The sequence below is a fragment of the Puma concolor genome, chromosome C1 (assembly GCF_028749965.1).
Source record: "Puma concolor isolate L17-30 chromosome C1, mPumCon1.1.hap2, whole genome shotgun sequence".
Taxonomy (NCBI): domain Eukaryota; kingdom Metazoa; phylum Chordata; class Mammalia; order Carnivora; family Felidae; genus Puma; species Puma concolor.
In genome coordinates, this window is record NC_141674.1 from 100,887,278 (window position 1) to 101,175,635 (window position 288,358).

Consider the following 288,358-nt stretch of genomic DNA (forward strand, 5'->3'; position numbering starts at 1 on the left):
ATTTGTTTATTTTTGAGAGAGAGAGACAGAGCATGAGCAGGGGAGGGGGAGAGAGAGGGAGGGAGACACAGAATCTGAAGCAGGCTCCAGGCTCTGAGCTGTCAGCACGGGGCCTGGGGATGTGGGGCTTGAACTTGAACTTGAACTCATGAACCGTGAGATCATGACCTGAGTTGACTGGAGGCTTAACCCACTGAGCCACCGAGGCATGGGCTACTTTGCTATTTTTAAAAGATATTTAGTTGCAGGGAAGCTGTGACTGAATTCATGTGACTTCTCTCTGCAAAATTATGGAATGTATCAATGTAGGAAACATTAGGAACTTGGTTAGAGGTCTACAGGGGAATTTCTGGGTGTGTTACATTTATATTGGCAAAGTGCATCTCCTCCATTAAGCTACTTTTTTTAGGCATGCCAAAACTGAGCTTAGAGGCGATGAGCAACAGACTTGTTTTGTGTATGTAGAGCTGTACTTTAATTCTCCATAGTCATTTAGTCGTTTTCTAATGAGACCTTTTGAATTATGCTGAGGTTTTACAATAGGAAGATAGGTATTTAGGAAGGCCATTGACCCAACCCAATCTAGTCATTTTTGCTTTGTGATGGAACCTCAGTGTGTGTGTGTGTGTGTGTGTGTGTGTGTGTGTGTGTGTGTTGAAAGAACAGCATAATCAAAGAGCTGTAACGCTTCGGGGCTCAGCCAGCTTTGTTGTGGGACGTCCTTCACTGAGCATGACCCTGGGAAGATGGCTGAGGGAATATTCTTCCCGGTTCCAAAAAGACCCCTGTCTTAGAATCCTGACAATGACACAGGAAGAGATGAGGAGGAGACAGTGAGGGCAAGGTGATCATCCCACCCGGAAGCTTGAGGAAGAGAGTAAAGGAGAGCGATCTAAGCACCCATCATCAAGGTGTGTGGTTTCTCAGGGCCAACTTCATTAGCAATCCGGACAGGCTGTGTACAGACACTCACAGAAGCTCATGGAAACAGTTAAAGAGGGGAACCCAGGAAAGATAGGACTGATGGCAAATCAGGCAGAAGGGTGTGGTCAGAGCCATCGCAATTTCTGTATGAATGCCCAGAAGGCCTCACAGGTTGGTGAAGTCTCAATGTTGTTACACTCTAGGGTTCCTTCCAGGATTCTTGTGAGTCCTAATGCTGTACACATATGTATCAAGGACCTCTAAGAGTTATAATCCATAGGTATTTGGAAATGGCAGTGATCTTGTAGGAGGCCAATGCATGGACATAGGTGTGTTCTCAGTTTGTTTGTGAATGCCCGAGGATAGTGAAGAATCTGAAATGAAAAACACTGAACAAGCTTCTTTAAGGACCCTGGAAAGGGATAAAGTGCTTGGCAAGCTTTTCAGAAAGGAAGAAAAAGCAAATGCTGTTTTCCTAGAGCTTAGTTATTTTGCATTCACTGGAGAGTTAAGTATCTGGAAAGTAGTCTTTCAGCCCTGTCTTCTCTACACTGAATACTGAACTTCTGTAGAGACTGAACCTCTTCCTACATCAAGACAGGCAGCAAATGTCAGACAGGACGAGAGTCCTTGGATAAAAGGTCACCCAATGGGTTTAAACCTAAGCAGGCCACATGTGTACATAAGCTCCCTGTGGAAGCCTTGGACGGTCAGGGGCAAAAGCTGGTGTGTTCCTCAAGAGTATTACCACAGCACTAGGGGGACAAACATTTAAGCCCTGGCTCTGGAAATCCACTCAGGGGATTTCCAAAAATGGCCAGGTGCCACAAGTGCAATAATAACAACATCAAACACAACCATGACGACGGGTCCCATTTCCTGAACTGATTGCTTACCAGGTGTCATGCGTTGTGCAAAGCACTTCATGAGCGTTTACGACAAACTGAAGGAGGTTAATGGAGAGCCTGCAGCCTTGACAACCGAGGTCTCGTACGTATCCTAGGTCATGGGGCGCTTCGGTGAGAGTGGCTAAATGTTTGAGATCACTTGAGCTGGTGTTTGGGAGTGTTATCAACTGAAGCGCTGCACGGGCAGAGTTGCTAAATCACCACTGAGCCAAACAAGAGAAAGGAAAAAGCTTACTTATTAAACTTGGAGACGCCACGATGGGAAATGGTAGAGACGAAGGTGTGGGTCAGGCTGTCCACACGCAGCCTTGATTAGCGGGGCTGCCTTGATTAGTCTATTTCGACCCCAACTGCCAATCCAAGAATTGGTTCCTGTTTCCCTCTGGCTGCTAAGACTGGGACAGGAAGTAAGGGGTCACCCGGATGAACTCGAACACCCAGAACAGGCAGAAGCTTGACCTCAGCTCTATAGCTTCTGAGAAGATCCACAGGTGGCCTCTTGCCAGTCACGAGGCTCAGTCTTCCAAGAAAAAATGCAGGAAGCTGTGCCCAGAAAACTGCAAAACACAACCGCCCTTTAATGGGCTATCAGGGTAGGCAGTGAGGCCACATGCAAAAAGGCCACATCACAGAGAGTCAGACACAGCAAAGGGGCCCAAGACAGGAGCTGGCTCCGCCCCTCCCAATAGCAGTCATCAGGGGTACAGAGGTTTCTGGACTACAGGGTAGAGGAGAAAGGTACAGGAGGGATCGGGTGTTCAGGGGGTGCAGGACAGTGAATCACAAGCAATTATTACTTCTCAATCATTCCTTGCCCTACACCTGACCCCCTGCCTTTTGCAAGCATTGGGTAGGTTAGGAGTGTTTGTTTAACATACCTAATTCCCTACCCACTTTGGAACTCTGAGTGCAAGCTTGGGCTTTCCTGAAGAAAAGGAAGGGGTAGATATGGATGGCAGTGGCTCTGTGTCTGAAATGAGAAGGCAGGACCATGGAGAAGCTGCTTGGATAAAAACCTGCTCCAGTGTATTCTAAGTGCTTGCTCTGCACTGTGCACAGCAGGATGGAACAGAGATCCAGAAGTTCTCCCCATGTAGCCCCACTGACAGAAGCCCACAGAAGACAGGCTTGGGAAAGAGCCAAAAGTTTCTACTGTAGATGATGTGCCAGCTGGGGCCCCAAGAATAAACCAAGAAATCTTAGAGAGTGCCGTGCCGGGTGAAAAGAGAGGTTGAGGAAATGTATTTCCCTAAGACCCAGTTTTCCCTTTCTGCGAATGAGACTACATGGTTTTTGGAGAAAACAGCATGAGAGAGAGTTGCACGACCCTTTTCCCTTTGAAGAAAAGTTTGTAAAGATTGCATTGCTTGGGATTAATGAGATCACCTTGAATAATTCCTAATTAATAGATGTCAAAGTCTTTTTTTTTTTTTAAGTTTATTTTGAGGGGGAGAGAGAGAGAGACCATGAGCAGGGAAGGGGCAGAGAGAGAGAGGATCCTAAGCAGGCTCCACACTATCAGCACAGAGCCCAATATGGGGCTCGAACTCACGGACCGTGAGATCGTGACCTGAGCTGAAACCAAGAGTTAGACGCTTAACCAACTGAGACACCCAGGCGCCCCTAAGAAATGTCAAAGTCTTGAAGCCCCATGGCCTAGCTGCCTCTTCGTGGCAGAGGGGGAACATGGGCTAAAAAAACTGGTGTAGATTTTAGCACGATGCATAGATTAATTGAACCAGACCACTCCACACGATACTCATCCCGGAGTGCCTACTGGAACATCAGTGATTTTCAGTGGCTCTTTGAGGAGAGGCTTGTGAAAACCCTATGACTAAAGGCAATTAAAAGACACTATGAGGTAGTCTGTGTATGATTTCAGTCGGAGAAATGTGGAAGTAGGTTGACTTGTGTCTAGGCTTACAGGCAATTAACAAACACACTTTGAAAACTAAAACTAGAACCAGAAAAACTAAAAAAAAAAAAAAAAAAAAAAAAAAGCCCTAAAAAAACTAAAGCAGTAAGAAAATAACAAAAATTGACAGAATGATTGTAGGCTGGCATTTCCCAAACTTCGGTCATTCCCATCCTCAACCTTTTTTCCATTTGTTTATACTTCCTTCACTTAATGTTTTTCTTTAAACTGATGTGTACTTTGCACTTACATATAGCTTTTTAAAGAAGAAACTTTATGTCATGACCATAAAAACAAAACCGCTATCACTTGCCATAAATAGGAGGCAAAAATAAAAACAAGTATTTATGTAATAAAACCAAAGTAATGCCATCAAACTGTAGCTATAGATACTTACACGCCAAAGGCTCTTGGCCGAGGCCTGCTCTCTCTTTTCAAAAGGGATATTAGCGACTGATAGACACACAAGGACCAAATGGAAATTCTTCCCTTGAAGTAATCAGCAGGACTGAGAGAGAATTGGAAACGGAATAACTCTTCCACTATGTGACTCAGCGTTATTTAATGTTGGTGTCTGTGTACCAGTGATAATCGTCCCCGGGGCCACTTAAGCCCAAATCACAGTTCGTGTGCCGTATCCCTTAGGAAACACAGTTCTTGACACTCCCAAGATGTTGTAAGCCCCGTTCACCTGGAAGGCAATAGAAAAAACACGGGGAATCAGAGAAAGAAGGTCTAAAAAAGGTCTACAGAGTGGATTGGCACAATGGTGACACAGAAGCAAGCAGAAATAAACAAAGCAAAGCATGAAAGAAGCCAAAAGGATGAACTTATGTTTGAGTGGAAACAAAGACGACCAACAGAAGGAGGGCGCAAAGCTCTTTAGAGACTGAAAATTGCCGTGAAATGATGTCCCATCCAGGAGAGATGAGCAGGAGTGGAAATGCAGAACGTTATCCAAAGTCAGCCTGTGAGCTGCCACCATAGGCCATTCCACCTTCTCTTCCTTGACCTCTGCTCTTTCGGGAAGAGGGAGGGGTTGTGGGAGAACAGGCCAACGGAGGCCTCTCATTGCACACCCTCGGGTCACCGCAGAATCAAACTAGCTGGCTGGGGGGACAGGACCCACTGGCAAGTCAGATATTTCAGCTGCTTTGGAACAAACACCTCCTTCGTCCTCCCTCTCCTACCCCCCCGGAAGAAAATGAGAATTTGTCCCACTAAATTTTTACTTCTCAGAGAGCTGTTTTGTATGTGGACTGTGAACTGCCCATCGCTAAATTTGTGTTTTTCTAGAGGGTAATAAAATATAATTTATAACTGGTAGGTTCAGTGACCAGAGAGAGTGATAAAATTCGAAACCCAAAGCATTGGTATTCAGTACCTTTTGCTTTTCCGCTGTGTAATCTAGTTTAGAGCAAAGCGAAGATGGGTCACTTGGGGCTCCTATAGTTACCATTTATGCCTCAGAAAATAATTTCTAATGATTGAGGCAGGGTAAATAAATAGAAGAGCAATAAAGCTCAAGGTAGATGCGATGTTTAGATCGCATCAGAAGCTACGCATATGCTAACTAACATAAAATGCGTTTTGTTGCTTTAAAAAATTCTGCCATTCTGCCACAGTGACTCAATATAATAAATGCAAACATGTAATAATATACTTACTATATGCATAATGACAAATATGTCAATATATAAAACATTTGTAAGCTTCGAATGAAGTTCCTCAAGTATCGTTCCACACGTGATTTTCTGAATTTTCAAAGTCCCTCCCAAGTTTGGTTTGTTCTCACATCGACAGAATGAAACAGATGACAATGCATCCTCGGGGCGCCTGGGTGGCCCAGTCGGTTAGGCGTGTGACTTCGGCTCAGGTCACGATCTCGCGGTCCGTGAGTTCGAGCCCCGCGTCGGGCTCTGTGCTGACAGCTCAGAGCCTGGAGCCTGCTTCGGATTCTGTGTCTCCCTCTCTCTCTGCTCCTCCCCCGTTCATGCTCTGTCTCTGTCTGTCTCGAATATAAATAAAAACATTAGCAAAAAAACAAAAAACAAGACAATGCATCCTCAATTTTCATGTAACATTTAAAATAATAATAGTTTACATTTATATAGTGAATTGCAGCCTATGATCTTCACCATAACCCTGTGAGGCAGGTAGACTTTATAGAGGAGTTAACTGACTCAACAGGATTAAATGACTCGCCCAAGCACATCCAGCTGGTAAATGAAGTTGACATTCAAAATGATGACGGGTAGAAGCTGGTGTGATGTCTGGGGAGGCGAGGCTGGCTGTGCCCTCAGACACCTTATTCCACTTGAGTTGTCAGGCTGCAAGATCCGTCCCTAGCTTGTCAATGTTCCAAATTTTGCCAGCAAAGTCAGTTGAAGAGCCCAAACCAAACCCACAAAGGATTGAAGTCTCCACCAGAAGGCTGGTAAAGTTGTTGTGAGAAACATTACTGCCATGAGCACCAGACAGAAGGCAGTTGCTGGTGTAGCAGTGTGCTCCCTCCACGTGGGCAGAGTTACATGGGAAGACGAACACAATCCTGAGATTGAAGGCTGGGCATGAAGGGAGAGGAGGGGGCGGATGGTAGGGCTGGGCGAGGAGAAAAATGACGTGTATTGACACGCACAGTGTGCCTATCAGTGTTATTATCAATTGCGTTATTACCAGTACTTGTTATCATCTGTCCTGTTCTAGAAGGAGGAGATGTAGTCTCAGAGATGAATTAACTTGCCCAAAGTTGCACACCTAGTATGAGAGCAGGTTTCAAACTCAGGTCTGTCTGCATCCAAGACTCTTGGACCTTCTAGGTGGGAGCATGATAGTAATCACTATCATAGTCACTATGGGATGACGGAGATGTGGAAGGGAGCAGGGAGAGGCAAAAGAAGGTGAGAGGGAGGAAGGAGGAAAAGGAGGAGAGGTAGGATGGAGAGGAGGAGGAGAAAGAGAAGGGATGGAAAAAGGAAGGAAAGTGCAAGGGGAAGAGACATAGGGGAAGGAGAGGGAGGGCCAGAAATCTAGACTCTAATTAAAATGGATCTCATTACTTTCTGGGGGCACCTCACAGAACTCAAGAATGGGCAATTGTCAGGACAGGGTTGAGAGACTACTGCTCTGCTTGGTCTGTGCTACCTTGAGGAGCAGGGCTATTCTTCTGGGGGAGGAGGTGAGGGAGAGCGGGGAGGAGGGAGAGCGAGGCAGGCATTGCAGCAGCTTCCATTTGTGACTGGGCTAATCTGTCCTTTGGGGATTTGCAGAATAACCAATTACAAGGGGCAAATTCTAGCCCTTATCACTCAGGAGTGGCTACTGTATCACTAGACCACTCATTTGGGATCCTGGCCTCACTGTTTATTTTCTAATTCAATACATCATCACTTAAACTCTCTGAACCTCAGTTTCCCCGTCTGTAAAATGGAACTAAAACTACTTGCCTACTTTCCTTATAATGCTTTTATTTACACATTTCTTTAATTCAAGTATAACTAACATACAGTGTTATATTACTTTCAGGTGCACAATATAACGATTCAACAGTTGTATACATGTCTCCCAGCTTATCAAGGTAAGTGTACTTTTAACCCCCTTTATCTGTTTCACCCATCCCCCAACCACCTCCCCCTGGCAACCACCTGTTTGTTGTCTGTATTTAGGGGTCTGTTTCTTATTTGTCTCTTTTCTTTGTTTTTTTTTTTTTTCTTTCTTAAATTCCACGTATGAGTGAAATCGTATGGTATTTTTCTTTCTCTGACTTATTTCACCTAGCATTACACCCCCTAGGCCCATCCAGGTTGTTGCAAATGGCATGATTTCATTCTTTGTTATGGCGAATAATATTCCGTTGTATACCACATCCTCTTTATCCATTCATCTAATGATGGACATCGGTTGCTTCCATATCTTGGCTATTGTAAATAATACTGCAATAAACATAGGGGTGCACATGTCTTTTGAATTAGTGTTTTCGTGTTCTTTGGGTAGAGAGCCAGGTCTCTGGTAATTCTATTTTTAATTTTTTGAGGAATATCCATACTGTCTTCCACAGTGGCTAAGCCAATGTGCATTCCCACCAACAATGCATGAGCGTTCCTTTTTCTCTACATCCTCACCAACACTAGTTATTTCTTGTGTCTTTGATTGTAGCCATTCTGACCGGTGGGAGGTGATATCTCATTGGGGTTTTGATTTGCATTTCCCTGATGATTAGTGATGTTGAGTATGTTTTCGTGTGCTTTTTGGCCACCTGTACGTCTTCTCTGGAAAAATGTCTATTCAGTTCCTTTGCCCATTTTTAAATTAGATTAGTTGGGGTTTTTTTGGTGTTGAGTTGTTTTTATATATCTTGGATATTATATATTTTGGATATATATTTTGGATTTTATATATTTTGGATACTATATATTTTGGATATATATTTTGGATTTTATATGTTTTGGATACTATATATTTTGGATATATATTTTGGATTTTATATATTTTGGAGATTTTACATATTTTGGATATTAACCACTTATTGGATATAGCATTTGCAAATATCTTCTTCCATTCAGTGAGTTGTCTTTTGGTTCTTTTGATGGTTTCCTTTGCTGTGCATAAGCTTTTTATTTCAGTGTAGTCCCAGTAGTTTAATTTTGCTTCCGTTTCCCTTGCCAAGGGAGACATATCTAGAAAATTGTTGCTACAACTGATGTCAAATAGACTACTGCCTGTGCTCTCTTCAAGGAATTTTATAGTTTCAGGTCTCACATTTAAGTCCGTAATCCATTTTGAGTTGATCACTGGTATGGTGTAAGAAAGTGGTCCAGTTTCCTTCTTTTGCATGTAGCTGTCCAGTTTTCCCAACACCATTTATTGAAAAGACTGTCTTTTTCCCTTTGCATATTCTTGCCTCCTTTGTCAAAGATTAATCGACCACTTAATTGTGGGTTTATTTCTGGTCTTTATATTCTGTTCCACTGATCTATGTATCTGTTTTTATGCCAGTGCCATACTGTTTTGATTACTACAGCTTTGTGGTAGATCTTGAAATCTGGGATTGTGATACCTCTGGCTTTGCTCTTCTTTTTCAAGATTGCTTTGGCTATTTGAGGTCTTTTGTGGTTGCCTGGAAATGTTGGGATTATTTGTTCTAGTTCTGTGAAAAATGCTGTTGGTATTATGATAGGGGTTGCATTAAATCTGTAGATTGCTTTGAGTAGTATGGATATTTTAACAATTTTCGTTCTCCCAATCTATGATCAGAGAATATCTTTCCATTTGTTTGTGTCATCTTCAATTTCTTTTATCGATGTTTTATGGTTTCTGGAATACATGTCTTTATATTCTTGGTTAAGTTTATTCCTATGTATTTTATTATTTTTGGTGCAATTGTGAATAAAATTGTTTTCTTAATTTCTCCTTCTGCTACCTCATTGTTAGTATACAGAAATGCAACAGATTTCTGTATGTTAACTTTGTATACTGTGACTTTACTCAATTCATTTATCAGTTCAAGTAGTTTTGCTGGAGTCTTTGCTGGTTTTCTATAGGTGGTGTCACGTCATCTGCAAATAATGAAAGTTTTACTTCTTCCTGACTAATGAGGACGTCTCTTATTTTATTTAAATATCTCTGAGTTCTTATTTCTCTTATTCTTGTCTCTTTTTTATTTTCTTGTCTGGTTGCTGTGCCTAAGACTTCCAGTGCTATGTGGAATCAAAGTGGTGAGAGTGAAGGGGTGCCTGGGTGGCTCAGTCAGTTAAGCATCTGACTCTTGATTTTGGCTCAGGTCATGATCTCATGGTTGTGAGATTGGGCACCGTGTTGGGCTCCATGATGAGCGTGGAGCCTGCTTGGGATTCTCACTCTCCCTCTGTCCCTGCACTTCCTCCACTCACTCTCTCTGTCTCTGTGTCTCTCTATCTCTCTCTAAAAATAAGTAAATAAACTTGGGGCACCTGGGTGGCTCAGTCGGTTAAGCATCTGACTTTGGCTCAGGTCATGATCTCACTGCTTGTGTGTTCAAGCCCCGCATCGGGCTCTGTGCTGACAGCTCGGAGCCTGCAGCCTGCTTCGGATTCTGTGTCTCCCTTTCTCTCTGCCCCTTGCCTGCTCTCTCTCTCAAAAATAAGCAAACATTAGAAAAAGAAGAAATAAATAAATACATACATACATAAACTTATAAAAAAAAAAGTGGTGAGAGAGTGTGGATATTCTTGTCTCATTCCTGGTCTTAGAGGAAAAGCTCTCAATTTTTCACCACTAACTATGATGTTAGCTGTGGAGTTTTCATACATTTATTAACGTTTACATTTATTATGTTGAGGTCTGTTCTCGCTAAACCTACTTTGTTGAGAGTTTTTATCATGGATGGATGTTGTACTTTGTCAAATGCTTTTTCTGCATCTGTTGAAATGCTCATATGGTTTTTGTCCTTTGTCTTGTTAATGTGACGTATCGATTGATTTGTGAATATTGAACCACTCTTGAACTCCAAACCTGGAATAAATCCCACTTGACCATGATGAATGATTTTCTTAATGTATCGGTAGATTTGATTTGCTAATAGTGTGTTGAGAGGATGTTTGTATCTATGTTCATCAGAGATATTGGCCTGTAGGTTTCTTGTTTTGCAGTGTCTTTTTCAGGTTTGAATACTGCGTATTTCTTTTTTTTTTTTTTTTTAATTTTTTTTTTCAATGTTTATTTATTTTTGGGACAGAGAGAGACAGAGCATGAATGGGGGAGGGGCAGAGAGAGAGGGAGACACAGAATCGGAAACAGGCTCCAGGCTCCAAGCCATCAGCCCAGAGCCTGACGCGGGGCTCGAACTCACGGACCGCGAGATCGTGACCTGGCTGAAGTCGGACGCTTAACCGACTGCGCCACCCAGGCGCCCCTGAATACTGCGTATTTCTTAAGTACTTGGCAGGTGCCAGAACTATGCTCAGTGCTCTCTTTACAAGCACCATTGTTTTTAATACTTAATAACAAGCTTATGATTCATAATATAAATTACGATTATGTTTGTTTCCGAAGTGATTAAAATGAGGCTTAGCAAGGCTAAGTATCTTGCCTGACATGGTCCTGTTGTTATACCTGTTATAAAAACCTGAAAGATTTGGACTCATGTTTTTTGACCCAAAGAGTATCTTTAAAAAAAAAAAAAAAAATCCTGGTCCCTGGGAACCCTGGAATCTCATGAGGAGTAAAGCATTTGTTTGGTCTCACCTAGATGCTGCCTTTTCAGAGCGTGTAAAAAACCCACATTAAAGGCCAGGTTGGTCCCCTTTGAGTCTTGGCTTCCTGACTGGCGGCATCAGTGAATTTATTTAGGGATTTGAATGATGCCCTCTGAAATGTGGTCCTTTCTAGAGGTACCCTGCTGTAGCGGAGTGGCTCTGCCAGACAACAAGTGGTTTAGGATTTGATTTAAACTTTTTTTTAAGTTTATTTATTTATTTTGAGAGAGAGAGAGAGTGCACGTGCAAGCGGGGGAGGAACAGAGAGAAAAGGAGAGAGAGAATGAATCCCTACAGGCTCTGCACCGTCAGCACAAGAGCCTGATGTGGGGCTCGAACTCATGAACAGTGAGATCATGACCTGAGCTGAAATGAAGAGTCAGATGCTTCACCGACTGAGCCACCCAGGCGCCCCCAGGACTTGTATTTGAAGTTTAAAAAAAAAATTTTTTTTTTTATATCTTTATCGATTTTTGAGAGAGAGACAGCATGTGAGCAGGGGGAGAGCAGAGAGAGAGGGAGACACAGAATCTGAAGCAGGCCCCGGGCTCTGAGCCGTCAGCACAGAGCCTGACATGGGGCTTGAACTCACAAACTGTGAGATCGTGCCCTGAGCTGAAGTCGGACGCTCAACCGGCTGAGCCACCCAGGTGCCCCTGGATTTAAAGTTTTAAGAAAACTTTTTGAAATTCTTTTTTTCTTTTCAGTGTGGCATAAATATTGCATTACTGATGTATAATTTGATGAGTAGTAATAGGGGACCGGTATCCCTTTTCCTTTTGTAATTTTATAGCTTCCACATTATTTTTTAGAGGTTTGAATATATCATCTCTTCAGGACCCTGTAGATTTTAATTACCAAAACGGCTACATAAGTTTTTACGAAAAGCAGAGTGACCTTATTTTATAGCTGAAACAAAGCCCAAAGCTTGGTCCCAGCAGCAGGCAGTTAATAGGTCATTCCATAAAGATTTATATATACTTTGTGGACAGAGAAGAATTTCAAATAGGGTAAGTCAAACTATAGACTCACTTATCTTTAATCACTTTGGGCACGTTAAGATTTACTTCAATTAGGGACTGTATTCTGGCTAAATGAGGTTTGTTTTTATGAAGACTCCGAAAAACACTGCCATTAAACAATTTAGAGAATAGTAAATTCAGCAACTAATGTTGATCTACCTGCAGGGAAACAAAACCACCGCGTTTTCTTTTGTTTTAGCATGAAGGTAGCTTTGCCACGAGACTAGAGAAACACACAGTGTTTCATAATTGTATTTATGCACCTGACATAAGAAAATATTCCTCCAAAGTGAAAGCAAAAATCTTGGGCAGAAATAGCTGGGCGTTGGAGGGAGGTGGGTATGTGTGCAGGGGAGAGAGAGAGGGTGAGGGGCTCTCTTCCATTATCTCTCGGATTTAGCAATAGCTAAACCTCAACCTATCTTTCAGCTCACTTTGCTGCTGTGCAATTCTGAAGAGGAAAAAAAAAATCTGTGATTAAAATCCTCAATCTCAGCATCCCTATTCCCACACCCGCTATTCTTTTCCCTCACAAAAAATCGGTTGCCAGTGCCTCTGCTATGATCCTTCCTTATGTGGGTTTCCTCTCTGGAATAACAGCTAAATCAGGAAAAGGTCTTGGCCACAGCTCACTGCTTCAGCGACTACCTCGAGGCCAGCTGGGGACCGGCAGTCTCAGACACCCGGCCAGTTGCCACAGATGCAATTGCTTTGAAAACCAGGTTCCCGTCACCGCTAACCTCATGCAGAAAAAATGAAAATGGGAAACGCAGTGATATTTTATTCAGTTTCCTCCTGCTCATTCTAGGAAATAGAACCGAGGCAACATATGATTGGAATAAAATGAGTTTTTTCTTAGCAAATAAACATTCCACATGCAGAATCAGTACAAAATGGGGCTTAGAGAGTGTTCTTAAAACATTAAATGGCCATCCTTCGTCTTCCAATCAGTGACGACCCGGGGAAGGGGGGGTGTTGGAAATGGTTGACATTTAGAGAATGGCCTTCTTATTCTTTTTTTTTTTTTAAGTTTATTTATTTATTTTTGGGAGAGAGAGAGAGAGAGAGAGAGAATGAGCAGGAGCTGGGGAGGGGCAGAGAGAAAGCGGGAGACACAGAGTCCGAAGCAGGCTCTAGGCTCTGAGCTATTAGCACAGAGCCCGATGTGGGGCTGGAACCCGAGAGCTGTGAGATCATGACCTGAACCGAAGTCGGACGCTTAACAGACTGAGCCCCCATAGATGCCCCTTTATTCTTGTTTTTGAAAACAGCACTGAAGTGTGTAGAAGCCTTAGCATTTATAATTTTGTCATTACAAGTAGAAGTATCATTTAAGCGCGTTTTGGATGAGATATAAGGAAGTGCGGTCATTATGATGTCTTGAGATCTCTTAATTAAGATCACTGGAATTTTCTGCAGTAATCCTTCATCTGCAGTATGAGCCCCAGAGCACCTCTCCTTTTAGGGAGGGAGATCAGGAGAAGCTGGGCCTTAAAGTGGGGAAGACAGGGAGCACACGTGGCAGCTTGCTCCCAGATATAATCCACACCTTGTGCCCTGACACAGTGAATACACGCCCCTAATAACCTGCCTTATTCCTGGCTCTCTCTCTCCCCCAAAGCTCATGCTATTAGTTAATAGACTCTTTCATATGCCCGAGTGGCTGTGTCCCCTCCGTGCTGGGGCATGCAGGCCTAAAGAAGCAGAGAGAGGAGTTAACCCCGTTGTAATCCTGCCATGAAATCACAGGATTCTCTTCACTGTGGGAAGGGCAAAGGCCAGTCTCCCTCCCGTTCGGATGTCACGTGAACAGCAGTAACCATCCCCCCAGATTCATCAGACTGAGAGAGAGAGAGAGACGCTGCTTAGCTCAGGGACTGGAAAAGCTGTGCCTCAGGGGACCAGAATGACATGGGAAGTCAGGAGGGGGCTGGACCTGCCAGGCTAATGGGAGAGAAGCCTGTAATCTCAGGGGGCAGTTCGGTGGCTTTGAGTGCAGGCTGTGGGGTCAGACAGCCTGGTTCCTACTAAGCAGTTGATTGTGGGTACATTTGGGAACCTCTACAGTTTCAGTGGTGGCCTTGAGTTTCCTTATCTCCAAAATGGAAATAATTATTCTGACAATTATAAGAGATAACGTGTACTGATCGCCTGGCATGCGGTAAACGCTCCATAAATGGTAGATATTACTATCATCGAAAGCAAAACAGAGTCCTGATATATGCAGGCCAAACCATTATGCTGCATACCTTAAACGTATAGGGTGATACGTGCCAATCATTTCTCCACGACACTGGAGGCAACTGAATAAATAAATTTAAAAAATTCTAACACAGGGGCGCCTGGGTGGCGCAGTCGGTTGAGCGCCCGACTTCAGCCAGGTGACGATCTCGCGGTCCGTGAGTTCGAGCTCCGCGTTGGGCTCTGGGCTGATGGCTCAGAGCCTGGAGCCTGTTTCCGATTCTGTGTCTCCCTCTCTCTCTGACCCTCCCCCATTCATGCTCTGTCTCTCTCTGTCCCAAAAATAAATAAACGTTGAAAAAAAAAATTAAAAAAAAAATTCTAACACATTATTTAAAAAAAATACAGATGTTTTTCAAAGGGCATCTGATGTGTGACTGATGGTTCTTTTGCCCCCGAGTCCAGGTCCCTGGATGGGCAAGGAGAGGGGCCACCTTTAGCTGGACCTTCTGGCTTTTACTTGAGCTCTGCAAATGTTGATTTTGCATCGGACTGATTTCTGTGGGGAGGACTGGTGTGAAAGTAGGCTGAGCTCTCCGTTGGCCGTTTTCTGTTTATGCTGTACCTGGTCCGTACAAGTGGTCTAATGAATATTAATGAGTCAGTATTAATAAACGTCTACCTGAGAGAACTGCAGAGTGGTGGCCTCTGACCTTTCATCCCGTCTCCCCTGTTTTCTGGAGTTTTGATAGTGACAATTATGGTTGTAACATCCATTTTTATTAAATAAGGAAAGAGACAGAATTAAGAAAATGAAAGGCTTGGGTGCACTTGGCTGTGCTGCTTGCTTAAACGCATATGAACTGTTACCATTAACTTTGTCCTGGGCACCGCGCCAGCTGCTCTGTCCTTTAGCCACTGCAAGAACCTAAGAGGAAGTGATTTTTGTGCTGAGGATCAGAGACGTCAAGTAGCCTGCTCCGAGTTACACAGCCGCAAGGGGCAGAGTCCCGGTCCATCCACGGCAAGATCTAACTATTCGCTCCTTGGGTGTTTGCGGAGAACCTGCTCCGTGTTATTCAGGGTGCTGGGTGCTGAGGACATAATGGGGAGCCGGATAGACTCAGTCCCGACCCTCACAGAGCTTCCGGCCTCAGGAGAAAGGCTGACAGATACAAAGGCAATTTTAAGTCTATGGCCAAAAACACAGGGTGCGGCGAGGCAGAGGCCCCTGCTTAGAGCCCGGGGGCCAAAAGAACCAGGCATGCTCGGGGAACTTTAAGGAATTCACTGAGATGTTAAGGGTTACGTTCTCAATAATGGCACAGGCAGAGGACTGGGGGCTCTCGGGGAAGGGACCCACTCTAGTGAGATTGAGCCGATTTCACAAAATCGTGTTGTCAGACTCTGGTGTTTCCCAAGGCAGTGATAATAGGCTCTCAGGATGATAATGTTTTTTTCTACTAGGATTTTCCAAAACAGAGTGGGACTCAAGGTTTCTCCGTGGCTGTTCCACGTTCTTATGTCTCAATATGAGTGGAGGGGCAGCCCTGACTGGCTCACGGCACATCAGATTCACTAAGGGAATGATCGCAACCAGACACAACATGTGTGTGTGGACTCAGGGCGAAGTCCTGATGTCTCAGCAGTTCTTGGGGTGGGGGTGGGGCATGCACAACATCTCTCCTGAATAACGCCCATTGATCCTGTGCACCTAAGACTTTGTGCCAGGCTGTGTTCGTTTTCTTTTCTCTTTTTTGAATTTTATTTTTGAGAGAGAGAGAGAGAGAGAGAGAGAGAGAGAGAGAGAGAGAGAGTGTGGGCAAGTGAGCATGGGCAGGGGAGGGGCAGAGAGAGAGGGAGAGAGAGAATTCCAAGCAGGCTCTGCAACATGAGGCTTGATCCCATGAACCTCGAGATCATGACCTGGGCCGAAATCAACGGTTGGACGCCTAACCGACTGAGCCACCCAGGCGCCCGGTGCCAGGCTGTGTTCTCGAGCTGCACGGGTACCGACTCACTGAGTCTGTGTCATGACCCTATGAGGTAGGAGCAATTACTCCTAATGCTTCCGATGAGGAACCGGAGGCACAGAGAGCTTAAATAAGTAATAAATAAGCTCAAATAAGGCTCATGCAGCAAGCAGGTGCCAGAGCCATTATTTAAACCTGGGGTGGTGTGGCCCTAGAGTCTGTCCTCTTGTTCCCAGCCTTTACTCCCTCCCCCCTCCAACTGCTGGGATTGTATCAGACTTGCCCAAAGCTCATGAAATCATCTGTGCAAATTATGGAAGACAAGCCGTAGTGCCTTTCTCTGGCAGTATATGAATTAAAACCATTTATGGACAATCTCATGGATAAATCTACCGCCACCCACACCCGCCCCCAGTGCTTTTGACTCATCACCTCTATACCTTCCCCAAACAACCAGACATTGTCAAGCTTGTTGCCCTCAGTGGAGCAGTAAGCAAAGACATCTCGCTGGAACCTTGAAGGTGTTGTTGTTTTTTTTTCACCTAAGCCGTAACCGTGTTTTCTCCTTAGAGAGCTCCAGAAAGACTCAGCCTAAGGTGGATAGTGGTGACACTCTAGCAGCCCTTTGTCCCCAGCAAAGCACCTCAGGGTTCATTACATGACCACATCCTTCTCCAGGAGATTCTAATGTAGTGGCTCAGGGAAGGGGCTGGGCATCCACATTGAAAACAACCCTCCATGGGTGATTCTGATATGCAGCTAGAATTGAGAACCACTGGAATTGGTCAGTTAGATGGGGGTCATTAATCAGTCTGCTTAACAGAGAAAGGTGAAGAACTCCTCACATCAGTGATGATGATGATGATGATGATGATAAATCAAATTAGTTGAATGAATGAATTATTCCACAAAGCCTTAGGATGTAAGTGCTCCCAGACTATTTGGCTATTTGATTAGAAATAAATATAGTTCCTTACCTTCGGAGCCACAGTCTCATCAAGAGGTCCATCTCTGGGGGCGCCTGGGTGGCGCAGTCGGTTAAGCGTCCGACTTCAGCCAGGTCACGATCTCGCGGTCCGTGAGTTCAAGCCCCGCGTCAGGCTCTGGGCTGATGGCTCAGAGCCTGGAGCCTGTTTCCGATTCTGTGTCTCCCTCTCTCTCTGACCCTCCCCCGTTCATGCTCTGTCTCTCTCTGTCCCAAAAATAAATAAACGTTGAAAAAAAAATTTAAAAAAAGAGGTCCATCTCTGTTATGGAAAGTTGCAACCTAGGACCTCTGGGTCTCCTATCCATAATTGCCTTGCAGGTCTGTGTCCTTTGGTCCATCTTCCCTCCAGCTTTTATTCGGATTGCTCCCCGTTGTTCTTCTTTCTGTATTTATGCAGTATTTAGTTTGATTGCTTACCTTGGGTCTGGTGGTTACTCCCCAGCCCTGCTTTGATCCGTATAAGGAACTTCTGCTTCTCCTGCTACGTCAGCCTAAGTGAACCTGATGTCCCAGAGACGCCGTGACTCTCACATTCCCTGCTGCCTGTAGGAATCTCTGATAGAGAAGTTAAGACAGGAGAGAAGTTTAGTTTAGATGCAGAGAATGAGTCTGTATGAAATAGCAAAACAGACATTTGAGGAATCTTCATTTTCCCCCAAATCATTTTCCCCCAAATCATAAGATAGGACATTTTGCTTAAAACTGAGAGAAAGCGCTGAAGACCTTTCCAGGTTCCTTGTTAATAGCTTATGATAATGATTGACATTGCTACCGTGGAATGATACATTTTTTTTTCCTGTTGGGTGCTGAGTCCATGTCCCAATCTTGGTGAATCTTTCTGTGCAGTGTGTATAACCGCTGAGCATTATTCACATCTCCTGGTGCATCAGTTCCTGCCTTCCTTCCCTCCCTCCTTCCTTCCATGTGTGTACGTTTGCAGAAAGTACAAAGATTTGAACAAAAAACTTGCCACCGACATGAAAACAAAAACAAAAAACCCCTCCGCTTGAACAGATCTAGCTCAATTGGAAATATAAACTATAATTTTATTACGGTGGCCTCGCTGTTTCCGTGTTGTTTGAAACTAACAAGTAGTAATACTTTTTGCAAAATAGCAGAAAAGCACAGTGTGTCAGGCCTTCCAGCTTACATTATAGGGAAGAAGACCCCTCTGCAGCATCTTGACAGCAGGACCTCTGTGATTTTAGCATTTCTCCAGGAAGGGAGAGATGTCCATATAGCATGACAGTAACCAAATCATGCTGTAAGTTGAGTGGTATAGCAAATGACCTTAAAGGAGGAGAGCCCACTTCACTGTGTGGCTTACACCGCCCTGGAATGCAGAGGGCTGCAACTGAAGTAACGTGGTCTGAAGTGAAATTATCCAATAATGGCTTGTAATAAACGGCAGACTCCATGTGTGAAATTCAATGCGATATTCGCCCTCAAATAAAGTGTTAACTTTAAAAATCAGACACAAAAAAGGTTTTGTCTTTTCAGAACACATCCTTGCCGTCATTTAAGGGCCAATACTGGAGTCACACATCTCGTTATGGCTGCATTACAACCAGGAAGCTTCCAGTCTGCAGCCTCCAAGCAGATTCTCTTTAGGGTTCCAAAAGTTTTCTCAGCTCTTTGAGCAGTCCTGTTGTGGATTACAGGCTCAGACTTTGCCCTGTGTGTTAGAATGTTAGCCTGAAATTGCACAACACGTTTGGAACTTTATTCGCCATTTAGAACGGCTGTAAAGTAAATACAAAACCTTAAAATTCATAATTGGAAATCTGTAAGTCCTTTAAACCTTTTTCATGCTTGAAGCTACTAAATTGCCTTTGCAATAATAGCTCCTTAATTTTCAGCATTTATAAGTAACTTCAGTTTGGTTGTATTATATGTACACCTCTCCCAGCTTCAGTCAATGGAAAATCATTGTTCTCTGAAGGATAGACACACATTGTAAACTCAAACATTCGTTTAAGGTAATTAATAACGACCAGAAAAAGGAAAGGAGTTATGTGCCATGAAAGCTATAACTCTCTGTAAGAATTCACAGGTCAATGTACCGGATTTACTTGTTTTCAATACCAGCTGTGCACTATGGAAAGCCATGACTACTTTGCTACTTTGGTAGTTAGTCTGATAGGTGCGTTTGAAAACCATTATGTATAGGAAAGTGGAAGAATCTGCAATAAAAATAGAATCTTACAGGACTATTATGTGGAAGTGATTATTTAGAATATACATAAATTTTTCTGGTGTTGTTAAAGTGTCCAGATTATTGAAACATCCCCTGAGCACCAATAGTTAAAAGTGGAATACTTTTTTTTTAAGTTTATTTGTTTGAGAGAGAGAGAGAGAGAGAGAGAGAACGTGCCCAAGCGGGGGGAGGGGCAGAAACAGAGGGAGAGAGAGAATCCCAAACAGGCTCTGTGCTGTCAGTACAGAGTCTGACGCGGGGCTTGCTCCCACAAACCGTGAGATCATGACCTAAGCTGAAATCAAGAGTCAGATGCTTAGCTGACTGAGACACCCAGGCACCCCAAAAGTAGAATACTTTTGATAGACATTAATTAAAATGGATTTGCATACTCCTTGTATGTTGAATAGAATTTAACTTTTTAAAACAAATTTTTTTTAAATGTTTATTTATTTTTGACAGAAAGAGAGCAGGAGCAGGGGAAAGGCAGAGAGAGAAGGAGACACAGAATCTGAAGCAGGATCCAGGCTCTGAGCTACGAGCGCGGAACCCAACATGGGGCTCAAACTCACAAACCGTGAGATCATGACCTGAGCCAGAGTGGGATGCTCAACCGACTGAGCTACCCAGGCACCCCTATAATTTAACTTTTTAATGAACCAGCTTGAATGTCAAAATTGTGGGGCTGGGTGTTAAGTGGCATAAAAAGAAACAAGGAAATAATATCTTCTTTCCCCACAAAAAAACCTCCTCTTCCTTTTGATGCCATGCATCATATTTTCTAGGGCAGGTATATATGTGGGTGCTATCTTTAATCCTCTCCCCTGCCAACCAATCAACTCTGCTATCTGAACGCCTCTTGAAATGCCTGCTCGTGTTCTTCACCAATACCACTACCGTAGTTCAGGCCATTAATATCTCTTGGCTAGATGGTAGAATGAGTTTTCTAAATGGCCTTCCTGCCTTTATGCAGTCTGACCACCCTGAAGTCCACTCTCCCCTTTATAGCCAGAGTGATCCTTCTAAAAATGCACATCTGATCTAATCATTCCCTCGTTTAAAACCCTTTAATGGCTTCCTATTGCTCTCAGAATAAAACCCGGCTCCTTAATGTGGCCTCCTTAGAGGCCCTTCATGATACGATCTCTAGTACCTCTGTTTTTTGTCTGCTTGATGTAGCTGTGTCTGATAGATCGTTAAAATCTCCCACTCAGACAGTGGGCTTGTCAATTTCTCTTTGTACTTCTGGTGGTTTTGCTTTCTGTAATTGAAAGCTATGTTATTAGGTACATTCAACTTCTTGGTAGCGACCCTCTTTATTTCGTTTGGTTTAGAAGACTTTTGTCTGATATTATTAATGCTTCATCAGCTTTCTTTTTGATAGCATTTTGATAATTTATCTTTTTTATCCTTTTATGTCCCGTACTTCTGTGGTTTAGTTTTGGGAGTCATTTGCTATCATCAAACCAACTTGATACCCTATCTGTCTTTAATAAGTAATTTAAATCTGATTAGTTATTCTACTTGCTGATGTATTTGTACTTAATCTTACCATTCCATTTTGTGTGTTTTGTCATGCCTTTCTTTTCTTTTTTTTTTCTTCTTCTTTTCCTTCTTTTGAATGATCGGTTTTCTGTATTAAATTTCCCTAATCCTTGGCCATTCTTTTCTCTCTGCAGATTTAGAAGTTCTAGATCAGCTTTTTATTAATATAAAATATCCTATTCAGACAAAGTCATTATGTTTATACCTCTCCCAAACATGACAAGGGATTGAACACGCTTGAACCATCCATTGTACATTTTCTTCCTTCTTGTTATTTTTTTTAACACTAAAGTAGTCATTTTTAATTTTACCATCACCTTTTATTAATTCCTTCCCTCACCAGTATCTCTTGAACCCAGTGCTTTCCCTCTGGGCTTATTTTTTTCTCACCGGGAAAGGGGAAAGGACATTCTTCAGTTCTTTTGGTACAGGTCTGTGGGTGGTAGATTCTGTTAGTCTTTTACAATTGAAAATGTCTTTGTCTTGACGTGTCCCTTAAATGGAAATCTAATTCTTGCATGATAGTGTTCCATTTAACTTTTTTAAAAAAAATTTTTTTTTCAACGTTTATTTATTTTTTGGGGGACAGAGAGAGACAGAGCATGAACGGGGGAGGGGCAGAGAGATAGGGAGACACAGAATCGGAAACAGGCTCCAGGCTCTGAGCCATCAGCCCAGAGCCTGACGCGGGGCTCGAACTCCGGGATCGTGAGATGGTGACCTGGCGGACGTCGGACGCTTAAACGACTGCGCCACCCAGGCGCCCCATAACTTTTAAGATATTTCATTGTTTTCTTGTTTCTGTTGCTTTTGAGAAGTCTAGTTATATTCTCTTTGTAGATAACCAATGTTTTCCCTTTGGTAATTTGAGATTTTATCTTCATCCTTATTGCTCTGTAGTTTCACTCTAATGCGACAGAAGTATGAGTTTACTTTCATTTATCTTGAGCGGTACACATGGTATTCTGATGTTTTGATTAGAAAATCTTCAATCATTTCTTCTTCTTCTTTTTAATAGCAGTTTCTCCACTCTGCCCTTCAGTTTTCAGTTTTTCCTTCTGGAACTCCTGTTAGACATATGTTGGAGCCACTCCCTAGAGAACCCATGAATCTTAATTTTTTTTTGTTCACATTTCAAAATCTCTTTATATTTCTATACTGTGTTCTGGGTGAATTATTCAGTACATGCCTTTAATTCATTACTTTTTCTCTTCAACTTTGACCAGCTCTTAGTCATCTATTGATTTTCTTGTTTCAGTGACCATACTTTTATGTTTAAGATTTCTATTTGTTCTATTTCACATTTATCTGTTATTTATTCAGCTTGCATTTGTTCCCTAATTTCTTGTCCTTTAAAAATGTCCCTAATTTCTGGGCACCTGACTGGCTCAGTCAGTTAAGAGTCTGACTTCAGCTCTGGTCATGATCTTGCAGTTCCTGAGTTTGAGCCCCGTGGTAGGTTCTGTGCTGGCAGCTCAGAGCCTGGAGCTGCTTCGCATTCTGTGTCTCCTTCTCTCTGCACCTCCCCGGTTCATGCTCTGTCTCTCAAAAATAAATAAGCATTAAAAAAATTAAAATAAAATAAAAAAATAAAATGTCCCTAATTTCTTGTCATTTATCTCTTTGAGAATGCAAAAAATATTAATATTTTAATATTGTATTTATTTTATTAATATTTATTTTAATATTTACTGCTTTACTAATTAAGTTCCATAGAGTTAATTTTATCTAGCGTAAATTCATGTTCTGAGTGGGGCGCTTGGGTGGTTCAGTTGGTTGAGCGTCTGACTTCGGCACAGGTCATGATCTCGCGGTCTGTGAGTTCAAGCCCTGCGTTGGGCTCTGTGCTGACAGCTCAGAGCCTGGAGCCTGCTTTGGATTCTGTGTCTCCCTCTCTCTCTGCCCCTCCCTTGCTCATGCTCTGTCTCTCTCTCTTTCTGTCAAAAATAAATAAACATTAAAAAAAATTCATGTTCTGAGTGTTCATTCTTTTGGTCATTTTTCTCAGTGTTAGATATGGATATGTGCTTGGAACTTGTCGGTCAGGCTCATATTGAGTGGGAAGTTTTTATTTGCTGTTTTCTGTTTTAGTTTAGTGTCGGGTTCCCCTCCCCCCCCCTTTCACTTACCCTGTGCTCACCCCTCTATGTTCAGTGACTTTTGCCTCCACCTGCCTTCCTGGATCTCCATTCTGGAATCGGGTCTACTGCTGGCATTTTGATGTTTCTACCTGACAGTGATATTGGGGCTATTGCAGAACCAGTCCCTTGGCCACCTGCTTGGCTTGGTTCCTGATTCCAAGGCTGTGTCTTTGTCCTTCTGCTTCCCCAGGCCGTGGGTTGGCAGCAGTTTATTTTCAGCCTTCTTTCATGAGCTCCTGATTTCAAGAACCAAGCCTGGCTTCTGTCTTCCACCTTGTTTGGAGCATCTTTAGTTCCTGTCACCTTGCAGAAGACAAAAATCTTGGCTTTCAAACCTGAAACCCCAGTAGGCCTGTGGCTTCAGACTTGCTAAGTGCTTTCTGCAGACATTTTTATTCCATTTCTGATCTATGAAAGGGGTTATTTGTTTCTGAGCCTGGCTATACCTTTCTGGTTTTCTCTTTCTGTATTTTAATTATCATTGCTATTTGTGTGGAGTAAAGGGAATGGATCAAAGCATGACCTTACTGCACCAACTTGAATAGAAGTCCTTCTGCGTTTACCTCTCTGGATTTATCTCTCACCATCCCTCACTCTATGTTCTAGCCATAAATTCATTACTTTAGAGGCTCAATAAATTGCATACCCTTTCTCCCCACCCCGCCCCCCGACTTTTGGATGAAGTAAGACATAGGGGACAGTCAAGTGGAGATTGAAAAAAAAAATGCCAGCTTTATTACAAGATAAGCTAATAAAGAGCAAGGTTCTCGATCTGTAACCCAAAAGGGCTTGCTGACATTCTGTACCAGCTTCCAGCTCCCACAGAATTTAGCCTCCAAACACCATACCAAAGGTGAAAGTTGGGTCTGCAAAGCAGACACGTTTACCCAAGATCACTGTCTGCACTGTCTGTGGCAGAAGGAGAACAAGAGAACGAGTCCTCAGTAATTGAGGCCTTTTAATAGATTAGCTCCATCCAGTAAAGAACTATATACAAGCCACAGAATGTAATGGTACTCCCCAATCAAGAAACTCACTCCTGAGTGTGAAGGATAGCTATGTAAGGAGACAAAAGCCATATTCTAATGGAACACTCTCCTACCCACCCCCTGTAAAGATATGCCCCTGAAACATGCCATGTTCTTCCTCCTTCCCTCATGTCTTTTTACAGGCTCTTCCCACTTCTTCCATCTGTCAACTCCTTCTCCTCCTGATGCCTATGGTAAAACCATAGGTAATATTTACTGAATCCCCACTATGGTGAAGTACAACCCTATGAGGTTTGTGTTTTTTTTTTTGTTTTTTTTTTGTTTTTTTTTTTTTTTTTTTAACGTTTATTTATTTTTTTGGGACAGAGAGAGAGACAGAGCATGAACGGGGGAGGGGCAGAGAGAGAGGGAGACACAGAATCAGAAACAGGCTCCAGGCTCTGAGCCATCAGCCCAGAGCCCGACGCGGGGCTCGAACTCACGGACCGCGAGATCGTGACCTGGCTGAAGTCGGATGCTTAACCGACTGCGCCACCCAGGCGCCCCGAGGTTTGTGTTTTAAATGTAATCTTATAGATGGAGAAACTAAGCATAAGGAAGGATTCCAATGTTTCCAAGATCACGCAGGTAGGATGGCGGAAGCAGGATTGGGCCCAAGATTCTTTTAGTTACAGAACCTATATGCCTTTCATTATGTGCAGCTGCCCTCCATATTTTATTCATCTTGGGATATTTAGAACACAGCATAGCACCAGTAGAGAGTGGATGCTCAATAATATTTAATGAATGAATGTATAAATCAATGAAACATAGTCTCAAGTTAACTGCCTTGAGTGGATTAAAAACAACTTTAATATGAGGATTTATAAAGAATGCTTAACTTCCTTTGGCATCAGACTGCGTTTTATCAAGGTGGATGAGAGCATCCACTTGGAAGGCTTCTGTAGTGGCTGCGAGGCTCTGCTGTCACTCCTGTCTACCCCTTTCGATTTTAGGTCTTCTCCTCCAGCTCTTCAAGAAGACAGTTGTTGTCTCTTGGTTCTATCTCACTTTTGTCCCTGGCCCAAGCCTGCTGGCCTCCCGAAAGAGTGATCCTTTACACTGGCAAAACTACTGATGCTTCGTCATGTACAGCCTCCATATGGTACCTCCATGCAGACATGCTGTGTATTAGCCAAGACTCTACACTGCAAGCCACAGACACTAATTCTGATGAGAAAAGAAATGTGTAAGCAATGAGAAAAGCTTGGGTAACTGAGACGTTCAAAGGATGAAATAGCCTTAGATATGGCTGGATACAGAGCAGAAGTAATTTATATGAGCCCAGTGAAGCTTAGGCTTCTGGGTTCCTCCTTGCTTGGCCCTTTCTTGGGCTCTGGGAGAGGTCCCAGCAACGTGTTTAAATAGTCATAGGTTTTTCTAAAATTAGAAAATCTCACTTTCCCAGTTCAAGAGTACTGAGGGATTAGGGCCAGGCAGCTAAGCTATTGATTGGAAGAGTAGTCAGGGAAGGGGTCTGGATAAGTGGCAGGAAAAAGCAGCAACTATTGCATATTCTGCTCCCTAGGTTGGAACACCACCCTTCTCTCCTCCTGGTTACTTAAAGGCTCACTTCAGGTGGCACTTGATTCAGGAACCTTCCCTGATGCACTCCCAATCTCTCCTCCCCCCCCCCCCAACTCTGGTGCCCTTTGAGTGATCCCACAAACCCCTGGGGCTTTATTCTAATATAATTCTCCCCGGTTTCTAATTGTCAGTGTTCAGCTATCTCCCCATACCAGACTGGGAGCTCACTGAAATAGGGATTCTGATTTAATTTTCCAAATCTCTAGCACCTCGTAGGGGATGTCACACAGTAGTCCTTCAACAAATGCGTCTTTTATAAACAGATGAGCCGCAAAGACTTTGGCTCTGGTGAGGCAGCTGAAGCTTTTATGGCTTTGCTGATTTTTCATAGAGCTAACTTGAGAGTTTCGTAACATTGAACTTGAGTTTATCCCTACCCTCCGAGGAAAAAAGCTTCATAGAACAATGCAAGAGCAGAAAGAACAGGCTCTCTATGCATTTAGTGGTCATAGCTGATGATTTCTTCTCTAACATCTTTCTTGGATACTTTGGGAACCAGGTGAAACTAGGAAGGAACAGGTTAAGTAAACCAAAAGCCTCTTTTTGCATATCAGGTATATGCATATATTTTTTTCTTTTTTTTTTTTTCTCTAGCATATAGCCTCAATTTCAATGAAAACAGAGCTAGATGGTATTTGTGTGTGTGTGTGCGTGTGTCTGTGTATAATAGGTGTTAAAATTGTTTTGATAATGGAAAACTTAACAGATGACTGAACAAAGACAAATAATTTTTACAGTGTAATATGTAGGTGGATCTTAGCAATGGTCCTATAAATCCGAAATACGTATGGATAAATTTTGTTTCACTAGGAATTTAAGAAGTCATATTTACTAAAATATCAATTAATGTATATGGATTTATAAAAAGGAAATCATCACTTTATCTGACACTTTGGAATCTCGTCTATATCTCTGATCAAAGTATAACTACTCTTTGAAAATAAGATATTCTCTTTGCACTCTCTAGACTGAAATCCTTCCCTGTAACATATATTTACATATATTTCATGTACTCTCTGCTTTCTGTTGATTTCCCCCAGATGTGTTTTAACCTTGATACAACGGAGTCCATCTATTTGAAACCTGACCTCAACTTTCTCAAGTACCAGTTTCTATAACATTATTTATTTAATAATAAAAGCAACACAAACAGAACACAGGGGGTAAATCATATGTAATACCAACATCCTAACACAACAGCTATAATAATTTTTCAAATCTTACCTTTTAATCTTTTATTTTATATACTTGTAATTATAATTTATGAATTAAATTTGCAACTTGCTTTAAAAATCCCCACAAAAAAGTCCTGCTGCTTTTACAACTTATTGAAAGGGACCTAGTCTCTAGAAGAGAATACACGCACACACTAAATATATATATCTAATTTTTTTACACACTATTTTTTGATGCTTGTAATTATAACTGATAGTATTCTCAATGCCTTTAGAATTGCAGGCTGCATTTAGACATCTGTAATAACCCCTAATTTATTTTATTATTTTTTTATTTTAGGGAGAGAGTGAGAGAGTGTGCTAGTTGGGCAGGGGCGGGGTCGGAGAGGGAGAGAGAGAATCTCAAGCAGGCTCCATGCTCAGTGCAGAGTCTGATGGAGGGTTCCATCCCACAACCCTGGGATCATGACCTGAGACAAAATCAAGAGTTGGACGCTCAACTTACTGAGCCACCCAGGTGTCCCTAACCCTGAATTTAAATAATGACATTTTTACTTTCCTGAAGGAAAAATGGATTTTGCAAAAAAGGCAAGGGCAAGAAAGAGGAAGGGGGACATATAACCCTTTTCCAGAAGCTATAGCCTTTTCCAGGTTGAACCTGCCTAAGTCACATTAGATTATGGCGTGTTTCCTGATTGATCTCTCTAGTGTTAATGATTTGGTGTCAACTTAAAAGATATTCACTTTTCAAGATTCATATAACTTGCTACATCATTCACAGCTCAATATTTATTTCCCCTCATCTTTTCATGGAAAAGAATGACCTCATCAGTAGGAAACTCATGTTTCTTCTCCTTTGGCTTCCAGACAGGCTCAGCTTTAGAAACTTATTCATAACATTGTAGGGCCTTTCTTAAACCTACTCTTCACAAGTGTCCCAACACAGACCTCACTTTGGATTCAGCACACTTCACTACCAGCCTGACTCAGTGAAATCGTGAGGGGGGGGGGGGGTTCCCTTAACATTTTATCTCTTTGATACAGTGAAGCATGGCAAGTGACAATGACTTCTTTTGTCATATTGTAGGTAGTTAGATATGCAGGGCTTCTGAAAATAGTGCAGACTGGAATGTACTTTGACTTGTGCCAATGAACATGAGGATTCTTTTGCTTGATTTTTGAGCTAAGACTGTCCTTTTCTCCCCTGCCATTTAAGGGCCTCCTCTCTAATCCCCAGCTACCAGTGAGGATGTGCCCAGAAAGAATGACAATTTATCTTAATAGAATAAAACTCAACGTGAAAGTAAGTTGCAAGCGACAGTATACATAATTTTTTTTTTTTTTTTTTTTGTATTTAATCACAACACATGGTTCTTCTCAACGCTACGGATGAAGGGATTGCTTTTAGGCCTGGATTTCAACAATATCGCCCTTTTGGGTTTTAGCACCTCCTCGTTCATACTTGCCTTTTTTTTTTTAACGTTTATTTTTGAGACAGAGAGAGACAGAGCATGAGTGGGGGAGGGTCAGAGAGAGAGAGGGAGACACAGAATCTGAAACAGGCTCCAGGCTTTGCACTGTCAGCAGAGAGCCCGACGCGGGTCTCGAACCCAGGGACCGTGAGATCATGACATGAGCCGAAGTTGGACGCTTAACTGACTGAGCCAACCAGGCGCCCCCCCCCTTTTTTTTTTAATGGGAGTGGAGGTGCTCAGGAGTGTGAAGAGATCAAGGAAGAACAATGTATTGCCGAAATTGAACCCCGAGGGGACTGAGGTCATATGGGGTCATACGGGCTGGGGTCACACGTTCCTCAGAATGGAAGCCCTAAGGAATGGGCAAGGTCGCCATTCTTAACACGGAGCCAGGCAAACGGCCCGAGCTCAGTATTGATGAGCGAGCCTAGGGTGCCCAGCAGTGTGTACATCGGCTGCATGGAAGAAGTTTGAGAGCCGGCCGTTGAGCCCGAGGTACGAACGGTCTATACCACAAGACTCCCCGCGAAGCAAGATTAAACGCCAGAGCCCGTTAATTCTGGTAAGCCTTAACTGAGGCGAAACCTTCGCGACCTGAGCCCTCCTCCCGCTCCCCAAAGCTGGGTCAGGGCCACCAACCGGCGATGGCAAAGCGCCTGGCAGCGGCGAAGTTGGCAGCGAGGCGCAGCCGGCGACCCTCGCCCACCGCGCGCCCAGACGACGGCGGCAGGACGCTTCCGGGGGGGCGCGCGGGCGACGGGCGGCGGGCGGGCGCTGGAGCCCGCAGCGGCGGCGAGGCCAGAGCGCGGGCCGGGTGGGGCGGGGCCGGGAGCGTGCGCGCGCACCTCACACTCCGGCGCCCGGGGACGCCCACTCGCGAGTCGGGGCGGCAGGCCGGCCCGCGCCATCCGATCCCCCGCACGCCGGGTCCCTCGCAGGCGTGTGCCCAACGGGTGTCGGCCTCCTGCTGTCTGCGCTCTCCGGGCCTCAGAGGCAGGGGCCGAGGACGGGGCCGCAGCCCCGCACCGCGTGGACGCGCCGCCTCTCCCGCAGCCGCCGCCGCTGCGAGCGACCGGAGGCGGCGCCGAGGAGGCCCCCACGGCGGCCGGCGAGGACGGAGACGGGGCCGACCTCTGCCCGCCCGAGGCGCGGCCGCTCCCGCGCGCCCGGGGCCGCCGCCTCCCCAGCGCCGAGCGAGGAATGAGCAGGCGCCTGCCCCTGGCTCTCGGACCGAGGGGCCGAGGCTCGGCTTCTTCCCACGCCGCAGAGCCGCGGGGGCCCGGTCACCGCGGCGGGGCGCGGCGGGGTCAGCGGCGGCCTCGTCCGGGGAGCAGGCGCCGGGGTTAACTTCGGCGGCGGCGGCGGCGGCGGCGAGCGGGAGGCGGAGCCGGGCGGGGGCGGCCGCCGCGCCTCCCCTCCCCCCGCACACGCCGGGGCTTCTCAGTGGCCGCCCGAGGAGGAAGTTCCGCTCCCCGCCAGACCCGTGCGCTAGCAACAGCGGCGGCGGCGGCTGCGAGGGCGCAGGCTTTTGGGGGCGCGAATGCCCTTCGTGCCGGCCGTCGAGGGGGCAGCGTCGGAGCTCTCCCCGGAGCCGGGAGCCTGGGGGCGGCGTCGGGAGGCGCGGGCGTGCGAGACCCCCTCCCTGCGACTTCGCCCGGCGCCGCTGCTTCGCCTTCCCGGCGAGGCGGGAGACCTCCCTCCCCGTTGGCAGACTTCCGAGGAGCCCCTTATTTTTCCACCACCGAGGTGAAGAGATTCTGAAATCGAAGCGTCAGGGGTGGTTAAGTGAACCTTCTGCAACTCCTCGGATCTGGTCAGGCTCCCGTTTGGGGCGGCAGACCACATTGAAGCATCTCACTGGGGTGCCGGAATGGAAGACCCCACCTTGCATCTTTTCTGCAGCGTTGCTTGCCTCGTCCGCCGTTAGGAATGAAGAGGAGACTTGTGATAACCCGAGGAGGTACTGAAAGCCAAATGGCAGAGAAAATATCACAGGACACAAACTAGTGATCGTGTGGGGGCCACACACGTTTTTGAATGTAATTGGACGAGCGTGAAAGAGGTGCCCTATTAAAAAGCACAACAGTCCTTTAAGAGGAGCAAAATTGAGTTTCCCCATTTTTGCCAAGATTTTGAAGACTGTTCAATGTATTGTACATTTGATATAAGATGATAACTTTATAAAATATTCTGCCCGAGAGCGTAAACGATGACTACCCCGGCCCTGCTCCCTTTATCTGGACGAAGGATACCACCTCTGAACCTGGGGCCGCCTTCCTTTCCGCATCACAGGGCTACCTTGAGACTTTCTGAGAAGTTTATCCTCCTCCTTATTCTAAGTGCCTTCATCACCCTGTGTTTTGGGGCATTCTTCTTCCTTCCAGACTCTTCAAAACACAAACGCTTTGATCTGGGTTTGGAAGATGTGTTAATTCCCCATGTAGATGCCAGCAAAGGGGCCAAAAACCCTGGAGTCTTCCTGATCCATGGACCTGATGAACATAGACACAGGTTTGTTTATTTCAGAAGTTCTGATATTAACATTTGGCAGAGCAAGGTATGGTTTATTGCATCAGACCGGTCTTAAAAATTTTTCCTTGTTGTTGTTGCAGTAAAATGTAATTTTCCTCGAGTCGTTAGAGTTGTAGTTATTTCAGAACTGATAGAATGGAACCATAGACGGGAAGGGCTCCTAGAACCTAGTCCTCCAGCTCCTTTGTTTTATAGAGGAGAAACGTTTGTGCTCAGAGATGTAGTGCCTCATATGAACGTTTGGGAATGGAGGTATGAAAATTTAATCTAAAGAAATGATGACCTATGCTGCGCCTTCATTTATTAAGAATGTGTTGCATTCAGTCTTAGTGCCACCCTGTGAAATAGACCCATTGAATCCTGACCGCTTCTGTGAGTTTGTTCTCTCCCAGAGGGCTCTTATTCTCTGGCTTGTAGTTAAAGCTTAGTAGTGAATCTTAGCTTTTTAGGAAGGCAAACTATGGGCAGAATATACCTGTGGTGTCTTAGCCTACAGAAATATACTGATTTCTGTTATTGTCAGGGACCTGTTTTGGTGCTCCATATGGAATTAGTTACGTTAAAAATATCATTGAATCTTACAGTCATTTCACTTTGTGTTTTGTAACAAGATTTGGTTATATATTTTAATTTATTTTTTATAATGTGTGAGATGGAGTGTGTCAGGGAACTGTTGCAGTTTATTTGGTTAAAGGGATCACATTCTTTCACATCACCAAAGTGAGGGGAGCGCTCGGTGATTAGAGCCAAATTGGGGTAAAATGGGAGCTCTAGTGACTGTATCTTTAAATCATTTATGCAATTTGTGTCAGGAGAAGAGTTCGGGGAAAGTAGTTTATTTTTCTCAAACCTACATTTTTTTTTTAACTGTTAAATTCCCTCTTTTCCCTGTTTCTTAAAATAATTTTTGAGTGTGTGAAAAAAACTGTGTTTGAATGCTGTTTTCAACTGACATTAGTTTTAACTTTTTATTAAGTAGGAGGTTTTTGGAAAAGCTGAGGTTCAAATGTGAGCCTAAGTTAAATACTTGGGATAATGCAGTGTTGTAATGACAGCTGGTTTCTCCTTATTCTCAATCTTGTTAATTCATTATTTTCTTCCTGATTCTTTGACTTTTGGCTGAACCTTATGGAGTAGTTACTTCTAAAACTGTTTCATGCCATTATTCTGTAACTAAATTTGGACTTTTTGCCATCATTTTCATCTTCTGTACTCTTTTGCATCAGTTCCTTCTATTTTGCCCTTTGCCCTTCGCGACTTCGAGAAAATCTGATGTGATATGTGAAATATGTTGCTGAAAAATTAGCACTGAAACTACTATTTTCCTGGAGAAACCTTAGTTCCCATGATTTTTATAGAAGCTCTGATAAACATTTGAAAATAAAGGGTGTTAAGACTGGCTTCAGATTTTTTTTTGACAACCATGCATAAACATTGTTTAACTCTATAATTATAGTAATCCGTCACATACTGAGCAGTTTTCTTCACATTTTAAGTGTGGTCTAAAGGTTAAAATATATACAGTATATGGCAACATCCTAGTTTAGAAATACATAGAAAGATTCTCAGTTAAGTGGAGTTAAAATTTAAGATTTGAATGAGAATAGGTATGTCCATCTTATTCATGTTTTAAAAAGCCTACTTAAATCTCTCAAACAAAAATTCTTAAATTAATAGGACCGTGAATGCATATGTTTGTGTATTGCTAGCCCCAATTCTTGGGTTCCTGAGTTTGGAATTAGAGGGTTGGTTATTGAGTTCTCATAGTAAGGGATGGTGGGTGAGCCAGATCCTGAGTTTTGGATAGTAAGAGTCCAGGTAGCAAATGATACTTGTGAGAGTTTACTCCAGTCTATTTAGTTCCTGAATTTAAGAAAACAAGAATTCACATAGTGAGGATTCGGGTGAAGAGGGATCCCTGTATTACCTCTATACATATTTTTGTGCTTATATCAGTTTGTTTTTATCTTTGTTTTGTATGTCATTGATTGTTGCTTACCATATCTTAAAGCACAGTCTACCAATTTCTAATTTGAGCAATGAAATCCATTTCAAAGCAGAGATCATTCAAATAACAAGTTTAAAATGTGAGACATAAAACATCAAGCTAATGCAGACACATTATCTTTATAAAAATCATGCAGAAAGATAGTATTTTAACAGTTAGTTGGTGCTAAAATCATACGTATTTTGGGTGTGGGTCAAAAAAACATCTTTCTTAATTTGAAAAGTACAAGTTGATAATTTATCTTAATTTTGTGTATGTGTAGAAGGGTGCAGGATAGAGGGATGAGGAACCTTACTTTAATGGATAAGTAATGGAAAATAAATCATGGCCATTATTTCTTATTCACAGTCTTTAAGGGGGTACTTGTTGCATTGACTTTTCTTTATTAATGAGTTAGCTTAGTATTGTAGTTAGGTGCTTAAGTTCTGAGTCTTGACTACATAGATTCATACCCTAGTTTGTCACTGATTTAGATATATGATCTTGAGTAAATTTTCATACTCTGTGCCTAAGTTGCTTCCTCTGGATGACGGCATTTACTTTACAGATTGTTATTTTTATTTTTTTTTTTTTTCATTTTTTTTTTTTCAGCGTTTATTTATTTTTGAGACAGAGAGAGACAGAGCATGAACGGGGGAGGGGCAGAGAGAGAGGGAGACACAGAATCAGAAACAGGCTCCAGGCTCTGAGCCATCAGCCCAGAGCCTGACGCGGGGCTCGAACTCACGGACCGCGAGATCGTGACCTGGCTGAAGTCGGACGCTTAACCGACTGCGCCACCCAGGTGCCCCACTTTACAGATTGTTATATTGAATGAGATAGTAACATACAAAGTACTCAAAATAGTTCTTAGTATTTAGTAAGTGGTCAATAAATATTAGGAATTATTATCAATAATTATTGTTTTAATTGAATTACTTTAATATTGAGGCCACTTTAAATACCATACATGTTTCTGAAAAGTTAGATACAGATTAATATTTTAAAAGCATACCAGAATCTTGTTGTCTGAAGGAACATTTAAAAAAAATTTTTTTTTTCAATGTTTATTTATTTTGAGACAGAATAAATGGGGGACAGCATGAATGAGGGAAGCATGAATGAGACATGCTTGAATGGGGGAAGGTCAGAGAGGGAGACACAGAATCCAAAGCAGGCTCCAGGCTCTGAGCTGTCAGCACAGAGCCCAACGTGGGGCTCGAACTCACGACTTGAGCCGAAGTCCGACGCTCAACCAGCTGAGCCACCCAGGCGCCCCAAAGGAACATTTTATAACCAAAGTAGTTAGTGACAAATGTGTATTGCGTGTCTACTGTGTGTCAGGCCCTGCTTTAATGGAGCTTCCCATTAAAGGAGGAGGATGATGGGCATTAAATAAGTAAATTTATTGTTGAAGTGTGAGGAATGTTATGAAGTTGTACTCAGTGCGGTCAGAGTACATAATGGTGCGATTTAACCCTGTGGATTGGGGTCGTGGGACAGGCAGTGCCAATAGGGAAGGCTTCGTTGAGGAAGCATGACTGGCTCAGAGTCTTAGAACTAGTAGATTGCTAAGTGAACTAGAGATGTGGGAAAAAGTGGTCAAAGCAGAGGATACAACATGTGTGAGAACCCTAAGAAAAAAGCCTGGCACCATTGAGGACCTGAGAAATGTTCGGTATGGCTGGTGTGGGGCTAGGTGAAGACTACATGAGAGGTCAGATTTGGCCTTCTTGTTCAAAAAAGTATGGGTTAGTTGCCAGCTTTCACATATCAGGAGATTTCCCACGAAGGTCTAGATTTCTGATTTCTCTTGAAAAAATTAGAGGCTATGGTATTTTCAGATGGCAATTTTCAGATTCAGATCAGAATCCCTGGGCAGGCTCCTGGAGAGTCTGCAGTTAAGTATTTTGGTCTTTATCTTGAGTACTGTAGGAAACCAGTAAAGGGTTTTCATGAAAGCAGGGTAATGCCATAATCATTTTTTAAAAATTTAAATAATCACTATGATTGCAGTGTAAACACTGGATTGGAGAGGAGGAGGAAGAAATGTAAAATTAGGAGAGTCTAGGTCACAGAGGAGATTGGCTTAGACCACACTGGTGATAGTGGAGGAGAGAAATTCGTGGAGAAAAGTGGTTGATTCACAAGATGTCGAAGTGTTAAGTTTCACAGAAGTTGATTGTCAATTGAATATGGGGGCTAAGGGAGGAGGAGGAGGCAGTCCAGGATAACTCCCAGTTTCTGGGTGACATGGCTATGGATTACTAAGACGTATATACTATGTGGAATGAATAATTTATATGATTGATATTATATAAGAATTTAAGATAAAGCATTTTCATGGAAAAACCTGTATGTTCCCTTCTATTAAGTGGTTCACAAACAGTCCATAGTTTTCAGATGATAATAATGTAAAACACATAGTTTGATGTTGCTGATAGTTTTAACATCTGTGATTTCAAGGTAACTAAAACAGGGGTCAGTTATCACACAACATGAATGTTGTTATAAATATACACTGGATATACATAAAGTATCATGTTCATAATTTGTGTACATAATAGACCTATCTAATTAAAATTTTACTTATTACCTTCATTTTTGAAACTGACATTTTATATAATGGCATTGTATAAATGGGCTTTGTGGTTTTGTTTTGTTTTTTAAATATTTATTTGAATTGCCAATGTGTTTCATCCTCTAGTCAGGATTTTGTTAGTATGAATTGAATACTTGAAGGTATGTTAACTTCTGATAGTTTCCTCAAACAGAAAGAACAAACAGGCTTTGGAGTTAAAGGGACCTAAAGTTGCATCTTGGTTTTACTAACTAGCTGTGAGACATTTTACTAGACATAATCACTATTGACCCTGTGCTGGCCAATGTGGTAGTCACTAATGGCATGTTGTTTTTGAACTTGAAATGTATCTAGTCCAGATTGCAGTGTGCTTTAGTGAGAGTTTCTTAAGATTTTCATGTCATGATTTGTACTTTTTGCTTGATTCAGTTTTGCTTTTTATTGCATGAGTAGAGATTTAAAATCTCACTGTTGTCATTTTAATTTTAATATCCTTCCTTATTTCATCCCTCTTCCATGCCTTTCCCCCCTTATCCTGTTCTTAGGGCATTCTGCTCGTGTTTGGGGGAGGTTACATCATTTAAGTCTGCTGGACTTTCCCTTGTAATGTATTTACCCCCTTTGGCTGGTGGTTCTTTTTACCACTTCCCTTTAATCAGAGTCTGTTTAAAGGAACGTCTGTATATACTTGATATTTACCAACAGTCTGATATAGATGCCTTTATTGTGTGTGTGTGTGTGTGTGTGTGTGTGTGTGTATGTATATGTGTATTTGTGTGTGTATGTATATGTGTGTGTGTGTATGTCTATTTTTATTGAGTGAATACCCTTTTCACCTGGGTAGTTGGAGGACAAGTTGATCTGTGCAGCTCTGTGTAATTTCCTCTATTCTGCTGTGATACTAGCATCTTTAGTCCTCTCACTGTTTTGGTGCTAGAGAACGTTTTTATGTAATTCCTGAAATGAGAGTAAGTTGGCTGCATGGACAGCTACTGAGGTTTTTGTTGTCTTGTCCCTTATCACCTAGAAATCAGTTTTTCATTCTATTTCCCATGCACTTCTCCCATCTCTAGGAGTTGCTCTCTAACTAACTAGTTAGATAATAAGGTAAGAATTGGGAAGAGACTGTGGGGAAAGACCAGTTAAACAGTGAGTGCTTTGACTGGAGGACTGTGTCCCATTTTTCCATTGGGACAGACCCTTTTACAATTGGGGTAGGGTAGTAGTTTGGTCATTTTTTGTTGCATGAGGTGAGGCTTGATTCTGGACACTCCAAGTGTGGTTATAAGTTAGTAAAGAATTCTTCCAAATTCTGATATGATGGCTCTTATTTCTTTGGTAATCTGAGGTTTTGTCATTTTCTGCATCTTTCATAGGTATTGATAGTGATTTGGAAGAGGCTGTGTTTTGGGGCTGCTCATCAGATGACATTTTGTATATTACTTAAAGTCTAATTCTGATCCTAAGGCAAATGACAGTGACCTTGCTTTTATTAGTTCAGCATTACAAAATCAGTGAATATGTTAGTATATTTTTCATTTTTCTCCAAAATGAATAAAATATCAGTATGGTTTGGTTAAAATGCAGAATGCCAAGGTATAAATGCTGATTTTCATGTTGGTCAATGAGTGTTGGAAATTCCAGGAGATGACCTACTGTACAGTGCTCCACAAGTTGAATGTTAATATGTTAACGGTATTTATTGGTTGAAGTTAAATGTTTTAAGGAAATCAGATTTGTTCAAGCATTAGTTTATTTTCTTTTAAAAACTATGGTAGCCTTTCCAGAATTTCTCTTGGGTTTTATAAAAAGTGTTCTAGGGCTATGAAATGTTTATTTACTCTTATTAATATTTCTTGGATTTTCTTATTTTAAAGGATCAAACATAATCTAAGAATATTCCTTCCAAATTATTAACATTGTCTTATGTATGTTACATGTAGCCTCTAGAACATGTAGTTTAAAATTCGATTTTATTTTTTATCAGCATCGCTTGTTGTAAATCTATGCTTCAGTTACTTTCAGTGATTTGCATTTAATCTTATTTCCTGATAGTGTTTTCTGATCTACAGGGTTCTTGTTAATATTAACTAATCATCACAGCTGAGATTGCCCAAATCCACTTATGGGTTTATTCCCTTACCTCCCCTGCCTGTAGGTAGTGTTTTTCCCGTGTACTTTATCTTTCTCACGTATGTCTGTGATTGCATGTTTACAGTCATTTGCTTACTTCTCGGTCTCTCCTAAAAGAGCATGGGCTCCTTGAGGGCAAATGACTGTCTTTTATTTATCTTTATATCTCCAATGCTTGAAGTATACTTGGTCCTTAATAAAAGTATATACCTATTGAATAAATGATGTTTCATGGCAAGGTGACAAATTCCCCAAGAGAAGGTATAAACAAAACACCAGGAAGAATTGAAAAGTAAGAAGCAAAAGTAGGAGGAATGATGTCTTAAAGTGAGAAGCATATAGTCTTTAATAAAGGCCCTTTATAAAAAATAATTTAAAAAATTAGGGAAGAATTCCTGTTGACCCTATCTACAACATACTTACTCCTATCAACGTACCTAAGGTATTTTGCATGCCCTCAAATTGAATTTCTCCTTTTTAAAAAAAAATTTTTTTTTTAACGTTTATTTATTTTTGAGATAGAGACAGAGCATGAACGGGGGAGGGGCAGAGAGAGAGGGAGACACAGAATCGGAAGCAGGCTCCAGGCTCTGAGCCATCAGCCCACAGCCCAATGCGGGGCTCGAACTCACAGACCGTGAGATCGTGACCTGAGCTGAAGTCGGATGCTTAACTGACTGAGCCACCCAGGCGCCCCTGAATTTCTCCTTCTTTAGGAAAAAAGGAGGAAAACAATGGAGAGCCTGTGATCAGTGTTTTCACATGTTTAACCTTTAGTTTTCACATCAGACCTGTTAAGTTAGGTATTACTAACCTAATTTTTACAAATATAGATATTATAAAATTGGATCATGCTGAAAGTTGGCACGTCAGAAACTAAACATGTTCCCCCCACTCCACCCCCCAATCTGTGGTTTCTCTGTCCTCCGTTCAGTTACCTGCAGTCAACTGTGGTCTGGGGGCAGATGATTCTCCTTCTGACGTGTAAGGTCAGTAGCAGCCTAACACTAGGTCATCTCATCTCATCACACAAGTATCTTATCATCGTACATCAGCATCATAAGAAGTGTGAGTGTGCTACAGTAAGGTATTTTGAGACAGAGAGGGTGACCACATTCATATAACTTTTTATTACAATATATTGTTATTCTAGTTTGTTATGAGTTATTGTTGTTAATCTTTTACTGTGCCTAATTTATAAATTAAACTTTATCATAGGTATGTATAGGAAAACAACAGTATATATAGGGTTTGTTACTATCTGTGGTTTCAGGCATCCTTTAGGAGTCTTGGAACTTATCCCCCACAGAGAAGGGGGACTGCTGTTTTCAAAATCGGTAGTACATGGTAAACATGAATTGATTAGCTGGGCAAATGTTCTGTTTACTACTGTTTGAAAATGCTAAAAAATTTTAGATTATGGTTTGGGTTGACACTACACATTCATTGGCCAGAACAATCATTTACTATTTTTATTTTCCATTAACTGTGTACATTCTTTGAGAAAAGTTTATTTATTAAAAGAAATTTTTTTTGAATGTTTATTTTTGAGAGAGAGAGAGCGAGAGCACCAGAGAGAGAGAGAGAGAGACAGAGTGTGAGCAGGGGAGGGGCAGAGAGAGGGAGACCCAGAATTCAAAGCAGGCTCCAGGCTCTGAGCTTTCAGCACAGAGCCTGACGTGGGGCTCAAAATCATGAGCCATGAGATCACGACCTGAGCTGAAGTTAACCCACTTAACCCACTGAGCCACCCAGGCACCCCAGAAAAGTTTATTTTGATTGCCATTGAACTTTGCTGGAACATGTTTTCCTTTTAGAACATGGCTGTAGTGAAGAATTTACAGATTAGGTTTTAGGATTTATTATAAGAACAATCTCCTTTAAAGGTTATTGATTTCAGTGATTTATCTTGGAATTTTTGTAGTCCAGGAGAAAGGCATCATTGTATATTTAAAAGAACATTGGGCTTGGCGTGCTGGGTGGCTCAGTTGGTTGTGTCTGACTTCGGCTCAGGTCATGATCTCATGATGTGTGAATTCGAGCCCCACAAGGGCTCTCTGCTGTCAGCACAGAGCTGGCTTTGGATCCTCTGTCCCTGTCTCTCTGCCTCTACCCCATTTGTTCTCTCTCTCAAAAATAAACAAACATAAACAAACACCCCTTCGGCCCAGTGTTAAGAGATAGGAGCTCTAGTTTCAGCATCGTCCTTACTTGTTAGAATGTATTTAGATAAGCTGTTTAATTTCCCTGTGCCTATTTATGAAATAAGGGAATTGATTGAATCTTTAGATTGCTTCCAGCTCATACATACGAAATGCTAATAATTTCATGAAGTATGGAACTGAAGAATGTGCAGTAATTTAAGATATCACAAATACTATGAAAACAAAATGTGTTCTAAATAGGAATTAGCAGTGTCATTTTTATATATAAAAATTAAGGTTAAAAATCATTTTATATGTGACTATAATTCATTTATATATTCTATAATGAAATTTGTACCAATTTAAAAAGTGTAAATGAATGAAATGCTATTTTACACATTCTTGATTCTCTTATGTTTGAAAAGTATTTATTGAACTTTTTTTTTTTAACATTTTATATGCTGGCCTGAATGAAGGTAATAGGTATATTTACAGAAGTATTTCCAGGTGTCATTTTTGAGCCCAGTTAACAGTCCCATCTCTTAATTTGGTATCTAAGTCTTTAGGATAGATGCTGTGGAAAACAAGCATCCCTGAGTAAGTCAGGCCTCAGACCTGTGAAGGCTCTTATTACCCTTGATGGAAAATTTTCCTTGATTTTCTAACATTAATACTGAGAGATGCCTTTGAAAGTGTCCATTCTCTTTTATTTCCCATATCTAAACAAGAACTTTAAGGACAAGTTATGTAAAGAGTTAAAGAAACAAAAGGACATGAAGTAATCTGGAGACTACAAAGAACAATGTGTATATTGTTTTTCCTTTTGCATTTTTGACATTTACATATTTATAAAATCAACCTTTATTACCTATGCAGATCTCTTGGCCTCTCCTTAGTGATAATGAGGTTACTGTTAAAAAAACACTGGTCACATTCATTTATTCAGCAAGGGTTTTTGAGTATTTGTTATGTGCTAAGCATTATACTAAGTATTGGGGATTATGGAAGATTAATTTTGACTTGGACACTACTCAGAAATTTAAATCTTAGATTCAAATCTTAACATCATTCTTAGAGTATATATTATCGATACCTTTTCACCTAGGTGAGCCTCTGGCGCATGCATTTAGGTCATTGGCATTTATTTTGAGAGGTCAGATAAGTTACCGTCTTCTCTTTCCTCCCCTTTGTTTTTTCCTAGTGAATTTATGTCATTAATTTATCCATTTCTGGAATATGGACTGTGTTATCTGGAAATAAGGTGCAGTTCTTTTTCAGTCAAGAACTAGGCACTGGCATCTGAAAAAAATATGCCAGCCAATTGAGATGTGGCACAATTGCGTATATTTAGGTGTCTAAAACTGTCTATATAACTATATATATTTTATTTGTAAAGTTCTGTGTGCCATACATGACCTTTTAAATTACTTGGCAGTAAGGTGGCATCAGATACAAGGACATATTTGTTGGTATGTATCTGTAATGCATGTAATAATAAATGTGAATAATTTTTCTCTTAATGAGTGATGCCATTAATAAACATTTATCTTTTCATGACCTGGATTTTTCCCTCTACTTAAAAAGATTGGTAATAACCTTGAACATTGAGTGGCTGGTCCTTCTTGCACTTGCACTGTTTGTAAGTCTAAATTAATAGAATTTTTATGAGGAACAACTTGATAGTATTAGCTAATTTAAAGTGCATATCTTTGGTTCAGTACTTCTTCTGAGAACTTATTCTTGGGAAATCTTCACATCACTGCACAAAAAGATGTTCCAATGTGTATGTAAACCACAATTTCTTTATCCATTCATTGAGGAGAGCACCTGTTGGGATGAGCACTGGGTGTTGTATGGAAACCAATTTGACAATAAATTTCATATTAAAAAAAAAAAAGATGTTCCAAGAATATCCCTTGAAGCTATAACATGACATTTTTAAATGTCTGTCAACAGGGGATTACTTACGTAAATGGTAATAGATCCCAGTATGTGCATAGTTTTTTTTTTTTTCTTTTTTTAACCCCCTCTGGATCTTTCTGGTTATTCCTGAAAGCACCACACTGTTCTAATTTCATAGTTTTATAATAGTATGTTTTGATATCTGGTATAAGTTCTCTGTAATGTTTTTTAAAGAGTTATAAGCATAAATAAAAGTCTTAACATAATATTACTGTCACTGTAGGTGCTATTTAAAATGTTAACATTTTCCTTTTTTAGCTGAAAATTACCCTTCTTGAGGCAAACCTCTAGTCTGAGTTTGACATTGTCTTAAGTACATGGTTTTATACTTCTACAGCATATATATTGATATAAACTATCTCTATAAATAAGTATAAATATATAATTATAATATAGTTTTGCATGTTCTTAAACACAGTGTATATCATTCTGCATGTTTTCTTTTTGCTCGTCATTCTTTTAACAATTTATGTATGTTTCTAATTGGGCTGTGGCTCAATTATTTTATTTACTTAGTCCATTTTATGAGTAAACCTCAAATTGTTTGTATATTCCCCTGTTGATAGATTCTTTGGTTAATTTCATACTATTGCTGCAGAAACCTTCTTGTACATGTGTTCTTGGGCACATATTTTTTCTCCAAGGTAGAAACTTAGTAATAGAACTGAGTTGTAAAGTTGGTATATCATTGACTCAAAATTGTTTTGTTAAATTGTCTCAAAAGTGAGTGTACCAATTTAAACTCCTACCTGCATCTTCGTAAATGATGGTATTGTTAGAGTTTAAAAAATCTTTACCAATATGATGCCAATTTTAGTTTTTATTTCCAATTACTAGTAAGGTAGAACTGTTTTTTTTTTTTTTTTGTTCTTTGTTTTTTTTTTTTAATGTTGTTGGCTGGATTTCCTAGTCTTTAAGTTGCTGGTTTACATTTTTTTTGCCAATTTTTCTTTTGGGTTTTTTTCCTTTTCCTTTGTATGAATTATACATTCTGAGTGAATTCTTTGTTAGTTATATGCATTATACATATCTTCTTGTAATGGATGCCTTAGTTTTATACTTTGTTGATGGTGTCTTTGATTTTACAGAAGTGGAAAATTTTAATGTAATTGAAATTGTTAATATTTTTCTTTATGGTATTGCCTTTTGAATTTTGCTTAGGGAATACTTCTATACCCTGAAGTTATAGTGACCTATATTTTCAGTTCTGGCAGTTTTAAAGTTTGGTTTTTTACATCTAGGGATTTAACCTACATGGTTTTGACTTTTGTGTATGAATGATGAGGTAGGGATTGAGTTTAGATTTTTCCATACAGGTGTCCGATTTTCCCTCTGCTACTTATTGAAGAATCTGTCCTTTCCCATAGATTTGTAATGTCATTTCTTCTATAAAGCTATTTTTCATATTTTCATAGGTTTGTTTCTGGCTTCTCTGTGTCCTTTTGCATATTTCTTTTGCATTAGCATGGCTTGCTGTTTTAAGAAGTATAAAAATGAATGTGGCATTATGTAAGCCTTGATATCAGATAATGCTATGGGCTGAATGTTTGTGTCTTCCCAAAATTCGCATGTTGAAATCCTGATTCTCAGTGTGATGGTATGAGGAGGGTGGGGCCTTTGGGAGGTAATTAGGTTATGAGAGTGAAACCCTCATGAACAGGATTAGTGCCCTTATGAAAAGATAGGAGAGAGCTTGCTTTGTCTTTTGCTCATTCCACCATGTGAGGAGTTGGCAGTCAGCAACCTGGAAGAGGGTTCTTACCAGAACCTGACATACTGGCACCCTGATTATGAGGTGGGTTTTACCTTGATTTGAGTCTAAACTCTTCTGTAAGTATGTATTTCTTCAAGCAAGGTAACCTTTGCATAACGTAAAATTAATCATCTTAAAAGTGAACAATTTGCTGGCATTTAATACATGCACAGTGTCGTGCAATCACCACCTCTAATTCCAAAACATTTTCGTTCCCCAAAAGGAAGCTCCGTATCCATTAAGCAGTTACTCCTCACTCTGTCCTCTCCACCAGCCCCTAGCAGATTACCAGTCTGCTTTCTGTCTCTAAGGATTTATCTTTTTTTTTTAAGTTGATTTATTTATTTTGAGAGAGAGTGAGAGAGCACGTGCTGGCTCATGTTGGCTCAGGACCTGAGCCAAAATCAGGAGTCAGCCGCTTAACTGACTGAGCCATTCAAGTACCCCAGGATTTATCTCTTCTGGTAAATATTACGACCGATATGGTATATGGTTCGCATAAACACAGTCATGCTATATATAAGACCCCTTGTGTCTGGCTTCTTCGTGTAGCATAATGTTTTTGAGACTAATCCACATTTTAGCTTCATTCCTTTTTATGGCTAAGTGATACTCCATTGTTTTTATAGGTGATTTGTATATGCGGTTACCTGGTGATGGACATTTGGATTGTCCCCACCCTTTGGCTGTTGTGAATAGGACAGCTGTGAACATGTGTGTACATGCATTTGAGTACCTGTTTTTAATTCTCTGGGGTATATCGCAAGGAGTGGACTTTCTGGGTCATATGGTAATTATATGTTTCACATTTTGAGGAACTGCCAAACTGTTTTCCATGGCAGCTGAATCATTTTACATTACCATTAGCAATGTCTGCAGGTTCCAATTTCTCCACACATATGCCGACATTTAAAAAAAATTCTGTCCATCCTAGTGTGTAAAGTGGTATCTCATTGTAGTTTTCATTTGCGTTTCCCTGATGACTACTGATACTGAACATCTTTTCATGTGCTTTTTGGCCATTTGTATATCTTTTTAGAGGAATGTCCACCCAAGTCCTTGGTCTTTAAATTTAAAAAAATTCGGTGGTTTGTCTTTTTTGTTACTGAGTGGTAAGACATCTTTGTATCTTTTGGATACTAGACCCTTATCAGATTGATGGTTTGTAAATATTTTTGCCCTTTGTGTAGATTATCTTTCACTTAAAAACGTTCTTTCATGTAAATAGTTTTTAATTTTCATGAAGCTCAGAGGTTTTTGTTGTTGCTTGATGCTTTTCATGTCATATTTAAGAATCCATTATCAAACTAAGGTCATAAAGATCTATTCTTGTTTTCTTAAGACTTTTATGATTATAACTTTTTTAAAAAAGTTTATTTATTTATTTTGAGGGAGAGAGGGAGAGAGAGAGAGAATCCCAAGCAGGCTGTGTACTGTCAGCACAGAGCCCGATATGGGGCTTGATTTCACAAACAGTGAGATCATGACCTGAGCCAAAATCAAGAGTTGGGTGCTTAACTGACTGAGCCACCCAGGTGCCCCCATTTTAACTTTTATATTTAGGTTGTGGATTTTGAATTTTTGTGTATGGTGTGAGAAAGGGGTCAAACGTCATTATTTTGTATGTGGCTCTTCAGTTTTCCTTGCACCATTTGCTGAAGAGACTGTTTTATTGGCCTCTTTTTTAAAGATCATTTGGCTGTACTAGTAGGAGTCTATTTCTGTACACTGTTCTATTCCTTTCATCTATATATGTTTGTCCTTATGCCAGTACCATACTGATTTGATTACTGAACCTTTGTAGCAAGTTTTGAAATTAGGAATGTGAATGCTCCAATGTTGTTACTCTTTTTCAGAATTGTTTTGATGATTGTTGGACCACTTGTAATTCCTTATGAGTTTGAGGATCAGCTTTTCAGTTTCTGCAAAAACAGCTCTTGTAGTTTTGATAGGGATTTTGTTGAATCTGTAGATTGCTCATTTTAACAATAGTAAGTCTTCCAGTCCATGACTGTGATACATCTTTCCATTGTTTATATCTTCTTCATTTTCTTTCAGCAATATGTGTAGTTTTCAGTGCACAAGTATTTCAGCTCCTTAGTTAAATTTATTCCTAGGTATTCTTTTGTGTGCTATTATGAGTGGAATTGTTTTCTTAATTTCCTCTTGGATTTTTCCTTTGTGATATATAGAAACATAACTGACTTTTGTGTGTTGAGCTTGTGGTCTCAATTTTACTGAATTCATTTATTATCTATAGTAGTCATTTTGTGGATTCTTTGAAATTTTCTGTGTATATGTCATCTGTGAATAGAGATAGTTTTACTTCTTCCTTTCCAATTTGGATGCCTTTAATTTCTTTTTTCTTGCCTGATTGCTCTGGCTAGAACTTAACAGTTCAATGTTGATGAGCAGTGGTGAAAGTGGGCATCTTTGCCTTATTCTTGATCTTGGGAAAGCTTTTAGTCTTTCACCCGTTGAGTATGATAATAGCTGTGAAGTTTTCATAAGTGCCCTGTATCTATCATGTTGAGGAAGTTTCTTCATATTCTTAGTTTGCTGTATGTTTATCACGAAAGGGTGTTGGGTTTTGTCAAATGCTTTTTCTGTATCAGTTGAGATGCTTATGTATTTTATTCCCTTTGTTCCACTAATGTGGTATATTACATTTTGTGATTTTCTTTTTTATTAAAAATTTTTTTTTAATGTTTATTTCTGAGACAGAGAGAGACAGAGCATGAGTGGGGGAGGGGCAGAGAGAGAAGGAGACACAGAATCTGAAGCAGGCTCCAGGCTCTGAGCTGTCAGCACAGAGCCCGACGCGGGGCTCGAACTCACAGACTGCGAGATCATGACCTGAGCTGAAGTCGGACGCTCAACTGACTGAGCCACCCAGGCGCCCCCATTTTGTGATTTTCTTATGTTGAACCATCTTTGCATTTCTGGATAAAGTCCACTTGCTCATGGTTTATATAGCCGTTTTAATATGCTGTTGGGATTAGTTTGCTAGTCTTTTGTAGAGGTTATTTGCATTTATATTTATAAAGGGTGTTGATCTGTAGTTTTCTTGTGGTGTCTTTGGCTTTGATAAACAGAGTAACACTAGCTTAATGGAACAAGTTAAGAAGTGTTCTTGCCTCTATTTTTTGAAAGAGTTTAAGGAGGATTGGTGTTAATTCTTTATTTTTTTTAATTTTTTTTTTTAATGTTTATTTATTTTTGAGACAGAGCACGAACGGGAGAGGGTCAGAGAGAGAGGGAGAGACAGAATCTGAAGCAGGCTCCAGGCTCTGAGCTGTCAGCACAGAGCCCGACGCGGGGCTCAAACTCACAGACCGCGAGATCATGACCTGAGCCGAAGTCGGACGCTTAACCAACTGAGCCATCCAGGCGCCCCTGGTGTTAATTTTTAAACATGGTGGAATTCACTTCTGAAACCATCTGGTCCTGGGCCTTTCTTTGTTGGGAGGTCCTGGCCTTTCTTGATTCCTGATTCAAGCTCCTTACCTGTTCCAGGTCTATTTCGATTTTGTTTCTGCTTGAGTCACTTTTTGCAGTTTGGTGTTTCTAGGAATGTGTCCAGCTCATCCAGGTTTTCTGATCTGGTGGTGTACACTTGTTTATAGTACTGTCTTTTAATCTTTTTTATTTCTGTAAGGCCAGCAGTAATGTTTTCATTTTTATTTCGGATTTTAGTTACTTACATCATCTATGCTTTTTTGTCATTTGGCGAAGGGATTGTCAGATTTGTCCGTCTTTTTTCAAAGAACTAACTGGATTTTATTGATTCTCTTTGTTTTTCTATTTTCTATTTTATTTATCTCTAATCTTTATTGATTTTTTTTTCTGCTAGCTTTGTGTTTAGTGTGCTTTTTTCCTAGTTTTTAAGTTGTAAAGTTACACTTTTACTTTGAAATCTTCTTTTAAGTGTAGGCATTTTATTGCTGTTAATTTTTCTCTGAGGACTGCTTTTTTTGTATCCCATAACTTTGGTATGTTGTATTTTTGTTTTCATTTGTCTCCTATTTTCTAACTTGCTGTGTGATTTCTTTTTTGACCAGTTGATTGTTTCAGTGTGTTGTTTAATTTCCACATATTTTTGAATTGTCATTTTCCTTCTGTTACTGATTTCTAACTTCATTATGGTCAGTGAAGATACTTTGTATGAATTAATCTCTTTACATTTATTGAGAATTATTTTGTGGTCTAACGTATGGTTTACCTAGTAGAATGTTCCATGTGCACCTGAGAAGAATGCACATTTTGTTGTTGTTGGGTAGTGTTTTATATATGTTTGTTAGGTCTAGTGGTTTTATAGTGTTGTTCAACTCTCCTCTAGATGTTCTAGCTGTTGTTGAAAGTGGAGTATGGAAATCTCCAACAATTGTAAAATTGCCTTTTACTTTCTTCAGTCCTATCAATGCTTGCTTCATATATTATGGGGTTCTGCTGTTTGGTGTTTACAAGTGTTACATATATGTTTATAATTGCTACATCTTGCTGATGAATTGATTTCCGTAAGTATTTTAGAATTAGGTTATCAAGATCTCGTCCTTCTGCTTTCCAGTCTCTTTTTGTACTCCTCTTGGTTGAACCTAATAGGAGACCAGTTGAGAGATAATTTGCAGAGTCTAAGCCCCAGGATCATGAGGCAGAGTATAGAGGAGTAGATTTAGAATTTAAGATTTAGGTTTACTCACTGGTGTTATCTGGCTTCCCTGTTTTTAGTGTATGGACTTTAATCAGATCCAGATGAGCAGTCAGTGAAACAGTCTATGAGGGGCCTCTTTTTGTAGAATTGGAGTTGAATGGCCAGCAGCTCACCTGAGGCAAAGTGGATCCCTGTTGGGTTGGGCCTTTTCTCCGGAGAGCCTAGTAGTCTCCGTCAGGTGATGCTTTTAGATTGGGCAGGTGATCAGGAGGACCTCTTCGCAGGAGTGACTGGGGCAGGCCCTCTCAGCCTTTGCTGGAAGTTAGAGCAGTTCTCAACTCAGGCACGTGAATAGCTTTGCAGGAGAGCAGGCTGTGTAGGTTCGTGCCAGGTCTCAGGTCTCTTCCCACATTCCTGAAAGTAATTTCTATATCAGTGAGTAATAGTAAATAGAAATTCTGCGTTGGTTGACTGCCTTCTTGCTTTTCGCCTTGTTCTCATTTATGCCATATTCAGAATAACTTGGAGTTTAAAGCATTAGGTGGGACTCGTCTGTTTTTCAGTGTTGTTGGTGCGTCAGAATATTTCATTCTACGCTGGTTAGAATTGCCTTAGCAACATTTGAGAGTGAGTCAAAGGCATGAGCTTAGGTCATAGTCCCAGAATACCTGTTCCGTTTGCATTAAAAATATTGCAGGAGAGGAATTTTGGATACAAACAGTAGAAACCAGGTGTAATGCATGTCAAAAAAGATATTAATTAGAAGGATATTGGTTGGCTTTCAGAATTGACATAAAGGCTGGAGAACGAGGTTTGGAAAATAGGCATTAAAGGAAGCTGGGTATGCAGAACCATAGTGAGGGCGAAGAAGCAGTTAGTGTACCACTGTCAGTGCTGCTGGTCACTGAGCACGGGTTATGGCTTTGCTACCTTTTGACCTTGGATTCCTCTGCTTCCTGAGTTCTTATTTTTAAAATTGAGTCCTTGCTTTTTTATGTCCGTTACTTCAGCTCTGTAGTCCCAGCCAGAGAATCTGATTGCCTAAGTGTAGGTCATGGGCTTTTGTCTTGCTGTTAGATGATAGACAAACTATCTTCAACGTTCTGACTTTTATATGAAGAGAAGGGATTCTGCTTCCAATATACTGGTGAATCATTTCATTTAGATAAGGGGTTGCATATTGACATCTTAAGTATAGAGTAAATTGAAAAGAACCGTAAGTTTTCCTACGGTGACTTGTGTTATAGTTGAGGATGAAGTTCTTACTTGTGCTGCTTAGAAATGTAGATATAAATAGACTTTCTAGACTGTACCCTTTCAGTATTTTCTGTGCAGGGGTTTAAAACAGGGGCCAGTACTGCTCCCCTTAGAGGGTTTTTGGAAACATGGGGGCATTTTTTTGCTGGTCACACTGATGGGAAGGGTAGCATTATTGGCAGTTAGTGAATGGGGACCAAGAATCCTAACCACTGCACAGTGCCCTGGTAGTCCACACAACAAACACTTGAATTCTTGCCCCAAATGCCCATAGTGAATTTGAGAAACACTGGATTGTATGGATTATCTTAATGAAGGGCTGCAAATTATTACCCATCTCATTTACTTCACTGTATACACCCTCTAGCTTGAACTTTATTTCTTGCTTCCTTGCTTTGTTTCTTGGTACTTTTCCTTAGTTCAAAGGACTTTATTCCTTTTTCAAGCCAAAAAAAAAAAATATCTGGCTTCAGCACTTATATAAAAAATAAATCAAAATGGATCAAAGACCTAATGTAAGAGCTAAAACTATAAAACCCTTAGAAGAAAACTTACGGGAAAAGCTTCATGACATTGGATTTGGCAGTGATTTCTTGGATATGATACCAAAAGCACAGGCAACAAAAGAAAAACATAGGTAAGTGGGACTTCATGAAAATTAAGACCTTTTGTGCGATCATTAGTTAGTGGACTGCAGGGTTTGGAGCTGAGGATGGGGAGCTGTCTATATCTACTTGGGCTGCCATAACAAAATACCGGAGAGTGGATGGCTTAAATAACAGAGACTTATTTCTCACAGTTTTAGAGGCTGGACATTCTAAGGTTAAGATCTAGCAGTGTTTGGTTTCAGGGGAAGTCTCTTTTCCTGGCTTGCAGGTGGCTGCTTTCTTTCTGTGTCCTCATGTGACCTTTCTTCTGTGCTTAGGGTGGGACAGGAGGGGTCCATAGAGGGGAAGAGAGAGAGAGAGAGAGAGAGAGAGAACGAGCAAAAGATTTCTCTTCTTAGAAGGCCACTGATCCCATCATGAGGGCCTTTACTCTTACAATGCCGTCTAACCCTGATTACGTCCCAAAGGCCCCATTTCCAAATACCATCGTGTTCGGAGTTAATTTCAACATTAGAGTTTTTAGTGATGTGAACATTCAGTCTATGAATTTTTAGGGACACATTCATTCTAAGACATAATGTCCAAATAATTTAGGCAGGCCACAGAAACAAGTTGTCAGTTTGAAGAGGCTAGGTGAAGGAGGAGGATGTCAGCCAAGAATTAGAGAAACAAGAAGAGAAGGAAGGTTCAAAACTAGAAAATGGGAATGCAGAGCTTAGAGAAATGATCTGGAACAAAGAGGGATGGCTACAGCTTTTGTTCCTGAATCTTACTGTTTCCAGTGTAGGTAGGGGTACTTGGTAAAGATGCTTTTGGTGAAAATAGTGGCTTTGGACCAGGGGCTGCGATAAAACCTGAATGGATAATGAATGTTTTGCTCCATAGGAAAAAAATGAGTAACTTAATTAAAACTTTTGATTTTTATTTATTTATTTTAAAAATTCTATTTTAAGTTTTTGTTTTTGTTTTATTTTGGGGGGAGCAGAGAGAGGAAGAGAGAATCCCAAGCAGGCTCCGTGCTGTCAGTGCAGAACCTGATTCAGGGCTTGATCTCAGAAACCTTGAGACCGTGACCTGAGCTGGAATCAGGAGTTGGGGGCTTAACTGACTTAGCCACCCAGGCGCCCCGTGAAACCTTTTTAGAAAGAACATTTAGAGGGGCTCCTGGGTGGGTCAAGTTGAGCATCTGACTTCAGCTCAGGTCATGATCTCACAGTTCGTGAGTTTGAGCCCCGCATTAGTCTCTCTGCTGTCAGCACAGAGCCTGCTTCGGATCGTCTGTCCCCATCTCTCTCTGCCCCTCCCCCACCCCTCAAAAATAAGTAAGACATTAAAAAAAGTACTAAAAAATAACACTTAGGGTAAACTTTTTATGTCTTCACAGATGACCGATAGTGACGTTTTGAACCAATGATTTCTGTCTTCCTGTTTTTTTTTGCTGATTTTTTTTTTTAAATTGAAGTGTAGTGGACACACACGGTGTTACTTTAGTTTCAGGTGTACAGCAGAGTTATTCGACCAGAGGAGTCTGTATACATATGCTTTGTTCACCACTAGCGTAGCTGCTGTCTGTCACCATGCGGTGCTATTACAGTACCATCGACTGTAGGCCCTGTGCCTTACTTTTCACCCTGGTGACTTATTCCTTCCATGACTGGGAGCCTGTACCTCCCACTCCCTCTCATCTGTTTTGTCCTTCCCCCACCACCCTCCCCTCTGACGGTCACTGTTTCTTTGCATTTATGGGTCTGTTTCTGTGCATTTTGTTTGTTCATTAGTTTTGTTTTTAGATTACATATTTAAGTGAAATCATATAGTATTTGACTTTGTCTGACTTATTTCTCTTAGCATAATACCTTCTAGGCCTGTCCATGTTGTTGCAAGTGGCAAAAACTCATTTTTTCAATGGCCAAGTAATACTGTGTTGTGTATTTATCACACATTCATACATTTATTGATGGATACTTAGGTTTCTTTCATATATTGATACTGGAAATAATGCTGCAATAAACACAGGCTTGCATGTGTGACTTGATGATTATAGTATATTAGTGTTGCTTCTGGTCTCTCTCCACTTATGGTTACTTTTTGATGACTATGATTTTGGTGGGAGAGTATCTTTATAATGATGAGAAAACCATCAACATTTTTTCTTTATACTTTTTTTTATTAAAAAATAGTTTTTCAAGTTTATTTTGAGAGAGGGAGAGAGAGAGACAAAGGGAGACATTGCTCAAGCAAGGGAGCGGGAGGAAGAGAGAGAGAGAGAGAGAGAGAAAGAGAGAGAGGGAGAAAGAGAAAGAATCCCAGCAGGCTCCACACTGTCAACACAGAGCCCAGTGTGGGGCTTGATCTCACAAACTGAGATCGTGACCTGAGCTAAAATCAAGAGTCTGATGCTTAACCATCTGAGCCACCCAGGCGCCCCTGTTCTTTATACATTTTTAGCTAATCAAAAGGACTACTTACAATACTAAATCACCTACAGGGTGCTTGGGTGACTCAGTCGGTTAAGTGCCCGACTTTGGCTCAGGTCACGATCTCACGGATTGTGAGTTAGAGCCCCGCATCGGGCTCTGTGCCGACAGCTCAGAACCTGGAGCCTGCATCAGATCCTGTGTCTCCCTCTCTGTCCCTCCACAGCTCGCGCTGTGTCTTTTTCTGTCTCTCAAATGAATAAACGTTAAAAAAAATTTTTTTAAAATAACTGAGTCACCTTCTAAGACAAAAGAACATTATAAAATAAAAGTCTTATATTGAAGCTGAAGGAAACAAAAGGGTGGGAGTTACTGGGTACATGCTTAGTTCCTTCTTTTTCTTTTGAGTTTTATGTCCATTTTTAGTTTTTGATTCATTGAGGATAGCCAGGCTTTGTTTTATTTAGAATCTCCATTCTGGGGTAGAGATTTTACTATTGCCTTATTACATATTTTTAAATGGTAAGAAAACACTTTGCATTTCTTATAAGGTTTGTTTTATAATGGGTTTTTGCATATATGATCTAGTTATATGTGTGTCTGCATTATCTGTGCTTAGATTTTAATCTCAGGCTCTAGCAAAACCTGAAGGAAGAGAAGCAAATTGACAAAATGTGTTTTTTTGCCTTCAAAATAAACCGTAAAAATTGAAACCAATTTTAAGCAGAGAGCTTAAAAATAAGACACATGAGAGAGTTAAGCAAAAACAGTAACAAGACAAAGCAGGTCATTATATAATGATAAAACTGTCAATTCATCAAGAAGATAAAACAATTATATATGTATCCAACATCACAGCACTTAAATGAAGCAAACTAAAATATCTGAAAGGGGAAGTAGACAACTATACTATAATGGGAGGAGACTTCAATATCCCATTTTAACTATGGGTAGATGATCCAGACAGAATTAACAAGGAAACTTGCACTTGAACCGTACTTGAGACCAGTGGATGTAACATACACAGAGCATTCCATCCAGCAGCAGTAGAGTACCCATCCATCTCAAGTGTACACAGAACATTTTCCAGGATAGATCGTATGATAAATCACAAAACAAGTCTTAATAAATTTAAGAGTATTAAAATCATACCAAATATCTTTTTTTAAAGTAACAATGGTATGAAACTAGAAATCAATTATAGAACAAAAGCTGGAGAATTCATAAATAATGTTGAAATTCAACAAAATACTCTTGAACAATCAGTGGGTTGAAGAAGAAATCCAAAGGGAAATCAAAAACTACCTTGAAACATAAAATGGAAACACAACATACCAAAACTTACGGGATGCTGTAAAGGCAGTTCTGGGAGGGAAGTTTATGGTGATAAACTCCTACATTAAATAAAAAAAAGATCTTATATAGCCTAACTTTAAACCTCAAGAAACTAAGAAAAGGGGAAACAAAGCCTAAAGTTAAAAGAAGGAAATAAAAAGATCAGAACAAAAAGAAATGGAGATCAGAAAACCAATAGAAAAACTCAGCCAAACTAAAAGCTGTTTTTTTTGAAAATATAAAATGGACAAACCTTTAGCTAGACTACTGAAGTGAAGACAAATAAATTCAGAAATTAAAGAGGACAAAACTGATACTGCTGATATGCAAAGGATTGTAAGGGAGTACTGAGAACAATTAAATGCCAACAAATTGGATAGCCTAGAAGAAATTGATACATCATGGAAACCTACAAGCTGTCAAGTCTGGATCATGAAGAAGGAGGAAATTGAAACAGTAATAAAACAAACAAGGAAAAGTCCAGGACCGGAGGGTTTCATGGGTGAAATCTACCACAGACTTTTAAGGAAAAATTAACATCAGTCCTTCTCAAACTTTTCAGAATTTTGAAAAGAGGGAATATTCCCAAACTCATTTAATAAGGCCAGCATTATTCTGATTTCAAAGCCAGGCAGGGACACTTCAAGTAAAGAAAATTGCAGGTCACTATGCCTGAGGAAAGAACTGCAGAAATCTCAAGAAAGTATTAGCAAACCACGGTCAGCCTCACATTGAAAGGATCATACACCATGATCACCTGGGATTTGTTCCTGGGATGCAAGCGTGGCCCCAAATATGCAAATCAATATATGTGATACACCACATTAATAGAATGAAAGATAAAAGTCATATGATCATCTCAGTAGATGCAGAAGAAGCATTTGACAAAATACAACATCCTTTCATGATAAAAACTTGCAATAAATTGGGTATAGAAGGAACGTACCACAACATAATAAAAGCCATGTATTATAAGCCCACAACTAACAACATATTCAACAGTGAAAAATGAAATCTTTTCCTCTAAGATCAGGAATAAGGCAGTAGTGCTCAATCTAACCACCTGTATTCAACATAGTACTGGAAATCCTAGCCAGGTGAGCAGGCAAAATAAATAAAAGGCATCCAGATTGGAAAGGAAGAAGTATAATTGGTCTTTGCAGATGATATGATCATATGTATAGAAAATCCTAAAGACTCCATCATAAAAAACTGTGAGGACTAATCAATGAATTCAGTAAAGTTGCAGGATATAAAATCAATATATAGAAATCAGTCATGTTTCTATACACTAACAACGAAGTATCTAAAAATGAAGTAAAGCAATCCCATGCACAATAGCATCAAAAAGAATAAAATACTCAGGAATAAATTTAACCAAGGAGGTGAAAGATCTGTCAGTGAGAACTATTAAGACTTTGATAAAAGAACTTGGAGAGACACAAATAAATGGGAAGATATACCTGCTCATGGATTGCAAGAGTTAATATAGTTAAAATGTCTTGTGCTACCTGAAGCTATCCATAGACATTTGGTGCAGTCCCTATCAAAGTTCAAATGGCATTTTTCACAGAATTAGAAGAAAAAAAATCCTAAGATTCATATGAAGTCACAAAAGACCCTAAATAGCCAAAGCACTCTTGAGAAAGAGCGACAAAGCTGAAGGCATCACACTTACTGACTTCAGACTATACTTGAGAGCTGTAGTAATCAAAACAGTATGGTCCTGGCATAAAAATAGACACATAGACCGATGGAACAGAATCAAGAGAAATAAACCATTACAGTATTTGAGAAGGGAGTCAGAAATGTTCAATGGAAAGAATAGTGTCCTCAATAAATGGTATTGGGAACACTGGGTAACCACATACAGAAGAGTGGACTTATACCACTCAAAAAAATTTACTCCAAGTGGACTATAGCCTTAAACATAAGACCTGAAACAGTCAGACTTACAGAAGAAAACAGGGGGAAAGATCCTTGACATTTTTGCCTTTTTCAGTGATTTTTTTGGGAAATGACATTAAAAGCACAAACAAAAGCAAAAATTAATAACTGGACTACATCAAACTAAAAAGCTTCTGTGCAGCAGAAGAAACATTCAACAAAATGAAAAGGTGACCTACAGAATGGGCAAAAATATTTGGAAATCATATTGCTGATAAGGAGTTAATATCCAAAATACATAAAGAACTCATACAACTCAGCAGCAAAAAGCCCAAACAATACAACTAAAAAATGGACAGGGGAACTGAATAGATTTTTCCAAAGAAGACATACAAATGGCCAAAAGATACATGAAAAGATACCTAATATCACTAATCATCAGAGAAATGCAAATCAAAAGCACAGTGAAATACCATTTCGGGTGCTAGAGGTTTGTTGTCAAAAAGACAAGAGATATAACAAGTGTTAGCATGTGGAGAAAAGGGACCCCTTGTACACTATGGTAGGAGTGTGAATTGGTATGGCACTAAGGAACGTGGTATGAAGGTTCCTCCAAAAGTTAGAACTGACGCACCGTAAGATCCAGCAGTCCCGCTTCTGGGTATATGTTGAAAGGGAATGGAAACAGGATCTTGACAGGATATTGGCGCTGTCATGTTTACTGCAGCATCATTCATGATAGCCAGGATATGGTAACAATCTACGTGTTTGTCAGTTTGGATACATGGATAAAGAAGATGTATGTATACATATGGCAGAATATTTTTTTCCCATGTGAAAGAAGTACATGCTGTCATTTGTGACAGCGTGGATGGACTTTGAGGGCATTACGCTCAGTGAAACAAGTCAGAGAAAGGCAAATGTATCACTTGTAAGTAGAATATAAAAAGGCCCAAATCGTAGAAACAGAGATTTAGAATTGTGGTTTTCAGGGGTGGGGGAAATGGGGAGATGTTGGTTAGAGGGTACAAACTTCAATTGTAAAATGAACAAGTTCTGGGGATCTAATATACAGCAGTATATACTTGGAAGTTATTAAGAGGGTGGATCTTAAATGTTCCTACCACAAATAAGAAATGGTGATTCTATGACATGATAGAGATGTTAGGTAATGCTATGGTGGTTATCATGTTGCCACATATAAATCTGTCAAATCAACATGTATTCCTGAAATTTAATTTACAGTGCTCTGTGTCAATTATATCTCAAAGGGGAATATGGAGAATGCTGGATTTTCTGTGCTGGATAGCGAAAACTTGTGAGTGGGATTTTGATGGCTGAGTATGACTCATCAGGGACAGAATAGGGAAGATTCCAGAAGGAGGGGTTACCATGTGTATAGTCTGAAAGGTGCAAAATCGCAAAATATGATTAGGCCTTGGGTTATGGGTTTTCTACAGTCCTGTCTGAATTAATACAGTTTTATTTCCTCCTTTCTTAACTAATTGCCTATTTTTTCTTGGCCTTTTGCACTGACTAGAATCTCTCATACATTTTTGAATGGAAATAGTGAGAGTGGGCATCCTTCCCCTTGTTCCTCAACTTCTAGGGGGAAAGCATTTAGATTTTCACCATTAAGGATGATGTTAGCTGTAGGTTTTTCATAGATGCCCTTTATCAGATTAGGAAGTTCCCTTACATTGTTAGTTTGCTGAGAGTTTTTTGTTTTTGTTTTTTTAATCAGGAATAGGAATTGGGATTTGGCCAAATGTCTTTTCTGTATCTGTTGAGATGACCGATCATGCAGTCATTTCTTAAAAGTCTGTTAATATGGTAAATTGCATCTTTTGGTTTTTGAATTTAATGCCATTTAGTCATTACGTATTTTTTAAATTTTTTTTTTCAACGTTTATTTTTGGGACAGAGAGAGACAGAGCATGAATGGGGGAGGGGCAGAGAGAGAGGGAGACACAGAATCGGAAACAGGCTCCAGGCTCTGAGCCATCAGCCCAGAGCCTGACGCGGGGCTCGAACTCACGGACCGCGAGATCGTGACCTGGCTGAAGTCGGACGCTTAACTGACTGCGCCACCCAGGCGCCCCTCATTATGTATTTTTTAAATCATAGAAGTGTTTTTCTATGTTCACAAGGAGCAATTATTTATTTATTATTTCTGTCTGGTTTGGTATCAAGGTAATGTTGCCCTCATGAAATGAGAAGTATCCCCTCTTCTGTTTCCTGAGTTTCTGTGGAGCTGAGACTAAGTCTTCCCTAAATACTTGGTAGAGTTCACTGTTGAAATCATCTGAACTGGAGTTTTCTGTAGAAAGGTTTAAGTATACATTCAGTTCCTTTAACAGATACTTGCTTTTCAGGTAATCTAGGTCCTCTTGACTCCACTTAAGTATTATTATTTTTTTTAAAAAACAAGAAATGTAGATTGTTGACTTTTTGATGTAACTTAGTAAAAAAATAGTCCCTTACAGTAATTTTAATATTTGTAGTATTGTAGTTTTGCTGGTGCTTTCATTCTAGTTTTTATAATTTGTGGCTTCTCTTTTTACCCTTTCTTAATGGTATTGTCAGAAGTTTATTTTTTTTTAATTTTGTATATGTTTATTTCTGAGACAGACAGAGCATGAGTGGGGGAGGGGCAGAGAGAGGGAGACACAGAATCAGAAGCAGGCGCCAGGCTTTGAGCTGTCAGCACAGAGCTCAACGCGGGGCTCGAACTCACAAATCGTGAGATCATCATCTGAGCCGAAGTCTGTCGCTCAACCTACTGAGCCACCCGGGCGCCCCAGAAATTTATTTTTTTAAATCTCAGCGTGAGCTTTTTGCTTCATTGGTTTTGCTCAATGTTCAGTTTTCTGTTTTCTTTTTCATTTTTATTACTCCCTTTCTTCTGCTGACTTTAGGTTTAATTTTCTCTTTTTCTGTTAAGTAGAACCTGAGGCCCTTTACGTAAGATCTTTCTAATATGGATTGGTTGTGTTGTAACTGTCCCTCTAACCTTTCTTCTTTTCTTCATACTTGCATTTTCGTGCTGTGAATTTTCTGTAAGGATTCCTGTAGCTTCATTTACAAATTTTGATGTTTCTATTATCTTTTAGTTGAAGGCACTTTCTAATTTAAAATTTTAAAAAACAGCTTTATTGAGATCTGATTCACATACCATACAGTTCAACCCCTGAGAGTGTACAATTCAGTGGTGGTTAGTATATGAGCTCTTACGTGCATCCATCACTATAGTCATCTCGCATCCCTATTTTTAAAAGTGTTTTTAAATGTTTATTTATTTTGAGAGAGCAAGTGAGCGAGTGTGTGTGAGTGGGGTTGGGGCAGAGAGAGAGAGAGGGAGAGAGGCTGTCCACACTGAGCACAGAGCTGGATGTGGAGCTTGATCCCACCAACCATGAGATCATGACCTGAGCTGAAATCAGGAGTTGGAGGCCTAACTGACTGACCCATCCAGGTGCCCCCGTCTGGTATCACTTTTCATTTTTTTTAGAATCTTGATTATTGAGAGATGTATTACTCTATTCTTTAAATATTTGGAGATGCTCTGGATACCTTCATGTTATTGATTGCCACTTTAATTCTAGTGAGGGCAAAAAACATACTCTGTATGGTTTGACTCGTTTTAAATGTATTGAGACTTGTTTTACAGCCCAGAAAATGGTCTGTGTTGGTAAATGTTCTGTTTGCATTTGAACAGAATGTGTGTTTTGCTGTTGTTCGGTAGTGTGTTTTCTAAATGTCAGTTAGGTTAGGTTGGTTGATGGTGTGTTGTCTGCCTTTCATGGCCTTACTGACTTTCCTTCTACTTCTTTTATGAATCATTGAATGAAAGGTGTTGAATTTGCCTAATATGCTATGGATTTGTCTACTTCTTTTATTTCTATCAGTTTCGCTTCACATATTTCGAAACCCTTTGATTAGGTATATAATGTTTACATTGTTATATTCTCTTGCTATATTCTCATGATGTATTGACCCTGTTATTATAAAACCCTCTTTTTCCCTGCTCTGAAAACTGCTGTCTGGTAGCAGAATAACTGCTCCTGGTTTTTAATAAACATCTTTATGAGGTTTACTTTACATACCATAAAGTTCACCCATGTGAGTGAGCAGTTAGGTGGGAGCTTCAGCTCCTCTGGAGGCTGATGATTTCCAAATCCATGTCTTCAGCCCTGGACATCTGCTTGCTCTGTTGACTTTTTAAACATAGCATGTGTAAAACCATACCTACTCGTTTTTTTCTCATCTTTCCCTTTACTCAGGGTCACTGTAGTTAGTTAATGCTAGTTAACTACCCCTTTCTATCCAGTCACTATAATAAAAAACCTATCATTTAATTTTTTCCCATTCATGTTTAATCACTTATCTAAATATTATTGGCCTTGCCTTTCTAAGATCTCCGATATTTGGTCCCACTTCTGCATATCTACTTTAGATGGATTTTTATTAGGTCCTTACCTTTTTTTTTTTTTTTTTTGCTTGAGAGGCTGTTGTGACCTCTTAACTCCCATTTCCTATATCATCTTCCTCCCTAACCCCCTACCCCCAAGTAGTCAGTCCTCAAGAGGCAGGTTTTTGTTTTTGTTTTTGTTTTTTTAAGATTTAAGTACAGGTGTGTGTCATCAGGATGCAGTGCAAGCTCTGTTCATGATTGAGCTTTTGTCTTCTCTGGCTTCCTTGTTAGGTCTGGTCTGTTTTACTCTACTGTACCCTCTCTCACCACGCACACTATCATTTAGCATCCAAAGCAATTTATTTGCTAACTGGTGTGTTGTGTCACTTCTTCCCTATCTTTATATACTATCCCGTCTATACCTCGCTTGCCTTTATTTTCTTCATCTGCCTGGCAAACTCATGTTTTTCCTTTTAATTTGTATTTGAAGATCATGCATTTCTTTTAAAAAATTTTTTAATGTTTATTTATTTTGGGGGGTTGGCGAGAGAGGAGAGAGAGAATCCCAAGCAGGCTCTGTGCTCACAGCCTGGGCTCCATCCCACGAGCCATAAGATCATAACTTGAGTTGATACCAAGAGTTGGATGCTTAACTGACTGAGCCACGCAGGTGCCCCGAAGATCATGCATTAGAAATGCTATTCTGCTATGTAAATCTTCTCAAGGCATACTTAGAAAATACCTTTTCTGTGGATATCTTACCTCTTCTGTCTAGCCTACAGTACCTCTCCTGTCTACAACCTACAATACCTGTAGTTACTTACTTCCTTTGTTGTGATCCATTCATCTTATATTTACTTTGTTTACATATTTATTGGATTATTAGCTCCCTCACATTTGGTAGCTGTTTGTTGATTATCACTGAATTAAGCTGAACTTAATTCATTGACTGATAACTATGGACTTAATCTGAAATTACCGTGAATGCAACCCCAAATTCCCTAAAATGTAGGTTTCTCCTGTTTCTACTGAATGATTTGTATAATTTTTATTCTTTAGTAATAGGTAAATTACATGGATTGAATATTCTCATGTTAAGCTGTCCTTATTTCTGGGATGAGTCCAATTAGTTATGATGAATTATTTTTTTCTATGTTTTATTATTGCTGATTAACTTTGCTAATATTTTAATTAAAAAGAATCTGTGTTCGTGAATGAACCTAGCCTGTGATTGTCCCTTTTTCATAGTAATCATTCAGTTCTGTTTTGGACATGTTGAATTGGAGGTGTTTGGCATGGTGTCTTACATGCTGTTAGAAATTTGGATTTGGAGTACTTAGTAACCTTATGGTAAAGGCTGACTGTGTGTTTTTGTTTTTAATATAATAGTTGAGAAAACGGTTGGTGTTGAATAGGAGGAATACATAGAGTGAGAACAGAATTGAGAATGGAATACAACATTTTGGTGCGGATTGATGGTGGTAAAGCCAGTGTGTGATCAACAGTTTGAAAGGCAAGTATGAGGAAGAGGTAGTTTCAAAGGAGAACTTCGTTGTTGGTTTTTAACTGTCACAGATAGATGAATGATGTGAGGTTAAGGAAAATGGAAACAGCAAGTGTGGTACTTTTTGAAACAGTATAGTGGGTAGAAGGAAGGGAGACACCAATGAATGTGGAGACAGGCACTTCTTTGAGGGAAGGTTTTAGTTTTTTTAAGGATGGATGGAACTTCATGTTTGTTAGGTGAAGAGTAGAGAGGAAGAGAATGAGCATAAAGGGGAAGTATTTGTATATCTGCTTAAAATCTTTGCCAGATAAGATTTCAGTGTGATCTTACAGATCCTCATGTAACTGAGGCTGTATTTGCCCTTTACAATGTTTCCAAACATGACTTATTTTAATACTCTAATTGGAGACTGAAATTTATCACCTGGTTAGTTTCTTTCTGGCAGATCAGCCCTCAGATACTAATGAAAGCCTGAGGGAAAGAGAACATGTAGGTTGGAGAGTGGCTCAGTTAATATTAGGTCATTTTACCAAACATAAAAGTCACAAAACAACAGTGGCTTAAGCAAGATAAAAGTTTATTTCTGATCATACAAATTCTGTAGGGCAGCTTCAGTAAGGGAGGCTGAGAAGTAGAGTTTTATTTAGCAGGAGCATGTGCTTAGCTAAAAATTGAGGGCTCTAGGATGAAAGAAGAAGGGAGAAAAGATTGAGAAATAGTGTTTGTATCTGCACAGTAAGAGACAAACCCTTTAATACAATTCATCTCTTCTATGAAAGGCACTATTCGCATAAATACATATGTCAAAATGCCTATGTTTGTGTCTAGTCTACTTACTAGCTTTATGACCCTGAACAGATTACTTAATTTTTCTCTTTGTGCCTTAGTATTTTCCTAACAAGATGGAGTACAGTGCTTAATAGAGGGTGCCTCATAAATTGGTGTCAGAATTAAATAAGTAACTGACTAAGCCAGTATCTTGTATATCTAAGCCACAACAATTATTAGTTTTTTGTCATTCCCCTTTGCCTTTCAAGGATCCAGGATGTGTGGAAGGACAAAACAAAACAAGACAACAGTAGCAAAGAAACCAAACCTTACGTTATGTGTCAGGTATCAAAGAGTGAGTTAAATATTACACATTAAACATAATTGAAAAAAAGCAATTTCAGATCTCATGAGAACCTATAGATGTAAGGCCAAATTTTATTGGAAGCCTTGGAAGGTATTCAGAGTTAGTCAAATGGCAAAGTTCTCCACAAGACAACCTCAGTTCTGCCAGGACCTGCAATTCAGGGGTCTCCTACCACCACCCTCAGGCCTGATCATTTGCTAGCACTCACAGAACTTACTGAAAGCTGTTACATTCATGAGAGAATTATAGATTACAGGAGAAGGATAGAGTTTATAGTCAGACTTCACATTGGGTGAGGTCCAGGAAGGTTCCAAACGTGGGGCTTCTAGTATCCTGTCCTTGTGAAGTCAGGACATTAGTCTCTCCCCATCAGTGTGTTTCAGTACATATGCTAGCCAGTAAGCTTGCCTGAGCTTTGGTGTCCAGAGTTTTTATTAAGGCTTTGTTATGGCATGATTAATTGATTGTCCACATGACTGAAGTCAGTCTCCGTGAAACTGTTTGACCCAGAACCCTCACCCTAAGTCATACTGTTGGTGTTTCTAGAGTGGCCAGCCCTGCCTCTGGGACTGTCTGATGTGGCCAGCACCCACCATACACAAGGACGTTTTCATCAGGTATGCGAGAAATTGAGGACAAAGGCCAGACTTCCCTTTAGACAAGGCTGGATTCTTTACTAAACAAAAAGATACAAGTCACTGATGGAAAGGTACAGACATACACAGGTGGAGGTTCACATGGTTATCTGTTGAAGATATCAAAGTTAAAAAAATCTTGAAAATATGTGAGTAAAAGATCAAGTAGGTGAAAATAAACATCCGAAAGAGTTGATTCAGCTGCTATAAACATCTAGAGATTTGGCCACTAAAAATTTGAGGTGCCCCTTGAAAGGACACTGATGAAATGAAAATAAAAAATGGAAGAAAACTAGCAGAGAGGTTAGGATGTTAGATATTATTAATGGAATACTTTTACTTACCTTGGATATCACTAGCCGAGTGGTGTAGTCAGGGTAGTATTAATATCTGTTTTCCCCAAAAATACCGATCTTGGAGGTTTTTAGTGATTTGTGCCAGATTGCAGAGTAAGTTGGGGCAGAGCTGGAAAGAGAATTGTCTCCTGACTTTTGGATTAAGTACTTTTACTCTGAGTATTTTTTCTCCCCAACTATAAAACAGTTCTTCTTGGCACCCCATTGACAAGAGGTCTGACTCAATTCCTTGGACTCTGGAGCTCCTCTTAGGGACTAGACTGGTCTTTCTTTGCATTTCAGTTCATGGTGTTTATTCTGTGGTGACTATGCTCACTAAATTGCTAAACAAATGATTATTTGGGACAAATGCAAATTTATAGGTCTTTTAGATTTTCAAAATGTTTTTGAATAAAGCTCTGCACAATGTTCTGGTGAACCAATGTCTATAGGTTCTGGTGAACACCGTTTGGATGCCATTAACAATGAACTGGAATAATGTGACTGGGGCTTTTGTACAGAGTACTGCAATTTAGAGGGTTCAAATTTTTATTTTTATTTTATTATTATTTTTTAAATGTTTATTTTTGAGATAGTGAGCAAGCAGGGGAAGGGCAGAGAGAGAGAGAGTCAGCGCAGAGCCTGATGTGTGGGACTAGAACTCACAACCGTGAGATCATGACCTGAGCCACAATCAAGAAGCAGATGCTTAACTGACTGAGTCACCCAGGTGTCCTCAATTTTTATTTTTAAAAATAATTTTTAAAGTATAATTTGAAAATTGTTCACATATGTTGCTATCAAATATCTTCTTCACTTTCAGAGAAATAATAGATATTAGCATTTAAAGAATAGTAAATGAAAATAAGTTTCTCTACACTCATGCCCACTATTATTTCTAAGGTAATCCTGAAGGCCCCAACTGGTATTATGGACATATGGGCAAAGGAGTCAGGGCTGGAAGAGAAAGGGCACAGCTCTCTCCTAGTTCTGCAGGAGGCTGGCCCCATTTTAAGAGCATTTGGTGCCCTCTAAGTCCTTGTAGGTTTGCCCAGAAGCTGTTGTGTCATTCAGTGCAGGGAAGCCGAGAAGTTGCAGGATGTCTCTGGGTGTTGGTCCTGGTACCTGAGAGTGCTGATGTTAGCCCAAATCGTTAAATGGCTCGGGGGGGGGGGGGGGGGGGGGGGAGGGTAGGTAGTAAGGGAAGAAAGAAAACTGAGTTGATAAAGACTTTTCTATACTCTTAGACTCCTGTGTCATCTCATCTACTCCTGACAACAGTCTTGGGAGGTTGGTGGGGAAAAGGAGGCTCAGAGAGGTGACATCCATCTAATGCCACACAGCAAAAAAGTGGCAGGGTTCTCCCAAGGGCTTGTGTGGTTGATGGCATAGTTGGAGGGCTATCTTCTGTGGCGGCGTGTTTCATGGCATGCTAAAAGTGGTGTGTGAAGAAAATGGGGACTGTGACTAAATAAAGTTAGGAGGTGTTAGGCACTTTTATTGCGGGACTTCTCAGAGTCTTTAAAATACCCCTGTGCATTGTGAAGCTTTGGAGAGGGACATAGAATGTATTGTGGCCCGTATTTCTCCCTTGCTCCCAGGATAGGCTCTAGAAAGTGGCATGTAATACCCAACTTTGTGGAGGTGTACTGGTGGGCGAAGATGCTTTCCGCAGTGATGGCACAGATGAGCCACTGCAAACATGGTGGGGGCTTCCGTGTGCCATTCAGTGGTGACATGGTGCTTGGAGCTAGAGGCGGAAAGTGTAGTTCCCTATAGAGACTCTCCCACTTGTCATCAGGACAGAAACTGCCCTTGAAAGAACTGGTCGTCTCTGTTTGATGTGCTTCTTCGTTGGTGCTTAGTCCTAGGCCTTTGCCTTCCTGACCATGTACCTGTCTGCTCACTGAATGAGTGACTTGGAAAAATTCTTAGATGGAAGTGAAAGAACACCCCACTGTTTCAACCCCCCTGTCTGAAATTATGGGACTGACCGGTAAAGGCCCTGGCAGCAACCCAGTGATATCAGTAGGCACTTTACCTCTTTGTTGTCTTTTCTCAGCCGTGTTGGCCGTTTGTCCCCAGGCTTCCTGCGTTTTGACTATCATAGCTTTAGGCGTCACAGCCACATTTGGAGACTGGAATCTGTGTTCAGGTAGATTTGGTCTTAGTAGCTAACAGGCTCTTTTCTCAAATCGTTCTGTCCGTTTTTTAATCCCAAAAGGAAAATATTTCCCAGTAGTCCTCTTTTGTCTCTGTAGTTGGAATAAGGTTCTGCGACCACCCCTAGCTACAGGGGCGTGTGAGAAAGACTTGGTTGGCATAGACACATCTCTTCTCTGGGGCTAGGCACAGGGTTTCTGTGTCGTAAGGGGAGGGAGGGGGACTGGAAGGCTGTTGGGCGGTGCTTGCCTGTGTCTGCCTTGTTATCTGAGACTCTGTTTGGCTCCCCCCTGCTGCATTCTTCTCACCTCCAGTCTGTCTGCAGGCCCCATGGCTGCTTTCTCCCTGCCCTCAAGTTCCCTTGTGTTGCCCTGACTGTCTTTGTTGCTCTCTCCCCTCTTTTCTCTCTCATGTTTTCCTCATCACCCCTTCTTACTGCTAGCAATCCAGTTTTTTTCTCTAAACATTTAACAATTTAATTTTTAATATTAGACTGTAAATTGATATTTTTCTCGATGTACACTTCTGTGATTTTTAAACACACGTACATATTCCCATAGTCACTATAATTGGGATATGTAACAATGCTATCATCCCAAAAAACTCTCGTGTTATTCCTTTATAGCCAACCCTTCCCCCATCCGTAACTCCTGGCAACCACTGATTTATTCACCATCCTTACATTTTTGTCTTTTTGAGAATGTCACGTTAAAAAAAAAAAATCTAGAATGTAACCTTTTGAGACTGGCTTCTTTCACTCACATAGTAATACCTTTGAAATTCATTCAAGTGTAGATGAATTGTTTATTTCTTTTTATTGCAAGTAGTATTCCATATTGTGGCTATACCAAGTAGAAACAGTGGTTTGTTTATTTACTTGTTGGAGGACACCTGGGTTGTTTCCAGTTTTTGCCTATTATGGGTAAAGCCGTCACCAACTTTCCTGTATAGGATCCGCCCCCCCCCCCCCCCCCCCCCAATTTTTAGCAATTGTGGTAAAATACATGTAACATCTGTCACGTTAGCTATTTTTAAGCATACGGTGCAGTGGTAGTAAATGCTGTCATATTGTTGAGCCGCCATCTCCAGAACTCTTTCATCTTGTAGGAGCTGCAGCTCTACCCATTAACCAGGAACTTCCCATTTCCCTTTCCCCCATCCTTTGGCAGCCACCGTTCTCCTTTCTAGGATTTTGACTACTCTGAGTGTCTCATATGGGTGGAATCATACAGTTCTTGTCTTTCTGCCATGGGCTGTGTATAGGTTTTTGTGTCAACATAAGCCTTCGCTTCTCCAGGATAAATGTCCAGTGCAGTTGCCGAATTTTGTGATAGTTGTGTGTTTAGTTTCTTAAGAAATCACTAACCTTTTCCAGAGTGGCTGTACCATTTTATATTCCCACCAGCAATGTTGTGGATCCAGCTGCGTGCAGAGTATGAATTAAATTTCTGGAGAGGGGACTCTGCTGACTGTGGAGCTAGATATTTACCCTTAGAGGAGTCATCATTGGCTGATTTGGAAAATAGTAACTACCACTCTTGTATTCATTCGTGTGGATTGGGGCAGATGTGTGGAGAGAAGATCGAGCTCTCACAAAACTAGGGCTGGGTGAAAGACCCTGTAGGCGTCCCCTGCGGTAGTGGTTTCCAAATCTGTGTGCATACCAGAATTCCTCAGAGGATTTCTTAATAATACACATTCATGGGTTTCATACAGACCTACCGAATTGGAATCTGTATTTTTAACGAGGGCTCAAGGGAGTTTTAAGCATTCTGCCCACATCAGTTGGGAATTGTGTTTTAAGAGCTATGGTATTTCCAAAATGTGAAAGTTTTAGAAGCGTGTCTTGTACTATGTAACAAATGAAAAATTTCCTGAGCTCTTATCTTTTCCACTTATCTCTTTCCTTGACCCCATATTTATATTTTTGTCCCCTCTTCATACTTAATTCTGTTACTAGTTTTCTCTCCCCCATCTAGTTTTCTCTCTGGTTTGTCTCTCTGCCCCTCTCCCCCTCCCTTCTCTCCTTCTCCCACTTTTCCTTTTTCATGTGTCTCCTGACAAGTTACCGATTGCTCTTTTGGTCCTGCAATTGTAACTTTCTTTCTAGGTTCCCTCTTCTCCAGGTTTGTAGAGTGTTTACTGTTTAGTACCCAGGGCTTATACCAAGTTACATGTATCCTGTAGGGGCAGATAGAGCTGGGTCTCTCACAGATCATCCTTACCTTTTAATGGTAGGAGTAGAAAACATCTACCAGGGTTTGGTAGAAAGTTTAAATTTTATATTGAAGTAATTAAGGGTTATTCTTAACTAGTCTTTTTTTCTTCTCACAGGGAAGAAGAAGAACGTTTGAGAAATAAAATTCGAGCTGATCACGAGAAGGCCCTGGAAGAAGCAAAAGAAAAATTAAAAAAGTCGAGAGAGGAAATCAGAGCAGAAATTCAGACAGAGAAAAATAAGGTAGTCCAAGAAATGAAGACAAAAGAGAAGAAGCCACTGCCACCAGTCCCTATACCAAATCTAATAGGAATAGATGGTGGAGACCCAGAAGATAATGACATAAGAAAGAAAAGGGAAAAAATTAAAGAGGTAATAAGCTGAGATTTATGATATGGAATGGTTATGGCATTTGACTGGATTTTAATATATATGAACATTTGTATCATCTATCGTGTCATACTTTTTCTTGTTTGTTTTTGGGTCATGGTCGTAGTTCAGATTCCAAGTTGGCAGTAAAGGCTAGAACTCACTCTTTCTTAATATGGATTGTAATATTATTGGACACTTAAAATTTTGATATAATGTTTGGATTGTTATACCATTCTGTATTGAGAGATCTTTTGATAGTCAGCATTTTATAAATAATGTAGACTAGATCTGTAAATAATTCATCATTGAATAGGAAATTTCTTAAGGGTTTACTTACAAGGGACTCTGCTAGATACTATGCAAATCTCCTCATAAACATGCTCCTGAAAAGTTAACATTATATCTGCCATCTTTTAAGGAATGGGTCATGAGACCCCTCAACCACACTGCAGATTCCTTCCAAACAGTCTCAATGGATTGAGGAATGGGAAGCGGTTGACCTCAGAATTCTTTAAATTGTTTAATCTCAGAAGTCTTTCAATTTGTTATTCTAGGAATTACTTGGAGATAAAGACAATAACAGAGAGGGGAAAGTCTGGTGAATATTACAGTTAAATTTTGTCAATTAGAACTCCTGCTAATTCTTGGTAGAGTTTGCAGTTGCAGTGCCTGTGAAAAAAAAGATTTTGTCAGGTTGTAACAGCATCAACAATATTTCAAAGGGATTGTTTATCATAAAATAAGACAGTAAGTTTAGTTCAAATAGTCAGATATGTATTCAAATATATTCTAATAATGAACATGGAAGATTTAGTAGATTCTTTAAGCTTGACCTTATGAATTAGTGTAAGAACTTGACCTTGATGGAATTGTGAAATAGAACTGTACTCTGGATCCTGGAGTCTGTTTTATGCACTGGCTGCTAAAGGATTTAGACTGTATGGGGGAAATGTTGACAGGTTGTTGTGGGGTTTTAGTTGTTGTTTGTTTTTTGAGATGCCTGACTTTTTTTTTTAGATGTCATTAGAATTTATTGAAATATTTTCTTATGTATGTAATAATTCAAATAACAGTGTGTGTTTAGAAGACTCCCAAGACCACCTACAGCCTCAGTGATTGCTAGAAGTACTCCCAGAACTCAGCAAAGCTGTTATATTCATGATTTTGGTTTATTGCAGCAGTAGGCAACAGATTAAAATTAGTAATAGAAAAAGCTTATAGGACAGAGTCCAGAAGACATCAGATGCAAGTTACTAGTTGTCCTTTTCCGGCGGACACCGCTTAGTTCTTCCAGCAGTGTTGTGTGATGCTGTGTATGAAATATCACCAACAAGGGAAGTTCACCTGAGCCTTGGTGTCCAGGGTTTTTATTTGAGATTCATTCTTTAGGCATGGCTGAACTTAGTTCTCCCAAGTCCTCCAAAGGTCAGGCTGATACCATGTGGCCCAAGGCTGCCACCATAAATCACGTTGTGAACATGAACTGACATGGCCCAAAGCTTCATTTAAATGAAGATATTCTTGACAGACAGGATAATAAAATTTTAGCAGTTATTTTCCAGGAGTCTGGCACAGGACATATCTTTCTTTAGGATGTACAGGGTTTGGACAACTCAGACCTGGTGAGTTAACCCTTTAGAGCACACCACAATATCCGGTATTTTTACAAGCCAATGCCTGTATAGGCTCCTATTAAACATTATCGATACTGGCTTAACACACAGAGAAAGTTGAAATTTAAGCTGGTGGTGAAAGAAGCTAACAAGGGGCAAGGTGATATGAATGGCAGGATACCTGAGCATTTCAAGAATTAGAGACATTGTTTACCTCTGAAGGCAGGGGTATAATGAAATTGGAAAGGGATTATTTGAAAATTTTAAGAGGTGCTCTTAACTCCTAGATCCTCAGTTCTCTAGCTTTGGCATCCTAGCTGCTGCCCTCCCTTCCCCAGCAGAACAGTAAAGTTTACCTTTTGGAGGGATGAATTAGGGAAGATCTGGATTTGGGGAACACCAGGTATGGCTGAGGGAAAACAAAAAAAGTGGCTAAGGTGGAGGGAATTAAGTGAAAAATGTTCTGAATATATTAAGACTGCTTTCTTGTGAGCTCTCAGAATTCTGACAGCCAGGTGTGTATTTAAGAAGCAGGAGAGTGGATGACTTCTCTTTGAAGAGACTGGCCCAAGACAAAAGAGTCTTCTACACTGTTCCTCAGTGAAACACCACTGGGTGTCACCTGTGCTCCCTAACTAAGATGAGGCTCAGTTCAAGTCCTGCTTGTTTACTGATAGCCTTTAATTATCATTTGTTTCCCTCTTATGTGAAGAACAAAGATCACCAGGCATTTCAGGAAAGTTTCTCACATTAGAGAATAAAACAGATGGAAGAAAGGAATTCAGAGAATACAGAAACAATACAGGGAGGAGAAAAAAACAAAAGCATTAACATCATTGGAGTGACAAAAAATGGAACTCATAAAGTGAGAAAAATAAGTTCTGAAAAGGAACATTTATAGCATACGAAGGAGCTTTTGGAAATAAAAAGTGTGATAGAATTTTAAAATTCAGTAGAAGAGTTGGAAGATACAATTGAGCAAATCTCTCAGTAGAACAAAGAGATTGAGAAAACAAGAAAATAAGATCAGTCAAGAACATCTAACAGGTGATTAGATAGAGGAAAAAGGAGGAGAAGAAATCAAAGAAACAATTTAAGAAAATTGGCTGAGACTAAAGAATGTGAGTTTACAGATTGAGAGGACCTGTCAGGCATAGAACAACAGTGAGCAACAAACAAACAAACAAAAAAACAAAAAGAGAGACTTCTACTGAAATTTTAGAAAAATAAACAGATCCTAGGGGCACTTGGGTGGCTCAGTCAGTTAAGTGTCCAACTCTTGATTTTGGCTCAGATCATGATCTCACAGTTGTGAGATCAAGCCTGTGTTGGGCTCTGTGCTGGACATAGAGTCTGCTTAAGACTGTCTCTCTCTCTCTTTCTCTCTCTCTCTTTCTTTCTCTCTCTCTCCATCTCCCTCCATCCCCCTCCATCCCTCCCTCTCCCCCCTTCCCCTCTTCCTGTCTCTCTCTACCCGTACCCCCTACACACATGCACACTCATTCTCGAAAAAAAAAAAAAATAATAATAATAGTGATCCTAAAAGTTTAGGGAGAAAAAAAAGGCCCCACTCAAAAGATGGGATCGTACATAATGGCACCTCAGATTCCTCAGTCACAATTTTGGAAACTGGAAGAGAGTGGAGCAATGGCTTAGAAAGAATGATCTATTCGGCCAATTTATGAATCAAATCTGAGAGTAAATTTAGTCATTTTCTCAGATTGCTATCGGAAAATATGCTTCAGCACAAAAATAGGAAGAGAAGGGCTTTTGGCAATAGGGGATCTGTCACTAGAGAGAGAAAGGAAGGGCGCTCTCCGGATGGTGAATAAGGGACTCAGCAGGGTGACTGCTGTGCTTTGGGCAGAGCTTAGAGCTGGAGGGTGGAGAGCTTCAGGAAGGATTGGTACATCAGAGAATAAAATGGAACTGATAGTCTTATCTGGTGTGTTTGATTATACTGAGACAAGTTTTGAAGCTCAAGTATAATTTGGAAGTAAATTCAGAATCGATACATTAAAAACCTAAGCAAACAAAGAAACTCAAACCCTCAGACAAGTAGATAACAGCAGGAAAAACAAAAGTTGAATAAAATAGTGTGATAATTATAAGAAAACCATGTTGTTATTTAAATTGGGAGGATGTGGGCAGGAGAAATCAGTGTGGGGAAGTTTACGTGGAGATAGTAGTGGCATAAGAAAGCTAAATTACCGTAACTATAGGAGAGTACAGTAAATATCTAAATGCTGAAATAGCACTGTAGACTATATTTCAGAATATAGTCTTAGATAGAAAAAAACAGGTGAAAGAGTTTAATTGCCCCAGGAGAGTGGGAATTATGAGTGGGGAAGATATGGCAGACTATTAGATTTCTTTTAAGAATCAGCTTTATTGAGAGGGGCGCCTGGGTGGCGCAGTCGGTTAAGCGTCCGACTTCAACCAGGTCACGATCTCGCGGTCCGTGAGTTCGAGCCCCGCGTCAGGCTCTGGGCTGATGGCTCAGAACCTGGAGCCTTGTTTCCGATTCTGTGTCTCCCTCTCTCTCTGCCCCTCCCCCGTTCATGCTCTGTCTCTCTCTGTCCCAAAAATAAATAAACGTTGGAAAAAAAAAAAAAAATTAAAAAATAAAAAAAAAAAGAATCAGCTTTATTGAGGCGTAATGTGTATACAATAAAATGTACCTGTTGTAAGAGTACTGCTTGTTAAAAATATAAAAGAGTACTGCTTGGTTATGGGTTTTGAGAGATGTATACACCTGTATAACAGCAACTATTATCAAGATGTGAATACGTTTACAGTCTCAAAATGGCTTTCTTGTGCCCTTCTCTGGTCAGTCTACTCTTTGGTCCTGGGCAACCACTGATCTGTTTCTAGTCATTGCAGATTAGACTGGTCTTTTCTAGAGTTTCAGTGAAGTGGAATCATAAAGTATGTGACATTTTGTTTCTGGACTTTTGCTCAGCATAATTTTTTTGAGATTCAATCTATGTAGATTGCACATGAAGGTAATTTTTATCTTAACAGTATTCTGTTACATGCAGGTACCGTAGTTTGTTTTATTTATTCACCTGTTGAATGGTTGTTCAACATTTGATCCAGTTTTTGGCTATTAGGAATAAAGTTGGCAATGAGCACTTGTGTGTCAGTATTTGTGTGGGTACATGTTTAAGTTTTAGTTTTGACATTTCAGTCTGTGATCTGTTGCCAGTTAATTTTTTATTGTCTGAAGTAAGGGTGCACTTCAGTTTTTGCCTATAGGGCTTTCTAGCTGTTCAGCATCATTTGTTGAAATGATCCTTTTCCTATTGAATTACCTTGGCACTTTGTTTATTTATTTTTTCAATATATGAAGTTTATTGTCAAATTGGTTTCCATACAACACCCAGTGCTCATCCCAAAAGGTGCCCTCCTCAATACCCATCACCCACCCTCCCCTCCCTCCCACCCCCCATCAACCCTCAGTTTGTTCTCAGTTTTTAAGAGTCTCTTATGCTTTGGCTCTCTTCCACTCTAACCTCTTTTTTTTTTTTTTTTTCCTCCCCCTCCCCCATGGGTTTCTGTTAAGTTTCTCAGGATCCACATAAGAGTGAAACCATATGGTATCTGTCTTTCTCTGTATGGCTTATTTCACTTCGCATCACACTCTCCAGTTCCATCCACGTTGCTACAAAGGGCCATATTTCATTCTTTCTCATTGCCATGTAGTACTCCATTGTGTATATAAACCACAATTTCTTTATCTATTCATCAGTTGATGGACATTTAGGCTCTTTCCATAATTTGGCTATTGTTGAGAGTGCTGCTATAAACATTGGGGTACAAGTGCCCCTATGCATCAGTACTCCTGTATCCCTTGGGTAAATTCCTAGCAGTGCTACTTCTGGGTCATAGGGTAGGTCTATTTTTAATTTTCTGAGGAACCTCCACACTGTTTTCCAGAGTGGCTGCACCAGTTTGCATTCCCACCAACAGTGCAAGAGGGTTCCCGTTTCTCCACATCCTCTCCAGCATCTGTAGTCTCCTGATTTGTTCATTTTGACCAGTCTGACTGGCGTGAGGTGATATCTGAGTGTGGTTTTGATTTGTATTTCCCTGATAAGGAGCGACGTTGAGCATCTTTTCATGCTTGGCACTTTGTTTAAAATCAAATGACAGATTCAGTAGATGTTGAGGCTCTTTCTGGATTCCTACCTGTTCCATTAATCTGTATACTTATCCTTAATGCCAGTAGGACACTGTATTAAAGACTTTAACTTAATAGTAAGCTTTGAAATCAGGTTAAATTCTCAAACTTTGTTCTTTTTAAAAATTGTTTTTGTGTTTCTGGGTCCTTTGCCTTTCTAGAATTCACTTTTTTACGTAAAATAAAAGGTTGCTGGATTTTGATTGGGATTTTACTGAATTTGTAGATGAATTGAGAAGAATTGTTATCTTAACAGTATCCAGTGTTCCATGAGCATGTTACATGTTTCCACTTATTTAGGTTTTCTTTGTCAGTGTTTATAGTTCTTCATATATAATTAATTGCACATATTCTATTATGTTTATTCCTAAATATTTCATGTTTTTTGATGCTATTATAAATGGACTTGTTTTGGGGCGCCTGGGTGGCGCAGTCGGTTAAGCGTCCGACTTCAGCCAGGTCACGATCTCGCGGTCCGTGAGTTCGAGCCCCGCGTCGGGCTCTGGGCTGATGGCTCGGAGCCTGGAGCCTGTTTCCGATTCTGTGTCTCCCTCTCTCTCTGCCCCTCCCCCGTTCATGCTCTGTCTCTCTCTGTCCCAAAAATAAATAAACGTTGAAAAAAAAAAATAAATAAATGGACTTGTTTTTTAATTTCCATTTCTGGTGTTTATTACTAGCATATAGAAATATATTTGACTTTAGTTTTCTGAACTTGTATCCCTGTTAATTTTATTGAAGTCATTATAGTTCTAGTGGGTTATTATTATTATTTTTTAGATTGCTTAGGATTCTCCTTATACATAGTAATGTCCTCTGTGAATAGAGGTGCTTTTCCTTTATCCTTTTTGATTGTTATGCCTTTTATTTCCTGTTACACTGGCTAGGACTTCCAGTACATTACTGAAAATAAATGTGGAGAATGGACATACTTGATTTGTTATCAACTTGAAGGGTTAAGAATTTAGTCTTAAGTATGATGTCAGCTGTAGGTTTTTTGAAGATCCCCTTTATTAGATGGTGGGCATTTCCTTATAGTTTATTGAGAGTTTTTATTATGGATGGCTGTTGAATCTTGTCAAGTGCTTCGTCTGCCTCTATGAAAATGATCGTATGATGTTTTTCCTTTTATTCTAGTAACGTGGATTCTGTTGATTGGCTGATTGGCTTTTGAATGTTAAATTAGTCTAGGTTAAAACTAGGTTTTACTATACTTGATCATTATGTAGTATCCTCTCTAGATTGCTAATTTTGGTTAAGGAATTTTGCATCTGTTTTTGAGATACACTGGTTTTCAGTTTTGTTGTAATATCTTTGTCTGGTTTTGGTGTGTGAATAATGCAAGCTGTAAAAAAGCAAGTTGAGGAATATTTGAATGAGTGATATACTGTTAAATGAAAGATTTTTTATATACCACAGTCCACTATTAAATAATTCACCTGTTGTATAATTAACAAACTAGTTGATAGTTCAAACTAGTTGATATAAAAAAAAAAATTACTAGCTAAGTGGCTGTAAACTAGGGCTTCGAGCTTGGCTAAATCCAAGTCTGTAGGTGTTATTGGCAATAATATTCATTTTATCCTTTTGTTTAGTATCTCCATGTTGGGAGAGTGTTAGCCCCCATCAGCCCAAGATAATGTGTTACACAGACCTTGAGATTGTAAAATGAGAGAGTCCCTTTATCTCCTAGTGTCTATAACAATATGTATAAAAGGACTTGATTGCCACTACTTGAATCACAGGTACCTAGTCACTGTGATTAGGTCAGGGTTGGCAAACTACAACCCACAGGCCAAATTCTGCCTGCTGTCTATTTTTTAAAAATAAAAGTTAGTTGGAGAAGGTATATCCATTTGTTTATGTATTGTCTAAGGCTACTTTTGTGTTATGGTAGCTGCGTTAAGTAATTGCTAGAGACGGTATGGACTGCAAAGCCTGAAGTATTTATTTTAAAGAAGGATTTTGCTGATCTTCAGCCTAAGGGTAAGGAGTTCTCTAGTAATTGGTTGTGGAATCAGAGCCCCTTGATTGACAGTGCCGTCGTGATCACAGGGAGGGAAGGGGAGCTATTCCCCAAAGAATTGGCAGTTCCTCAAAGGAAAGAGTGCTGAACAGACACCTTCTTCCCCAATAAAAAGAACTTGTCTTTTATACCCAAGTTTTCCTTCTCTTGTGTAGACTGAGGTTAAACATGATGATGTGGGTTATCACGCTAGTAAAAAAATGTTAATAGAATAATATTCTGATACAGGAGATAACAGGAAGAATGGGTAAGGCTGCAGTGATAGATGATATAGATCGATGAAATAACGGTCTGTGAGTGATGTTAATTGATGGATTATAATTTTTCTTTTCTCAGATGATGAAACATGCCTGGGATAATTATAGGGTATATGGATGGGGACATAATGAACTCAGACCCATTGCAAGGAAAGGACACTCCACTAATATCTTTGGTAAGTTTACCTCTTCTAACTACTGTATCCATCTTTAAAATGGAATCTAAGTTCTTAAGTACTTTCTAAAACCTGAACATTTCTATTATAATTTGAAGCAACATGTATTTTTTTTTTTTTGCAAGCTTCAGTCAAGATTTCATGCTAGTTGCTTTAGAATATACAGATAATGTGGTAGGTTTTCTACCTCTACAGATGTTGTAGTCATTTATCAGTGTTTTGAAGCTTTTTCTGCACTTTTTTCTTTAATGTCAGGGAAGTTAGGTACCTATTTGTAATTCTCTTTCTTCAGCACAGTTCTGATACCCCCCGCATTATGAGGGGGAAGAGACGTGAAAGAAAGCAGTAGTGCTCTGTATATATAAAAAAGTCACATGCCCAAGGTGATTTGGTTGGTAAGGTGAGTGGGTGATATTGTACAGTCACAATTCCAAGGGAAAGATTCATTTGTTTGTGGATGGAGGTCTGGGGAAGAGCTGTGTTCAGCCTGAGTTCACTCTAACTTTCTAGGTCTCTTGAGCTCACTTCTACTTGTTAAACTTCTCCATTTCAAAAAGTACTTAACAACTTTTACTTAACCTAAGGATAAGTCTTGAGAATCATCAAGCTGTTATATATTACAGTCTTCACCTCTTTCCCGCATTCTCAATTTTTCTTGATGTAATGGGTATCTTTTAAGTAATAATAGGTGAAGTTAAGAAAATATTGAGGTAGGGAGGCACATGTACTAGTTACATGCAATGTAGTTATGTTTGCTAATTGTAATGTGCCACCACAGTAACCTAAATCACGGCATTTTTCCTCGTGACATTTGAAAGAGTTTTTCTAATGCTATGATTTCTCTTGTAATTTGTTGCTTGCTTATTTTCTGTAAAACATAAAATGCCTGAAAAGATCATTTCTCTTGGGTTTCATAGATGTTGGAATCGAGGAATAATGGAAAAAATTTTTCTTTAGGTTGTCAAAGGCACCAGAAATACCTTAATACAGTTAACTTAGAGTCTGTCACCTAATGAAATAAAGCATATTTCCTTAGCAAAGGTTACAAATGGAAAAGTTCCCATTGTTTTGTGGATGCCACAGTGTGAGACATTAGTGCAGGAAAAGACATTTTATGTTTAATGGTTAATTAAAATTAGATCCTCTTTTCAAGTAAATATTTTTTTCAGTATTAAACTCTTTGGTAAACTGTTAGTCCTTCTAAAGGATTAGAGTATAAATGTGTAAAATAAAAGTTGCATGTTAATTTTCTACTTCTTTTTTAGACTGTATTTCTCAGAACATATACTGTATTAACATTTGTCAAATGGATACGGGTCCTAGGCAAAATAGTTGGTAAGTTTATTAATTTTGAGAGAGAGAGACAGAGAGAGCAACCAGGGGAGAGGTGGAGAGAGAGAAAATCCCAGGCAGGCTCCTCGCTGACAGCGCTGAGCCTGACGCTGGAACTCACAAACCCTGAGATCATAACCTAAGCTGAGAACAAGAATCTGACGCTTAACTGACTGAGCCACCCAGTTGCCCCTATTTTGTTTTGTGTTGTTTTTGTTTTGTTTCCTTTTACTTTAGGAGAAGTCTAACTGAGTGGTAATAGTTCTGAGTGTCTCATTTGATGTCCCAAATTCAGTATGTCTTTAAGAATCAGAATCTTAGAATTGAAAGAAACTTCAAAAGTCTAGCCTCTCTATTATGGTAGGAACATACAGGCGAGTATTGAAACTTTACTTACAGTATTTGAGATTACATGGAAAAGAACTTAAAAACGTGTTCTTTTCCATTTTACTAGCTTCAGTTATTAAAAAATTCTTTTATGTGGTAACTGAAATAAGCATTCCTCTGACTTCTATCTGGTTAGTCCTTGGCATCATAGGATTCTTTATGTGCAGATAACAGAAAATCAATTTCAAAATGGCTTAAACTAAAGTAAATTGAATCAGCTCAATGAAGTCCTAGCATAGATGGGAGTCCAACTAAGCTTTTTATTTATGTCTTTTCTCCGTTTTCCTCTGTGTGTTGATATCTTCAGGCTGGCTTCCTGGCAAGACGGCTGCCTCAGTGTGAAGCTGTATATATACGTACTACCACATCTGTAGAGCAGAGAGCACTTGGTTTTCGTAGAAACTTCGTTGACTCATTGTTTCTTGTCTCAAATTGGCTTTTGTGCCCATCCTCGAACCAAATGCTACTTCCAGAAGGATGGCGTATATTCTTTTGGTTTTGCCCCGTGAAGGCAAACTCCTGGAGCTAGTGAGTGAGAAGAAAATGTTGCTGGATGTAAATTAGCACTGATACTAATTATTCCAACAGTAATTAATGGAATGAATTCTTTTTACTTAAATATACTGAAGAATTCAGAGTTTTGTTAGGAATAGGTCTTCTCGCCCTTAAAGGGAAGAATTTTGATTTGGAAAAGAGTGTTAACTTTGCAGTGCTTTTTGAAGTGTGCCTTTATTTTCTCTATACATGTCTGTGTCTGTGTATGTAGGTATGTTTATGTATAAATTCTTTTTGCTATTTCTAACTTAACTGGCTTATGACTTCTAATATTTTGTTGAGGATTTTTGCACTTATCTTTTGCATTTATATTGCTCTGTATTTTTCTTACATTATCTTTGTCTTGTTTTGGTATCCAGGTAATGTCTCATAAAATGAATTTGGAAGTGTTCTCTGCTCTTTATTTTTCCAGAAGATATTGTTTAACATTGATTTTATTTTCTTCTTCAGTGTTGATAGTATTCACCAGTGAAGCCATCTGCATCTAGAGATTTTTTTTCCCCCCCGGGAGGTTTTTAAACTGAAAATTCGGTTTCTTTAACAGTAAGGACCAATCAGCTTATCTACAGTTGACTCTTGAACAATATGGATTTGAACTGCATGGGTCTACTTTATATATAGGGTGTTTGTTTTTTTGTTTTTTTTTTTGATGAATACAGTACAGTAGTGTAAATGCATTTTCTCTTATGATTTTATTAATAACTTTTTTCCATCATACTTTATTGTAAGAATGTAGTTTAATTATAAACTAAATTTAATTCTAAACATTGTCTATTAAGACAGTGTGTGTTAATCAACTATTATCAGTAGGCTTCTAGTAAACAGTAGTAGGCTATTAGTACTTAAGTTTTTGGGGAGTCAAGTTATATGGGTTTTGACTGCATTGTGGTCAGCATCCTTAACCCTAGGCTTCTTCAAGGATCAACTGTATTTCTTTCAGGGTGAGTTTTGGTAGTTTATGGTTTTTGAGGAATTGGTCCATTTCATCTTAGTTATTGATTTTATGTGCATGGAGTGTTTGGAGTATTGCCTTGCTATCTTTTGGATGTCTGTGGCAGCTGTAGAGATAATCCCCTTTCATTCCTGATATTAGTAATTCATATTTTCTCTCTTTCTCTTTGTCCTGCTAGAAGCTTGGTTTCATTGATCTTTTTAAAAAATTTATCATGGTTCACTTTATTTTTTTATTCAAGTAATAACATAGAGTGTATACTAATTTCTAGTGTACAATATAATGACTCAGCAATTCTGTACGTTAGTCAGTGCTCATCGTGGTAAGTGTACTCCTTAATCCTCTTTACCTCTTTCATCCATCCCCCGCCCACTTTCCCTCTGGCAACCACCAGTTTGTTCTCTGTGTGTTTTTTTGTTTGTCTCTTTTATTTTATTTCTTAAATTCCACATATGAGTGAAATCATATGGTATTTGTCTTCCTCAAGCTGACTTATTTCACTTAGTCTTATATCCTCTTGATCCGTCCATGTTGTCACAAATGGCAAGATTTCATTCTTTTTGATGGCTGAGTAATTTTCTGTTGTATCGCTTTTATCTTGGCTTTTATAAATAATGCTGCAATAAACATAGGAGTGCACATATCTTTTTAAATTTGTGTTTCCATTTTCTTTGGATAAATACCCAGTAGTGGAATTACTGGATCATATGATAATTCTATTTTTCATTTATTGAGGAACCTCCATACTGTTTTTCACAGTTGGTGCACCAGTCTGTATTCCCACTAATAGTACATGAGGGTTCCTTTTTCTTCACATCCTCGTCATCTCTTGTTATTTCTTATGTTTTTGGTTTTAGCCATTATGACAGGTGTGAGGTGATATAACTCATTGTGGTTTTGATTTGCATTTTCCTGATGATGAGCAATGTTGAGCATCCTTTCATGTGTCTGCTGGCCATCTATATGTCTTCTTTGGAAAAATGTCTATTTGTTGATCTTTTTAATATTTTCTTTATGTTTTTCATTTCTTTGATTTCTGCTCTTTACCATTTTGTTTCTTTTGCAGTTTTGAGTTGATTTAGCTCTTGCTTTTCTAATTGCTCTAAGTGGAAGCCTGGAGTGTGGATTTTTGAGATCCTTTTCTCCAATGTAAGCATTTGGTGCTGTACATTTCCTGTAGGTGCTGCTTAGTTGTATGCTAAAGATTTTGGTATGTTGTGTTTCACTTTCCATTTAATTCAGTATGTTTTAAAAATTTCTCTTGAGGAACCCTCTTGCCCTGTTGGTGAGAATGCAAACTGGTGCACCTGCTCTGGAGAATAGTATGGAGGTTCCTCAAAAAGTTACAAACAGAACTACCCTATGATTCAGCAGTTGCATTAGTATTAGTAGGTATTTGCCCCAAGGATACCAAAATACTAATTTGAAGGGATATAGGCACCTCGATGTTTATAGCAGCATTATTTAAAATAACAAATTATGGAAAGAGCCTAAATGTCCACTGACTGGATGAATGGATAAGGAAGATGTGGTATATATATACAATGGAATATTACTCAGTCATCAACAGAATGAGATTTTGCCATTTGCAGTGATGTGGATGGAGCTACAGAATATTTTGCTAAGTGAAAGAAAGTCAGTCAGAGAAAGACAAATACCATATGATTTCACTCATGTGTGGAATTTAAGAAACAGAACAAATGAACATAGAGGGGAAGAAGAGGCAAACCAAGAAACAGATTCTTTTAACCATAGAGAGCAAACTGATGGCTATCTGAGGGTTGGGGGTACAGGGATGGGTGAAATAGGTGATGGAGATTATGGAGGGCACTCGTTGTGATGAGCACTGGGTGTCCTGTGTAAGTATTGAATCACTAAATTCTACACCTGAAACTAATATTGCACTGTATGTTAGCTAACTGGAATTTTTAAACAAAAACGTAATTAAAAAAATAGAAGCTCATGGGAAAAGCCATGTATTTTTCAGCTTGGGGAAGAAAAGTTTCCCTTGAGTAAGTTGTTTAATTTTCAAATGTTCAGAGATTTTCCTTTTATCTTTCTGTCACTGAATTTTAGTTTAATTCCTTTATGGTCAGAGAACATTGTATTTCAGTTCTTTTATTTTATTTTATTTTTTTTTTTTATTTTTTTATTTTTTTCAACGTTTATTTATTTTTGGGACAGAGAGAGACAGAGCATGAACGGGGGAGGGGCAGAGAGAGAGGGAGACACAGAATCGGAAACAGGCTCCAGGCTCTGAGCCATCAGCCCAGAGCCTGACGCGGGGCTCGAACCCACGGACCGTGAGATCGTGACCTGGCTGAAGTCGGACGCTTAACCGACTGCGCCACCCAGGCGCCCCTGTATTTCAGTTCTTTTAAACTGTTGAAGATTTACTTTATGATCCAAAATATAGTCTGTCTTAGTGAATGTTCCATTTGTGCTTGAAAAGAATATATACAAGTGTAGTCTGCTGTTATTGAGTAGAATGTTCTCTTGATGTTAGTTAGATGCCATTGGTTAATGGAGTTGTTCAGACTTCCTCTGTGCTTGCTAAATTTCTGTCTAGTAGTTCTATTACTCACTGAGAGAAGGGTGTTGAAGTCTTCAACTGTAATTTTGGATTTGTCTCCTAACCTCATTCAGTTTTGTCAGTTTTTGCTTCATACATTTCTTATATTCATATATTCTTGTTAAGTGTTTACACCTTTAGGATTGTTATATCTTCTTGGTAGCACCACAAAAGCCTTAATACCATAACCAGACACTGATATTACAAGCAAAGGAAACTGTAGACCTATGCCCCTCGTGGATATAGACACAAAAATCTTTAACCATGTATTAGTAAATCTAATTCAGCAAATGTAAAATGAATAGTAACTCATGATTATTACATGGTCGGTTTAATATCTAGAAGTTAGTCGATGTAATTGAAAATATTAAGGGAATAAAAGAGAAGAACCATATGATCATTTCAGTAGATGCAGAAAAAGCATTTAACAACACTCAGGATCAATCCATTATAAAAACTCTTAGCAGACTTGGTTAGAAGGGAACTTCTTCAACCTGATTAAAGACATTAAAACACACACCCCAAGATGAAACAAATGGAAAAATTTTGCCACATGCCTCGTGTTGAAAGACCAGATACTTTCCCCTAAGATTATGAATTAGGCAAGGATGTCTGCGCTCTCACTTTGTGTAACTTTGTAGATGAGCTCCTAACCAGTACATTAAAGCAAGGAAAAGACAAAAGTATAAAGTTTGGAAATGAAGAAGTAATACTGTCTTTACTTGTAGTCAACGTGATTATTCATGCAGAAAGTCTTAAGAAATCTACTAAAAAACAACACTAAAGTCCTAGGTTGAATACAATTTAGTAAGGTCATAGGATACAAGTTTAATATAGAAAATAAATTATATTAAAAAATTTTTTTTAAGTTTATTTATTTTGAGAGAGGGAGTGTGCAAGTGGGGTAGGGGCAGAGAGAGAGAGGGTGAGAGAGAATCCCAAGCAGGCTTAGAGCCTGCTGTGGGGTTCAAACTCGTGAACTGCAAGATCATGACCTGAGCCAAAATCAAGATCTGGATGCTTAACCAGCTGAGACACCCAGGCGCCCCAATAGATTGTATTTCTGTATACTGGTAAATAGTCAAAATGCAGTTTAAAAATAATGTCATTTGTAGTAGTATCAAAAAATATGAACTGCACGTAGGTGAATTTAACAAAATATGTGTAAAATTCACACACTTAAAACTGTGATTATTGAGAGAAGTTTGAAAGGACAGAGTTGCCATGTTTATGAATTGGAATACTCAGTATTGTTGAGATGGCCCAATCAAAATGACTTTTTGTGTAAATTGATAGTCTGACTCTAAGAATCTGTATAAAAATGCAAAGCTTGGGCAATAGTAAGAATAATTTTTTAAAAGGAAGAACAAAGTTGAAGGATTTATATTACCTTATTTTAAGATTTACTGTAAAGCTGCAGTAATGAAGGCAGTATGGTTTTAGTGTAAGGACAGACACAGAGATCAGTGGCAAAGAACAGAACTCGGAGTGCATGTACATTATATGTGGTTAATTAATTTTCAGTAAAGTTGCTTAGGTAAGTCCGTGACTAAACAGGATAGTCTTTCCAATAAATCATGCTGGATCAGCTACATACTCATATAGAAAAATCACAAACCTTGATTCTTCATTGTACATAAAAATTAACTTGAAATGGATCATAGATCTAAGCATAAAAGCAAAAAGTATAAAACTTTCAGTAGAAAGCATTGGAGAAAATCTTTGTGACTTTGAGGTAAGAAAAGAGGCTTTAGAATACAAAAAGCATAAGCCACAAAAGGAGAAAAATGGATAAATTGGACTTCATAAAAATTTCTGCTCTCTGAAAGACATTAATAAAAAGGTAAGTAAGCCCCAAAACTTGGAGAATGTGTTTGTGACACACACACAAACACACGTGGATGTATTTAGAATATATAAATAATTACATGCCAAAGAAAGTTTATGCATAGTCAGTAAGCACATCAGTTGTCAGAGAAATTAAAATTGAGACCACAACATAACATCCTATACATTCATATTAGAACGCGTAAAATTACAAACACCAGCAATACCGAATACTGACAAGGAGGGTGGAACAGCTAGAACTCTCATCCGTTGTTGCTGCGTGTATAAAGTGGTAGCTCTGGAGAGCTCTTGCACACTGTCCTGTAGAGTTCAACGTCAATTACCATACAGCTTGGCAATTTTACTCCCAAATATGTCCATGATGCTCACAAATGAGATCAGATAGTTTTATTTTTCTTACTGAGATTTTTGCATCCGTGGTATGCAGAATCCATAAATTGAATTTAAACTCTCTTTTCCTTTGTTCTATGAAAGTTTATGTAGGAGTTGCTATCCTTAAAATTAGGGTAGAATCTATTCTATGGAACTTCCAGAGTGTGATACTTTTATAGTGGGTAGCTCTTTGAGAACTTCACAGTTTCCTCTGTTTCTTGGTCTGTTTTGCTTGTTTGGATTTTATGTTTATTTCATAAGTCAGAATTATATATAAAACATATTTTTATATAGTACACATTACTATTTATATTAAACATATAATGCATATATTCTTAGAAAATCATCAGTTTCACTCATTTTTTTTCAAATTTATTGGTACAATATAACTAAAGTGGCCTTTTTATACTTAATTTCCTCAGTATCTGTGTGTTGATGCAGTTTTTTTTTTAATGTTTATTTTTGAGAGAGAGAGAGAGAGAGAGAGCGCGAGCGAGCGCGCAAGTGGGGGAGGAGCAGAGAAAGGGAGATACAGGATCTGAAGCAGGTTCCAGGCTCTGAGCTGTCAGCACAGATCCCGACGTGGGGCTCGAACTCATGAATCGTGCGATCATGACCTGAGCCGAAGTCATCCTAGGTGCCCAATCCAGTTTTATTTTGTACTTTTGTATTCCCTGACTACTTTTTAGAATTTGTTTAGTGATAGAGTCATTGTATAGTTCTTTTAATAAAACTATCTTTTGAGTTTTATATTTTTGACAGTTTTCTTTGTTTCTAATTTGTTAATTTTTGCCTTTTCTGATTCTTTTACTTTTTGCTCAAGTTTATCATTCTTTTTCTTCCTTAGAATGTTGTGAATTCAATTATTTTCATTTGTTCTTATTAAATACTATAAAATTTTCAAGTTACGAGTTTTTCTAACAGCTTCATTAGTTGAATCCTATGTTCTCACAATAAAATTTATTAATGTTTTATATGTTTTACAATGTTGTGTTTCACTTCTTATTTGACCCAAGGGTAGTTTTAGATTTTTAAAAACTTTTTCCAGTTGAAATCTTGAGTTGTCTAGGTAAATAATCCTAGGTAGTAATAGCCAGGAACTCCCAATTTTGCCTTTCTCTTCCTTGGTCTGTTTAGCCCATGGCACAAACCTCTTCTTGTGGAACTAACCAGAATTGGTACAGAACAGGTGGGTCTGGACTTTGTTTTCCAGAGTAGTCAGCACCTTAGAGGAATGTGCACTTCCAGGACTCCATAAATAGCCAGAGAACTGAAGCATAACTCTCTATAAAAATTGAAATAACAAAAATAGGTACTCTTAAGGATTTAAAATAAGCATTATAAATATTTTGGATGAAATACTAATATAAAGAGATACATACTTAAGCAGAGAATTGGAGGTAAGGAGTTTGGGGGGATAAGCCATCATTTGGTACTTTATGTTGAAGAGTTGATAAAATATTTGTTATCCTAATAAAATGCTGAGGAACAAAGAAAAGTAAAAGGAAAGTATGTAATAACCCAGAACAAAAATTCTAGTTAATGTCAACATAAAGAGAGCTAAATGGGGAGAAGACCTAGGAACTTACCAGAGTGTGGTGGAATACTTGTCTTGTTAGTGGAAAGATAATACTTCCTGATAAGTTGAAGAAATTATTAGAATCACATGAAGAAGATGTGGTGTCAGTTAAGGACATTATAAGGACAAATTTTTATAACTTTAAAGCATCAGGAGAAAACGCTGTTAACCCACTGGTAAAAGGAATGAAAGAGGGAAAGAAAGAATAATAACGAAGTAATGACAAATGCTGAATCCTAAAATACCATTAAGATAGCTCGTCAATAAGACACAGCCGAGTTTAATGCTAACTGTGGAATGTAGATCACTACCTAACCAGAGCCTTAGTAACCTGTCAGAGGACAAAGTTGAGATATTTATTGAGATTTTAAGTCTGGGTTAAGATGGGCCCTTCAGTTGGGGTAGGGGTGGGTACTTGGTTATGATTAGGTAAGGACCATAATATAATAGTTTTGGATTGATAAGCAGAGAATTGGAGGTAAGGAGTTTGGGGGTATAAGCCATCATTTGGTACTTTATGTTGAAGAGTTGACAGGTCTTTCAGAAAGTTCCTGGAATGAACAGTAAAATAATTTTGCAACTTTTATCCTTTTATCTTTCTGGCAAGGATAACAGTAAACTCATGTTGATGAAGACAGTATAATAATGAAGCCGTTTTAATGCAGATAATAACGAGTGTGGATGATTTTCATTCTCAGAAGATAGAAGTAATTGAGGAGGACTCATCTGCTGTTACTTATATTTTTTTTTACTGTGCTATTAGATTTGTTTTAGATTGTATTCAGGATTTTTGGAGTTTTATTTGTTACTAAGAGTGACCTATTTTCTTGTCATATATTTACAGTGTCTAGTTTTGATATCAGCTAGTTTTGTTGAATTTGTTCCTCCCTGAATTGTTTTCCTTTAACATCAGGTTTCTCTCTCTCTTGAAGATAGGTAGATCTTACTATTTTAATTTTTTCTACTTACATTTTGTTTAATACCTTCTTTTTCAATATGATTAACCTGCTTTTTCATTGTTAAGGATTGTTATAGTTTCTGTTTTACTGTGGTCTTTTAGTCTTATTGTGCTTTTATTAATATTTCTAAGTATTTTTTTTTTGCTCCTTCTTTGAATTTGTACCAGAAGAACGTGGTTCTTATGACTTAGCTTATCATCTTGAACCATCCTCCCCATTTCCTGAGTTAATCCTTTTTTTAAAAAAAACTTATCTCTGTTAAGTAGATAGAGATCTCATACTGTGACCAGGAAGAAAATGAAGGAGAACTATAATTTTAGTTTCCTTTACCTTCCTATTAGTTGTCAACATGCCATCTTTAGGAATAGCTATTAAACAGTGTATATTATTTATTCTTTTTTTTAAAATTTTTTTTTTTCAACGTTTATTTATTCTTGGGACAGAGAGAGACAGAGCATGAACGGGGGAGGGGCAGAGAGAGAGGGAGACACAGAATGTGAAACAGGCTCCAGGCTCTGAGGCATCAGCCCAGAGCCTGACGCGGGGCTCGAACCCACGGACCGCGAGATCGTGACCTGGCTGAAGTCGGACGCTTAACCGACTGCGCCACCCAGGCGCCCCATGTATATTATTTATTCTTAAGGAAAAGTGAACCATGTTGGGTATTCTTTTTGGTCCTTATATTTCTACTTCGATTTTTACATATTAAAAAATTAAAACAGACCTTGTATGAAGGGCGTGTTTTTAATGACAGTTTTCCCCCCCACCCCAAATATAGGAAGTTCACAAATGGGTGCTACCATAGTAGATGCTTTGGATACCCTTTATATCATGGGACTTCATGATGAATTCCGAGATGGGCAAAAATGGATTGAACACAACCTTGATTTCAGTGTGGTGAGTATACAGTTGATGACTTCTTTGATCAACTCTGCAAAGACCCTGTCTAATAAACATAGTGGTTTTGAGCATTTTACTAGCAGTTTAAGGAAATCATAAATTCCCTGTCCTCCTTTGGGATTAGAGTGGTTCTTTAACTTTTACATAAAATACATACCCTTTCTCATCTTCCTTTCACTTTTCTTGATGTTATCATTTGAGGCAGTGTGTTCAGTGTGTTAAGCAGTAGTTACAAAAAAAAACCCACATTGAACTAGAAATACCAGGAATGCATAAACTCCTTTATAAACAATTAAGCATTTTGTTATTTTTAAAAGATTCAATAATTCAGTGCAGGTTTAATGAGCCTTCATAACTAGGCCTATGCCCATGCTTCCAGCATTTTGCATAGTTGATAAGTGATGCGGCTGAAGTTTGAAGACCAGCACGGCTACATCCTAGTTGTGTGACTTGGGAACATTCCTTATTCTTTCTGAATGTGTCATAAAATTGCTATCGCAATGCAGTATTGTAAGGATTATTTGAGATAATCAGATACACGTTAAGTACTCAGTAAATGGTAGCAATTGTTTTCATTATTACCAGTATTCACCCACAAGGTATATGGGCTGTTTTGTTTTACTCATTATCACCTTTCATGACATTTGTGATTGTTCTTCTTTTTGACTATAGTCAGAAGTCACTCTTTTACTGTGTTGTTTTTGTTTGTTTTTTTTTTCCTTTGGCAGACCCAATTTGTCATTCAAATTGTGATTTAAATCCATAATTATTTCTTCTCTCATGCTTTCCTGATGCTAACCACACATATCTGGATTACTTTCTTTTATATGATTCTAGCATTTTGGACATATATCAGTTACCACTTGGGTTTAAGTTCGTGAGTGGCAGAAAATCTAATATAAAAGAGCTTAAATATAGGTATGTGTTTCTCTTTCATGAAAATTAGGCACAGAGACCAGCAGCTTAGGGGTGGCTTGGATAGATCCTTGATCCTCAGGGATCTAAGATCCTTTGTCTTGTTGCTTTCTCAGTGTGTAGCTTCAACCTCGTGGTACAAGATGGCTTCTTGATAAGGTGGGTCAACCTTCCAGTTGTAGAAAAGAGGAAGGATCCATGACTCTCCTGTGAGAACACCTTCCAGGAGTGGGTTACCCTGATTTTGCTTGTATGCTGTTGAGTAGATCTGACACATACAGCCCAACCTTGATGCAAAAGGAGGCTGAAAAATTTAGTCTTTTTTTTTTTTTTTTTCCTCTCTCTGTTTGGCCGCCATGTAGTCCTTATAGGATGTGCTTCTTGTTTAAGAAATCCCTACTCCAAGGTCATGAGGATAAATTCTTGTGTTTCATTCTAAATTTTTTAAAGTTGGGCTTTTGCATTTAGGTCTTTAATCCACATAAAATTGATTTTGTATGTAGGGTGAGCTGGACAGGCAGCAGTTTATTCTAGCACCATTTGTTTCCCTGCTGTTTATACATGGCCACACGGGTCACAGGGGCCTATTCTTTTCTTTTGGCTTTTTTCTTTATGCTTATGACATCAATACTTAACTGTCTTAACTATGATATTTTTATAGGAAGTTTGATATCTGATCTTGTTCTACCAGGAAATTATCTTAGCAGTTCTCTGCTCTTTGTTCCTGTAAGCTCTGGGGTGCTGTTGACATTTTGATGAGTCTTGCATTCAATTTACAGATTAATTTGGAGAGAATTGGCATCTGTACGGTCTCAAATACTCCTGTCCCCTAACATGGCAGCTTTGTAAGGCCTAATAATATGCTGGTATATCATTGTATCAGTTGGCTCAGTCAGGAGCCAGAACTGTGCCATTTATTTTAATTAGAGGATTTAATGTTTACAGTTGTTAACCAAGTAATGGGAAACTGAAAAGGCAAAGAGAACATTGTGGTATCACAAGAGATAGTAGCTATAGTAAACACCTACCTCCCTGGGACTCTGAGAACAGTGGGAAGAAGTTGGGACTATTAAACGAGTAATTTGGAACTCTGTTTCTGGTACTTTAGGAGCTCTTAAGAGGGCTTTTTTTTAGAGCTGGGACTCGGACCTCTAAGGAGATGGTACCTACCTAGTGCTTGGTATTTCTAAGGGCCACAGGGAGGCTGATTTAAAGAAAGTGTGTGTGGCAGGGAAACTGTAACCTGGAACCAACAGCCACTGCCAGGGTGAAGAACCATGACTCATTTGACACTGTCCAAAACCGGAGGTAAATTGGAAGGAATAAGTCCTTTCTCCTTCTTCCAGCTGTACGTTATCTTTGTAAAACTTCCTGTTGGCATGGCCCATAATGGAGCCAGCTGGCTAACGAGACATATGTTCACACAGTTCCAATTCCAGGATACCAACGTAGAGTATAGAAGGATAAATTTGAACCTGAGGAGAAAGAGCTTAATAATTAGCGCAGTCATTTGCCATCCCCGTACTTTTAACCTTTCTGTGTCCTGTGTTTTAGCTGTATATTTTGCATGTAGTTAGTATTTGAATTTTGTTATTTTTATCCAGTCTTGGAGTCTTTTAACTGTCAGGTTTGGAATATTTACATTTATTGTGATAACGTGTATTTGGAGTTGGGTCTTCATCTGTGTTTTTCAACCTGTTTTATTATTGTACTTTTCATTGTTTTTATTTTCTGTTTTCCTTCTTTTGGATTAAATTACTTCTTGGCTCTTTTTCCCTCTACTACTTTGACATTTTACTTGTCATTTCCACTCATTTTGGGGTTATCCTTAAAATTTCATGTGCATACTTCTCACAGTTTAAAATGAACCGGTTTCTTCATCCTCCTTCTGAAGACCGTAAGGATCTTAGAATGCTTTAATTTAGCTCATCTCCCTCTTGTCTTATGTGGAATCATTGTCTAGCTGGTTCCAACTCGTATTTGAAACTTCCAAATTAAGGAATGAATGGATGGATGACTGACAAATGAAGGAATAAATAAATAATTCATTCATTAAATGCCTCCTCTGTGACAGGTGCTCTTCTGGCTTATGTGAATGTAGTAATGAGCAAAACTTCTTCTTGAGTTTGTACTCTAGTTTTGGGAGAAAACCAGTAAATAAATATTCAAGTCCTGTCTAATATATCAGGTGGTGATAAGTGCTGTGGAGAACAATAAAGGGGAGCAAGTAGGATTGGAGTAAGTGGTGGTGTGGGGTTGCTATTTACATGGGATAGCTAGTGAGAGGGACTCTTTGGTGACATTTCTGAGGAGAGACCCAATGGAAGCCATTTGGATATAAGGCTCTCTCATAATAGATACTATAGTTGAGTGTAGAATATAGTTGTGTGGAGGTTGATTATTTTCTCTTAACCTTTGAAGGGTACAATTCCATTGTCTTCCTGTTTCTGTCATACTATTGAAAAGTATGCTGTCAATCTAATATTTCACAAATAATCTGTCTTTTTCCCCTTGTTTCCATTTTTTCTATTTTTCTGCATTCTATAATTGCATTACCATGTGTCCATGTGCGGATTATTCTTTAAAGGACTCGTAATGTTCCATCAGTCTGAAGACTTATGTATTTCTCACTTCTGGAAGATTTGCAATCATTACTCCTTTGAATAATGCCTGTCTTCCATTCTCTCCCTTCTCTCCCTCTAGAACCTCTCTTCTGTGTCTCTTGTGAAGGAAGGTCTGAATTTTACAAATATAGAATTATATGTAATTAGATGTTGATAAGTGTTAATTGGGGAAATAATGGAGGCTAAGAGATATTAGTGATGAAGGTGTACTTTATTATTTTATATTGTGTGGTTAGAAAAACTTCCTGTTTGGAGACCTGTAAGTAAAGCATAAAGACTGAGTTTGGTAATTCTTGAACAGCCGGTAGAACCATTTGGTAATAAAAGTCAAGAGATGTTGAAAGGAGATGATGTCAGACAGGTAGTGGGGAATCTGATTATGTTGGGTCTTACCAGTTATTTTACTCTGAGTGTAACCAGAAGTTATTGTAAGAGTTTGTACACAACAGTAACCTGACCTGACTTAAAATGTAAGAGGTTCACTCTGCCTGCAGGGTGCTGAATAAATAGATTATAAGGAGGAAGGTAAGGCTGAAATCAGGGAAACTGTTTAAGAAGGTTATTGTTTTGGTGAGTTATAGAGGCCTGCCCTCCCTCCCTCTTTTGCTTCTTCTCTGTATTTAGTGACTGTCGCTCTGTGCCCTGCAGTATGCTGTGTATTGGGAATATATGAAGTAATGTAAAGCATTTTGCTTTTATGGATGGGGTGGGAGGAGATATATGTTACTAAAAAATTCCATTGTGAAAATTCTATTTTGGAGATATATACTTGTGTTAGCAAATTATGTGTTCTGCCTATAAATGTTGGAAAGGCCTTAGGGGATAATATATATTTTCTTTTAATGTTTATTAAAAATTAGTTATGAACGTTAGCTTTATTATTTATTTAGGGAGAGAGAGAGAGAGCGCACATGCATACACACAAGCAGTGGAGGAGCAGGGAGAGAGGGAGAGAGAAAATCCCAAGCAGGCTCCTCCCTGTCAGTGCAGAGCCCAACCCTGGGCTTGAACCCACGAACTGTGAGATCATGACCTGAGCCAAAATTAGAAGGCAGACAGTTGACTGAGCCACTCAGGCTCCCCATGAACGTTACCTTTATATTAGTCAGTTGTGTGTATTGTGTGACTTCTTTGCTCATGTTCTCTGCCACTTCTACTTTTCTTTCCATGTAATTAGAATTTTTCTTATCTATGTCTGTATCTAAATACAACGTTTTTATGGTAAGGTTATTAATACTGCTATATTTGTGCCAAATTTCCTTCTGTTTTTTGTTTGCCTTTGAATTTTGTTCATAATTTTTTCTTCTAGGTAATTGTCATTCTGGGGAAATTCAGGTCTTTGTGTTTGGTATCAATACAGTTGGTTTTATGCTTACAAAGTACCTGCTTTGTCAAGGAAATTCATGTTGTCACATTTTCTTCTACTTTTTTATTGTAATTTTTTCTACATTTATTTCTAAATTATTTGGATATCGTTTTGAGAGAGAGAGAGAGAGAGAGAGATGTATCTGAAATGAGTATCCAAATTTCTAACCTAGGAGCCAGTTTTTCAACATTATTAATTGAATAATCCATCATCCTATCATTTTTTGGTGCCTCTGTTAACATTTATTAAATTTTTATACATACTAGGAAAAAATACTTAAAATTCATGAGAAATATAAGTAAAAATGGGCAGTATGCTGTAATGGAGGGAAAGGGATCAGTAGACAGACCACTATTCCAGAATTCAAGAAGTGGAGGCTCTCTTGAGGAGAGACTAGTCAAGAGCATCAAATATCTTGATAATTTCACAGTGCTATGTAAGGTACACACAAATGGTTTCAGCCAATAGGAAGCCATGGTGACAATAATAGGGGAGTTTCAGTAACATTAATAAACGGGAGGTGAGATTGCAGTTGCGTGAGAAATGAAGATGTGGAAAGCAGAAAAAACCATCCTCCACAGGGTGTTTGTGAGAAACTTATGACGAATTGAAAATATTTGGAAACTATAAAGCTTTAATGTGTATGTGAATATTTTCAATATGTTTTCACAGAATTCAGAGGTGTCTGTGTTTGAAGTCAACATTCGATTTATTGGAGGCCTGCTTGCAGCGTATTACCTTTCGGGAGAAGAGGTGAGCCACTCAAGTAATACATTGTTTGGAGGAAGGGCTCTGAATGGACTTTAATAAAATAATGAAAGATTCCCCTAACAGCATATTGTTTTGCTTAATTGACTAATATTGAGCACATGTAAAGGTTTGCTGAGAGAGCTGGCTGCTTCAGGTGGAACTGGCCTTGGGAAGAATGATTTTGCCATTTTGAGAATCTCAGTAAAACAAGTAAAATCACAGGTCCTATCTCTGTATATACCCCTTCTCCTTTGCAGAAGCAATCCTTCTCCAGGATTTTGCCACCGCAATTAATCACATGGTCGAAACAAGGAGCAGGGGGGCAGTTAATAAGATCAGAATTAAGGAATGAATCAGGTTGCATGAATATGGATCCTCCTAAGAGCAAAAATTAATTATTAAAACTGCCTGATTGGAAATTGAATGCAAGTTTTTGCTGTAAATTTAAAAAAACAACACAGGAACAACTCTGAATTCTTCTTTCCAGAAGTCTTGGTGTATGTAATACACATAGACTTGTGACCTGCTGTGATGGGAAAGTGGGTGTGGGAAATTCCTTTTTGCTACTACTCGGGTGTGGGTTAAAGGATGGGGTTTGGAGAGTAGGTGAAAGAGAACCTAAAGGAAGAGCTTATAAGTCATTTCTGCTTCATTTCCTGAGAAACTTACATATTTAATTGGTTTGTTGATCTAAATGATTGTAAGAGCTCTCTGTAAATTTAAGAAAATTCATCTTTTGTTGTATATGTTGTTAAAGATGGATTTCTTTGTTGTTGGTGTTTAAGAAATATTTGCCTAGGATCCACATAAGAGTGAAACCATATGGTATCTGTCTTTCTCTGTATGGCTTATTTCACTTAGCATCACACTCTCCAGTTCCATCCATGTAGCTACAAAGGGCCAAATTTCATTCTTTCTCATTGCCATGTAGTACACCATTGTGTATATAAATGACAATTTTTTTGTCCATTCATCAGTTGATGGACATTTAGGCTCTTTCCATAATTTGGCTATTGTTGAGAGTGCTGCTATAAACATTGGGGTACAAGTGCCCCTATGCATCAGTACTCCTGTATCCCTTGGGTAAATTCCTAGCAGTGCTATTGCTGGGCCATAGGGTAGGTCTATTTTTAATTTTTTGAGGAACCTCCCCACTGTTTTCCAGAGTGGCTGCACCAATTTGCATTCCCACCAACAGTGCAAGAGGGTTCCCGTTTCTCTAGTTAATTTTTGTAGGCAGGTAATATGGGTCAGAATATGGCCTGCTTGAAAAAGAATGTGTACTTGAAAAGAATGTGTATTCTGTTGTGGTTCTGGTAAAAAAAAATCAATGAAGTCAGTTCATAGTGTTGCTCAGATCTTCTGTAATTTTACTAATTTTGTGTCTACTTGGTCTGTCAAATACTAGGTGAGGAGTCTTGAAACCTCCAAATATAATTATGGGTTTGCCTGTTTCTCCTTTCAGTCCTACCAGTTTTTACTTTATGTATTTTGGAGGCTTATTCTTAGGTATACACCTATTTTATGATTGTTCTTTTTGGTTGATCCTTTTATTTAAAAATTTTCTTTTTATCCTTGGTCACATTCTTGTTCTTAAGTCTTGTTCCTCTGATACTGATACAGTCACTCTGGCTTTATTTTATGTAATGTGTGCATCGTACATCTTTTACCCTATATGTTTTTATATTTAAAGTTGGTTTTCCTGTAGAAAGCTTTGACAGTCTGGTTTTAATTTGTCTGTTTAGACCATGTAGATTCAATATAATTACAGATACAGTTGCATTAAAATCTGTAACATTGTTAGTTGTATCCCATTTGACCCATCTGTTCCTTATTCCTCTTTTGTTTTTTTCTGCCTAATAAAAAAAAAAAAAAATGCCTGTTAATCTTTCAGTCATTTTTGTTGGTCTTCATTTCTCTGTAGGTTCAGCTTTCTGTCTGGTATATATTCCTTTTGTGTGAAGGGCTTCGTTTAACTTTTTGTACAGTGCACATCTCCTGGTTGTGCAGTCTCTCGGTTTCTGTTGGTTGGGAAGTCTATTTCTTCAGTTTTGAAAGACGTTTTCTTTGTGTTACAGAATTTGGATTGACTATTTTTCCTTTCAACACTTTAAAGATGTCACTGCATTAGCTTTTAGAGTTTGCACAGTTTGTGATGAGAAGTCTGCTTTAATTCTTTGTTCCTCTATATGTAATGTGTCTTTTCCCCCGCTTTGGCTGCCTTTAAGATAATCTGTTCATATTTTATTGTGTATGAAGAATCTGAGTGATTTTACTTTTCTTTTTTTGGAGGGGCGAGTAGGACTTATTTATCTTGCTTAAGGTTCTCTGAGCTTCTTAGATGTATGGTCTGATATCTTATTCATTATCTTTTAAAATGTTTTTCTGCCTCTTCTGAAGTTCCAATTATACATTCATCAGACTCTTTGAGATTGTCTCATAGCTCTTGAAATAGGTATTCTTTTTTACCCCACCCACTGCTTTTTTATTCCTTGTGTTCCAGTTTGGGTAATTTTTATAGACCTATCTTCAAGTACACTGATTTTTTTTCTTTTTTTCTCAGCTCCATTGAATCTACTTTTGAGCCTATTGAAGGCTTTCTGCGTCTCTGTTACTTTGATTTAAAAAATATATATGTTTCTAGAGGGTCGCCTGGGTGGCTCAGTCGGTTAAGCATCTGACTTCGGCTCAGGTCATGATCTAATGGTTTGTGGGTTCAAGCCCCTTGTCGGGCGCTGTGCACATAGCCTGCTTCAGATTCTGTCTCCATCTCTCTCTACCCCTCCCTCACTCACGCTGTCTCTCTCAAATATAAATAAACATTAAAAAAATTATTTCTGGTATTTCATTTGACTTAATAATTTCTGTTTCTCTGCCACAGGTCCTCCTTGTCTTCATGCTTGCTATCTTATCCCCTAACTAGGTCTTTGAATGTGGTAATCATAGTCACTTTAAATTCTCAGATTGTTTTAACCTCACCAAGCTTGGTTTGTCACTTGCTTTGTCTCTATAAAGTGGATTATTTTTTCTTGCCTTCGTAAGGTGTTTCATAATTTTTGATTGAATGCCAAACATCATGTGTGGGACAGTAGAGACTGAGGTTAATGGTATTCATGCCTGGAGCAGCGTGCCTGTGCTGTTAGTGTCGGGAGTTCAGTCAGTTTAGACTGGGATGGAACCAGATTCTGATTTTTCGTTGCTGAGATGAGCCACAGTGCACCGCTAGCTTCAGATTCCTCTAACATTACCCTGTATTTAGGGTGGGCCCAGTCGGCAAGTTTTGTTAATGTTCTGGCTCTGTCCTCAGCTTTAGGCATTTCCTGTAGGCCTGCGCCTCAGAGGGGGTCTCTGTCGACCCTGCCCTGCCTCCCCCAGGCGTGGGCTGCTGTTACTCTGCTTACTAACGTTTATGTCCATACTCTTTTCTGTTTTGATCTCCAAATATTGGCAGCCACGAATCACACTAATAGCTCTAATTTCAGCGCAACACCATAAGGTTTATTCTGGCTTTCTGCCTTTTCATTTTTCGCACTCTTTTCTGATAGTGTGAAACCTGCCTACTATTATTCCTCATATATTAACCCACTTGCCTCGTCCTGCTGTATGAAATCACTTTGCTGCCCTCAGCAGGCTGCCTGCCACCTTGTTCAGTGCATCTTCCTCACACGGACCCTCTAGTATTTTATTCCCCTTTGCTTGGCTGGCTTCCCTTTCCTCACGTTGGTCTGAGCCCCTCTCCGGGACAGTGCTGTGTGCACCCTACACATACCTTTTGGGCACAGACCCCTGGCTTCAGGAGCTTCTGGGTTGAAATATTAAATAATGAAAGGAGGAAGAAAATGGAACTGTTTTGATGCCTTCAGTTTCAGATTTGTTTCCAAATTAGACATTATAAGATGTCTTTGAGAAAGGAGAGCATTTTTTTCCCCATATTTCCATGCTTACCTGAGCATGTACTAAGTTTTTGGGGTGTAGCTGACAAGCTTGATTCATTTTAGTATCAAAAGGCACATGATTCAAAATTAATTATGAGCAGCTTATGAAAGAGAAGTGCCAGCCTTGGCCGTTTCGCATTAGGTTCCTAGTCTGAAAGTTGAAGCAAAATGTTGAGAGTTTGGTTGTTACTGTCATAGGAAAACAGTAATAACATGCTGAAAAAGTGTATGATGTTGCCAGTATTTTCATTTTTGCTGTTTTTATGCATCAGACTTCCAGAATAAACATTTCAAAGTGGAGAGAAGCACATAGCTTTGGAGATGAGAGGCTCGAGTCCCTACTCTGCCTCCTTTTCGTGCTATTTGGCAAGCTGTTTGCCTCTGTAACTTAATTGTTTTCATCTATGAAAACGTGAGAGCGTTCACCTGAGAGTTGTTGCGAGGATTCAGTTGTGTGACCGTGCCTAACATAGTGCCTGACTCAGTAGATCCTGCTTTACTTTTCTTCCTCCTTTGACTTTCTCTCAAGTGGTAACTAGTCTGTGTTGCTAAGGGGTGATGGATCCTTTTACTTATTTGAGGTAGACGTCATAAATCGGTTTCTTAGGACACAGTCTACTCAGGTACATATAAAGAGAACATGTTTTACTTTTCTGACTTTTTCACATAGTGGAATTTTACTGACCTTTTTATACTTCTCTTCTTGATCATTTTACGTCGAAAACTATGATTCATAACTATTCTGGAAAAGCAATAGTAAATTTTAGATCTGCTAAAAATGAATTAAACATTGAAAAATAATTCGAATATGACATTACTGTAATACTGGATGTACAAGAAATTCCTACATCTTACATAAGCCAGAAAATTAATTTATAACTTGGCAGAGTGCATCTCTTATGTTAAGGTAGTCTGTAACTAGAATAAAGAACATTGACATGCGTTCTGTTTTCTGGTACAGGGAACCAAATAAGGGTTACGTGTCATCTGACAAAGTGTTCCTCTCTCCTGTTGATTTATTAATATAATAAATGTGAAACTTTATCATTTTATTTCTCAGAGCAAGGCTATTTATATTAAGTATTCACAACTTAAAAAAAATCTTGATGATTTATTATGTTTACTTGATGTTAGCCTCTAATATATGACATTTCTTTTACAGGATTGTCTCTTCTCATTTTTTTAATGGTTATCAAAGTGGTATCCCTCCCTTAGTAAGATAATAACATAATTTATGTGGATAACTGCATCTGAAATCTGTCAGATAGAATAGAGAAATGGTTATGTGGAGTTTAATCCATGTTTTACAGATAATAAAAAGAAAGTAAACAACAACAACAAAATCTGTCTTCACTAAAACACAAATGTAGTCTGTTGCCTATAGTTTAGGAGCGTTTCTGAATAAGCTCAAGGAGACTTTCTAAGCAAATAGAATAGCCCTTTTTGACCCAGATATTTCCTGGTTTAAATATTAGTCATCTCTGTTTTTACTGCACTAATTCTCATTTTATTTTTGGAAAACCTGATATTCCTCCAGGAATTGCTGCTATTTCCATGGAAAATTTGACCTCTTCCTTCTCTATAGACATGCTGGTAATTGGGCAAAACATTCCACTAAGCTTTGCTGCCCCAGATAACCTTTTTAAAATACACTAACATTTTCCTCTTAAAGGTGTGAGTTCATCTACATATCTGTACACATTCTTACATGTTTAATGTTATGCCAATACCCATCGTAGTGGATGTCATGATTATGGTTATTGGTTTGTCAAATCAGAAGACAGAGTTTGGAGCTAGCTACCCCGGGAGGTAGAAATCTAGGAGTGAAATCCAGGGCAGGAAGGAGCCACGGAGGAGAAGCTCAAAATTCTGCGTACATGAAACTATGTGTTTAGACCATATTGTTTTATTTCCTATGTGTTTATAGACCTCTACCATAATTTTATGTGTAATATGGACTCTAACCCTTCCACATTCTCTGCCTGGTAAAGAACTTTAAGGACCAGCTCAAAGATTATTTTATTTATTTTAAGTAGCTCATTTACCTATAAGGAAATGCACTCACTTTAATTGTATGGATGTAATTAAAGGTATAGTTTAAATTTTTTTAAAATATAATTTATTGTCAAATTGGCTTACATATAAACACCCAGTGCTCATCCCAACAAGTGCCCTTCTCAATGCCCATCATCCATTTTCCCCTCTTCCCCATCTTCCCCATCCCCCATCTACCCTCAGTTTGTTCTTTCTGTTTAAGAATCTCTTGTTGGTTTGCCTCCCCCCCCCCCATCTCTGTTTGTAACTATTTTTTCCCCTTTCCTTCCCCATGGACTTTTGTTAAGTTTCTCAAGTGTATGGTTTAAATTTTAACAAATGTGTGATAAGCTTTTGGAGGGAATATAAATGATCCAGACTTTTTGGAAAATAATTTGGTGGTGTCCAGTAAACATTTAAGATATAAAATTCTCTTTGACAGGGGATCCCACTTCTAGGGATATATTATCTAAAAGTAACAATGTGGATGCTTAAGAAATACTTAGCAGGATATTTTATTGCAGTAGTGTTTTTAGTAGCCAGTGTTTGAACAGACCTGATTCATCTAGAGGGGAATGGTTAAATAAATTAATACATCTCTTTACTATAGAATACTTACTATAGAATATTATAGAATACTATACAACTGTGTATGTTAAGTTTGATGTATTTTATCTAGGAAAAATATGCTTGATGTATTAAATGACAAAAGTAAGTTACAGACCAATAGTTAGAGCTTACCGTGCATGCATGTGTGTGTGTGTGTTCTGTCCCTCCAGTTAATTAACCATTGTGGTATTTGGGGGCAAGAAATAATGGCTTCTTGGACTCCGATGGGTTACAGAGATGAGAGATTAAATGATTTCAAGGGATTTGGGAGGCAATTCCAAAGGATTGGGCGGGGGTGGGGGTGGGGGTTGTGGGTGGGATGAGGCAGAGGAGGAGTTGGTTTCAGGGTTTTGGTACTAGACTAATGGTGGGACAGTTACTAGAAATTGAGCATTTTAAGAACATTAATTTGGGAGAGGAAGATCATCAGTTCATTTTAAGTATTTCGAGTGTGAGGGGAGTTTGCTCTGTTTAAGTGGAAATAGGTAGTAAGCAGATGTAATGGGGCTGGTGCTCATTGGAGAAGTCTTGATGAGAAATACAAAGTTGGGAAGCAGTGGCTGTGTAGCTGATAATTGAAAGCAAGCACATGTGAAATTGCTCAGGGAGACAATTTAGACTAGGAAGAGGGGGGACCTGGAATCAAGCCTGGAGGAACACAGTATGAAAAGGTCAGGTATGAGAAGTCTGACTCAGTGAAGGAGGCAGGGAGATTGTGGGGTGTCTGAACACGAGGGAAGAAAGTATTTTAAGGAGGAACTGGTCAATAATGACTAAGCGATCGATGCTGAAATGTACAGCTAATTGTTAGCAAGATCCATTTCAATGAAATGATGGGGGCAGAAGCCATGTTGAAATAGTATGAGGAGTGAGTGGGAGGAGAGGAAAAGGATACAGTAAATTAGACAGTTTTGTAAAAATTGAAAAGGTACTTGTGTTACTATGTTAGTAGCAGGAAAAGACAGAATAAAAATCTAACCACTTAACAGTTGTGTGTCCTTAAAGGATGGAAATGAATCAAAGTATTTGGTTCAGAATACAGGAACTGTATATGAGTTTTAGAAATTTTCATCTTCCTGGTTTTTAAAATAAGCAAATATAGTAATAACAAAATATTTATGTATTTATCAGCCAGGGTCCAAATAAGAGGCAGAAACTGCCAGTTATTTGAACAGAGAATTTAATATACAGAATTGTTAACTAGGCATAAAGTTACCTAGGTAAGTGCAAGATTAAAAAGAATTTTCTAAAGTATCATGGAGGTGGCTCCTATAGGAGGGCAACCAGGGCTGAGGGAATATGGGGAAGAGGTTTTAACTCCTAAATCTTAGAAACCGTAAGGGGAAGGGCTAAGCAGAGCTGAAATTCAGACCTCTGATGACAGTGTGCTGGCAGGTCGGTGCTCCCGCTGCTGTCTCCAGTGAGGACTGAGGGTGATGAAGCTGGTTCTGCAAGCATTGGAAGAGAGTGGATTCACTACTGCTACAGGAAGGCAGCACTGCTGCTGACGTGGAGGGGTAGGAAGGCAAAACAACGTAGCACCTGAGCGTCCCTGCACACTTTTGCCAGGAAGACCACAAATACAAGGCCTTGACTGCTCTTTACCCAGGTCATTAGGGCCATGCCTGCAGGCATGAATTAATCTCATCAAGTAGGCTTGCTTTCACTTACTGTAAAAGACATTCTCCAAGCTCAGTGTTCTTCCCCTGCAGCACAGTCCACTGTGTGTGCAGGAATCCATCGGGGACCCTTTGGATCATACCTGTGAGATTGAGGTGGGGCTGAGGGTGGGCCAGGTACAGCCAGTGTAGATAAACTCAGATCTTTGGCTGACACTTTGCTGTGAATAATATTCAGTTCTCTGCCTCTGACCCAGTAGTCAGAGATATTCATGATTTTGTAGACATTCATGAAAATGTGGTAGGCTGACTTGTTAGTTTGTAAATGGCATAAATCTTGGATTTCATCATGAGTTTGGAAATACTGTTTGTAGGCTCATTTTGAGTGAGAGGTGTGTGTGTGTGTGCGTGTGTGTGTGAATATGTTTCTACCTCTTAACCTACAGTTTTGTAGTAACCTTCACTTGGTCCTAAGGAACACTTACCTAGCCCTTAAGGATGTTTCTGTTCATGGTGATGATGAAAATTCATCCAGAATGAAATAAAATGAATCAAAGAGAGAAATTAAGAAAAAGAGAGAAATTAAGAAGAAGGGATATTAAAAAAGAGAGATACAGGGGCGCCTGGGTGGCGCAGCCGGTTAAGCGTCCGACTTCAGCCAGGTCACGATCTCGCGGTCCGTGAGTTCGAGCCCCGCGTCAGGCTCTGGGCTGATGGCTCGGAGCCTGGAGCCTGTTTCCCATTCTGTGTCTCCCTCTCTCTCTGCCCCTCCCCCGTTCATGCTCTGTCTCTCTCTGTCCCAAAAATAAATAAAAAACGTTGAAAAAAAAAATTAAAAAAAAAAAAGAGATACAGAGTGAGAGGTTTCAAAGAATGTTTAGTGGGAACTTCAGATGGGTTTAATGATAGAAAGTCAATATTGGAAAAGATACCAAGAATAAGGAGGAAATATGAAAAGCTGCTAAAGAGAAAGGGCTGATTACTTACAGAAGGATGACAGCTGACAGCAGAGTGCTCAATAGCAAGAGAAGCCAGAAGATGTTGGAGTGATTATCTTTAGACCACTAAGATAAAGTAACTGACAACTCAGGTTTTATATCAGCCCAAACTGTCATTCAAAACGGAGGATGTAAGATACAGGACAGAAAGATATGCAATGAATTAGTGAAATATTTTGAGGAATTTAATTATTGGCTACAGAAAGTAAGATTAACTAATGCAAGGTGTGGGAATGCCTTTTGTCTTCCTCTGTGTCTGTATCGCGATGTCAGTATCTAGATATCTGTGTCTGTCTCTAATTAGTGGAATAGTCAAGCAAGAACATGGACTCTGGAGCTGGACTGCCTAGGCTTAAATTCAGGCTTACCACTTCCTAGTTGTATGACCTTGGGCCAATTAAATTATTTGTTTTAAACCTCAGTTTCCTAACCTGTAAAATGGGAGTAACAGTATTTATCTCACTGGGGTGTTGTGAGAATTGATTGGGTTTAATCTGTGTTTGTCATTATCATCATTGTCATCATCTCAACATTTCTGTAGAAGATCTTAAGCTCTTAAAACCTTGGCATGTTAGCCTCAGATATTTCGGGGATTTGGGTTGGTGTGGAAGAGAAAGAAGATAGTTTACTTGCTTATTATAAATCTCTGTGCTTTTTGGCTTCCTAAATTGATTCATTCAACACTTGTTGAGTACTGGTTATAGCCTCGGCACTCTTTTAAGTTCTGAGAATAAAACAGTGAATAAAACTGCTTCTGCCCATCTATGGTTTACATTCTACTTGTGGGGGTAACAGGAATGAACAGGGTAGGTATGTGAGAGCATGTGTGTGTTTGCACACGTAGACCTACACATACATGCACTGTTACTGGTAAGCAGTAAGGGGAAAAACAGAGCATGGAAGAGGATGAAGGGGTTTTAATTTCAAATTGGATGTGTGTCAGGGAGTGTGTGCAGAAGTAGCATTTGTATAGAGACCTGAAGGAGATAAGAGAGAGCCATGAGAACATCTTTTTATATAAGAGCATTTATTAGAAAGGGATAGCAAAGGGAGAGACAGCGAAGCAAAAGCATAACTGGCATTCTCAGAGAACAACAAAAAAGGTTAGTGGGGCTGAAGTAGGTTGCTGGAAGAGAAAGGAAGGAGAGAGTGAGGCACAGAAGTCATAGAGATTCATTGCTTATAAAGATTTAGAGCCTCTTAAAGGACTTTTACCCTGAATGGCCTAGGGAGTCATTTGGGCATTCTAAACTCTTCACTTCTGTATTCTCACTCTGCTAGGTTGAAAACAGGCTAGAAGAATATTCTGTTACTAATTTAATTCAGTAAAGAAAAACAATTAAAAGTACCCATGCATTTAATATCACCTCCCTTCTCAATAATCTACAGTGGTTCTGTGTTATCAGTTGTGTTACTTTAAGTTTCATTGTTTCTGTTTTAAGGTTGTTTGTAATCTTGCCACATTCTATCTGTTTAACCCCATTTCTTCCAGTTCTTCCATACCCAGGAATAATTCTTCTGGTCCTAAGTCTTCTTAGGAACTATTAGCATTGTCCCATTGCCCACCATTTGTTCTGGTAAAAATAACTGGGGGATTTCACATAATGCACATTGGGCGCATAAAAGTTTTTCTGTAAATAAATGAAATGTTGTAGAAGTCTTAATATTGTTGAGCCTCTTAAACATGTGAAATAATTGATGTGCACTCATGATTGTATCCATCAAGAATCATAATAGCAGAAAACAGAATCTGTTTTACCTAGTGATTTATTACAGGGTACTGACTCGTTAACAGAATCTTTGGGAGGGCCATGACATCAGGTATTTTTGTTATAATACAGCTTGGAACCATGCAGCCAGGAGAAATGCCCAAACATACTGTGTATCTAATTGAGCACCAATTCCATTGCCTTGATTACTCACAGGGTCCCTATGAAGACAGAGACCAGTCATTCAAACTTCTTTTAGAGCCACCAGAAGAACCAGATACCTTCACCACTGTGCTTGCAAGGCCACTGCCTCAGATCACTTACTTCTTCCTTCCAAATATTGCGTATTTAAGGATGCTTGGCAATGTTGATGCCATTATGTAGTTTTCTACCCTTTGCAGTATTTGAAGGTGTGCTTGAAAGGAGATTTGGATGAGTGTTGAGTATCTATCACATTGATAATAAAAGAAATGAAAATAAAAATGGTAATGGAGTCTCCTTTTTCAACTACATATCTACCTTGGTTTACGGTGGGGTCATGTCCTGGTAAACCCATCAAAAACTGAAAATACTGTAAATTGGAAATGCATTTAAATGTGTTCAGAACACCTGCATTAGCCTACAGTTGTGCAAAATCATAATGTACCTTATAATAAAGTTTTTTATAATGAAGTATTGAGTAGTTTCTCTAATTTATTGAATGTTGTACTGAAAGCAAAAGACGGAATGGCTGTGTAGTCAGATCGGTTGAAAGTATATCAGTTGTTCACCCTCACCTCCCCGCGGGTGACTGGGACCTGCGGTTTGCTGCCTATGCTCAGCATCACAAGGGAGTATCTACCACATACCCCTAGCCTGGGAAAGATCAGAATTTATAGTTGGTTTCTCCTGAACGCATATCACTTTCACACCATTGTAAAGTTGATAAATTGTAAGATGTTCATTGTCAATTGTAAAATCGGGAGCTGTCTGTATGAGATTGGCAGCAATCAAAATTTTGATGACTTTTGTGTTAACAAGAATACAGGGAAATGGCTACTGATGGAATATGGATTAGCAAAGTGTGTGGAAGACAATTGGCATTAACTATGAAAGTTACAAACGAATATACCCATCAATACTTTGGTTCCCCTTTGAGAATTTATCTTACCTAGTCACATAGTTTGGAAACATATGTCTGTCACATAGGGGACTGACCAAATTACAGTATATCCATACAAGGAGAAATTCTGCAGCCACTAAAGAGAAGGTTATGGTAGACCTTTGTGGACTGATTTGGAAAGATCTCCAAGGTTCAGTAAAGTGAAAGATGCAAGTTCAGGATAGAGTGCATGATAGTCCATGTTTCAGAGAGAGACAAAGACAAAGATTCTGTGTGTGTGTGTGTGTGTGTGTGTGTGTGTGTGTGTGTGTGTGTGTGTGTAAACTGTTAATAGCATTTCTGTTTCTGCGAAAGTCAGAAAATGAGGATTTGATGTGACAAGGCTAGGAACCATGTATACAATGGAACCGATTTAGTGCAAGGTATTTACTAGACATTTAAGAAGCTGATAGCTGCCTGCATTGTAGAAGGAACTGTGTAGTGGAGAAATCGGACTGGAAAAGAGACTTATTTTTTACTTTGACACTTTTTGGATTTTGTATTACTTGCCTGCATTGCCGAAAAGTAGTATGTTTTAAATTAGCTGTTGCTGCTGTCTACCAAAATATTTGTGAAAATGAGAAATGTAGGGCTATAATTTATTTATCATTAAAGAGTTTGTATGTTTGTGAATATATTGAGATAAGCATACTATATAAGGAAATTTTTCTCTGTGATTTTGGGGTGTTGTTTTGGGGGGCTGTGTACTGTAACTGGTTACTATGTATGTTATCTGCTATTGATGTCTCCAATTAGTTGAAAATTAGAAAATATCTTTTGGAAGTTTACTTCTGGAAGGGAAAGGAGAATGCTTTCTGTTTAGAAAAGTTTATGTTTGTAAGCATTTTACCATTTTGAACATTAGTTTTTTGTTTGTTTTGAAAGAGTGAGAAAGAGAGTGTGAGCGGGGCAGGCAGGGGCAGAGAGAGGGAGAGAGAGAATCTTGAGCAGGCCCCGTGCCTGACGTGGGGCTCTATCTCATGACTGTGAGATAGACCTGAGCTGAAATCAAGAGTCGGACACCCAACTGACTGAGCCACCCAGGCACCCCAAACATTAATTTTTGTATGTAGGAAAGATGTAATATAAAAACAACATTAGGTAAGAGCTTCGTCCCTTTGTCCTCATGGTAAACAGAAGTAGTACTGTTCACTATATAATGTAACTAGACTTTATTAAGGTAAAAATGTTAACATAAGGGGACCAGTTTACATTTGCTCTCCTGAATATGAGATGAATATGAGAAAATTGTTAAAACTTTAACTTTGGGGTGCCTGGGTGGCTCAGTCGGTTGAGCGTCCAACTCCTGATTTTGGCTCAGGTCATGATCCTAGAGTTGTGGGATCAAGCCTCGTGTGGGGCTCTGCACTGGGCATGGAGCCTGCTCGAGATTCTCTCTCTCCCTCTGCTCCTCCCCAGTTCATGTACTCACACGCACATGCTCTCTCTAGAAACAAAAACTAACCTTAAATTGTTACATTTTTCTTGAGACTTTTACGTCAAAGTAGGCATTCAAGGAAATGGTAAATTGTTGATGTATGAGAATATCTAATTACAAGTTTTGCTAAGAAGTTTTGCCTCATTTAAGGAACCTTGCATCTTTTTAGGAAAAGATTTTGCCTCATTTAAGGAACATCTTAACATCATATTTCTTTGTTAGCTTGTGTGTATTTTTCTCTCTGATATCTTCTACCCCCAGTAATGTTGGGGTGCTTTGTTTAATATAACCTCAACATATAACTTTGATCTGTTCCATACCTTCAACTCCTTATTTGAAGAGTTGAATAATATTTTATCAAAAATATTTGACTGCAGTGGACGGATGGAAGCTGAAATATCTGATGAGTTTGAAATCAATTTGAGAGAAGATAGGCTTGAAGCATATAGGAGAATGTGCCTTTTTTCCTACTAGGTTATTGTGACCCAGTCTCATTTTGGAGCCTTTAAGTCAACAGTCTCCAAAGGTGGGATAGAGAGGCATATCCATTTGGATATGCTAAGAATATTAGAAAGTTTACTCTGAATATCTTGGTAGTAGTACATGATTTTAAAAGTTTGGAAACCACTGATACTAGTGTAGTTTATTGTTTCATACCCAAAATAGCAGTAGTTGAAGCATTTATAACTCTCAGACTTGGAATGTGAACTCAGACCTTTTCTTTTTAATAATGTGGATAGATGTTGATGGAAAATGTTGAGACATAAACATGCTTACAGTAATTCAAGGGCATTTATCCAAATCTTTGTTTTAATATTTGTGCTAAGCTTGTATACCATCGGATGGACATTTCATAACCTGACATTTCTTAGACTTTTGACAGCTGAAAATACAGATAATATTAACACTAAAACCACATCCTTCCCTTTCAGTTAATTATAATTTCAGGCCATTACATACTCAGCTTTCCTCAGTATCCAGTTTACAAACGTTTTCTCTGATTGCTGTATGCTTCATGGTACCAAAGAGATGCCCTTTTTTTCTCCTTGTACTTCTGTGTAGTATGTGACCTGTGAGAGATCAGCAAATGACAATGGCTTTAATTTATGAATGGGTGGCTATAATTTTTTTTATAAAAAGTTCCTTTATGTTGTTTTGATCTCAGATATTCAAGATTAAAGCAGTTCAGCTGGCTGAGAAACTCCTTCCTGCCTTTAACACACCTACTGGGATTCCTTGGGCAATGGTGAATCTGAAAAGGTAAATTTTATTTTTATGTGGTTATTCCTGTTCTGAAAGAATTAGATTAACTTAGTGTTAGAAATTACTAATGATCAGCCCTCCCCATACTTTATAAGACTTAAATTGTTTTTCTCTACATATATGCAGAAATATATTTCTTTAAAACATTCTTTGGTTTTTTGTTTTGTTTTTCTCTACATATATGCAGAAATATATTTCTTTAAAACATTCTTTGGTTTTTTGTTTTGTTTTGTTTTGTTTTGTTTGAAAGTTCTTCACTTTGGAACAATTCATCTGCCTTAACTGTATTCCGGTTTCTACTGCTTGCTTCTCTAAGTGTAAATGTCTCTTCCTTACCTGTATGTTTCTTTTATTTGCTTATTCTTTTCCATTTCGTGTTGTAATGGATTCAAAGTGCTTTGCCTCTTTAATTTTTTGTGTACCACCTGTTGACCTTCTAAGTCATAGTGGAACACAAATGTGCCTTAAAACCAGGCCTTCCTATTATTGAATGATCAGGGAGAAAATAATTCATGATGTTGACCCTAGGATTCTTATTATGGTGTTTGTACTGTTGAAGTTCAAAGTGAACTCTTCAACATTCTTTGCAGTATGTTCCATTCTGATAGAAAACACTGGTTTCACTTAGAAATAGATGAAAGAAAAAATTTAGATAACTTTATAAATCATGCAAAGATATATAATTAAAATTAAAAAAATTGGGTAATGTCAGTATATCTAACTTGCATTGAAATAATTTATGCTGACTGAAATTTTTACTGCATACGTTTTTCTCCAAATGAAATTTATTATTCCTCTCAATGTTGGAGCTTGGAAATTACATGAAAATTTGACTCTTGTTCTTGCTGCCAGGCCCTTTAGAATGAAGGTTGGGAACACTTATTTTTCTGGAATCATGATTCTGTAACAACTTTATTTGAAAAAAGTGATCTATTTTAATTATTTCTTTATAATGGAGAGCTGTATAGAGTTTAGATTTCCATTGAGAAATTAGCATTTAATGCTGAACATTAAATTTAACTTCACTGTTCTCTCATTTCATGCTCTATCTATAATATAAATTACCTCCTTGTGAGGGGGATAATTTGGCTGGAGTTCCACAGTGACCTACACAAAAGGAGATGGCCAAACGACATACTACATCTGTTCTCATTCCTTATTTTTAAGACAGATTTTCTGAGGTTTCCGTCAGTACCATTGTCAGAATCCTATAACTTTCCTGAATAATAAGAATTATTATTAATTTAAAATTTAATTATGAGTTGAAGAAAGCGAAGAAAGACTGCAGGACTTTTTTCTTAAATCACAAAACCTCAAACTCAGATCGAGCTGAAAGTGGGAAGGCATTCAACGATCATGGTCTTGAACATTTTATAAATTTAATTTTCACTTACTTTCTCTGTGTACATTCACACAAATACACATTTTATTTGAGTTTAGATCATAACTAATTATTTACCTATTTTTTTAAAGCTTTTGCTTTTTCTTTTTCTTTTGGTTGAGCTCTGCACGTGTCCCACACGTAGGCTTTCCTCCTCTCTTGCTGCCTGAAAACCAACCTATGTTAGCCCCACGTGTTTACCTTCTACAGTATGGTACAGGCTCTGGGGCAAGTTTAAAAATTTTGTGTGGTTTTTTGGATGCTTGCTTTTGTGCCTCTTGTTTTTCTCACTCAACAGTATCTCAGGGAAATACTCTTCCAGATCATCTGATAAAGCTCTAAGTCAGTCTTCCTGATGACTACCTAGTGAAACGTATTTAGTGTAACCTAAAATACATTGGTTACAATGCTATACATAGGTTGTACCATAATTCATTCAATCATTGCCTTATCAATGGTATTTGTTTCCATTATTTTGCTACCATAAACATTTTTAACAATAGTATCCTATTATATATGTCCTCTTGTAGTGAGAATTTTTCTCTGAAAATGATTCTCAAGAATATGATTGCTGGATCAGAGGCTGTGTGTCTTTTTTTTTTTTTTTTTAAACTTATTCATTTATTTTTGAGAGAGAGAGAGAGAGCACAGACAGGGTAGGGGCAGAGTGAGAGAGGGGGACAGGAGACAGAGAATCCCAAGCAGGCTCCACACTGCCAGCGAAGCTCTACGCGGAGCTCAAACTCGCAACCACAAGATCATGACTGGGGCCAAAATCAAGAGTCCGACGCTTAACTGATTGAGCCACCTAGGCGCCCCATGGCTGTATGTGGGACAGATTCTCAAATGTAGGATTGCTGGATCAAAGGGTATATGCATTTTACATTTAATAGTTACTCCCAAAATGTTTTCCAAAAAAGACTATAGTTTCATCATATTTCTACCTACAATGTGTGAGAGTACCTAAATGTCTGCAGGTGTAAGTTCTGCTTAATTTTTGATAGACTGATGGTTATAAAGTGTTACTCATTGTTATTTTCATTTGTGTTTTCTGACTAGTGAACTTGAGCATCATTTTCATAAATTTATTGGACATTTAGACTTGCTTTTTTTGCTTTATTTATAATTTTTTATTCATAAGTTTTAAATTTTTATATATTCAAATATGTCTTCTGTAACATTTGGGTTTACAGTTTTTGTTAAAAAGATTGTCTCCTATATTTTTTATGTCTTCTAGATTTCTAGTAAAGGTTTTTGTAATATTGCTTTTTAAAAAAATTTCATCACGTATAGTGTTAGCTGCAGATTTCTCATCAATTGCCTTTGTCAGGTTGAGGAAATTCCTTCTCTCCCTATTTTACTTAGAGTTTTTATCACGAGTGGATGTTGAGAAATGCCAGATGACTCTTTTTCTTCATCTGTGATGATCATAACATTTTTCACCTTTATTCTGTTAATATGGTAAATTATTATTAGATTTTCAAATGTTCAACCAACTTTGAATTCCTGGGATAGTCCTTGGCCATAATATATTATCCTCTTTAATGTATAGCTGTGTTTGGTATTAGAGTTATCTGGTTTCAGAAAATGAAGTAGGAAATAGTCTCTCTTCCTCTGTTTTCTGAAAGCACTGGTGTTACTTCTTCCTTAAATATTTGATAGATTCACCTACACAACCATCTGGGCTAGAAGTTTTCTTGTGGGAAGATTTTAATAACATATTCAACTATATGTATGTATGTATATACATACATATTTCATACATGTATATTCAACATATATATGTGATATAAATGTATATATGGATATTCAGATTTTATTTTCATTTTGTGTCAGGTTAATAGTATTCATAAGGAATTTATCCATTTCGTGGAAGTTATCAAAGATTTTGGTGTGCAGTTGTACATGTTACTTTCTTATGCCTTTCATGTTTCTAGGCTTTATAGTGATAACCCCTCTTTCAGTCTTGATACTGGTAATTTGTTTTCTCCTTTTATCAATCCTGGTAGGCATTTATCAGTTTTATTAATCTTTTCAAAGAACTGACTTTTGTCTTTAACTGCATTTAGTAACATTAATTCTATGATTTATGTTTTCTGTCTCATTGATTTCAATTTTTTTTCCTCTTCTGTACTTACTTAGCTCTTTTTAAAGCTTTTACATTGGAACTCTAGGTCTTAGATTTTTACCTCTTTTTTCCCTTAATAAGCATTTTTTTCTGTAAGAATTTTATTTATTTGTTTATTTTTATAAGAATTTTAAAGCTGTAAATTTCATCCCAGAAATTTTAATGTTTTTTTTTCATTTTTCAGTTAAAAGTATTTTATAATTTTCCTTAGAATGTCCTCTATGACAAATCAGTTATTCCTTTTTTAAAAATATAATTGATTGTCAAATTGGCTTACATACAGCACCCAGTGGTCATCCCAAGTGCCCTCCTCCATTCCCATCACCCATTTCCCCCTCTCCCCCACCCCCATCCACCCTCAGTTTTTTCTCTGTATTTAAGAGTCTCTTATGGTTTGCCTCTCTCCCTCTCTGTTTATAACTATTTTTTCTCCTTCCCTTCCCCCCTTGTCTTCTGATAAGTTTCTCAAGCTCCACATATGAGTGAAAACATCAAATACTATCTTTCTCTGATTTATTTCAATTAGTATAATACCTTCCAGTTCCATCCACGTTGCTGCAAATGGCAGGATTTCATTCTTTCTCATTGCCAAGTAGTATTCCATTGTATATATAAACCACATCTTTATCCATTTATCGATTGGTGGACATTTGGGCTCTTTCCATAATTTGGCTATTGTTGAAAGTGCTGCTATAAACATTGGGGTACAAGTGCCCCTATGTATCAGTACTCCTGTATCCCTTGGGTAAATTCCTAGCAGTGCTATTGCTGGGTCATAGGGTAGTTCTATTTTTAATTTTCTGAGGAACCTCCACACTGTTTCCCAGAGTGCCTGCACCAGTCTGCATTCCCACCAACAGTGCAAGAGGGTTCCCGTTTCTCCACATCCTCGCCAGCATCTGTATTTTCCTGCAAATCAGTTATTCCGATTGTGTTGTTTAATTTGCCAAATTTTAGAATCAGGGAGGTTTCTTAGATACCTTATTGTTTTGATTTCTAATTTAATTGTGATCAGCGAAGATATTCGGTATAATTTCAATCTCTTCAAATGTATTGTGTCTTGTTTGTGGCTCAGCATATGGTTTTTGTTGGTAAATACACTTGAATCTGTATTCTGCAGTTGTTGGGGTAATGTTCTATGTTAGGTTAAGCTAGTTGGTGGTGGTGTTTAGATTATCTATGTCTTTCTGGATTTTTAATTAAGTTAATTAATGGTATACTTCTTTTATGAGTTGCTGAGATGAAGTATTAAACTATTTCCAACTGTGATTATGGAATTATCTACTTCATTCTATTTCTGTCAGATTTTTGCTTCCTGTATTTTGAAGCTTTACTGTTAGGTATTACATGTTTATGATTTGTCTTTCTGATGACTTTACCCTTTTATCATTATGATGTGCTCCTCTTCATGTCTGGTAATATTTTTGCTTGGAAGTTTGTTTTATCAGATGTTAATCTAGCTACTCCACCTTTCTTATGCTTACTACTTTCCTGATGTATTCTTTTTACTTTCAGCCTAACCATATTATAATTTTAGTTCTTTTGAAGACAGCATGTAGTTGGACTTTGCCGGTATGAAAATAACTGCCTTCTAATCAATTAACATGAAATGTAATTATTGCTGCAGTCTGATTTAAGTTCTGTTTTTTTTTTAATTTATTTTATTTTATTTTTTAAATTTACATCCAAGTTAGTTGGCATGTAGTGCAACAATGATATCAGCAGTAGATTCTTTAATGCCCCTTACCCATTTAGCCCATCTCCCTTCCTACAACCCCTCCAGCAACCCTCTGTTTGTTCTCCATATTTAAGAGTCTCTTCTGTTTTGTCCCTCTCCCTGTTTTTGTATGATTTTTGCTTCCCTTCCCTTGTGTTCATCTGTTCCGTGTCTTAAAGTCCTCATTTGAGTGAAGTCATATGATATTTGTCTTTCTCTGACTATTTTCGCTTAACATAATACCCTCTATTTCCATCCACGTAGTTGCAAATGGCAAGATTTCATTCTTTTTGATTGCCGAGTAATACTCCATTGTGTGTGTGTGTACATGTATATACACATATATATACATATGTGTATGTGTGTGTACATATATATACATGTGTGTATGTATGTATATATATGTATACACACACACACACGAAATATTAAACTGTTTCCAACTGTGATTGTGGAATTATCTATTTCACATACATACACACACACACCACATCTTTATCCATTCATCCATTGATGGACATTTGGGCTCTTTGCATACTTTGGCTATTGTTGATAGTGCTGCTATCAGTTGGGGTGCATGTGCCCCTTTGAAACAGAATACCTGTATCCCTTGGATAAATACCTAGTAGTGCAATTACTGGGTTGTAGGGTAATTCTATTTTTAATTATTTGAGGAACCTCCATACTGTTTTCCAGAGTGGTTGCACCAGTTTGCATTCCCACCAACAGTGCAAAAGAGATCCTCTTTCTCCGCATCCTCGCCAACATCTGTTGTTGCCTGAGTTGTTAATGTTAGCCATTCTGACAGGTGTCAGGTGGTATCTCATTGTGGTTTTGATTTGTATTTCCCTGATGATGAGTGGTGTTGAGCATTTTTTTCATGTGTCAGTTGGCCATCTGGATGTCTTCTTTGGAGAAGTGTCTATTCATGTCTTTTGCCCATTTCTTCACTGGATTATTTGTTTTTTGGGTGTTGAGTTGGATAAGTTCTTTATAGATATTGGATACTAACCCTTTATCTGATATGTCGTTTGCAAATATCTTCTCCCATTCCGTCGGTTGCCTTTTAGTTTTGCTGATAGTTTCATTCTTCGCTGTGCAGAAGCTTTTGATTTTGATGAGGTCCCAATAGTTCATGTTTGCTTTTGTTTCCCTTGCCCCTGGAGACATGTTGAGTAAGAAGTTGCTGCAGCCAAGATCAAAGAGATTTTTTTGCCTGCTTTCTCCTGGAGGATTTTGGTGGCTTCCTGTCTTACATTTAGGCCTTTCATCCATTTTGAGTTTATTTTTGTGTATGGTGTAAGAAAGTGGTCTAGGTTCATTTTTCTGCATGTCGCTGAACAGTTTTCCCAGCACCACTTGGTGAAGAAACTGTCTTTATTCCATTAGCTATTTTTTCCTGCTTTGTCAAAGATTAGTTGGCTGTATGTTTGTGGGTCCATTTCTGGGTTCTCTGTTCTATTCCGTTGATCTGAGTGTCTGTTCTTGTGCCAGTACCATACTGTCTTGATGATTACAGCTTTGTAATACAGCTTAACGTCCAGGATTGTGATGCCTCCTGCTTTGGTTTTCTTTTTCAAGATTGCTTTGGCTATTCGGGGTCTTTTCTGGTTCCATACACATTTTAGGATTGTTTGTTCTAGCTCTGTGAAGAATACTGGTGTTATTTTGATAGGTATTGCTTTGAATATATAGATTGCTTTCGGTAGTATTGACATTTTAACAATATTTGTTCTTCCTATCCAGGAGCATGGAATATTTTTCCATTTTTTTTGTGTGTCTTCTTCAATTTCTTTCTGTAGTTCTTCAAAAGCTTTCTATAGTTTTCAGTGTATAGATTTTTCACCTCTTTGGTTAGATTTATTACTAAGTATTTTATGGTTTTTGGTGTAAGTTCTGTTTTTCCTTCCTTCATTTCCTTTGTCCTAACATCTTTTGAATTGACAAATGTTGTAGAATTCTGCTTTAGTTTATTAGTGCTTTTATTTAACTAATTTATTATGTTTTGGGGGTGGTTGTTATAAAATCATGGGGTACAAAATTAATTTTTCATTTAACAGAGTTAATATTGTACTACTTATGTATAGTAACATTTCAACCCTACTTTTCCATTCATCTCCTCCCTCCCATCCTTTATATGCCATAGTTGTGAAATGAATTGCATTTAATCCACTCTAAATCTCAAAACGCATTATTAAAATATTAGTTTAAACAGACCTATTTACTTTATAGAATTGAGGAGAATGATATTCTAGTATTTACCCAGGGAGTTACTATATCTAGTACTCTTTATTTCTCTCTGAAGATCTGACCTTTCTTTAATCTGGTACCACTTCCTTTCAGTCTGAAGAACCTTAGTATTTCTTGTAATGCTCATTTGTAGGCTTGAATTCTCACTTGAATTTCTTTGTTTGAAAAGTGTTTTATAAAAAAGTTTTTTATTCTTAAAGGATTTTATTTTTAGTGTATGTAAAATTTTTAATTGGTGAGTTTTTCTACCCTTCAAAAACATTGTTTCTTTCTCCTATGTTTTCCATTGTTTCTCATATGTTTTCCATTGTTTCTGATTAAGTCATAATTTAAATGATTGTTGTCGTATACATATATAGTCTTTTTCCTCTGAATCCTTTTAAGATTTTTTTTTATTTTTGGTTTTCAGGAGTTCAATTAAGAGGTGCCTCAGGTTTATTTTGGTTGTTGTTGCTTTTGTATCCTCCTTAGGCTTTGTTGATGAGCTTGTTGAATCTGAATATTTAGGTCTTTCACCAAATATAATGGTAACATTTTGGCCATTAATTCTTCAAATGTTTTTTTCTTCCCCTTTCTTTACCTCCTTCTGAAATGTCATTTACTTGTATTTCAGAATTTTTGTTTTTGTGTCATGGTCCCTGAAGTCTTTGTTTATATTTTTCAATCTTTTTTTTTTCCTATGTTCTTCAGACTGAATAATTTCCACTGATCTGTCTTCATGTCTTCATGACTCTTTCCTAAGTTGCTCTAATCTGCTCTTAAACCCATGCAGTGGAGTTTTTAGAATTTTGATCTGATTCTTTCTCATTCTGTTTCTGAGATAGAGATTTTCTCTTTTCATTCATTGTGAACACACCTGTATTTCATAAAGCACAGTTAGAATACCTGGTTTAAAGTCTTACTATTTCTAACACTTGGGCCATCTTGGAGTTGGTGTCATTGATTAGCTTTTCACTTGAGGCTAGGTAACATTTTGAATGAATCTGGGACATTCTGAAAGTTTTGTTATGGAAATTCTGGATTCTGTTATGATTAGGTGTGTGTGTGTGTGAGAGAGAGAGAGAGAGGGAGAGAGAGAGAGATTTAAGTAGTCCTTTAACTTCGTTCTTAGTTGGATTCAAACTTCAAACAATGTCTCAATTCATTGCATTTCTTTATCTTTAACCTGTATTGCTGCAGAGCATTGTTTCTGTTCTCAAGCATTCCTGATTCGCATGGCAGCCAGGGACAAACTTCATATACAGAACTAGAGGCTTCCCCTTTCTTGCTCTTTTCTCCCCAGCATTCTTTCTCCCTCTTTGTTCAGCAGCTGTAATTGCTGCAAAAACTGGCTTCTGATTCTTTAAGACAGAAGGACTGCAAGTTTTCTGTCAGATTTTCTCTGTTCTGCCTAGTATGGGCTTTGAATTTGGGGTAAAAGCTGTAAGAAAGTGTGAAACTTACCCCATACTTGCCCATATTTGCAAGTTTCCACTGTCCTTGGAATCTGACCACTTTTGTTTTATTCTCCAGTGACTTTAGGCCAGTTTGTATTTCATCTAGAGTTTATAATTTTTTTTCTGCAGGAAAGATTAGTTAAGTCATTAGAAGATTTCTGGGTCATAATGAGAGCAGAAATTAGAAAAATTTTGTTAGATTTATTCATAGATGCTTGGTTTTTAATTTTCTGCAGGAGAGGTTAGTTAAGTCATTAGAAGATCTCAGGGTCATAATGAGAGCAGAGATTAGAAAAATTTTGTTAGATTTATTCATAGATTCTTTGTTTAAAAAACACTATAATAAATGATGGGGCGCCTGGGTGGCGCAGTTGGTTAAGCGTCCGACTTCAGCCAGGTCACGATCTCGCGGTCCGTGAGTTCGAGCCCCGCGTCGGGCTCTGGGCTGATGGCTCAGAGCCTGGAGCCTGTTTCCGATTCTGTGTCTCCCTCTCTCTCTGCCCCTCCCCCGTTCATGCTCTGTCTCTCTCTGTCCCCCAAAAATAAATAAACATTAAAAAAAAAATTTTTTTTAAACACTATAATAAATGGTATTATTTAAAATTTTTCATTCCCTACTGCTGGAACATAGAATATAGTTGTTTTTGTAAATTTATTTTGAATTCGGTGATCTTGCTGAATTTGAATCCTCTTGTTTAATAGCAATAATTTATCAGAGATTTCTTTATATACAGGCATCTCACCTATGAATAGGGACAGTTTTGGTTTTACCCCCTCCCCCTTACTTTACTGGCTAGAACTTACAGCAATAGTATTGAATAGAAATAGTGACCAAGGATACTCTTGTTTAGTGGAAAGTGAGTTTTTACCATTAAGTGTGATGCTAATCATAAGACATTTCTATTATTGCTAATATTTTAAGAGGTTCTTTTTTAAAATTATGTATTGTTGAACTTTTTCCAAGCAACTTTTCTGTAGTTATCGAAATGTTGACAAGAATTTTGTTCCTAAATCTTTTTGTTCCAGACATCCACATGGATTTGTTTTTCAATGAGAAACCATTATAGCATTCAAGGAACAAATCCAGTTTGATCATGATGTACTATTCTTTTTCTATATTGCTGGATTTTAGTTGCTGATATGTTGTTTGGGGTCATTGTTATCTTTTTCACACATGAGATTGGTCTGCACTTTTTAATACTCTTGTCTGGCTTTGATATCTAGGTTCTCTTTCAAAACATGTTGGGTAGTGATTCTTCTCATGAAGAGTCTGTTTAAGATATTTACTAATTTAATTTAATTTAATTTTGTAATCCCAAGATTCTTGGTAGACACTTCTGGTAAAGTTACTTGGTTCCAGATTTTATTTTGAGTAAGTTTTGATACTGCTGATTTACTGTCTTTTGACACTTAATAAGTTACATTAATTAGATCATGTTTCTGTTTTCTATTTAAGTAAATTTTAGTAATTTATGTGTTCATAAGCCTCTGTCCATCAGGCACAGTATATATTACACTCTTGTATTATTTGTTTACTCTCTGTGTTATCTGTTATGTATTTTCCTTTTTATACTGATATCATACATTCAGTAAAAGATAGCATTTAAATTTTTGCTGAACTCTCCTAAGCAATATACTATAGATATGTTAGATGAATAACACAGTTTTTGTTTATTTTTTAATAGGAAGTACAAAAAGTGAATCTTTGTAGCATGGTACATTTATAAACATGATCTTATTTAATTCTAACAATATCCATGTGAAATAGATATCTTTACTTTATAGATGAGGGAATTGGACATCAAAAGGGCACACCTGGGTTTGTCTCCTGACATTTGATCAGTGCTTCTATCAATTTTCTTTTCTTCTAAGTTTTTATTTAAATTCCAGTTAGTTAACATACAGTGTAATATTAGTTTCAGATGTACCATATAATGATTCAACACTTTTTTTACATCATCTGGTGTTCACAACAGGTATACTCCTTAATCTCCATCACCTATTTAGCCCATCCCCGACCTGCCTTCCCTCTGGTAATCATCAGTTTGTTCTGTATAGTTGAGTCTGTTTCTTGGTTTTTTCTCTCTTTCTGTCGTCCTTTCCTTGCTTGTTTTGTTCCTTAGATTCCACATATTAATAAAATCACATAGTATTTGTGATTTCTCTGATGGACCTATTTCACTTAGCATGATACTCTCTCGTTCCATCCATGTCATTGCAGATGGCAAGATTTCATTCTTTGTTATGGCTGAGTAATATTCCATTTTGTGTGTGTGTGAATGAATGTGTATATGTGTGTGTGTGTGTGTGTGTGTGTGTATGTATATATGTATGTGTCTACGTTTGCTTGTTTCTTATGTTGTTGATTTTAGCCATTCTGACAGGTGTGAGGTGATAACCTCATTGTAGTTTTGATTTGCATTTCCCTCATGGTAAGTGATGTTGAGTATCTTTTCATGTGTCTGTTGGCCATCTGTATATCTTCCTTGGAAAAATGTCTGTTCATGTCTTCCGCCCATTTTTTAATTGGATTATTCATTTTTGGGGTGTTGAGTTTTATAAGTTCTTTATATATTGAATATTAACCCTTTTTCAGCTGTTATTTGCAAATAACTTCTCCCATTCCATAGGTTGTCTTTTAGTTTTATTGATTGTTTCCTTCACTGTGCAGTAGCTTTTTATTTTGATGAAGTCCCAATAGTTTATTTTTGCTTTTGTTTGCCTTGCCTCGGGAGACGTATCTAGAAAGAAGTTGCTATGGCCAATGTCAAAGAAGTTACTGCCTGTACTCTTTTCCAGGATTTTTATGGTTTCAGGTTTCACATTTAGGTCTTTAATCCATTTTGAATTTATTTTTGTGGATGGTGTAAGAAAGTGGTCCAGTATCATTCTTCTGCATGTTGCTGTCTGGTTTCCCAACTCCCATTTGTTGAAGAGAAGGTCTTGGATATTCTTTCCTGCTTTGTTGAAGATTATTTGACCATATAGTTGTGGGTTCATATCTGGGTTTTCTATTCTGTTCTATTCTTCCATGTGTCTATTTTTTGTGCCAGTACCATACTGTTCTGATCACTATAGCTTTGTCATATAACTTGAAGTCCATAATTGTGATGCTCCCAGGTTTGCTTTTCTTTTTCAAGGTTGTTTTGACTATTTGGGGTCTTTTGTGGTTCCATACAAATTTTAGGACTGTTTGTTCTAGCTGTGTGAAAAATGCTATTGATATTTTGATAGGGCTTGCACTAAATATGTAGATTGCTTTGGGTAGTATACACATTTTAATGATATTTGTTTTTCTAATCCAAGAGCATGGACTGTCTTTCCATTTCTTTGTGCCTTCTTAAGTTTCTTTCATCAATGTTTTATATTTTTCAGAGTATTAGGTCTTTGACCTCTTTAGTTAGGTTTATTCCTAGGTATGTTGTTACTTCTGGTGCAGTTGTAAATGGGATTGATTTCCTTAATTTCTCTTTTTGCCGCTTCATTGTTGTATAGAAACGCAACAGATTTCACTCTGTTTTTACTGTCAGAGGACAAGTTGGGACTGCATTGTTGTGATTTTCAGTGGAATGGCACATGGCAGGTACCCAGATGCCTTTGTAGAAGGCATCCGTGTGCAATCAACATGATATGAGATCATCAGAAAAAAGGCGGCTTGTGTTTATTTAAGAAGATCAGGGTGTTTTCATGGAGTGCTTTAATTTGCTTTTATAAAGAAGTATGATCCTAATTGGTGATACAAATGGGGTAGGGCATTTTGAGTGGAGGAAGTAGTCTTACCAAAAGGAGATGTGGAGATGAGAAAATATAGGAGATGAGAAAATATAGGGGAGAAAATTGAACTTTTAGAGGAAGGGCTGGTGATGAAATATGGGGAACCAGTATATAAGAACCTCCAAATGCCTCTGCTAATCCTTTAAGTAAGGAGATTTATGAAAGGGCAGAAGTGGCATTTCTGTAAAGAGGCTTAACCTTTAACTGGAAAGCTTGCCTTGGAGTTAACTGAGATAAATTTTATTATCTGGAGATTGAAGGAAGATCTTGAGAGAGTGTATTTGAAATTCTTTTCTCTTCTCTGTAAAAGTAGGAAAATGTACATAGGAAATAAGGTTACTTCACTTCTGGAGGGTTAACTCACAGAACAGATTGGAAGCACTTGGAGTTTTTTGCCTTCCTGAAGGCAACAGCATTCAAAGGCAGCGTTGTTTAACCCCTACATTAGATTGAATTCTCTTGCTCTGTACATCCATCCAACAGAACCATGCGTGTTTTGTTCACCACCATATTCGTATCACTTAATGTGGTGACTACGGTCAAATGACACATATCCCAGATAGAAGTCTGATAAGCAATAGTATGATTCTTCCATGGTTGGCAAAAGCACAGTGAATGAAGCTAAACTGAGCCCCGCAAAAAAACAAAACAAAACAAAACAAAACAAAACCATATTTGGAAGGTTCCATTAAAAACAGAGCAGAAGGAACCACACAGAGATTAAGTTTCCTAGCCAACAGTTTTGGTATCCTCCACATAAACCTCAAACTGCCGTATCACTGAATTTCTTCAGCTTGACCCCAGAAGGAAATTCTATTATACGTAGCTCAGTGAAGGGTTCTAAGAGGAAATTGTCTACTTGGGGTAAATACGTAATTTAGATGGGCCTCTCATTATTCAAGAAGGAGTAAGGAGTTAAAAATTAGGACCTTAAAAAAACAAACAGAATGAAAGAGACAAAAAGAAAAAAAACCCACCCAAAACAGATCCTTAACTATGGAGAACAAACACATGGTTACTAGAGGGAAAGTGGGTAGCTGGTAGGCGAAAAAGGTGATGATTAAGAGTACTCTTATCATAGGGTGCCTGGGTTGGCTCAGTCAGTTGAGCATCCAACTCTTGTTTCAGCTCAGGTCATGATCTCAGTTTCATGAGTTCAAGCCCCACGTCGGGCTCTGCACTGGCAGCGTGGAGCCTGTTGGGATTCACTCTCTCTCCCCCTCTCTCTGCCCCTCCCCAACTTGCACTGTCTCTGTCTCTCTCAAATAAATAAACTGCAAAAAAAAGTACACTTATAATGTGAGTACTGAGTAATGTGTAGAATTGTTGAGTCATGTACTCAACTGATTTTAAACATATGCTTGCTTCGCTTGAAATTTTCAATCATGTTGAACTTAAAGCACTTATAAGACATCATCATAAAATTTAAGGGGAATAAGCAACTAGAAAAATGTTAATAGCACTAGTGGTATTAATAGCATATGACTGTCATTCTTAATATATAAATCTGGTTAAAGATAAATGTAAAAAATCTTCAGTCACTTTAGTGATCAAAAACATTTAGATTGGAAATAAGACTCTATTTTCTTCCCTAGAAAATTGACAAAAAGAAAATTGTATTGTTTAGGACTGACAAAGTGAAGAAATGATGAACCACATATAGTTGTTAGAATTGGAAATTGTAGTAACTTGGAAGATAGATTAGCAGTAGGTTTTAGAAACTTTGAAATATGCTTGCCCTTTGACCTTGTAATTTCACTTCTAGAAATTTATCTTAATACAAATAGGTGAAAGTATTTACAAAGGTTTAATTGTAAGGATGCTTATAGCAGTGATGTTTATATTAATGAAAATAGAATGTACATTAAATACAGAATAGTGGCATGTCCATATACTGAAATGTGACACAGCCATTTGAAATGGTGTTCTGGAAGTGAACTTTTGAAAAAAAAAGATAATACTCGTGACGTGAGTGTTCAGTGACGTGCATGTGCACACTGGGTGGGGGCAGAGAGAGAGGGAGAGAGAGAATCCCAAGCAGGCTCTGCACTGTCAGCACAGAACCCAACATGGGGCTCGATCTCATGATCCTAATGCCGAAATCAAGAGTCGAACCCTTAACTGGCTGAGCCACCCAGGCGCCCCTACTAAATCTTTAAGAACTTTATAATAGTAATGATTATGAAAATACTATGATTCATTTAAAATGAATCTGATATTAATGAACAGTTAAATTATTTCCAGAGTTTTGCTATTAAAAAATACTAGAAGAAATGTCCTGCATATGTTGGGAATCATATGTATGTGTACATGTGTGTACATGTATATGTGGTAGGATGTCTTTGGTAGAAAGGCTGGATCAGAGTTACGTGCATTTTTGTATTGAAAGACACAAAGAGAATATACCAGTAGACATTTCCACAATAAGTGTGTGAGAGTGCATCTTATCTAACATTTTCAAATAGGGTTTATTTTTATCAGATAGAGACAAAATGAAATCTTAATTTTCACTTCACTGATTTTTGAGTGAGGTTGGGTACATTTTATTCAGTGCACAACTTTCTTATATCTTTTTCTGTTTTCTAGTGGATATTTTAAAGTATACACTAGATTTAAGATTTAAATCAATCTTCAAGATCTTTTTGTATATTAGCTAAATCAGTACTTTGTCATATATATTGCAAATACTTTTTGCTACTATTTATGGGAGGCTTTTCTTCAAAGATTTACATGTTTTCTAGTATAATAATGGTTTAATTTTTCTCTTATAACTTTGATCCATTTGGAATGTGTTGTGGTATAGAAAGGAAGATAAAAACTGAGCTTTTTTTTTTTTTTTGAGATGTTTAGGTTTTTGCTCTGATACTGAAGTAATAATTTTATGATAAAATATAATAAAATATAAAAAGTATTTCCAAATATATGTGAATCTGTCTTCTAGATCTTATTCTGTTACATTAATTAGTGTATTTTAGTTCTGCATCAATTTAATTACTGTGTTATAATTGCTTTACTGTCGGGTTGTACTGGTCCTTTTAGTGTCCTGTTTTTCAGTATCAGCTTTGCTGACATGTTTATTTTCTTTCTATGAAATTTAGAATTATTGTGTCCAGTTTACTTTTTTTGATCTTTGATATTTGTGTTTGCACTAAATTCAGAAATTATTTTAGGGGACATCTTTAAATTTTTTTTTTTCAACGTTTATTTTTATTTTTGGGACAGAGAGAGACAGAGCATGAACGGGGGAGGGGCAGAGAGAGAGAGGGAGACACAGAATCAGAAACAGGCTCCAGGCTCTGAGCCATCAGCCCAGAGCCCGACGGGGGGCTCGAACTCACGGACCGCGAGATCGCGACCTGGCTGAAGTCGGACGCTCAACCGACTGCGCCACCCAGGCGCCCCAAGGGACATCTTTACATTAAATATTCCTTTCCTGTATAATAAGCTATGTCTTTTCATTTATTTAAATCTTATTCTATGTCAGTCAGTAGAGGTATAGGCTTCTTTTACATAGATTCTGAACATTTAAGGTCACTTAAAAATGCTTAACCTTTTAAATATTTATTGGTACTTTGGGGGACATAAATTCTACAGGAAAACATAGAAAATGACTTTATGTCTTCTGGGCACCAAAAGATTTCTTTTTTTTTTTTTTTAATTTTTTTTTTTTAACATTTATTCATTTTTTGAGAGACAAGAGAGAGAGCACAAGCAGGGGAGGGGCAGAGAGAGGGGGAGACACAGAATCTGAAGCAGGCTCCAGGCTCTGAGCTGTCAGCACAGAGCCCTATGCGAGGCTTGAACTCATGAAACGCGAGATCATGACCTGAGCGGAAGTCGGACGCTTAACCGACTGAGCCACCCAAGTGCCCCAAAAGATTTCTAACATAATAAAAAGCCTGGAAGTTGTACAGCTTTGATTAAATACAAAATTTAATGAAATGTTAGAGACATCACATTAAAATCAAGAATAAGAAAGTATTTCACATTTTTCTGGAGGTTTTAACAAGGGTAACCAAATAGGAAAAAGGAATAATATGAAGATACGGATTGGAGACAAAATTATAGTTAATAGCAGATCATATGATTGCTTTCCTACAAGAAAAAGAAGATAATCAATTGAAAACCCATTGGAATAATAAAGAGTTGAATACATTGGTCAGTTAAAAAATTAAAACGTCTTTTGAACACTAAGGATATGAGGTTGGAAACTGTGAAGAAAGCTCATGCCTTAGTAAAGAACTAAACTAGCCACAGAGTAAAGACAATATAGATTTGTCCTAGCAGAGCCTGGAAACAATCCTTGAAAGAGCTAAGCTGTCCACAAGTTATTTAACTGTCAAGAGAAAATTGAAAATGCTTTAAAGGAAGGTAATAAAATTCATACATTCAGGAGAATGTAACCTATAATCAGGAGGAAAACAATTGTCAGTAGAAACATGCACAAATAACAGGTGATGCAGATTGCAGTAAAGGACTTTAAAATAGTTATTATAAGTATGCTCAGGGATTTAAAGGGAAATATGAACCAGATGAGAAGAGAGATTTTATAAAGGACTGAATGGAACTTGTAGTGCTGAGAAATAGTATGAAATAAACAATTCGCTTGACCGGCTCAGCAGCAAATTTGACACCACGTCAGACAAAATCCATGAACTTGAAGACATGGAGGTAGAAACCACCGAAACGGAAGCACAGAAAGAAAAATGAAAGGAACGTAGCCAGTGTAGCTGGTGACCTGCAGGACAATATCCAGATGTTTAGCATACACAGAATGGAGTAGTTGGGGGTGGGGAGGGAGCAGGAAGAGGGCAGAAAAACTATTCGAAGAAGAAATGGCCCCAAATTTTCCACATTCGATGAACTACTATAAACCCATTGGTCCCAGAAACTTGATGAAACCCAAATAAGGTAAAGAAGCCTTAATGAATGGGTGAAAATCAATGAAAAAAAAAATCTTTTTTTTTTTTTTTTTTTTTTTTTTTTTTTAACACCAGAGGAAAAATGACATTACGCACAAGGAACAAGGTTAGAAGTACTGCTTGCTTCTTGTCTGAGGCAGTACAAGCCAGAAGACAATGGAATGCATCTTGAAAGTGCTGAAAGAGAACAGTCAGTCTAGAATTCTGTGATCACTGACAATAGTTTTCAAAACCATAAGAGACTCTTAAATACAGAGAATAAACAGGGTTGGTGGGGGTGGGGGAGAGGGCAAAGTGGGTGATGGGCATTGAGGAGGGTACTTGTTGGGATGAGCACTGGGTGTTGTATGGAAACCAGTTTGACAAGAAATTATATTTAAAAAAAACCTGAAGGTGAAATCAAGACATTTGAAGACAGACAAAAGCTTAAAGAATTTTTTGCCAACAGGACTCTGTTACCAGAAATGTTAAAGGAACTTTTAATGACATTAGGTGGAAAGGCAGAGCTACATAAAGCAATGGAAGAACAGCTAAAAGAGTAAATACATAAATAAAAAATATAAAAAGCCTGCTTTTTTTTGTCTTAACAGTTTTCTTTAAAAGATAATTGGCTATTTAAAGCAAGCATAATAACGTCACACTGAAGGTCTGTAATATACGTGGAAGAGAAGTGTGTGATGACACTAGCACAGAGGATGACACGAGGGTATTGTCGTGTTGTTACATTATGTGGGAAGGGCTGTGAGATTTGCAAGTATACTGTGATCGGTTATTGGTACCTATGGTAATCTGTAAAGCAGTCATACACACAAAAAATAAGCCAGTGAAGAAACGGAATTGCTAAAGAACACTCAGTCCAGATGAAGGCAGGAAAGAGGACTAAAGACCTGATCGTAAAAAATAGACATCAAAAAAGCAAAATATTAAGTCTGTGTTGCTGGAATATAAAATGGTATAGCCAGTTTGCAAAACAGTTTTATACAGTTAAAACAGAATTATTATATGACCCAGAAAGTGTACTCCTAAGATAAATACATGACCAAGAGAAACGAAAGCATATGTTTGTACAGAGGTGGTTCATAACCACCTTATTCCTAATAGCCCCAAACTGTAAACAACGCCAGGGTTTATCTAACAGGTGCATAACTAAATAGTTGTGGTATTAAAACAATGGAGCACCACCTTGTAATAAAAAGAATTGAACTACTGGAGATGGCAATATAGATGAATCTCAGAGATGTGGTGCATGAAAGAGTCAAATGCCCAAGAATGTATACTGTGTGATTATGTTCACATAAAATTCTGGAACATACAGAACTAATGAATAATGTGAGAAAGTAGATGAATGGTTTGTTTGAGACTGGGTGGAGGGAAAGTGTGATTTGACTGCAAAGGTGTATGAGGACAGGATTGGAGAGATTGGCTTGATTCTTACCCCAGTGTATTCATTTGCCAAAACTCTTGAAACTCTGTGTCTAAATTGATGCATTTCTGTATTAAGTCATACCTCAGTGTGTTTCTTTGAAAAGAAAAATAAATAGACCAGAGTTGACTGAGGGGCTATGAAAAAAAAAGCCACAAAAAATATCACTGATCTGTAATTGAAGACATTCTTAAATTTGAAAAAGTACTAGACACAAAACGTTTGGAAAACATAGAAAATTAAAAACAGAAATAAATGACCAATCAATATACAAAGTGAAGTTAAATCCTAATGTAGTAATTCAAATTATGCTTGTGTAGGTACGAAATTTTCTGAAAGACTAGATGAGAAAGAACAAAGGTTAGCTTTGGAGCTGGGAAGTAATGGAAGAAGTACAGGACTTAGAGGGAGACTTTTTACTTTGTGCTGTGTTCCATATCTTTTTTTTCTTTAAGTTTTTATTTAAATTGCAGTTAGTTAACATGCAGTGTAATACTACTTTCAGGTGTGCATCATGGTGAGTCAGCACTTCCGTACCATCACCTGATACTCATCAAGACAAGTGCACTCCTTAATCCCCATCACCTCTTCAGCCCATCCCCACATCCCTTCCCCTCTGGGAACCATCTGTTCTCTGTAGTTAAAAGTCTGTTTCATATCTTTTGAATTTTAAATCATTGACTCTGTGACCTTTCCTTTCTCCCCCATTGAGTGAAATGTAACAAAAATAAGATTTCACATTAAAATAAAAATTAAGGAAACCATTGCATTTATTTTTTGCCAAATAGGGAAGACTTTATTTATTTTTTTTAATGTCACCTCTTGTGGATAAGGATGTGGGAAGGTCATTCTTACATCACAGCTTTCCTTGTACCTAGCATCCTTGAAGAAGCGTCTATCAGTATCTATCAGAATCCCTTAAAACCTATTCCTTTTGACCCAGCAATTCCACCTCTGGCAGTTTACTATAAGGAAGTAATTGGAGGCACGGACTGGAGACATATATGAAATGGTATTTATCATAGCATATTTCATGAAAACAGAGACATAAGTACATATTGAATGTCCAAGAGGAACGTGATTGGGTAAGCAGATTTTGGTAGTACATAAGAAAGTAATGTGCACCCGCTTAAATGGTGTCATGGGGAAAATATTTACGTTACACTAAATTTAAAAAACATGTTATGCCGTTCATATAATGAGGGTAACCAGTAAGCGTTTTATTTATAAGCGTACAGTTAAGGGTACAATTACACTCAAGAGTGAATGGAGGAGCAATTAAATTATTTACTTAATTTCTTACATTTAAAGACTGACAAATTAGTTTTATTTTATTGGGTGACCTTTCAAATAGTTCTGTTCAAAAATGATTTCCCAAAATGAAACCATTTCTAAACACACACAGACCTATATCCTTGTATATTTATCCAAATTTGAAATTATTGGCACCTTCAGTTGACTCTTTTGTATGCTTTTATTTGAGAAGATATTCTCTCTACAGTTGCTCAGAGGAAGTTCTGCTCAAAAGTAGAATATTCTCACTTCTCCATTTTTTTGCAATTTAAAATGTGTAAATATTTTAGCCTGGCTATTTTCACAGATGTGATTCTTTTCACTCAGAGTATTTTCTACATAAAACTTTTTTTTTTTTTAATTCAAGCATAATGAACATACCTTGTTATATTAGTTTCAGGTATATGTTATAGTGATTCAGCAGTTCTAAACATTTCTCAGTGTTCATCAGCCAGTCTGCCCACCCACCTCTCCTCTGGCAACCACTAGTTTGTGCTCTGTATTTAAGAGTTTTTGTTTTTTGTATCTTTTCCTTTGTTCATTTGTTTTGTTACTTAAATTCCATATACGAGTGAATTCATATGGTATTTGTCTTTCTCTGACTTACTTCACTTAGCATTATGCTCTCTAGATGCAACCATGTTGTTGCAAATCGCAAGATTTAATTTTTTATAGTTGAGTAATATTTCATTGTATCTATATCTATATATATACCATATCTTTTTAATCCAGTGGAAAAATTGGGTTGCTTCTCTATCTTGGCTTTTGTAAATAATGCTGCAGTAAACGTATGGGTGCATATATCTTTTTGAATTAGCATTTTCATATTCTTTGGGTAAATACCCAGTAGTGGAATTACTAGATCATATGGAAATTCTATTTTTAACTTTTGAGGAACCTCCATAGTGTTTCCACAGTGGCTGCGTCAGCTTGCATTCCCATCAGTGGTGTCGGAGGGTTCCTGTTTCTTCACATCCTCGCCAATACCTCTTCTTTCTTGTGTCGTTGATTTTAGCCATTCTGACAGGTGTGATGATGAGTGATGTTGAGCATCTTTTCATGTATCTGTTGGCTCTTGTTCTGTTTTCTTTGGAAAATTGTCCATTCAAATCCACTGTCCATTTTTTAATTGGATTATTTGGGGGTTTTTTGGTGTAAAATTTCTATTTTTAATTGGCTTTAGTATTTCTTCCAATTTAGCTGATGCAAAATCATAAGTCTTCTCAATTTTTTTCCACTGAGGTATATATAAATATATTTAATTTAAAATAGCTCCATCAAGAGTCTTCCTATAAATCAAGATATACCCATTTAAACATTATACATTGGTTGAATTTACATCATTTAATTTTTTAGTTCCTCCTTTGCTGAGGTAAATTTCAGTGTCAACCTGTTCACGTGCTTTGTTGTTGTTTTTTTAATACGAAATTTATTGTCAAATTGGTTTCCATACAACACCCAGTGCTCATCCCAACAGGTGCCCTCCTCCGTGCCCATCACCCACTTCCCCCTCCCTCCCACCCCCCCATCAACTCTCAGTTTATTCTCATTTTTTTAAGAGTCTCTTATGGTTTGACTTCCTCCCTCTCTAACTTTTTTTTTCCCCTTCCCCTCCCCCATGGTCTTCTGTTAAGTTTCTCAGGATTCACATAAGAGTGAAAACATATGGTATCTGTCTTTCTCTGTGTGACTTATTTGTTTTTAATCATTGCAATACGCTAAAAACTTTATTTCATTCCTTGAATTCATTGATTAAAGATTTTCAATGGACTTTGAACAAAACAAAAACAAAATATAGATCACTTATTATGAAAAACATTTAACACGATGTAGGACACAGGTTGATTTGCCTTGTAAATCAGCAGAAGCTTATCAAACATTTTTAAACTCCAGTTGCTGGTGGTCAGTCCAGAGAGATCGTGGTTTTTGCTTGGTTGTTTGTTTTTGTTTTTTGGTAGTGATTGCATATTTTTTGTTCCGTTTCTCTGATATACATAAGTACATTTTAATATCTACCCCTTTTATTTTTGATTAGTTGAAAATTACAACATTTTGATGAAATGATGATCTGGTTGTTTTTGGCAGCTCATCACCTCACCAGTGTTATACCTTCTTCTTAGGGTTTTTTTTTTTTAATTTTTTTATTTTTCCAAGTTGTTGGAATATAGGTAGATATCAAATTTAACATTTTAGATCATTTCTGTGAGGTGGGGTGTCAAGTATGTGAACAATCTTGTTTAGAATTTAGTGTTTTGAAAAGTGTTTAAGTGCACTCCTTCTAAGTGCATTCAAAGTTGGGACCTTTGGACAGAAAGTTTTTGTAGGTAAGAGGAAGCTGTTAGACTTCCTAGGGACTTTGTGTTTATACTTGACCACATTGTAATCCATTCACCGCACTGATGCCTAGGTAATCTTTCTTAATGGTACGCTTTATTCCTTACATATGATGTTATATTTCTTTTTTTTTTTTTTTTTTAACGTTTATTTATTTTTGGGACAGAGAGAGACAGAGCATGAGGGAGGGAGAGAGAGGGAGACACAGAATCGGAAACAGGCTCCAGGCTCTGAGCCATCAGCCCAGAACCCGACGCGGGGCTCGAACTCACGGACCGCGAGATCATGACCTGAGCTGAAGTTGGACGCTTAACCGACTGAGCCACCCAGGCGCCCCTGATGTTATATTTCTTAAAATCCTTCATGACTTTCCATTACACTCAGAATTTTTTTTTTTTTTTTTAATTTAGCATGGCCTTACCAGAATTCTTGTGTAGTCTGGACTATATCTAGCCGTCGAACCTCATCCTGTATCATTCACTTCCCCTTCCTGAGCTCTAGCCACACCAGCCACCCTCCTTTTCCTCGGGGTCATTGCATTTGTTGTTTCCTCTACTGGAATTTCTCTTCTTCCAGATCTGTTCATCACTGGCTCCTTCTCCTAATGTAGGTTTCAGTGCAAATTGTGTCATTTCAGAAACAGTTTCTCTGAACACTATATATAAAGAACCTTTCCTTTAACTTACCTTCTATCACTAGTACTCAGTATTCTAATTTCTGTATGAAATTATCACTATTTAAAATGGTCTTATTTAATGTAGGAGCAGAAATGTTATATGTCAGGTTCAATACTGTATCTCCCAGAGCATACTAGGCACTTAATATTTGGAAATGAATGACTGTTCTATGTAGTTTACTGTATCCGTATTTCTTCTTTGATTCTCACTTCCAGCTAAAAAAAAAAATTTATGGTATTTTCCTAGCATATTTTCAAAGCCAATATGAAAATAGCACCAAATAATTAAGGAACTTTATCTATTTTAATGTTTTCTCAAGACAGATAAATAATAATGGTATATTGAATTGGCGGCATACAAGTGGATATAAAATAAGAGAAAGATTTGTATTTTTGCTTCCTCCTGAAAGTAGAAAAGACCCTGGAGAATGGTTTAGAGTTCTCATAGAAATAATCCATGAGCTCTGCTACTTGAATAATTAGCCTAGACTTCCTGTTCCAACCGTTACCAGACTAGTCCTCCCATAACAAAACCAATCATAACAGCTAAGCAAAGCAGTTTAATGGCATTGGAGCAACTAACTGAGGGAGGACCTCTAGGAGAAGGTCATATCCATATAAATATTGGCTTTTTTCCTGAGGACATGTTTTAAATCATTGTGCAGGCAGAGAGGCCAAGCCTCAAGGGGTGGTCATTTGGGGCAGAGGAGACTATGCTCAGGTAGAGTTGCCAGAGTGGCTGAGGCATGAGAGACAAAATCTCAAGACAGGAAGGAATTGCAGAGAAATTTCTAAGCTCAGCAATTTATACATTTCCCTCAAATTGTTGGTTGATTCTGCAACTTTATGTGCGTGGGGGCAAGACTCAAGGAAACTTAGAAGGAAATCGTGGTTGGAGGCTAAAGGGCAAAGAAAAAAATGTAACAGCCACATGGTACTGGGGAGAAAGATATTAGTGTTTAAGGCTGCCAAGGTAAAGGGCGCTTGTTAACACCCCAGACTTCCAGCCGCGGTCCCAGAGGGCACTCCCTAGAAATAGAGGTAAAATGGAAATAGACTCCCCTTAAGTCTGCCTGCACTCAACCTGTGTTTCAGAAGGAACTTAACCTTTAGAAAGAATATAATGTTCAAAGTGTCTGTGCTTTTTCATTTATATAGTCTAGCTTCCAGTAAATTATAAGGCAGGCTGAAAAAAGTCAGGAAGATACCCTAAGAATATATAAGCACAAAAAAGATGTACATAAGATTATTCACTGTCAGAGTCTTTATTAATAGCAAAATATTAGAAAAATGATGAAGGACCACCAACAGAGGATTGATTAAATTATGTTTGTGTAATATAGTGGTGTTTTACACATGTATATCAGCATTTGGGGCAGGACAGTTCTTTATTGTATGACACTGACTTAACCATTCTCAGGCACGTTACATCTTTGGCCCTAACACAATAAACGTAAATTGCACCTTCAAGGTTCGATACAACTCAGAATGCTCTCACACATTTTCATATGCCTCTGGGGTGGGGCATTCAAATTGAAAATCATTAATATCATAGAATTTTGTACAGTTGTTTAAAAAAAAAATGAGAAAGTTGTTGATGAACCGATTATGGAAAGACCCCTGCAGTGTATCTTAAAATGCAAGATGCAGAGGAGTATGTATACTTTGCTATATTTTGTGTAATAGAGGAGGAAATAATAGATATTTGGATTGCTTATATATGCATAGTAATACATAAGAAACTAATGCAAGTGATTATCTGTGGGGCCTGATAGGGTGAAGAGACGTGAGAGTTCAGGGATGAAATCTATTTATTTACTGTATACTTTCCTGTATTGTTTTGATTTTTAAAACATGTGGATATAGTACCTATTCAAAAAAAGTTATAAATAATCATCTGTTAGATATAAACAAGCTATTGTGTTCGATATAATAATTTCTAAAAGAATTAAAGTTTATGTACTCATTACAAAAATGTTCTGGTCTTTTTCCAATTCTGTCTCCTTTGACCTTTGCCTTCCCTCAGTGGAGTAGGGCGGAACTGGGGCTGGGCATCTGCAGGTAGCAGCATTCTTGCCGAATTTGGTACACTGCACATGGAGTTTGTCCACCTCAGCTACCTGACAGGGGACCCCGTCTACTACAAGAAGGTCAGTTTTCTCGCCGCCTTCTCTTTGTTTATCATAAAAGAGTTCTTTAAGATTTACCGAACGATCGTTGCTTGGAAAATGTTTGCCTTTCCAGGAAGGTGTATGTCAGTACTCTGGGCCCCCCCCCTTTTTTTTTCTTTTTAAACTATCTAAAGGAATGTCCATTCTCTTTACAATATTTACTGTTATTTGAGAAGTGTAACCACTAGTAGTTTTGTGAAAATTCTGTTGCCATCTCTATTCAGCATAGTGTTGCAGTGTCCCTAGCCCCAGAACAAGAAAAACAAAGTGAACAGAAAGTTAAAGAATTGAATTGAATTGAAAAGGAAGAAGGAAAAAAATAATCATTCACAGATTACATGATTATCCACCTGAAATCTTAAAATAATCTGTATTTAAACTATTAGAAATAAGAGCATATTTACAGTTTTGAATAGAAGATCAATATAGATACGAAAAATCACCAGCATTTCTCTGCACCAACTACAACAGGCAAGAAAGTATCAATGTTAACAAACACATACGTGGTAGGAACTTTACGTGATGGGAACAAGAGTGTAACTTCCTTACAAATAAGCTTAACAAAAGATAAATAAAGTTCAAAACACTTGAATGACATTGAGGAGGACCTAAGTAAATGGAGAAGGATGTTCTGTTCATGTACAGCTAAACAGTATCATAAAAACTTTAGTCTTTTCCAGATTGATCTGTAGCGTTAATTCCGTGCCACTTAGAACTCCAGTGGCTTCTTTTAAAAAAAATGAAACTTGACAAGATTCTTCTAGAATTTATATAGAGGAGAAATGTGGAGTGGGTTTGCATTACCCATATCGACACTCACAGGGAAGTGTTGGTGCATAAAGACAAATAGACTGATGAACAGAATAAATGTTCCTTAAATAGATCCATATATATGTGGAAACATTATGACAGGGGCAGCATTGCAGATTATAACCATTTGAGGAGCATTAAAGGCTTAAATTTAAAAGACAAATCTAGTGAAGTTGAAAATACGTATACCCTGTGACCCAGCAATTCCACTCTTTGATATGTACATTTACATCATACTATACATAGAAGAATCATTTGCATTAGCAATTTATATAATAAAATTCAGTACAGCAGTAGGAAGAATTGAATTATATTTATCAATTAAAAGAATATGATACAACCTTTTTTAAAAAGTTAAAAACAAGCAGAGCTGAATAATATGTTTTGTGTGGGGATTCAGAAGTGATGAACATAAAACTCAGAACTGTGAGTACAGCCAGGACAGAGTCCGTGCTCTGTAAATGTATAAACAGTGCAGCAAAGGTGTTTGTAGTGTTGCATTTCTTATATTGGGATGTGAGTGGAATCTGTATATATTCCTTTCTATGTGTGAGCTGTTTTCATTGGTTGAGAAGAATTTGCAGGTGAAGACAGCAGTGAGGGAAGACACAGAATTTTTCTTTTCCTGATGAAATTAACAAAAATCTTAAAGACCGGCAAACATTTATCCATAGCAATGAAAGGAGGAGAGGCTGCAGTCTCATGTCATAAGTATGTGACAGCCAAGAAGCAGAAAGCTTGTGGCATGGTACTTAACATCTGTTTCCCACCTTGTTCTGAACCCTTACTGGGCAAAGGAAGCACGTCATCAGATTCCTGGCACTCCCCATCAGTCCATCTCACAGAGGACACCAGTGCCGAGGGTGTGGGGTGTTCACTTGTCCACAGCTCCCGAGGGGTCTTGCCTCCATCTTCCCTGAACACTGGGACTCCAGATCTCAAATTGTGTCCAGGAGGGGAGGAATACTCCCCTCTCACCCACCCGACACAGTAGGGATGAATTCAGAGACACTGCAGCTGTAACATATCAAACCAAAGTTCAGGTCAGAGCCGACCCTGTTAAACGTGAGCAAGACGCAGAGGGAAAACGTGGCAAGTATATAAACATACTGCAACAGGGTAGTAACAAAACCGTGGTGGTAAATAGCATGTAAAAGACTGATAAAGAGCCCACTTTCAAATTTCATGAAGTCACTGTAATTTATACTATAATAGCAAGTGAACTCAGTAAAATTATAACTCAAAAGAAATAATGATACAAAAAGATTGCAGAACTGAAGAAACAAATTGAGATCTTAAAACGTTATATTTCTATTATGAATAAATAAATGAAAAACAGCAAAGCAGTGACTTTACATAATTGAAAACCGATTTACTAACGTGGAAAAGCAGGAGACCATCATAGTGGAAACCAAGAAAAAGCATGAAGAGATTAAAAGCTGATAAATGTATAAAATGAAGGTAATCTAGCGTATGGTATTTCTGAAGTAGAGGATCTGACAGATAGGAATCACCTAAAAGTGACAGGAAGGAGAGAGAGAACTGCAAATTCCCTTTTTAACAGAATTAAGAGATACTTGATATTTCACACCACAAAATAGGAGAAAAGGTTGCCGTAATCAAGGGCAGAGAGGTTTGGGAAACAAGAGAGGATATTTGTGGCTGCAGATTTCAAGAATAAAAAACCAGAAGAGCACAGTTCCCTGAAATAAATGGTATATCTAGAGGTGCAGAACCGAAGTCCTCATTAGCAGCATTGAGAACAGGGTCACGGACTGATGGTGGGTGCTTCTTTGGACCCTTCTACAGGCGTGTTGAGAAGCTAGGATAACAGAATTCTCAGGAAACTTCGGTGAGGGAAGAGAATGCATGACACATTTTCTTTTATGAGCAGTGCTACCGCATTGCTAGTCTCGGTTATCTGGGGAAAAGCAAAGGCGTCCGGTCTCTTCCTGGCCTTTTATGTCATCCTTGTGTAAATAGCTGGTTCAAGGAAAATAACAATGAGTAATTCATCAGGAGAGAACAAGGATAGAATTTATACAGAGGTATATTATCAGAAAAAAAGAGGGAAGGAACAGGATATATAAGAGATGCCCCAAAAATACTTCTCAGGAAATGGCAATTAAATCCTGACCGAACATCGCCATGAGAGGGAAGATAATGAAGCCCTCCTCTCTGTGAAACGAGTATATCAACAGAAATAGAGTGCTCAGAGACAGTTAAGATGTGCTGTCAGTAACAAATTGCAAGAAACAGTTACCGCCAAAAATGAAAGCCAAACTGGAAGCAGTACAAAGGAGGTGTTCAAAGACAATGATGGACTTAGAAGACAAAATTGAGACAAGCTAGTAAAGGTGTTGACAGTAAAAAAGAGATGGATAAAATATTCAGAAAGGAAAGGCAGCTGAAAGAGGCAGAGAGGATTCAACGTATGCCTAATTTTCAGAAGACAAAAGAAGGTAATATTTTATTATCCCTAATGGCATCATTTCAAACTGCCTAATCGTGGTTCACGGAATTATTCAGATTGGGATTGTACATAGAGTTGGTCTCAGCCTTGAAAGAACACAGACAACACACCATCCTTGGGCCAGTTCCTAAAACCGCCTAATGACAAAGTCCAGCCAAATGAAAGATGACCGGGACATTGTCCTAACAGGATTTGTGCTGTGCTCAAGCCAGAAAATAATGAAGTATATATAAGGTTCTGTGAAGATGTTTCCCCAAGTCATGCATACTGAGCAGGTTATCCTTCAGAGGCAAAAGGAACATTCTCAAATAAGAATACAAGGAGTAGAATACATTTGTGCACTCTCAAAATCCATCCAGTGTATAGATGAATGCAGATAAAGTCCCTGAGAAAGTTTCTAGCTTCTTAATGTATTTTTGTGATTTCTTTCCTCCGTAGCTTTAGGGAGATCTTTCAGGAATCAAAATTTTGGGGATTTTAGGAATTTTCAGGATTTCTATTATGGGATCGATATTTAGAGTTCAGTAATTTAGTTCACTTTTTCACCTATTCAGGTTAGTTTCATACTTCTTATTATAAATGTCCTTTTATGATTCCATTTCTATGAAATTATTTCTGTTTTTATATTTAGATATGTACATATTAAATGTGTCTGGAATGATGTGTATTACTGATGTTTCTGATGGTTATTTCTGGATAGTAAAATGTTGGCATTTAAATTAGTTTTTTTCTGTGCTCTTCATATTTTCAATTGTTTCTTGAATTTTAAATAATGGTGGTATATCATCTGGTAAAAATAACGAGTCATTTATAAAGTAGAAGCCTTTCCTGACCACTACCACTACCACCACCACCACCACCACCACCACCACCACACACACAGACACACACACACACACACACACGGGAGATGGTGTAGGCTCTGAGTGAGGAAAAACCACAAAGCCTAGTTGACATTTACTTTATTAATTGTATTCTTTATTTTTGTTAAGGTCATGCATATTCGGAAACTACTTCAGAAAATGGATCGTCCAAATGGTCTTTATCCAAATTATTTGAACCCAAGAACAGGTCGCTGGGGTCAGTGTAAGTATTTCTAGTACAGCCGATGCTATATCAAAAGGTTATTTGTCTGGAGACTTGCTTGATGTAGTGAAAAGTCCATCACACGTATGGTTGGAACCCCTCAGCTTCTAACCCTGTGATCTGCTAGTGCCGTTACCTTTGGCAAATTTCTAATCTTTTGTCGCTTCAGTTTTTCTACGTGTAAATGGCAACACTAATAACCTGTGTCACAAAGCAGTATTTTACTCCATTAATGTGTAAGTACTTTGTTAAAAATAGTGCCGCCTTTGCAAAAAAAAAAAAAAGGGGGGTTTCCCCCATTTATAAATCCTAGCTTCATGTAAATAAGAGCATTGCTTTGGATAGGTATTTATTAAAGGAATATGAAGAACAAACAAGGGTCTTAAATGATTAGAAAGGGGGGGGCGCAGTTGCTCTTGGACAAGATTTGTCCAGTCATTTTAACAGAAGATACCAGGTCTTATTATTCAGATTCTGTGCCAAATGCTTGGATGAAACTAGAGATGAGGGATAACTATGTAGAACTTGGTCTGAGTTTAGGGAGCTCCCAGGCCAGCAGGGGAAGCAGACACACTTCAAAGTCGTTGGAGCTGGAATATAATGTGGTAAGTGTTACGGTACAGACATATACCAGTTGTGATGTGAGACTGGCAGAAGTGACTTCCTCGGTGAGGAGAAGGTATTTTGTTTGATGAGAGGGTGATGTTTTAAAGCTTTAGAATTGATCTTCGAAGGAATAGATTTTTTAAAAATAACAAATGTTGCGGCGCCTGGGTGGGTCAGTCGGTTAAGCATCCGACTTCGGCTCAGGTCATGATCTCACGGTTCGTGGGTTCGAGCCCCATGTCGGACTCTGTGCTGACAGCTTAGAGCCTGGAGCCTGCTTTGGATTCTGTGTCTCCCTCTCTCTCTGTTCCTCCCCTGCTCTCACTCTGTCTCTCTCTCAAAAATAAAGGTTTAAAAAAATTTTTTAAATAATGTTTATTTGGAAATGTGGAACTTGCAGAATTGAAATAAAATATGGGTTTACCAATGGTATTCTCTCTTGAAAGATAGAGAACGAAAACAAAGAGTAGAACGTGTTACTTTGCCCCTAGTATGACATAGTTGGGTTATTTTTGAGACTAATGAAATCATAATGAAACAGTAGAAAATGAGGTAAAAATAACAATCTCTTAATTTTATGTATGGAAAATAATGTTTAATCCATCAGTGAGAAATTATGCTGGTGTTTGCTACCAAGAGTAGGAAAACATTTGTCATGGAATCTTCGGGGCTCCTCTCAAGGAAATTGTCTTTTATTTTGTGAAAGGAAAGCACAGTGGTCAGTACAGTTGTGTCTTTCATGGATCTGGGAATAAATCTCAGTCTTTGGTTCCTCTTCTGTACTTTTCTTTTTCCTCTTCTGGAATTCTTTACATGTAGCTCATTTTTCTCTTTATTTTGAAGAAAATACAAGATCTGTGCCTCTACTGAGTGGAAATGATACTTTTTTGGAAAAAACAAAACCCCAAAGACAGCATTGCTAAAATATAAAAATGTGCTTTTCTTATTCCAGATAAGGATGACTGGTTTGGATGTCTGCTTAGTAACTTGGGTGAATTTTATTAAAATTCTGAAGTACATTTCCCTCCTAGAGTTTTATTAAGATTTGGGAATAACTCTAATATCAGGAAAAAATTATGTTCAATTCTTTCTTTACGTCATATGCCAGTGTATATTCTATAATGTAAAGCTTAACTTGAACTGTAAAAAATAACAACATAAAAATACTAGATTTTTTTTTTTTTGTAATCGGGAAAACCTTCTACTTAAAGAAAAGGTATCAGTTTTTACTATCCAAATGTTAACCTCTTACATTTCCTAGGAAAGGCAAATAACAAGCTAAGGAAATACATTTGATTGTATTTGGAAAACAGAGTGTTCATATCTTCTGTATATCAAGAATTCTTATAAGATAATAATAAAAAAGATAATCATCCTTAATAGAAAGATACACTGAGAAAAATTGGTTCATGAAAAAACAGAACACAAATGGACAATAAACAGATGTGCATTTTTAATCCTAAAAGTGGTGTTACTGAAGATATGTGGTATATGGAGACAATGTAATGTGACAACATCCTCTTTCTGTACAGACTGGTACTATATATATAAATTCTATATAATTTACTATATAAATTCTACTATAGTAGAATTTGCAACACTACCATCTTTGGTGTCCTATTTGTAGAGATCTTTGTCCCTCTCTTCCCGCTTCACCACCACCATAAATCAATGCAGCTTTTATTTTATTTATTTTATTGAAGTGTAGTTGACATACAATATTATACGGTTGACCTTTGAACAATGTGGAGATTAGGGGCACAGTCGGAAGTGGGAGTTTGACTCCCACCCAAAACTTAACTACCAGGAGCCTAGTAGTTGACTGAAAAGCCTTACCAATAACATAAACAGTTGATTAACACAAATTTTGTGTGTTATATTCTTAAAGTAAAAAATATCCATAAAATATTAAGGATATCACAAGGAATAGTAAATACATTTACAGTACTATACTGTATTGAAAAAAAATCTGTATGTAAATGGACCTGCACAGTTTAAACCCATGTTGTTCAAGGGTCAACTGGATTAGTTTCAGGTATACAACATAGTGATTCCCAATGCAGCTTTTAAACAGAAGACACTATTCTTAATCTATTAAATTAATAAAGGAAATGGGCATATCCCTGTATCCAGAGCTTCAAAAACTGAAAAATTTGTATGCCCTTTGAACCAGCGACTTATTTCTAGGTATTTATTCCAAAGAAATTTGGACATATACATACATATATATATTTCTACATATATGTATATACACACACACACACACACACACACACACATAAAGTTTATTTGCAATAACTTTGAAGTTATTTATCATATGAATAATTTGGAAACATTCTAAAGCAGTCTTGTCCAATAGAACTTTCTGTAATGAGAAAAATGTTCTATATCTGTGCTATCTGTATAGGTGTCACTAAATGCATATGCTGTTGAGCACTGGAAATGTTAGTACAGATGTAGAGCTGCATTTAAATTTTATTTACTTTTAGTTAATTTAAGTAAATAGCTACTTGTGACTAGTGCCTGTTGCATTGGACAGTGCAGTTTTAAACATCCTATGAAAGAGATTTAGTTAAATAAATTGTAGTACCTTCAGATATAATATACTATGCAGCCATTAAAAGTTAGGTTACAGAATACTTGGCTTAGATAAATATGTTATCTGTGTTTTTTCCTTAATGCTTGTTTTTATTTTCTTCTTTTTATCTGTATTAATCTAAATTTGATAATGGACATCTATCAGTTTTAAAGTAAGATTAAAAACGTTTTTTTAAAGCAGCTTTTGAGAAATAGCACATGTGCCATATAATTTACCCATTCAGAATATACAGTTGAATGGGTTTTAGTATTTATAACCATCCTCAACATCAACTTTAGAACATTTTCATTAACCCCCAAAGGAATCCTGTACCATTTAGCTATCACCCATCTATTTGCCTATTCCCCACTCTCCGCAGCTTTAAACAACCACTAATCTATTCTTGTGTCTCTCTAGATTTGTCTGTTCTAGACTTCTCATGTCATCCACATACTGTGTGGTTTTTTGTGATTGGTCTCTTTGATTTAGCAAAATGTTTTAAAGATTCTTCCATATTATACCTTGTATCAGTACTTGGATTTTTTAATGCCTGAATAATTCTCCCATTTTATGGATATACCACTGTTGTTTATCCATTCATCAGCTGATGACTTTGGGGTTGCTTCCACCAGGTTATTTTTCACTGTGTTCCTTTTTTTTTTATTGATTTATAGTTGACATACAATATTATATTAGTTTCAGGTATACCACATAGTGGTTCTGTGTTTTTATACATTATGAAATCATCACCTTGATAGGTCTAGTTACTGTCTCTGTACAAAGTTATTACTATATTACTGACTGTATTCCCCTATGCTATACATCATATTTCCACGACTTGTTTATTTTATAACTGGAAGTTTGTAAATCTTAATCCCCTTCACGTTTCTCCCATTGCCTCCCCCCCCCCCCGCCCTTTCTGGCAACCACTAGTTCTGTGTATCTGTGAGTCACTTTTTCTTTCATTTTGTTTGTTTTTTTTAGATTCCACATATAAGTGAAATTATACAGTATTTGTTTTTCTCTGTATGACTTCTTTCACTTTGCGTAATACGCTCCAAGTCTGTCTATGTTGTCACAGACGGCAAGATCTTATTCTTTTTTGTGGCCAAGTAATAGTCCATTATATATACACTACATCTTCTTTATTTATTCTTCTATGGATAAACACTGAGGTTGCTTCCATATCTTGGCTATTGTAAATAATGCTACAATGAACTTAGAGGTATGTACATCTTTTTGAATTAATGTTTTTGTTTTCTTTGGATAAATACCTAAAGAGGGATTGCTGGATTACATGGTAGTTCTATTCTTAATTTTTTGAGAAACCTCCATACTGTTTTCTGTAGTGGCTGCAGCAATGTACATCCCTACCAACAATGCACAAGGGGGTCCCTTTTCTCCACATCCTTATCAGCACTTGTTATTTCTTGACTTTTTGCTAATAGCCATTCTGACAGATGTAAGGTAGTATCTCATTATGGTTTGGGTTTGCATTTCCTTGATAATTAGTTATGTTGAGCATCTTTTCATGTACCTATTGGCCATCTTTATGTCTTCTCTAGAAAAATGTCTCTTCAGATACTCTGCACATTTTTTAATTGGGTTATTTGTTTTGTTTTTTTGTTATTGAGTTGTATGAGTTCTTTATGTATTTTGGATATCAACCCCTCACCAGGTATATCGATAGCAGATATTTTCTTCCCACTCAGTAGGTTGCCTTTTCATTTTGTTGATGGTTTCCTTCACTGTGCACAAATATTTTTTAAAACTCTTTTTGATGTTTTATTTGTTTTTGAGAGGGAGAGGGAGAGAGTGGGAGCAGAGGAGGGGCAGAGAGAGACAGACAGAATCTGAAGCAGGCTCCAGGCTCTGAGCTGTCAGCACAGAGCCCAACACGGGACTTGAACCCATGAACTGCAAGATCATGATGTGAGCTAAAGTCGGACACTTAACTGACTGAGCCACCTGGGCACCCCACAAATATTTTTTTAAGTTTATTTATTTATTTTGAGAGAGGTGGAGAGAGCAGGTGTGGGGAAGGGGCAGAGAGAGAGGGAGAGATGGAATCTCAAGCAGGCTCCATGTTGTCAGCGCAGAGCCCAACACGGGGCTCAAACTCATGAATTGTGAGATCATGACCTCAGTCAAAATCAAGAGTTGGCTGCTTAACCAGCTGAGCCACCCAGGCATCCCTGTGCACAAACATTTTTAAATAAAAAAGAGGATGTCATTTTCCACATCAAAATCTTAGAATACTGAAAAAAAATAACTCACTGTCTGAGAATTGCCAGCCTTTAAAATGACGAACAGTATAGCATTCACAGCATCTTAATTATTAAAAATACAACTTTTTCTCTTAAATAGTACTGTGGAAATTGAGTAATGACATGAAAAAGAATGAAATTGGGTCCTTACTTTATATATAAAACTTAGCTCAAAATGCATCAAAGACCCTAAAAATAAGAAATAAATTATAAAACTCTTAGGAGGAAACAGGGACAAATCTTCATGACCTTGGATTTGGCAGTGGTTTCTTCAGAAGCAGAAGCAACAAAAGAAAAAGTAGTAGATAAATTGGATTTTATTAAAAGTAAAAACTTGTGCATCAAAGGACTATCATGACAGTGGAAGACAACCCACAGAATGTGAGAAAATATTTGCAAATCACATATCTGATAAGAGTTTAATATCCAGAATATATGAAGAACTTCTACAACTCAGCAACGAAAAGATGGTTAAAAAATGGGCAAAGAACTTGAATAGACATTTCTCCAAAGAAGATCTGCAAGTGGAAAATAAACCTGTGAAAAAGATGCTCGTTATCGTTAGTCATTAGGGAAAGGCAAGTCAAAAAAGCACTATGAGATTCCACTTCATACCTACTATGATGGCTGTCATCAAAAAGACAGAAAATATGTGTAAGCAAGGGTGGGGAGAAATTGGAATCCTTATACATCGCTGCTGGGAACGTACACCGTGAAAAACAATTTGGTAGTTCCTCAAAAAGTTAACTACAGAAAACCCACTGTGATCCAGCAATTTAACTCCTGAGTATATACCCCAAAGTTTGAAAGTAAGGACTGAGATACTTGTAAGCTACCATTCACACAACCGTTATTCACAGTAGCCAAAGTAGAAACACCCAAAGTGTCCAACAGATGAATGAACGAAGACATTGTGGCACATGCACACAATGGAGCATCGTTTGGCTGTGACAGGAATGAAGAGCTGCCACACGCTGCCACACAGATGAGCCTGGAAGGCATTGTGATAAATGAAAAAGCCCAGTCACTAGAAGGACAAGTCCTGTATGATTGCACTTTACCAAATAGTCTAAAGCAGTCAAGTTCATAGTCAGAAAGTGGATTAGTGGTTGAGACTTGGGTGAAAGGGGAGGTGGGAATTATTACTCCACAGGTACAGAGTTTCTCTTTGGGATGATGAAAAAGTTTTGGAAATAGAGCTGTACAACATTGTGAATGTAATTAATGCTCCTGAATGGTACACTTAAAGCATGATTAAAGTGGCAACTTTCATGTTACATATATTTTGTCACAATTAAAAAATGGCAATAAAATATTTCATTCTTCCTTTTCTTCTCACAATAAATTCAAATTACTTCTTCAGAATATATTCACACATAGCAGTTATTAATTTTGAGAATGTTACAGAAAGAACAATTCACTGGTTATTTTAGCAAGGGGACTTCAAAATCCTAGGGAAACTATCCTAATATCCTTTTAGCAGCTGTGGTCTTCACTGAATTGTCCAATTTGTTCCTTTTAATGTTTTTGTATATTTTATATCAGCTTCAGAAAAGTGTATCAAATCCATTAATGTCTTTGAGCACTATACATCTGTCACATCTATAAATAGTCTGCAAAACAAACAGTGAATCGAACTGAAATTTAACAATCCAGCTTTGGCTGACTGTATTGTAATTAGAGTAATGGTGGTGTCTGCAACATGCACATAGCAATCACAGAGAATAATTACTGGTAATTACCTTCAGGAAAAGTACTTGGCAACAGATATAAAAGAACATAGTAAGGAACCTAGATTTAAAGGCACATTATTAGTATTTTTTTCTCTTTTCTCCTCTTTGTTTTCTCACTGGCTTTCCAAGCACAGCGCTTAGCGTATGCCATATAATGACTAAAGGGAAGAAAATATAGGAAATTGTTCATTACGGATTCAGTATGTTTTATACTACTAAATTAAAAATCATGGAAAAAACAAGTATGGGTATGAGTTAGAAGACTAACCCTGGCTTTCCTGCTTAATAATTTACTGTAATAATTTAGATGACTTATTTAACTTCTCCATGCTTTTTGTTTCTTCATCTGTTCTCATTATCCTTTTCTGATAGGATGATCATGTAGGTCATATTTTTGAGGTACTGTGTTTGAAAATGCCTCATAATCCATGACATGATACAAATATCAGCTTTTATTCTAGAATTTCCTATAAGAAAACTTCAAAAATTACCTTCCGTTAGAAACCTGCCATTAACTTAATAACATGCTGAGGCAGATCGTACGAATCATTGATATTTAGTAGTGCTTTATGATGTGTTATCAATGTCTGCATCTCCAAAGGACCTGAGAGTGACATGGTTCATCAGATTTGACACCTGGGAAGACATGATTCAGTGGTTTAAGCAAGGTCAGACTACTGGGTGATAAATTCTGAGGTTACCATGGATCTCAGGCTTCGGCTGTTTATTCATTTATTAAGCATATAATCTTCAACTAGAGCAACAGCCTAGAAGAGCTGGAGAGAACCTCTTTGTTGTCCTAGAGCCTTGGTAACTTAGAACTAAATCTGTAAACCCTGGCAGTAATTCACAGACCTAAACAACATCTCTCCTAAATCATGATACCAAAGACTTTTGCCTTTCTCTGCTAATTACCCTGTTATTTTACCTCCTTTAATTCCTCTATGTCTCCGTTATCTTGTTTTCTTTCCTGTTCATTTGTTAATCCTTTCTGTAGATGACACCATGCCTAGAAATATTTGTGGGTGGCTAGGACAAAATAGAAAATGCCCAATGTGTTACTTGAATGACTCTTGTGTAAGTGTCATGCCCCAACGTACCATTTGTGTTCTTTAATCACTCCCTGCAAACTCCCATGGCTCAAATCTGTTTCATATATTGATAACTCCCAAGTGTATATCCCCAGTCTCTCAGGATTTCCACATACCTGATTGTCTGTTTGTCACATCTATTTGGATATCCAGCTAGTGCCTCAAATTCCACGTGCCCCAAATTCAAACTCCTTCTACTTTAAATCATTTCCTCCTTCAGTATTATCAATTTCATTGAAGAACACCATTGTTCACCCATTTGCCCAGCCAGAAATCTAGACATCATCCATGATTTCTCTTTTTTCACTTTTTTTTTTTCAGTAAACATCTGATAGGTTTCAAACTCAAATAGTATAGTATCTTCAAGAAAGATTATTCAGTTTTAAGATGTTAATAAACATTTAAATTCAGTTGAAGGGATGGGGCGCCTGGGTGGCGCAGTCGGTTAAGCGTCCGACTTCAGCCAGGTCACGATCTCGCGGTCCGTGAGTTCGAGCCCCGCGTCGGGCTCTGGGCTGATGGCTCAGAGCCTGGAGCCTGTTTCGGATTCTGTGTCTCCCTCTCTCTCTGCCCCTCCCCCGTTCATGCTCTGTCTCTCTCTGTCCCAAAAAAATGAATAAACGTTAAAAAAAAAATTTTTTTTAAAAATTCAGTTGAAGGGTAGATGTTATAGATAAAACCAGCCAAGAGGGGGAGGATTCCTGAGAAGGAAGCAGAAGTAGTTAGGGTCCAGAGCTAGATGGAGTATGTAGAGAAGGGGTATTTCTTCCTCTTTAATAAGCAAAGCGAACAGATAAAATGATAGTTGGGGGTGCAACAAGTTGAAAGATATGTTTTTAGGGTTTCCGCTCTCCCCCATCAGTGGTCTGTATTTTTCTGTGAATTAGGAAGCAGGGTTGTATGCTGAGAGTAGGCAGAAGGTAGAGCTGTAGGGGACTTTTGAAGAAGAGATTTCAAATACCTGCTTTAAGGACTGGGAAAGAACAGTGATCAAGAAGTCACGCTAAAGTTGACAAGCAATGTTGGGCTTCTCATTCATGGTGAAAGTTGCGAATTTGGGGATAATAGTAGAGCAGACTGACAACTGGGCTGCTGTTTTACCTGGTTGGGTGCAACAAAACAATGGAGCAAGGATCCTGAATATTTGGACAAGAGGATTGGTGACCTGTTGCTTCTTTTCGTATCCAGCCTAGACTGCATAGGATCCAAACCAATGGGGGAGTATTCGAGTACTTTACCTTCTATTTTATCTGTCCTTCATGTCCCAAAACTTGTATCAACCCAGCCATCTACCTTTCCCATTTGTAGACTCAGCTGAGCATTGCTGATGAAAATCATCTGTAGTTTTGTTGAAGTTGCTATAAATTTATAATTTCCAATTCCACCTGGATCTTTTGTACCTCTGACAGTTCTTTGATCAGTTTACTTCTCTTGTTTACTCTTCCAAATCTTCTATACAAACCTCCTATCCATCCCCAACTCACTTTTGACCATTTCCTTATTTTCAGTTTCCTGAGCAATTTTATTTAGGTATATCTTGATTAAAAATTTTTATGGTGTATTTATAGAGGTTTAAAAAAATTTTTTTTTGAATTCCAGTGTGATTCTCAGTATTTTTTAAATGGAGTTAAGTTTGTTGCATTACTGATAGGACTAATTTCAGGTATCTTTTTTGTTTTGTTTACTTGCTTTTTTAATAACAGCTTTATTAAGGTAGAGTCAGGGAGCCTGGGTGGCTCGGTAAGTTAAGCGTCCCGATTCGATTTCAGCTCAGGTCATGATCTCACAGTTTGTGAGATCGAGCCCTGCGTTGGGCTCTGCACTGAGAGTGCAGAGCCTGCTTGTGATTCTCTCTCTCCGTCTCTGCCCCTCCCCTGCTTGCATGCCCGCTCTAAATAAACAAACAGGTGTCATTGACATATAATAAACGGTACATGTTTAAAGTGTACAGTTTGGTAAGTTTTTAAATGAGTATATACCTATATACCTATTACATCACTGCAATCAAAATAATGAACCTATCTATCACCTCTAAAGGTTTCCTCATCCCCCTTTATGATTCTTCTTTCACTCCCCTTCTCACTTCTTCCTTAAGCAACTGCTGATCTGCTTTCTTTCGTCATAGATACATTTGCATTTGTAGAGCTTTGTATAAATGGAATCCTTTGTATGCTTTATTTTTGTCTGGCTTCTTTCACAGAGCATGATTATTTTGAGATTTGCCCATGCCGTGTTTATCAGTAGTTCTGAGTAGAGTTCTACTTTCTAGAATACCGTGATTTGTTTCTCCGTTCACCTGTTGATGATCATTTGGGCTGTTTCCACTTTGGGGTTATCACAGACAAAGTGCTATGAGCATTGACATACAAGCCTTCATGTTGACGTACGTTGTCATTTTTGTTGAGTGAAGACCTGGGAGTGAATGTTTGTATCATAATAGTAGGTGTGTATGCTTAACTTAGTAAAAATTGTCCAACTCTTTTCTGAAGTGGATGTACCATATTCCATTACCATGAGCAGCGTTCCTCCACACGTGCACCAGCACTTGACATGGTCAGCCTTTTCCTTTTAGCCACTGTAATAGGTGATTAACACTTCCCAAATCACCAGTGAGATGTCTTTTTCATGAGCTACTTCCCATCCATTTATCTTCTTTGGTGAATTATCTGATCAGACCCCTCTCCGGTTGCCCATTTTGTAAATGGATGTTTTCTCTCAGTCTTTGACTTGTCTTTTCATTCTTTAACAATGTTAAAGAAAAAAGATTCCAATTATGAAGTCCCATTTTCAGTCTTTTTTAATGAATTATTCTTTTGTGTCATATCTAAGAAATCTTTGTCTAACTCAAGGCCACAAAATTTCCTCCTGTGTTTTCTTCTAAAAGTTGCAGAGCTTTAGGTTTTATATTTTGGTCTGTGATCTGCTTTCAGTTGATTTTTATATAGGTATCAAAGTTCTTTTTTTTTTTTTTTCTTTCATTCTTTTTTTTTTTTCTCTTTTGCATGTGGGTGTCTGATTATTCCATACACCCATTTGTTGAAAAGACTGTCTTTTCTCCACTGCATTGGCTTTGGCTTTGCACCTTTGTCAGAAATCAGTTGTACATATAGGTATAAGTTTTTGGATTCTTTTCTGTTCTGATGGCCTATTTATGTATTATTATGCCAATGCCATGCTGTTTTGATTACTCTAGCTTTATTACAGGTATTGAAATCAAGTAGGATTAGCCCTCTGAGTTTTTTCTTTCTCCAAACTGTCTTGGTTATCTAAGTCCTTTACATTTCCATATTAATTTTAGCATCACTTTGTCAGTATTTATAGAAAACCCTGCTGGTATTTTGATTGGGAAATCATTTGGGGGAAATTGACATCTTAACACTGTTTGACAGTTGACATCTTCCGGCCTGTGCACAGGTTGTATCAGTCTCAACATTTATTTAGGTATTCTTCACCACTTCTTTCGAATATTCTGTCACTTTCTGTGCACAGGTCTTTCATGTGTTTCACCAGATTTACCTGTAGATGTTTCATATTGTTCATATTGTTCATATTGTTTCATATTGTTCATATTGTTAAAAATGATACTTTAAATTCCAGTTTCTTATATTTTGTTGCTAAAATATGGAAATAAAATTGATTTAGTATGTTCATCTTGTGTCTGCAACTTGCTAACCTCAATTTTTAGTTCTAGTAGCTTTTTTGTAGATTCCATTGAATTTTCTTCATAGATGACCTTATTATCTCTACGTAAAGATAGCTTACATCTTTGTTTCCAATATGAATGCCATTTATTTAAATTTAATTCATTTCTTTTTTGGCCTTTGCACCTGCTAGAGCCCGTAGGGAAGTGTTGAAGAAAAGTGATGAAAGGGAGCGGCCTTGTTTGATTTCTAATCTTAGGGAGAAAGCATTCAGTCTTTAACGGTAGGGTTTGGTTTTTTTTGTAGATGCCCTTTGTGATATTGAGGGAGTTCCTTTTTCCTGGTTTGCTTAAAATTTTTTTTATCAGGAATGTATTTTAAATATTTTGTGTGTGCATCTATTTTCTTCTTTGGTTTATTGAATAGAGTGAATCACATTGATTTATCTTATTTTTTTAATGTTTGTTTATTTTTGAGATAGAGACAGAGCATGAGCAGGGGGTGGGTAGAGAGAGGGAGATTCTCTCCTGGGTCTGAGCTGTCAGCACAGAGCCAGATGCAGGGCTTGAACCCATGAACCGCGAGATCATGACCTGAGCCAAAGTCAGATGCTTAACTGACTGAGCCGCCCAGGCACCCCACATAATTGATTTTGAATGTTAAACCTTCTCTGCATTTCTAGAATAAATCATATGTATTTATTCTAGATGTTCATGATGTATTAGCCTTTCAATATTTTCTTATAATTGATTTGTTAAATGAGATATATTCCTCTGTAGGTTTCTTTTTTGTCTTTGTCTGGTTTTAGTACTATTACGATGCTGGCCTCAGAGTGAGTTGTGAAGTATTCCCTCCTCCTCAGTTTTATTGTTGTTTCCTTGAATGTTTGATAGAATTTACCAACATAGCTATCCAAGTCTGGAGTTTTTTTGGGGGAAGGTTTTTAAGTACAATTTCAATTTCTTTGACAGATGGAAGGTTGTTCATATTATCTATTTCTTCTTGAGTGAGTTTTGGTAATTTTGGTCTATCAGAATTTGTCCATTTCATCTAGTTTTAAAAATTTATTGGCATAAAGTTGTTCATAATACTCCCTTATCCTTTTAAAATCTGTAGGTTCTGTTTCACTGATTTTTACCCCAACCTTTATTATTTGTCTTTTTTTTTTAACCTACTTTTGTGTTTAATTTCCTTTTCCTTTTCTAGATTCTAAGGTAGAAGCTGAAGTCATTGATATGAAACCTTTTTTTTTTTCTAATAGGGTTTCATGCTGTTGATTTTCCCTTGTGTACTGCTTTAGTGGCATCCCACAAATGCTGATATGTTTTTTCATTATCATGTGAGTTTACAGTTATTATCAAATTTGGAAAAATTTTGGCCATTATTTCTTCAAATAGTTTTTCTGTCGTGTCTCTCTTTCAGAGATTCTAATTATTTGTGTAGTGACCCACTTAGTTCACTGATACTTGTTTCTGTTTAAAAAAAATTTTTTTTGTTTCATGTTCAGTAATTTCTGTTGCAGTGCCTTCAGGTTCACTGATCTTTTTGTATGTATTATCTGATCCCTTCCACTGTATTTAATCCCTTCCACTGTATTTGTTTGTCTCTAACACAGTAGTTTTTATCTTTAGAAATTCATTTTGGATCTTTTTATATCTTCCTTGTCTCTCTACTTGCCTATTTGAATATAGGTAACACAGTTCTAATAACTTCTAAGATTCTTCTCTGGTCACTGTACCATTTGTGTCAATTCTAGATAAAGTTTTGACTGGTTCCTTATTCTCATTGTGAGTTGTTTCTTTCCTGCTTCTTTGCATACCTGGTAATCTTGGATTAGGTGTCAGACATTGTCAGTTTTACCTTGCTTGAGTGCCAGATAGTTTCCTTTTCCTAGAAATCGTCTTGAGTTTTGTTCAGGGATACAGTTAAGTTACTTGGAAACTATTGGACCTTTTCCTGTGTTGATTTTATGATTTATTAGGGGAATCTGGTGCCTTGCACTCAGTGCTAGGGCTAATTATCTCCTCCTGTGTTCTCTGGTCTAATTCCCCATGAAGTATGAATTTTTCTAGTCTGGCTCAGGGGAAGAGGCATTATTACCAGTAGGCTCTTTGTGAGCCCAAGACAGTCCTTTTGTGCTATTTTCTCCCAGTATCAGGTAGTTTCCTCACATATGTGTGCTACTCAGTACTCTGCTGGATACTCAAGGGAACCCTTTGCAGATATCTAGTTTCTCTTTCTGTGCAGGTCTCCTCTCTGGCACCTTGGTCTGGGAACCCTGGCTGCCTTGGACTTTCTGGACTGCGTTATTTTCTTCTCCCTGTGCTTCTGCCGGGAAACTTTCTTGAGGCAGTAATCTGGGGCAGTCATGGGACTCACCTTGTTTATTTTCCATATCTCACAGATCACCGTCCTTTGTTGCCTGATGCTCAGTATCTTGAAAACCATCATTTCATGTACATGTCCATTGGTTTTGGCTGTTTTAGGTTACAGAGTAAACTCAGTCACTGGTTACTCCATCTGGGTCCAAAACACAAGTCTTTCTAAGTCAGTTTCTGTTTATTTAGGGTTTTTTCTATTTATTATACATTCTTAAAATATCTTCCCTATGCTGCCTTAAGTCTTTAGTTTCATTGTCTTTTTCTTTACTGGTTTCAAAAACATATATATATTTTCATCTTTTCTAACAATTGCCCTTGAATTTTAACTTGCACCCTGATTATTTGTATTTTTCTAATGACATTTAGAATTAATCATTACTGTATCTTCCCTCTGAACAAGATGTGAAGCACATTTCTATTGTTCCATTGCCTAACCTCATCATGAACTTGTTGTTCAAGGTATTAATTTCTTTGTTCCCTATTGCCCCTTGTATGTCTCATTCTGTTCTTCTAGGTCTTAAAAAAAATTTTTTTTAATGTTTATTTATTTTTGAGAGAGAGAAGGCACACAAGCTGGAGAGACGCAGAGAGAGAGGGGGAGACGCAGAGAGAGAGAGGGAGACACAGACTCTGAAGCAGGCTCTAGGCTCCAAGCTGTTAGCACAGAGCTTGACACAGGGCTCGACACAGGGCTCAAACTCACGAACTGTGAGATCGTGGCCTGAGCCAAAGTTGGACACCTAACTGGCTGAGCCACCCAGGTGCCCCTCTATTCTTCTAGTTTTCAAAAATTGCAGTTATTCCCAGAAGTATTCTGGTAGTTTTTAAAAAGTTGGTCACCATACGCTTTACCTCCCTTCACCCAGGTGACCTTGCTTCCTAAGTCAAAGTGAAAGTAAAGATCCTTATGTAGGAGATCTCTACCTCTCAGCTCATTTAGTCACTGGGCTTTTCTCTGTTTTTCTAGCCTCAGACAATCCTGGGTAGGATTTTCCTTTGACCTGTGTTTTGTATTATGTCTTCTTTCAACTCTTGGACTCTTTTCTTTCTTGGTGTTCCCATTTTAATTTTACCATGTGTTACACTCCTGGTTCCTTTCTCAGTTGCCGGGAAGTCCTTGTCTCTATCTCCTTGATTCTTCATTATCATAGCCCCTTCTAGCAGACACTCCACCTCTCTTCTTCCTATCATGACGTAGCCTTTTGAAGAAATGTTTATATTCGTTGGTTTTTCTTGTTGGCCTTCTGTTCACTTCTTAATACGTTGCATTCTGGGCTCTGCTTTCTATCACTCCACTAAAAGTAATTTCTTATGTGGGCCAGTAGACTGGTCCAGAAAGGACAGTGTGTGAGTTGGCTATTTCTGTATAACAAACCACTCTAAATTTAGTGGCTTAAAACTTTCTTATTTCTTCAAAATCTACAGGTAGGCTGAGAGGCCAGTCTTGTCTGGACTTACTCATGTGTCTCAGCGAGCAGTCAGGTTGGCTGAAGACTGGCTGATCTAGCACGGCCCCGCCTGGGGAGACACAGCCCTGCTCCCTAGGGTTTCTCACCATCTATCAGGGGCTATACCATGCATCTTTCCCTGACAGTAGCAAGGTCCCATAAAAAGAAGTGGAGCATGTAAGGCCTGTTGAGGGTTGGACTTGAAACCAGCATGATGTTACTTTTTACCACATTCACACAAGGCCAGTGTGCTTTAAAGGGATGGGAATTTGTTTCATATTCTTCTTCACCTAGCTTCTTAAATGTTGATATTTCCAGGAATTCTTCTTATCCTTTCCATTTGTGCCTCACAGACCTCCTTTCTTTTTACAGGATGAACTGTGTCCTATATATCAGTGAAATCTGAATCAGCAATAGGCAAACTGCGTCAGGCTACCCTCTGGCCTGCATTTGTTTGGCCTACAAATTAAAAATAGGTTTCTTTTTTCGATGTTTTTTGAGGGTTTAAACAGTCATCATCATCGTCAACAACAACAAAACAGAGGAGCACGCAGCAGAGGCTGTATATTATCCGGCCCTTTACGGAAAAAATTGTCCCTCCACCCCCCTCCTGATAGAAGTCAGTATTTCATTACTGATTTTTCTTGGGCTTTAAACTTAAAACCTCCCATGTACAGGATATTTGTTTCCTGATTGTTTGGGGGTATCTTAAACTCACTAGGTACAAAATTGAGCTTATTATCTCTACTTTAAAACTTCTTCCTCATTGTGATTCCTTATTTCACCCACACTTTACATAGCCTGGCCTGTGCCAGAAACTTGACAGTGTGGCCAGATTCCTGTCCTGTTGTTTTTACCTTCTCAGTAACTCTAAAATCGGTTTCTTGATTTCTTCTTCCCTTTAGTTAATTTGGGCCTTCTGTTCTCTCCCTTATTTCTGCCTTGTGTGATCTAGTCATCTTCTCTGACTTGTAAATTTTATTTGATGTATTGGGACTGAAAAGTGGCTGTTAACTTGTAGAGTACTATTTTGCTTCAGCTCTGTGCGGGAGGCTAAAGCCAGAATGTAGGGGAATAAGGAGCAAGCAGCAGCCTTAAGTTCAAACTCTTTTAAGAGAGGAGAGGACTAGGAATTTACCCAAGGGATACAGGAGTACTGATGCATAGGGGCACTTGTACCCCAATGTTTATAGCAGCACTCTCAACAATAGCCAAATTATGGAAAGAGCCTAAATGTCCATCAACTGATGAATGGATAAAAAAATTGTGGTTTACATACACAATGGAGTACTACATGGCAATGAAAAAGAATGAAATATGGCCCTTTGTAGCAACATGAATGGAAGTGGAGAGTGTGATGCTAAGTGAAATAAGCCATACAGAGAAAGACAGATACCATATGGTTTCACTCTTATGTGGATCCTGAGAAACTTAACAGAAACCCATGGGGGAGGGGAAGGAAAAAAAGAGGTTAGAGTGGAAGAGAGCCAAAGCATAAGAGACTCTTAAAAACTGAGAACAAACTGAGGGTTGATGGGGGGTGGGAGGGAGGGGAGGGTGGGTGATGGGTATTGAGGAGGGCACCTTTTGGGATGAGCACTGGGTGTTGTATGGAAACCAATTTGACAATAAACTTCATATATTGGGAAAAAAAGAATAAAATTAATTAATTAATTAATTAATTAAAAATTTTAAAAAAAGAGAGAGGAGAGGAATGAAGTTTGGGCATTTGGGTATTTTTACAAAATACATTCTTACTACAGTCCCCTGAGTAGTTTGAAATATTGTATCTGGACAGTGAGCTGTGAGAAAATTAAAAAGCTCTCAGTGCAAAGTTGTGTTTACAGAAGGTTAAAAACTCCAAAAAGAAAATCTTAATACAAAGGGGTTTTTTTTTTTGCATATTTCTGATAATTCATAGGAATGAGGTGTTTTAAGTTTTTTAAACTTATATTTTCAGTGGATTTTCCATGTAAGATATTGAATATACTACAATTATAGACATCATCATGTTGGGGGAAATTAGGAAGGTGTTTAAAACTGTATACCTGCAAATTTTAGTAAAACTTGCAAGAATGAGTGCTTCAAGTAGTTAATGCATTCATTCTGTAAACCTTTTTTTGTTGAATTTGTAAGTATTAGGTGTTACGCTAGGTATTACTGATTCTCCCATAATTATTTGTTTCCTTAAACTGAAAACAAGTGAGAGACTGAAGATGGAATCATTTTTTTTAATGAAAAAATACCTTAAGATAAAAAAGAAAAAATACCTTAAAGACAAGTTATTATAATTGTGAAAATCTTTTAATACTTGAAAATGGAAAGTCAGCCATTTGTTTAATAATTACTCATTGAGTACTCCGTAAGTAAGAATCGTGTGAGGTGCTATAGGATATATAAAGAAACTTAAGCCAACGAGTGTCTGTTGTCAAGTTGCTCACAGTTTAGCAGAGAGTCTAATTTCCTTTAAGGCATTTCAGATTCATTAGCTATTTTTTTTTTCATTTTTCTTTTTTTTTAACTTTTTTTTCTCATCTGTTTTCAAATATGTGTGTTAAAATCTTATATATTTGCCAACTTCTCAGTGCAAATTGATCAGTTTGGGCTTTATATATTAATTTCTTTCTCTTAGTATACTTTTTTAAAAAATTTTTTTAGGGGCGCCTGGGTGGCGCAGTCGGTTAAGCGTCCGACTTCAGCCAGGTCACGATCTCGCGGTCCGGGAGTTCGAGCCCCGCGTCGGGCTCTGGGCTGATGGCTCAGAGCCTGGAGCCTGTTTCCGATTCTGTGTCTCCCTCTCTCTCTGCTCCTCCCCCGTTCATGCTCTGTCTCTCTCTGTCCCAAAAATAAATAAACGTTGAAAAAAAAATTTTTTTTTTAAAAAATAAAAAAAATAAAAAAATTTTTAGTGTTTATTTTTGAGAGAGAGAGAGAGAGAGAGCACGAGCAGGGGAGGAGCAGAGAGAGAGGGAAAATAGAACCCCAGGCAGGCTCCAGGCTCCTAGCTGTCAGCACAGAGCCGGACACGGGGCTCAAACTCCTGAACTGTGGATAATGACCTGAGCTGAAGTTGGAGGCTTAACCACCTAAGCTACCCAGGTGCCCCTCTCTTAGTATACTTTTAAAATATACTTATTTTATAATTGCTTTCAGAAGATAGCTGCATTATTTGCTTTTTCGTGGTATGGTAAATTCTATTAACATAGTTGAATTCTTTCATAACTCATTTTCCTTATGTGCATTGGAGTTTTTTTATTTATTTGTTTTTGAGGAGGCGGGGGCACAAGTGAGCAAGGGGCAGAGAGAGGGGGAGAATTCCAGGAGGGGCAGGGAGAGAGAGAAAGAGAAGCAGGGCTCACCCAATGCAGGACTCGAATTCATGAACCATGAGATCATGACCTAAGCTGAAGTCAGATGCTTAACGACTGAGCCCCCAGGCACACTGCGTTGGAGTTTCATTTGCAAGCTCAGTTTGAGTGAGAGCTTCATGAAGTGTATGTTTTTCTTTCCACTTTCATTACTTCTCCATTCCTGGAAGTTTTATTAATGCCTCCATTGGCTCATCGGTCTAGAACTTACTCTTTTTCATGCTGGAATCTCAGCTCTCCCAAGGGTATTATACATCTGCTTTCCCCAATATATAGCAATTTATCCCAGTCTCAATCATACAGCTGTTTCCGCTTCCTTCTGCTAGTCTAGGAGTCCCCACCATGAGTGAGTGCTTTGAACCCCATTATGTTGGAGGAGGGAAACTTCTAGATGTCTTTATTTACTTCACTTTCAAGAAATAGAAACTTCTGCTTTTAACACAATGAGTTTCTTTGTATTTCTTATGTATTACAGTTTGTATTTTGTTTTCAAGTGTGGAAATGCCTTTTAATATTATATCATCCTTTGTTGTTGCTGTGTGTTTCAGGGAAGGGGCAGGATTTTGCATGAAGTTAAAAGATCATCTTGACAATAGTCATTATAAAACTATGACAAGTTTTAAAAAATTATTCCATAAACCACCTAAAATCATCTTGAATTACGTGGTTGCAAGCTTACAAGTTGCACACAGTCTAGAAATACTGGAGTAAACTAAGATTCTCTAAGTTCCCACCTGCTTTGATTTTTATTCATGATAGGACAACAGTGGGAGCAGATTAGGAGACAGGGGAATGAGAAATCCAACATATACAGCATTAACAAATTATCCAGAAAGAATTCAACTTGAGAAAGCTTTGTTAGGACTTCCGCCCCATGGTGGAAGATTGAACTATAACTTCTCCACTGTGGCCAGCCGTCCTCATTGAGACCACAATGAAATGAAAGTATAGAAAAATGTAGAAAACAATAAACCCAAGATGGTAGAGAAATTTGGTGATAAACGGGAGATCATAATGGACAAGATATTTCAACAAAGTAGCATAATGCATTCTGGCTGGGACTGTGTGAGTAGAAGCGAGAAAGGCACACCTAGAATATACTACAAGAACACTACAAAAACCGTAACTGATCTAGTTCCAGAGAGGTTCAGAGTTCATAAACTGTAAGTACATGTCATTGAATAATGAGTAAAAAGTAGAGCTAAAATCTAGGTATAAGATTGTTAAAGGGAACATGGGCTCCACTTAAAATTCTTATGCACCAGCTCATTCTGACATTTACTAGTAGGCATAACTACATAGCACTTCTTATTTTATTTTTAATTTTTTAATGCTTATTTGTTTTCGAGAGAGAGAGAGAACAGGAGTGGGGGAGGGGCAGAGAGGAGACACAGAATCTGAAGCAGGCTCCAGGCTCTGAGCTGTCAGCACAGAGCCCGACACAGGGCTCAAACTCACAGACCATGAGATCATGACCTGAGCCAAAGTTGGACGCCCAACTGACTGAGCCACCCAGATGCCTTGAGCACTTATTTTTTAAAAATTTAATGATTTCATTGAGAAGAAAGGTGAAAATTTTCCATATGGATGTTAATAACCCAGAATAAAGCCTCCCTTTATTCTGAAATTCGAGCAGATCCAGTTTCACAGCGAGTACCATTTTCCTGACTCTAAAGCAAAGCCTCGCACATAGCCCACCTTTCCTCAACTTAGCCTACACAGAAAGCATCCAGTCAGAATTCCCACTCAAGAGAGAGACCTTGTGACCAATAAGTCTGCTCAGTGAGAGAGTACCTACTGTTTGGTAGAGAAAAGCCCACACTAGCTACTGAGAACTTCATTCTTAAGTACAGATAAATAAATTATGGTTGATTGGTGCAGTGGGATATCAAACAGCAGTGTATACATGTAGCCACATGGTTGAGTCTTAAGCATTGAGATCTGGAAGACTGATGGAAGAGAATATATGATACCTTTGTTAAACATACCTGTAGACAAAACTAAATAGTAGCAGATGAGAGAGGGTAGTAGATGATAGCCATGTAAAATAAGTGACTACCCCAAAAGTCAAGATAGTGGTTCACCTTTCAGGATGTGGGAATTGTAATTGAGAAAGGATATGTGAAAAGCTTTTGGAGTACTGACATTCTTCTGAGTAGAAATTATACAGATGTTCTCTATAATGAGCATAACATTTATGTTTTATATATTCTTTTCTGTGCACATGTTAAATTTCGCAGAAAAAAAATCATTAAAGTCAAACAGGGATCCTAGAGGAAACTGAAGTAATTCTATAAATAAACATATCTGTTTATTTTGGAGAACTCTAAGAAGATGATGTGTTCATAAAATAAGAACAGGGTACATTGAAAAAGAAAGAATTAGAGGACAGAAAGGAGGTAAAAGGTATAATTGCTTACATTAAAAACCTCAGTGAAAGGACTAAAAGAAAAAATTGATTTTTTTTTAAAAATCCCAGAATATAGAAACAAAGAGACTAATTTGAGAGAGAAGGGTAATATAAAATCAATCCAAGGGGTCCAATTTCCAACTAATGAGAGTTTCAGAAGAGAGAAACCAGCAAAACTGAAGAAAATAAACAATAGAAGAGAATTTTCTCAGAGCTGAAAGATACTAATCTTTAGCACAATGAATGAAGGAAAAAAATTAACCAGTATCAAAATGAAGATGTAAAGCTTGGAAAAATGAGTTGAGTGTGAGGAAGGGGGCATTGAGAGAGAACACCTTGAGCCTGTAAAACAGCATCGCCAATGTTTCTCACTCATGATACTTGTGTTACTGGACACTGGAACAGTACCTTTGAGAACCTCTGAGGGAAAATGATTTCCAACCTTGAATTTGATATCTTTATAAAATAAAATTGAGAAGCTCATAATAAAGCTACAATCCACATAGTCTTTCTTGGGAAATCATAGAAGAATATGATTCAGTACAACAGGCGTGAACTAAGACATAGTATTGAGGAAATAATGGGTTTAACATAGGAAAGCAGGAAAAGAGAAGTCTGAAGGTGATAGCTTAGGAGGAAGGTCTCTAGGGTGATGAAATGCAGGAGTGACTCAGTGTAAGTGACATGACTGAGGGGATGGGAAAGAATAAAAATGGTGAGAGAAAAAGATAGGAGATGAAAGGAAGGCAACTAGAAAATCTGGGGGATGAAACCTAAAAGCTATATGAGAAAGTCATGGTTAAAATAAGAGGACAACTACAGTAAGGCATGTTTTTAAGCAGTTGATTGAAGTCTAAGACAAGACTGGGCAGCTGGTAAGATAGTAGTGGTATCATTTGCTGAGTGAGTCCAGATGTTTTGACATAGCCACAAAATTGAGGTAGCAGTGTTGATGGGGATATTTTGTCATACTTGTTTGGATATAGCTGCTTTAAAATAGTTGCTTGCCAGGGGCGCCTGGGTGGCGCAGTCGGTTAAGCGTCCGACTTCAGCCAGGTCACGATCTCGCGGTCCGGGAGTTCGAGCCCCGCGTCGGGCTCTGGGCTGATGGCTCAGAGCCTGGAGCCTGTTTCCGATTCTGTGTCTCCCTCTCTCTCTGCCCCTCCCCCGTTCATGCTCTGCCTCTCTCTGTCGCAAAAATAAATAAATGTTGAAAAAAAAAAAAATTTAAAATAGTTGCTTGCCAAATATAAAATGACTCCATTCTTGTTCATTAGCAAATAATGTACCTAAAAGGCATCCCTAAATCTTTCTCTGTCCTATATGTTCATTAAATATGAGGGACATTCCCTGTCTACTTAGTTTCATATTGTTTTAATATTTTATATGTTATCTTTAATGATTTCCAGTAACCATAAAATATTTAAATCTTTTAGAATTAATTTAGCATCTAAGTATAATTTATCCTCTCAGCCCATCATCATATATTACCATCATTATAAAATTCTTAAATGTAAGCGTGATAAGTATTGAAAACTATTAGAAATTCAATCGTGATTTTCTTGTGCAGTCCGAAGCTTAGAGTAAGGGATCGTTGTACCTGTCTTCTGTTCCCCTAAGTGTCTTCTCTGATACCCAAACACTTAATGCTGGAGACTGAGGAAGCCTATGTAAGGCAGAGGGGTCCTTCTTCTAGACATTTAGATGGAAAACAAAGGAAATCATTAAGCTACCAAATCATTCTTGAGAGTATATGGCCGTTTTATGTGAACTTGACAAATCATTTAGTGATTGAGGTCAGAAAAATGGTTATCTTTGGAAGTTGGGTATTGATTGTGAGGGCCACATGAGGCAGATTTTTGGAATGCTGGAAATGCATTGTATTTTCATCTTGGTGGTGGATTTGTGGGTGTATACATACGTGAAATTCATCATGTGCACTAATGACTAGTGGGAAAAAAGTGAGAAAAGAGCATTTGAGATGCAGGCTACTGAAGGTACAAGCAAATTACTACAGTATTAGCAGACATGTTCTTGAAAGTGACTGGTGGCCTTCCCCCCATTTATTAACTTTCTGTAACAAAAAATGATTTAATTACACAAGTTACATGTAGTCCAGTAATACATAAGTATGCAAAATAAAAACTGAAGGACTACTTTCTGAGATGTAATTACTCTGCACAGTTGTCTTCTCATACCTTTTCTATGTGTACAGTAATATTCTTTGAAAATACAAATTTTAGCAGTATCAAATTATATTATTCTGAAACTTGTCCTTCCCTTACTTAACAGCATGTAATAGATATCCTTCAATATCTGGTACAGATTGCAGATTCATCTGATTCTGTTTAATGATTGCATGTTCTGTTACATATGTTTGTACTATAATTTATGTAGCTACTTCTCTAGACTTTTGAAGTTATCTTATGTTTGATGAATATAGTGCTCTGATGAAGTGTTTTGTTTCTGTATCTATACTTGTGTGTTTGTGCAAGTATTTGTTACAGGATAATTCCAGAAGTAGAAAGCCTACTTAAATTTTGAAAGCTACTATAAAACTTCCCTCCATTCCCAGCAACTTTGAACCATAACTTTATCCACATTGGGCGCTAACAATTTTTAACATGTTTGCCAGGGTGCCTGGGTGGTTCAGTTGGTAAAGTGTCCGACTCTTGATCTCGGCTCAGGTCATGATCTCACTGTTTGTGAGATCGAGCCCTGCTGTCAGCCCAGAACCTGCTTGGAATTCTCTCTCTCCCTCTCTCTCTGCCCCTTCGCCACTCTCACTTGCTCTCAAAATAAATAAACTTAAAAAAAAAAAAACTTTGAAAAATGTTTGCCAATTAAATCAACAAAATGAAACCTCATTGTTTTAATTTGCTTTTCTCTGGTCACTGATGGAGTTGAACTTCCTTTTTTACGTTAATTATCAATTTGTGTTACTTTTTTTAAATTACTTGTGTGTGCTCGGTAGCAATTGTCCTTATTTAATTATCAGGCTTCTTTGTACAGGGCATTAACCCTTACTTCTGTTCTATGTGTTGCATATATCTGTTCCTATTCTATTTCTTGCCTTACAGATTCATTTATGGTAGCTTGTACCATATATTGCTATAAATCTTTTTCTTTGTGGCTCCTTTGTTTTGCCAAAGAAGATCATTCGCTAAAGAAGGGCAGACATTTTATTATATTTTTTTCTGGTGTACTTACAGTTTTCTGTTTTACTGTTAAGTCATTAATCCACCACAAATTTATATTTATGAGCTACAGGTAAAAACATTAATATGCATTTTCCCCCAAGCAGAAAACCAGTTGTTCCACAAACCACCCAGGGGTCTGTCCTTTCCCCGCGAAAGTAGAAAACCAGTGCTGGTACTCCATGAATGATTGACAGCTCGCAAAAGTGTGCTGTTTTTCTTTTCATGCAGGGAGGATATGTGTTTTTAAACAAAGCTTAAGAATGTAGGGCAGGGCTTGTCAAAAGTCAGGGATAAAAGAGTACGGTTGCCTTGGGAGTTATGATGTTGCCTTGGATAGGATTAAAAGTGCAGGGCATTATTACCAAGGAATTCTTGGACTTATTTTAATCTGCTGTCTATAGAATAGAAATCACCATTAACCACCCTGTGGAAAAAATGGGCTCTTTTTGGTTAACATCAGATTTAGGTATATCTCATATTTAATCTTCTAGCTTGTATAGTTTAAGTCCTTATCATATGAAAGATAATTGTTTTCAGTTCTGGAAAAGCTTGGTTGTGTGACAATGTACAAACTACATGGCCGAAGAAAAAGACTCCTAAATATGTGAAATACCTCATCCAGCAGGAAGAGACTTCTGGAAAATTGGGTACCCACGTAGAGGAGAGTGATGAGAGTATACTTTTGCTCAACTAAATTTGAAGTAGGCTGGAAGTAAGGCTGTCAGTATAATTTTAAATGACTGACCAGTAATAGTCATTATAATTGAGAAAGATTATTGAATTGCCTTCTGTCTTCTCTTTCCTCCACCTTCACCCTTCTCTTTTCCTTTCGTTACAGATCATACGTCAGTTGGCGGGCTGGGAGACAGTTTTTATGAATACTTACTGAAAGCATGGTTGATGTCAGATAAAACAGACCATGAGGCAAGGAAAATGTATGATGATGCTATTGAGGTAATTCTTGTCACAACAGTTACCTGCTTAACATTCTGAATATATGCTTTGTTTCATAGTGACCAGTGAACACCTTACATGCGTTTTATTATATGCCCTCCCTATAGAGTTTTAGAATTTTAATATAAAAATCTTACATTGTTTTCGTTTTGGGGGGAATTTTATTACTTTTTTCTTCTTCTAAATATAATTTTATTGTTGGGGCACCTGGGTGGCTCAGTCGGTTGAGCATCCGACTTCGGTTCAGGTCATGATCTCACAGTCTGTGGGTTCGAACCCCGCTTTGGGCTCTGTGCTGTCAGTTCAGAGCCTGGAGCCTGCTTCAGACTCTGTGTACCCCCCCCCCGCCCCCTCCCCCGCTCAGGCTCTGTCTCTGTCTCTCAAAAATGAATGAATAAACATTAAACATTAATGAATAAACATTAAACAAATTTTTAAATATAATTTATTGTCAAGTTAACATACAGTGTATACAGTGTGCTCTTGGTTTCGGGAGTAGATTCCCATGATTCATTAAAGAAATTGTTGAAGAATTTAGTGTAACATATTTATGTATGGAAACTTAATTACATTTAGTTATTATCTACACAGACTGAAAAAACTTCTGAGGTCACATATACATTTCCATAAACATTTCTTCTTTCAAATGACATTGAACCTACACATGGAAAGCCTTATGGATAAATAGCAAGGGCAAAACACTTATCTAGTACTTTCCACATGCCAGGTGCTGTTGTAACCCCTTTTATGTATATGAAAGCAAATAGTCTTTACTATCATTTTACACATGAGGACCTTACGGCACAAAGAGGTTGAATAATTGCTGACAGTCACATATCTAGTATGTGATGGAGCCTGGAACTGAACAGTCTGGCTCCAGGGCCTGTGCTTTTAACCACTTGACTTTCATATTTATGTAACCTTTTACCACAGTGTTGTGACAGCTTAAAATTGGAACAGGTTTCAGTCTTGGAAGCACTTGTATGCAATATTACCAAGCAAAAACTGTGAGATAGAGAAGTGTGTTAACCACTTAAGTTATTTGCTTTCTGATCCACTATAACCCCATAGCCCTTTAGTGATTTTAATCAGTTTTTAAAGTTACATGTAAACATTTCTTTTAATTTGTTACTCATTTATTTTTAATGAAGTATTGTCTACACATTATGTGTCATTAATTTTCAGGTATAAAACAGTGATTTGACAAGTCGGTACATAATGCTATGCTCACCATTGACTTTTATCCCTTTTATGCTCACCATTGACTTTTATCGCTCCTTTTATCCCTGTGACTTACTCATTCCATGACTGGAAGCCTATATCTGACTCTTCTTCACCCATTTTGCCCATCCTTCTCTCCCCTTATTCCTGATATTCTTGAGTTTTGTTTTTTCTCCTTTTTTTTTTTGGATCAAAGCTGTTTGTGATTTTCAAAGAGACACATTTAGGCTTTGTTGATTGTATATCTATTTCATATATATTAACACTATTCAGAGTTACAGTTGTTTTGTTTTTAAAGTAAAGCAAAAATCTTATCCTTTTTATATCCTTACTTTTTAGGGAACTAATTTCCTGTAGTTGTTTAACTCAGAGGAGTGAAACTAATACTTGGCATATAGTGTTCTTTCCATTGTGGGCAGTCAATAAATGTTTCTTGAGGAGGCATTTATTGGTGCCTTACATGTAGAAAACGTGCTAGATGCCACAAGGCTCACAAAGATAAAAAACATTGTCCTTGCACTCGAAAAACTAACCTTTTCTTTTGTGCCTCAGTGTACTGTGGTTAAAAGAACAACAAAAACTTGTAAATCAAGCATTTATTGACTGTAAGCTACACTTAACAGGCCTTGTGAAGTATAGCATGATGAATAAGGCATACTCCTTATAGTTCTGAAACAAACCTCATCATTATAAAGAATACACAATAGATTTTTCCAAAGCTGTTATTGAACTTGTCAGAGAACAGTCTACAAACATGTGGGTTAATTCTTTTATTCCTCTTTATTGTCAGGAAAGTATATTTTCTAATCAGATGTAATACTTTTTACCTTTTCACCAAAGAGAACTGAATTTATGAAGTTATACTTTTCCCTAGAAGTATCACTAAAGGTAGAAAATTAATTTATAGCCCCATTTAGCAAAGTCTGAGAACATAGTCCAAAGGAACAAAGCTCTTAGAAATCTCATTTTTATAATGTTTATTTATTTTTGAGAGAGAGACCAGACAGGGAACGAGCAGGGGAGGGGCAGAGAGAGAGACACACACACAAAATCCGGAGCAGATTCCAGGCTCTGAGCTGTGAGCACAAAGCCCAACACGGGGCTTGAACCCACGAATCATGAGATCATGACCTGAGCTCAAGTCAGGCACCCAACCGACTGAACTACCTAGGTGCCCCCAAAATCCCATTTTTAAAGTTAAATGTGATTGTTGGACTCTATTTTATGTTACATTCAAGTTTAATACAAAATATTTTTCTTGCCATCCCTACATCTTGTGAGTAAAATTGACATTCCAGTAGGATGGACTGTGTTTGTCACTTGGTCTCTCATAGCCATGGCACACCACCCAAAATAAGTGCCTAAGTTGGCAAAGTAAGGGGCTACGGAGTTAAGTTTGAACCTTTAACTAGTTTTGTAAGCTTTATAACTTATAAGATGCCTCATCTACTAGTACCTTCTTAAAGTACTTTGACAAGAGGTATAGTTATATGGAAAAGGAGAAACCATTTTAACTGTCAAAATCGTATTTTTAGATTAACTTAGATATTCTTCGTCTTCAGTTTTATTGTATGAAATAGAAAATAAGTTGGTAGAGTCTTTTGGGTTAAACTTGTTATATAACTATATTAATTTATTTCTATTCATGATCTCAGTTGATTATTATGAATTCCATTTAGCTCAAGAAGAAAAAAACCTATAATACAGGTGGTGTGTTGAAAGGTAGTCTTTAGGCCAGTCTTCCCTCTTCCACCTTGTCTTTGTCGTAGTAGTGATGGGGTATTTGTTCAAGATTATATGCAACTTGTTTACTCTCCAAAACTTACTTACTATAAATTAACTCTTCTGGCTTGGGAAAGTTACCAGTTTGTAGAATGTCCTATTACCAAGGTTTTATGATAAGTAGAAGGATGTAGTAACACTAACACTTTGCTTCTAAAATTTTAACTATCTTCTCTTTCTCGTAGGCTATAGAGAAACATCTTATTAAGAAGTCCCGAGGAGGTCTCACCTTTATTGGAGAGTGGAAAAATGGGCACTTAGAAAAGAAGATGGGGCATTTGGCCTGTTTTGCTGGGGGAATGTTTGCACTAGGAGCAGATGGTTCCAGAATGGATAAAGCTGGTCATTATTTAGAGCTAGGGGCAGAAATTGCACGTACATGTCATGAGTCATATGACAGAACTGGTAAGAGTATTAATAACACTAATTACTTAGACTAAAATAACCTCTAAGTTAAAAATCTGTCCAGAAATTAGGAGGAAAATATATGGGCAGTTTTCGCTTTAAAATAGGTTATTCTAACACAGTAAATCATTTTCTTAAGATCTTGAATTTTTAATTCTGGAAATGTATTCCTGAATCATTTTTTTCAATTCTGAATTCTACTACTGACTTTGTTAATAAAGATTTTGAAGAAATTGTTTTAGTGACAAGAGGTGGGGATGACAAATGACATTTGGGGATGTATGGGATTACATTATTTAGTATAGTAAGAATCCATTTTAGCCATTCATTTCAGCTTCTGTAGGACTAGTTACTTAAAAGAACACAAAACCTGATTTAGATTACTGGCTTGTCTATACTCTTGTGAAAATAAGAGTGACCAAAAGATAATAGTAGTTATTTGAATGTATAATTGTTATCTAGGTATCTAGTAGTCTCTTAGTTTACCAGTAATTTTAGAGTTGATTGTGCGTTTAACTAAAAAGATCCTCTGTATTGCTTTAGGCACATATGTAATATTTTGGGGCTTCAGTGTCCTTACCTGAAAAATGAGTTGGTTTTCAGTGGTGAAAAAAATTGGTTCTTGGGGGTGAAAAAAAATCTTTTTTTTCTTTTTTTGTATATAGTCATAGATACAGTCATTTATATACAGTCATAGATAAACAGTGTATATTTATTATTAAAATTTCACAGAGAGAGAAGACAATTAGGTTTTTTATGTATTTTTTTATTAAAAAAAGAGAACATGAGCAGGAGAGGGGCAGAGAGAGAAGGAGACTCAGATTCCAAAGTAGGCTCCAGGCTCTGAGCTGTCACCACAGATCCCGCTAAGGGGCTCAAACTCACAAACCATGAGATTGTAACCTGAGCCAAAGTCCGACGTTTAACAGACTGAGCCACCCAGGCGCCCCAACGATTAGGTTTTTAAACATCCTGAAAAAGGACTGAGAAATACTGAAGTAGACCTTCCAAGATTTTTTTCTGGTTTTAAAAATGTGTTTCTATATGAAATAATGGACAATGAGTTCCCAGAAAAAGTAAACATTAGTAATTTCTATTTGTGATTTCAGAAATTGAATTGTTGCTTTTATTAAATAACTAAATTTCCATCTTAGGGTTGCTGTGCCAGCAGGTACCATGACACAGGTGTGACTGGCTTAAAATTTATCCTAGTTCATTTTAGTTCAGGTTAGTTCAGGTTGTTTTTATATAATGAGGAATTGAACTTATGGTGAAATTGACCCTTCAGTTCTCTCACTAAGTAAGGCAGGGATTCCATTTCTTGACAAACTACAACTAAGTCAAAAGGACATTGAAGTAGAAGTTATTTTAGGGTGGTTTAGTGTTGGTATGTAGTATGTAGAAAGTCAGTGATCTAAGTTATAAGTAGAAGCTAAATTATATTATGTTAATAATATAGAGTATCAAATATATATTTAAAATGCAGCTAAAATTAGTAAAACATTGAGGACCACTATGGCTATTCAGTGTATGTGCTAGGACCCATGATAATAAGACTTATTATGCAGGTCTTGGCCACAAATCCACTAATAGATATAAAACAGTAGGATTTCATACAGACGTATTAAAAATGTGATATGCTGTAGTTAGTATAATTAATCATTCACTCCATTAAACATGGAGCACCTATTATGTGCCAAGCATTATGCTAGATGCTTACAGGTGGAATTGTGAATAAGACCTGTCCCTTGCCTTTGAGAAATCCATAGAATACCAGAGTTATGAGAGGATTCCCTGACTTTCACATTTTGTAATGACATTGCTGATGCTGATATGAAATACTGTGATATTATAGAAAGAAAATGTGGCCTAGGATTCAAAAATCCCATGTTCCACTATTTATTATCTATGAACCTTAGGCAAGTCATTTAACCTGCCTAAGTCTCAGGTGCTCCATCTGCAAAACAATGTGATAACAATACCTATCCTGTCTTCCTCAGAATGCTGTTGTGAGTATAAATGAAATTTTAAACCATCCAGTCTATTGTTGTTGCTGTCATACTTGTTCTGATTGTCATTGTCACATTGTAAGTCAATGAACCTGTGGCCCTCTTTGCCATGGTATGCCCAAAAAGATTACTCTTTGATTTGTGTCCTGTATTTTCAAATCTTTCACTGTTTTTACTCATCTTTAATCTCAGTTTAGATCCTTGAATTAAAAGGCAAGATTCTAGTGTTGCTTCCTTCCCACTTGGTTATTATATCTTACGTGTTTTGGTATAGCTGTGCTGTATTTTTGGCCACCTTGTTTAAAAATACCTGTTCACTTCTTAGCAGTTATTTCAGCTAAATTCACACAATAATTACTTTGGAATTTCACTTTCATTTGTTGTTGGAATTAGAATTAATGTTAATTCAAAGTTTGGTAATCTTTATATATTCTGCCTTATTGATGAGCATGGCCTGCAGCTTAATAATTTAGCTGGGTTTGTAGGAAACATTTCTCAGTCTGTTTGTGAAACTGAGCAGTAACTTAGCTTAGTTTCAGACAACATTGTTTTAGCTTATTCTGAAGTATAATGCAGAATTGGTGCCAAACAAGATGGTAGACTTCCAAAACATAGTACTATTCTTTCTTTTTCTAGGTTTCTAGATTAAAAAAAAAAAAAAACTACTGAACATCAATAAAATGACTTTTATTTAATTTACTTCTTATGGAAGTTGTTGGGTAAGATCTTCCCTAGACCACGTACTATCACATCTGGGGGAAATTTTAATATTTAGATACATTTAACGTATCCAATGGAAATGAGATCCATTGGACATGAGTTTTAGACATACTTTGTTTCTTCAACTATTTTTTTCCTTGGAAGTTAATAGGAGGGAAATAGTTTAAGTTCTTCCCTTATTATTAACTTACTCAAACTGTAGTCAAATTGCCTGTCCCAGAATATTCCTTATTATGCTTTTTTATTTTTTCTTGTATTTATTTTGTTGACCTGAGTATGCTTATTTTTCCTGAGATCTCTACAGATTCTACATATCTGGAAGAATCTTATGACTTGCAGACTAATCTATGCCTTCTTTAAATGTACTCTTTAGTGTCTTACTGTTGACCTTTGTCATATTTGACATTTTACTTTAATTTTTTTTATTTGTGCATATCTCTTTCCTTTGCCTACATTAGATGATTTTTGCATCCTCTTAGAGTTCTTTTTGTATCCCAGCACTAAATTATTTATGGTTTCAACTCAGTTTTTACTTGTTGGAAATGAAGTATCAAGTGTAAGTGGGAAATTAAAGGTAGAAAATAGAAATTAAATGCAAGATAGATTGTTAGGAAATTATTTTTTACGTTTCTTAAAACAGCACTAAGAAATGATGCCTTAGAAACATGAAAACCAGCGATTTGACCAGAGTAATGGATGTAATGTGTGTATAATTTGGGCTTGTACATTTTTATTTGCCAGCTCCTCACAAAACAGATATGTTCTCTCTCTGGTGTGCTTTATTTGTGAATTTATGAATGACCAATAAGTGAGACATAATTTTTAGTGAGAAGTTAAAAATATTAGTTCCATGCAGCCAATTTCTACTTCAAATTCAGGCAATATTATCATTACAGAAGTTATCTAATTTAAAGTTAGCCTTAAGATTAACATTTAAAAATTCCATATAATCAGTTCTTAGCATTCAGTCTTTGAGAAAGGAAAGACATAAGAAATTCAGATCAAATGACTTCCTGTACTTGTATTAGATTGGCATCATTAGGATGTTTGACTTTTATAGTCATTTTAAAAGCATTTATTAAAATGCCAAATCATATTTGATCGTATGCTGACCTTGTCAATAAGCTGGCTAGAAGTTCTCTAACAAAAAAATACTGAGGATTTGTTGGTTAATCCTAATCTCAGATCCCATTGAGGAGCTGGTCAAACCTTTATGTGCACACAGAGTTTTGCATACAATTTCAGAGGCTTCTCAGCACAACACAACACAACACAATGTCTTCTTCTTTCAGAGCCCGCCAGAGATAGAATTCATGACCTTCAGGTTGAAGTCCTGTGCTTGAGTTCTACTTTAGTTCTCTAAGACTTAGCAATACACTTTTCTGGATCACATGTTTTGCTTTCAGTAGAATTATCTACCATTGGTACAATGTTTTTTGGTTTTGTGTTTTCTCTTGGGAGTGGTAGATGGTGAGAAAGACTGTTTTTCACAATTGTATGTGATTATTTAGAGCTTACGTTGTCTCCCTTGTAAGGCTGAAATTTGGCCACAGCAACACATGTCATGACAGCAACTATGGCATGATTCTGTTTATGGTCTACCAGCATTATCATTCTTATTTTACCTTTTCTTTTCTGAGAAAATATAAAAATTTCCAACATTTTTTGAAAGATTAGGGACCTTGAAACTGTTTGCCACCAATAAACGGAAAGAATGACCGCTGAGAGTGGTAATTGTGTGTGACTCCAGCATCCCAATGGAAGATGACTTTATATTGGCCAAAGTTAGGGTGCTAGGCGTAATTAGAAAGAGGTGATTAAAAAGACTTTCATGTAGTTCTATATTCTAGCCTGAGTGGAAATCATATCATTCACAGAATAGTATGTAGCGTTGAAATATATGTGTAATGGCGCTATTTTATTCAAACTGATAAATGAGCACCACAGGTAAAATTCTTGGTGATTGGCAATTTGAATCTCTTTCTTGCTATATATACAGAGGCTATAGGATAAAAGAGTTTATTTTTAAAACTGGTTTAAGTTTTAAAACATATCGCATTTTGTATACTATAGTATGCTTGAAGAGTATATAACTTATATCTAAATCTAATTCAAGATCTGAGCTCTACAGTGTTTTCCTATATATGTGTGTTATATTAAAAGGACTTTAAAATTGTCTTGACTTTTAAAAAAATAGTTCTGTACAATACAATTATCTGTCTCATTTTATTTTGGAACAAAACAGATTATGTAATGTGCTTACATCTAGCTTTGCATTTGTTTCCAGAGGATTACTAGACTTGTCAGTATAGTTAGATTCAGCAGTATGTTGATGAACGTTATGTATGAGAAATACTTCGTGTCAGGATAGTAGGAATATTTGTAAGTCTATTACAAGAAAACCAAATGTAGATCTTTTAAAGTCACTGGTTTTGCAAAACAGCAAGAATAAAAATAAAACAAAATGGAACTAACTTTACATTATACCCCATGTTTTGGGGGGAGAAAGAAGCTCTAGTGAACAAACACAAGTGGCTTATTGTGCTCATTTGTTTCTTTGGTCACGTTACAGCATTAAAGCTGGGTCCTGAGTCGTTCAAGTTTGATGGTGCAGTAGAGGCTGTGGCCGTCCGGCAGGCTGAAAAGTATTACATCCTCCGTCCAGAAGTAATTGAAACCTATTGGTACCTATGGCGATTCACTCACGATCCAAGATACAGGCAGTGGGGCTGGGAAGCAGCACTGGTAAATAAGCCAATATTTCATTTTATATGCGTGAGCGCTAAATCAAGCTTTCCCATCGTGCCATCCGTGTTGCCTCATGTTCGGTAACCATAGTGCTCCTGCCAATTATGTGATGGAAAAACTCTGTGACTCGATTTCTAAGTTTCTTAAGCAATAGAAGGAAAATCCGATTTAGTTCTTGAATAAAACTATTTTCCTATGGGTGTGCACTCATTCTTCTTCTTGAATAACTATAAAGTGTCATTTAAAAGGCATTGTGAGTTTCAGTATGATTCTATAGTTTCTGTACTTGACAATTAATGCTTAACCCTAGGGGGAGAAAAAAAAATCGTAAAATTGCCCAGACTTACAATTACCTGGGTAGATTACCCTGTATTCGCTTGTGTTCCAGGTAATTTCTTAGTAACCACCAAATGAAGAATCAGTGAATTGTTAAAATTTTTCTAGGTTGAAAGACTTTATTTACTTATCTATTTATGAGAAAATTTTAATGGTTAGTAAGTAAAGGAAGCAAGCAGTTTATTCCTAAAAGACTAGCCTTTCAGAGAACAAGGTGGCTGTCAGTACCTGGGGAGGAAGAAAAATATTAGTCTTCTCATGAAAGTATAGCTTATTCCCAGGAGTGAGGGAGCATTTATTGTCTGAGATATGCTAATTGTGATAAATAGCACTAATTATGATGAATGTGCAGCCTAGATGACATTGTAGGTGAGATAAGTAGTGTCAGTAACTTGCTCAAGTAAGAATGGGCAAGATAGGTTTTCTGGCAGAACGTAGACCAGTTTATGTAAAAAGAAGGTTTCACAGTGGCCACCAGAGGGAGTGAAGTTTGGAGCCGTTATGTAGATGGTCTTACATGCCAGATCAAGGGATGTGTCCTTTACCCAGTGGTTCAGGAATAACACACACACACGCGCGCGCGCACTCACTCACAACCAGACACCTCTCCCAGTTACTACATAAGTGTTTCTCGTACAGGAGGTGGAGATAGAAAGTCCTTTGCCTGTCTAAACAGCCTGTCAGATCTTTTTCCTCACCATGGCCTGCCCACCAAGACCAACTAACTGGAAGTGTCCATTCTAGGATTACTAAACGTTTTTTAAAGAGAAAGGAGCCACTAAAGGCTATTTAGTGGGGAGTGACCGAACAAAGGCTCTGATTATAAGCTGCAAATTGCTGGATTTGGGAGACCGCTGCCAGTGATCTAGGAGCAGTGTGATAAAGACTTGCACTACAGTGAGGGCACTTCTGTGTCATTTGTCATTCAGACCTGGATAGTCTTTGCGGAGTTTAACAAAAAGAACATTAGCGGAGACAGGTGGTTACATTGAACGGGAAGGGATGCTGCATTTGTTGATGCTGCTTTTCACTGGCCTCTTACTTCCAGAATTCCAGACAGGATCATAACTGCTGGTGAAATTCTCTTTACAGAGTCCTGCCACAGTTGGGAAGATAACCAACTGTTGTCACAGTGGTTCGAGAATAGGACACACACACTTGTGGGATAGCAGTGGCTTACTAATGCTCATGTACATTAAGCAATATTGTATATGCGAGAAATAGGTAAAGCAACCCTGCGATGTCTGACTTGAATGTCTCCTAATATTTAATGATTCTTATTCAGAGGAATAAGAAAGATTTATCTGAATCACGTGGGGCAGCAGAGTGGGGGGTGGTGGCAGAAACCTGTCCACTCAGTGAGAAACACTATAGGATAATCTATCCTTTTCTTAAGGTTCTTTTTTCCTGTGCACCTTCTTAAAGTATGGCCCTACTCTGTCTATTAAAAAGAGGTTTCACGAGCTCAGGCTTTAACCTAAGTCTGTCGAATGACAGGAGTTAGAATGTTGTTTTTACAGTCTAGATAGACACACAAACTCCAAATATAGAGAACAAGAACTGAAATAATTATACTTTAAATTCAAGGTTCAGAAGTATGCCATGATGCAGAAAAGGGGGGCAAGGACAAAAGAGGATGAGTCACCTCTTAAATAGAAGTTGCTTTCTTCCCTATCACTGGCCTCCCTGTTGGGTATGAAGAAGGTAAAGGGAAGACAGGCTGAGACTGAAGAATGGTATCTCGTATGTCTTCTGTAGGCCTTAGCTATTCCAGTCACGTCTTCAAACTTCCAAACTTGAATATATTTGCATGAAAACTTGCCTCCAAGAAATGACTCTAAATGGCTTAAAGATTAGTCATGCCTCCCTGCTACTTTCTCAGTATCCTTAAACTGCTCTGATAGTTTTCTGGTGGTAAAGACACATGATCATTGCGCAGAATGTGGCATTTAAAAACTCTTGAATTCAAAATACATTTAAAATATTTAGATAGAAAAAAGCCCCAAACTGTTTGGTAAGAAGACTTTTAAAACCCAGCTGTAATTAAAATGGAATTATATAAAAACGAACAGCTTGATTAAATAAAAACTTTCAGTGTTAATTAGCTTTTCATTAGAAAGGAGAGAGACCAGAAGAATAAGAAAATTAGCAAGACTAGGAACAAAAAGCCATGGCAGTAATGATTAAATAACTATACCTTCATTAGACAGTATCTCAGGGTTAGGTAGAAAAAGAAAAGAACCATGTGTAATTCAACTTCTCATGAATGGCTTAATTTTAGAGTATGATATACACCTGCATAAGCAGGATATTCGGTTGCTCTGAATTAAAGATAGGGTTTGGAGGGGCATCTGGGTGGTTCAGTCAGTTAAGCGTCTGACTCTTGATTTCAGCTCAGGTCATGATCTCACGGTTCCTAAGATCGAGCCTTGTGACAGCACAGAGCCTGCTTGGATTCTCTCTCTCCCTCTCTCTCTGCACCCCGCCCCCCTTGTGTGTGCTCTCTTGCTCGCTGTCTCAAACTTTTTAAGAAAACAGGGTTTTGAATGGGTTCTCTCTCTCTCTCTCTCTCAAACTTTAAAAAAACAGGGTTTTGAATGGATTCCATTGGATTGAGTATATTTTATTTAGGCACGTTCAAAAGCTGCAAGAAGAGATACAAATTAAGAGTTTTAGCTCCGAGTTGGACAGCAGAGCGCAGTAGTTAGCAATAATGTAGAGCAACTCACCCTTTGCCTTAGTTTTCCTGTGGGAAAAGTGGAGCCTCCTAAGACAACCTCACAAGTTGTTGGGAGATTTCAATGATACATGTGAAGCTCTTAGAAGAGCCTTGACTTAGAGCAAATACATCCTAATAGTTGGCTCTTAACATGGTAATTCTTGTTGTAGTGGGTATGTGGATGGCTGCTTCCTGCCAGTTGGTACCACCTGTAATGTCTAACTGCTAGGATTGTAATGTAGCATCTGTCACGTAGTATGTTTGCAGTAAATATTACCTCCTTGCTTATTACTATGGAGAGCAGAGCTCTTAGGTAATACTTTTCTTTAAGCTTGTTTTGGGTGGTTTATCCTTAGAAGTGAAAAAATTCCCTTTGAAAATTTTAATTTAGACTGACCGCCCTTGATTTGTTAGAATTAATGAGGTTTTATTATGCCAGACAGGTCTCTAATTCAGCGTGAATAGCCCAAACTTGACTTTCCTCAGTTAGGAAAATAGAAGATGCTTTTAAAAGATTGAAGAGTTTTGGAGGGGGAAAAGTTCCACAGGAAACAGATCCCTCCATTAATTTTTCCAGTGTGAGAATATTCCCATTCAGTAATAAGTTTTATTCTTAACCTGTCAAATCCTCAGATAGATCTTTGTGAACTTTTGACTGGGGTTCCTTAATTTGTCCCCAAGACGTGAAATTGTGTGGAATTGATTCTTCTGTCTGGTCTCTCTCACAGGCTATTGAGAAGTATTGCCGAGTGAGCGGCGGGTTTTCCGGGGTGAAGGACGTGTACTCGTCCACTCCTACCCACGACGATGTGCAGCAGAGTTTCTTTCTCGCTGAGACGTTGAAGTAAGTGGATGCCTTTAAATACTCTGTTTTTACTGTAGGCAGGTGTCGCTGCGTGGTCTCTGCTTGAGGAGTTACGACTGGTGGCCTGTGACACCAGATTCTATTACAAATCTCTTTTTCTGTAATCGGGTCTTAAATTGTTAGCTGCATCTCCAGAAGAATGACTTAAACTATGAGGTAGGTATTTTGTCCACTAAGAGTTGAGTACCTTTGCTTTGTTCTCGGCTCTGTGGGATGCGTTAGAATCACCTGGAAGACTCCTGAAAGCATCGGTAACGAGGCCGCAACCGCACAGTTTCTCCTGTGGTGGACCTAGCACAGGACCTGGCAAACTCCCCGCTGACCCTGGTCCTGCTGGTCCTGGGACTGCACCTGAACCCCCTGCTCGCACTAACGAAGTCCGTTAGGAATAATAACGGAGTTGTGATGGTACTAGAGGGTATATGACCACAGTCATCCCTCCTCTCTGTAAGAGTTCCTGTAAAGACACACATAAAAGGAACAATGGAAAAGAAAGACCACTGTTGTTTGGGCTTGTACTCAGAACTCCAGGCAGAGCTCCAGAAACTGACACCTTACATGTGTCCACTTCCCTGCGGATCTCCCAAGTAAATCTCTTTTGATACCCTCTCGTAAATTTCATATTTCTATTTCCTGTGTGTCTGTACCTGAGTGCCTCAGAAACAAACTTCATTTGTTCAAAAAAAAAAAAAAAGTTTATTTCCAGGCATTGTTGAGGCTAATTGTGGATGTGTCAGCAGACAAAAAGGACAAAAATCCCTACCCTCCTGGAGTCTGCATTCTAGTCTACTTCTGGCGTATGTGTTGGGACATTACAATCGAAATGTACCTATCGCAGACTAAGTTTCTGATCTCAGATGGCCATCTTATTCTGGTTTTTCCTTTAGTGTCCCTAGCACTCGTATTTTCCCACCTTTTCTTCATGTACATTATAAACTTATTTCTTTTTTCTCTAATATATCATTAACTCTTTACGATTCATGTTACATTGTTTCTTTATTTTGCCCCCTCCTTTCCCTATCTGTGACTGATCCTAACCCAAACCCTTACTGCTGCTGATGGTTTAGAACATCTGCTCAGTAGTCAGCCCCCCGGCCTCTGGTCCTTCCTTGTTGGGCTCACCCTGCATGGTTAGACTGGGACCATGTGAGGTAGAGCACTGGGTGAGAAGGCAAAACCACAGCAGCTTTAGTTACACACTTGCTGTAAGCTGGGAGAGTGTGTCAGAATAAAGTTTCTTTGCTTTCAGTTTTCATAGCCATAAACGGTGGACTTTGACCCAAATTATCTAAGATCTCTTTTTTTTTTTTTTTTAGGAAAAAATTTAGGAAATTGTAAGGATGGCACAGTGACTATTTGTGTATCCATACACATACACACACACGTATATACTCCCTTTCATTTTATTGTCTGTTTCATGTTTTATTGGCTCTGATGGGAATGCCTTTACCATTTCTATCAATTAATGCCCCTCTCTTATTTCTAAATTGAGTTCAGATCTCACTTCTTGCAGATTGGCTTTCATAATTAATTCTCAGATTCCTCTTCAGTGTCCCCATTAGGACATGAGATGAAGTTGCAAATATGTGGCATGCTGCCTTTCCCCTTCCAGTTACGTATATGGAATATTACCATCTGACCTTGGTACTTTCCACTGCCAAGTTCAGGAAGAATCCTTCTCAACACAGCACTCTAGGTAACCAATTATATATATATAATTTGCATATATATATATATATATATGTATATGTACATACATATATATATATATATATATATATATATAATTGCCACAATACTCACTTTCACAAAAACACATATACGTTTTTGAATTAATAAAAGTGAAAAGGGTGAGACAAGAAGAATCATTCAGATAATTATAACAAAATCTAGGCTACAGAATTATCACAGTTGAGTACTACATCAGCACTGAGCCTCCTGGTAGCAAAAAGGAAGCATCTTGCTCAGTGTCATTTTCATCTTTGTGAGTTGGGAGAACATATGACTTTGACAAATGAGACCAATTTTTTCTTACTGCTGAATTATAAGATGACCTAATTTCATAGCTTGTTATTAAGTACTGAACTATTAGATGAACCACATAAAAATGCCCTTTTTAAAAGTCAACAACAGTGAAATACTGGCAATTTTACAGGGCTCATCCTAGTACATAATGGCAGATATCTTCAAACAGTGACGTTTTATAGAAGATGCAAAACTCTTAATGTGACTTATTCTTTATAAAAACTGATGGCATAATGTAGAATGCATTTGAATCAAGACATTTCTGTGAAGACTAATGTAGTTGTAGGTTTATATTTTTCTTACTATTAAGATAGAGCTTGAAACTCTATAGAGGAATGAAGACTAGTATGACTTCATAGATTTTTCTCAAATACCAATTAATTTAAACAGGCTTTTATCAGAAGCTGAGTAGCTGTTGACTGAAGATTGTATATTCTATCAAGCAGTTCATATTTATTGTCCATTCATTAAAGGGCAGTAATCCGTGTGTTTTGGCTATCAGAGATGGCAACTGATTGGCTTGGGAGCAGCAGAGTTAAATGTAATAGCATGTGTTCTTGACCTAGTTGAGGGCAGTTTTACCTTTTACATATTATTGTCCTACAGCTATAGCTACACATTTTTCTCCAGAAGGTAAAATGCTGTGTCCTCTGTTTCTTTTGTTTGCCTCAGTAGTTGCCAATGTGTTTATTTCTATAGCATACATACTGATGGCATGATAAAAACTATGTAATGAGCAAGGTCAGGGATAGATTCCTTCGAGGCCTCTTTCCTTAAAACTCTAACGTTCTAACAGAGGAAATAAAACACATGCAGGTTTGCAAAAAATGTTAAATATAGTTAAGTGTACAAGAGAAATGTTAATAAAGTGAGCAGTCCTCCAGAGGAGGAAGTGTTTACTTAACCTAGAAAGCAGAAAGGAAGACTTCATGGAAGTGGTGGCATTTAAACCAGACTTGAAGGCAAAATGGGTAGAGTAGGATGACTTAGTATTCGGGGAATAGCTGTAAGGCAGACAGTGACATATGAAGGATGAGATTCAGGTGCTCTAGAGGGTGTAATTGACAAGTGCTAGTATCTTACTAGATATAGGGAGATCCAGAAAGAAGGAAAAGTAGGAGATAACATTTCAGTTTTCAGTGTGGGTAACTGTAAGGATTATGACACCAAGTTGCAAGAAGAAGTAGATTTTCAGAAAAGATAATGAGTTACTTTTGACATATGTTCCCAAGAGGCATTTGCAAATATAGATCTGGAGCTCAAAATACAAGTGCAGGAAGCTTTTGAGGATGAAGAGAAAAGAAAGCATATATCTGATGTTTGAAGATGGCTACATGTAACAAAGGAGGCGTTCCAGGTTAGCTTGGCAGAGCGAACACTTGATTTATCCTCCACTCTCTCATGAAAGCCATTAAAATGACTACAGAGGGCTAAGCAGGTGCAATGTTCAAGGACAAAAAGAATGAGAAAGAAATCAACAGAGACAAGAGATGTCAGCAAATTTTTAGGAGATGGAAAACAGAGAAGCTAAGTACCTGCATCAGGAGAAGTTAACTGGAAGCAAACTGGTGAGTGCTTTAGAACTTTGGAAAGACGCAGGACTTGACATGGTAGGATTGAAAACTGTAGAATTTTTAAGTAAGTTTATAGAAGGAGTAGCTAGACCCCAGTCCCCCCCGCCTCATCTCATCTCTACCACGAATGAAACTAGAGACGTCTTGTCCGAAGAGGTCAAATCACGGAGGCTGTGGGCTGCCGGGATGGCAGGCCCAGCTGAAGGTAGTAGATGGGAGATTGGAGGGCTCCTTTCCGGGGAAATGGATTTGCCTGCAAGAAGAAAATCCAGGGGCACTGCTACGTAAGGCTCCCTCAGCAAAATGGCCATTTCCTCCCCCATCCCCGAGTGGTGCAACCACCAGGAAATGGCAACATGCCTACGGTGTCTAGTCAGCATTTGGGGCTTCACTTTTAAATGTTAACGGGCAGTATTGACTTAGAAATATTTGTCAAAATAAATATGTAAGATATGTGCATGTTTATGTCTGTATGTTATACTTCAAGTGTTTAAAGTTTGTTTAAAAAACAAAATATGAATACAACAAGGTAATTCAAGAAAATATCCCAGAACTGAAGGACATTAGTTTCCAGATTGAAAGCAGCCATCAAGATTCCAGCACAGTGGATGAAAACAGACCCACACCAAGGCACAAGGCCATATTCAGAACACTTGCGGGTAAAGGAAAAATCCAGCAGCTTCCAAAGAGAGGGGGAATAAAAGTCCGAGAAAAATGATCTGACATCAGGCGGGGCTTCAGACTTCTCAAGAACAACAGTGGAAGCTAGAAGCAGTGGAGCAGTTGATTCAAAATTCTGAGAGAAAATTCCAACTTAGAATTCGAAGTTTCTAGTCATGCAGGGTCTCACAAACCTACTTTCTCAGTTAATGTCTTGGAGGATATGTGCCATCAACGCTGAGTAGAAAACCAAAAAAGAAGACATGGAATTAGGGAACAAATGAAGGAAAGATCAAGAGGTTTATCAGTCTAGATTGAATGGGACAGAAGGCCCTGGAGGGATTTTCTCAAGATTGAATTTGTAGAATATTTATATCTGCATATTTTAAGAGGAGATTTAGGCTCTTGAAAATGGTGGCATATTATTAGTAATACAAGGCAGTCTGCTCTTTAGGTGAGGGGAGGGATTATGGAAGAAAGGAAAAGCCAGCCTTGACTAGCTTTCAGCTCAGGAGGAATTGCTAAACTTGAAGCGTTTTGTTTGGAGTCTGGATTGTACAGAAATAGGAGGCAATACCACTGTGCCATACTTGCAAGAAAGAGTCTTTGATAACGGGTTTGTTTGCTCTGAGGACTGTTTTTTTCATTGGTTTTTAGCGACGTAGCAGGTGATCCAGGGCCCCTTAAGTTACAACAATTCCAAGAGATATATCTGTACCTCAGTATCTACATCTGTTAACCTAGGTCTCGTTTGGCTTTCGTTGGATCTCAGCACAGTGCTGTTGGCGTCTTGATTCGAAGGTCTGATAAGTGTACTTGCTGAAGACGCATTCCCATCTTTTTCTGCGTTCCTATATATTAGGCATTAAAGGCTGCAAGAAATCATAGGTTATTGGAATCATGGTCCTCTTAAAAGTTTGTTATTGAAAGAGAAACACTGTAAAGGCCAAGCTTGCCACCACAGTGTGTCTGCCTTCGGTGGGAAAATCTCTGGGGGCAGAAGTTATGTTTTGTGTGGCTTCCTGTGAATCCTCCTTATGTACTTTTTCCCCCTTCCTATCTCTTAAAATTCAAACTTCGAATATAATAGCAAAATTCTGGAAAACTATGTAAGAATAGGTCAAGAGTCTTAGTCAAAGCTATAGAAAAAAATTTATGTACAAGGGTGTTTAGTGCATTTATAAAAATAAAGAGTTATTATATGTTTAGTAACAATTGGATGGTTAAATAAATTATGGCACATCCACAGTGGATATTATGGATCCAGTAATAGAGACTCCTCATGGTATAATTAGTAGGCTATTACCTGCACATATACACATATAAATATATACATGTATATATATACACATGTATAGATAAAACATGTAGATAAATGTCTTCATATGTATTTCCACATCAAAACATTGTTTTTACTTTTGTAATCAGAAAAAAACCAGAGTCTTTTAAGTAAATTCAACTACAACCATATTTTCTTGCCTCAAATTGAATTGCTGTTTTTGTGCCTAGAATCAAAAGGAATTTTTTGAGCTGCAAGAAAATTTAGAGGTCATTCATTCCAACAGAAACTACCACAATCCATTTCTTCCTCCTACACACATTCCCAGTGCTAAAAGTATCTTTACAACATACAGAGTATTGTGTCATAAAGTCTTCTGTTAATCTTTTCAGTTGATGGGCAGCTCACTGCCTCAGAAGGCCAACCCGTGCCACTGTTCAAAAGCCTTTCTTATTAGAAAACTCTTTCTTACATTGAGTTAAAATCTGCTTCACTGTGCGCTCCATTCAGTGATACATGTTTTGCCCTTTGGAAGTATACAGTCTGCTGCATATTTGCCAGGCTAAAGATTGCAGGTTTGTGTACTATTTCTTTCTATGGCACTGGTCTGCTTGCCTTCTGTGGACATGAGTCCATGGTTTTCTGGACTGAACACTGCATTTAAGATGTGGTTAAACCAGTTCAGGTTACCAGTCCCTACTTTGGTCATTATACTCACATCAATGCAAGATAATACTCTTCTATTTTCTAGTAACCCTGTCAGTATAGCTTGAAATTTTGCTATTGGTCTTTTTTTTTTTTTTTTAATGTTTATTTTTGAGAGAGAGAGTGCAGGCAGGGGAGGGGCAGAGAGAGCGGGAGACAGAAAATCTGAAGCAGTCTCCCACTGTCAGCACAGAGCCCTACGCGGAGCTCAAAACCCATGAACCAAGATAATGACCTGAGCTGAAGTTGGGATGCTTAACTGACTAAGCCACCCAGGCGCCCCAGTCTGGTTTTTTGTTTTTGTTTTTGTTTTTTTTAACATGAACTAAGATAATTACTTTCTTCTATTTGATGTAATTAATTTTATTTCACTTTATCTTTATCCTTATTAAATTTTACTTTGTTAGATTTAACATATTCTGATTTGTTGAAATTTTTTGAACTGTTGCGTTTTTCATTTAATGTATTAGCTCTTCTAGCTTTGTGACACTCACAGATTTAATGTCTTCTCTATATATACCAAATTCATCAGATCATACAAACATCTCTACCAGTACATATTTGTCTGTCTTATCCCAACTCTTCCCCGTAGTAACTATGTGGACAAGTTACTGAATTTTCTGCCTCAGGTTTATCATATGTAAAAAGAAAATTAATAATAGTATCACCTGAAAGGGTTATTATGGAAATTAATATAGTGAAGCACTTAGAATTATATCTGGCACAAAATACACGGTAGCAGGTGGAAAGTCATTGCAGGATGGTTGTGCTAATAGTTGGGGAAAGAAGCTAGATGCGAAGCAAAGGAGAACAAGGGCAGACTGGAACTCACAAGGACAAATGATCCCTTATCTGTGTCTCGTGGCCTCCGACTTTGATAAGCAGCTAATTTGCAGCCGAAGCTGGCACCCTTTGCCATGGGACTATGTATGTGTGGCTTAAGAACTGGAAAAATGACTGAGGAGCTCCAACAGGAGTGGCAGGTGTTGAAGGTCTGGCAGCCTCCCCACCCTGCAAGGTGAGCCAGGCAGTCACCGGCAAGTGCATCGTGGTAACAGCACATGGCAACACTAGACTCCTCTGACGCTTGGTGGGTGCCGCCATACTTCGGCCTCCGGCTCACGTGCAGGGTCTGTCTTCTGTAGCCAGCTCTAACCCACGAGCATACAGAGAAAGTGGTTCTGACAAATGTAGTTCCAGCTTAGCTGTGTTTGACAAAGTACACAGTCACTGCAGGGGACAAGCCCTTCCAGACAATAAAAGAAATTATAAGCTACTTTATATCATATAGTATGCAATATTTATACATAGAGGATCATTTAAAAACTGTTAATAAAGCTATAAAAACCAAGAGGTTAGTAGTGGTACAAGAGTAAATGGAGCAGTGGAACAAAAGAGTTCAGAAATAAGCCCTCTTGTGTGTGGGAATTTCATCTTTGTAGAAAATCCATCCAGATCATTGAAGAAAAGTTAGATTAGTTACCAGAGGATACTAGGAAAACTGTTCATTAGGAAAGAGTCATGGCTAGTTCGCTGGATCCCTGCTAAATACCAAAAAATGATCTTACATAGAACATGCTTTAAATATAAAAAATGAAATAAAATCATGAAAAAAGTCGGAAATGTTTGTTCCCAACTTTGGGGGTGAGGACGCATGGCACAAACCCCAGAAATCATAGAAGGAAAAGATAAAACACTTCAGCCACTTGAAAATGGAAAACATCCGCAAGGGGAAAAAAAAAGAACACTAAAGTAAAAGGTGGCATGCTGGGAAAACATATTTGCAATTCATTTGATAGTAGAATAACTGAAATTTGAAATTAAGGAACAAAGGCTAAGCTAAAATAAGTAAAGGCAGTTCACTGAAAATAAAGTTGGACAATACTGTAACACATGAAAACTAAATGTTTGACCCACTCATAGAGAAATGACGTAAATTAATAATCAAATATTATGTTTTACTATCAGATTACTTCAGATTTTAAAAATTTATATTCTGGTGTGGGCAGGGATGTAAGGATCTAGTCATACAGGAGGGGTGAGAGTGTTGTTTGATGTGGGGGGTAAAGCTCATTGGGAAAGAACCTATTGAAATACTAAATTCACATTAATTTTGCTCCAGTAGTCCTGCTTTTCGGACTGTCCTGCAGGTATACTCCACCAGGTGAGAAAGAGGGATGAAAAAGATGCCTCTTGCCTCCACATTGTCCACCTTCTTTGCTCCTATATTGAATAATTGAGATTAAGTGCTGCATGTACCTTTTCGGTCGCGTCTCCTGCTGAACCACTTAGCAGGTCTATACCTGCTTACTATGCATTTTCACTTACATGTCCTTCTCTTGCTGTCCCTTCTGCATGCGATTCCTCATTCCTTTTTTTATCCCTAACAAACTCTTAACTAGGTTTTCAAGGTGTAGCTTAGATATCACTGTCTGTGAGTTCTCTCCAACACTAAGGCAGAATTAATCGATCCTTAAGTATACTCACGATACTTCCTTGTCCTAATAGTCTACAGGAAATATTAATGCCCTAGAGTTTAGTTTCACGTTTGGGTTACAGTATACACTCAACAAATGTTTGTTGAATGATACAGAATGAACAGCTTAGCTCTTGTCATATTTAAAATTAGTTGTGTAAACATCTTTTTCCTTTATATTGTGCAGTTCCTCAAAAATCAAGGCCAAATGGATTGTTTTTAATATAGCTTTTTTTTAATCATAAAAATAAAATGTGGATATGGCAAAATGAATTAAACAGAAAAAAAACGGAGAAGAAAAATTTCTCTGGATTCCACATCCAGTCTCACTTCCCAAAGATAACTATTATTCAACAGTTCTTGAGGTATCCTTTTAGAGGTTTTCAGGGTATAAGCAAACATGTAAAAATATATATTTATAATGTGTATCCTTTTAATAGCCTTTTCCCCCCTCCCCTTCCCACAGATGCAATCATGTATACCTGCTGTTCTGAGACTTGCAATTTTCATCTTACTCTTTATCTAGAAAAGGTTTCCATATGGACACATAAATCCACTGAGGAGTATGTCATTTGCTTAATCAGTACTCTATTGTTAGATATAGAAGTTTGTTCTAGTTTTTTGCTGTTATAAACGTTTCAGTGAGTATCCTTTTATATATAACTCTGCTCCCTGTATGAATATAAATAGTCATTTATATTCCTTACAGTAGAATGGCTGGGTCAAGGGGCATGTGCATTTGAGTTATGATCATTTTAGTTAAACAGAGTTAAGTCTAGAGAGCTAACTCTTCACAAAACTTCTCACAGATGGAAAGCTCTGAAAGTTCAGGGAAAAAAGTATTTTAGAAAATTAACTGGTTAGAAACATGAGAATTGAGAATATTCTGAGAAGTAACAAAATATTTAGATAGTACTTGATACGTAAAGTAAGTTTTGAACGAGTAGGCTTTTTAGAAGTCAGTCTTAAATTATTTTTAATTTTTAAGTGATTCAAAATAAACTCAAGAGAATAAGTCACTTGATTTTTTTTTTTTCTATAGGTTAAGAACACAGATAGAAAGTCAAAACGGTTGGAAGTTCTTAGGAAATTAATAGGGATAAAGGTTTCAGAATTTGCTCACCCTTTTAAACTATTATTTCCTGGGGTTCTTAATTCTACCTCTTTACTCTTGATGTGTCCTTATCTACTAAGTAAATGGTGATCAGAATATAGAGATGACACACTGTAGTGTATGAAATAATTCATCCAACAAATACTTGATGCCTCATGTGTGCCTTTGCTGTTTTATGTGCCAGAGATACAGCAGTGAATGTATAGAGAACAGTCTTGACACCAAGGAACTCACAAATTGTGTTCACACTCCCCTTGACTTCCAACTGCTGTGTTTTTTGAGTGCCTATCCGTAAAAATAGGCCCTGTGTATATATATCATCTGTACTTTCCATTATTCTCTCGTCTTTCCTTTATTTTTTTCAGCACTATTCCCACCTGATACATGCATTTGTTTTTTTATCTGTCTCTACCAGTAAGTAGAATGTAAGCTTCATAACTGCAGGAACTTTTCCTTTTAACTGCTGTCACCTCCCTAGCACCCAGTACGCAGTGTAAGAGACACTCAATAAATATGTGTTACGTAAGAACAAAGTTGGCTATTTGCATCTGTACTCTCATGCTCTTAGGTCGTAGTTTGTTTTTCCAGCCTTATTGAGATCTAATTGACATACAGTGTTGTGTAAATGTAAGGTGTACAGAGTGATTATTTAATACATCTATCTTAATTGTAATATGATTACCACCCGTAGTGTTAGCTAATGCCTCCATCATGTCACGTACTTAACCATTTCTCTTTTGTGAGAACGTTTAAGATCTCTCTCAGCCACTTTCAGGTATATAATACAGCATTGTTGACTGTAATCTAATCCTCTACATTAGATCCCCAGAACTCACCTTCCAACTAGAAGTTTCTACACAAGTATGGCCTTTGAAGATTCCACTTATGGATATCGTACAATCTTTGTCTTTTCTTGTCTGACTTATCTCACTTAGCAAAGTTCCCTCAAGGTCCATCCATGTTGCAAATGGCAGGAAATCATCTCTCTTAGGGCTGAATAGTATTTCTGTGTGTGTGTGTGTGTGTGTGTGTGTGTGTGTGTGTTTCATACATACCATGTCTTCTTTATCCATTCATTAGTCGGTAGACACATAGGTTATTTCCATATCTTGGCTATTGTGAAGCTTAACGGTGCAGTAAACATGGGAATGCAGATATTTCTTTGATACACTGTTTCCATTTCCTGTGGATGCATACCCAAAAGTGGGATTACTGGATCATAAGGCATTTTTATTTTTAATTTTTTGAGGAATCTCCATAGTGTTTTCCATAACAGCTGCGCCAGTTTACATTCCCACCAATAGCACGCAACATCTCTCTTGTTTTTTTGATGACAGCCATTTTAACAGATGTGAGCTGATATCATTATGGTTTTGATTTGCATGTCCCTGATGATTGGTGATGTTGAGCGTGTTTGCATGTGCCCGTTCATCATTTGTATGGTTTTTCTGGACAGATGTCTATTTAGTTCTTTGGCCCACTTTTTAATTGTTTCATTTTTGTTATTGAGTCATATGGGATCTTTATATATTTTCTATGTTAACCCTTTATCATATATGCAGTTTACAAATATTTTCTCTGATTCTATAGGTTGTCCTCCATTTTGTGTGCGTGTGTGTGTGTGTGTGTGTGTGTGTGCATGTGTGTGGTTTTACTCTGCAGAAACCTTTTAGTTTGGTGTAGTTCCATTTATTTATTTTTGCATTTGTTTTCTGCACTTTGGTGTCATAGCCAAAAAATCATTGCTGAGGCACAAGTCAAGGAGCTCTTTCTGTGTTTTCTTCTAGGAGTTTTGCAGTTTCAGGTGTTAAATGGTAGTTTTTAGTTGTGTCATTTTATCATTTCTAATTATATATATTTTTAATTTTTTTTCATGTTTTATCCATTTTCTGAGAGAGAGAGAGAGAGAGAGAGAGAGCGAGCAGGGGAGGAGCAGAGAGAGAGAGGGAGACACAGAATCCAAAGCAGGCTCCACGGCCTGGAGCCTGATGTGGGGCTCGAACTCATGAACCATGAGATCATGACCTGAGCTGTAGTCAGACGTTTTAACTGAATGAGCCACCCAGGCACCCTCTAATTATATTTTTAAGGCACTCCCTGATCATCCTATATAAAATTTCAGATTGCTCCCTTTTCCCGTATCATTTCCCCTTACTTCACCTTTACTCCATAGCACCCAACTTCTAACATACTATGTCATTTCCATAGGCATTCCCCAACTTAGAGTATAAGCATATACTATATAAGCATAAGGGCAGTGATTTTTGTATATTTTAGTTATTCTATCTCTGTATCTATGGTGGGACCACACCTACTTGTTTCAGAATTAAGTATCTGTTAAATAAAAGATTGAATTATTTGATTCCAAGAGAGACAGCTGAAAAAGAACAATTTTATACGGTCTTGCAAAAATGGGAACAGGAGAAGAGACCTACTTTATTTCTTGGTTGAGGCTCGAGGCTTAAATTCAGAATTCAGTTAGTGCTAGAAGATCGCTCACAGTCAATGTGTGAAGGAGTTGATGAAGCAGGAAGAAAAGGCCCAGGACCTTTGAAATGAGATGTGAAAAGTGAGGGCGTCAGGGCAGTGGACCTGCTTTCAGTAGAGGCAGAGGTTGAGATGCCCACGTGAAGGAGAGCAGAAACCATGCACGCCAACTAGTGCTGGAAGTTTTGGTGCACCTGGGACAGAGGTTCTGAAGCTTGTGCTTGCGTCAGAATCACCTGGAAAGCTTGTAAAACAAGATTGCTGGGCTCTGTCACCAAAGTCTGATTAGTCGTGTTGAGTGGGGCCTAAAAATCTGCACTTGTAACAAGTTTCCAGGTGATGCTGATGCTCCTGGTCTAGGGAATCAGACTCTGAGAACCCCTGACACCTGTGAATCAGTAAACCATTATGGAAGAAGTTAGGGATCAAGGAATTCCTTGCACTGACGAGGTATAGCCAGTACATCTTGAGGTCGGGTGGGCAAGTCATTGCCAAGTGCCTGTTCATGTGATCCAGTCTCCTCAAATGGTATACTGGAGGACCAAAACCATGGTCTCCCTGTTTTCTGATTCCTCTTAGGATGTCCCACAGTGTCACAGTGCAATCCAAATGTTAGACAGTAGGGACACACACATACACAGAGTGAATATCACTTTCACCATGAAGCATTTTTTTCAGTGTCAAAACTGTGTACTTTGAAACATCCTTGCCTTTTTTTTTCCCTGCAGCAGAGGGAGCTACAACCCAAATTGTATTTATGTGGCAGTAACACATAATAAGGTTATTTTCCTTTTTTGTCCTTTTCCTTTAGCCTTCTTTATTTTAACTTTAAAAATCCACTGTATTGAAGTATTTTAGATGTGCAGTTCATTGTCTTGGGCAAATATATAAGCCTGGGTAACGACCACCCCAGTCACTCTGGAACATTTCCATCCTAGTCTTGCAGTGATGGTGGTTTTCACCCCACCTCCAACGCTTAGCTGCTTTTGATCACTGTAGGTTGCCTGTCTGGCACTTCATATAATTGGGATCATGTAGTATGCACTTATTTGGGTCTGCTAACTTTTTCAGCGTAATGTTTTTTAGATTAATCAGTGTTGTTGCATGTATCACTTTTTTCTTTGGTAAATAGTATTCTGTTGTATGGATATACTGTGTTTTGTGTATCTGTTCTCTCTCTATTTATTTTTTTGGTTGTAAAACTTGAGTTTATTTATAGAAAAACACATGGTACCATATAATTTTTTTCCTGAGGAAGTCTTAGCATATATACATGGTTATGCTGTTTAGAACAGCCCTAACCAAAATAATGCCCTGGCATATTATTTTTTTAGTATGTATGTATTTTAAGTTTTTACTTAAATTCTAGTTAGTTAACATATAGTGTAATATTGGTTTCAGGAGCAGAATTTATTGATTCATCATCTACATACAACACTTAGTGCTCATCACAAGTGCCCTCCATAATGCCCATCACCCACTTAGCCCATCCCCTGCCCATCTTGTCTCCAGAAACCTTCAGTTTGTTCTCTATAGCTAAGAGTCTCAGGGTGCCTGGGTGGCTCAGTCAGTTGAAGGACCCACTCTTGATTTTGGCTCGGGTCATGGTCCCAGGGTGATGGGATTGAGCCCTGCATGGAGCCTGCTTGAGACTGACTCTCTCTCTCTCTCTCTCTCTCTCTCTTTCTCTCTGTGTGTGTGTGTGTGTGTGTGTGTGTGTGTGTGTGCCCCTCTACCCCTGTTCACACTCTGTGTCTCTCTCTCTAAAATTTAAAAAAAAAATTAAAAGAACCTCTTTTTTTTAATTTAAAAAAATATTTTATTCATTTATTTTTGAGAGAGAAGGAGAGTGCAAATGGGGGAGAAGGACAGAGAGAGAAGGAGACACAGAATCCGAAGCAGGCTCCAGGCCCTGAGCTGTCAGAGCCCAACGTGGTGCTCAAACTCATAAACCATGAGATCATGACCTGAGCCAAAGTTGGATCCTCAACTGACTGAGCCACCTAGGTACCCCCCCCCCCGAAAAAAAGAGTCTCTTATAGTTTGCTTCCCTCTCTTTTTTTCTCCCCTTCCCTTATATTCATCTGTTTTGGTTCTTAAATTCCACGTATGAGTGAAGTCATATGGTATTTGTCTTTCTCTGACTTATTTTGCTTAGCATTATACTCTCTAAATCCATCCACGTCATTGAAAATGGCAAAATTCATTCTTTTTTATAGCTGAGTAATATTCCATTGTGTGTGTGTGTGTGTGTGTGTGTGTGTGTGTGTGTGTGTGTGTATACCACACCTTCTTTATCCATTCACCAATCAATGGATCTGTCTTCTTTTTGATGGCATTAGTCATGTGCTTTTGAAAGGAATCAGGGAAAGAAGAGGAATTATGTTTGTTTGCCATTTGATTACATGTATCTAGCTCTTAATTTTTTTCTTTCTAGGAATTTTTTAATTCTTCCCTTAAAAGTAATGGTATCTAATTGCTGTTATCAAATAAACAATTATTACTAAATAGTTTGCCATTATTAAATAAAACATTTAAATATTTTAATCTTGGTGCTTCTTAGAGATGGTAAAGAAGAACCCATAGCAGTCAAAATTTGTGGCACCGGTCTTCCTGTCAAAACTCAAGTAAATATCATTGCCTAAAGTTTGTTATTCAAAATTTGAAATGCCTTTTAAAAATTTCTAGTGAGACTTCCAGTTCTCTCTTTGCAAATAATTTTACTAATCAAGTTTTTTCTTGATATTTTAGCTAGGTTTGCTAATTAGCTGCTCTTTCTAGAGAGAATATTTTAGAATGATCAAACTAGTAATACATGAGGAGAGTAATAGACTTGTGACCAGGAAATATACCAGAATGCTAATAGTAGCATCTAGGAGGTAAGTATGTATGGGTTTCACTGTAAAATTCTTTCAAAGTTTCTGAGGTGTGAAGGTTTTATAGTAAAATACTAGAGCGGGGAGGAGGGGAAAGCTAGTGAATTGTTGCACAGGACAGATATTGTTACAAATGTTGCTATCCTGTCCTCTGGTAGTTCTGGTTTTGCTTTTTATAGCTCCTGTTATCTGCCTGCGCCTGTAAAGTTATTCTCAGTATAAGCAAATGAAAGCCCAGTTAGCCAGCTATCAGACTATTAAAGCTTATCCCCTAGTGAACAAGGTTTTGAAGTAGGTTCAAAGACAGTTCTGATAATGGTTTTGTCAATAAAGCATCAAGGGTAGTATGACTTTTAAGTTCATAAGCAAAAGTGTCTAAGTAGTATATTTGAGAGAGAGGCAGGAATCAATGAGATGATTGGGGTGAGGATTGTTAGCCTAGGAAAAAATAATTCAAGAGGGAAGTCTGGGAAAACAGAGCCACTGTTCCCTTCCATTTATCTTTTATCTTGTGTGTAACTGGATCCTAAAGTTAACCTCCTGCCATGAGAGAAGGACTGTTTTTCCAGCTGGATGAGGAAAGTAGCATATGAGGTCTCCTGTTCTGTGCTGTTCTCTGGTCTAACAGCTGATTTGCAAACTAAGTCCAATTCAAAAGTATTTATTAAGTAACCGCTCTCTTTCCAGAATTGTGCGATTTGGGAATTAAAGCATATGAAACATAATACCGTATGAGGAACTTGCAGGTTAGTTCAGAAATCTCTTCCTTCTGGCAACGGGCAAATTCAATAAAAGTACAGAGTATATAGTCAAGTACCAAATAGAATGTAAGTCTTTTAGATTCAAAGAAGGGAACTTTGGCTTGGGCTAGAGCAGTCATGAAGAAAGTTTGAGATAATGCTAAATGATACCTGATATGTTAATAGGTGAGGCAAAGCAGAAAGTCATTTCATGAAAAGAGATCCAGCTTGAGAAAAGAAATGCTACCTCTCTTTAAAAAGACAGTAAGAGGGGCTCCTGGGTGGCTCAGTTGGTTAGGCGTCCTACTTCACCCCAGGTCATGATCTTGCGTTTCATGAGTTCAAGCCCCGCGTAGGGCTCTGTGCTGACAGCTCAGAGCCTGGAGCCTGCTTCGGATTCTGTGTCTCCCCTTCTCTCTCTGCCCCTCCCCTGCTTGTGCTCTCTCTCTGTCTCTCAAAAAAAGGAATAAATATTAAAAATAAATAAATAAATAAATAAATAAATAAATAAATAAAAAGGAAGAAAACTAGACTGACTAAAGAATATTCATTAGAAGTAATGGGAGATAGGCTTCTAAAATCAAAATCAGGGAAGCAACTGTATGGATGAACATTGAGAACATCATGTTAAATGAAATGAGCCAGTCACAAAAAGACATACTGTTAGGATTCCACTTACATGAAGTACCAGTGACCAAGCTGATTGATAGGAAGAGAAAGGAGAAGGTGGTTACCAGGTGCTGGGGGTAAGGGAAGGGGGAATGTTGCTTTCAAGGGTATAGAGTTTCAGTTTGGCAAGGTGAAAGAGTTCAGGAATCTGTTTCACAATAGTGTGAATATAGCAACACTGCTCAGCTTAAAAATGGTTCAGATGGTAAATTTCTTTGTCTCTTTTTTAAAGTGAACACACAATGTTCCATTCGTGTCAGGTGTGCAACATGCTGCTTCAACAGGTCCCTGTATGCTGTGCTCACCGCAAGTGTAGCTGCCATCTGTCACCATACCGTGCTGTTACAGTACCATTGCCCACATTGCCTGTTGTGTACCTTTTATCCACATTATATTTTATAACTGGAAGCCGGTTTCCCTCTCCCCTCCCCCATTTTACCCATTCCTCCACCACCTCCCCTTTGGCAACCATCAGTTTGTTCTCTGTGTGGGTCTGTTTCTGCTTTTTGCTTGTTTATTCCTTTATTTATTTATATTTATTTTTGATTCCATAGATGAGTGAAATCAGAGGGCATGTATCATTCTCTGACTTATTCCACTTAACATAATACCCTCCAGGCCCATCCATGCTGTCACAAATGGCAGGCTCTCATACAATGGTAAATTTTATATTGTGTGTTTTCTTACCACAATAAAAAAAAAAAAAAAAAAAAAAAAGCAATGGCACACTAAAAAGGGAATCATAAGATAAAATGCAAAGCATCTACACTTTAACTCCAACCTCTTCCTCCAATCCTTATAACCTATACTAGGGCTGAAATTAAAGGAAAACAAATATGGCTGAGAGAAAATTAGAGCCCTAAAGGAAGAAAAGTAACTTATTTTAAATGACTGCAAGGATCCTAAGAAATTACATATCAAGGTGCTACTGCAAATGTAATATTATAATCAGTATTCTTTCAGGAATGATGGAGGGAAACAACAGAATAGATAGCTAATTTTAAAGAAGGGGAAAAGTTGGATTGAGGAAAATAAAAGTATATGGATTTAATGTCCATTTTCACGAAATTCTAGAAAGTCATGATATGAAAACTCTGGAGAAGAATTAGTAATCAAGAAAAACCAGAAAGGCTCCCTCAGAACAAGTTCTTGGTCCACCAACTCTAATGTCCTTTGTGGATTGGTTTAATAATAGAGGATTAAGTGATTCCATGAACATAGGTACATGGAATTCAGCAAATTATTTGGCAAAGTATCTCAAAATGGAAGAGCAGGCCTCTTCCTCTAAGATGAAGTCACAAGGTTCAGAATTTACCCTTCCACCCAAAGCAAACAGATAAATAATATAGGATACAGTGGCTTTCAAAACACCGGAGAGGAGGCAGTGAAGGGATGTGATCTCTGAGAGATGGGAGACAAACTAGCAGCCCAGCGTTTGCCCCAGCTTGCCGCCTCCATAAGTTTCTGGGCCACAGCATAGGGCGGGGTACCTGAGGCACAGTCTCCCTAAGGAGTTGGAATTCTGAGTCCAAGGAAACTCAGATAGCTGGTGTTCACAGGAGAGAGCTGCACAGAGAGAACCCGGGAGAATCCCCAAGAGTATTCAGCAGAGGAAAGAATGCCTGAGTTTGGGGGAAAGAATCATCTATGAGGGTTAAAGGGAACAGCTTACGGTGATCACACAAGGCTCAGGAACAGTCAGTGCCTATTCCCAATAGCCTGGCTGGAAAATCTCATAATTTCACAGGGCACTGAGTAGAGTACTTGGGACAGTCCTGCCTCAGTAGTGGGGAACAATTTATTGCTTTAGATCTACGTAATAAATCACAGACGTAAGTCCTGAAGGGATCAAGCTGTTTCCAAGTAACTTAACTATATATCTGGACAAAACTCAAGATTTATAGGAATACAAAATTATCCATCAACCAAAAGGTAAAACTCCTAATGTCTGGCATCCAGCCAAAGATACCATGTGTACAGTAAGGCAGGAAAACATGGTCAACAATGAAAATAATCAACTGAAACTAAGAATTCATACAGCTGTTAGAATTAGCAGATGACATTAAAACAGTTGTTTTGATTATATTCCATATATTCAAAAACTTAAGAAGAGACATGGAAGATATAAAAACCCAAATCAAACTTCTAGAAATGGAAACTGCAATGTCTGTGTTGAAAAAAATACCATATAGAATTAATAGTAAATTAGACATTGTAAAAGAAAAGATTAGTGAACTTGAAGACATTGCAATTAAAATAAAAATGAAATGAGCAAAAAAAAAGAGAATCTTATAAAAATGCAGAGAGTATTGGTGAGCTGTGTAACAACTATAGGTGGCCTAAAATATGTGAAATTGAAGTTTCTGAAGGAGAGGATAGAGAAATGGATTAAAAAAATATATTGGCCCAAATCTTTCCAAAGTTGATGTAAACTCTGCACCCACACATCCCAGAAGCTGAATAAACTCCAAGGACAAGAAACATGAAGACTACTTACTTCACTAAGGCACCTTAAAACCAGTTGATAATGAAAAGAATCTGAAAAGCAACCAGAGGAAAAAAGACAAGTTAGGTAAAAAGGAGCAAATATAAGAATGGCAGCAGGGTGCTCATTGAAAACAAGACTAATATTCCTCATATATATATGGTTTTAGCAAATCAAATCTAACAACCTATTAAACAGGTAATACATCATGACCAACTGGATTTATTTATCCCAGGCATGGAGATTTGATTTAACATTTGAAAATCAGTGAGCTGAAAAAGAAAAACATATGATCACTTCAATAGACCTAGAAAAGTTATTTGACAAAATTGAACTTCCTTTCCTGATAAGCCTCTTAGCGAACCAGGAATGGATAGGAACTCCCTCATCCTGATAAAGGGCATAAGGGAAAAACCTACAGCTGACCTCATACTGAAAAACTGAATGTGTTCCTCCTAAGATCAGGAATAAGATAAAGATGTCTGCCTGTTCTCTTCACTTCTATTTAGTCTTGGACTGGAGTTTCTAGCTAGTATAGTCAGCCAAGAAAAAGAAACAAAAGATATCCAGACTAGAAAGGAAGAAGGAAAACAATCATTTTTTTCGTTAAAAAAAAAACAAAACCCTGTGATTATCAACATAGGAAATTCTAAGGAGTTCTCAGAAAGTTACTAAAATTAATAAGCATTTAGCAGAGTTGCAAATGCAAGATTAAGATGTCAGAATTAATTATGTATATACTAACAATAAACAATCAAATTGAAACTTAAACCACTTAACAATAGTGTAACATTATAAAATATTTAGGGGTGAACCTTGACAAGACACGTAAAAGACCTGAACACTGGACACTAAAACTCAGTGCTGAAAGAAATTAAAGATCTAATTAAATGGAGAGATTCACTTGGGTGATGGACTCAGTATTGTTAATTCTCCCCAGATTGATCAATCTGTAGATTAAATGAAATCCCATTCGAAATCTCAAGAGGCTTTTTTATAGAAATTAATAAGCTGTTTTTAAATTTAACGTTGAAATGTGAAGAACCTAGAATAACCAAAACAAGTTTGAAAAAGAACACGGTTGAAAGCCTAACACTTCCTGGTTTCAAGACTTACTATAAAGCTATGATAATCAAAACACAGTGATATTGGTATAATGCTAGGTAAATATATCAATGGAACAAAATAGAGTCCAGAGAAAACCTGAGATATATTTGAGCACCTGAGTTTTGACAGGTACAAAGGCATTGTGATGAGAAAAAAACAGGCTTTTCAACGAAAGGTGCTAGAATAATTTCTGTATGCATAAACAAAAAAATCTGTTCAAGGGGTGCCTAGGTGGCGAAGTCGTTTAAGCGTCTGACTCTTGGTTTCGGCTCAGATCACGATCTCACAGTTTGTGAGTTCGAGCCCCACGTTAGGCTCTGCTCTGACAGTGGGGTAGCCTACTTGGGATTCTCTCTCTCCCTCTCTGTCCCCCCCTCCCCCCGTCTTTCTTTCAAATAAATAAACTTCAAAAAAAGTCAGTTCAAGATGGATCATAGTCCTAAATTTAAAACCAACAACTTTTAGGGGCGCCTGGGTGGCGCAGTCGGTTAAGCGTCCGACTTCAGCCAGGTCACGATCTCGCGGTCCGTGAGTTCGAGCCCCACGTCGGGCTCTGGGCTGATGGCTCAGAGTCTGGAGCCTGCTTCCGATTCTGTGTCTCCCTCTCTCTCTGCCCCTCCCCCGTTCATGCTCTGTCTCTCTCTGTCCCAAAAATAAATAAACGTTGAAAAAAAAAAAAAAAAAAAAAAAAAAAAAAAAACCAACAACTTTTAGTAGAAAACGTAGAAGAAAATCTTTGTGATCTTTGGCTAGGCAAAGATTTCTTAAATAACTACACCAGAAGCATGATACCTAAAAGAATGACTTGATCACTTGGTCTAAAAATTTTTATATATCTACTTTTTGAAAAATGTTTTTAAGTTTATTTATTCTTGAGAGAGTATGAGCTAGGGAGGGGCAGAGAGAGAAGACTCAGAATCTGAAGCAGGCTCCAGGCTCTGAGCTGATCCAGACTCTGAGCTGTCAGTGCACAGCCTGATGCGGGGCTCTGACTCACAAACTGCGAGACCATGACCTGAGCCAAAGTCAGATACTCAACCGACTGAGCCACCCAGGCACCCCTAAAATTAAAAAATATCTACTCTTTGGAATATGCTTGAAAGAGTATGAAAGAAAGCAAAGGAATGAGGAGATATGGCACACACTTGCAAAGTATGTAACTCACAAGAGACTTCTATCTGGGCTATATGACAAATTCTAAAAACTCAAAAATAAGATAACATGCAACCCAGTTTAAAACCTGGCAAAAGAACAGATACTTCATAAAAGATACAAGGATGGTAAATATGTTCATGGAAAAAATGCATAACATGATCAAGTACAAATTAAAACTGTAGTGAGATACTACTATACATGTATTAGACCATCAAAATAGACCCACACCTGAAGAAATGTTGCCCTTCACTTTCAGACTTTGTACTTGTAGGGAGATGTAAGGTGTGGAGCATCATTTGAGAAGAAAGTCAAAAAAATCATGGAGATCCTGATTACTGGGGAAAAAAATGGCACTCAAGTCTTCTGCCAACCCAGAAAATCCTCTCCACAAATATAGCAGCAAAAGAAACCATTTAAAAAAATATTTTTATCATTTAATAAGCGCTAAACCAGATTGCAATTTGCATCACAGGCAGATTGCAAAGACAGAAAATCTCACCTTCCCATATAACCAGGCGGATACAATCCATTATATACATGTTCTGAAGATAAGTGATAACTCGTCCTTAAATAAGAGTACTCTCTCCACAGCACCATTTGCCATACATAGTTCGTTCTAAATTCACGTGGTAATTGGGGTGGCCATCTATGTTAATTAGTTGTCTTTATCCAAAGGAAAAATCATATACTTCCTTCTCTGTGACACGGGGTAGTAAAGCTTTGGAGAAAAGGCACCTAAGCTAGCTTCCCACAGTGATAGAGACATTGGGGTGCATCTTCCTCGACGTTTACATTACAAAAGCAGGCCTTTAGAAAAAACTAAATTGTAAAGCTGGCTTTTATTTTTTTATTTTTTTATTTTTTTAAAAAGATGTACCTGTGTTTCAGAGGGACAATTAAAAGTTTTCTCAAGACAGTGATCTAAGAAAAAGGGAAAGAAAGATAAGGTCTTTTGGCACCAGGAAAAACTTAACATTTCGTTATTAACCTTTACAAAACCTTTGCAACCCAGATTGTGTTGTCCTGCTGAATTAACCATCCTTTGTCGCTGTCTTCCTCTGAGCTTTTTGTTATAGGAGCAGACGTCCTTTGTTTATGCTTATCCTATAGGATACCTAACCTCTGCATCCTAACTTATGCAGCCCCTAAAAGCAGAGGAAGAGGAGTCCCTCCCAGCTCCCTTATATCTCAAGATAAAGCCTAAGCCATTGCAGTGATCAGAAATGTCTGCTTTCTTCAGTTTATCCTTAAAAAAAAAAAAAAGCATGTTTATTTTGCACTTGAATTTGTAATGTACCCACATTAGTTTTAATATTCTTTTTCTTCCCCACCCCTTCCCCCTAAGGAAAAAAACTTTAAGATTTGAGAAAAGATGTGGGGAAGAGCAGAGAGGGGCAGGTCTTTTGGAGAGATTAATAATGGCATGTTTTAATGTGTTACCTTTTAGAATATAATTTCCACTGAGTATCTTCAATTTAATTTGATTTCTAACCAGTCTGTTCCAAAGACATTATTTAAACATTACTAGTATAAACGAAATGGAAATTTTAAGTACATTATTTTTTCAAACAGTCTAAGGTTTTTTTTAGAAGTTACATGAGCATATACATGCAAGCCTCTTTGAATTGTAACATCTTCCCATAATATACTAGATATTAGCATAGTTAAGAAGAATAAATGAGTCATCAAGGCTCGGTTGATAAGTAAATAAAGCAGTCAGTAAGCACACATTAACTTGACAGTTGGTTCTGTGAACCTTACCATTTCTCTCTCGACCTTAAATTTGTCTCCTCAGATTTGCTGGACTTTTCTGTCTGTAAAAACGTGCCTGTTTGGTTACTGCCAACACTTGGGGGCACCACCACCTCCACTGAATACCTTGTCTTTAGATAAGAGACAGCTAGAAGAGACATATGTGAACAACATTGAAAATTAGCTCTGGGTGGGGGGAGGGGGGTGGCGCCTGGGTGGCTCAATTAAGCCTCCAGCTCTTGATCTCGGCTCAGGTTATGATCTCTCACGTTTCACGTTTCGTGAGTTCGAGCCCTGTGTCGGGCTTTGTGCTGACAGGGCGGAACCTGCTTGGAATTCTCTCTCTACACCTCCCCGACTTGTGCCTGTGAATGGGTGCTGTCTCTCTCTCAAAATAAACAAACTTAAAAAAAAAAAAAAAAAGCTCTAAAAATTAAGCTCCACATCCATTCAAACTGAAATGTACTCAATAGCACCTTTTTATATACCTACAGGCTTTGTCAGTGCTGTTTGTCATCTATTAAAACCATAGTTTAAGAAAAATGCTTAGTAGAGGAAAAATTGTAGTGTGGTAACTAATTTAGAGTGTAGACTTTGCTCAACTTTTGCAGCAAAACTCACTCTTCTCCAATTGTTCTGTTTTCAAAATCCCAGTGAAAAATCCTCTTCTGAATGTGTAATCCAAAGTTGAAAAGAATGTTTAGCTATATTATTTTAATTTCAAACATTGATTTTATTATAAATTTGTGAGAATGTATGTGGTGTGTGTTTATGTGAGTGTGTGTGTGTGTGTGTGTGTGTGTGTGTGTGTGTGTGTGTGTCACTGTACGTCTAAGCCCTGCTCTCCAGTCTTACTCCAGACCCCTTGGCCCAAGGAAGCCAGCAGCGTTTAAGGGCCAAAGGTATCCTGGAGGTTGGGGGTGAAAGTTGTATTAGTTCCCAGCACTGCCTTAACAAGTGACCACACACTTGGTGGAATAACGGAGTTTGAAACCACTTCCCACTGAAGGTTTTCCTTTGCTGGTGGCGGCATCACTTTAATCTTCGCCTCTGGCTGCACATGACCTTCTTCCCTGCGCGCGCACGCGTGTGTCCAAATCTCCCTGTCCTTCCTCCTGTAAAGATACAAGTCATTGGATTTAGGGCCCACACTAAATCCAGGATGATTTCATCTCAAGATCCTTGACTGATTAATTCCCAAAGACCCTCTTTCCAAATAAGGTCACATTCAGAGTCTCTAGGTGGACGTGAGTAGGGGGGCACTGTTCAACCCACTACAGTAGTTTTTAATTAAAATCCATTTTTAAAATGATGGTTTAAGAATAATATCACTTTGATTATCTAAAACGTCCGCATTCGTTATTTTCTTGATTTTTTATAACCTGTGTATATCCGCTATGTTTCCATAGCGTCTCCCGTGGAAAGGAATCATTTTGCTGGAAACTCTTGAATTTTCTGTCTCAAAGAGTGATGAGGTCAGAGCAAGCCTGATGCATCGGCTCATTTAACAAGAGCCGTGGGATCGTACCGAGCCTAGCATTCCTGGACATGTCAGTGCCCCGAGCTCCACTGTGCTCCTAGTCCCAGAGTTAGCAGACCCGGCAGAGCTTCTTGCTATGCCCAACCAAGTCTGCTTTTTCATTTCCAATGTCTCTGCCCATGACCTGGTGAATAAATCCGAGTCTGGCAGGTCTCAAGGTGTAGGGACAGGGAGTGAGGTTGGAAGCCTGTGACTGTCCATCCAGCTCTACCAGTTACAAAGTTGGTATACAGTCCCTGTTTATCTCAGTGCTGTGTTTTTACTCTGCCATCTAGAACTGTAATAGTAATCAGAAAAAGATTAATGTGCCTGTTTTTAAAATAGGGATTTCAGCAAAACCACTCTAAAGGAATTCTTCCGTGAAGCCTGATGCTAGGCCCAGCTAGTTATTGCTGAAATGAAGAGTTAGAACCCAGATTTCCTGACTCAGTACAGTTGGTTTTTTTATGCTCACTTTGATAACCCTTTAACAGAATTCAGATTAGAATGTGCCGAACATTATGAGTAAAAGTTATTGTTTGTGTCAGCCCTGTCATTTTGATTTCCAAGTGACCATCATGGCTTGCAGTGCCCGTGGAGAGGTCAGGAGTCTTGCTTTCATATAAACAATGTTACTACCTATTCAGAGCAATTCGAGATTCTTAGACCTCCTGTAAATCCATAGTGTTCCTGAAATTTTTATCTAACACTGCAGTAACTGCTCAAAGTATTAATACTTTGAGTAATACTAAAGTACTAAGTACTTTAATATTATATAATATATAATAATATAATATATATTATATATAGAATATAATATAGAATATTATATATAATGTATATATTCTATACACATATTAGTATATATATTCTATATACTAGTATATATAATAATATAGAATATAGAATATTATATATAATATAGAATATAGAATATTATATATCATATTCTATATATTATATTATATATTATATTTATAAATATAATATAATATATAATATATATAATATATATTAAAATATATTAAATATAATAAAATATAATATATAGAATATTATATAGAATATTATATATATTATATATAATATTCTATATTATATTATATTGTATTGTATTAATTATATAATAAAGTACTTAATACTAAAGTATTAAGAGTATATAAAAGTCCTTGCTGGGGCACCTGGGTGGCTCAGCCAGTTAAGTGTCTGACTCTTGATTTTCGCTCAGGTCATGATCTTGAGGTTCCTGAATTCCAGCCCCACATCGGGCTCTGTGCTGACAGCATGGAGCCTGCTTGGGATTCTCTCTCCTTCTCTCTTCCCCTCCCCCATTCTCATGCTCACTCTTACGGTCTCAAAATAAGTAAACTTAAAAAGTCCTTTCTGTGTCCAAATAACGTACTAGTTAGTGCCTCAGTGTCTGCTAATAAATGTGAATTGATTAATTTCTAGTTGTCCTATGAACTGTAATTGGCCAAAACATATGACCGATGTTACATGTGACTCTTAAAAGAACATGAAATACTATGAAGCGGTTGTTTCATCCCGTTTCACAGCACTGTTGTCTGATGTGCTTCAGACAGGTAGGTGGGGCTTGTTTTCTAACCATCTTACTTCCAAAGTCTAGTTGTGCATCTTACTGGATTTTCTCACACACTGCACTCTTCTAGAACTCATTGTGACTGTGTTTCAGATGATGTGAGTGACTGCGTGACTGAGTTTCATTGTGTGATGTTTTTCATCAAAGCTGCTCAAAGTAGGTTATTGGTTTCTTTTGCCACCGTAGCTAGATCACACGATCTTCTTGTTGAATTCTAATCAAAGCTCATTTTTTCTCTCTTTTATTTTCAGATATTTGTATCTGCTGTTCTCCAGTGACGACCTTTTACCTTTAGACCACTGGGTATTCAATACAGAGGCTCATCCTCTGCCCGTGTTACATTTAGCCAACACCACACTTTCAGGAAATCCTGCTGTTCGATGAAAAGCAGCTCCAGAAAGACCATTCTCCCCTGTGTTTTGTTTACATGGACCACTACAGAAATCAGTCTGGAGGGGGGGCTTTTGGAAACCTGGACCTCATAAGTCAACATGGCAGGGTGAAACATGACTGTGCCCCACAAGACTTTTCAACTTGTAGATATCTCAGCTTTGAAATGATTCCATTTTATACCTGACCAAAACATATTCTGGTATGTGTAGGACAGCGACCTGACACGCTTTGTTTCATAAGGAGATGGTCACATGGGAAATCATGCCTGTTACTACTGTACTGTTTTTAGAGTCCTGGCATCCGGAGACCAGACTGCCTGAGAATAAGCCAAGAATGCGGAGCACCTTGTGGAAGTGAGGGATGGCCTTTGGAACTGATTATACATTTGTTCCTTCCAAAGTGGAGCAGCTTTCGAATCAGATATTTACTCATCATTTATCCCTTTTTTCTCCATTTTTAATGGAAGGAACTAAAACAAACAACAAAAGAGCAGTGGAACCGCATCAAGAGCAAGAGGTCTGGAAAAGACAACAAAAGTACCTGTTCCTGTCTCAGTTTTCAGGTTCCCCGTTGGACGATCAGACTGGCAACCATTTCAACTCTCAATCTATTCCATTGAAATCTCTTGGTTAAATTTGATTTTCTCTGGGGGCATGATCTCACAAAGAATACTCTTCAAGTCTTCGTCTCCGTACGGAATCATTGAAACTGTTGTTTATCGAAACCACTACTCATGAGCCTGGGTTTGGGATTTCGTGCATGTTGATCAGTCTAGTGTTGGTAGCATGACGACAAGTGGGGGAAATGCTGCAGTTTGTTGCCTTGAAACCCGTTTTGAGAGAAAGCCTTGGTTTTGTTGGTAGGAGATTTTTTTTCCCCAAACCAGCAAATCTACCAAGTGAATTTTATCCACTTTAACCTTCTTACAAATTTAGTAAAATCCCTCAACTTACAACTCTCTGTGGCTTGGCACAATTCGCTATACTATTATGCAGCTCCAAATTTACCTTGATGAGCCAAATTACTTTTAGAACCTTATGAAATCAAAAACAAAATACAGTGAAACTTGCTCATACATTCTATCTGAAATGGGAACAGGGGGATCCTGTATTATCTCGTCAGATGAGCGAACTTTTCACAAATATTTTATGTCAAAAATAAAATTCAGCTTTTATTTTCTCCAAGGATATTTATAGAAATCCAAAGAATTAATCAGAACCACTTCAGAGTAATTTTTAGTGATAAAAGTGTGGTATAATTAATCATATTAACTAAATTTGGGATATATCTAAGGGAGTTTCTCTTACCATAAATAGATTTTGCAGTGATATTTATTTTTAAAGAAATTACTATTTCTTCATATTTGGGGGGAGGAACTGAAATTTTATCAAGAACTGTATTGTAAGATAAATATGATTGTAAGTTTTCTGTCCCTTGAATTTGTGTCACAGTGCAAGACACTTTTTCTTCTTTACGTTTAATACAAACAGCTTCCATTGACAATAAAAGTTGGGAGCATTATAATCAGTCTAGTATTTACTCTGAACTTGAAGATTTCATGAAACAGTGTTTGTGCAAGAAGCCCACCTTGGAATTCTGAAGGTTTATTTTCTTATTTTGATAGCTTTTCTTTTTCATCTCTTATTAGCACGTAGCAGATTTTAATTGGAGAAAAGATTTAATAAATTAACATAATTAAGTATTTTCTAAGGGATCATCTTACGCCACAAATAGTCCTCACAGTTCAGCAGTCGATCCATAAATGATAACCAAACCCGAGATTTTTCAGGATACATAGGAAATAAGGATGTGGAGCCAGTTGCATTATTTAAGTTTTTAAGAGAGTTAAATTTTAGCACACATTTTGAAATTATAGTATCTTTTACTACTTGAAAAGTTAAAATTTTGAAATGAGAAGGGGAGATGACTAACCTGAGAAAGGGAGAATATTTGGTTCTCAAAAAAACGTTAGCCTTCCTCCTAAAAGTAGCATAAGCCCACTTAGGAGTCACTAAAAAACGTGAACCCCTCGAGGTGGCGAAGACCCAGAGCCGCTGAGTAGATGGCAGCGAGTCTGCCCGTATCCTATTCAGAAGAGGGCAGAGTAAGGGGCCTTCTTGGTCTCCCAGGAGCTTCTCAAGGAAAGAGAAGACAGAGCCTCCGCCCCCTCGGCTGAATGGGGCTTAAGAGAAGGCAGAGAGGTGCGTGAGTATGGCCCTTTCTGTGCAAGCGAAGAATCCGGAGAGGGGCAGGGGAAGCTTCGGTCGTCTTCACTGCCTGCTCCCTCCCTGTGATGGTAAGACTAGAGCTGACCCCAACGCTTCCATTGTTTTCTTCTCTGGATACCAAAGGCAATTAAAGTCAGCTACAAAGGACTTGCCAGTGTCACGTTTTGTTTTTATTACAGATTTTTAAACTTATTTCCTCCAGAATCCATCCTTATCCTGTATTCTACTTACTTTCCAAGAGTATTTACTTTCTTCCATCCCTCACAGTCCTTTGCATTTCGTAGACCTTATTCCTCAGGTTAAAATACTCATTACACGTCTAAGACTCTCTGCAAAGAACCTAGAGATGCTCCTTTCCAGATGCCTCTTCAGAGAGCTGACACCCCGCTTTGTGCCTTTGGCGTAAGTGTGCTGAGTAGGCTGATCAGTTGGCGCAGGAAAGAAAAAAATGGAGGTTGAACACCCCTCTCCCTTCTGCGTTTCTCTTTTAGAATTTTAGACTCATGCTTTTTTGTTGAAACTGGTATAAAATTGATAAAACCAAGCGAGTGCGGTCCTAACCAAGAAGTCTCAGCGCAGAAAAACAAGGCACCGGTCAGAGGGTTCGTTCTTTCTGTCCTGTGTCTGGCACCACCTTACTTCTGTCTTTGAGCAGATGTTTATATGTAAATGTAAAATCTGGATATTGGAGGAGTGTGTTCCTTTTGTGGAATGTTGATCCTCATTCTCCGTGATGTCATCTGAGGCACCCCAGGGTGCCACGCGGTTTGGAATCAGGACCATCAGCTTCTCCTCTACACTCTCCATTGCCAAAGTCTTTGTCAGAGCCACAGATCTGTCGATAAAAGATTGCGCTTGCCATTCTCATTATGCAGCTTCCCCTCAAGCCTGGATTTCCATGAATGAATGCGTGAGCGAGTGAGAGAATGAGTGTGCAAACACGGAGTACCTTGTAGGTGCCGAGCTTTACGCCAGGCACTCGCGAGCGTCAGACGTTTTGTGATTCCAGTGGCATGCATACCATTTTCACTGTTTCCCAGTCTGAATCATATTACAAAATCCCTAATTTTATATGTCACTTAAAGAGGAAAAGAAATGGTTTATAACATATTTTAAGCAACGTGTTACTATATAATACTAAGAGCTATAATTGTAGCTAATAACTAAAGCCTCTTGGAAAATGTTAAAGACATACTTGACTTCTGATGCAACTTTGACTAAAATATTTACTTTCGAAGTAAATTAAAGCATACTTCTTTTGCTATATCGCCCTAATTATATAATTAAAAATTAATGTTTTATAGAAACGCTGGTTATTTTATATTCACGTACATTTTGTCATGGGTCAAATTTGCAGTTGTACGTTGTTTTTGCTCTGCCAGTGGCCCTACTGATGGTCCCATGCTGTTGAATATAAAGAAAAATATACTAAAATATTTCTAAGTTCCAAATAATAGTTTCTAGTAATTGTGTTTTGAATTCTTATTTTCCTTTAGGTCTCCTTCCCTTCAAATTGGCTAACTCCTATCTTATCCACCCTTTTCATAGATACATACATAAACACAATTATACACAGATTTTTAATATGGTCTGTGTTTGTTGACAAACACTAGCAAACACAGTTGTTAGTAAGTTTTGGCTACACACATTCTAAGCAGAATAGCTGAATAACCAGATTATGATCTGGAGGTATTTTAGTGTACTTATTCTGGCTCAAGAACACAGGTGAAGATGATTTTCTGTTAACTTCAGCCCATTCAGATCACGATGGAAACATTCTTGGACCTCTCACGGGTCAGCAAGCTTTTCCGTAAAGGGCCAGATGGTATTTTGGGCTTTCTACACCGTACGGTCTCTCTCTACTTCTCAGCTCTGCCATTGGAACGTATGAAAGTTGGTGGAGACATTCTGTAAGTGAAGGAGTATAGCTGCCTTCCAATCACACTTGATTGACAAAAGCATGGGGAGCTGGGTTTGGCCCCCGGGTCGCAATCGTTAACCCTTGATCCCACGTTTAATTTCTGTAAGACCCTGTAATCCTCGATCTGCATCTTTTCTCTGTGTTTGGGTTACGCAATTCATTTTTGAAGCAGAAAGGTGTGTGTCTGTACGATTGTAAACCGAACGCTGTATGTTTTGCTGTCTTGAAAATAGATGCACTCTTCTGGACTCCGTTCAGGTCGCAGTATGATATGACTGTCATGAAAGAGGCAATTTCGTTTGTTTTGGGGGCATGGCACTTGCCTTGCCTTGTCATTGAATGCCACGGTTCCAGACCCCATGTAAAAAGGAGGGTCTCTGTGGTGTCCAAATATTCTGTTCTCTCCAAGTTCTGCCTGCTCGTTGACCTTTGGACCAGGACTCTGGATTGCTGGTGCTGGAAAAACTCCTCCACTTGAGTACTTTTAGATCCCTCCAATGAGAATAAGCTAGAGTCTGACCTCTGTGCTGCAAAAACCAATCTCTTGAAAAATTTTAAGCAACAGAAAATGGGTTACGTGCCTCATTTGCCGTTTGGCAGCCACTATCCCTCTTTTAGACTGCAGGATGGTACCGCTTCTAAATCTGAGGAGTGTAGACAAAAGATCTGTCCAAGAGGAGAGTTCTCTTGTACTGCATAACTTGACTCAAATCCTGTACAAGCTAGTACCATTATTTCAGAGTGTCGATATGCATCATTTCTAAATTAAGGCGTCCCTCAGTCTCAGCCTTACATTTCCAACGTGTAACAGCTCATCTCCTAAACTTGGCTCGGGCCCAGTAGCACTCATGAAATGACTCAAAGTTACACGACTCCCTATCACTAGTAGATACGTTGCAGCGCACCAGTCACCGTGTGAGAGAGATTTTTCACTAAGGAGTTTATCAAGTAGGTATTTCACTAGTTTGGGAAATTCTAGAGGGAAATCCTGTAACTGAGCTACCTTTCTAGGTCCGACATCCACAGACGGCTTCGGTTCAGTGTGGACGTGAAGCGTGTGGATGCACACGGACACATAAACCCACATACGTACATGTTAATAGGCAGAAGATTTTAAACAGTTGGCAGATGTCTTAGCAGCTATTGAATGCTACAGAATTCTGCAAATTGCTTACCGGAACACCCCATAGAGATAAGCTCAGTTTGCTCTTGGGAAAAATTATTTCTTTGAAAACAAATTAGTTTGGGTTGGATTAACTAAATAAGGCACCCCCGGTTTTAATTACTAAATTTGGAGATTGAAATGCCATTCCGCAATCTCACTGATCTCAAATTCACTGATAAAACTTTTCCCTCAGCTAGTGATTGGGTAAGTATAACCTCTTAAAATCGGTACCCACTGGCCGCTCTTGAACTGATTTCCAGTCATGTCCTCCATATGTAATTTTTATAAGTTCAAGGTAATACTGTATATTAAAGATCAAATAAAGATGTTCCTTCAGTGAAAGTCTTTGTTCATCCTTCATTTATACCCACTGATCGCAACACAGTTCGGTCTTCCTGCTTACACGACATCTTTGGCTTTTTCGGTAGCTGGTAATCTTCAGTCTCCCACCTCCAGAGAGGATTTCTTTGGGTTCAGCTCATCTTCACATTTATTGATGTTATAGAAAGGGGAAGAGCTTGAGTCAAGGGTAGTTTTTACCCCATCTGATTTTGAGAAGACCAACTATAGACCGATGTAACAATCTTAACAGTAGTGCTGTGCCTGGTACCTCGACTAGTCCAACCTCTGAGGTCATCAAGCTTCAATCTCACCTTAATCACTGGACCTCATTCTGTCACATTAAAATATGACCTGATTCTTGGGCAAAAGCCTCGGGGGCTTGAGTAGGATCAGCTGGACTACAGAGAGTGGTTTAATCTACTGATGCCGTAAAGACGGGATATTTAAAACCCTGAGCCCATGTGGCATCCAGTTAGGTAATGGGAAAACCTTCTGAAGCAGCAGCTAATTTACACCCTCGGGGTCTCTTTCTTTCCAGCACAGTCAATGTCAATTTAACATTTTAAGCTTGGAAATTTACGTTGCCAGTGTACCAAAATGCATTGTGGGCTTACCTTTTCAAGACCAACTTAAAATAGGACCAGATACAAGAACAAGGATCTCCAAATGACTATGATTTGATAAAATCTGGGCCTGTCTGCCAGATAACCTGAAATTTCCACCAGTATTTTACTGGGTTGCAAAAGACTGTCACCGTGCAAATAGCCTTTGTGTTAAGAGAATGGGTTCAGCATAGAAGGCATCATAGATGGGTGATTGCCAGGGACTAGGGGGTGGGGGAAATGGGGGGAAATGTTGGCCAAAGGGCACAAGCCTCTATAAGGTAAATAAGTTCTGGGGATGTAATGTACCGATGGTGACCATCGGTCATTTTATTAATGACCGTATTCTAATTAATACCATATTCCATACTTGAAACTTGCTAAGAAAGTAGAAGTTTTAGTGTTCTCACCACACACACAGAAGTATGTAAGATGATGGATATGTTAACCTTATTGTGGTTATCGTTGCACAATATATATCAGAGAGCAAATCATATGCACCTTGAGTTTGTACCACATACATCAATAAAGCTGTTTTTAAAAAAAACATAGGAAAAAAAGCTTTTTTAAAAAAAAGCTTTGCTGAGATATAAGTGGCATACCACCTAAGATGAGACTGTAGGTCATTGGCTGACCTAACAATTTCTTTTTATTTTGTGGTAAAACATAACATAAAATTTGCCCTTTTAACCAGTTTTAAGCATACAGTCCCTTGGCATTAATAGTTACATTAATGATGTTGTGTAACCGCCATCACTGTCTCCAAAACGTGCCTTTCACTGCAGATAATCTCTATAACCATTAAGAAATAACTCCCCATTCTCCCCTTGCAAAAAATCCCAATTTCTTAACACCAAGGGAAATCACAATTTTCTTGTTGGTAAAAGCAGGATAGTACAGGATTTTTAGAATTCTCTTTTGAGAAAAATCCATATACCTGGCCTGAAATGAGCTCATGAGTTCATTTAGTTTTCAATGATTTTTATTAGCAGATCCAAGTCATCATTTCTGAAGGAATAGAAATTGTTTTTTAATAAGGAGGGGAAGGGCAGTTAGAACAGGGCAGTAAAGGGACACGTGGGTGGCTCAGTCAGTTGAGGTCTGATGCTTGATCTCGGCTCAGGTCATGATCCCAGGGGTGTGGGATGGAGCCCTGTGTGGGGCTCTGTGCTGAGTGTGGAACCTGCTTAAGATTCTCTGCCTGCCTTTGCCCCTCCCCTGCTCACTCTCTCTCTCTGTAAACCAAAAAAAAAAGGGGGAGGAGGAGGGGGCGGCGGAGGAGGAGAAAAGAACAGGGCAGTAAAGAGCCCAGAAAACCATCCAGCTCTACCCCTCTTCATTGTATACATAAAGAAATTAAAACCAAAAGAGGGGTAAAATAAAGGCATTAGATGATCTTTAAGATGGTTTTCCAGTTTCATCTTTCATGATTCTATGAAATAAGACTTGCACAGTTTTGCTTTAAAAAAGTTTAATAGCGGGGCACCTGGGTGGCGCAGTCGGTTAAGCGTCCGACTTCAGCCAGGTCACGATCTCGCGGTCCGTGAGTTCGAGCCCCGCGTCAGGCTCTGGGCTGATGGCTCAGAGCCTGGAGCCTGTTTCTGATTCTGTGTCTCCCTCTCTCTCTGCCCCTCCCCCGTTCATGCTCTGTCTCTCTGTCCCAAAAATAAATAAACGTTGAAAAAAAAAATTAAAAAAAAAAAAGTTTAATAGCAAGCAAATATGTTCATAGTGTGAACCAAGCAGTTTGTTGAAGCAGTTTAAAAACCATTGAAGTCACTTTTTTGCTCACATACGCAGAAAAACAAAACACTAAAAGTGGCATTTATCTTTGTGGGGTAAGGTGTAAGAATTTTATGGTATTTGTTCAACTTTAAAGAAAAAACAGCTTCATTGAGGTGGGATTTACATATGGCTTTCCCGTTTTAGGTGGGAATATTAGTGCTTGTTGAGTAAGCTTAGAGGCTCCTACAACACTCTCATAAGCCACAAAGACCCTGCCTGCCCATTTGCAATCAGTCTTCATTCCTAGCCTAGCCTCTGACAACCACTAATCTACGTTGTGTCTTTACAGATTTGCCTTTTCTGGACATTTCGTATAAATGGCATCATTCATAGGTGGTCTTTTGCATGTGGCTTCTTTAACCTAGCAAAACGTTTCAAGCTTTATCCATGCAGTAGCAAGGATCAGGAGTTCATTCCTTTTTGTTGCTGGAAATAACTTCATTGTATGGATATAGCATATTTTGTTTATCCACTCACCAAGGGACGAACGTTTGGATCCTCTCCACTTTTTGGCTATTGTGAAAACGCTGTCAGGTGAAAGGGCGGGCCTACGCCTGCCGACTCCATCTTGTTCTGTGTCCTTCACCTAGACCACGCCTCCTCCCCTTGAGTAACCTCCCGCTCACCCATTCAAACTTCCTGATCAAAACACGCCCAGCGACCTGCCTAACAGGACTCTGACCCTTCCCCAGCCAATTGGCCGAGGCCACGACCCTTCCCCAGCCAATCGGCTGCCCCTAGACCCCTATAAAACCTTTGTGCTTTTGAAACTCGCTCTCTCTCCCCGGTATCTCACCGCTGCGTCGGTGCAGGTAGGGGACTGAGCTCGAGCTAGCTCGAATAAAGGCTCTTTTGCTTTTGCATCGGACTCGGCTCCCTGGTGGTCTTTGGGGATCACGAATTCTGGGCATAACATCAGGAACATTTGCATAAAAGTCGTTGCGCGGACATTTTCATTTCTCTCGGGTATGTACTTAGGAGTGGAATTGCTAGGTAATAAGTAAAGTTATGGGTAACTCTTGAAGAAACTACCAAACTGTCTTCCAAACTGTTTTTTTTCCATTCCCACCAGCTGTGTACAAGGGTGAGAGGATCAATTTCTCCACATCCCCCACCAACGTTTGTTATTTTTGATCTTTTTTATAGCTGTTTTAGTGGGTGTGGAGTTGTAGCTCAATGTAGTTTTAATTTGCATTTCCCTAATGACTAATGGTTGACTCTCTATGCTCTTAGCCACTCGTGTGTCTTTTGTAAAATGTCTGCTCAAATATTATGCCCATTTAAAAAATAGGATTGTCTGTCTTACTGAGTTGTAAGAGCTCTTTCTGTATTCTATATTTATTTTCTTTAACATTGTGGTTTTTCTCTCCTTTTTTTTCTAAATGTTGTATTTATTGTTTGTGAGACACATGAGTGGGGGAGGTGCAAAGAGAGGGGGACAGAGAACCCCAGCGGGCTCTGTGCTGACAGGCTGACGGCAGTAAGCCCGACACGGGGCTCGAATTCACGAACTTCGAGATCATGGCCTGAGCTGAAGTCAGATGCTCAACCAACTGAGCCGCCCAGGCGCTGCATATCTTTTCATTTTTAATGGTGTATTTTGAAATACAAAATATTTTGATTTCGATAATGGACAGTTTACCAACATTTTGTTTTACAGATTGTCCTTTTTTTTTTTTTTTTTTTTTTGCCTAATCCAAGGTTACAGAAACTTGAGACCTATGTTTTCTCCTAAAAGTTTTATAATTTTAGCTCTTACATTTTAGGTCTCCGATCCATTTTGAATTAATTTTTCATGTATGGTAACGGTCTACAGTCATTTTTGCATGTGAGTATTTAATTATCCTAGTACTATTTATTGAAAAGATTGCTCTTTCCCTATTAAAATTGCTTTGATACCTTTGTGAAATATCCATTGATCATAAATGTGAGATTTTATTGCCAAATTCTTAATTATTTTTCCATGGATCTATGTCTTTCCTTGTGCCAATACCACATTAGGTTGATTACTATTGCTTTAGGGCAGTGGTTCTCAACCAAGGGGTAATTTTGCCCTACCTCCCCATTTGGCAATGTCTGAAGACATTTTTATTTTTTGAAAGAGAGAGAGAGAGAGAATCTGAAGCAGGCTCCACACTCAGCACAGAGCTGGACACCAGGCTCAATCCCACGACCCCGGGATCATGACCTGAGCTGAAACCAAGAGTCTGATGCTCAACCGAGTCACCCAGGAGCCACTGAAGACATTTTTGATTGTCATGACTGTGGGGCAGGGGAGTGCTGCTGACATTAGTGGGTGAAGACCGGGGACAGAGATAGTATTTATTCACTCCTTTCCCCACCTTGATAATAGCTTACTCTTCGGTTTGTTGGCATAGCTTACAATTTTTACTAAAAAGAGGACATTTCATGTAATACGTTTTTATAATGACTGTGGATTCGGATCTGTTCTCCTCCACCCAAGGAGGTGGTGGTGGTTGCTATTGCCGTGTTTTGTGTAGTGCTTTCCTTGCACTAATTGTATGGACGTTGTCTTTCCTGGCCACCGAGGTCTCTGCTCAGTTTTGTACTTTTTTTTTTTTTAATGCTTATTTATTTTTGAGAGAGACAGAGACAGAGTGTGAGCGGGGGAGGGGCAGAGAGAAGGGGAGACAGAATCTGAAGGAGGCTCCAGGCTCTGAGCAAGCTATCAGCACAGAGCCTGACGCGGGGCGCGAACTCACAAACTGTGAGATCATGACCTGAGCCGACGTCCGACACTTAACCGACTGAGCCACCCAGGCGCCCCTCAGTTTTGTACTTTTAAATCTTACTTCTATTTTTAGATCTGGCTTCCTGGAGTCATCCCTGTGTCAGCATTACTTAGAGGTCAGTCAATAATTTGTCAAAAGTTGTACTCAAATACCTTGGCCAGTGGAGCTGTGTGTAGGTTGGGGAACCCATTCAAAGTTCAGGAAGTTTACATGCCTTCCCTAGCTTTTGACCGTAGGCCCTCGTGTGTGTGTGTGTGTGTGTGTGTGTGTGTGTGTGCACGCGCGCGCACGCGGGCTGCCTGTATCCAAGGTCTCACATTCAGCCAGGAATGTATATAAAAGGTCTGGGCTCCTTCTGGTCTCGCTGAATGTGTGCTCTGCTTGGCCCTGTTTTTGTGTGCAGCCTTCTGGACCGCCAGGGATGTGTGGCCAGCTAGAGTGTGGTTGTGTCACTCCACAAATCTAGCTCCCTGCTACGTTTCTGGCCAGTGTGCCAGTGTGTTGATTGTCCCCACCAGAATTCAAACCTCAGGTTAGCTGCATTCACCTTTCCCGTTCATTGGCCACTGAGATGGCTTCTGTTGCTAACAATGCCCAAGGGAGTGTTTTTCTGCACACCATTCTCAACCAAGTGGTCCCCTCCCAGCTTGTCCTGCTCTGCTAGATAGACCTGCCACTGGGAAGGGGCTGGAAGAGGGCAGGAGCAGCTCTAGGCTAAAATACCACAGGCACACTGTTCTTACCCCCAAGTCAGAGATTTTTCTTCAATAAGCACTTGTTGATTTATTGTACACCTTTGCTCAACTTCAAGAAATGTCTGTTTTGTTACTTTGAGGGGGTGGGGGGGAAGGATCTCTCCTCACTCTGCCATTTGCCATTCCAGGAATCAATAGAAGATGGATGGATGGATGGATGGATGGAAGGAAGGATATCTTTATGGACATTCTTCATAAATTTCTCTACAAATTGTAGCCTTCTTAAAAGCTTTATTCTTTAATCCTGTTCATCTTTTGTGTTGCCACATACTGAAAATTTTACAGAATTTTCCTCGACTTCCCCCAGTTTCAAGAGACTTCTTGCATATTTGTACATCCATCGTCCTTTATACCATCGTGCCCTACCTTCATTGTGGATACGCCTTTACTTCCTCAACTAGATTGTCAGTGGCTTAAGGGCGTAGCCAGTATACTAGTCACCTTTTTAATCCACTTAACAACCTAAATATGTGTTGAACGAACCCCCAGTTCTCAGACCTCGGTACTTAACCACCAGACCAGTCTGCCCCATTTAAGGCGGATTATAGTCCATTCCTCTTGATTTGGAGTTTTCTATCAACAAAAAATTTATCAAAGCCACAGACACTAAGAAAAGTCTAAGTGTCATAAAAGGGATATGGTATGCATTGTGTCCTTTTTATGCAAATGTGCTGTTGACACACAGAATGTCAGGAAAGCCTAGTGGGAGGAACAGGGATCTCTTGATTAGTTAGGACTCCAAAATTGTAGACCTTAGTCTTCCCCTGACTGATTGCAAGGCCTTACATAAGTCATTCAACTTTTCTGGAGCTCGGTGCATGTTCTATAAAATGAAGGACCTGGGCTAGAAAATTTGAATATGATGCATAAAATAATTAAATGGTTATTATGTTCCGCACACATTTATTGAACTTCCACGGTTTCCAGAAGCTCTAAAAAGCTTCAAATATACACAAATCAAAATAAAATCTGGGGCGCCTGGGTGACTCAGTCTGTTGAGCATCCGACTTCGGCTCAGGTCACGATCTCACGGTTTGTGGGTTCGAGCTCCGTGTCAGGCTCTGTGCTGACGGCTCAGAGCCTGGAGCCTGCTGTCGATTCTGTCTCCCTCTCTCTCTGCCTCTCCCCTGCTCATGCTCTGTCTCTCTCTGTCTCAAAAATAAAGATAAACATTAAAAATAAATTAAAAAAAAAATCTCCACCCTCAACCAGGGACTGGCCTGCTTGATATTGTGACAAATGCTCTACGAGCGGAATACATTGTGTCTTATATACAGCAGGAGGAGCATGTAATCAAGCTTAGGATGGGTTTGGAGGGGAGAGGGTCACCAAGAGAGATTCTTCAGGAGCTGATATTTGAACTAAATTGTAAGAGGAAGTGGGTTTGAAGATAAGGAGGAAAGGAGGCATTTGATAAGGCAAAGAAAGATACCTGAAGAAGCAGGGGGTATGATTTCCAAAGGTGGGAAGACTAGCCTTGAACTTGAGAAAGGACATCCACTTGACAGAGACCCACGAAACAATGCTGTTCTCTTCAGGCCCGGAGACTGCATTGTCCATGGCCCGCATTAGGCCCACAGGGGGCCCCACCAAGGGTCCCGGGAATGCCTCTCCCTTCTGAAAGCCTGGGTTCAGCCGTCTCCAAGGAAAGACAAAAAAAGACTTCACTTAGGAAGTGGTTGAGGGACTCTCCTAAAAATGTCTTTCAAAAATACTCATTAAAACTTTGACTCCAAAACGAGGAAGCGTGGCCTCTGTGTTTTCAAACAGTTCAGCGGCAGGAAGCCAGAAATGCAGGCCACTAGAGGGCGATGGTCTCAATTTACTTTATTTTTATTTATTTGCTCTTCAGCAGGCTGAAGCCTGTGAGGCCAGAGCCGCAGTGAAACCTCTTGTGTGTTTCAATACACCCTAACGTCAGCTAACGGAGGATGCCACAGCTCCTGCTGCGGGACAAAACTGACACTGAGGCTTCTCTGGGACCTACAGCGGTCCCACCTGCCCCGGAGCTCATGCCGCGCGGAAACCAAGTCAGCGATGGGATGTTTGCCGAACAGAAGACAAACGTCGCCTGAAAAAGACTTTGCCATTTCCCTCCAAACATGCCCCTCCTTCCTTTAAAGCCTTTGAACTTCTAGGTAAGAGTCGTTAGAAGATGGAAAATAGCTCCGTCAGAAGACAGACCTAGGAAAATTCTAATTCCAACCCTACAAATGATTTTAGCTCAACAGATATATTGTGGAACGGTATATGTAATGACGTTTCATAAATGAAATTGTAATCGCCCGCCGGCTTTCCTCTTTATACAGCTCCGCTTATGTCCTCTCGGAATTATTTTTTCTTTGAACATTTACTGAGCCTCCATGTGCCAGAACCGTGCCTGGCACTGGAGATACAGCATCAACTCTGGCAATTGGGGATCCACTTGTGGCTAGAAGAGGTTAGATGGGCAAGCCGGAGAGCACGCTCTCTAGGAAAGGTGTGCACCTGTTGCCACCAGAGCTTGGGAGACAGCACTGCGGGGGTGCGGGCAGGAGGATGTGCCAGGGCGACCGCGAGCCCTGACTGTAAGTCCTCCCTGTCTGCGAAGTGAGTGTTCCTAAGCAAGGGCAAGGTTTGAGGGCGAGGGCTGCACCTTTGGGAGTAGGCAGGGCTCCTAGGCGGCCAGCAGAGCGCAGAGGAACCCAAACCACCCTCACTCGGAGGAAGCACGAGGCTGAAGTTTGAGGGATGGGGAGCTTGTTGGATGTGGGAGGAGCCGGGCTGCAGCACACAGGGAAAGACATTCTAGGAAAAGTGAGCGTCAACTTTAAGACACGGAGGCAAGGAGGAGAGCGCATGTTACAGCCACCAGCCCATCCAGGCAGGGCTGCAGGGTGGTCAGCGCAGTACGTGGCGGGGTCCAGCGAGCTGGGGGCAGACCGGAGACGTGCCCGGGCCCAGTCACCTGACAGCCGGCCATCTACTGCAGAGAGCTGGGCTTTTACTCGAGCCAGAGAGAGCCCTGGGTGACGGAGCGTGCGAGACCGATCGCTCTGTTTTTAAGGGGTCTGTGTGGACAACCCATGGTTGGGGGCAGGCCGTTAAGAGGCTACTGAATTAATCCAGGTGAGGAGCCGTGATGACTCAGACCAGTAGTGAGGACAGTGAGTTGGTCTGTATCCTGAAGGAAAAGCCAACGCGATTTGTTCACTGATTGGCGATCACTGCGTGCAGAAGAGACAAGTCAAGGTCGGCTCCCAAGTGTTTGACCAGAGCGATGGCAGGATGGAGTTACCCTTCGCTGAATGGGAAAGACGAAGATCTGGGAGGGGTGCGGTGAGGGGTTTGCTGGAGTTCACCAGAGTCCAGGCTGGAGGGGGAACCTTAGCTACCTAGCCACATGGCCGCCTTGCGGTCACGCAGGGGGACACTCAGCAGCAAGAGAGGGAAGCCTTGGGGGAGTGGGGTGGGGGACTGAGGTCCAGGGGAAGAGAATGAAGACCGTGGCCGAAGGGGGTGGGAGACACCACCACACGAGTGCTGGGAATCCACCACTGGGCTCGGCAACCTGGGCTCATTGGTGACCTTGACAGAAACTCTTCTGTGGAACGGTGGGGACCAAAGCCAGTTCGGGGCGGGATCAAGAAGAAGCGGGAGGGGAAGAGATGGAGACCAGTGTCAACAACTCTTCAGAAGAGTTTTGCTGCAGTGAGGAGCGTGAAAACAGGCCGTAGCCACGCAAAAGAGGCTCGGGACCAAAGACAGGTTTTCTTTTAGAAGGACATACTTCGACGTGTTGCGATGGAAACATCCAGGAGGGAGAATCTGCTGTTGTGGGAGGAAGGGTGGCCACTGGAGCCGTGTGGCTAGGGGGGTAAGGGTGTGCGATGGTTGGTGCCCGGGAGAAGGTGGAGGAGGTGGGATCTAAGGAGATTTAAGGAGAAAGGAGGTGAGAAAAGGCATCAGAAACAGTTTCAGGGGAACGGGGAAATACGGGAGACTGAGGAAGCTGCCCCCGTTTCATCATCTGCTGTAAGAACTCTACCAGCCATCTTCCATCAATGCTCACACCAAGGGCCATTGAAAAAGCCAAATGGAATTTTAACAAGGAAAGAGAAATCTTTTTATTTTTTTTTTTTCTTCAACGTTTATTTATTTTTGGGACAGAGAGAGACAGAGCGTGAACGGGGGAGGGGCAGAGAGAGAGGGAGACACAGAATCGGAAACAGGCTCCAGGCTCCGAGCCATCAGCCCAGAGCCTGACGCGGGGCTCGAACTCGCGGACCACGAGATCATGACCTGGCTGAAGTCGGACGCTTAACCGACTGCGCCACCCAGGTGCCCCAAGAGAAATCTTTTTAAAAGCGTTGAAGAACTAAAAGCTAGCAGAGTATCATCAGACCCAAATCTGGAAGCCGTGAACCCAAAGAACCCAAAGAAGTCAGGCCCACGCTCAAGGCCACCGTTGACCCAAGGGCATTTGGTGATAGGCAAGAAACTGCTGGGGCACTGAGTTCCTCAGCGGCACCGGAGCGGGGCATCCAATTCAGCTGACCGCACGGATTCCCCGTCCTTCGGGCTCCCCCTCAGTCCTCTGTGCATCTGTGGGACACTGCTGGGCACCCCTCTGGGCACCGCGGGGACAGGACACAACCCTGGGTGTGGGGGGAGGGGCAGCTCAGGCCGTGGTCCCTGAGGGCCCAGGTGAGAATAAATGCACAGGTGACCCAGAGGCTGACTGATCCACTCCCCTCACTACCCCCTCCCGCTCTGGAAGATGGAAAGCCCTGTGGCACAAGGTTGGGGGCGGGGGGGGGGGGGGGGGGGAAGAAAAGCACAGGACCAGGTGGGAGGGGGCCGGGCCTTCCAGGGTTCCGCATGTGGGTGTCCACACCACCCTCTCCCCCGCCCCTGTGGGTGCCACTGCCTTGTTGACCTCTTGGAGCAGGGAGCTGGGGGGGCACCCCAAGGTCTCATATCTGACCTTGCACTTCAGAGGCCCTCTCCACTCACAGGCCAGCCTTCAGTGGAGCCCACAAGCCCACGTCCGTGCCCACGCCAAGTCTGGTCATTTTTCTAGCCTCCTCACCGCTCCCGGCTTCACTTTACTGGCACCAAAACGGGCGGCTCAGCTGGCAGACAGGGGAGGGAAATCAACGGGGCCCGCAGGAGCCAGTGGGCCCCAGAAGGGACATATGCAGCATGTGCCTGGAGGATGGGGCAGGGGAGGTAGGGAAGCCGGGTGGGGCGTGTGCGAGAGTGTGAGGCATATATGGGTAAAGGGGCTTATTCTTGGTGTGTGTTGATGTCCTGGGCCGGCCCTGGGGTCCCACCTCTCTTGACTGCAGGAAGCGCAGCCGATGTGGGCCAGCAAGAACCTCTAGAGTCCTGTGCTGAGTGAGGGGCATTTTATTTATTTATTTATTTTTAATGTCTAACATTTATTTTTGAGAGACAGACAAAGCACAAGCAGGGGAGGGGCAGAGGTGGGGGACACAGGATCCAAAGCAGGCTCCAGGCTCCAAGCTGTCAGCACAGAGCCCGACACGGGGCTCGAACCCACGAACAGTGAGATCGTGATCTGAGCCAGAGTCGGACGCTTAACCGACTGAGCCCCCCAGGCGCCCCTAGCAAAGGGCATCCCAAGCCAGAAAGAATGAGGTCAAAGGCAGGCAACGAAACCCCCGTTCTGCATGTAGGGCTGAAGCAGCCCCCACCCCCGCTTCCTAGTCAAGGTCGGCAGAAGCGGTGGAAGAGACGCCTGGTGTGGCTTTGGGCCCAGGGCTGTCAGTGTTCAGTGCACGGAGTGGGACTCAGGCACAAGGGACTTATGACAAGAATATACAGGGACTCAGACCGTCTACAGAAAGCTGGAGGCACAGGCTTGGAGAATGTGTAGGCACCAGGGATTCAGGAAGCCGGGCCACAGACACCCCTGGGCAGGAGGCCACCGTCAGACACGGTCTCCATCGTGGGACCATCGCGGCCTATTCTTAGCGACCCCTTGCTTTGCGACGTCACGCGAGGTTTGAAGTTTGGGTTCGGGGTGAACAGTGGAGAGGGGGCAGCAGGGGGCAGCTTTTGTCCTCTGAGACTCATGTCTCAAGGGAGTCCGTAAACCTTGGAAGGCCGTCTGGGTGCTGGCAAGCAGCACCAACAGAAAAGACAGATGATCCATAAAGTCAAACCCTCGAGGTTCAAATCTCAGGTCCGGGATGTGCTCGCCGCGTGACCGTGAGCCATGGATCGACCATCCCTAAGGCTCAATCTGCTCATCTGAAAAATGGTATAATTCCCCTTGAATAGGGTGGTTGTGGCGATCAAAGAGCCTGCCCCCCACACGGCATCACAAGGCCGGACCTGCTGAGGCTCAGACCACCTTGCTCCCTGAACAGCTGTCCTGCTGGCCGGGAGCCAGGCCGAGGGGTCGGGTCTTCACTCAGAGACGCCATTCGGCTCCAGCCTTGCTCCACGAACCCCCAGTCTATGTGGCTTTTACAGGTGACAGTGGTTACATACATCCTGTGAAGCCTAGATCCCTCGGTAACTCAGGCTCTTGTTATTCAGCTTGACAAAACGCCCTTGTATTCCAGGCCCTTCTGAAATGCCAGGCGCCCCGATAATCACATGACAAACATCATCTTATGCAATCCTCGTGACAAAGCATGAGGTAGGTACTCTGGTAGCTCCCGTTTTCAGGTGAGGAAACTGAGCCTCGAAGAGCCTGAGTGGTTTCCCCGTGATGCTTTGAAATGAGAGCCCCTTCTCACCGCTAGGCCACATCACCTCTGGCAGTGGCTAATGGAGTCTGCCTGTGGGCCCAGCCCCGGCCACCTTGGCTCTTAGAGCACGAAGCCAGCCTACCCCCAGCGCCAGTGGCCACTGGGAATGTTACAGGGACCCGGCCATCTCCTTCAGGGCTGGGTGGGCCCCTTCTTCCGCATCCTGGTCCAAGTGTGTTGCCGGGGGCTATGTGAGTCCGGCTGGAGCTCTGGGCTGTCCACGGGGATGTGCACCCAACAAGAGCTCAGGCCTCTGGCCAGCCTCCTCCGCTGGGACGCAGAGGAAGCAGCAGCACAGCCCCGCCGCCCACATGGCCATGCTGTGTGTGCTCTATGTGGTCCCCAAAGAGGTCTGGAATGAGCAGAGGACCGGAGACCGCTGGAGGCCTCCCAGGCGTGTCAAGGAACTTCTCCAGAAAAGGGCACCAGCGTGACGCAGCGGTGCGCGCTTCACCCTGGGCATCCAGGGCCCGGCGCCCTTCAGACCAAAGAGCGGGGAAAGGCAGCCGGTGCGCGCAGGACGCAGGACGGAGGCAAGCAGGTCGCACCTGGCTCCTGCGCGGATGGTTTCGTTTTAGTCCTGTGATGAAATGTTTCTAAGAAACACAAAATGAAACATTCTGAGGGTTGGGTATTTTTCCACTTGGCAAACGTCTGTGATTTATAGGGCACAGGTGACTCCTCCCTTGCTCTAGTCCTTTCCTTCTTCCTCCACCCCTCCACCCCCCATTCCCTGTCAGCCCCGCTCAGTTCCAGTTGAGCCATGCAGCCCAGCTTCCCCGGGTCGGACCGGAGGTAGAGCAGCTGCAGAGACCTGCCACCAGCGCCCCCTAGAGCCGGCAGCAGGTGCCGGCCGCTGGCACAGCCTGCGGAAAAGTAAGACAGGGAGTCTTGCGTCCTCTGTGGCCCTTCCAGGAGCCAGTATAGGCCAGAAGAGACCAACACCAGGAGAGCAGAGGATGCAAAGGGGCAAAGCCACCCAGCACCCATAGCCACAGGGCGCTTGGAGGTTCCTTTAGTTCTCACCTTGGGCTTAAGAACCAAGAGCCTCTGCTTAAAAGAAGCTAGAATTTTTTTTTTTTTTTTTTTTTTTTAAATCTAGCTTGAAGGGGTCCTGGGGACTGTCCTTGGAGACAATTTGCAAATAGAAAACAGAAAAATAAAAAGAGGAGAGAGAGGTAGGGGAGGGAGCTTTTGTCAAATTCATTCATGCGACATTTATTTACAAAGCACATTCTGTAATCATTAGTGCTGAGTTAGTGGAGGGTTTACAAAGATTGTTATAGTTAGTGCCTGGGCTCAAGGACCTATCGCTATAGTGTCACTTTTGCTCTGCTCTCAGGATGATTGGAATAAAAAAAAAAAAATTACCCTGGAAAGAGCTTTATCCCATCTAGTCTCTGTCAATAAATTTCAAATCTGGTTTGTTTTGGGTCAGGTGACTCAGCTAACAAAGATTTTTTTTTTTGAAGTTTATTTTTGAGAGAGAGAGAGAGACAGAGTGTGAGCAGGGGTGGGGCAGAGAGAGGTAGACACAGAATCCGAAGCAGGCTCCAGGCTCCACACTGTCAGCCCGACGCGGGGCTCGAACCCACAAACTGTGAGATCACGACCCAAGCCCAAGTCAGGCGCTTAACCGACTGAGCCACCCAGGCGCCCCTAGGCCAAAGGTATTTTTATGTAGAGTTAGTGGCCATAAAAGACATGACATGCTGTGGACAGCGAGGATAAGACCACACAGCTGGAAATCAGGAAGACTTTATGAAGGAGACAACATTAGAGAGTTAATACACCCCTCCTCAACTCTGCACCCCCTTCTGTCTCTCTGTCCTATCCCAGCCAAGTATTTATTCACTCACTGGGTCATTCGTGCACACATTCAGCAAATACCTATGAAGCTCCAAGGTGTCCTAGGCCCTGTGCTAGACTCGAGCATACAGTGGGGAGTGGCACAGATCAAGTCCCAACCGCTTGTGTGCATTCCCGTAGGCGGGGATGGGTGAAAGACACTGACCAATGAATGCTAAGCATCCCGCCAGGTCGGTGATGGTGAGTGTTGTAAATTAAAATAAAATAAAGCGCAGGGATCACAGAGCGAGTGTACACAGGGGAGGCCTGTGTGCCCATTGCAAATACGGCGTCAGAGAAGTCCTCTCCGCGGTCCGAGGTGGAGACATTTGAACAAGGACCCGAACTAAGTGGCAGAGTGAGCCTGGGGGCTCTGGCGGAAGAGTGTTCCAGGCAGAGGGAACTGGCGAGCGTAAGGTCCCTGGGGTAGGAACACGATTGCTGGCCAGATGGCAGGAGCATTGTGAACGGGTGGAAAGGTGGGTGGAGAGGCAAGGGAGGGGGCAGGTCAGTAAGGGCCCCCGTGAGGAGTTTGGGTGGTGTTCCAAGGGTGATGGGAGGCTGCGGGAGGATTTGGACAGGGGCTCCGACAATCCGTAAAAGGTCAAGGAGGGAAGCAAGGAGCACTTGTGGAGTATTTTCAATTTCAGGAACAAGAAGTGGAGTTGACCTTTCTGATACAAGGAAATGGCAAGAGGAGTGAGGCTGGGGGTGGGGAGTGCAGGGGCTCAGCCAGGGACATACCAAGTTTAAAATGCCCCTAGGTATATCTGAGTGGAGACACTGGGCAGGCGCTTGGATCTGAACTTCAGGGACCAGTCAGAAACACCCACGGCCACGCAGAGGGCAAGGTGGGTGAGGACCACCAAGAGTTCTTTCAGATTTGGTCTGCAGGAAACTACTAGAAGTTCCTTTGCTGGAGCAACATCAGCAGAATAATGAGATAAAAGCCCATTCGCGGGTGTGAAGACAGTGAGTATAGATTATTCTTTCAGAAGAACCAACTTTGGCTTCGTTCGTTCTCTTTTCCTTTGTTTTCTATTACATTAATTTCCACCCTTATCTTTTTTTACTTCCTTCTATGGTCCTCGGGTCTTCTGTTCCGCTCATTTCTTAGGGTGGAGTCTTACCTAATTAATTTTCAGTCTCCCTTCTGTTCTGATCCAAGTGTATAGGATATAAACATTTGCAAACATCACATATGCTGTGCTGCACATGTTTTAATATGTGGCGATTTCACCATTGTTTAGTTTTGAGTATTTCTAAACTTCCGTTAGGAATTCTTCTTTGACATCCTCCTGTCTTATCCCCAACAAGGATACAATTACAAAGATAAGTTTACTACAGAAAGGCAAAAAAAATGACAGATCCAAATAATACAGAAATGGAAATCCAAATAAGAAGTGTAACCATTGCAGTGAAAAATCACATTCAATAAAGTAAACAGAAGATTAGACATACTGAAACAGAATTTATTCAGAGCACAGCAAAGGAACAGAAGAATGTGGGGAAAAATGAAAGAGAAATGAAAAGACGTCAAAGACAGAATGAAGCCTATTATGCCTGATTGGAGTTCTGGAAGGAGAATAAAGATAAAATGGAGCAGAGGCAATCAATATTAAGGAAATCCCAGGAATGATGAAAAACACAGATGAACCCACAGATCCGGGAAGCATAACATATGGTAAGCAGGATAAATTGAAACCAAATTCATGCCTAGACATCCTGTATTGAAATGGCAGGACATCAAAGACAGAGAGAAGACCTTGAAAGCCACCAGAGAGAAAATACAGATCCCTTGAGAAAGACAGTTAGAAGCAAGTTAACTTCTCAACAGAGCAATGGACACCAGAAGATTGACCATAAAGGGTTGAGCGAATATAGCTGTCACCCTAGATCTGTGCACTCAGTAACAGTACTGTTCCAGACGAAGGGCAAAATAGCTGTAGGAAGCAAAATTGAGAGCATTTCCCATCAAGAGAACGATTCCAAAGAATAAACTTCAAGGAAGAAAATGATGCCAACCCAATGGTATGATATGCAAGAAAAAACAGTAAGCATTTAAGTGTTACTATATCAATAAACACAAAACAGTTTTCCCCTGAGTTAAATATTCTAAATATTTTCTTAAATGTTTATTTATTTTTAAAGAGAAAGACAGAGCACGAGCAGGGGAGGGGCAGAGAGAGAGGGAGACACAGGATCCAAAGCAGGCTCCAGACTGAACTGTCAGCACAGAGCCCGACGCGGGGCTTGAACTCACGGACCGTGAGATCATGACCTGTGCTGAAGTCGGACGCTTATCTGACTGAGCCACCCAAGGGCCCCTGAATTAGATATTCTAAATAGCACCATGTGAGTTCAGAGAAGGAGAAATGTGGAGGGGAGGTAGAGAGAGCTCAGCTGTAAGATTTCCGGTTAAATATGTGCGGTAAACTTTGACCACTAGAAGGACAGAAATAACACGTGAACATTTCAAATGTGGAGAGACAGAAAAATATGAAATAAAGGAAACAACTTTATTTTTTTTTTTTTTTTTTTTTTTTAAGGCAAGAATGGAGAATGGCAGGAATGGTCTGGATAAACTAAAACAGTGCCAGGCTATATATGCAATGCACAACTAAATGATAAGTCCGTACACAAGTTAAATGCCCCCATCGAGAGGTTTACCGTAAGAGAGCGGCAAGTCAGACCGGAGCTTTGGGACGATGAGGCTGCCCCCCGTGGCGTGTGCACCGGGGCGGGAAGCTTCTCCACAGTCTGGGCCAGAAACGATCAGGACCCAAGCTGAGGCTGTGGCAGTGACCAGGGGCAGGCGGGGCCGGCTGGGGAGAATGAAAAAGTCATCTCAGTCGTCCTGACAGAAAGCCAACAGTGGCCACGTTCTTCCAATCAGAATGCCAGCCACAGGCCCCTGGTCTCAAACCGGGAAATGTAACCGTTTGTGCCAAAACCAGGCCAGAATTCTGAGCTCCATATCAGGGCCTCCAGGACTGTGAGAGGTTCACCTTCTCTTACTTACAAGTGACATAATTAGTGTCCCAGACTGTCTGGGCCTCCCGATCCAGCCACTGAGGGAGGGGACTGTCCAATCGTCGTGTTGAAAACCTATCTCTTGCAATTCTCACTTGAGTCTCCACTCTCTCAGAAACTAACAGCACACTAGGGAGAGAGAGACACACACACACAATATTTTAAAACGACCAACGCCAATGTTATTGCAATAAAAATTCCTCCCACATGAACAAAGCTTGGCTGATTTCAAGTCCCTGCTCTCCCAAGTTCTTCACAGCTCACCTCAAAATAATAAGAGATCCTATTATTTCAGTCGGCTGGGAAGGTATTATTTTTCACATTTCCTTTTACTGATGAGGAGACGGCGACCCAGAAACTGACGTGGCCTGCCTGAGCTCACTCAACGGTGGGAAAGGAAGCCGGCTCGTCTGGTGTGGGCTGGTTTCTCTTTCTGCTGGGTGATACGAGGGAGTCAGTGGGAGAGAAACGGGCCGACCCCCTGCCTGTATTTCCATCTGCCCCCACTCGTCTTGCCTCTTCTTTAGGTAAAAGGGTTTGTTTGGTTGTTTTCTTTTTTTTTCCCCAAGAGATAAGGAAAATTTTGAGATCAATATAAGATCTTGTATTTGGATCTTAACAGATTTCTCAAGTGTGGGCAGCAGTAGGCAGTTCCTGAGAAAAAGACCAACATCCAAGTAAGAGTAGGTTCCTGAAAGAGAAAATAGAAGAGGGGGGTCTCAAACAAATAAAGAGAATTTCCCCAACCTAACAAAACACGAGCTTACACACACTGAAAAGATGCTCTGGGTACCCATCACAAAATGAAAGACGACCTATCCGAAACTGACATTTCTGAACACTGTCAGCAAACAAACAGAACCTGAAGAGCTTCGAGAGAGAGTCAGAGTATAAAAGTCATATTAAAAGGATCAGGAATGGGTTTGGGTTCCCCAGCAGTCACCCTGGATGAGGGGACATATGGATCATTGCTTTGCATGTTCTGTGGGAGAGTGATGTCCAACCTAGAATTCTACATTTGGCCAAACTGTCAAGCATGAGGCTGAAATAAGCACATTTTCAGATGAGCAAGGTCTTAAAAATTTACCACCTGACGAGAGACGCTTGTGAAACGGCCAAGCGAGCATCCGTGTTTGGCTGAAGCCGAAAATCACCATCTGAGAAACACACGGCCACATCAGAAATTTTCGTTTAAAAAGTTTGCCTATCGATATAATTTTATTACTGAAAGCTTTCGTTAGAGGTCGAGTTTGAAAGTCTGGCATTTTCGTCAGCACTTCAGGCTGCTAGATCATTCCTGTGGTCATTATATCTGTCATACAAACAGATGCTGACTTTGAACTGAGCTTTCGTGGTGGAGAAAACTAATTTTAGGGCGCCTGGGTGGCGCAGTCGGTTAAGCGTCCGACTTCAGCCAGGTCAGGATCTCGCGGTCCGGGAGTTCGAGCCCCGCGTCGGGCTCTGGGCTGATGGCTCAGAGCCTGGAGCCTGTTTCCGATTCTGTGTCTCCCTCTCTCTCTGCCCCTCCCCCGTTCATGCTCTGTCTCTCTCTGTCCCAAAAATAAATAAACGTTGAAAAAAAAATTAAAAAAAAAAAAGAAAACTAATTTTAGTGTCTCCTTGCCGGCACAGGGTACCCCTGAAGGTGACGTTTTTCCCAAATGATTAATTGTTCCTCTTCTCTATAGTTAACTCAGGTAATGCTTGTTTCCTTTTTCAACTCCTACTTGAAGATTTGGTTGCCAATAAAGATGCTCTTTCCTGGAAATAGCATGGAAGTTTTGTACTGTTGCAGTATTTTCATAAAGAAAACAAATATTTGTTCTCACACAAATATGTTTTTTTTTTTTAAAGGCTTGGATGCACAGGTGTGAAAATGAAGTAACAGAAGTGGGTTTCAGAATAACAAAGTCTTCTATAAATTTTCATCTGCATCTAAAACTTATTGCATGCACAGCAATTTCTGCATCTTCCCTGGAGAAGAACAAAAGGAGGATCTTTAAAAATTTTTTTTTTTCAACGTTTATTTATTTTTGGGACAGAGAGAGACAGAGCATGAACGGGGGAGGGACAGAGAGAGAGGGAGACACAGAATCGGAAACAGGCTCCAGGTTCTGAGCCATCAGCCCAGAGCCTGACGCGGGGCTCGAACTCACGGACCGCGAGATCGTGACCTGGCTGAAGTCGGACGCTTAACCGACTGCGCCACCCAGGCGCCCCAGGAGGATCTTTTAAACAGGCATAATTTAAGAAAATGTTGTTCTCTCAAGGTCTGTCATTCTGGTTACTTCTCCAGCAGAGTCTAGCAAATGAATTAATTTCTCTGCAATTAACCAGGGGATGTTAGCTAATCCCACGAAGCAGGTGTTACTACCTCAGGCATACAAGATTAGGTCATTTTTTTTAAAATGTCAAGCTGTCTTTTATAGGTCATAGCTCCTTTTCCATCTGTTTGACCATCTCGTATAAGTAAATGACAAAACAATTCCAAAGTCATGCAGTTTCTCTTCAGGGGAAGAACCATGAAAACGGCCCATTATCTTTTTTGCTTCAGCCTGTAATTCTGTTAAAATATACAGTTTCAATTACATTCTTTTTAAAAAAAATTTATTTATTTATTTATTTATTTATTTACTTTTGAGAGAGAGAGAGAGAGAGAGAGGGCGCAAGCCGGAGAGGGGCAGAGAGAGAGAGGGAGACACAGAATCCGAAGCAGGCTCCAGACTCTGAGCCATCAGCACAGAGCCCGATGGGAGGCTTGAACCCACGAACCATGAGATCATGACCTGAGCCAAAGTTGAATGCCTGAGCCACCCAGGTGCTCCTGTAATTACATTCTTAATACATAACTTAAGGATGTGTGCAAAATGTTTTGCTTGTGATGCCTAGGTCACTTATTATCTTCACTGTGATTTTTCTATTGTCAGTCTAAAGATTGGTTTTCTGTTCTATAAATGTGTCTTCTACCAGTTTTGCCATTCTTTCGGTAAGAATGCCTTTCTCCACTCCCCCACCCCTGCCTTACTCCTTGACAAGCAACTTTTATTTTACTTTATCGAGTGTTTTAGTTCCTGGAAGTCCTTACCTTATGAAAAGGAAAAACACAATTGTTTACTGTTTCCTTTCACTACTATTTTCACCAATACTTCTGGTCACCAAATGTGTGGATTTTTTTCTCACACCAACCAATTCTCCAACACCTGCTGGATGTCCTACGATTCTGTTCAGTTCAGACACCATTTACTGGGAGGCAGATCCCATGGGTTAAGGGTTCAGTCCCACAAGACTGTTCTCCCTTAATACAGCCATAGCAAGTGTGAGTCCTCAGGTTACCCACATTTCTGTCTGACTTGGCTACAAATTAGGGGTTCCCACAACCCCCCCCCCTCAGGTTTGATAATTTGCTATAATGGCTCATAGAACTCAGGAAAACAATTATGTTTACTGGTTTACTATGCAATAAAGGGTATGATAAAGGATACAGATGGATAGCAGATGAAGAGATACACAAAGAGGTCCAGAAGGGTCCTGAGAGCAAGAGCTTCTTTCTCTGTGCAGTTGTGGTGTACCACCCTCCTGGCACATAAATGTGTTCACCAACATGGAAGCTCTCTGAACCCCCCCAGTTCAAGGATTTTTGTTGAAGTTTCATCACATAGGCATGATTGATTAGTAACTCAATTTCCAGTCCTGCTTCCTTCCCTGGAGGATGAGGGTGGGGCTGAAAGTTCCCAGCTTTGGTTGGTCTTGGTGACCATTCCCCATCCTGAAGCCATCTAGAAGTCCACCAAGAGTCACCTTATTAGAACAAAGGTATTCCTACCACCCAGGAAATTCCAAGGGATATAGGAACTCTGTGTCATTCCTAAGCAATAAAAGTGCTAATATCTAAATATTAGGATGGAAGATGTTCCTAGCACTTTTATTGCTTAGGAATTTATTAAGGTTTTAGATCTATTATATATACACATATATTATATAAATATAAATTATAATATATATATTATATAAATATATATGATCTATTTATATATATAGATCTATTTATATATATAAATCTATTTATATATATAGATCTATTTATATATATAAATCTATATATATAGATCTATTTATATATAGATCTATTTATATATAAATATATATTTATATATATAGATCTATTTATTAAGGTTTAGATCTATTATATATATAGATCTATTATATATATATACATATATATAATGTACTATATATGTATACTTATTATACTTATTATATATGCTTATTATATATATAATAAGATATATCTATATCTATATCTATACCTATCTATCTATCTATATATATCTTATTGTATCACAATATTATATCGTATCTGGGAAGCAGTAGAAGTACTAACTTATGGTGGTAGACTTTAATAAGTCAAAGACCCTTGTAAATTTTAAGGATAATAATATAAAAAAGCTAGTGGATGGAAGAAAAAAATGATAAAAAAATATATACTTATTAATGTACTAAAAGACAAAAAGGAGAGAAAATGCCACACAGATCAGTTGAGATGAGTAAAAAATAAATAATGAGATGACAGATTTAAACCCAAATATGTCAACAATTACATTAAACATAAATGAACTACATACTGTAATTAAAAGCAAAGGTAGTCAGAATTTTTAAAAACAAACAAAATAAGCCATATGATGCTGTCAGTAGATTCTATTGAAATATAAGGATAAGAAATGTTAAGAGCAATAACATGTTTTTTTAAAAAAAGCAATAAACTAGATTAAGGTACACCATGGAAATACTAATCAAAAAAAATCTGGGTTTACTACATTAATATCAGAAGGATTACCAATATTGCCATTCCTGCATAGCAGATAATTAGAAGTAAGTTTTTTAGTGTCATGGTTTTTTTTCAACCTGAAATTCATTGCTTGAACAAATCTCAAAAATACGTCATCCTTGAGTACTGAAAATTGATGGCAGTCTATTCAGTTCTTTTAACAAGTATATTGTGTGCATTTTTCTCCAAGGACGCAAAACCATGAGAAACTATCTTAAAGCACTTTTAAGATGATGTCTATCACTTTGAAATCTGATAAGTGAAAAGAAAATGTGTTGTTTACCTCGTTTTTTCCCCTAAAAATTCTTTTTGGTACATTATTTACATATTATGTTTAGATAGAAGATGATTTATTGTGGTTGGTGTTGTACATGATTTTGATTTTTTTCCTTCTTATGAAATGTTGAGGGGACAAAAATACATCCTCAGAAGCCATAACAAGCGTTCTCGAAATACCTTTGGCCTAAGTGGAATTAAATAACCAAAAGCTAAATATAGTTCTTAAAGTTTATTTTGTTAGTGTTAAGAGTGCTAGTACATCAAGCTATTCTATAACGATTTGAATTATGCTCTATTATTCTTTCTAGCAGTATTTAACTTTTTATTGTCACTTTTGGTTCATAAATTTTTTTCCTATAGTTATCCTTCTAACCCATCCTATCTTGCCCTTCATATCAGCTGACAACCTATTTCCTATATAGTTAGCTATTTGTTTTTAACAATTGTTTTTGTGCATAAAACCACTTGTTAATTGTGATAGCATTTTAATTTCACAATAGTAGATACACACTTATATTTGACTTTTTTTATAGAATTAAAACATACAAGGTACACAAAGACATTCTCACTCCAAAATCCATCTAAAACGATTATTCACAAAGATGCATATTCTAATATAACAATTCTCTGAACGGCACGACTTCTATGACTGACATTTTTGCACTCATTATATATGATGGTAACTCTCAAGGTCACGTAATTATGGATTATCACAAACTTGTGGATGCCAGACATCATGCTGGAGTATGCATTTGGCTCTTTGGCCTTCGTAAGGCTAAGGCTTAATACTAACGCCAAAATTGAACTAATACGCACCCTGTGCAAACTGTTCTCCATTTCTGAGGCGGTCGCCTACCAAAACAAAGGCGTAAAACAAGAAGGAAACGTGAAATCCATGAAACCAGAGTTCCATCTTAATGAAGGCAGGAAGAAAACCTCCAAATGACAATGAAAGGAGATTTTAGGACAACAGCAATGTGTCAGTCCTGAGTGGAGCAGGTTAAAAGGAATCAGAGATCCCTCTCCAGGAAATTGAAACTGATAGAAAACCTGATGTGTCTGAATGATCGAGGGGAGTTTTAGCTGGATAGCGGAGAGTAAGTTTGCGTGAGTCATATGTATGTGGAAAACTGTATGAGACACAAGCTCTGTGAGCCTCTCCTCGCCATACCTGCAGCTGGGCCAAGCAGCCAGCCTCCCAGGCTTTGTCTCCACTCGCTACTTCCAGTGTCAGCTAAACTACTACACCCCAGGCTGGGGTAAGTGGTAGCTCGTGGACGCACTGGATAATCCAACCTGGAAGTGCAAGGGAGTAGATTCACATGGGGTGAATTTTACCAAATGAGAAACCAGAGACAAGAAGGAGCCAGGCGGAGAAATTCTCTTTTCTTCTTTTCTTCCATAGAGGACACGGGGGGCCCAGTTTAACCTGTCGTTTCATCTGGAGAAATCACGGGGGCATCTGCCGTCCAGCAACCTGCAGCTCGTAGTGGCTCTTTGTGTTACCGAGCGCACTAACACACCACTTTGCGTTGCTACCCACCTTTCCTTCTTCCCTTCCTTTCTCCCCATCCTCGATAACCTGGATTTGCATCTCCCAAATAAAGTTTATGCAGCATTGTCTGTACTTCAGACTCTACTTTTTAAAGGATTTGGGCTAAGATTAAAATAAACAAGAAACCGATATGGAAACTCAAAGTAGCGTTAAGACATAAAAAATACTACTAGTAGAGGACGTGGCTCAGCCATTAATAGCATTTAATCGTAACGCTGTAAATACTTGCGACGCCTGGGTGGCTCAGTCGGTTAAGCGTCCGATTTCGGCTCAGGTCATGATCTCACAGGACTGTGAGTTCGAGCCCGGCGTCGGGCTCTGTGCTGACAGCTCAGAGCCTGGAGCTTGCTTTGGATTCTGTGTCCCCCTGCTCTCTCTGCTCCTCCCCCACTCACGCTCTGTCTCGCTTTGTCTCTCAAAAAGAAATAAATGTGAAAAAAAATTTTAAAAAATAACACTGTAAATACTAAATATCCAACACACTCTGAGCTGTAGCTCCATAGGAAGGCGGGTTGGTGGAGGATGATTGGGATGTTCGGTGGTTCTGGTTAAAGAACCCAAATTCTCATCTTCCATCGCGAGAAGTTAATTAGACTACAAAAATCTGAAAAACGGAGAATTGTAAAAATTAAAGGAAAAAACTAATGGATTTGAGGAAGAATTGCCTTTCGGGACGGGGAGATAGGAAATGGAAGACAATTCTTTTTCAAGTCTCACCGAGTTAACCAACTCAGCCACTTCCCTGTGACTTCAATCTTAAAAGATACCTTCGAGAGTGCATCACGAATGCTAGTTATGATAAACGGCAGTGATGTGGTTTTACTGCGGTTTACTATATAATCAAATTAGGGTAAATGTATGTTTTTGCTTTTAAAGAAACTTCCAGTGTCCTGAAATAACTGTGCCATTTCTCATCGCCTCCAGCATTTGGGACTTTCCCGCATGATGCCGCCTCTGAGGTATGGCCACCTTGGCAGAACTTCACGGCCAAAAGCAATGGGTAGGAAGAGGCTATGGGGCCCTGTGTCCCCTGCAGTGATGTGTAGGAGCCTGGGGTTGGCGCTGTGTGACTCAGACCCAATGCGCACCCCTCACCCTAAGGCCACTCAGACGCAAGGCTTCCACCTGCCCCGGGAAGACGACTCTGCCCTGTACCCTGCAGGTATCAAGCTCCTTGCCAACTCTGCAGCCAAGCCAAATTAGAAGCCAAACAAAAGCAGGGCACAGAGTAACTCGAAGCAGGCTGGAGTGGGAGCTTCTTCTATGCCAGCAAAGCAGCCTCACGATCTCTCAGGATGGTGTTCAGTCTGGCACCCAGGATGGCAATACTTAGTGCATGCACCACGTGTGAGGTAGATAATCCTGTTGGACCGGGAGGCGCCAACTATGGAGGAGGAGAATGAACACCCGTGAAGCCCCCACTAAGTGCCAGGTGCCCCGCTGGCTGCTTTATGTGCACTCTCTCTAAGCCCCACAACGCCTCTGCAGGGTAAACCTTGTTGTTCCATCTTGCAGATGGACCTGAGGTTCAGAGAGGTTAGGTAACTGGCCAAAAGGCACCCAGCCCTAAGAGGAGACTCGAGGGTCCATCCAGCTTCAGAGTCCCATGTTTCCCCACTAACATTCTATGGGGACCTTACCAGAAAGAAGCCTAAGGCGGGCAGCCTGCTGGAGATTGAGAACTAGCAGTCAGTGTGGAGGTTCCCAAAGCAAAGCGTTCCAGAATCTGCCGTCGGATCACTGCCACATGACTGGGCTAGAGGGATAACCCCGGGCCAACAGCAACACCTGGAAAGCTTCTGCAGACGGCCTTCAACGCCATCACTGTCGTTATCAGAGTCATTGTTATACCGAACACGGCTGGACACCGGACAACTTGCACATCCCTTCTTTTCTTTGAACTGGCGTCGCCCCGGGAAGTAGATGTGATGCTTCTGCCTGTTTTTCAGATGAACAAGTTGAAACACAGCGAAATCCTTTCTCCCGAACCTTCCTTTCTCGGGAGCCACCTTTGGGCCCCAGCGCTGAAGGGGCGGCCTCTCTGAGGCACGGGGTGGGAGGGCACGGAGCGGGCTCCCCGTCCCAGGCAGCAGGGACCCTGCCAAGCATTTGTGGGTGTGAGTGAGGTGAGGGAGGAAGGAGCCAGGCCGAGTGGATTACTGAGCATTTGAACTCAGCCTCAGAACAGCAAATATTGATTCAAGAAGCTGCCCAAAGAAGCTGACATTTTTATAGTCAACAAATAAAACAGAGCCCCTCCCAGCCCCCCCCCCCCACCCCCCTTAATCAAAGGCCCTTTCTCTGTGCAGCTGCCAGGACACATTTGTCATCTGCGCCTGGGAAGAGGAGGAAGAGCTGGTGGGAAATGTCCACAGGGGCCCGGCTGATGTCAGCACTTCACCTTTAGAGAGAACAGAGAGCCCCAGACCCCAGGGGTGGGACCTCAGGGAGTCAGGCAGCCGGCCCAACAGGTGCCAGAGTCCCCTGAGGCAGAGCAGAGCCTGGCACCCGAGTCCCCAAAGGCAACAGACACACCTCCCCTCCACAGCTTCCTCCTGGGGTGGCTCTTTGGCCATTTGCCACAGTGCGGGGCCCCTCACGCATGGGCTAGGAGCCCAAGGCCCAAAGACAGAAATGCCTCTCCAAGGTAAACAGCAAGAGAACAGTAAGGTCTGCACAGCTTCTTGGTTTCAAGGCACAGGGGAGGGTCAGCTCTCACCAAGCTGAAAACTGGAGGTAATCACCCGGCAGCCAGCTGTCCCTGCCCTCCCGGCCTCTGCCTCCATGACCCAAAGCCTGGCCTTCATGCCGCCGTCTTAATACTTTGCTCGGGTCCCTCTACTCGGAGTCCCTACCTCCCCAGACCCTTCTGGGACACACCGCTCATCGTTCATGCCTTGCTCACTTGTCACCCTCGCTGCACCTACACCTGCCCCTTCGGGTGGGCAGAAATCATTGCTTCTCTCCCAGTGCTCCCCGAAGCACAGAGTACTTCTGGTCTCTTCCCCCTGCGAATGTTTCACCTTGGGTGAGTCATCCCTTGGGCACTTGTCCCTCAGTCCTTCCAGGCCAGGAGCTCCATTAAAAGCAGGACCTGTTCATGATCCCCTCCTGTCACCCCAGAGAGCCTACAAAAGTGCCTGGCATTTGGCAGGTGCTCAACTCGTGTCCAGTGGGATGAAATCAGAAGAATTAAGGTTTGGGGCACCTGGGTGGCTCAGTCGGTAAGCGTCCGACTTCAGCTCAGGTCATGATCTCACGGTTCGTGAGTTCGAGCCCCGCGTTGGGCTCTGTGCTGACAGCTCAGAGCCTGGAGCCTGCTTCGGATTCTGTGTCTTCCTCTCTCTGCTCCTCTCTGGCTCACACTCTGTCTCTCTTTCTCAAAGATAAATAAACATTAAAAAAAAATTAAAAAAAAAAAAAAAAAACAAGAAGAAAAAGAATTAAGGTTTGCAAGGAAGATATCTGAGAAGTGAATTCGGCTGCATCTGGGCCAGGGCAGGAAGGTGACTGCACCCCAGGCAGGCCCACCTCAGGACCCAGGCTTATGGCCTTTGTTGCTTGACTTGTCCATTCTTATCCACCTCTCCATCACCAAGGAGCTGAGTTTATTTTCCAGGTCAGGCTGCTGGGAAGGGCTGCAGGAGAGCCCGTGGCCCTGTGCTCCACCTGGAGCTTCTGGAGCGCACCATGGCGTGTGGCCAGGGGAACCCAAGAGGCCTCTCCACGTGCACCCTGGTCTGCAGGCCACACGACTTTGGACTCCAGGCAGTCAAGGGCCACTCTTCTCAGGACTGGTCCCCGGTAGGACCAGAGAAAGCTGCGGAGCCCGTCCCTACTGGTCACCAGGGCTCTCCACCTCCTGGGCAGGAACAGGATGAGGGCCCCGGTGGTTGGGTGTGTGCCTGGAGCTAGTTCAGGGCCGAAGTGGCATAGATCCCTGCTGGGATAGACATGTATGGGGTCTGTTTCATCCCAGGGACCCTCTCTTCTCCCAAGGAGGCAGTTCTGTGCCCTGAGGCCAATTGGGGACCAGCAGCCAGGCTCTGTGCCACCCTCCACACGAGGCCTCTGCACCTGGGTGCCTCCCAGGCAATGGCCCCACGTGTCACCATCTCTCAGGCAGCGGGAAGGGGAGAGAGGGCATGCCGGGCCCCCAGCTGGGCGTTAGGAAAGGACCCGGAGGTGTTTTTGTTCACATGTGTCAGCTTGAACTTGGACACGTGGCCACACCTACTGCAAGGGCATGTGGGAAATGCCGTTTCTGGCACAGCAGCTGTGTGCCCAGCCTCAACTCAGCCAGGCTGACTATTCAAGTGAAAAAGGCAGTATGGATCCTGGGGATCCACACTTACCATCCGGCTTCACCCAGTGCCTGGGGCTCCTGGTCCCCCCAGCCGGATGGACCTGAGGACCTTTCCTCTCCACTCACCACCTACCTTCCAGCTGGGAACGACCTTGGGTAAAACATGTCTCTCTCTTCAGGGCTTCCCTTTCCTCATCTGTGAAAGAAGGGATTTAGACCCAGTGATCACTGGGGTTCCTTCCAACGCTGACATTTGACAGCTATGGTTATGGGCAAGTTATTTAACCTCTTTGGGTTTCAATTTCCTCATCTAGAAAAGAGAGACAAACATAGTTCTTGCCTCAGAAGGTTGTTGTGAAATCATCTAGGGTTATGCCTGACATATAAGAAATAATCTATAAATGTTTGCTATAATCAAAGTAACCTGAGTTCTGCCTGTCATTCCCTAGGAAGAATCAGGAGAACGTGTTCACGCCAGGACAAGTACTTGGCACAAGTCCTGTCATTATCTTCCCTCCTGGTCTCTCCAAGGTTTAGGCTGCTGTCTGGAACATTGTATGTGTGCCAAAGTGAATTCTAGATCCTGTGGCTGGCAAGTAGAGGAGGTGTTTGGGGACAGGGGGTGGGCTATGGGACCGCCTTACACAAGACCACATTCGGGGCCTCTGGAGGTTCCCCAGGAGACATGGAGCAGGTCTCCCTAGCCGGATTTCCCCCGCAGGCTGGCCGGACACTTCCAAATGAGCTGGGTGGCCAGCACACACGGGGACCAAGCAAGGCCAGCAAACCTGGAGGCCCCCAAGTCTGCTCTGGGGGAGCTGCCCTCCCCAGGGTCCACGGATGTCTGCCTGAACCTCAGGCTCCAGGCTGCAGGGCAACTTCCCGCTTAGCAACTAATGGACCTAGGAGTGCTCAGACACCTGCTTTCCACTCTTGCAGACCAATGCCCAGCATCACCTTGGTGACCGAATGGAGAGGGCAGAGGGGTAGGGAGGGCCGGTGGGGGGAGCACCATCTGCCTAGGTAGCCCGGAGAGGCGCCCACTGCTGGGGCTCAGGCAGGACCCAGGGTGGGGCAATGACCACGGCTGTCCTCAGGGGACCTTGTCGAGCCGTGTGCAGCACTCATAGACAACGCAGAGGCATGGCAGCCTAAGACCCGGATTTGCAGTGTTCTGGCTCATGGCCCTACAGTGTCCTCAGATTTTTCCACCACACAGTCTGATGAATCTGAAGGGGAAGCAGTATGTAATCCGAGGGGACTGGGAAGGCCTATATGGGCCACGTATCTACCCTCGGCCCTGTCACAGGCCCTGAAACACGAGGATCAGGATGAAACCAGGTCACCTTACTCAGAAGACCTCTTGCCTACCCAATTGCTTATTGCAGCCATTTTATAGATGAGGAGCCCGAGACTCAGGAAGGTGAAAGGACTCGCAAAGGTCACATAACTTGGAAGCCAGGTCATGAGCCTCCAGGCGTGGCGCTCAGCTGTCCGTCCTGCAGGCCTGTGCAGCGAGGATCCGTTCCTCAAACCAGTCCTTAATGCCACCGTCCTACCGCTGACACAGCTCTGGGCAAGGGTCACTGAAGAATGATAGCTAATAATTATTAAATATTTAACTTTTTCTGTCTTTGATCTCTGGTGATCAAACAGCAGCCCCGGGCCAGGTGCTGGGGATTAAGATAGCAGCAAAGCAGGGACTCTGCCCTGCAGGACTCAAAACTTCTGGGTCTCTGCCCTGCAGGACTCAAAACTTCTGGGTGGTAGTGCCTACCAAGTGCTCAGTGACAAGATGGCGGCACCTTCATTGGCATCCTTGGGTAAATAGTAATAAGAATGATAAACCTATTGTACAGGAATAAAATGTGTGGCCTTTCCCTTCGCCTCTTCTGTGTCTGCTACCAGCCTCCAGGTTCATCCAGGGCCATCCCTTTCTTCTGGGAGGATGAGGATTGTCACAGCAGGAATACAAAGGAGAGAACATCACGGCGCAGGCTCTTATGGTTCCTTCCGGAGACAAAAGTTGTGCAAGCCATCTGTATGCATTTACAAAACCAAGGAGTCTTGAGAGGACAAAAAGGGTTTTTTGGTTTTTTTTGCAAATCCAAATTTGATCACGTCTGCTTATTCAACGAGTATTTCCGGGGAAGCCATGTTGGGTCACACAAGCTGTTGTAGATACTGAAGTCGTTTCCCGTATCCGGTGGGAAAGGAGGCCAGACAAAGAGTAAGTCAGGCCCTCACTGACTCAGGAGGGGTTGGGATGACCCTGCCTTGTGAGATTTGGAGGGGGGGGGGCAGGCATGGAAGGTAGAGGTCGGGACCAGGGGTCTCCGGGAAGAAGGGGGGTCAGGGTGGGGAGTGAGCCCTGCCCATGCACCCACAGATTCCCTGGTTTGCGCTGCTCATGGAACAGGTCTGCACACTGTCTGCACCAGCCACTGTGGAGCCCCCGTGCTGTCTGCTGCGTCCTGGACCACAGCGTGAGAGGGGCCCATCTACACCACTAGGCCTCTGGGCCTGGGTGGAAACTTCTTGTCCTGTGACCAAGGTCACCATGGCAAAGTATTAATCTTCCTGAGCCCCAGGTTTCTTGTCTTGTGAAATGCAGTTAGGACTCTGCTTTTCCTGGAATGTCCTGTGTCCTCTTCTGTGCTTACACCTCAGAACAGGTTACTAGAAGTGCAAGTCCCAGGTCAAAGGGCCTCAGCACTGTTAAGATTGGTGCCACATATGGCCAATCAGTTTTCCAGAGAGGTCGCACCAACCGAAGAGTCCTCCAGCGGTGGGCAAAAGCCCTCCTTTTCCCTTCTTCCTCTTCGACATGGAAAGGTAACATTTCCATATTGTTTTCCATTTGGTGGGTTAAAAAAAAAAAAAAAAAAAAGCATCTCACTGGGGAGATTAAGCATGGTGTGCCAGTTCAAGTGCAGGTTCTGGGGGCAGACTGCTGGGCACAGCCACAGCTCTGTCCCTTACAGGCTCTGTGACCTTGGGTGCGTTCCTTGGCCAATTTTTTCATCTGTAGGATGGGGATATGTCACGGAATTGTTGCAAGGCTTAAAAATGATAATGCAAGCTACGTGGAACATAATACATGTTTAATCAATGTATCATTTCCATGTCTTTGGCTAATGGTAAAGTTGAATTTTCTTTTGCATTTCTTGTCTTTCTTCTCCAACAAAGAATGTGTTTGTCTTCTGCCCACTCTTCTATTGGAATACAGGACTTCTTCTTGCTGATCTTTTTAATACGTCTTTATCTGTTAATTATATTAACACTGGATCTTCTAATTTTTAATACTAGATCACAGTAGAGGCACCTGGGAGCTTCTCAAACTCCCAGAGTGAGGTCTGGGGATTAGAATTAGCACTCCCCCCTCCCTCGGTGGCCAGGGTTCAGACATGGTTGTCTGTGTTAGTATCATCACTTGCTTGCTGACTTTGTCTTTCAGGTCCTGTAGTTCTAGTGTTTACGGGTGCAGCCATGTTTATCTTTCTTTACCTTTATGGTTTCTTCAGTATCTTTTAGGCCTAAGAAGCTCTTTGCTACTCAAAGAGCCACATATTTCTTCTGGTTTCCTGAGATGGCCTCATCTCGCACTTCCTGGGTGATCTTAACAGGTCGCTGAACTCGGCTGAGCTTCCGGTTCCCCAAAATGAGGGGGTGGGGCTCAATCAGACTCTTCCAAGTTCTTCTGAGATGCTTTGTGGAAATACGGCTTCCAGGCCAAAGAAGTGTGGAAAATGCCCGTTCTGTCAAACATTCTGAGAAACAGTACAGTAAAGCCAAGTGACTCAGCAAATCCACTCCTGGGTCTATGCCCAAGAGAACTGAAAACATATGTCCTCACAGAACTTGTCCCCGACGTTCATGGCAGCATTGCTGGTGACAGTCAAGCAGAGGATACAACCCAAATGTCCCAGAACTGATGCGTGGACAAATACCCACACAGTAGATAAATCCATCGTAAGAAGGAATGAAGTCTTGATTCAGGCTAAACATGAGTCTTAAAAACTTGCGGAACGACAGACGCTGGCCACGAAAGACCACGCAGCATCATTCCATTGCGCGAAATGTGCAGATTAGGCAAATCTGTAGAGACGGAGAGCAGATTAGTGGTTGCCTGGGGCAGAGGGAGTTGGTGGGGAGTGAGGAATGATGGCTGATGGGGACAGGGTTTGGTTTTGGGGTAATAAGAATACTCTAAAATGAGAGTGTATTGATGGTGTATAACTCGGTGAATACACCCCAAACCACTGAACCATCCAGTTTAAAGGGACGGATTTTATGGCATGTGAATTATATTTCATAAAGCTGCTTAAAGAAAGGAAAGGAAAGAAAGGTTAGGACTTTGGAAGAGCCGGGTACTTCCCAGCTCCATGCTTGCCTAAGCCCAGGACCTTGAGCAAATTTTTAAATTCACATCGTTGGGCCTTAGTTCCCTCATCTGCAAAACAGGCCCCTAGCACGGCTTTGCATCGTACGTTTGAAAGGCCACTTCCACATTCGCTCCCTGTGGCCCCTCCAGGAAGAGGAATCTGAGGCCTTGCGAAGGTAACTTGCCTCGGTTCACGCAGCACTAAGTGGCGGGGTCTGAATTCCCATCGGGCCCAGCCAGGGTCCCGGGTCGCTGAGAGGTTTGCAGCAATAACGTCCAAGATACTCTCCGGGACATGGAAGGCTCAGTGCAAACGTGAAGTATGTGCTAGCCAGTGAGCATGGGAGAGGGGAGGTCTGGGGGAGTCACACCTACACCCACTTCCTCTGAGGCTAGACCAGCATTTCTGTTTCAACCTGTGGCCCCAGACCCACCAGTGCAACCACTCCAAGCCCTGTGCTCCTTCTTGTTAAAATGGGAGGCTGGCCCTTAGCTCAGGGGAGCTGGTGGGAGCCAATGAGAATAGCAGCCCCTTTACTGAGTACCAACGAGGTGGCCTGCACTCTACCAGCCTCAATGCCTTGTTTAAAGTTCCCGAGGTCCTGTGAGTTAGGTGGGGTCACTCCCCTTCCCAGAGGCCTCTTTTCCACTTCATTTTATGCCCGGTGTTAAATAGTCTTCGACTAGGTTATCAAAGGCTGTATAATAATTGGTCATTGGCATATACTTCCTTTAACTATTTCCCTAGTGTTTGACATTTCTACCTGTTTTATTCTAGATACAATCGAGGCTGTGGTGGACAAACCTCCACTTAAAATTGTGTACACCTCTCTGCTTATTTCCTTGATGTGGATTCCTGGAAGTGGATTTACGACTAGGTGAAAGGGTATGAGCTCATTTACTGCTCTTCATTGCAGGTCGCCGAGTGCTTTCTAGAAAAGAGAGGCTGAGACATCTACACTCCCATGAGCAGGGCTGGTGATGTCCGGGGAGGCAGATAAGTAACCAGCCTGGGCCTCGTCCATTTGGATGATCCCCTGGAAACTGACCTTACCCAAACCAACACTAGGTAGAATGTATGTTACCTAGTAGCTGGAACTAGTCAATTCCATCGGTCTATTCTGTGGGTCTGTGGAAATCCCCAGGGCACCTTCCCACAGCACCCTAACTGGCAAGGCGACAATAAACCAAGAGCATGTTATTTTTCCTGTTCATAGTCTCAGTCAGAAGCTTTGTATTGAGATCTAGGTGTCCTTTGCTGCATGAAAATGCCAGTCCTGGTAAGAAATACAGGATTTTGAATCTGTCATCACCAAACCAGCCAATCAAAATAATTCTTAACATTTATTATCTACTCAATAAATTGTGTGTGTTAGTTAATTTAAACCTGATAATAATCCTATGAGGTAGACTTTATTATTATGCCCATTTTAACAGTGGGATGAGGAAATGAAGGCACAGAAAGGTTGAGTAGCTTTTCTAAGGTCACACAGTAAGCAGGTGATGGATGGGGGAGCTGATTTGATTCCAGACAGTCTGACTTTATGGGCCACACCGTCACCCACCACACCGTATTGCCATGCTGCCTGCCCGAGGCAGTGGGCACTGTTGGTCCGCCAGTCTGCAATTAGCTGAAGGGTGCAGAGGCCTGAGACCCCATGAGTGGGGTGGCTTCTGGTGAATTCTTTTCAGAACAGCACACGACAGAAGCTTCGGGAACAACTGAGGCAATCTACTGAGATGCTGGTGTTCATCAGAGGACGCAAGGTGTAACCGAGATGGAAAATGGTTTTCATCTATTTTCCTCGCGTTCAGTAAAGGGACACGTTCCTTGGGGCTCTTCCCTGTGCTACCAACAGTGAGCGGTACGAAGAACCGATGTGGCCACCAGGATCCCCCCGGTGCTGCCCAGCTGCGCGGGTTCTTGCCCCCTCCCTCGGCCCTCAGCCAGCTGCAGGAGTGAGGCGTTGTGGGCATGCGTGCGTGCACCTGGGGCGCTGGTGGCGCTCTGGGCAGGGAGGAAGCCCTGCGCTGGCCTGGCACCCAATCAGGCACGGGCTCAGAGAGGTGGCCAATGGCCTGGAATGGTAAGTGAACAGATGCTCAGTTAAAGTCCTCTCTCTATCCCAAGCCCCCACAGGACTGTCAGCTTTGTACGTCCACTGTCGTGTCCCCAGGGCCCAACGCTATGTGACACGTGGAGATGGGGCAGTGAGATCGTCAAACATAAGAACTGAGGATTCAGTTATTTTGGAGTTAGGAAAAAAGACATCCATCCCGAGGATGGGAAAGTGAGGAGACAGCGGCGGGAGGAAGTGAAGGGAGCCTCTGCGTGTGGGGACAGAGTGACAAGGTGGTTAGAGGCCATGCCAGGTGAAGGAGGCGCGTGAGCGGAGCACGGGGTACAGGTGAGGGTATGGGCTGGTGCCTGTCCAGGGACCCCTCCTGGGGTCCAAGAACACCTGAGGGCTTGTTCCAGTGGAGTGCTGGGCCACCCCCAGGGTTCCTGATTCTGTAGGTCTGGGAAGAGGCCCGAGAATCTGCACTGTTAACCATTCCTGCAAAGCGTTGGGCTTGGCCCTCCTGGATGCCTTGGGACAGGCTGACCCTTCACCCCAGGCGGAGCCCAGGGCTCCGGAGCATCACCGCGCGGTGGCGGTGGGGTTTCCCTTCCAGCATAGGAGGCTGCCGCAAGCTATGGGGGCAGAGCATGAGGCTCCTCTGCGGTTTCCTGCCCACGCTCCCGCCACACCTGTCCTCCTCCAGAGGTGCGGTCTTTGAGCACACACAGTGCAAATGAGACCCCAGGAGTAGCACAAAACCCGGCCCCAGGGAGCGCGGCCCCGTGACTGACTCACTGGAAATAAGGTGCACCTTCGTCCCCTGTCTCCACCAGCCGGCACACCACTGTGGATGCCAGCAGTGGGTCAGGGTGCAGGGAGTGCCAGGAGGGGAGGCTTTAGAATCGGAGACTCCTCCCATAAGCAAACTCCTGAGAGATGTTGGACACATTCAAATCCACATTCACATGCTCTGGGATGAGAGAACCAAGTCAAACGCTGATCCCTGGAAGGGAACCCCTGAGGCCACTGTGACACCAGCTTGCGCTCGCCCTGGCTGTGGCGACGGAGAACAGGTATCCTCACCCTGGAGACCTAGGGAATTAGGGCAGAGACCAGGGGAAGCAGCACCCCTGTAGCATGGTTTCAAGTTCTGCCTCTGCAGCTTGTGCTCCTGTGCAAGGGTCCTGGGGTTCTTGTTCCTCAAGGGCCCAACCCCACAGGCCCAGCCTGCCCTCGATCCAGCCCTCCTCTGGGATTTGGGGGTGGGGGGTAGGGACCAGGGATCCCATTAGGCCACAGGTGCTCAAACGTAAGTGCATATCAGAATCACCTGGACGGCTTGTTAAAACAGGCTGCTGGGCCCACACCCAGAGTCTCCGATTCAGTAGGTTTGGGGTGGGGCCTATGAGTCTGCATCTCTACTCGGTTCCTGCACTTTGAGAACCACTGTATTAGGTTCTCTCAAGTCCACCCCAAACGGTGCTAGGGCCTGGCACCATTCGGATCTCATGTCAACAGCACAGGGCTCTGGGAGCCTCCGCTGGCTGGTGATTGTCATGTGGCTCCGTGTGCAGGCCCTCAACACCTGCTGTCACTGCAATGGCTGGTTTCTGTCACGGTTCTGTCACATGGACCTTCCCTTCTGCTGCTCCTCCCAGAACCACCTCTGCATCCTTAGCCCTCAACTCCGGAGGGGTGCCCAAGCCTGGCCCAAACTTCTGGGGTCTCTTGTCCCATGGAGAGAAAGGGCACACTCATTCTTTTCTCCTTTGCTTTTTTCACAGGGCACAGCTCCATCAGCCTTTGGGGCCTCTGCAGAGCCCGTCTGCCACACTCACCCCAGGATTCTTCCCTCCTCCCAGGGCCTCTGTTTGACAAGGGCCACCCTCTGTGTCTCTGAAGCCCTGCCCCCGAGCACACCCATCTCTGCCTCCCTGGCCTTGGGCTTTATCTCTTGGGCTCTGTTTTGGCCAGGATCCCTTATCCCGAGCTTTCCTCCAGCTCCACAAAAGGGGCAGTTAAGGGAAGGGCTGGAGGCTCCGGAACGTGTGGGTCCCGGTGGGAAAGTCTTGCCTCCTACAAAGTACATACGAAGCGATTATTTAACAAAGGGAAAGGTAATAAAGGAGCTCAATAAATATTTGTTGAAGAAGGGAACACAAAGGCTACTTTCCATGATGCACACTCAAAACCGCCTCTTATGAGAAAGCACTTTGATTCCGAGAGCCTTGCAGGTGTGCATGCAAAGTGGGAAGGGGAGCCCCCCTGGAAGGGCATTTCTTGGGCATAGGGGTTTCCAATGAGTTCCATGGCAGCTAGTGTCCCAAGCTAGTAAGTGCCACACGCCCCAGGGGGGACCCGGGGACAATATGCTTGGCAAGCACCAAAGCGAGTAACTCTGTGCGGTCCTTGTACTCGGGGACTGTCCCCGAGCCTGCACTGAGGAGGGGGTTGTGTCAGGCCTCCAGGATGATGCCCCAAGCCCATCGGCCCTGGGGCCTGTGTCTGCTGGACATCTGTGTGGGAACTTGGGGAAGCTTAAAGGTGAGAGTGGGAAAAAGTAAATCAACAAAAGTGGGGACAGGAATGAAGGTCATTTTTATTTTCTCCCAGAGCCTCTCCCAGCCCGGAGGTACCAGCCATTTGTGCCCAGGAAGCAGAGAGTTGCCACCCAAGCTTCTATCAGCCAGGCCAGAGAGAGGCTCCTGCTTCCCGGACTCCCAAAGGGATGCTGGGGCCTTGGGGGTAACCTCTGAGGACCACGACTAGCCTGACGAGCTGGGGATCAGAGGTCTCCTTGTGAACACACGCGCATGTGCACTTGTGCAAACACATACACGTGCTGGGGCTGTGCGTGTGGCGAGCCCCGCAGCTCTCAGCCATCCTGCCTGGGACTCATGAGCCAGAAGAAGACTCTGGCAGGAATATGGGCAGACGGGTGGACGGGAGTTCGGAGAGGCATCCCCGGCAGCCTCAGCTCATGCTCTTCTCCTGCTCTGTCATCAGGCCCCCGGCGGGGGGGGGGGGGGGGGAGCAGCACAGAGCGGGAGTCAGAAGGAGAGCTGGCGGCCAGAGACCTTGGGGTCTGCAGTGACCCGGATCCTTCCCCTTTTGGACAAACCACTGTTCAGGTGGCTCGCAGCCAGATCCCTTTGTTCTATTTGAGGACTTACGTCCCCCCCAGGGGCTTGGTCAAGGGAGGGGAAGGTGGGAAGGCTCAGGAGGTATAGAGTGAGGGGTGGAGAAGGGGGGTTGTAAGGTGGGGAGTCTGGGGGGACTGCTGACTGTCCTAGTTGTTCTGGAGAGAAGCTAGTAAGGGAAGGGGTTCAGAGGGAGAAGGGTAGAGAGGAAAGCAAAGCTGGGGTCCCCTGGAGACCCTGACGATGGCCCATGTGGGCCCAGAAAACCAAATGCCTGTGTTAATAGTCATCCAACAGCGCCTAAGCTGGCCCTTCCCCCCCGGTAAGTGGGTGTGCGGTGGTGAGGCCTCCTCTGACATCCTCCTCTGACATCCTCCTTGCCCACATGGGCCCACAGGTTAGGCCTGCCCATTACAGTGGCCCCCACCCCTCGACCACTGGGGAACCCTGCCCTTGCCCCTTGCAGCCTTCAAACATCCAGAAGGAAAGGGGCACTGAGTAGAGATGGATGCTGCTGGGGTGAAGGGAATTGTCCCCCCACGTCCCTTGGGTTGGAGTTCCCAGGTCTTTGCTGGGGAGACACAGACATCCCATTACCCAGACACGGGCAAGCACCTTAGCTTTCCTTCTCAGCAGTGCTGGCCATGAGGACTGCATTTGTCTAACAGTAACCACACTTCCTGTTGCCCTGGCTGTCACCCCAGGGAGACCTGACTTATCACCTTTCCATTCTTGGTGGCCTTCGTTGCTTCATCTTTGTGGCCTCCCTGACCAGACTGTCAGCCCCGGGCCACCCTCACCGTCCACTGTTCCTCTCAGCAGGCCTGCTGCTTCACAGCTCAGGGGCCTTTGTAGGGGTTGCTCCCTCCTTCCAGAATGGTCCTCCAGTTCCTCTCTGCTTATTACCACCCACTGTTCTCTCAGATCTTCCAACCAGGTCAAACCTTCTTTTTATGAGCACCATGTCCTTGTTCTTGGAAGCATTTGCCATTGCTGAATTTTGCTTGGGTTGCGCTGTCCAGTTAACGTCTGCTTCCCTGACTAGGCTGCAAAGCTTCATGACAACTCGGCTGTAGGCCCCGACCCCAGTATCCCCAGTGCCAAGCAGTGAGCAAGATTCTGTAGACATTTGTTGGATGGATGGATGGACGGATGGATGGATGGTTTTCACTCTCTGCATGTTTGCCAGCCCTGGTGCTGAAAGGGATGTCCCTTGGTGGCCCTCCAACCAAACGACAGTTGACTGAACTTGGGACTGCTTGCTTTGGCCGACTCAGCCATGAGCCCTGGGGACCACAGGTGGGAGGGCGATATTATTCCTCCAAAAGCTGAACTCTGGCACCCTTGGCCTGGTCGGACCCTCTCTCTTAGACCCTGCAAGCTGCTATCACGAAAACATTACAGACTGGTGACTTGAACATCAACACATGCTCTCTCACAGTCCTAGAGGCTGGGAAGTCCAAGATCCAGGTGCCGGAAGATTCCATGCTTCCTGAGATCCCCTTCCTGGTTCATAGGTGGCTGTCTTCTCGGGATGTCCTCCCATGGTGGAAGGGGCCAGAGAGCTCTCTTTTATAAGCGCACTAAGACCCTTCTGGAGGGCTCCACCCTTACCACCTAATCTCCTCCCAGAGCCCCACGTCCAAATACTATCACCCTGGGGATTAGGATTGAACATAGGAACTCTTGGGGGATACAAACATCCAGTCTGCAGCACTCTTTCACCCGCCATCCAGGGCAACCCCGTCTGGGAATCCGGCCCTCGCAGGGGCACATGGACGACTCACAGGAGCAGACGCGGGATGCACCCTGCCCTTCGTTGGGCCTGCTTGAGCCTTGATTTGCCGTGGAACCTTGTGCACTCACTTAACTCTCCCACCTCATCCCCTCGTCTGCTCTGACACCCCGCAAGCCCGCTGGTGAGATGGACCATAGTCACGTGCAGACACTTGAGGGACCTGTCGGAAGTACCACCTGCCGCATAGACGTCAGAGGCCCTGCAGCTGGTGAACCACAGTCACAGGGCTCTGTGGTACTCAGGCTCAACGTAAAGTCCCCCGGAATCCTCTCCGTTTTGTGCTCCCATCTGCCCTTGGCTCAGACCCTCTGAGGCGCCACTGTCCTTTCCTTGGGCTGACCCTACTCCCACCCCAGGCCCTGCCAGGCTTACTGGCCTTAGCCTGGGAGACATGGCTCCCCTGCCCTGAGCCCCAGGCCTGTCCCATGGCCCCTGGCCACCACAGCCCCACGCACCCCATCCCTTCAGTGAGGACTTTCCTCACAGCGTCCCCCTCCTTCCTTGGTTTCCGAGGTGGTGCTGACCTGGGAGCAGGAAGACACGGTTTGAGTCCAGCTGCGGGCAGTGACTCGCGCTCTGGGACTCTGCTCCCTGTCTGTGAAACACGACCCAGTCCCCCTGCAGGCTGTAGCGAAGAGACAATGAGGACGTGTGCGAAGCGCTGGCTCCAGGCCTGGAAATGTGGGGTTCACTCCCCTCGGACAGTCTCCCTTCTCCTCACAGCTCTGTTCTCAAGCCTCCAAAGCTGTGTCACCTAACCCCAGTGACGCACACAGATAAGGCATGTAAGGCCTCCGCCTGTCAACCTCACTTAATCTCCTCTGAGTTGCTCACTAGGCTTTTTCTACCCTCCTCCCTTGCTCCTGAGGACAGAGGAGGCGGACGGGCTGCTAGCTCGTGCCCAGCCTGGAGCCTGTGGTGTCAGGTGGGAGTGGAGAGAACCCGGCATCTGCCAGCGTGTGGGACTGCACACACCTAGCGAGTCCCTGCCCTGGAGCATGTGAGCCCCGGAGACAGGCTTGTCCCAGCCAAATCCACGGGGAACTTGGCTGGGCCCCCCTCCTGCAGCCTGGGGGACAGCCACCACCGCAGACAGCTACACATCCCTCGGACGTGATTCAGTGGTAATCAATGCCATTTAATCCCCACCCACTGCACGTAGAGCACCTCCTGGGTGCCAGGCAGTGAGGGGGGGCCTGGGGTGCAGAGGCGAGCGTATCCCCATCCCTGCCTTCCCCCGGCTTCCAGATGCCGACAAGCACGAGCTAGGCTGCTGGCGTAGCTGCAGATGTTCGAGGGAAGACGACAGGCACACGCGCGTGTGCACCCGCACACACGCAGCTCTGCTTCCGTGCACCTGCTCTGCCCTCTCCACCGTGGCCGGTTTGCGGCTCCTTGAACCCTGCACAATCCTGCCGGCCACGACTCTTGCCTCCTGGTGTCTGTTGTCTGGGACACTCTTTTATGATGTTAGGTTTACAGTCCAATTCAAGTAAGAGTGAGAGTCACCGTTTATAAGTGTCCAGCTCAGCGGGTTTGGACAAATGCATGAGACTGCATAACCCCCACCGTGGTCAAAACATAGAACATTTCCACGACCCCAGGAAGTTCCCTCAGTTATCCACGTGGCTGGCTCCTCTTCCCCTGGGGTCTTATGTCAGGCACCACTGGCACTTACTCCCCGCTTAATCCCCAGCGCGCCCCCCTAAAACCAAACATCATATGCATATGCGTATGCGTACAAGGTATACCTTCCATCCAGTCTGTGAACAAAACAGACCGTTTCGCTCATGGTTGTATCCCCGGGGCTCTGTTATTGAAACTCAGAACTCTGAGCCTGAGAGGAAAAGAGGTGTGGGGCCCGGGGCTGTGAACACTGGGGGCTCCTCCCGCACTCAGTGGGGACAGACAGGGATGGCAGCAGGTGGAGAAGGGAGGCCAGGACATTCAATGCGAGTGATGAGAAGCGGCTGGAGAGACAAGCAGAGGGCATCAAGTCTGCCGGGCTGGGAGTTCTCGTGCCTTCGACCCCTGCCTCATTCCCCCAAGCTGCCTCTTCCAGGGGAGGGCTGACACGGGGAGAGTCTTAAACGGGGTCTGCCCTGGGGGCAGGGCTGGAAGAGCGCCAGCCCCTAGAGGCTGGATGTTGGACTCTAGGTGGGAGGGGACCGAGGCTGAGACTGAACCTGGGGCGGTGGGTCAGGGAGGAGAGACTCAAGGGAGGGCCAGAGCTTCTCTTCCGGCTGCTCCAGCTCACAATTGCCAGCCTCTCAGTGCCGGCCACACTCTGCTTTTTCATTCTTCACGCTTCTGGCACGTCAGATGCCCTCCACCTGCTGGGATGTCTTTCTCATGGCAGGACCCCAGGAGGTGACTCGTGAGCCCCTCTGGAAACTTCTTTCTGACTCCCCATGCCTGAAGGTGGCCCATCCTGAGGCTGTGTGATGTTTGGAGCTTTGTCTTGATGTCCATCTTGGACGTCTGGCCCCATAGAGGGCTCAGGCTGGGGTTTAGATTTGCTTCGACAGGGTTGAGGGCGGGCATGGAGGATTAGCCAAAAGACGGACCAGACATTCTTCCTGCCCTGAGCAGAGCGAGGGAAGATGGCATAGCCAACAAACCCCAACACAGAGAGACACAAAGGTGCAAAGTGCAAAGTGTGGGACACCACAAGGAGGCATGATTGACTGTGGGAGGGAGTGTTCAGGGAAAGCCTCAAGGAGGAGGTGACATTCAAGTGGAGGTTTTGAAGGATAAATATGGGTTCGCTCATGGTATATAGTAGGGAAGGTGGGCAGGCATTCTAGCAGAAGGAATAGCTCTATCTGCAGGGCCCGGAAGGTCTGAAGGTACGTGATGGGTACAGAGCTATGATCATCGATGAGGTCTTGCTGGGTTGCTTGGGCGACCAAGGGTCACTCCTGGGAGCAAGGCATTCATTCATCTTGGAGAATAGTGTGGGCAATTCTTCACTGATTGCCTTGCAGTACGTACTAGTCTGATTGGCATTCGAGGGCTTTCTGCATCCTGCCATCCTTTCCCCATGATCTCTTCTCTTTCTAACTCCCTCACTGGGCACTGTGTTTGCCCCTTCTAAGATAGCCTAGCACTGGGCGCAAGGCACTGCGGGACTTCCCCAGCCATGCAGCGGGCTCTCCAGCTGCGTCAGCAGCTCACAGAGAGGCGAGGTGCAGGGCAGGGACCTCAGGAGACAGTTGATGCCCAAGGGATGAGAGGGGACCTCTCTGTGGTGGCAGGACCCAGCTGGGAAGCTAGGCCTAGGAAAGGAAAGACAGTCTCCCTCACTGCTTCCTAATCACCACGTGGGGCTCAGAGCAGGACCCCATTTTGGAGGGCACCTGGGGTACTAGCAGGGTGGCTGGTCAGAACCAGGAATAAGAGCCCCGGGCAGAGAAGATGCAGCTATGACTGGGGGCGGGGGGGGGGGGGTGGGGGGTGGGGGGTGGGGGTAGGGCAACACCACCAGTTAGGGATACGAGCCTGGGGCAGCAGTATGGGGGTTCAGAGTGGACCAGTAGGAAGGAAAACCGGCTTAATCACCTTGGGATGGGGGTGTTTCACACTTCAAGGCCTCGGGCAGTGTGACAGGTTTCATACCCGTCCCTAGTCTTATTTGGGGCTTCCCACGTGCCAGGCACTCTGCTGTGTGTTTTGAAAACATCGCCTCACCCAGTCTTCGTACCGGCTCTGCGTGGGAGGTGCTGGTACCATCCCGTCTTTGAGATGAGAAACAGCGGCATGGGGCCAAGGCCGAGAAACCATAAGAGGTGGCGTGGCTAGGAGCTGTGCCCCTCGACCACTGCACAGTGCCACCCCGCCCCCAGGGCACACTGCCTGCCCACCCCTCGGCTCACCCCCTTTCCTGCACTGTTTGCTGATGGGGGATGGGCTGGACCGGCTCAAGGTAGTGGCTGGGTGAACAGGGCTGCTTGGAGCTCAGCCATCCTGCTCCGCCCTCTCCCCTCCCCCAGCTAAGCAGAGCCCAGGGCTTGGGCGTCTGAAAATTGGGTTGGCCCTCCTGGGGCCCAGAAGCCTCCCGGAGCTGAGTCACAGAGATTTCCTCGGGATTAACGATCCTCTGAGGTCCAGGGTACCTGGTCGTGGTGGAGGCTGTTGGCTCTTCCAGCCAGGCATTAATCCTAGCGAAATACTTGGTATTTCCAGTCATTCCGGCTGGAATTAAACTTGAATCAAACCCCCAAAAAGCACAGCCAGGAGAATGTGAGCAAAGTTGCCAAAGAAGCCAGGCATCTGGCCTGTTCAGATGCTGGTCTCGATTCTCAGGAACTGGGGGCCATTCGTGAGAAGCAGGAGGAGAAGCAGGAGGAGAGGAGCACCGAGGACCCCACCGCACTCCCAAATACCCTCCCCACCCTCGGCCCCACCTTGTAAACTGCCCAGCAGTCAAGTCACAGGCCTCTCAGCCAAGTAGCCAGGGCGAGGCAGTGGGGGGCCAGAGTTCTGGGGTCTTATCCGGATTCAGCTATCACAAGGCCTTTGCCCAGGGACATGAGATTATAGTTGGTGGCAGACAGGCAGGCCAGCTAAGTGACTGGGAGCATGGGTACTAGAGCCTCGGGGCCTAACCCTGACACCATCCCCCCCGGTGTGACCGCTGGCCGATGACCCTCTGGGTCTTGGCTTCCTCATTTGGAAAAACAAGAGAAGAGATACCTCTCTGGCTGATTGTGAATATTAAGTGGGTTAATACACACGAGGCGCTTAAATCGGGGCCCGGCTTGTAGTAAGTACTGTGTGTTAGCTATTATTACTCTTGGGGCCTCAGTTTCCTCACCTACAAGATGGGGTCAGGGGAAGGACTTGGACCGCCAAGGGCCCTCTTCATGCCGGTGTCCTCTGCCTGAGAAGAAGGCCCTGACTTCCTACCCTGCATGGGAGGAAGTGGGTGGACAGACAGCAGCACACATTCCACCAGCCACACCCTGTTCAGGGGCTGTGCATGCATGGAACGTGCATGTGCGTCTGGATTTGTGTATGTGTGTTTATTTGTATATATATGCATGTGTGCGTGTGTGGATGAGCGTGTTTGTCTATGTATGTATATATGTGTTTGTGCTGTGTGTATAAATATAAACACACGTGTACACACACGCACACGTGTGCATGTATAGGTGCGTGCATGGGTGGGTGCGTGTGTGCGTGCGTGTGTGCACGTGTGTACGGTGTATGTGTGTCCAGGTAGAGAGTACAGAGAACCCGTCCATTTCGCTTCTTTGTTCAAGTGCAGATGGGAGTGTGCGCCCACCTCACCTTGTGCCTTGGCACCAACCTGCCTGGGGGGGGCAGTGGGAGTGACCCAAGCCCAAGAAGGAGGGGTGGAAAAGTGGCGGTGGAAGGTGACGGAGACAGACGCAAGTGTTCTAACCAAGGAGACGTACCAGGACGCGGAATGGAGGAGCTGAAGAGGAACAGCAAGGCCGGTACTCAGCAGTGGACCCTGCCCACTAAATAAGCTCGTATGTCACAGAGAGGCACATAAAGCTCAGAGAGGTCGAGGAATCTGCCTGAAGTCATTAGTGGTCAAGCCAGGGCTCCAGAGCGGGTCCATCTGATCCCCAGGACCTGGCTTCCTCACCACCCTGGGCTGCCCCTCGGGAAAGGCAGACAGACGGGACAGGGACAGTGCCTGGGGCCTCACTCTGTCCGGCTCTAGCACAAGGAGTGGTCGAGGCTCCAAAGTGTTGGACGACCGTGCCCCCAGGTCTGGTGGGGGGGGGGGCACTGCTGAGGAGAAGAGTGCTCTGGAGGAGCCCCCAGAAACCGGGGCAGCCAGTGGGCTCCCTGGGGCAGTGAGGTGGGTCAAAAAGGGCCAGGGTATTTGAATTTCAGACACAAGGGCATTTGTATTTGTATTTTATTTTATTTTTTTATATTTGATCTTTTGGGGGTTTCCCCCCCTATTTTTAAATTTTTTAATTTAAATCTTAGTTAGCCAACATATGGGGCGGTGTTGGTTTCAGGAATAGAACTCAGTGATTCAGCACTTGCATAAAACACCCAGTGCCCATCACAACAATGCCCTCCTTAATGCCCATCACAGGCTACTTGTAGTTTAGTTCAGCTTATGATATGTTATCTTTGGGCAAGTCAAATCACCTTTCTCAGTTGGTTCAGCTGCTGCTACTCCGACCCTGGCCTCCGAGGAAGAAGCAGCATCACGCTGAGGTTAAGAGTACAGCCTTTAGCGCCTTTATTTATCACTGTTGCAACTGCTATCATTTCATAAAGGTGTTGGAACAAAACTGGCTTGCACAGAGGAGACTGCTGAGCAGACCAAGGGAGCAGGTTGTATTACTGTATGCCCTATCCATGTCTACTATCCCTTTAAGAGTAGCATATATGCTTACCTTACTGACTTTGGACTTAACCACGTGACATGATGTGGCCAGTGGAGTGTGAATGGATGGGAGCCACAGCTGACAGTCACCCACACGTGATGGGAGTGAAAAAGAAATGTTTGTTGTCATCGCGAACCCCTGGGACTTGGGGGTTGCTTGTTACCACAGCCAAATGGATTCGTACAAACAGTGTTAAGAAGAAGAAGGGTCTCCAAGGTGTCTCGTGCCCTACTGGAGAGGACAAGAGCCAAGTCTTGGAAACTGAAGTCAAGGAAGGGATTGAAGGGGGCCAAACACACGCATGCACATTCAGGCATGCACATGTACACACAAAACACAAGGAAACCCTTAATATTGTCTGTCCTTCACTTCCATGAGACATTGTAGTACTTAGCAGGTCCCTGGAGCTAGCCAGCTTTCCCACAAGGTCTCTTCACCCCGCCCCACCCCACCCCATCCCACCCCACCCCAGGAGCTCCTCCTTTGCTCCTGGCCTTGATTTCTGGGTTGTTCTCATTGAGACAGACCAAGAAGCCCTTTGCCTTGGCTTCTGTTTTGTTTGCTTTCACTTGTGCCATCCTGTTGTGGACAAGAAGGAAGCACGCCAACATCAGCCCCTGCCACAGACCAAGGGAAACATTTCCCAGCCTCCGGTTGGATGTGGTTCCCTTCCCGTGGGTCTTCCTTCCAGAGCCAGGTCTGTAAACTTGGGGATCAAATGTTTTGTTGCCGCACTCTGTCCAGCCCACAAGAGGTTTTACTCAGAGGGGACTGGAGAGGGCAGGGGCTGAGAGGTTGCCTGCCCTCTGATCCCAGCAGGGCTCCCAGTTGGGCGCAGAGGGTCTGGAGGATGCCGCCATCTTGCTTTTGGAAGAGGGGCTGCTCACCGATTCTGACCTCACTGGTCCGGGCAAGTTTTCCATTTGGAGTGCTTTCCATTCCAGGAGGCAAAGCAAACATCTGGTCACACAGTTCCCTTCTCCCCTGCCAGCTACCCCACTCAGGGATTCTAGACATTTGTTCCATCATTTCTTCATTTTTTTTCCATACCATCCAGCTGAACTTTGGCTGTTTCTATCTTTTCTCCCATCCAGGCAGCCATTCACAGCCTCTCCCCTCCTTGTGTCTGCTCCTGGCCCTGACGGGAATTTTCCTGTGGTTTTCTGTGGTCTCTGACCCTGTAATTTACCACCCAGAGCCTGCAGGCTCTCCCTGCACCAAAGACTTTCCAAGCAGATCCTGGTCCAGTGTGGTGGCTCGGGGTGCCTGTCACAAAAGTCCTCGGAGAAGCCACCTCTGTGGCCCAGCAGCGCTCCAGCCCCCACCCAGCTCGTGGCAGCTCACGGCAGCTGGGTTTGGTGTTCTGGGGGTGCTTGCGGACTAGAGGCCCGCTCAGGCAGCCTCGGGCGCTGCTGGCAGGATGCGTGGGGCAGGACTTGTGGAGAGCGGCCTCTTGGATCCTCACCACCCAGCACAGCAGTTGTGGTCCCTCCGAGCCACACCATCTCCTCCCTGCCCCTGGGTGTTCATCATCCTTGCAACTCAGCTTTTCTCGGCCGCTGCTCTGGGCCCGCTACCCCAGCCTCTCTCCTCTCCTCTCTGTCTCATTTGCTCTTGCTTGCACAGGGCGTCTGGGACGTTATGGCTTCTGTTTCGCCATCCCTCGGGGCGAGGGGTTGGGGGGTGTCTCTTGTCACTGCTGCTGCATTCTCCCGACCGGGGCCATCTCCACGCAGCTGCTACCGAAACCCCCAAGACGATCTGACTGGGGCAGTTCTTTCTTTCTGGCATCTGGTCCTAGCTGGACAGAGTGCCGTGCCAGGCCACCTCACGGGTGTCTGGTGTCCTGATGACCATACGTGGCTCTTCTGGAGTTAGGTGCTGAGCCTCAGGTCAACCGGTTATCTGTGGCCACAGTCGCATGGTCACATGACCCACAGCATAGCAGCCGGCGGATAAGGGACTGTCTGAGGCTGCTCTGTTCAGCATGCAGCGTGGGTGTCGGGGGCGCTCGTGGACCCTGCCCCCACCGACCAGCACCCCCCCCACTGCATCAGGCCTGGTCCACCAGTCAAGAGCTCCACTATCTGTCCCCCGTCAGACTAGCCCAGTTTTTTCCTCCTCCTGCTGGACACATGCCACCCTTCCAGCAGGGCAGTTCCTCCTGTTTGTCCCCAGCTCCCCCTGCCCCGAGTCCCCCTGCCATCTACCCGCTACTCAAAGCTCCTCCTTTGAAGCTTCACTCACCCTTCTTTTCCAGGGTGCCCCCTTGGTCCTGCCATGGGGACTGGCCCTCGCCCATGGTTTGTCCTGCACTGTTCTCCGTGTGGCATCACCACACTGCTCCTCGGTGGGGTTGACACTTGGCAAGGGCCACCGCGGACTGGCAGCCATCACTGCCGCAGCGCCCCACTGTCACTCCCGCTTTCCTCCCATGGTCCAGCGCCTGCAGGACAGGAGCTCTCCTTCTGGTGGAGAGATCAGACCGGAAGCCGGGAATGGTTCAACAGCAACAGCAGGATTTGTGGGGTCAGATCATGCCACTTCCTTGCTTAAACCCCTCCAGTGCTTTCCGTTCGCACCAGAAGTCACAGGGAGCCCTGTGTGTAGCCTGCAAGCGTCTGCATGACTCAGTCCCCGCTGACGTCCTCAGCTTTCTTTCAAGCCTCACTCCCCAGCCCGCCCTGAACTACCACCCTGGCTTTTCAGTTCCTTAAAGACACCAGTGTGCCTCCTCAGCCAGTCTCTAAGCTCCATAGTGTGAAGCTCTTTGGCCCTCATGGTGCCTGAGAAGATGCGCAGCACCCATAGGTGTCCAATAAATATTTTTGAGTGACGAAGTGAGCAGTCTGTGCATTGATGGGAATGCAGGGGAAAAGCATTAGGCACATATGAGGAGGAAGGCGGAGGCCGGCAAGGCCAGACCCAGAGAAGGGCAGCGTGGGAGGCAGATCGACGGGGGTTCGGGTCAGACTGGGAGGCTCTCGTGGCCAGGCTGGAAGTCTGGTCTGACCCCATAGCCTGCAGCCAGGTCTGGGGTGTCTCACCGAGGAAAAGAGTGCGAGCGATTCAAGAAGAGGACTTTGGCAGCCACGGCAGGACGGATAGAAGTATGAGAAACCTGGGAGCCACGAGGCAGGTTGGGAGTCTTTGGAAACACCCCAGGGCTGGCTATGGAGGCCCGGTGGGGGGTCAGCTGGGCTTGCTGGTAGAGTGGAGAAGGAACCGAGTCCAGGAAGGTGGGGACTCGGGTCTCTCCACAGGTGCCACACCCTGATTTCCAGGGGGGCAAAGGAATGGCAGAGCCTGGAGCAGGGGGCAAGGTTATCAGACCAAGAGTACAGGACACTGGCCATGTCGGTGGGGCATGGGCTTTGCCTGAAGTCCAACAGCCCCAGCTCTGTCGCTTACTAGCTGGCTTAACTTGGCTAAGCACTTAATATCTCTGCACCTCAGTTTCCTTATCTGTCCCATGGGAACAATAATGTCCCTAAAGTAATGCAGGCAGAGAGCACAGCACAATCCCCAATACATAGTCGGCCCCAGCTTAAATAGTAACACTCTTTCGTAACGAATACAGTCAAAGCTTGGTTTGCGAGCATAATTCATTCCGGAAACCAGCTTGTCATCCAAAGCACTTGTACATCAAAGCGAATTTCCCCATAAAAACTAATGGAAACTCAGATGATTCGTTCCACAGCCCAAAAAATATTCACATGAAAATGATCAGAATACTGTAATATAATATGAAATAATAAAGGAAATGCAAAATATGAAGAAAAATAAACACATTAACCTGCACTTACCTTTGAAAACCTTCGTGGCTGGTGTGAAGGAGACCAGAGAGAGGAGGGTTATTGTGTAGGGCGACTTTCACTATCACTAATGGAATCACTGCTGTCTATTGGCACAATGGAATCTTTTTCTTTTCGTGCAACTTTAGCAAGGAACCTGTCCAATGACACTTGCTTTTGCTTCCTTTTGAGGGTTTCATGGAAATGTGACATTACCTCGTCGTTAAACAGACTCATCACTCGTACTGCTACAGCCTTCAGGTGATGCCTTTCTACAAAATTCTGCACTGTTTCCCACATTCTGCATATCTCCCTAATCTTATTTGAAGTGAGGGATTCCTCTGCCTTTTTCTCCTCCTCTGCAGACGAGATAAGGACATAAACTTCTTATAAAATCTTGCAATCTCAGCCACTCCCATACCTCATTCGTACTTCTTGATGATTTCCTTCTCAACTTTCACCGTAAATATCTCCTCACTGCCTTTCTTTTCAACCTTTGTTGCACGGGGGCCATTGTATATACTCCCACGGATGTCTACTACCGTACAGATTAACAAACTCTTGTCATATGCTGTATTTTATGTAACTGGCAATAAATAACGCAGTAGAGGAAAGGGTCTGTATCTGCAGGCAGCCTGACCTGGAATGAAGCAAAACCTTCCTAAGCTTACTCTTGTATGCAAAAATATAGGACTGTCCAAAGGTGCTTTGAAGTGACAAAAAAATACACAAGTGCCAGTTGTGGGCACCTTCCGATGTTCTGAAAAATCACTGACTTCTGCCAAACACCAAGCCTGAGACCAAGCATCTGAGCATGGGAGGCAATCACCCACAATCCAGCAGCAAGAGGGAGAGAGAGAGAGAGAGAAGAACCATTGGCTCCGTTGTGATCATGTGACATTCAGCCTCGCGTACTGTTCATATTGCAAGACATCGCTCGTTTATCAAGTTAAAATTTATTAGAAACGTGTGCCCGTCTTGCGGAACACTCACAGAACAAGTTACTCGCGATCCAAGGTTTTGCTGTACTATTAATAAAATAATAATAATGTTAATCCCACAGACTGGGGGCCCTAGAAGGACTCCCGCTTGAAGACTTAGGCACAAGAGCTCATTTGCAGAATGAGGTTCCCGGGAGTCTATGAGCCAGGCCTTGGTCTGTGCCTGGGTTCTCAGGAAGCTCGTTAAGCCCCTCCATGGGGACTGAAGGCCTGGGGTGGACAAGCCTGAACGTTGTGAACTGGTCTCAGCTGTGAGGAGCTGGGGGGCAGAAGGAACAGAGGTGGGGGGGGGGGGGATGATGCTGCCAGGGCCCATGTTCCAGTTCGATGTCTCCCTGCTCCTTGGGAATGCTGCCCACAAAACATGTGACTGAGGCAGCAGGGGACACGACTGCCTTCAGGCCTGGCTGAGGATTCTAGTCACCCGGCGCTCCCTGTCTGCAGGCAGAGGAGAGGCACGGCCACGCCTAGTGACCGAAGTGGCCGCTCCATCGGCCGGAGAGGTTTCTCAGGCTCCCCTATAAGTGGGGCAGCTCTCACGCTTCTGTGGAGCATCGGCTCCACCCTGCTTTCCGGAACGTGGGCTTGCCTCGCCTGGGCACCGGCTCACCACCGCGTTGCATTTGTCTGACACCAGCACTTGGAAAGGGAGTCAACAGCTCTTAGAGCCGAGAGCGAGCCTGGGCTTCTACGCAGTGGGTTCTCGGGCCGTTCCTGAACTGCTCTGTGCTGCCTTTTGCACATCGAAAAACACACAGAGAATGCTTGCTGAGTCCTCCGTTTGCAAGTTTCGTAAGTGCTAGCTAATTGTTAAAATTCATCAAGATGCTGTCATGTACATGATCACACGTCACCCTGACAATAAAGCTGTGGTCCGGATGAGGCAGGTAGTGTTAGCCCTGTTTTACAGAGGACGTCCAGAGAGGTTACGTAGCTGGCTGATTTTCACATAAGCCCAAGTCTTTCCGCCTAGAAGCTGGTGCTCTGCTCCCTATGCTAGGGGTTTTCCAAAGAACCCCTCTGGATGCTTAAGATTCTGATTTAGAAGGCAGGAGGTGGGTTCGAGAAACGATCTTTAACAATCCCCGCCCCCCCCCCCCCCCCCCCCCCAGATGGCAGGGTGAGGAGCATTTATAAAGCTCCAAGCTGAGGCTGTTGTACTCAAGCCCCTCAGGAGAAAAGGAACCTATTTTTTTTTTTTTCAACGTTTATTTATTTTTGGGACAGAGAGAGACAGAGCATGAACGGGGGAGGGGCAGAGAGAGAGGGAGACACAGAATCGGAAACAGGCTCCAGGCTCCGAGCCATCAGCCCAGAGCCCGACGCGGGGCTCGAACTCACGGACCGCGAGATCGTGACCTGGCTGAAGTCGGACGCTTAACCGACTGCGCCACCCAGGCGCCCCGAAAAGGAACCTATTTGCACCCCTGTGCAAATAGTGGAACATTCCCAAAAGAGAAATCTGCCTCTCCCCAGGCCGTGGCATCAAGCTCCGAGAAAGGAGCTGGAAAGGGGCTGTACCAGAGCTGCCCAGGACTCTGGAGGATGCCCCCTGCCCTCAAAAATTCTAGAAAGGCATTGCTCTTCAACAGCGGCCAGCCCTGGAGCTGGATGGTGTGCACTCAGATGCTCTCTCCTCGGCTTTCTGGCCTTGCGGCTTTGACAAGTCATTTAACCTCTCTTGCCTCAGTTTTTCCAAATAAAATCCTCCAAGGAAACAGCCTTTGGTACAGCACTTAATCACTGTGAGCTACTAGTATGAATATTGTCATTGACTCCGGCAGCCTCTCCTTTTAGCTGCTCCCTCCCCACGGCTTATGGCCAGACCCAGCTGGGAAGAAACAGGCACAGGGACTAGTGTGGCGATGAGGCAAACCCAACAGAAGAACTGGGTCAGCGTTGCTCCAAAGCTCTGGAATCCTCTCTCAGAGCCTTCCCTTGTGTGACTGGGGGCCCATGGAGCGCTGGCCAGGTGATGCGACAAGCCAGGCCGTGACCCCACCCTCCGTTGACACTGCCCAATGCTGTCCTGGACATGATGGCCACTACAAAGCTAGCCTTGCTTTTTTCTCGACACGCACCGCAGAGGAGGGGCACAGTGGGTGGCAGAGACACATGGTTTCTCAGAGCTGTGTCTCCCCTACACAATGCAAGACAAGTGGGGACTCTCATCAGTGTGGTGGCAAGAGGCACCGGTCAGGACAGACAAGTGGGTGCCCAGAGGAGCTGTGTACTCTTTAAAAAAAAAAAAAATTTTTTTAACGTTTATTTATTATTGAGAGACAGAGAGACAGAGCACTAGCAGGGGAGGGGCAGAGAGAGGAGGAGACACAGAACCCAAAGCAGGCTCCAGGCTCTGAGCTGTCAGCACAGAGCCCGATGCAGGGCTCGAACTCACAAACCACGAGATCATGACCTGAGCCCAAGTCGGACGCTCAACCGACTGAGCCACCCAGGCGCCACAAGGAGGTGTGCGCTCGGCTAACGCTCCTAGTGCTGATGACTGTGCCTTCATCTCGGGCTTTCTCCATCACCACCAACTCTGTTCTGCTTAGATGGCTGATCTGGGGAATTTGTTCAGTGCGAAACAAATAGAAATGTATTTTGTATTGGATCATTGGCAGTGAGGATTTCGTGTTGGGTCATGGGCAGCGAGGCAGCACCAAGACCAGGCGTCACTCTACAGAAACACGAATGCCAATTCCCTCACCCGTACACACAGATGACAGGCTAGAGGGCATGGGAGCCCCTCGCCATGTGGTTGGGGACCCCAAGGCTCAGAAGCAATCCCACCAAGATCCCCAGCTTGTTTTGTGCGGGACAGACAGAATCCTTGGATGTTCGCCAGGGTCGTAGGCTTAATTGGGTAGAAGCTGGTTTGTCCTGAACTGCAATTATTAAACAGGAAGATTGTAAAGTAACTTTCTAATCGTCAAAGATTAAAGTATGCCTAGTGGAGTTCAGGGATTGCCAGATGCTCTGTACAAAAGCAGCCATCCTCAAACACGAATGTGTGTAAGACCAGCCAAACAACCGATTGTTACCATCTCTCAGCTATTTGCCCGATGGCTGGATACCAGCCCTTGGAATACTACTTGAAAAACCAAAGTGTAGGACCTAAGAGTCCTTGCGGAATCTGTATGAGGTGTCTGCACAGTTGGGGTGTCGGTGAGGAAACACTCCCCGCTGACAGGTGTCGTGTTTGGGGCCAAACAACAGGGTCTGGAAGGCTTCCAGGCAGAGGGCTGGTCCCGTTGAAAGAGGAAGGAGGCGGGGGTGCGGGTGCTGGGGTGCGGGCCAGCTAGGCTACACTCGCTCATCAGTGAACATTCTGAACGGAAGGTCCTAAGCTGGTATTTCTTCAGGACATTCGAAGTGACGTTCCTTCCTGCAGACAGCGCCCCCTGACAAGTACGGTTCTGCAAGGGAGATTGTGGACAGATTCTGTCACCCGCGCCCACCCTTCCCATGCCTTTGAGAGCGGCACCTCATAGACTTTATTCTCCTCAAGGCCCCGATGAGGTGGGTATTATTTGTCCCCATTTGTCAGAAGAGGAAAGGGAGGCCCAGAGAGATGAAAAACCTTGCCAATGGCCATGCAGCCGGCAAGTGGCAGAGCAAGGCTATGAATCCAGGCCGCCCTGACAGCAAACCCTTCTTCTTAGCCCGGGTTTCTTGAGGTGTGGTCCTTGGTCATTTGGGTCAGAACTACTGGGGGGACTCGCCAAAATCGAAGACCCCGAATGGAAGCCTCTGGGGCAGGGACATGGGAATGTATACCACAAGTATGCCGGGTGATTCCAATGGTCTTGAAGTTCGAAGAACAAAGTCCTCCATGAAGGAACCAACAATGCCCATGGATGGGAAGCCCTCTCTTGGCGCTTCGGGTCAAGACCCGCGGGCAGGGCTTCTGTCCCAGGAGCTTGGCTGTCTCCAGTGTGATGGACGCACCTCTTCCCCAGGTAACTGACACCAGGACTGATGGGACCCTGTGGTGACAGCCCCATCCTGTACCCCCAGTAGGTGCGGCATGCTGACTCAGCACAACGGCCAGAGCCTCTTCTGGCCGCGGTTACGGCGGGTCACTCCCTTTCTGCTGTGACTTTCCGCCATCCATGCTGTCACAGCTCCCACCGGCAAGATGGAGGGAGCAGTCTCACCTCGCCCAGGTGGATGTGAGCAAGATGGCTCCAAAATCAGCTTCTCCACGCCGTCGTAGGATGCCTGTCCCCAGGGGCTGGGCCCTGACAGGCAGCTCGCCCTCTGCTTTAGCTAATTTGTGAAGATTGGGACCCATGCGGTGACAAAACTTGCTCTGTACAGTGTGCAAGCTCCAGGCCTGTGATTCTTTGAGGCTCTTTCATACAAAAACAAGCCCTTTGGGAGACAGGCTATCACAGCTCCCAGGCTCTACTAGCACAATAATCCCTTTGCTTTGGGGATGGCACCAGCTTGATGGGGAAGGATCTTTGGCCTGGGACGGGTGGGCCTGAAACAAGACAATGAAAAAGGAGGGAGGGAAAAGCCTATGCCCGCATATGGCTGTGTCACACTGCTGCGTGTAGATCTGCCCGCCGTCCCTGTAGCTGATGGCCCCAGGCTCTTGACCGCCCCCGCCCCCCATGCTGTTCCCGGAGCACCTGTACTCCTGTGATCCCATCCCTGTGACCGCCGCTGAGCACATCTGGCCCGGGGAGGCCAGCCTAGAAGCCACCAGAGAGAGAACGCGTGCCCACGTAGAATTGCCGGTGCCTACCTGCCCCTCAGACTTCCTCTCTGGGAGTTTAAATTCTCGACGGCCCACGCGTTGGGAATTCATGGTGGGAGGAGTCTCTAGAAAAGAAAAGAGCAAAGTCTTGTTAATTATCAGAGATCATTAATATGCGCCGAGGGGGCAGGGAGAAAAGGGAGTCCCTGGAGTTGCCATCACATTTTCGGTCCCCAACGAGGTGCCAGGCACCGTGAGGACAGCTGTCCCCTGTCTGGGGTCTCTGCGAGGCTCCTGTCTCCTCGGGACCCCAGCAGCTCTCACACAAGCCTTCGCCGTCTGCAGCCTAGGGAGAGAGCCTGGTCTGCCACCACCTCAGGGTGGAACTCTTTCCCACCACTCCCTGTAGTGGTGGCCGGTGGCTCCAGAAGGAGGAAGGAAACAAATATCAACAAGGCACCGTGGTATGACAGTCACTTAAAAAAAACTTATTTATTTATCTATTTATTTATTTTTGAGAGACAGGGAGAGAGAGAGACAGAGAGTGAGCAGAGGAGGGGCAGAGAGAGAAAGAGAGAGCGAGAGAGAGAGAGAAGGAGACACAGAATCCAAAGCAGGCTCCAGGCTCGGAGCTGTCAGCACAGAGCCCTATGTGGGGCTCGAACTCACAAACCGCAAGATCAGGACCTGAGCCAAAGTAGGACGCTTAACCGACTGAGCCACCCAGGTGTTCCTGTTTATTTATTTTTGACAGAGACAGAGAGAGAGAGAGCACAATCAGGGACGGGGCAGAGAGAGAGAGAGGACACAAAGCGGTCTCTGTGCTGAGAGCGGAACCATCCGGTACGGGGCTCGAACCCACAAACCGGGAAATCATGACCCAAGCCGAAATCAGATGCTTAACCGACTGAGCCACCCAAGCGTCCCTGACAGGCACTTTCTGACATCAGGTGGTTTGTTTTGCATAATCCTCAAGGTCCCTCAGAGAGACAGGGAGGGTGACCCTATTTATGGATGAGCACCCTAAGGGCCTGAGGGCAGAGTGACACAGTATTTAGACTCTCCAGCCCTTGTTCATGGTCCTGCTCTTCTTGTGTTATGTATGTGATGACCAGCATGGACTGGCCCTGTGTTTCCCTGCTACAGTTTCTGAAAACAACAACAATAACCACAACAAACAAACAAAACAGACGTTGGTGTCCTCCCTGAGGGCCCTGGGGACAAACAGCCCCTGCAACGCTTCTGAGGACACTGCACAAATGGGCTCTGGGCACGTCAGGCTAAAAGGGACCCTGGAGATCTTCTAGAACATTCCCCAACCCTTGTCGGGAGAGGACACTGAGTCCCAGGGAGGGGAAGTCTCTGGGACTGTCTCTAGATAACATTTTTTGAAAACTTCCTGTTTGCCTTACATACTCATGAGTGAACATGAATTAACTCATTTAATCCTCATGACGCCCTGATGAGAGAGGTTCTCTTATTATCACCATCTTATTAAGATAAAGAAACTGAGATTTAGCAAGGTCAAATGATGCTTTCAGAGAAACAGGCAGGGATGCCTGGGTGGCTTAGGTGGTTGAGTGTCCAGCTGTGGCTCAGGTCATGATCTCACAGTTCGTGGGTTCGAGGCCTGTGTTGGGCTTTGCACTGACAGCTCAGAGCCTGGAGCCTGCTTCAGATGCTGCATCTCCCTCTCTCTGCCCCTCCCCAGCTCATGCTGTCTCTCTCTCTCTCAAAAATAAAGAAACATTAAAGAAAGAAAGAAGAAAGAAAGAAAGAAAGAAAGAAAGAAAGAAAGAAAGAAAGAAAGAAAGAAAGAGGCAGAGCTGGGACTTGAACGCAGCCAGTCTGATCTGGAAGCCCATCCTTCCAACCACCATGAACCATGCCCTTCAACGCCGTTGCTTTTGTCCTGCTGCAGAGAATTGGCAGTCGAGCTGGCTTAACTATGATCATGGTGTGTGTTGTGCTCCCCTCCTAGGCCTCTGTTTTCCTTGACACTTGAGAAACTTTGGTTGGTTCCCAAGGCTAAAATTACTTTTTTTAATGTTTATTTATTTTTTGAGAGAGAGAGAGAGAGAGAGAGAGAGAGAACCGGGAAGGGGCAGAGAGAGAGGGAGAGAGAATCCCAAGCAGGCTCTGTGCTATCAACACAAAGCCCAATGCAGGGCTTGAACTCACGAACTGTGAAACCATGACCTGAGCTGAAACCAAGAGTCAGATGCTTAACTGACTGAGCCCCCCGGGCATCGCTAAGGCTACAACTTCTGATGCTTGGTCACTACACGGTAAATCAGGGAAGGACGGTTTTATTTGTAAAGAAAAACAACTGTAGTATGAGAACTGCCTATGTGGAAGGAGGAACAAGGGGACTTTGGGACAATGAAGGGAGATGTCGTTTGGAAGTTCAGCTTGACGGAGGGTGATGTGCAATCAGGGTCGTCCTTAAATTGCCAGACTTGACAATTTTTGTTTGGTCGACATGATGGTCCTTTTCTCTGTGTGACAGTGTCTGAGGTGGAAAGAACAGTTAATTACCATGTCAGACGCTCTTGGTTGCTAAGTATCAGAAAATACAGTTCAATTAGCTAATGCACAGGGAATTGTGGGCCACTGAAGAGAAATGTTTGGTGGCAGTGTGGCTTTCTGACATAGCTGTCCTGGAGTTGTTGGTCCCACTCTTGCCGGTGAGTAGGTCTCATTACATGTCGCCTTCTCTCAAGACAGCAAACAATGGCACCCATTCCGCAAGTCACATCTACACATCATCCTGCCCAGACAAGAGGTGAATGTTCACCACTTCCTTCCCTCCAACTACTGAACACAGGCGTGCGATAACTTCTCATCCCTGAATGATCCCAGGGCAAGGGGATGGAAGTAAACTGATGGCTTGGGACCACTGTTAGGATACTGGGGGTGCCCACATCAATTCTCCTCAAGCATCATGGCCGTTCCCCAGTCAGGGAAGGAGAAATGGATAGTGGGCACCAGCCTAGAATTCTCACTACATACATTTCCTATTTTCTTTTCACTTTTTAAAACAATTATTTTTTTAATTATAGTGGACACACAGTGTTACATTTCAGGTGTACAACATAGGGATTCCACAAGTCTGGTGTGTTCACAAATGTGGCTACCGTCTGTCACCACACAATGCGATTACAATCCCATTGGCTGTATTCTCAGTGCTGTACTTTTTAGCCTTGTGATTTATCTATTCCATCACTGGAAACCTGTATTTTCCGCTACACGTCACCCATTTTGCCCAATCCCAGTACCCTATCCTCTCGCAGCCATCAGTTTGTTCTCTGTATTTATGGCTCTGTTTCTCCCATTTGTTTGTTTATTCATTTGTTTTATTTTATTCTTTTTAGATTTCACATATAAGAGAAATAGGATATTTATCTCAGTCTGACTTATTTCACTCGGCATAATTGCCTCTAGGCCCATCCATGTTGTCACAAGTGCAAGATCTCAATCCTTTTTAATGGCTGAGTGATTTTTGTTTTCTCACTTTTAAGTAAGGAATATCAAGGATTTTATACTATTCCCTAGTGTTAGGTTTTAGTCTTTCCCCATGACTGGCTAAAATTCATTTGCTACAATTCCCAATGTCCATTAATTAAAAAGCAATTACTATTACCTCCCATTTCATAGACCAAAAAAGGGCATACTGCAATCATGTTTTATAAATCTTGTCAGATAATTAAAACTGTACTATTCTACTGAAAATCACTTCTACTCTTTCTCACAAATGAGATGACATATATTACGAGGGCCATCTTTAAACTGATACTCTCAAATCCCTGGAGAATTTGAACCCTGACCTACTACAGACTTGGCCCAGGGCTTCTGGATAAGAGGAGCAGGGCCACCCTGGCCATAAGCAGGTCCATAAGGTGGCCAGAGGCAGGGAAGCCCACAGTCCTCCCCAAAGCCAAGAAAACGGACCAGATGACTTCTCTGGGTTCCTTTGGGCTCTAGTCTTCTCTTTTGTAGAATCTGCCTTACACCGTCTTATGATTTAGGCAAGAAAACTAGTGGTGATAAATTTTATCCAGTAATCCAATGGGATCCCTTTCTCTGAACCCAGTGGTTCGCAGTGGTTCTCAAACTTTTTGTCTCAAGACCCCTTCACAGGACCCCGTAGGACCCCCTTGAGAACACCAAAGAACTTTTGTTTATGTGAATTATTTCTATGGGTATTTACTAGATGAGACACTCAAACTGAGGAAGTTTTTATGTTTATTTATTTCTTTTTTGAGAGAGAGAGCGAGCAAGCATGCAAGCAGGGGAGGGGCAGAGAGAGAGGGAGATAGAGAATCCCAAGTAGGCTTTGCACTGTCAGCACAGAGCCAACCGCTGGGCTCGAGTTCATGAACGCTTTGACCATGACCTGAGCCTAAATCAAGAGTTGGATGCTTCACTGACTGAGCCAGCCAGGTGCCCCCAAGCTAAGGAAGTTTTAAAACACAAGAACACACAGCACACTTTCCATTAGCCTCAGACCGATGTCATGAAGTGTCATACAGCCTCTGGAGACTCCAGTGTGCATTGCTGAGAGAATGAGAATTCAAAAGGCAAAAAGTGACTTAGAACTATTATTAAAGCAGTTTTATTTTAAGTTTTTTTTTTTAAGTTTATTTATTTTGGGAGAGAGTGCAAATGGGGGAGGGACAGAGAGACAGAAGAGAGAGACAGAGAATCTCAAGCAGGCTCCGTGCTGACAGCACAGATCCTGACACGGGGCTTGATCCCATGAAACCTGCAATCATGACCTGAGCCAAAATCAAGAGTCAGACACCCAACCAACTGAGCCAGCCAGGTGCTCCCTATTAGTCAAGTAGTTTTGATTCCAGACTCATTGTAGTCGAACATAGATTTTGAGAAAACGCGCCTTCGAATCAGACTGTCTGGGTTCACATGCAAGCTTATTCTCATGCCTCAGTTTCTTCAGCTACAAAAGGAGGATCATAATACAATTTACCTCATGGGGCTGCTGGAAGATTAAATAATATAAATGCCATAAGGAACTTAGAACAGCACCAGTATATAGTAAATACTATCTATTATTAATAAACAGCAATCACTATTGGTCTAAAATTTGAGCTTCTAAGTCACTATTATAAATGTAGATCTTTGTGTCTTCCGCATGGGGCTTGCCTCTCTGCCTGGTCTATGGATACTGGTGTGTGCCCCTCAGCCCCCGTGAGGCTGTGAGCTCCCGGAGGCCAGTCCTCTGGACTCCTCCCTGGTGCCCGGCACTGTGTCTTACATCAGGAAGGAGGCCACATTGACCGAATAACTGAAGGTCTGGCTCTGCCTCAAAGGAGCAGAGAAGTCAGAGCTCGTAGCCAGGGCTCCCAACTCAGTGTGTTGAGGGCAACACCACAAAATAACAGCTCACCCCTTCGCTGTGGTCAAGGAGAGAATTAACACAGAACACTGCGTTTTCTAGATCTGGAACTCTAGAAATTGAAAACCATCCATTGCACTCATCAATGCACATAGGAAAGCACATTGGGCAGCCTCCATTCGCCCATCTAGACCCTCTCTGCTCCCTTCCAACTCCCCACTCTGTGTCTCATGGAGGCTGACCTCTGGGGACTGCACCTACCTGCCTTCTGCTTGAGCTTGGCCACAGGGGGACACAGGCAAGGAGATCAGAGAGCACGGGGAACGAGAAGCCACGTGTTTTTTCTCTGGCTCCAGGTCACCGTTCACCTAGAGGCTACGGCTCCCATCAGGCAGCCCCTTCCTAGCTGCCTATGTGTGTGTTAGCACACACACGTGCACACACACTCGGATGGAAGGAAGTGTTAACGGGAATGTTGTTGTGTGCTTAGCAGTGATGTATCTCTTCCTTCTGCTTCTCTACATTTTCCGATTTTTATACAATGCAATATGAATTATTTATGTTAAAAACCCATGTAAGAAATAAAGGATCACAGGTTTTTGAAATCCAGTTGTTTCTAAGAGGATTCAAGCCATCGGATCCACGTCCTTTGGGGGTAGATCTGGGCCCCGATCCACTTTGGTTGAGGGAAACTAAAGACACTGGCCATTACCCCTAGATCAGGTGTCATGGGGATTAATGAGATAAACATGTCTGCAGCTTGGAATTCTTAATGTGATTAAAAAGAAAATAAGAGGCCCATTCTCATTCCTTGGCTTTGAGGTGGCCCTTTGACCTTGGCTGCCTGGATCTTGCTGCCGTCCTGACTGCTATGGCTATGCCAGGTGTGTAGTAGAAGCAAGGGCACAGGAGGATAGCTCAGCCCGGTGGCCTTCAAGCTTCAGCGTGCACAGCATCATCTCCTCACATGCTAAATGCAGATTCCAAGGCATTGGAATAGGGCCCCAACAGGGCCAAGATGGGTCCCAGGAATCTCATCTTAAAGAAGCTGGCTCTCTTCTACTCCAGCACGCATACACATTGTGAGGAATGGAAGAGCCTTGGCCACTAAGTTTTGGGTACAAGTCCTTTGGACTCTCATCCCGAAGACTCAGTGAGCAGAGGAAGGGAGGAGGGGGAGGTCGGGTGGCTCACAGGGGGAGTCAGCGGAGGCCCAAACCAACCTGGTCATCACCAGGAGGAAACCCACAAGCGGGACATTGAATCTGCCTGGGCGATTAGTGCTCCGGAAACCACGGGGACCCACTGGAGGCTTTGACTGATGCTGTGTTCTTTTCCATTTCTTCTCTGATTACATTGATCCTGTACTTTTGCTGATGTTGTGACAGTCTAATTATAGACTTCTAGGCTGCTGAGCAAACAGTCGTCCCCTCTCGGTAAATCCGCCTGTTACACAAGCGCCAGCTCTGGGACACTGTCATTATATGCAGCCAACCCCATGATGTGCTGGGCAGGCCCACCGCACGCTCGTTACCTCCTTCATGTCACTGCTGGAGCCGTAGGCGTTGCAGGTAAGTCCATTTATTTATTTATTTACTTATTTATTTATTTATTTTTACAGACAGGTAAACTCGGGCTTAGAGTGATGGCTAATACAACGCAGAGCCAGGAATGCAAACCGAGACTTGGTGGGGAGTGGGGTGGGGGTGGGGGCGGGTGTTACCCAAGACCTCTTTCTTTTGTTTTTCTTTTCTTTTCACTCTCACACCAAACATCCACTCAGGGCCTATTCTAAGAATTTTGAAGAGGAAAAGCGTCACTTGGCCAGGACCAGAGAATATTGGCAGGGTAGCGTGAACTGGATGGCCTCCATCCTTGAAGCTTCTCAAGAATCCATTTCTTGGTCCTCCAATTTGTAGACTTGTCTGTGTCCCCGAGCTAGATGGATCAAAGGGTGCTGATTCACTCAAGCAATGCTCATAAGAGATGGCTGTAAAGGCTGAAAGGAAAAGGGACGTGTTCTGGCCATCTAGCGTCTGAACAGCCTGCCTCTGTTTGGAGAATCCCCTGGGTTAAGAGGTAGAGCCGACTGTCTAGAGTTAAAACTGAAAATATCACATAATCTGTTTCTGAGCCATCTTTGCAACCAGGGCTGGGGCACACCATCTGGGCTCTGCCTATCGGATGCTCCCACCCAGATTTTGAATCAGAAGCTAGTGGTAGGAAGAAACAGAGACCCAAAGATTCCAGTTGCCAATGGGTGGCGGCCACAGTGGTGGTCCAGTTTGCAAAGGCAGTAGTGGCCACATGAGACATGTCTGTCAGGACGTCATGGCATCTTCCCTGGACCAGTTCTGCAGTATGATCTTTGAGCCTTGTTCCTGCTAGCAGAGCTCATTGGCCAAACTCTCCAGCCAGCCTACGGATGCTATGGGCTCCCCAGTATCTTCCCAGTAAATTTCATTTTGCTTATGTCTTCCAGAGTCATTTTTGAATGCTTGCAACTCCAAATCCAGGCTGCCGTGAGCACTGGGAGACCAATGTTTGAACACTGAGAACCACAGCTGGCAGGTGAGTTGGCCATTCCTAGCAGGTGGGCAGCGTCTTCTTCTGGCAAACGATGTGGGAATGATCGGAGTCTCTTTCCCAACAGGCATGGGCTTCAGTGCCAGGAGTTTCAGGCATTACAACAGGTGGCGAGAGAGACATTCAGGATCTAAATGCAAGTCAGGTTCGGAGTGGACACGGTTGGTCAGGAGATATGAAATGATCAGCTAACAATTTACACTTTCATGGAATCCCTTTTCCCTGAAGGGGGGTAAGAAATCTGTGGCTCCAGAAGTGAAGGTAGCCACAATAAGGTGTTGAGAATTTACCCCCTCATCAGACTTGCTTGCCAAGCCATCCTGACAGTAAAAAAAAAGAGAAAGGGCCCACGGTTGACAAAGAGAGAAATATTGTAAAGGAGCAACTGCTTTTGGGGCTCCTGGGTGGCTCAGTCAGTTGAGCGCCTGAATCTTGATTTTGGTTCAGGTCATGATCTCAGGGTTGTGGGATCAAGCCCCGTGTTGGGCTCTGAACATGGAGCCTGCTTGGGATTCTCTCTCTCTCTCTTTCTCTCTCTCTCTCTCTCTCTCTCTCTCTCCCTCTGTCCCTGTCCCTCATGTGTGTGTACTCTATCTCTCTCCCCCTCTGTCCCTCTCCCTCACATGTGCGTTCTCTCTCTCTTTCTCAAAAAAAAAAAAAAAAAAAAAGATTTAAAAAAGAGGGGACAGCTGCTTTCACATGCATTCACTCCCTCATCTGATTGGGGCATACCTCCACAAAGCAGAGAGTTAATTACCCTTCCCATTTTTGGATTTAGAAGCTAAGACTCAGAGAGGTTGAGCCATCTGTCAGGGATATGAGCCATCTGACTAACTCCTATATCCTTTGCTCAGTGAACACCGTCAGGAAGGTGGGCAGGAAGGGTATCTAGAGACACTAGCTCAGAGAGATGAGCTGGTACTACTCATATTTGGCGTCTTCCTTTCTCCGGAAGTGCCGCCATCACCCTCTCCCCCTTTCTGGGTCCCTATCTTACTCTTTTCGTGCTGCCTTGGCTCCCCAGGGTCTCCAAGGCCATGATATGCTTGGGCCTGCCATTAGAACACTGCCCAAAGATGCAACTGGTTCCCTCCTTCCTGCCCCAACACATCTGACTAGTCGTAGGTCCATTCCTCCCGTGCTTTGCTCTAAATAAAATGCACACCTTCTTACTCCAAGCCAAGTTCTCTTTCTGCAACACCCAAGAAAAATTATTGGCCTGAAGGAGCCTGAGAAGAGAGAGAGATTTACTGGCAAGAGTTCTAGGTGGGAGGTGGAAAGCCAAGTCACGCCTTGGCCCCACCAGACACTCACTAGGATGCAGACAGTGCCACCGTGGTGGTTTTGAAACAGGGCCACAGTGCTGTGGTGCTCCTCCGCTTCTTGATCTACATGCTGGTGACACAGGGTTGGTCAGTTTGTACAAATGTATTGAGTCGTGCTTTTGTGATTTGTGTGCTTCTCTATACGTCAGTGTACACAATTGAAACCTCACTTAAAAATCATCATAAGAGGGGCGCCTGGGTGGCGCAGTCGGTTAAGCATCCGACTTCAGCCAGGTCACGATCTCGCAGTCCATGAGTTCGAGCCCCGCGTCGGGCTCTGGGCTGATGGCTCAGAGCCTGGAGCCTGTTTCCGATTCTGTGTCTCCCTCTCTCTCTGCCCCTCCCCCGTCCATGCTCTGTCTCTCTCTGTCCCAAAAAATAAATAAACGTTGAAAAAAAAAATCATCATAAGAAAGATAAGATATTTAGAGGAGGGTATTTTGGTAAGTGTTTATCATGGTGGTCCACCTTGAGATAAGGTAATACAAAAACTTAAGACTCAAGAAACTAATAAATGAGGATATCTGGGCACTAAACAGAAGTGAGGTTTTTGCCCTACAAAAATAATTGATAATGGAGTTTCTTTGCTTCCCTAAATATTTAAAATAAGATTCTATTGAGACATAAAACATTTTCAGGGTCATGGCCGTAAGTGAGAAACACCTGCATTTTAAAGACTACTTCCTCTCTCTGGTTTTTCTTTCCTCAGTTTTCCCGGGTACAGATAAGTGAACCGCTCAAAATGCAAAGGTCGTTAAACTATTTTGATTGGATGTGTTCCAGCAGGAGCTGGAATTTGGCAAGGAGGCTCCAATAATCTTGAAAAGACAGTTTCAATATCTGGTTCTGTGTCCAACGGACAATGACGTCCCGAGAGTCCTTCCGGCTCTAGGATGCCACAGTTTTATGAGGTAGAAAGAACAATGTGTATTTTATAAAACAACATAGACAAACAAACAAACACAATCAGAAACAAAATTCTAGGAAAGTCAAGTAATGCCCCAAGAATAAAAAGGGGCCCAAGGAAACATATATACATCTACATGAATAATTAATTTCTTTTCTGGCTCTTGGTTCTCCCCTCCTCCCTAATGGTCAAAGTTACCTAACGGTCAGGAAGCTGAACAAGATTTTACTTAAACAAAGGCAAAACCAAACCATGCCAGATCAAATTCTAAGTAAGAATTTCTGAACTGTGTTTTACCTTGAGGCTACTTGTGTTAATGGTATCTGCAAGGTACTGAAAAAATAGAAACAGTCCAAGAGTCAATGTAATATAAAATTTTGCATTGAGTTTATTGTGATCATGTGCTTGGGTTTTTCTGGACATTTTGGATTTTTAAGCAACTGGCTGCTTTGTTCTCTGAATTTTTCATTCAACCAATATTCATTCATTCATTCATTCATCCATTCATTCATTCATTCATTCAACAAAACTACTTGCCATTGGTGCTGATCTAATTGGGTAGCCAAAAAGGACGATAAATCTTGATCCCAAACTGCACAAAAAATTAATTTGAGATGAATCATAGACCTAAATGTGAAGGTTAAAGCAATCCAGTTCCTAGAAGAAAATAAAGGTGATGATACTTAGGGCCTTATACCAGATAAAGGTTTGTTAAACAGGACATAGAAAGCTCTAGTCATAAAAAAATAAGATGAATGAAGTAGACTTCTTTAATCTGAAGAATTTCTGTTTGTCAAAAGATAACATTCAGAGAATGAAAAGAAAGTCACAGACTGAGAGAAGATATGTGTAATGCATATATTGGGTAAAGGACTCACCCAGAATACGTAAAGAACTCTTACAGATCACTAAGATAGACAACTCTTTACAAATAGGCAAAAGACTTGGACAGACACTTCACTGAAAGGGTATCACATGGCCAGTAAGCACAAAAAAGTTGCTCAACATCACTAATCATCAGATAAATGTGTATTTAAATCACAATGAAAAACACACCCACTTTTTTGAATTGAAGAGACTGACGATACCAACACTGGCAAAGATGTGGAGGGCAACTGACAGTGTCTTATCACTGGTTGGAATGCAAATTATTATATCACTTCAGGAAACTATTTGGCAGTATATTTAAAGCTTAACATGTATATATTCTGTGATTTTGCAATTCCAATCCTGAATATAAATCCAACATAAAAGGCATGTATATGTAGGCCCGATGGTACAAAGTTTCAGTTATGCTGGATGGATAAGTTCCGAGGACCCAAGGTACAGCATGGTGACTATAATTAATAATACTATATTATGTGCTTGAAATTTGCAAAGAGAGTTGATTTTAAGCACTCTCACTACACACACACACACACACACACACACACACACAAAGTAACTAGGTGAAGTGATGGCTGTGTTAATTAGGTTGGTTATGGTAACCATATCACAATGTATATGTATATCAAAACATCATGTAATTCACTTTAAATATATACAATTCTTCTTTGTCAACTATATCTCAAGGAAGCTAGAAAAACGTGATAGTTTGTAGCAACTTCATTCATGATAGACAAAAACGTGATGCAACCCAAACATCCACTAGGAGAATGAGTATATAAATTCTGAGTATTTATATAAGTAAGTAATATACAGCAATGGAAAAGAACGAATCATAGTCACATGCAACAAAATGGATGACTATTACACGGGGCGCCTGGGGGGCTCAGCCGGTTAAGCATCTAACTTCAGCTCAGGTCATGATCTTGCAGTTCGTGCATTCGAGCCTCATGTCAGGCTCTGTGCTGACAGCTCAGAGCCTGGAGCCTGCTTCGGATTCTGTGTCTCCCTCTCTCTCTCTCTGCCCTTCCCCCACTCGTGCTCTGTCTCTCTTTCTCTCAAAAGTAAATAAACATTAAAAAAAGTTTTTAAATGGATGAATATTACAGACACACTGCTGAGTGAAAGAAGCCAGACACAAAAATGCGCATACATGTAATTCCTCCACATCAAGTTCAAACACTGGAAAACTAATCTATGGTGATAGAGGTTACAATAGTGTTACCTCTCGTGGGACACTGAATGGGAAGGGTCACTAGAAAGCTGGAGATATTCCACATCTTGATCTGGTTGGTAGCCCCATGAGAGAACACATATGTAGAAATTCATCATTGTGTACACACCAGCTTTGTGCACGATACTGAATTTTTATACCTCGAAAAGTGAAAAAAAAAATCAGACCATATATCCGGATTTCATGTCCAACAATGGAGTCACTGTGACTGTCCCTAAAAGCATGCATACTGATACTCTATCGTATTAACATTGCAGGAGACCTCCCCTCCCCCCATTCGAGTGCTCTTGAGATATTGGGAGACGTTGATATTTCAGGTAGGGATGGAAGGGGAGGGATAGGGAAATACTGCATCTGGGAAGTAATCTTTTTCTCCACCACTCAGTAGAAGACGAGTACAAGCTCAATAAATGTTTATTGACAAACAACATGAGGTGCTGTTTGATATAAACAACATCTACCATACGCTTTACAACAGAGGCTGCCACTAACAGGTTTCTATGTTCTTCTTTAATACTTAAGTAAACTCAGAAAGCTGTTAGTCCCGTCATACAGGTGAAGAAACAGATTAATGGAGGGTTGGTTAACTTTGTTGCCAAAAGCCTTACAGATATAGGTGGTGAGTGCAGATCCCAACCCAGACTGCTCTGAATTTAGAAGCTGGACTCTACACCGCTGGCTATGGAACGAGTGGATGGTGTCCAAGCCCCGCTTGCAATGTTATATAACATACAAGGCATTTCGAGCAGGGCCCAAGCTGTCGCGGTTGCCAGGCTTGGCGACCAATTCCTCGAGGAGGCCCGCAGGCCCACTAACCGCGCACAGGTAGTAACTAAGCCAGAGAACCAATGGCGCCAGCCCTTCCCCCCCCCCCCCCCCCCATGGCCTCCAGGCAATTTGCCCGGGGCAAAGGGAAGCTGCTCCCCCGGCCCAGAAACGCTATGTTTTTTTTTCCACTTCAAAACACACGCCAGAGGTAGGCGTAGGAGTTTCACTCCCCACTCCTGGAGAGAGAGAGAACCAACGCGAAAATCCTCAGAAAAGCAAGAGAAAAAGAGGCCTGAAAGAGGCCTGAGAGGGAGTGGGAGCAGGACGGAGATGGGAAAAGCCTGGGAGGAAGAGTTCTATGGTAGCAGGAGCAGCAAAGAGGATGCTGGAAAGTAGAGAGAGTCTCGGTAACTCCGAAGTTAAGGAGGCGTCAACCCGGGCGCCCTGTGTTGCGCCTGCGCAGTGCTACCTCCTTCAGCACCCCGCCCCTTCCCGCCGCCGAAGATTTACTGGTCTCCCGGCAACCATTCACCCGAGGAGCCAATCAGAGGGCAGCTTTCGCCCTGCCCTCGCCGTCAGCGCCCAGGCGGAAGGACCCCGTGGGCTCGGCTCCGCCCCTCCCCGCCCCTCGCTCCCCCGGGAGGGCAGGCTTAGGGGCGGGGGTGGGGGCGGGGGTAGCCCGCGGGGGCGTGGTCAGGCCGTATAAGAACGGAGGGGGCGGCGGCAAGACCGCTCACTCGGTGCCGCTGCTTGGGGGCTGTAGTGACCGCGCCGCTCCTGCTGGGGGCTGCCCTCGCCAAGGACCTACCTCTGTCGTCTCCTCTTCTGCCGCCCAGGTGAGTCCCCGGCCCCCTCCCCTGAAGGTGCGAGGAAGGGGCGGCCCCAGAGAACCGCGCGCTCCGCCTTCGGGGGGGTCTGTCCCAGCCGAGCGGAGCTCTCAAGTCTTCCCAGAGGCTGGTGGGGGCGCGGGAGCCGGAGGGGAGGTGCAGACAGGTGCCGGGCCCCTCCGGCTCCTGCGACAACACACCTCCCCCGCCCCCCCGCCCCGTGAGGACCAGTCGAGACGCCCCGAGAGGGAGCTACAACTTTCCAGAGACTTCGGCTGGGGCTTGGCAAACTTCGGCGAGTTCCTGCTCCGCGCGTCCCGCGGGCGGGGCGGCCGAAGAGCGGGCGATGGGGCCCTGCAGCTGCGTCCCGGCCCGACGGCGCCCCCGCCGCCCCCGCCCCGCCTGCGCTCCAGCGGGCACGCACGCCGCCGCCGGCCGGCGGAGCGCGAATTCGAACGCGGCGGTTTTGGGAGGCGCAGTTGGAGACGCAGCGGTCAGGGGCTCGTCTCCGGCCGGCGAGGGGAGGGGCGCTGCCCCGGCTCGGCGCCAAGCCCCGGGGTTTGAGACCAGGGCAGAGATCCCTAACTTTCCGTGGACTCACACTAGGCTGTGGACACCGTGAGCCGCAAAGTGGTCCAAGCGAGTGACTTCTGCGCTGCGCTTCTCCTGGAAACTTCTCGGGAATACGGGGTCTGTGCCCTGCCTGGTCCCTCCCCTTTTAGGAATGAAACTTGCTTACCCATGTAGACTGAAAGCCTGACAGTGAGTTGACTCGGCTGGCCAGCGGTGCGGCCGCCGCGGGAGGTTGCCCCAGATCGCAGAGATGGGAGGAGAGTCAGAGGAGGGTTGTGAACTCGACCGCTGTGGGTTGGGAGGCTGTACGCCTAAACACAGAACGCAGGTGGGAGAGAAAACAAAACCGCGCTACCTCGCAGGGAGGGAGAACTTCCCGGAGAAGAGCCTGGGAAGTTTCCCTGGAGGACTCGCCGGCTCACCCATCCTCGCTAGAACCAACCGATAAGGCTGGACCCCGGAGGAGGGATCAGCTGTGTCCCCTCCCCCCCCCCTTTTTTTTGTCTGGAGGAACGTTTCTGCACGGCTGGCAAAGCCCTTGTCTTAGGTGGCGACCTGCTGCCTTTTTAAACTTTTTTTAAAAATTTTTTTATGGAGTTATAGCATGCAAGCAATGGAGTGCTTTAAAGTGCACTTAACTGCAGTCAGCGTTTATGCAGACTGTTGTAATCATTTGTATTGTGACGGTTGATATTCGGGCTATTTGGTGGGTGGGTTAGGAACCTGAACCTCCTCAGGAAAAAAAAGAAGATTATTAAATCCTTCTAAAGTAGACTCCTGGCTTGGCCCAGCTGCCCTCCAAGGGGGTGGGGTGATGAGAGTGGCCATTGTTGGCTACACTAACCTTTCCACGGGAGTAACTTGGCAAAGAAGCCGGCAAGGAAGCAAGCCAGGCAGCCTGGGGCGCTGCGGGTGGGGGCGGGGTGAGGTAGGAGCGCTTACCAAGAATTGTGCTGTGTCTTAAATCCCCAAAGGTATTTTTGAGGGGGTGAGACCCACACGTGAGACCCTGCCATTGAAGGGGGTGCGGTGTGGACTGGAGAATGCTGACTTTTCTCTTCGCTTTCAGGGAGGCGGTCTGAGCTGTACCAGCAGGGGTTCTGTCCTTTGACATTCTTGTTTGTGAAGATGGAAACCTTAATATCTCTGGAGTCAAGCTTTTACTTGAGATAACTGAAACCTTGTGTCTTAAGGTATATGCATATCTTTAGAGTTCGTTTATTCTCATCTCAATAAGGAGTTTTTAGAAAGAAGGTTTTGGTAGATTGTATACAGTGGTTCAGGTAGCTGTAGGGAGAGCCCCATAACATAGCATGAACATTAAAAACAAACAAACAAAAAAAAAAAAGTTTTTTTTCTCCGCCAGGAGGCCTCTCAATCGTTACCCAAAACAAAGGTCCCTAGTTTCAGAACAGGGTATACACAGAGCCGACAGCAGCACTCTATGTTGAGTTTCTTCCACAATACCCACCTTGTATCCAGAGATTAAGTTGGGGTACCTCTGAGGGGAACGACTTGGATCTTGCCCGTTTGTCAGAATGAGTGTGATTTAGTTGAGCACCCGTGGTTCTCCCTCCTTGGTTTCCTCAGCTGTACTGTGAGTACAAGTAGCTCACGAAATCCCCTCCTGAGTTACAGCACCCCTCACCCCTGCTTTTCCCAATAGGCCCCACTTGGCCTCCATCCCTCAGGGTTCAAGGCCAGGGCAAATTGTGCACGTCTCGCACTACCCATCAAAGAACAGAGAAGTCCTCGTACTTCTGAAAGCCCAGAGAACCGCCTAGCAATGAAGATAACTTAGCGTGGACTGGGGTGCCCTTGTTCTTCCAGTGCCTGCAATCAGACACATTTGATACAAAGTTAGAAAACGACATGATTTTTTTAAAACTGCTCAAGTAAGTGGTACCTTGCCTTCATCTTGGAGATGTTGGCGCGGGGGGCCAGTCACCAAAGAATGACCAGCCTAGGGCTCCGAATGGATGTGGTAAACCTTTATTGTGTTACCAGGAGATGTTGTGGAAGCCCAAGACTAGTTTGATGAGTTAAGTTAAACTTGTTGTGTTGGGTTTCTTGGTCTCACAACAGGTGTGTGTGTGTGTGTGTGTGTGTGTGTGTGTGTGTGTGTGTGTGTGTGTGTGTGTGTGTGTTAGGGGTTCAAGGGAAGTAATATGGAGTCCAAGGTGTTACTTGGGATAAAACATTACTTTGGTTAGATAAGGTTCGTTGCTTTTTTGTGATGTCACTGAAATACACAAGACAGTATAGAAAAATGTGTTCTGCCATCTTGGTGTTTTGACTGTAGCCTTCCAAGTTGGCATAAGCTATATTATGATGAAGCAGCCACCTCTGTGTCTAAAGAAATGTTCATGTGTTTGAAGAAAACAGATACAGCGGTAGTGCTGATCTCCTGTGATGCTTCTAAGACTTCTGGTCTCAAGCCTTTTTATCCTTTTACTGCATGTATGATAAGGAGGCTCTTATTTGGAATCTAAATGGTTTAGAGGAAGCATCTTTGTATAACCCAGCTATGTAAGAAAAAGCCTCAGGAATTGTTTAGAATCAGTGGATTTTGTACAGCTGGCCCCTGTAGCCTCTCCTAGAACTGTTTGCAGAACTTTTTGGAATAACAGGAAAGAGCTAATATGAAGATACACTTGCTGATTTTAAGTAGCTCCGTGTAGCCTATGTTTTAGTCGTAGAGCCTTGCAGAGTCTCGGTCCCCGAACTGCATCAAGTGTTTATTTCTTGGATAACAGTGATTGAGCCAGTAAGTAGTTAAACGCTCCCCAGGCCGCAGTGTATGCCAGGTGCTGCAGGGGCCAAGGCAGCGATAGGGAAAGGGCCTGGGGAGGTGCTCTGGAGAATGCAGGAGGAGCTGGGTTGGCTTCAGAAGGTCTGGGCACTTGGTTTTTGCTCGATTGTCTTTGCCGCTGGCTTGTGAGCCCCAGGAAGGCGGGGGTCTGTGCTCACTGCTGAATCCCCAGCACCTAGAGCCAGGCCTGGTGCATAGACAGTGCTCCTGTTAATTGGATACAGTGCTCTGCTAGCATTCAGCTGCCATTGCTCTCAGAGAGGGAAGTGCACTTTAGGTAGATATCCTTTTGGTGGGTTAAGGTGCCGGAAGCTTTTTGGGTTGGATGCTTCCAGCCTAAAGTGCCGGGTGGCGTCTGGGCCTTTTTCTGAATGGTGGCCTCAGTTGGCCGGGCTTGGAGCTGAAGGGCAGGGACTACCAATTGGCCAGCAGCTGAAATCCCTTAAGCTGAGCTCCGGACCTGCTCTCTCCCGGCACTTCCCCTCCTACCCATCCACCCCAACCCCAGCCTCACATGGCTCGCTCAGCCTTTCTCTCTCCAGTTCACTAGGCTGCTAGTTCTGCTGACCTTTTATCTTTTTAACTTTTTGTTTCCCACTGCCGTCACTGACCTGGTTCGGGGCCCTGTAGACAGCGACTCCGTGAGAGCAGTCGTGAGCCTCTCTGGCCAGTCGCACATCCCAGGCCCCTCAAACACCACCTGAAGGACTCCCAGGAACTGCCCATCCCTCTGGATGCTGAGTTCCTTTTCAGGACCTGTACCCTGCTGACCTTCCATCTATTCTCCACTTCCCTTGGATGAGTCTTCCTAACTGCCCTACCTTGCCTCACAGAATTCATACTCAGCTGCTTGAACAACTCAGTCTCACCAAACTACATTTTTAGCCAGCTTTAGACCCTTCTGAGAGGCTCTGATGTTACCCCGCCTGAGGGTCCTCATATCTCATTACTCGCCTCTTCTGTGCTTTACCGGATGAACACACAAAGTCTGTAACTGTCTCCCTATTCACTCTCAGAGGACCCATTTTGAGAAGAAAACTCTCCATGAATCTCGAACCGCTCCCACCCCCTCACGTTGCCATACGTCTCTCTCCCCTGGCTTAGCCCTCGCGAGAGTGGGAGAAAGGGTAATCCTCCACCTTGCCTGGCTGTCTACACCCCACCCCCAAACACATCCCTGACCGGTGCTCGTGGTGGTTGGGGAGGTGGGCATCGCAGCCGGCTGACCGTGCGTGGTCTCGGCCAGTTGTGGCCTTCACGTGGAGTAACTGTAAGGTGGCTGCGGTGGGAAGAGTGCACATGCAGGGGGAGACACAAAGTGGACACTAAGTGAGCACCTGCCACGTGTCCAGGCACTGGTGGCCACTTGTCCCCAGGCTGGGAGCGAGCGCTGCTGCGGTCTCCGGTGCCCAGGCCTCTCGTGCTCTTTAGTCTTCCCTCCCCCCGGCCTCTGAGGCTGCATTGACTTGTGACAGTGCTCAAGTTTGGGTCCTGGCTGCGCCTTTCCTGCTTCAGGCCTCCGTTTCTTCGTTGTATGAGGGTGGTAGACCAGTGCCGTCCAGTAGAAATAGGAGAGCCACAGTTAAGTTTTTAGAAGTCCTCAAAAAGCTAAAATAGGTGAAAAGAGTTTTAATAATTTTACCCATCATGGGTTAAAGAGGCCCCCCCATGTCCTTAAGATGGGTCCAAGCCACGATGTTATTTGTGATCTTGTAATGCCATGGAGATGTCATGGCAAATGGTGACATCTCCATATGTAATCAACATAAAGAATATAAATGAGATTTTACTCTTTTTTTTTTTTTTTTTTCCTCATACTGAGTCCTTGAAACCCAGGGTGTATTTTAGATTCCCAGCATGTCTCAAAGTGGACTTGTCCCATTTCAAGTGCTCAAGGGCCACATGAGGCTTGTGGATACGGTATTGAGCAGCATGGGTCCACACCAGCTGTCCAGTGTCTCCCTCTCAAATTCAGATTCTGCATGAGTGGGAGCCAAGAGGTAGCAACAGCAAGTTATGGAAGAAGAGTGTGAGCTAGGCTGTGAGCACCACAAGGGCAGGGGTCTTTGTCTCTTGCTTACCAATGAACTGATCGTAAACTCCTGGAACGGCGATTGGAACACAGTAAGCCCTCAGATACTGGGAAGAACGAAGGGAAATGCAGTCATCGTGGCCAACTTACTGCTACCCATTTACCCTGGGAGTCAGTCCTGAGACTAAAACACAGGATATTTGATTTCTAGCCCAGTGCTCATTCTTCCATTTTTTGGTGGTTTCTAGGAGAATAATTACAAGGAAATAGAATTTCAAAGAACTGCAGAGGAAATCTGACACTGGCAGGGGACCAGGACTCCACCCGTTTATCAACAATTAAGATTTATCAATGACCAAAATTTGAAAATGCAAGAGGAAGTAACTTTCAAGCAAGGGGTGTCTGAGTTGCCAAATGACACCAACACATGACTCGGTAAATGCTAGCTTAACCATCCTAGTGGGCCGTATTCATGGCGTGCAAAGCTCCACACATGTAGGGATACCAAATTCAAGGTGGCTTGGCTGCCTCAGGTGCAGTTGGTACAGGAATAGGTACCACCCCATGGTCTTCTCCTTCACTTTAATGCATCCCTCCATCCCCCATGCTGCCCATCCACCTAAATTTCCATTCTTCACACATTTTTAAGGCCAGAGGGACCCTTGAGCCTGGTGATGTTACACTCAGGCTGCTGCTGTGCTCAGACCTGGAGGTCAGGTGTCTGCTACAGGGACGGGTCTGTGCAAGACCGAAACCTGGATGGATTGTGCATAATTAGTATCCTCACAGGCATGGAAGCCAGCTCACACTTAGACATATGTGAATGGGGTGTGTGTATGTGTCTATAGTATGATAAGTGCTACACTCGAGCTTGTCCCTTTCCTGATAAGGCTCAGGGATGCTGCTAGTGACGGGACAGCAAACTGAGGCCCTCCTTCTGGAAACCTGACAACTGTTCAAAGTTCTAAGCTGGAGAGTCAGGTGGGATGCAACCCTTGATAGACCCCAGAGGCCAGCAGCCCTTGGACCCTGTGGACTGTATGTAAACTTGCTCATTCTCATGGTAAACAGCCTCCGAGGAGTCCTTCTATTTTCTCAGTATAGTCAATCTCTAAAATGGTGGGGCCAGCTCTGGAGATCTCTTTAAATGAGTCAGACCAGTAGCCTCTCTGATTTAGAAAGAGGCAATTGGTAGGAGGAAGTGGGGCGCCAAGCTGAACAGGGATTATTTCCAGTTCGAGTGGTGTGCGTAGGGCGTAATATTGCTGACACCTTGGAAAAATCATGACTCCTATGCTCAGCTTCCACGTAAAGATGTCTGTGTTCTGTCCTTGTGAATGTTTACATCTGTGATGCCTTCGGGGTATTCCTTCAAGCACTCCCAACTGTGGTGTCCCAACTGTCTGGGCCCATGTTTTGATTCCATCTTGCTCTGTTTTGCAGCCACAGCGTGAGTTCTCCCAGCGTTATCTCTCCAGCCACACTTGCTTACACGTCCTATTTTGAAAGACGGGCTAGTGCCTTCCGCGTGGAGTCTTCTGAGGGCGGGTGTCTGTGGACAGAGCCCGATCTCTGATACCCACTAGGACCGTATGCTGGCAGAGATGGGAGGAACTTGTGAGGGCCTCCCCCAACCCCCATACTCAAAGCTCGGAGCAAAGCTGGGGTCACTGGGGTCTGTGGCCCGCTTCTGCTCCCGTCCAGGACACCCCATTTCCTTCAGCTCAGGCAGCACCCCTGTTGCCATGGGAATCATGCCAAATTTTTTGGCTGTAGTACAACGACGGTGTTGAATGGCTGAGAGGGTGCTGATAACCCTGAGAAAATAGATTGAGACGCCCGGCTGAATGTGACCAAGCTAAGAGTGAGAACAGACCATCTGCACGATGGGCTGTGTCACCGACTTAGAAACGTCTTCTCTGGGCACAGTTCTGCGGCACAGGGCGGTTGTTTGTTTGTGGGTGTTTTGAGTGGGCACCTGTAAAAATAACTTCTTAGAAAAAGCTAACACAATATATTTTATTGTCCTTTTAATAAACAAGGCATTATATGGTTCTCCTGCTTTGGGCAGCCTACTAATGTGAAGTCTTACTTCGTGTACGTTTACATTAAGCACCGATGTGCCTCTCGGTTGTCTGTAACATTGTGTTTGGGGCAGAGGGGTCAGAACATGGCCCCCTCCCTGGTGGTGAGGGGCTGGCGGCTGGCAGACAGGGGCTTCCTCGGGCTGCCCCCTGGGCCTTGGTAACTCCTGGCCTTCACGAGACATTCAAGGATTAAGGGAGGATTTCTCTTCAGAAAAAAGAATCTACTTTGGCTCTGGTTTTTTCTCTTTCTGCCCGCTGATCTGCTGTGTTTATCAAGTCCACGGTCATGCAGAGTGCCCAGCTTTTTTCTCGAGGGCATAGGAACCTCAAGGGCCAAACTCTGTGCGGTTGGGAAAAGTAACAGGTGTGCAGGCTCAGTTTCAGCACGTGTGTGTTCGTTAGTCTGTTCCAGGCTGTTTTGTGTTCAGTTCTGTTCCAGCTCTCCTTCCCCAGGTAGCCCGAGGGGTTCCCGTCACTTCTTGCGAACTTACCTACCTTCTCTCTGCAGCTCCAGTTGGGTTGTCAGTTCCTGGGATCTGAGAAAATGGCCCTCTTGTCTTCAGAGTGTCCTGTTCTGTGGCTTTATCAGTAGATCGACACTGCTGACCTTCTAGCCAGCAGAGCGCGTCCTGCAGCTGTCCCTGAGCCCTCTGCGAGCCACAGCCTCGTGGCCTGGCTGGCATCGGGGAGCCCCCTCAACGTGCGGAACGAGGCCTTCACCTCACAGCCATTGCTCCTTTGAAACAAACCTGAGCGCCATGATTACCATTTCTATCCATAATTACCTTCAATTCTGGTGGCTCCAGCCAGGCTGCATGCCTCCCCGAATCCAGGGTGATCTTGAGGGAGAGGGTCTCTGTACTGACAGCTGTTAGGTAACTCACGCTCTGAGTGTTTCTGCCTCTGCTTCCGGTACCTGCCATCTGGCCTGCCTCACTCAGGGGCCTCAGCACATCTAGCCAGCTTCCTTCCCACCATCCTATAAAAAGACCTTTGTACCTTTCCCCTCTTGCCTTCTTCTTGCTGCCGTCTACTTTCTACAACTACCTGAGCAACTAGCTTATCTTCAGGGCCCTACCCCAGTCCCAAGACGTGCGCCAAAACCATCCACCTCCTAGGAAACCTCTCAGTGGCTTTTGTGCCACTTCCTGGTAGGGCATCCGTGGACAGTTCACACTTTGTGTAACCTCTTTGTTCCCCAGTCCCCTCACCTGCAAAGTAAGGATAATAGTATCTCCCTTGTAGCCTCGGTGTACGTGTCAGATGATTTGATCCAGATAAAGCTGGATCAGATAGGGTGTGATGGTTCATGTTAGGGCACCTGGCTCGCCATCTGGTCACATTTGGTGTCTCCAGGCTGTGGCCCTCTCTACATGAAGAGGCCTTGGAGGGCTGTGCACCTGCTAGTCCCGGCTAGGAGCTTCTGAGGAAGTGGTAAGTGGTTTCTGAGTGTGTAGGACTGGTAAGATGTTTCTATTATGAAACAGCTGATGCGTGTCCTCGTTGAGAAATCCGATTCCCCACACTGTGGCCAATGAATCACCTTCTCTGGTGCCTCTCTGAAGGGCACTTCTAAACCACCTTGGCGTCCTTGAAGATGAACACCGACTCCTGTCCTTTGCTCAACTACAGTCTGCTCTAAAACTGGCAATAAAGGGTGATTGATGCAAGCTTTGCTCTTTTCAGCATATATGGTGGACATAAGGTGTCACGGTCCTTTTTTGGATAGGATCAATACGGTCTCTCTTTTAGAAGCGATCGCTGTAGGGGAGCAAGAACTGGTCATCCCAGTGCATCCGTGGGCTTGTAGCATGAGCCTGCTGCCCTGTCCCCACCTCCCACCCTGCCAGCAGCCGGGCGAGCTTGGTGGGAGCCGTTGCCGGTTCCAGGAGTTCAAACCTTAGCTCTGGAGTTGAGGATCTGGAGTCCATTCACTGAATCTTTTCTAATCCTTGTTCCTTAATTTGCACGCAAGGGACATTGGTGGCTTCCTCAGAGTGCTTGTGAGGGTTAACTGGGAGTGGGTGTGAAGTGGTTATACTGAGCACCCTTGGTTTTGCATGCACATCTGCACCTTTGTTTTATAAGGGAAAAGAGGACCAGAGTTGTGGTTCTCATTCACTCAGGTTGCTGAAAGAA

At 41.4% G+C, this 288,358-nt stretch overlaps 2 protein-coding genes across 6 annotated transcripts in view; both read left to right on the forward strand.

Annotated features, from left to right (window-relative positions):
• Positions 1-30,253: 30,253 nt before the first annotated feature.
• On the forward strand, positions 30,254-205,773 carry MAN1A2 (mannosidase alpha class 1A member 2). Of its 2 annotated transcripts, XM_086717938.1 has the most exons (14): positions 30,254-30,802; positions 68,062-68,317; positions 76,473-76,569; positions 87,904-88,022; positions 93,603-93,683; positions 108,329-108,423; positions 133,787-133,910; positions 138,207-138,300; positions 163,862-163,977; positions 167,166-167,385; positions 172,687-172,859; positions 176,646-176,761; positions 189,831-189,882; positions 203,257-205,773. In XM_086717938.1, the coding sequence occupies exons 1-14, from the start codon at positions 30,501-30,503 to the stop codon at positions 203,281-203,283; spliced, it is 1,872 nt and encodes a 623-aa protein (XP_086574064.1). In that variant the 5' UTR covers positions 30,254-30,500; the 3' UTR covers positions 203,284-205,773. The 2 variants fall into 2 exon arrangements, with proteins under 2 accessions (XP_086574064.1, XP_025790256.1); XM_025934471.2 differs by lacking the exon at positions 189,831-189,882.
• A 72,765-nt stretch (positions 205,774-278,538) lies between these two features.
• The window catches only part of TENT5C (terminal nucleotidyltransferase 5C), a 21,663-nt gene continuing 11,843 nt past the window's right edge, over positions 278,539-288,358 (forward strand). The window contains exons 1-2 of one of the 4 annotated variants that reach the window (XM_086717942.1): positions 278,539-278,724; positions 280,358-280,481. The gene's annotated coding sequence lies outside the window, so the exon portion shown is untranslated. Of the gene's footprint in view, positions 278,725-278,773; positions 279,406-280,357; positions 280,482-288,358 lie in introns of those variants that run through there. The other 3 variants (XM_086717939.1, XM_086717940.1, XM_086717941.1) reach the window with 3 other exon arrangements.

What these genes read in the sequence shown, in the direction of transcription:
- MAN1A2 (XM_025934471.2), top strand. Translation starts at nt 30,501, where the DNA reads ATGACTACCCCGGCCCTGCTCCCTTTATCTGGACGAAGGATACCACCT. An exon ending in CCTGATGAACATAGACACAG is followed by an intron (nt 30,803 to 68,061) that starts GTTTGTTTATTT and finishes TTCTTCTCACAG; the next exon opens with GGAAGAAGAAGAACGTTTGA. An exon ending in ACACTCCACTAATATCTTTG is followed by an intron (nt 76,570 to 87,903) that starts GTAAGTTTACCT and finishes CCCCAAATATAG; the next exon opens with GAAGTTCACAAATGGGTGCT.